This window comes from Mytilus edulis, chromosome 1 (assembly GCF_963676685.1).
Source record: "Mytilus edulis chromosome 1, xbMytEdul2.2, whole genome shotgun sequence".
Classification (NCBI taxonomy): Eukaryota; Metazoa; Mollusca; class Bivalvia; order Mytilida; family Mytilidae; genus Mytilus; species Mytilus edulis.
Window position 1 is genome coordinate 53,483,233 of NC_092344.1, and position 268,524 is coordinate 53,751,756.

The 268,524-nt window shown below is 33.6% G+C and overlaps 3 protein-coding genes across 3 annotated transcripts; 1 reads left to right on the forward strand and 2 right to left on the reverse strand.

The window, feature by feature from the left end:
• The first annotated feature begins 1,197 nt into the window (after window positions 1–1,197).
• LOC139484930 (uncharacterized) lies at window positions 1,198–67,034 on the forward strand. Its single transcript, XM_071268980.1, has 2 exons — window positions 1,198–1,554; window positions 66,409–67,034. Exons 1-2 carry the CDS (start codon window positions 1,242–1,244, stop codon window positions 67,005–67,007), a joined length of 912 nt encoding a protein of 303 aa, XP_071125081.1. The 5' UTR covers window positions 1,198–1,241; the 3' UTR covers window positions 67,008–67,034.
• A 5,197-nt stretch (window positions 67,035–72,231) lies between these two features.
• Window positions 72,232–226,459, reverse strand: LOC139484919 (kelch domain-containing protein 10-like). The gene is made up of 10 exons (XM_071268971.1): window positions 226,304–226,459; window positions 212,053–212,189; window positions 198,834–198,918; window positions 177,811–177,965; window positions 151,082–151,224; window positions 119,300–119,384; window positions 106,492–106,558; window positions 103,448–103,495; window positions 94,926–95,065; window positions 72,232–72,640 (listed from the first exon to the last, which is right to left on the reverse strand). Exons 1-10 carry the CDS (start codon window positions 226,392–226,394, stop codon window positions 72,434–72,436), a joined length of 1,158 nt encoding a protein of 385 aa, XP_071125072.1. The 5' UTR covers window positions 226,395–226,459; the 3' UTR covers window positions 72,232–72,433.
• LOC139484883 (uncharacterized) lies at window positions 133,126–143,243 on the reverse strand. Its single transcript, XM_071268906.1, has 2 exons — window positions 142,543–143,243; window positions 133,126–136,523 (listed from the first exon to the last, which is right to left on the reverse strand). The coding sequence occupies exon 2, from the start codon at window positions 136,111–136,113 to the stop codon at window positions 135,127–135,129; it is 987 nt and encodes a 328-aa protein (XP_071125007.1). The 5' UTR covers window positions 136,114–136,523; window positions 142,543–143,243; the 3' UTR covers window positions 133,126–135,126.
• Window positions 226,460–268,524: the final 42,065 nt, after the last annotated feature.

Sequence of the window (268,524 nt, forward strand, 5' to 3'; positions counted from 1 at the left end):
AAGAGACATGTATTGTCGAAATGCGCATCTGTATAAGTTAATAGAAACCAATGAAATTTTAACACAATGTTTAAAACCACAATAGGAAGGTATATTGATAAATTTTGGGGGTTATGGTCACAATGGCGTAGGAATAAGGGACCAAAAAAGGGCCCAAACAAGCATTTTTGTAGTTTTCAGTCAATAACTTGTGTTTAGTGTATAAATATGTCTGAAATTATACCACAAATTCCATACTATAAAGGGAGGGTTATTTGGGCGTTATTGCTCAAATCTTTAAGCAATTAGGGGCATAAAAGGGAGGAACACGTTTTTTTTTCTAGTTAAAGGACAATTTTGACAATTTAAAAGCAGTGTAACCTCTATTCCATTTAAAGAATACTGTTCTATAAAATGAACATGTTTTATTACCTCCCTTACACTGCTTGAAAATTATATATATTAAGAAATGATGTATGTCTGGAGATGATTACCTATAGCTGTAAAATTATTTTTAAAAGTTACTACATGTATTAATCAATATTAATTTTAATCATGACTGTATGCCATTTTATATTTTAATAGTGTATGATGTTTTTAAATTAGTAGTAATTGTTGCATACTCCATTAGAAATTTGAATTGAGATTATTGTTGGAATAAGGGAAAGGGTAGATGAAAAAAATGGGGGGGGGGGGGGGTAAGTTTTTTCACATTTGAGATTTCAGAAGTTAGAATGAAAGTTTCTTCATTAATATTTTTTCAGGGGATTAATATAACGCTAAAGAGCAAAAAAAATTATTTTTAAGTTCATTAGACCATATTCAATCTGTGTCAGAAACCTATGCTGTGTCATTTAATCACGATCCAACGCTGTATCAAGCTTGAATGTTGTGTCCATACTTGCTCCAACTGTTCTGGGTTCGACCTCTGCGATGACCGTAGTATAAAGCTGCGCCCTGCGGAGCATCTGGTTAAAGCTTTTCAGCGTTTCGTTTAAAGTGTGTGTTGTAAAAGAAAATTCTAAAAAGATATTTAAAATTATTTCGATAGTTTAAATCGTCTGTGTACTGAAACTTAAAGACACCGTGACTTCTATTTACAAGATCATGTGCAGTATATACATAACAAAATTCATTGTTAATTCACTAATGAATTCATTGACAAACAAAGAACTTCAATGTTGCGTTACACGTTGGTTTTAGTTTTTTTATATTGATCTACTAGCTAAATCGAATGATTTCATTGAATACAATTTTAAAACATGGCCGGTGTTTTAAGGTATGCAGGTCCGCAATCGACACCGAATAAGGCTCTATCAGAACAAACATTGCCGTTTCTAAAAGAAGATCAATTCACAGATACCGTTTTAGTGGTGGAAGGTAGAAAAATGTACATTAATCGGACTCTCTTGGGGTACGCTTCACCTTACTTTCAGAAAATGTTGGAAAATGCTCATAGATCGGTTTCCTCAGAGAAAAAGTCCAAAGCAGAGATTCGAATAAGTGAGAAGAATTTTCCTGACTTTGTAGACATGCTGGCTTTTCTGCACCCAGGGATATGTCGCGATTTGACAGGTAAGTTATTATCGGGATCCCCCCATCAAGAAATTTTCTCAGTATTTCACCAGATTGACATTTACACAAAACATGATAAAATTGCCACAACCATCAAGCAGTTATTTGATTTATCGAGATGATTGATCGTGATCGTGAATAAATTTGTAATATGGCGATGACATATTGCAATTGCTACGCTTCATATGAGTAACTTGTTTTTCAAGATTGTATTAATCACTCTGCCAGCATACGCTTAAACATCAGGCAAGCATATATATGCAATGCTTAAATGACAAACAAGACAAAGTGGGTGTACACGCCTAACGGACGAAAATAGATGTTGTCCGTTGACAAAATTGTTATCCGTTGGGAGTCCGTTGATGTACTGACCAAATAAAACAAATTCACAACGGACACACACCGGATATGCAACGTACGAGCGGGAACGAAACGGACAGATTTAGGATTTCGAACGTACATGTCCAACGGAAGAGTATCGCATAAAGCGGACACCTAACGGAGGCGTACCGGATAAAACGGATATACGAGAAAATTAAAGGCGAAAATGATAGAGGGTAGTAATATGGATACCTTCATGACGTATAACGGTAAAAATTCTTGCCAAATGACGTAAACAGTAATTTTTAGTGCATGACGATTGAAATGTACACTTTCTTTTAGACGAAAAAAAACCCAGCTGAATTTGACGAATCACGCCATTTTGTTTCCAAAAACAACGGTAACGATAATTATTTGACACATCTGACGAATCACGATAAGGATATTTTGACGAATCACAGTAAAATGTTAACCAATTAGACGCCTGACGGTAAAGGGCATTTAAAATTTTACCACCCTCGTGATAATACATGTAAATTGCATAAATATTCAAATGTTTCTGTGTAACTGGTTTTGGTTTGTTCTTTAAAATGCCGCCAAGGGCAGTGTCTGGCCTTGATAAGAGCTGCTTGATTGTGAAGACGTGTTCTTACTCTAAGACCGATTATGAATAAGAAGAATTCATAAACCTTTCAGAAATCTGACATACCAATAATTGGCATTTCTGACACGAAATTTTCAATAGGCATTTATCCGTTTCAGATCCGTTCATCATCCGGTAGAAATTAAAAAAAAAGATGTGGTATGATTGCCAATGAGAAAACTGTCACAAGAGACTAAAATGACACAGATATAAACAACTATAGATCACCATACGGCCTTCAACAGTGAGCAAAGCCCATACCGCATAGTCAGCTATAATAGGCCCCGATATGACAATGTAAAACAATTCAAACAAGAAAACTAACGGCCTTATTCATATAAAAAAATGAACGAAAAACAAATATGTATCACATAAACAAACGACAACCACTGAATTACAGGCTCCTGACTTGGGACAAGCACATACATAAATAATGTGGCGGGGTCAAACATGTTAGAGGGATCCTAACCCTCCCCCTAACCTGGGACAAGTGGTATAACAGTACAACATAAGAACGAACTATAAAAATCAGTTGAAAAAGGCTCAACTCATCAGATGGACAAACATACAATTGGACGTGGCCGGTTACTTGTAAATCCCGACAACAAAAAGACACTAGGAACATAGGGTGCTATAAACAGTTTCGTATAAAAAAAAAACTAGGGGTTATTCCCCGACTAAAATTAACCATGGAGGGAAACCCCTGTTTATTTACTCAATTGGTGAAAAAGTATCATGTTTTTTGTATTTGATTGTAAAAATAAGTTAATAAGCTTTCAATTAAAACAGGTTGAATGATTGAAATAATTTAAAAAATTATAGTAACTTTACATGTATTGAGGGGAGACAACACTGTAAACATCCTGTTTTTTTGGCAGTGAAAATTAAAAACTTATTTGCAGCCACTGTAGCTCTTTTCGGAGCAGGAAACCGTACCCTGAAACAAGATTTTTTTGAAAGGCCAGGTAAAAACCTACAAATTTCATACAGTTTTGATTATGTAAAATGTGCATGGATCATGTCTTCATGGGTGTGCACATGACCTGGTTTCAAGTTTTTTATGTTCAAATTAGACCTTTTTTCCCCCATGTTCATTGGATGGAATATTTTTAACATATTAAAAGTACACATTATTTTTATTTCATTATAAACTAGAGAACATTCTGATTCCAGTGATATCTAGTTTTATACAAGTATCTTTATTAATCAGTCCACCACTAAGGGTCACTTATGCATGGTCCCTCAAAATGTGACGTCATAGAAAAAACTGTTGATTGCACCCATATCTGAGAGCACTCGCAGTTATCTGACAGCTAGTTCAAAGCCACTAACAACTAATAAAGAATCATGCATCTAAGACTAAACTATCAATCCGTACACATCCAACATCCAATGGATTTAGTGAAAAGACGTCATAAACAGTCAGAGAAAAACATGACCTTGTGCAATGCTTAGTTACAGGTATCGCCAGATTGCAGATCCATGAATGTGTATATGTATATAACATACTAGTAATATTTAGTTTGCTTTTAATTTACTGATAACAAAATCAATATTTATACCAATAAAAACAATATTCAATGATCTTATTACAGTGTTGAATTGGTAACCTTTTAGAATAAGTTTATTTAAAGGAGCGATAAGTTTACAAGGATCATTTCTAAATTTCCGGGCACGGTTAACAACCTTTCCGTAAAAACGAGGATGTGCTATCCCGTTTGAAATAAGTTTTCTACAGGTACAAAAATTTCAAAATCAAATTTTTATATCTATGGAAAAATTCAGTAAAGGTTTTAAGTAATTTATGGTAACGATATCCCTGGTTTAATAATTTACCAGTAATACATGGATTGCGTTCGTTGAAATTAAAAACGTCACAACAGACACGGGCATAGCGAACGAGCTGTGAAATATAAACACCGTAAGATGGTGCAAAAGGAACATCACCATCTAAAAATGGAAAATTAATAATAGGGAACGAAAACTCGTCCCTTTTGTCGTAAATTTTAGTGTGGAGTTTCCCGTTTAAAACCGAAATATCTAAATCCAGGAAAGGACAGTTATTACCGTATAAATTTGATTTATTTAAAGTAAGTTCCTTGGGGTAAATTTCAGTATATAGAGTAAATAACAGTATATAGAGATTATTTTTGATTATTTAACGAAAAAATATCATCACGATAACGGTAAGTGTTGTTGAATTTATTAATTAAATGCAATTTTGACGGGTCTTTACTGAGTTTAGTCATACACTGTGATTCGTAACAGTACAGAAACGAGTCTGCTATTAAAGGGGCACAATTAGTGCCCATGGGGATACCTACAACCTATCTATAATATTGTTGCCGAAACGTACATAATATTATCAAGGAGAAAATTAACAGCTTCAATCATCTCATCACACCTCCAGTAAGTATATCTAGCATATTTACCTTTCTCATTAGAGAAGAAGGCTTTAAATGAGTTGCAGCAAATATATTTGCATTCAGCTTTACCAAACGACCATTGGAAACTTTTGTTTTATAAGATAGTGTGGAAGTGTAGTGTAAAGAGTAGAAAAATCAAAACTGTTAACAGAATGAAAAGGACCATCAAAAGCACGTTATTTATCTAAAACATCCACAGAATTTTTTACACTCCAAAAAATGGTTTATACCGCTATGTTCATATATTTTATTACAATAGTTTATGATAAGATCTTTAATAGTAGTTAATGAACTTGTTAAAAGCACTGAAAGATTAGTTGAAAGATTAGTTGTAGAACACTTACTAAAGGCCGAGATGAAACGATATTTAAAATTGCTTTTTGTGTAGTTTAGGTACCCAATACATAGTAGGGACCTTCACATGCAGAAGAAGCCTTAAACTTTGATGTGGATGTGATATGTTTGTTTACTATATGACTCTCTGTGGAGCGGATGGACTTGAATGTAGATGAATTTAAAATTTCATTCTTAAGAACGTCCGTGTAGTATTTACGGCATACCACCACCACATTGTTGGACGTCTAACGGACATGATCGGATTGAACAAAAGTTATCCGTTATAAGCATCCGTTCGAGCTATCCGTTATGGTGTGACCGAGGCTTAAGGATTTAAGGATTATGTGCCCTTGTGTTGCTTCAATGCTAAATATGGAATTTCGTCTGTACTTCTGCAAGGAGGTGTAAAACATTGGTACCAAAGAAACAATCAATCAATCGCAAAGGTCTAACAGACACAGCCATAGTGAAAAACAAAAGCCGACGAGAGACAAACAGAAGTCTACATAACACAACATAAAAAAATAAAAACTTAGCAACACGAAACCCAATAAAACCTGGGATAATCGCAGGACTGTTTCGGAAGGGAAGTAGTTCTGCATTTAAACCCCGCAGGATTTTTCAAATATGAAAGTAATTGTGCATGAAAATTCATTATATTTTTAGACAGCTGATGACTGTTGTAGCCTTCAAAGTTTGTTTTTAAGAACATCAATATTATATTTTAGCTGTTTAATGGGCTATTTTTGTTTGACTGTCCATATTTTCCGTATGTCCAGAAATTTTTGTAGTAAAAAAATAAGAAGCTGTGGTATAATTGCCAATGAGACATTGACAAATGACATTGAAATTAACAACTGTATGTCACCGCACGGTTGAATGTTAACAAACCTTTTTTCAGACGCTTTTTGATACAATTTTTTTTTTAAATGAGACGAAAGGCAAATGATTTTTATTTGAATTCGTGATATATATATGTAAACAGTTTCAGAAAAGGTATATTTTGCCAAATTTTTAGAAAAATATATGACGTCTTTACCCCCTTTTTGCAATATTATTAGTTAAAATGGCAGGTTGCTGCCATGGATACACAAAAAAGAAATATCTTGAACCATTTAACTACCGGGCATCAGATCTATGGAAAATACTAATTGCATGAACATACATATGCACATATATGACACAAACAGTAGACCTAATTTGTACGAAAGCAAGGAAAAGGGGATGGTAATATTTGTGCATATTGCTATCTAACATAAGTACTAATCTAGTGACAAATCTCATTTTGAAGAGCAGTAAAACTCCTATAACAAATCAGCGTCCTACTTTACTTTGAGAAAGTTTGTATAACCATTTGGGTCCTCTTTCTTCAGCTCCTGCAAGTCTCTCATACTTTTGATTTTTCCCATTTGAGTAGGGACTTTCTGTTTGAAATTTTCCTCGGAGTTGAGTATTTTTGTGATTTCTATTTATACTGCCCACACAGTGGTCGCTTTTAACCACTGCATTATCTAGATTTTTTCGGCACCCTTTGCTGTCTATCCCTTTTTGTTTGTTTTCTACGCTCCCTTGAAGCTCCGTCACAGCTATCAACCTGTCTTTCTAAGCTCTAACCAACTTGCCAAACAGTCCAACTGCTTTATTTCCATGTAGATAGTTAAAATGTATAATTTTACTCAGTCCTTCTGTGAACTACTAATTCTAACCAAAGAAACGGGGAACGTGTCCTCTTCAGCTTTGTATTTATTTGGCTTTTTAACTATTTTGATCTGAGCGTCACTGATGAGTCTTAGGTAGACGAAACGCGCGTCTGGCGTATAAAATTATAATCCTGGTACTTTTGATAACTATTGGACACAGATAATGCCCCAGCTTGCATATAACGTTATAAAGCGTCATTACTCAACAACGGTAACAGCGACACTACCCAAATTCGCACTTGATCTGTGTTTTATGGAATTGCGTTTCATAAAATTTGGTTGAGGCAAAATAAAATTAGAGAACGGAAACTAATTGTTAGGACGTACGTATACGTACGTACTTACGGATGGACAAGGGTAACACTTAATGCCTCCTCCGGAGCAGCGGGTGATATAAAAATATTCAAATGTTTTATACTGAAATTGTTTATATCCAACCAATGCCCGACTATCACTACGACCCCTGTACGATTGAGTCGATCTGATCTAGCAGAGATCAGGGTGAGATAGAGTATAGTTGATTTAGTCTATCTAGTCGAGTAAAGACCGTATAGAGATCGTCAATTGGTCGTAATTATCGAATATGTATTCAATTAGTGGTCGAGTTTGAGTCGTGATGGAGTCATAAATGGTCGGGTTAAGGTCGCGTACAGTTGGACAGAAGTCGGGTAGAAGTCCTAAACAGGCCCGATCAAGAATTTGGTCACGCTTGGTCGTGGAAATTTGGACAATCGGGATCATTGAGGTGATCTGATCGGCAGTATGAACCTAGCTTTATTGGCATACGTTACAGTTTTGATCACATATTGAAATTTTTCTGACAATTTCCATAAATAGATATAGGAATATGTGGTGTGAGTGCCAATGAGACAACTCTCCATCCAAATAACAATTTATAAAAGTAAACCATTATAGGTCAATGTACGGCCTTCAACACGGAGCCTTGGCTCACACCGAACATAAAGCTATAAAGGGCCCCAAAATTACTAGTGTAAAACCATTCAAATGGGAAAACCCACGGTCTAATCTATATAAAAAACGAGAAACGAGAAACACGTACAAATTACATAAACAAACGATAAAGGCTATTTTTGCCTTATTTATTTAAAAATCAAATAGCGACACCAGCATAATGGAGTATATGTGTCTCAAGTGATACGTTACTCTAGAGCTAGCACAAAGTACGTTGATTTTGTTGAACGAGGAATACTGCTTTCTCAAAAGTTGCTAACACAGGGCTATGAATCAATCAAATTAAGGTCATCACTCGAGAAATTTTACGGTCGCCATCATGAGCTGATTGGCGATTATGACAAAAGTGTGTCAGAAATTATATCTGATATTCTTCCTCAGTCATAATAACCTTCCATCATTACCGAACTGAACAAAGAAATAATACGACAGGTGCCGTATACGGTTCAGGAAATGCTTACCATTCCGGAGCACCTGATTACTATGGAACGCCACGACTGCCTTATGTTAATAATCAGCATTATACGCAGTGTTCACGGCATTATATGAAGTGATCACAGCATTATATGTAGTGCTCACAACATTATATGAAGTGATCACAGCATTATATGCAGTGCTCACAGCATTATATGCAGTGTTCACAACATTATATGAAGTGCTCACAACATTATATTAAGTGCTCACAACATTATATTAAGTGCTCACAACATTATATTAAGTGTTCACAACATTATACGTTTTTTGTTGTATGATGAGATTGATGTATGATGAGATTTATGAATGATGAGATCATTCGGTACACTTCGTTTTTTAGCGGAAATTACCGAATCCATAATTGGTAAATTACGGTAATGCCCAGCAAACAAATTTAAAAAGTTATTAAAATCATGTTATCATAAGGTAGCATACAATATTTAAAACTGATTGAAATTAGTAAGGAAAAGATGAAACTGAGAGGTGAATGATTGAAGTAGTTCTGTTCGTCGTAAGAAATACGAATGGCAAAATGTAAGTTAAATAATAAAAAGTTTATTTAATGAAATATCGTAGGAAAATTTGTATGATATATTCTCGAGTTCATTTCCTACTGAAGAAATTTAGCAAGGTGCCACTTTATAGTCCGTACTCAGTTTTAAAAAGCTTAATTACCTTTTAAATAAAACAGTTAGCTTTCTATAACACATAGGTGCCATATTACGCTAGCTTATATATGTCATGATAGAGTCATTTTTGCCATCGATTTTCAGAATTTGGCATTTTTACATGAACTATGAAAATCAGTTGTAAAAGGCTTGTTAGTTTTCTCGTTTGAATTGTTTTACATGGTCGTATCGGGGCCTTTTATAGCTGACTATGCGGTATGGGTTTTGCTCATTGTTGAAGGCCGTACAGTGACCTATAGTTGTTAATGTTTGTGTCATTTTGGTATTTTGTGGATAGTTGTCTCATTGGCAATCATACCACATCTTCTTTTTTATATTAACTCATTAGATGGGTACAAATATAAATACATATGATCTAACAAGAAAATAGAGTGAACGTGCATGTGGGCGGGTACTTGTATATCCCAACAATAAAAAGACACTATAAGTACTGATCTGAGAGTATATATAACTAATATAGTACCATGCTGTTGATTAAAAATAACATCACTCCAGACCCTTTTGTTTTCCACATAATTAATATTGCCAATAATTAAGAAGTTCCGGGTCGAATCGATACCAATAATATATTCACCTGTTAACTATTACATTATCTGTACGTTCCGCATCAGTTTCAACAAGAATGCTTTGCATTTGTTGCCGAATCACCTAAAACTTTATGCTATCGTATTTTTAAAAATAATTTTCAATTGGAAAAATATTCTTTTATGTTTGAAAGAAAGAAACGTTTACCTACATACTGCTGGTCTAACCCTAATATCTATAAGTTTGATCAATTGTTTAATTCATGTAATATTGTAATATTAGAAAAACTATGTAAATTTATCAAAGTTATAAATGTGAAAGTCAGTCCTCCAAGTTAATTTCATTGTATTGTTCACACATGTTTGTAAAAATTGTACCTTATAGTTATATTTATGTATGTTCTCTATAACTATGTAATTGTAGTTTTATGAGAAATAAAGTATTCGTATTCGCATCTGACAGGAGTACCACGAAACGCTGTATTTAAGATTTTGCTATATACACGGGTCGTAATCACAGGGTTGAAACTACTTAATTCAATCATTGTCACATTGTTCCCGATTGTAGTACTTTAATCAGTGATGACAATACGAATATTACAAATCTGGACTTAAAATAAGGCGTATAGGTACAGCATGTACAGTTTTCAATTTGTTTGACGTAAAACAGCGAATCAAAGATTCAATTTTATTCATAACTCATAAAGGACAAAACTGTTGATTAAAAAATACTCCTTTCCAGAGACTTTTGTTTTCCAAACAAAATCAATAATACCAATATTAAATTGACAAGTTCCAGGTCGACGGGTTCAAACAGAAAGATGTTAAAAGCAGAGAAAACTTCATCTTATAATCGGCATGACTTTATCAGATGACAATACCAATACTAAAATAAGGCTTACGCATAGTTATATTCTTTAATTCAGTCACAGACCCGCGATATCACGGATGTGTTCTAGTAAATATATATACATATTAAGTTTTGAATATGGTGAAACTAATCCTCAAAATAAGTTTAAAATGCCCTGGTGTGGAATAAACTTGGGTTAAATTGATCATACTTCTTAATTTACTTATTTCAATCCGTTTTAAATATTGTATACTGCCTTAATGATCACATATATAATAATAACTGTTTAAATTTGTTTGCTGGGCATTAATTTACCGTAATTTACCAATTATGGATTCGGTAATTTCCGCTAAAAAACGAAGTTTACCGAATGATCTCATCATTCATAAATCTCATCATACATCAATCTCATCATACAACAAAAAACGTATAATGTTGTGAACACTTAATATAATGTTGTGAGCACTTAATATAATGTTGTGAGCACTTAATATAATGTTGTGAGCACTTAATATAATGTTGTGAGCACTTCATATAATGTTGTGAACACTGCATATAATGCTGTGAGCACTGCATATAATGCTGTGATCACTTCATATAATGTTGTGAGCACTACATATAATGCTGTGATCACTTCATATAATGCTGTGAACACTGCGTATAATGCTGATTATTAACATAAGGCAGTCGTGGCGTTCCATAGATTTCACTCCCGGTTTTTAGTGGAGTTCGTGTTGTTTCTTAATTATTATTTATAACTGTTGATGTAAATGTCCTTTAGTTTTTTGAGTCTTTGTTTACTCCTTGGTTTTGATTGTTATTGCCATGTAATAAAAAAATATACCTGCATGTGCCACCTTTTTTTTTTTAGTAAAATGAGGTCCAAATTTTATATATTTGCTCAAAATTCGGATTTGTGGACGTATTTTCCCTTTCGACAGAAAAACATAACTTTTTTGTTTTAAAAAATAAACACTTCTTGCTATTTTTTGCTAAATTATTAGTAAATTCTGTTTTATATAAAAGTTCTCTAAATTTGTGAACTTTGTTTTTTTAAATAACTCATATTTATCAAATGTTCACGAATGTAGAAAAAATATTTATGTTTCAGTCATGAAAATTGGCAAACATATTCTTCTTACGTTATAAAAACCAAATGACATTTAAAAAAAAAAGAGGGGTCCATGAACTCGTTTTCAATTTAGATAAGTTTGAATGATAAACATCAGTCGAAAACTGAATCTTTTCCCGATAAGTCATAGTTTGACGTCGCGAAAATAGCAATTTACGTAAGAAACAATAGAGATTTCCAATAAAATGACTTTACTCGACATAACCGACCTAACTCAACGTATTTCGTCCTACTGCATTGAAGCATGACGGAGTGGAGCATACACTGCATGCATGTTTTGCTCTTTGAACACGCATTGTTTGCTGGAATATACCGTCAGTAAAAATCAACCCCAACTAATTTTTTTACTCTTTAAATATTTTCTCATTAAACTTTGAATGATTTTATTGACACAAATAATATAATGGAACAAGTAAATTAGCAACTTGTAATCAAACACACCCATCATTTCTTGTCATTTCACTTGACCCATATTTTAGTTCTTCACAATTATGAATTTTAAAAACTACCAAGACGAAAGTTAGCATGCAAATATTAAAATAACGAATTCCGAAGCGAGAAGGTTGCCTTTTTCTTGTTTTAAAAAGATTTAACGTTTGAAGTAGATTCCAACACACCCGAATGCAAAAGGTGTACTCGACTTTTAAAACAAAATAATATTTTTCTATAATTTAATTGAAGATAATTTGATATGGGCAGAAATTCATATTTTTCAAAAGTACTTTTTCGTCTTTACCTATACCAAATTATGAGGCGAGGTTTTTGTTTAAGTATTATACCTAAACTTGCATCCGAGGATACAGGAGTAGTACTAGAGGGCGTACTCCCCCTTTTCGATCGCACAATAAGTTTTAAAATCCATATCATTTTTAGCGTATAATTGTCCAAATTGTTTTTTGCATCGCTCCGCTCGTCAGTATAAATTCAATTATAGAAAACTGCACCCTCTTTCAAATATCTTGGATCCGGTCATGATCACAAATTGTATTGCACGAAAAAAAAACTTAAATGATTGTCGTTTGACTTTGATAAATACTTTTTAAAAACAACAATGTCTGAACATTAGGCATCTCGCATGTGATTTAAAAGTTTAAGACTACATACTGAATTGGATTTTCCCCGTGATTTAGTAGCTCACTGAACACAGACATGTGATACTGACGTGTAATCTAATGGACACATGGGCACTACATAAAATCTCCTAAACAGTTATGACCACTAATGGTCCTACAGATACTCTGTACTTTTGACATGACAAAAGGTCTCCAGGGGCGGATGCAGGAATTTTCGAAAGGGGGGGTGCTAACCCAGGGCACCCAGGGCAAAGGGGGGGTGCAAAACATATGTCCCGATACAAATGCATTGATCGGCAAAAATAAAGGGGGGTGCACACCCCCGGAACCCCCCCCCCCCTGGATCCGCCACTGGTCTCGCTTTTCTAGACTGTCTATGAATGTTTTATTCTTAATTTGTGATGTACAAAAAAAACAAGGTGTAGTATGATCGCCAATGAGACAACTCTTCACAAGAGACCAAATGACACAGAAATTTTAACAACTATAGTCCAACGAAGGGCTTTCAACAATGAGAAAAGTCAATACAGCATAGTCAGCTATAAGAGGCCACAAAATGACAAATGTAAAACAACTAAAACTAGCAGCCCAATTAATGTTAAAACAAATCAACGAAAACTCAACAACAAACGATAAGCACTGAATTAAAGGTTCCTGACTTGGATACTATCATTTCGGTACATGAGCTGATTTGGAAATACTAGAAATGGCTAGCTGTTTTTATGCTTCGTTTCAGTCTTACGAGTCAATCCCTTTCTATCTGTTTTAATTGTGACATGATCATTTGATAAACGATCTCCATTGGCTTTAACTTGGATATTTATAAAAACTATGTATCATAGAGATGCATGCGTAAAATAAGTTCTCGACATAATCTGGCTAAAATATCAGATACGAATTAAGCCTCACGTTATACGTACAACGAAGAAGCCTACAGCTATATATAATACATGTACTTACGACGAAGATTAAGCCTCAAGCTATAGTACTTATGATGATGATGATACTGATGTATGTCTTATATCCAGCGACAAATATTACATATATATTGAGGATGATAAAAATTAATTATAATGATAAATACATATATACACCTTTTGAAACATGCCCGACAATTTAGAGTTGCATTTTCATATGCTAGGTAACAAGAGAGCGTAACCACTATAAAGACACACTAGTCTTTTTACGAGTAAACCAATACCTGCTCTTGCTCGTGAATGAATCATGCTTGGTGGAGAAGCCGAAAAATAGTTTTAAAGTCATTCGATCAGGGGGTCCAACAAAATAATTGAATTTGTATTCGAGGCTAGCCTGCTACCAGTCAATCCCATATATACAAGTATATTATTATGAATATAGAATGGGTTTTTTTCAGTCGTGTAACACCTTCACTGGTGATCCTGTCATTGGATCTGTCGCATAGTTGTCACTTTTATATATATATATATATACCTCCAAAGCGGGACAAAAATTGAAACTTAAAATTTTCGCTAACTCAATCAATATATGCGATAGCTTTAAAATCTACTTCTAATCGGATGAATACGAGTAAAAAGAAAATTCCCGTAAAGACTGAAGTGACATTATAGTTGTCTCAAAAATGTAACAACTATGTAAATAGACATTCTCATCGACTTTTAATCAGAAATACTTGGCCTGGGTACAGGATATTTTTAGCCAATTACTATGTACTATGATAAGTTGATAGTTTACTATCCACAGTGGTCAATGCAGATTATTAGTCATCACTTGCTTATCAAGTACAACTTCCAAATTACAATCTATATAACGAATTGGTGTACACATTTATTTACACACTTTATTATCAACTACAATTTTCTTTTTTTAATGTTCGTTGACTTTCATTTGAAAGAAAAGCATATGTCAACTATTAAAATTAAAAGAAGTACATGACCTGTATTAATGTTTTTTTTTTAATATTCACTTCCCGTTGACGTACGTTTTCCCTGTTGATTTCTTTTTAGAAGATTGTAAATTGAGGAGATTAAGTGCAGAAGAAGAGAACGTTTAAAATAAAACTTAATAAAGTATGATGCAATCCCAGTTATCAAATTTAATAGAGACACGTTCTGATTAACATTTTGAGTTCATTTTTTTTCCTGAAATTACGACAAAATCTATATAAATTAATACCCACGGAAATTAAATATTATAAAACATTAAAAATCGAAAAGAAGAATCTATCTGATAACGACAAACAAAATCAATACAAATATCAAATAATAAAAGGTTCATTAAATTTTGCAAAGATAAGTATATCTGAAAATCAGTCATTGTCAAAACCATGAAAGACAACTCAAATGAATCGTATGATAGGTAAAGATACGTATATATACGTGGTCTTATGACAGTGAAGATAAGGCGGGAATCTCAATAATCACGTGATATATAAAAATCATGATTTCTTTCGTTTTTCATCATCTTAGAAATATTTGATATTGATAAAATTTATTAGGAATGGATTTCATAGTTTAGGAATGCTTAGTTAAAACTTGAGTAACGCATTTAACAAAATTAATTGGTTAGCAATAACCGGTCCCGTTACGTGCGTACGTCGAGTTAGGTACGTATGTCATTTTATTGGAAATCTCTATTAAAACCTCCCCTGTAACTGTATCGTATGCCCTTAAGTTAGTACTCTTATCGACTTTTCCAAAGTGACCGCCTTTGTTATTTTATGAGAATATTAGAATTCGCCAACAAATCGATAGTATCTTTGCGTTTAATGAAAAGCTAAAAAAAAACGTGCTGAAATTCAAGACTTGTTTTTATTGTTTCTTCAGTTCTTATGCTGAATGTCACACAAATGTCAGTTTAGGAGATGCGACTATGAACTGGTCCATCGTCTGTTGATGTCGTTTTATCTTAAGCTAGGTTCACACTGCCGATCAGATCAAGTCGATCAAGCCCGATCAAGGCAAATTACGTGATCGGGAGACTGGTCTGACTCAATCGACAAGCATGCTCGGGATAGTCTACCTTGCTCTTCATCGATCTGGCTTTCTACCCGAGAGTTTTTGACATGTCAAAATCATTCGAGTAAGGATCGAGAAGCAATTCACCCGAGAAGAGATCGGGAAATTGTCGAGTAACGGTCGAATTGATCGGGAAAGGATGGTATAGAGATCGAGTTTGGTGGGAATACAAAAATTTTACCCGTCAGACTCGATCATTTCGACCTTTGCTCGACTAATGTCCGATCATTTCACGGTTAACTCGACCAATGTCCGATCGCTTCCAGATCACTGCGACTTCTATATTTATTTTATCCTAGACCAATTTGACCAATACCCGATCCCTTCGCGACCACATTCGACCACTCTTCGATCTCTATTCGGCCATACACGAGAATACACGACTGCTACACGATTGTCTAAAAGTGTGTGCAGATCTGATTACCTCTTATAACTCTGCTTCCGCAAAAATATAATGGCAACATTTTTTTTTGATTGTACAAAAATTCTTCCATGCACAGTACGTGTCTTTACTTTTGCAAGGAGAGGTAACATTTTAAAAGAGAGGCAAAAGACACCAAAGGAACAATCAAACTCAAAGGTCGAAAACAAACCGACACAGCCATAGCCAAAAACGAAAACCAAGGAGAAAACAAACAGCAGTCCACATTACATAGAGACTAAAAACTTAGCAACACGTAACCCCTCAAAACCTGGGAAGATCTCAGTTGTTCCGAGAGGAAAGAAAATCCTGCAACTTTGGCACCGGCGGATTTTTCAAATATGAAAGTAATTGTGCAATAACATTCATTATTATTGAAAAATCCGCCGGTGCTAAAATTGCAGGATTTTCTTCCCTTCCGGACCACCTGAGATCTTCCCAGGTTTTGGTGGGTTTCGTGTTTCTATGTGCATGCGTTTTTGACAGTTCAAACAGGGTCAGCAAACTGTGATTAAACGATGCATTTGTTTCTGCTTCTGTAAAGTTTAACAAACTATAACAAACGGCACACAACGTTTACCAAAAATGCACTCTTGATCTCTTGATATATATAATGTCAAGTTGTAAACAGTTTCATAAAAGGTATCACTCCAGGGAATTGAAATTCTACTTTGGGTAAAATTTGGCGGAAATATGTGACATCTTTGCCCTCTTTTGCAATATTTTTTTAGCAAATACATGCAGGTTGTTGCCAACTTGTCATACAGCAAAAATAAAATGAATATCTTTAACCCTTCAACTACTGGATTTCAAATCTATGAAAAATACTTATTACATACTTATGCACAATATATGACACACACAGTACGCTTTATTTGTCAGATAGCAAGGGGTGGTAAAGTTTATGTATATTGCTGACTATCAGAAGTACTAATCCAGTGACAAATCTCATTTTGTGGTGTCATTTCCCCAAAAAGAGCAAAATAACTACCATTACATATCAGTGTCCACTATGAGTAAGTTTTTATAAGCATTGGGTTCCTCTTTGTTGAGTAAGTGCAAGTCTCTCATACTGCCCACATATGCAGTGGTCATCGTGTCAGCCACTGCCTCACCTAGATATCTCGCAGCCTGTTCCTGTCTTCATCATATTCTATGCACTCTTCAAGCTCCGTTACAGCTGTTAACCTGTTTCTCTGAGCTCTTACCACCTTGCCCACAAATCCATCTGCTTTATTTCTATGTAGATATTTTAAATGTATAATTTTACTCAGACCTTCTACTGAATATAACCAAATAAACGGAGAGTGTGTCCAGCTAGCATATATAACATTATAAAGGGTCATTACGCAAGAACGGTCAGCCAAATTCGCATATGAACTGTGTTTTATGGTAATAAGCATTGTGTATATGGCGTTTCATAAAATTTGGTTGAGGCAAAATATAATTAGAGAACGCAAACTAATATTGTTGGGACGTACGTACGGACAAGGGTAACACGTAATGCCCACTCCAACGCGGCGGGGGATAAAAATTTCCGGAAAATATGCATACCCGACCAACTCCATATTATCCCTCGACCCATATACGATCTGGTCGATCTGGTCTGGTCGAGATCAGGTTGAGACCGTGAATAGTTGATTTGGTCTAGATAGTCGAGTTAAGATCGTGTAAAGATCGTGAATTGATCGGAATTATCGTGATGGAGTCCTTAAGGAGTCGTGAATGATCGAGTTAAGGTCGTGTACAGTCGGATGACGGTCGGGAATAAGTCGTAAACAGGCCCGATCAAGAATTTGGTTGAGCTCTTGGTCGTGGAAATTTTGACAATCGGGATCATCGACCACCATCCCACTGTACACGACCTTAACTCGACCATTCACGACTCCGTAAAGACGCCATTACGACTCCATCCCGACAACAAAATAAATACTTATTCGATGATTACGATCAATTCACGATCTTTACACGATCTTTACTCGACTAGCTAGATCAAATCAACTATTCACAAATCTCAGCCTGATCTCTACCAGACCAGATCGACCTGATCATATGGGTCCTAGGGATAATCGGGACCCGGTATTGGTCGGGTGGGCACATTTTTAGTTTAAAAACGTCCGAATTGTTTTATTCCCCGCCGCTTTGGAGTGGACACTAAGTGTTACCCTTGTCCGTCTATACGCACATACGTCCAAACATGACACTTTATAATGTTATACTAGTATATGATAGCTGGGGCATTATCAGTGTCCCATGGACACATTCTGCGTTTATTTGGTTATATTTAGTAGAAGGTCCGAGTAAAATGATACATTTAAAATATCTTCATAGAAATAAACTTATTGGTTTTGTGGGCAAGGTGCATCTGATGGGACAAGGTGGTAAGAGCTTAGAGAGACAGGTTGATAGCTGAGACGGAGCTTGTAGAGTGCATAGAAGACGAACAAGATGGTGTAGACAGCAACGGGTGCCGAGAAATCTAGGTGAGGCAGTGGCTGACACGACGATAACTGTGTGGGAAGTATGAGAGACTTGCAATTACGCAACAAAGAGGAACCAAATGCTTATAAAAACTTCCTCATAGTGGACACTGATATATTATGGTAGTTTTATTGCTCTGTTTTTGGGAATTACACCACAAAATGTGATTTTTCACTGAATTAGTACTTATGTTAGATAGCCATATACATTAACTTTACCATCCCTATTTCCTTGATTTCTTACATATAAAGCGTACTTTTTGTCAAATATATTTGCATAAGTATGAAATCAGTATTTTTTCACAGATTTGATATCCAATAGTTGAATGGTTAAAGAGATTTATTTTTTCTGTATGGCAACAACCAGGCTGTATGTTATTGCCAAAAAATATTGCCAAAAGAGGGTAAAGATGTCACATATTTCCCCAAAATTTGACTGGAGGGATTACCTTTTCTGAAACAGTTTACAACTTTACATATATCTATCAAAAGATCAAGAGTGCATTTATTTCTTACCAAAGTTTGGTGAACCTTTTGTGCCATTTGTTATGGTTTGTTAAACGTTACAGAAATAGAAACACATGCATCGTTTGGTTAAAGGGGATTGCAATTTTGAGTAATTTTAGACAATGTTTTGACAAGCAAGAACACGTTTAGATAATTCATTTAATATTAAAGCTAGAAAAAAATGCATCGTTTGAATTAACAAACGACGAACGACAAACGCATTTGCAGCGAGTGTATTTAGTTTGTCAAAGATTATGCACCAAGTGCAAAAGTATGTTAAGCCTCGGTCACACCTTACCGGATAGCACGAACGGACGCCTAACGGATGGAAATAAAAATTGTCCTTTGACAAAATTGTTTTCGGTTGGGAGTACGTTGATGTACTGACCAAATAAAACGGACGCGTAACGAATGCATAACAGACACACACCGGATATGCAACGTACGAGAAACGGAAATGTAACGGACAGAACGGATGTCGAACGTACATCCAACGGACGAGTACCGCATAAAACGGACACCTAACGGAAGCGTACCGGATAAAACGGATGAACAAGATATATGGAAAAATTAAAAGCGACAATAGTAATACATGTAAATCGCATAAATATTCAAAATGTTTCTGTGTAACTGGTTTTGGTTTGTTCTTCAAAATGCCGCCAAAGGGCAGTATCTGGCCTGAATAAGAGCTGTTTGATTGTGAAGATGTGCCCTTACTCTAAGGATCGATTATGAATAATAAGAATTCATTAACCTTACAAAATCTAATTGGCATTTCTGACTCGAAATTTTTTTATTGGCATTGATCCGTTTCAGATCCGTTCATCATCCGTTTTATCCGTTATACGTCCGGTAGAAATCCGTTTCGCATTCGTTCAATATCCGTTTTATCCGTTGGACGTCTGTTAGAATTCCGTTGGTGAATTATCTGCCAGACCTCCATCGGATATATATCGGACACGTAATGGATACAAAACGGAAACGAAACGGACAAGTACCGTACAAAACGGACGCCTACCGGACGTTCAACGGACATTTCATCTCATTTCATGCTCAAAATTTTCCACCGGACAAAACGGACGTCAACGGATAGAACGTACGCTACAAGGACATGCAACGGATATGGACGGACGTCTAACGGACATGAACGGGTTGAATAAAAGTTATCCGTTAGACATCCGTTCGAGCTATCCGTTAAGGTGTGACCGAGGCTTTAGAAAAATTTGATCAAAACATGTGCTCGCTGAACAGTTTTTATCATTATTGTTAAAAAGAAATTGGCACCAAATAAAAAAAAAATATTTGTCTTTCGTCTCATTTTTGTGTGGAATTACGTCAAAAAGTTTCATTGGCAATTGTAACACATCTTCTTTTTTTATGCTACAAACATTTCTGGACAAATGGAAAATACGGACAGACAAAACAGAAAATAGCCCATAAAACAGGTAAAATATAATCTTGATGTTCTTATACACCAACTTTAAAAGATAACTTAGTCATCAACAGTCTAACAATGAATATTATTGCACAATTACTTAAATATTCGCCGGTGCCAAAATTGCAGGATTTTCTTCCCTTCCGGAACATCTGAGATCATCCCAGATTTTGTTGGGTTACATTTGCTAAGTTTTTAGTTTTCTATGTTATGTGGACTGCTGTTTGTCTTCTCGTCGGTTACCGTTTTTGCTAAGGCTGTGTCGGTTTTTTTTTTCGACCTTTGAGTTTGATTGTTCCCTTGGTGTTTTTTACCTCTCTTTTAAAATGTTACCTCTCCTTGCAAAAATAAAGACACGTACGTAGTTGTTATTGGAAGAATTTTTGTACAGTTAAAAATAATGTTGCCAACATATTTTGCGGAAGCAAAGTAATAATAGTTAATCAGATCTGCACACACTTTTAGAGAATAGTGTAGCAGTCGTGTGTTCTCGTGTATGGCCGATTAGAGATCGAAGAGTGGACGAATGTGGTCGCGAAGGGATCGGGTATTGGTCGATTTGGTCTGGGATAAAATAAATATGCAAGTCGCAGTTATCTGGAAGCGAACAGGCATTGGTCAAGTTAATCTGGAAATGATCGGACCTTAGTCGAGTACAGGTCGAAATGATCGAGTAGTGATCGGTAAAAGTTTTGTATTCCGACCAAACTCGATCTCTACACGATCCTTTCCCGATCGATTCGACCGCTACTCGACGAATTCTCGATCTCTTCTCGAGTGAGTTACTTCTCGATCCTTACTCTAATGTTTTTGACATGTCAAAAACTCTCGATAGAAAGTCAGATCGATGACGAGTAAGGTACTAGACTATCCCGAACATTATTGTCGATTGAGTCATACCAGTCTCCAGATCATGTAATTTGGCTTCATCGGGCTTGGTCGAATTGATCTGATCGGCAGTGTGAATTTAGCTTTATATATTAATTGTTAAATGTCTCTCAAATATGCTACATACCTTTTATTGACGATTGTACGGTATGGGTTTTCATCAATTCATTGTTGGAGGCCGTACGATCGCCTATATTTGCTTACATCTACTTTACTTAATCTTTGATTAAAAGCTGTCTCATTGGCAATAATTCCATATCTCCTTATCTCCTTGTCGCTTATATATTGGTCTCGTAAGTCTCGTCATAAAAGGACCCCACTGGAAATAAGTTTCAATAACGTTTGTGGGTCCTTCCTAAGGTATTTCTTATTTTCAAAAGTTTATAAAAACCGTGACTGGAACATACTCTAAACAGAACCAATTTATATATAAAGATATGTAGATATAAAAAGATACTATGAGTAAATTGTTGTACGCAAAACGCGAGTTAAGTCTGCAAAGAATCACCACACGGCTGGTAATCTACACACGCAGAACATTTGGTTCTGCAATAAAAACCGTGAGAGGATTTTCCGGTTGTGCTTGAGTGGAGTAATTGTCACCGCTTCAAAAGGTATGTACATTTCTAAATCTAAATTTTCTTATTCAACTTATCAAAATATTGAAAATCGGAGAATGTCATGCTGCGGTGAATACTTTAACGAAGAGATACATGTATCATTTACTGTTGTACGTAGAGTTGAACTCTTACAAAATCAGTTGTCCCAAAAGAAATTGCCTAAAAAAGTATCATTTCAATTATGAAATGGTTCTATTTACAGACCTACAAGTTCAAATTTAGTTTTTTTTTCGGGCAATTGGTATGAATGTTGTTTTTGGCGGCGTGTGTGCTGTCCGCCGTTGATAGACATCTTAATAATTCCAAAAACTAATTTTTTTCATGAAGTCATGCGTGAGGGAATCGGTTCTGATTGAGGACATCGTGAATGCGTGAGGGGAAGTACAAATCTTATCTTTATATTCAAGCTATCAGTCGTTGAAACTTACCTAAATTTGGCTACATTGTTCATGAAAAACACATATGTGAGTGTGCTTAAAAAAGTTTACGAGATTGGATTAATAATTGTAGGAACCTAGGTTTAATAATATGTTTCACGAAGAATAAAGACAAAAAATGTTGTCAAAGATTTTGTTTTCTTGCTACAAGTAAAAACTAGACCGATTATTTGCCCACATCTGCAAATTTGGAGACAAATTTGCAATTCAATAGTTAGACTTTATTCACATAAAGAATATTTGGTGATTTATTGTATAAATCAAAATCTTTAAACAAATATCAAATTTTGTGTTTTTAGAATCATCTTTTTTTTTAAATAAACTATTTTAGGGGAGATAACTCCTTTCGTAAATGTGTATAACATGAATCTTAATTAAGCTTTTTTCAACTGATTTTTATAGTTCGTTCTTATGTTGTACTGTATCGTTATGGGTCATCGTAAATTCTCATTTTACTATTTTTATGTATTATATATAACTTGTTCGTCCGGTCACTTTTTCGCGGGGATCGGTTTTCTCGTGCTTGAGACTCAATGTGCAGACTTATTTAAACAAATAATAAGTTTTCATCGGCGATATCATTTTCTTAGATATATGTGGTGATCTCTGTGATGTATATTTGACGAAAGGACTACCCCCAGAGGGTTTAGTTCGCTTCGAGGGCGGGGATAACTTGTATCTCCATGGCTTTTTGTAGAGAGTATATTTCAGTCCTCTTTTCCTTTGAACAATGCCATTTTCTGAAATTGAACAAACAATTAATAGTTTGCAGAGGCGGATTTAGGGGGGGCCAAAAGGGCCCAGGCCCCCCCCCCCTTTTTGGGAAAAAAATTGGTTGCTTATATAGGGAATCACTGAAGCGTGACTGAAGCGGGCCCCCTCTTAGGTCAGTCAGTGGGCCCTCACTTATGAAAATTTCTGGATCCGCCACTGGTTTGATTTCATTGAATCAGTGATCAGTTTACATCTATTAAAGTATAAGGATAAATCTGTCCTTTTAATCAGCATTGATCACATTTATTGAGTCAACAAATGTCACAAAGCCAAAGATTAAAAAAAAATTGTTTGTACTTCCCCTCACGCATTCACGATGTCCTCAATCAGAACCGATCCCCTCACGCATGACTTCACGGAAAAATGTTGTTTTTAGAATTATTAAGACGTCTATCAACACAGGACAGCACACACGCCGCCAAAAACAACATTCATACCCATTGCCCGAAAAAAAACTAAATTTGAACTTGTAGGTCTGTAAATAGAACCATTTCAAAATTGAAATGTCACTTTTTTAGGCAATTTCTTGTGGGACAACTGATTTTGTAGGAGTTCAACTCTACGTACAACAGTAAATGATACATGTATCTCTTCGTTAAAGTATTCACCACAGCATAGCATTCTCCGATTTTCAATATTTTGATCAGTTGAATAAGAAAATTGAGATTTAGAAATGTACATACCTTTTGAAGCGGTGACAATTACTCCACTCAAGCACAACCGGAAAATCCTCTCACGGTTTTTATTGCAGAACCAAATGTTCTGCGTGTGTAGATTACCAGCCGTGCACCATTGATGCTCGAATAAAAAAAGTTTAAAAGGAAAATAAGGTACGAAGTTAAGTAATCTATTCCTTGGGTAGAAAATATTTAGCATTTCGAAAAGTATGGTCCAAGTTCTTGATAGGACAGTGACCCAAAGAAGAAAACAAAAAAGAAACAGCTAGAGGTCAGAATATTGAAGTTACATGTATAATGACAGTGTATAAAGTCGCATGTCAAGTTCTTACTGCCGTGCTCTGAACTTAGATAAGAAAAGCTAAAAATCGCATTCAAGAGTGAAATTAATATGTATGCATGCACGTTGTATTTTTGCGCAAGACATTGTAGTAAGCATACGCACTGGTACTCTGTTTAAAAATACGAATTTACATCATCACATATATTAATTAAAAAGTTGAATTCGGATGTCAAACTACCTAGCTACCTCGAGTGTACTCTGGATTCGTTGACATTTTATCCGGATTTTTTGTGAATGAAAACCGATAGTATGCGAGTGAACAGAGTGATGTATAATGTAAAAGTATCAAGAGATGTAGAATATCTGGTCAACACAATGAATACAATTAGAACCGTACCATAGTACAAATATTCAAATCCTATAAGGTTGAAAGTCTACTATTCAATATGAAACCATTGCTATACAAAATATAAGCAGAGATTTATAAATCCATACCAAGACAGTATAAAATAATTAACAGACCCATGTCGAATTTACCTTTTATTTCAAAAACTCTAGAAAAGGTGGTTGGTATTGGACTCATTGTGTGATCCACTTTAGTCAGCATAAAGACCACGCCATTCAACTAAAACTGCATTATAGCTAGGGTACATCATGATATAAATGAGGCTTTTGATAAAGTCATAAGTGTTAATATTGCTCTTGAGCCTTTTCGGTACATTCGATGTCATAGATCACAGAATTCTTCTTAAACGTCTGTCACTTGCGTATGGCACAACTGATTTCGCTCCGAATAGATCAAGTCGTATTTGATGGATAGACATCAGCGTGTCGTGGTTGGAACAACATTTCAAAGAAATGTCATCTTACATTCGGTGTTCCACAAGGTTCAGTGCTAGGCCCGACATTGTCTTATCTCGAAGCAAATAGGTAAAATATGCCGTCTTCATTGCATTACATGCCACTGCTATGCGGACGATACACAAGTGTACATGCATGGTTATCAAGCCGCTAGACAACTGGGAGAACTGCTTTTCAAAACTTGAACTGTGTCTTTCCGACATTAGTTTATGGTTGTCAACAAATATATTAATAAACATCATCAAAGGGAAATTCCGCGATTTTTTACTTATCATCTACATATGTTCATCTTAACATAAAAATCACATTCACAAAGTTTTAAGTAAGCAAGTAAGTAAGTAGTAAGTAAGTAAATTTTATTTAGAGTCGGCATCTTCTATACTATAAAACGAGAAGACCTCATTTTGTGTGTCGCTTCTCTTCTTCCCACAATAAATTAATCAACACGTCTCTGTGTCCTATAGGTACAGTGCATAGTCGCATTTGTCATTCATTTATGTGATTATTCAGATTGAGTTATTTTTGGGAGAAAAACGAGAAAAAAGGCATCCGGATATTGTCCCGTCATTGGACGAAATTTTAAGTCAGATCGGTTTGCGTTTTTCTGTATACTTTGAAAACATACATATACTACGAATAAAGTGTATTTTAATTCTATCTGCTATCATTTTCAAGTTTACTATCCACGGCGGTCACAGAGTTTATTAAATGGAGAGGGTATGTATACTATATCAATTGACCACCATGGATCGATTAGTAAACTTGGAATTGAAAGTAAATACACTTTATTTATATAGTAATGAATGTTCATAATATACAGATAAGCGCTAAAATTATTCATGTAAACTTTTGATACCTTTTCTGAAATTCTCAAGTCATTAAATATTTTTGTTATATTCAATAAATGCATAAAAAGCAGAGCAAAAAGCCATTATAAAAAGAAAGAAAGAAATTTCAGCTTTGAGACAGCACTGGGTGGAAACGACATGAACTGCAGTAGCATTTTTGACCCCCACACCAGGAATTTATATAATTCCTAAACTGGTCAAAAGAAGTCATGAGTCTAGCCTCATTAGGAAGTGAGTTCCATACTTGTGCTGCCTCAAATCTAAAGGATCTTTTACCATAACTTGAGGTTCTATAGGTATAGGTACCTCAGCAGTGTTTACATACCTGAAATTATATGAATTGTTTTTTATTACGACTAAATCTTGATAAATAAAGATTTGTTGAATTCTGGGATAAAACAAATCTGTCAAATTCTTATTGCGTATCGACAATTTACGTATTTAAAAGTGCATAGATGACGGATGGTCGTACATGTAGTTATTTACCACACTATAAGAATGAAAGAAAATGAAATGCGTGTACCCTTTTGTATTGATCGAATTAAACTTCTTATACGAAATTATCTAAATGTAAATATTTTAGACTTGATTTCATAAATTATTGCTGTTGATTTTTTACATAAAATACCTATTAAACATTTTTACTGATATTGAACTGAAAATATTTCCGTTTTATATTTTGATAACAATTTCAATGTAAATTATGTGTGAGCAGAGTGTGTTTATTATACAAATATATCATGCTTACAAGGGGTATTTGCCAAAAATACCGGTTGAGAGGTAAACAAATTTCCAGAGCCGTTAGGCGAGGGAAATTTGTTTACCTCGAAACCGGTATTTTTGGCAAATACCCCTTGTCAGCATGATATAATTGTTTAATTCCACCGAATGTCCTTTGTTTCTATTTTGACCTCAGAATTGACCTCAAAACCGGTGTTTCTTAAAACTACCCCTCGTAAGCATGATATAATTGTTTAATTCCACCAAATGCTTTTTTTGTATCAGTATCAGTCTTGACTTCAGATTTTTTTTGTAATCAGGTCCTGCTTGACTGTTTAATATTTGCTACACCAAATGCTTTTTTGTATCAGTATCAGTCTTGACTGCAGTTTTTTTTTTTGTAATCAGGTCCTGCTTGACTGTTTAATATTTGCTACTTGTATATGTATGTATAGTAATCAGTTGTTCCGTGTTCCTCACTGTACAATAATCCTGTTTCTAAACTAAACTGTTAATAGCCTGGTAGCAAGTTTTAATTGTATTACATAATGGATTTTTAGTGGGGCAAACTTATGACAAAGCCGGACAACAATCGTGACTTAAACAAATTAAACTTACTAACTACTGTGTGACAGGCTCAAATGACACAAAATCCTACCAACACAAAATGTGATTCAAGATGAAGAATAGCAAAAAAAACCCTTTAAAAACAATATTTTCAATGCACATGCTGGGGATACTATCTTGAAATTTTTGTTGGATATAGGTACTCCAAACTAACAGTGACATCTGGATGAAGAACAGCAATAAAAGATACATTCATGACTTTCTTTGTATATGTTTTATAAGTAAATTCGAGTTGCAAAAGACGAAATTTGGACTTTCTGATTTCGAATTCATATCTTGACACTTAGGCACAATATAACACAAATCATAATATATGTTTGATAATTGATATTAAATATTTCAAAATATTTTCAAAATATTTTCAACAAATGAAAATACATGTAACGAGTCAGTAACTTGTAAATGTAAAATTTAAAATTCCAACGATTTCATCAATAATTTCATCAGTTTGTGAAGCAGAAAGAACCAATTCATCCTCCGTCACACTGTTGTCGAATTCTACAGTCAGATTTTCACTTTGAGTTTCAGTAACGGTGGTAAATTCAGACACAAATTTAGACATTTCTCGTTTCTGTTTGTTTGTTGTGTCACGGCAATAAGATTTGATACTTTCCTCACTACGGTGGCCAGATATAGTGATAATGTGACGTCCTTCAAATCCTGCTTCATTCAAAAGCGTAATGCAAGTTGCACGAATACAATGGTTACTATAGACTTTGGACAAACTGGCAGCTTTAGAAATAGAAGTCATCATATCACCAAGTGTGTTTTTTTACCCAATGGCTTGTTTTGGAACCAACTATTACCACCCTCATCAAATTCATCCTTAGGTCTTTGCAATAGCGCAGAACAATTTGGGTTTCTTTTCTCTAAATATTTAACAAAGGATGCCAGTGGGCACATAGCAGTTTTTGTTTCATACATCCTACCACCTTCGGGTTCAAATTCCTCAGTTTGGTCACCCTGATGATTTTTAGTTAACTCTGATGTAACTTTACTAACATAGCGCTTACCAGAATCATCGGTTAAAATGTCAAAATCGGACACTTTCAGGTCTCTCAAGTTTTCTTGTCCACTACGACCTACGACAAAAATACAAAATGAGTTCAAAGAACACCTTGTTAAGAAGTCCAGTAGGTATGTTGGGATTAAATACACGAGGATGATTGTAAAGTTTGACTATATCACCTTTCTGTATACATGGTTTATGTTGAATCTTTCCCTTTCTTTCTTGTCTCATTTTTTTACACATGGCTTTGAATGCATTGTAAGCTTTCTCAAAACTTACCGTGGCGATCTTGCAAGTATACACTACTTTGGCACTATTTGGGAATCGGCTAGAAATCAGCGTTGCTTCACGTTCTGGTTCTAGGTTACGACTGCCGGCAGATCCGAAACGAGGCTCTCTCGTCTTCCGGATCTGCCTCCCCATCAGTGGAGCACCACCGATGACCCTGAGGTAATACACTCCCCCCAACTTTATACAAAAGGAGTAACCCCCGGGTAAAAACAAAAGATCATGCTAGGGAAATCAGTATGGGATATAATAAAAACATAGGATCAGAAACACAGTAGACCCGCCCCCTACCCATGCCCTAGGGAGACTGAACTACAGTTGCCCCCCCTTTTTCCTCCAACACCCCCGGGATCCCCATGACACACACCCCCGGACTACACATATAGTCATATATACATCATTCCCTTTTGGCCAACGGGCCCTAAAATGCAATACTAGGAGCCAACTGGCTATAACTACGATTAATTCAGAAGCCAACGGACTGTAAATTCATTTGCTAGAAGCCAACTGGCTATAACTTAAATTCAATCAAACATCTGTAACTGGCCAACGGGCCTTTATGTTGCTATTTACATTGAGAGTTGCCCACCTACGGGTTAACTCCGTACAGACGGCTACCATTGAGGTGGGCCACCCGTACAATTTCCCTCGGTGAGGCTGCCCTCACTGTCCCCACCACCTTTGCCACCTCATAAAGGTAATGAGGGTGGCCATGCCGTGCATTTGATGGGGGAAAGTAAGGGGCATCACTCTCCAAGAGAATCCTGTAGGGGGGCACCGACCTTAAGGCCTCCTTCTGCTCGGAGTTGAAGGACCTGACACCCATCCCAAACCCGAAGTAGGCGTTGCAGTACGAGTCCTGCCACTCCCGCATCTGAGCAATCCCTCCTGGAAACAGTGGAGATGAATCAGCTGTAATGGATTAACTGCCACGCTCTTCAGGACCTCCAAAACATCGCGATGGGCTCGGGCGTGAACCCTATCCAGTCTGCCACCCCGAATGTGCAGGACCACAGGCTGGTCAAAACGGCAGGACTGGAGTGCCCATCGCAAGGTCGATATCTGACGGGCGTGCAGTTTTTCCTCCACAGTGAAATCCACTCCCACCTCTCCAAGGGCGGACACACTCGGGTGGGACACCAGTTGGTGGAACCTGTGCTGAGTGGCATCCTCAAACTGCCCAGCACTCTTCGGGTGGATCCCCACTGCCCCGACCCACCCCGGTTCCAGCCTCAAAGGCACACGGGGCCAAGTCTTCGGGTCACAGAAAACTGCAACCCCTCCAGCCAGCTTGACTGGGTCCACAGGGACAGGGTCCAACCGCACCCTTAGAAAATCACCCAGAGATGTCCGAGAAGGCAGCCCCATCTTGGTCAGGGACCTATCCAGATGCATATGACTGTCAAATGCCTCTGGAAGATCCCTGCACAATTGGGACTCCACTCCCCTACTCCCTGAGGGATTCCCCTGGTGCTTTGATCCCTGTGCCCCACAGACGAGGGTGAGCCTCGTGACCCTAGACTCGGAAGTGACCTGCTGGGACTGGGACGTGGGAGAGACATGAGGTAGCACTCCACAGTTAGGTGTGTAGTTTCGCAATTTGGCCCCTGTGGATTTTTCAAATATGAGAGCTAGTGTGCAATGAAATTCATTTTTGGATAGCTGAGTATTAAAATAGCCTTTGTATTGGGTTTATATGAACATCAAGATTATGTAATGTATGTAATATAGGCTGTTTTCTGTATGACAGTCCGTATTTGCATGTCCCTACCATACCTTGGTCCGGCAATTATTGCAATGTTTTTTTCCAACTTTTTATCGCACGAACTTTGTGATTAGATTTTACGAAAAAATGAGGCGAAAGACACCCATTTTTTATTTGATCATTAGGAAGATTTATGAAAACAGTTTCTAAAAAGGTATCACTCAAAGGCATTGAAATTCTAGTTTGATCAACATTTTGGGGGGGATATGTGACATGTCCACCCCCCCTTTTTGCAATATTTTATGGTAAATAAATGCAGAATGTTGCCATGGATACACATAAAAGAAATTAATTTTCACTCTTTTAACTTTTGAAAATCAAATCTATGGAATATACTGATTACATACATATGCACATGTACAACACAAACAGTTAGGTTAATGTATTAGAAATCCAGGAATAGGAGATGATAAAACATTTTGTGGCTCATTTTTAATTTTATTTTCTAACTGTGGAGTGCTACCTTATGGCACATCAGAAAGCACAGAAATGCACTTTTTAAGATAAAATTTACCACAAATCTTTAGTCTTTTATGTTCTTGTTTTAGTTCTAAAGGTAAAAAATCTGCTAGGAATGCAATTTATGTTTATTTTATTGTTTACTGTCCTTAGCAACCAAATATACACATTTTAACACTTAGACATGTTGCGGTCTTAAATTTGTACTCAATTAGCTTCACCATTGTAACAAAAGATTGCGCTTGATATGATATCCTCAGAATGTATCGCTTTATATTTTTGAATGCGAATAAGTCAAATAAACATTTTTAGCAGGATTTTATATTATAATTTGGCATTAATTAAATTTAATGATGCCAGTACTGCTAGAAATTTATACCCTGCTTGAGAGCTTCTAAACCAAGGTTAGGTATGCTATTTACAGCAAAATTGACCTATAAGTGCTTTCAAATACCTAAAAATTGTACAATTTGTCCTCTTTGAGGGTAATTTTATGATTTTAAATAAGATAATGGGAAAAGTTTTAGAAATTTACCCCAAAAATGAGACAGACTTGAAGTTTTTCATTATGATCCAGCATTTATTTTTAAATCACTTTTTGTCGTGTTTCAACATCAACTGCTAACCTTCATAAAATCTTTATTACTGAACCAATTTTAAAAACTAAGGTACCATTTTCATCGTAACAGCTAGTAGAACACAGAAAATATAATAAAAATTGAGGCAGGAGGGGAAAAATTTCACCTTAAGGTAGCACTCCACACCTTCATAAAATCTTTATTACTGAACCAATTTTAAAAAACTAAGTTACCATTTTCATCGTAACAGCTAGTAGAACACAGAAAATATAATAAAAATTGAGGCAGGAGGGGAAAAATTTCACCTTAAGGTAGCACTCCACAGATAGGTGTGTAGTTTCGCATTTTGGCCCCTGTGGATTTTTCAAATATGAGAGCTAGTGTGCAATAAAATTCATTTTTGGATAGCTGAGTATTAAAATAGCCTTTGTATTGGGTTTATATGAACATCAAGATTATGTAATGTATGTAATATAGGCTGTTTTCTGTATGACAGTCCGTATTTGCATGTCCCTACCATACCTTGGTCCGGCAATTATTGCAATGTTTTTTTCCAACTTTTTATCGCACGAACTTTGTGATTGGATTTTACGAAAAAATGAGGCGAAAGACACCCATTTTTTATTTGATCATTAGGAAGATTTATGAAAACAGTTTCTAAAAAGGTATCACTCAAAGGCATTGAAATTCTAGTTTGATCAACATTTTGGAGGGATATGTGACATGTCCACCCCCCCTTTTTGCAATATTTTATGGTAAATAAATGCAGAATGTTGCCATGGATACACATAAAAGAAATTAATTTTCACTCTTTTAACTTTTGAAAATCAAATCTATGGAATATATTGATTACATACATATGCACATGTACAACACAAACAGTTAGGTTAATGTATTAGAAATCCAGGAATAGGAGATGATAAAACATTTTGTGGCTCATTTTTAATTTTATTTTCTAACTGTGGAGTGCTACCTTATGGCACATCAGAAAGCACAGAAATGCACTTTTTAAGATAAAATTTACCACAAATCTTTAGTCTTTTATGTTCTTGTTTTAGTTCTAAAGGTAAAAAATCTGCTAGGAATGCAATTTATGTTTATTTTATTGTTTACTGTCCTTAGCAACCAAATATACACATTTTAACACTTAGACATGTTGCGGTCTTAAATTTGTACTCAATTAGCTTCACCATTGTAACAAAAGATTGCGCTTGATATGATATCCTCAGAATGTATCGCTTTATATTTTTGAATGCGAATAAGTCAAATAAACATTTTTAGCAGGATTTTATATTATAATTTGGCATTAATTAAATTTAATGATGCCAGTACTGCTAGAAATTTATACCCTGCTTGAGAGCTTCTAAACCAAGGTTAGGTATGCTATTTACAGCAAAATTGACCTATAAGTGCTTTCAAATACCTAAAAATTGTACAATTTGTCCTCTTTGAGGGTAATTTTATGATTTTAAATAAGATAATGGGAAAAGTTTTAGAAATTTACCCCAAAAATGAGACAGACTTGAAGTTTTTCATTATGATCCAGCATTTATTTTTAAATCACTTTTTGTCGTGTTTCAACATCAACTGCTAACCTTCATAAAATCTTTATTACTGAACCAATTTTAAAAACTAAGGTACCATTTTCATCGTAACAGCTAGTAGAACACAGAAAATATAATAAAAATTGAGGCAGGAGGGGAAAAATTTCACCTTAAGGTAGCACTCCACACCTTCATAAAATCTTTATTACTGAACCAATTTTAAAAAACTAAGTTACCATTTTCATCGTAACAGCTAGTAGAACACAGAAAATATAATAAAAATTGAGGCAGGAGGGGAAAAATTTCACCTTAAGGTAGCACTCCACAGATAGGTGTGTAGTTTCGCATTTTGGCCCCTGTGGATTTTTCAAATATGAGAGCTAGTGTGCAATAAAATTCATTTTTGGATAGCTGAGTATTAAAATAGCCTTTGTATTGGGTTTATATGAACATCAAGATTATGTAATGTATGTAATATAGGCTGTTTTCTGTATGACAGTCCGTATTTGCATGTCCCTACCATACCTTGGTCCGGCAATTATTGCAATGTTTTTTTCCAACTTTTTATCGCACGAACTTTGTGATTGGATTTTACGAAAAAATGAGGCGAAAGACACCCATTTTTTATTTGATCATTAGGAAGATTTAGGAAAACAGTTTCTAAAAAGGTATCACTCAAAGGCATTGAAATTCTAGTTTGATCAACATTTTGGGGGGATATGTGACATGTCCACCCCCCCTTTTTGCAATATTTTATGGTAAATAAATGCAGAATGTTGCCATGGATACACATAAAAGAAATTAATTTTCACTCTTTTAACTTTTGAAAATCAAATCTATGGAATATATTGATTACATACATATGCACATGTACAACACAAACAGTTAGGTTAATGTATTAGAAATCCAGGAATAGGAGATGATAAAACATTTTGTGGCTCATTTTTAATTTTATTTTCTAACTGTGGAGTGCTACCTTATGGCACATCAGAAAGCACAGAAATGCACTTTTTAAGATAAAATTTACCACAAATCTTTAGTCTTTTATGTTCTTGTTTTAGTTCTAAAGGTAAAAAATCTGCTAGGAATGCAATTTATGTTTATTTTATTGTTTACTGTCCTTAGCAACCAAATATACACATTTTAACACTTAGACATGTTGCGGTCTTAAATTTGTACTCAATTAGCTTCACCATTGTAACAAAAGATTGCGCTTGATATGATATCCTCAGAATGTATCGCTTTATATTTTTGAATGCGAATAAGTCAAATAAACATTTTTAGCAGGATTTTATATTATAATTTGGCATTAATTAAATTTAATGATGCCAGTACTGCTAGAAATTTATACCCTGCTTGAGAGCTTCTAAACCAAGGTTAGGTATGCTATTTACAGCAAAATTGACCTATAAGTGCTTTCAAATACCTAAAAATTGTACAATTTGTCCTCTTTGAGGGTAATTTTATGATTTTAAATAAGATAATGGGAAAAGTTTTAGAAATTTACCCCAAAAATGAGACAGACTTGAAGTTTTTCATTATGATCCAGCATTTATTTTTAAATCACTTTTTGTCGTGTTTCAACATCAACTGCTAACCTTCATAAAATCTTTATTACTGAACCAATTTTAAAAACTAAGGTACCATTTTCATCGTAACAGCTAGTAGAACACAGAAAATATAATAAAAATTGAGGCAGGAGGGGAAAAATTTCACCTTAAGGTAGCACTCCACAGTTAGGTGTGTAGTTTCGCATTTTGGCCCCTGTGGATTTTTCAAATATGAGAGCTAGTGTGCAATGAAATTCATTTTTGGATAGCTGAGTATTAAAATAGCCTTTGTATTGGGTTTATATGAACATCAAGATTATGTAATGTATGTAATATAGGCTGTTTTCTGTATGACAGTCCGTATTTGCATGTCCCTACCATACCTTGGTCCGGCAATTATTGCAATGTTTTTTTCCAACTTTTTATCGCACGAACTTTGTGATTAGATTTTACGAAAAAATGAGGCGAAAGACACCCATTTTTTATTTGATCATTAGGAAGATTTATGAAAACAGTTTCTAAAAAGGTATCACTCAAAGGCATTGAAATTCTAGTTTGATCAACATTTTGGGGGGGATATGTGACATGTCCACCCCCCCTTTTTGCAATATTTTATGGTAAATAAATGCAGAATGTTGCCATGGATACACATAAAAGAAATTAATTTTCACTCTTTTAACTTTTGAAAATCAAATCTATGGAATATACTGATTACATACATATGCACATGTACAACACAAACAGTTAGGTTAATGTATTAGAAATCCAGGAATAGGAGATGATAAAACATTTTGTGGCTCATTTTTAATTTTATTTTCCAACTGTGGAGTGCTACCTTATGGCACATCAGAAAGCACAGAAATGCACTTTTTAAGATAAAATTTACCACAAATCTTTAGTCTTTTATGTTCTTGTTTTAGTTCTAAAGGTAAAAAATCTGCTAGGAATGCAATTTATGTTTATTTTATTGTTTACTGTCCTTAGCAACCAAATATACACATTTTAACACTTAGACATGTTGCGGTCTTAAATTTGTACTCAATTAGCTTCACCATTGTAACAAAAGATTGCGCTTGATATGATATCCTCAGAATGTATCGCTTTATATTTTTGAATGCGAATAAGTCAAATAAACATTTTTAGCAGGATTTTATATTATAATTTGGCATTAATTAAATTTAATGATGCCAGTACTGCTAGAAATTTATACCCTGCTTGAGAGCTTCTAAACCAAGGTTAGGTATGCTATTTACAGCAAAATTGACCTATAAGTGCTTTCAAATACCTAAAAATTGTACAATTTGTCCTCTTTGAGGGTAATTTTATGATTTTAAATAAGATAATGGGAAAAGTTTTAGAAATTTACCCCAAAAATGAGACAGACTTGAAGTTTTTCATTATGATCCAGCATTTATTTTTAAATCACTTTTTGTCGTGTTTCAACATCAACTGCTAACCTTCATAAAATCTTTATTACTGAACCAATTTTAAAAACTAAGGTACCATTTTCATCGTAACAGCTAGTAGAACACAGAAAATATAATAAAAATTGAGGCAGGAGGGGAAAAATTTCACCTTAAGGTAGCACTCCACACCTTCATAAAATCTTTATTACTGAACCAATTTTAAAAAACTAAGTTACCATTTTCATCGTAACAGCTAGTAGAACACAGAAAATATAATAAAAATTGAGGCAGGAGGGGAAAAATTTCACCTTAAGGTAGCACTCCACAGATAGGTGTGTAGTTTCGCATTTTGGCCCCTGTGGATTTTTCAAATATGAGAGCTAGTGTGCAATAAAATTCATTTTTGGATAGCTGAGTATTAAAATAGCCTTTGTATTGGGTTTATATGAACATCAAGATTATGTAATGTATGTAATATAGGCTGTTTTCTGTATGACAGTCCGTATTTGCATGTCCCTACCATACCTTGGTCCGGCAATTATTGCAATGTTTTTTTCCAACTTTTTATCGCACGAACTTTGTGATTGGATTTTACGAAAAAATGAGGCGAAAGACACCCATTTTTTATTTGATCATTAGGAAGATTTATGAAAACAGTTTCTAAAAAGGTATCACTCAAAGGCATTGAAATTCTAGTTTGATCAACATTTTGGGGGGATATGTGACATGTCCACCCCCCCTTTTTGCAATATTTTATGGTAAATAAATGCAGAATGTTGCCATGGATACACATAAAAGAAATTAATTTTCACTCTTTTAACTTTTGAAAATCAAATCTATGGAATATATTGATTACATACATATGCACATGTACAACACAAACAGTTAGGTTAATGTATTAGAAATCCAGGAATAGGAGATGATAAAACATTTTGTGGCTCATTTTTAATTTTATTTTCTAACTGTGGAGTGCTACCTTATGGCACATCAGAAAGCACAGAAATGCACTTTTTAAGATAAAATTTACCACAAATCTTTAGTCTTTTATGTTCTTGTTTTAGTTCTAAAGGTAAAAAATCTGCTAGGAATGCAATTTATGTCTATTTTATTGTTTACTGTCCTTAGCAACCAAATATACACATTTTAACACTTAGACATGTTGCGGTCTTAAATTTGTACTCAATTAGCTTCACCATTGTAACAAAAGATTGCGCTTGATATGATATCCTCAGAATGTATCGCTTTATATTTTTGAATGCGAATAAGTCAAATAAACATTTTTAGCAGGATTTTATATTATAATTTGGCATTAATTAAATTTAATGATGCCAGTACTGCTAGAAATTTATACCCTGCTTGAGAGCTTCTAAACCAAGGTTAGGTATGCTATTTACAGCAAAATTGACCTATAAGTGCTTTCAAATACCTAAAAATTGTACAATTTGTCCTCTTTGAGGGTAATTTTATGATTTTAAATAAGATAATGGGAAAAGTTTTAGAAATTTACCCCAAAAATGAGACAGACTTGAAGTTTTTCATTATGATCCAGCATTTATTTTTAAATCACTTTTTGTCGTGTTTCAACATCAACTGCTAACCTTCATAAAATCTTTATTACTGAACCAATTTTAAAAACTAAGGTACCATTTTCATCGTAACAGCTAGTAGAACACAGAAAATATAATAAAAATTGAGGCAGGAGGGGAAAAATTTCACCTTAAGGTAGCACTCCACAGTTAGGTGTGTAGTTTCGCATTTTGGCCCCTGTGGATTTTTCAAATATGAGAGCTAGTGTGCAATGAAATTCATTTTTGGATAGCTGAGTATTAAAATAGCCTTTGTATTGGGTTTATATGAACATCAAGATTATGTAATGTATGTAATATAGGCTGTTTTCTGTATGACAGTCCGTATTTGCATGTCCCTACCATACCTTGGTCCGGCAATTATTGCAATGTTTTTTTCCAACTTTTTATCGCACGAACTTTGTGATTAGATTTTACGAAAAAATGAGGCGAAAGACACCCATTTTTTATTTGATCATTAGGAAGATTTATGAAAACAGTTTCTAAAAAGGTATCACTCAAAGGCATTGAAATTCTAGTTTGATCAACATTTTGGGGGGGATATGTGACATGTCCACCCCCCCTTTTTGCAATATTTTATGGTAAATAAATGCAGAATGTTGCCATGGATACACATAAAAGAAATTAATTTTCACTCTTTTAACTTTTGAAAATCAAATCTATGGAATATACTGATTACATACATATGCACATGTACAACACAAACAGTTAGGTTAATGTATTAGAAATCCAGGAATAGGAGATGATAAAACATTTTGTGGCTCATTTTTAATTTTATTTTCTAACTGTGGAGTGCTACCTGAGGGAGGGTACAGGCCGGGTAGGGAGGGACATGAGGGAGGGAATGGGCCTGGGAGAGGGCCCCGTGGAACTGAACGCCCCAACCTGTCCCATGGGCCTGGGAGTCCCCTGTGTGCAAACCGGAGCCCCCAGCCTGCTGAAAACTCCTGCCTTGGCTAGTGGACTCCCCTGCTCACTAGAGGAGCTCCCCTGGGACGGCTCACTGGAGCTGAGGTTAACCTTCCCCAGAAAGGCCTGACGCTGATGTCCCTGTACGAGTACCATCAGCTCAACCTGCGCCCTCCAGTGTATGAGGACTGCAGGTGAGTTGATTGACGACAGCGTGAAGGTTGGCGGAACCTCCCACCGCGCCAATTGGCACACTGCTGCCATGGCTCCCCACTCAGCGGTCAAGTCCTCTGAAGTCAATCCCACAGTCTCCAGTTGGCTGATCACCCAATGGATGGGGTCCCCAACAGCAGCCCCTCCCACCTAGGGCCCTGAAGAGTGTGCTCAGCGACGTGAGGCGCACCCGGGCTAACCCTGGGTCGGAAACTCCCAGGTCCCGGAACACCTCGGGCACGTGCTCCGCGAGAATGTGCCCTTCCAGGCCTGGTCCCCGGGCTTCACAGCCAGACACTGGACAAGACAGTCCAGTACCAACTGATTCACCCTGCACTCCATAGTAAGGTGTTGCCACCTCACAGGAAGCTGGGGAGCCAGACTGGCCCCGACACACCTCCTGACCCTGAGCCATCCCCTGAGGTGAGGTTGTCAGGAGAGGTGAGGTCGCTGCCATGGCCTTCTTCTTGGCAGCTCTACTCTTTTTGTTTGGCCTTGACTTCCTCTTCTTCTTGGTCTTCACCTCCCCCTTCCCCTCGACCCCTTCAGACCCCCCATCCGACCCCCACCTACCTCTACCGCAGCCCCCGGGCTCCCCTGGACCTCAGGGTCTAGCTGCCTCAGCTCCTCCTCCGACACACAAACCACCAGTTCCTCCGTCTCTGGAGAGGATGGCTGGGCTTCATCTCCTGACTTGTCCGGCTTGTTCTGATTATTGTCCATCTGAAATAGATTTACCTTAGAGTGCAGGGAGATCCTGGACACGTGCACCCCTGTGGAGACCGAACATCCAGGACACTGATAGGCGTCCATTCTGTCAGCCTCCCCAGGAGTGATGTCCACGCATCGTCCATGGAACCATTCCCTGCACTCGTCACATCTAATCATGAGACCCCCATCATCTGGTCCCCGGCATGAACAATAAATGTTTTTACCCTTTTTTCTAGGGATGGCAACGAGTACCCGAGTACTCGGGTACTCGATCGGAAGGCCGAGTACTCGAGTACAGTTTTAGTACTCGGATACTCGTTTGCTTGTTATACATCTTCAGATACATGTAGTTCTCTTCAAATTTCCACTCACTTAAGTTCTGTTGAAATATCCCCTTCGTAATACTAAATAAGATCTATTAACAATTAAATTTTTTTCAATTCAAAGTTTTATTGCCATATAAACTATACAGTTTGTGACATATAACAACAACAAAAACAAAAAAAGACAATAACTAAGTAACTCAATATATATACACAAATTCAGGTAAATATTAAAGGGTCCCTTGTCCTCAGTTCCCTTGACTTTTTTATAAAGGATCCTAGTTTATTCACTTGTGTTGGTGTTGATGGGTTAAGTATATATATAACTTTGTCATTGTCAGTGAGATTAGCAAATGAATCACTTTCTCTGTTAATGCAACTAAAATATGTTAATCTAATATTTGAATTATGAGAACAATTTATTAAGAAATGTTTCTCATCATCTAGTACTTTGCATTTTTTGCAAAGTCTCTCTTCGCGAGGAATTTTAAAATGCCTTCCTTTTTCAATTAATAATGAATGGTCACTGATTCTAAGTTTTGTAATTAATTTTCTAAATTCAAAGTTTGGGTTAGAGAGGTAAGGTTTGATCAATATATATACTATCGAACTGTTTTGTATGGTTTTACAACAACAAACTTTTTAACTGGGGATCAAGCTTATAAGTTGACCCCAGAGGTATGTATGTAAAGGCAAGTGTATGTGTGTGGGTTGTTTAAATTGACACTTACAATTTCTTCTTTCTGTTTACAACTGGAAGATTTGCAAATTGTGGTTGCAAATGGAAGTTGAACTGCGTAGGTCAACTGAGTGCAATACGCGGCGGAAATGGATTGGGGTTTACAAAATTCCCTACAAGGGTTTTGCAGAACAAGTAAGGGGTTCACACTTGTTCCTACAAGGGCTCCGCAAACTGCCAAGTATGGAAAAATCCCTCAAAAATAACAAACGGTGACTTAAACTTAGCCACACAAGGTTCCCTTCCCGGTGCTTTAACTTTCCCTCCCAATAAAACTAACCTAGCAAAGCTATGGTTAGCGAAAACTGAAAATAGGTGACCTGTCAGGGATCCCTAAAAACAAAATGGAGGTGCTGTTTTGGCCCCTTGAAAATTGCAATTTCGATGTATAATTCTACTCCTTGAGTGAATTTGTTCGGAAACGAATGCTCGCAGCGCCAATGTAAGCTTTCTCAAAACTTACCGTGGCGATCTTGCAAGTATACACTACTTTGGCACTATTTGGGAATCGGCTAGAAATCAGCGTTGCTTCACGTTCTGGTTCTAGGTTACGACTGCCGGCAGATCCGAAACGAGGCTCTCTCGTCTTCCGGATCTGCCTCCCCATCAGTGGAGCACCACCGATGACCCTGAGGTACTACAGCATCGTTGGCATTATTGAAAGTAGAATCTGCCATGATATCAAAAGATTTACTAACTGGCGGATTTCTGAGAAACCTATTCAAGCTCTGACGAACCACTAAGAAACTGCTACGAGTATAGAGTTCTCCGTTGTGGCGCCGCAAGTTGATATAAAATCCTTTCAAGAGTGTACACAATTCTGACACCGGCAAATTTTCAAATTCAACATCAAGTTCCTTTGCCAAACAATAATCCCGTAACAATTTAACAGCAAATTTTGTGGACTTTGCAGTGTTTTTAGAATTAATGTTGGTTAAAAGATGATAAACTTCATCTTCAGAAGCATCTCCAAAGCGATTTTGATCTTGTTTTGTTGATGCGTCGTCTGCTATGTCTTCCATCTTGTGTATGTGTACTTATCGATATCGCAAGGTAAAGTCTAGAGGTCTTCGAAAGTCGCGTTATTTTTAGACAAGGTATTTTCCATCTGCCATGGTATTTGCTAGCAAATTCCCCGGCACATGGAATTCCCTAAGGACAAATTCCCCGGCAGAGAAAAAAATCCCAATAAATAGAAAATTGGTGAAAAATACCATGTCTTTAAACCAATCAAAAGACAGCATTAATACATGAGGTGGAAATATATTTTGTAAAGTCTGAATATTTCTCGGTTTGAGGTCAATTCGTTTACCTTGGAGCAAATTAACCACGTGTGAATTCAAGCGTACACAGGTATGAATGTTTTTATTTGGAAAGGATAAACAGAAAGAGTATCAGGCGGAAACTCAGTTGAAATAGAACAAAAGATTCGAAGCTCTTTGTTAGAGAAGGCGATAATTGCTTACTGTAATGTTTACTTTAGTAACAAAAATGTTAAAAGTTAATAGAAACAAATAAAATGACAATTTTCTTCTCAATCACGAAGTGTTTTATTTTATGTTTTTTTTTCTCTGTAAAATCATTTTTTTTCGCCTTACCAATGAACGTGTCACCGTCAAAAGCAATGACTGCCTGTAACAAACGCCAAAATGATTTTCAGAAAGGTCAACCAATTCTGTTCGGCACGTTTTTGGTTCTGTTTTTCACCTTCTGAATTTACCGTTGTTCTACCCATTATGTAATGGTTTTGACAATTATGCGGTTGAAACTTTAAGGCTTTGATTGTTTTTCTGCAGTCGATTCTTTGGCAGTTTAGTGAATGGGGAACATTTATGGCATAAACTTGTGCAAAATGGCATTCAGCAATTTGATTAGCAGTTGACGTTGTGGTCGTAGGTCTGTCTCGCAAATCACGTTGCGTAATCATTGTCACTACATGTTGATCTGGTCATTGATGATCTTCAACAAATCCCTTCTACCGGTATCATTGTCAAAACGACAGTAAGACGAGTGTCTGACGTCAAATTGTCTGGTTGCAGCACGTTCACGTTTTCCTGTTTGCAGTATTCTAATGGGTTGATTCAGTTTTTTTATTCCTCAGTCTTGGCAATATAGAGATGCAATATGTTTTAACTGATTTAAGTGTGACCAAGGATTGAAAGAACTATTTCACAAAGAAAAAAAAATGAAAAAATCATTTTTGATTCGAAATTTCGCTTTCTGAAATTCGTGCGATCTCAATAATTCGGCATGTTTAATAACCATAGGTAAGACAGATGTTGATTTTTTCGAAAGAAAAGAAGTATAATTAAAAACCAATTGTTCAAAGAACAATTGAAGGTCTTTCAACCAATAAGGATCTATTTAGATATGAAAATATTAAAATTCAGTTGAAAATGTCAGTTCCTATGGCTTAATGATGTATAAATATGAATTTTAAGCAAAGGTCAAAATCTAGAACGTCCAATTAACCTATGACCTTGACCTCAATTTCAAGGTCATAGACTAAACATCTCAAATAAAAAGACACTAGTTCCTTAATATGTATGGTTCATGAGTTAAATCACTTTACGCATAATTCCTAATATAAGAGGGGCGAAAACTCCCTTTTATTGTTTATGCACCCTCGCAACCAAAATTTATAAGTTACGACATGTCGCAACTAACAATTTAGTAAAAAAAAATTGTCGATATCTTATAAGGTTAATGAAAAAAGGTGAAAATAAGCCAAAATCAAAATTAAGAATTTGACCTTGACCTTTGACCTTGACCTAATTTTCATTTTTTTGGACCAAGGATCTTAAATCAAAAGAACCTAGGTCTCTATCACTTATAGTTTACCAGTTAGAAATGCATATCACTGATATCATATATAAAAGGGGGGATAACTCTCATATGGAGTCTCCGGATAGCTTCTGTTGAAATGGAACAGAACATCCTAAGGATATAACAAGCAATTTGGAAAAATAAATTTGTCGGTTTCTTATACGGTTGCGAAGTAGTAGTGGCCACAAGAAAAACAGTGTTTGGGGAGATAACTCTTACAACGTAAAGTTTTTTGTTACGCGGTGTCGGTTTCAAAAGCGTATGAACTGTTCGATATCATATACCATATATCTAAGCAACATCTTGTGAAACAAAAAAACAGTGAAGGAAAAAAAAGTTGGCGGAAGAAAAAAAAAAAAAAAAAAATAATAATAATAATAATTAAAAACCAATTGTTCAAAGAACAATTGAAGGTCTTTCAACCAATACGATACCATATGAGGATCTATTTAGATATGAAAATATTAAAATTCAGTTGAAAATGTCAGTTCCTATGGCTTAATGATGTATAACTATGAATTTTAAGCAAAGGTCAAAATCTAGAACGTCCAATTAACCTATGACCTTGACCTCAATTTCAAGGTCATAGACTAAACATCTCAAATAAAAAGACACTAGTTCCTTAATATGTATTGTTCATGAGTAAAATCACTTTACGCATAATTCTTAATATAAGAGGGGCGAAAACTCCCTTTTATTGTTTACACACCCTCGCAACCAAAATATATAAGTTACGACATGTCGCAACTAACAATTTAGTAAAAAAAAATTGTCGATATCTTATAAGGTTAATGAAAAAAGGTGAAAATAAACCAAAATCAAAATTAAGAATTTGACCTTGACCTTTGACCTTGACCTAATTTTCATTTTTTTGGACCAAGGATCTTAAATCAAAAGACCCTAGGTCTCTATCACTTATAGTTTACCAGTTAGAAATGCATATCACTGATATCATATATAAAAGGGGGGATAACTCTCATATGGAGTCTCCGGATAGCTTCGGTTGAAATGAAACAGAACATCCTAAGGATATAACGAGCAATTTGGAAAAATAAATTTGTCGGTTTCTTATACGGTTGCGAAGTAGTAGTGGCCACAAGAAAAACAGTGTTTGGGGAGATAACTCTTACAAGGTAAAGGTTTTTGTTACGCGGTGTCAGTTTCAGAAGCGCATTAACTGTTCGATATCATATACCAAATATCTAAGCGACATCTTGTGAAACAAAAAAACAGCGAAGGAAAAAAAAGTTGGCGGAAGAAAAAAAAAAAAAAAAAATAATAATAATAATAATAATTAAAAACCAATTGTTCAGAGAACAATTGAAGGTCTTTCAACCAATAAGGATCTATTTAGATATGAAAATATTAAAATTCAGTTGAAAATGTCAGTTCAGTGGCTTAATGATGTATAAATATGAATTTCAAGCAAAGGTCAAAATCTAGAACGTCCAATTAACCTATGACCTTGACCTGAATTTCAAGGTCATAAACCAAGGATCCCAAATCAAAAGACCCTTGGTCTGTATTATGTATGGTTCATGAGTAATATCACTTTACGCATAATTCTAAATATAAGAGGGGCGAAAACTCCCATTTATTTATTGTCTACACACCCTTGCAACCAAAATTTATAAGTTACGACATGTCGCAACTAACAATTTAGTAAAAATAATTTGTCGATATCTTATAAGGTTAATGAAAATAAGTGAAAATAAGCCAAAATCAAAATTTAGAATTTGACCTTGACCTTTGACCTTGACCTAATTTTCATTTTTTTGGACCAAGGATCTTTAATCAAAAGACCCTGGGTCTCTATCACTTATGGTTTACCAGTTAGAAATGCATATCACCTATATCATATATAAAAGGGGGGATAACTCTCATATGGAGTCTCCGTATAGCTTCGGTCAAAATAAAACAGAACATCCTGAAGATATAACGAGCAATTTGGAAAAATAAATTTGTCGGTTTCTTTTACGGTTGCGAAGAAGTAATGGCCACAAGAAAAACAGTGTTTGGGGAGATAACTCTTAGAAGGTAAAGGTTTTTGTTACGCGGTGTCAGTTTCAGAAGCGCATTAACTGTTCGATATCATATATCAAATATCTAAGCGACATCTTGTGAAACAAAAAAACAGCGAAGGAAAAAAAAGTTGGCGGAAGAAAAAAAAAAAAATAATAATAATAATCAGAACAAACCCTATAGGTCTTTCACCTGAAAGGTTGAAAGACCTAATAATCAGAACGAATACAATAGGTCTTTCACCTGAAAGGTTGAAAGACCTAATAATAATAATAATAATTAAAAACCAATTGTTCAAAGAACAATTGAAGGTCTTTCAACCAAAATGGATCTATTTTGATATGAAAACATTAAAATTCAGTAGAAAATGTCAGTTCCTATGGCTTAATGGTGTAAAAATATGAATTTCAAGCAAAGGTCAAAATCTAGAACGTAAAATTAACCTATGACCTTGAACTCAATTTCAAGGTCATAAACCAAGGAACCTAAATCAAAAGACCCTAGGTTTGTATTATGTATGGTTCATGAGCAATATCACTTTACGCTAAACTCTAAATATAAGAGGGGCATCAACTCCCATTTATTGTCTGCGCACCCTTCCAATCTAAATTCATAAGTAACGACATGTCCCAACTAACAATTTAGTATAGATAATTTGTCGAAAACTTAAAAAGTTAATAAAAATAAGTGAAAATAAGCCGAAATCAAAATTTAGAATTTGACCTTGACCTTTGACCTTGACCTAATTTTTATTATTTTGGACCAAGAATCTTAAATCCAAAGACCCTAGGTCTCTATCACTTATAGTTTACCAGTTAGAAATGCATATCACTTATATCATATATAAAAGGGGGGATAACTCTCATATGAAGTCTCCGGATAGCTTCGGTCAAAATGAAACAGAACATCCTTAGGATGTAACGAGCAATTTGGTAAAATAAATTTGTCGTAATCTTTTACGGTTGCGAAGGAGTAGTGGCCACAAGAAAAACAGTGTTTGGGGAGATAACTCTTACAAGGTAAAGTTTTTTGTTACGCGGTGTCAGTTTCAGAAGCGTATTAACTGTTCGATATCATATACCATAGATCTTAGCGACATCTTACGAAACAAAAAAACAGCGAAGGAAAAAAAAGTTGGCGGAAGAAAAAAAAATAAAATAATAATAATTAAAAACCAATTGTTCAGAGAACAATTGTAGGTCTTTCCACTAGTTAAGGTCTATTTTGATATTGAAATATGAAAAATCAGTTTAAAATGTTAGTTCTTATGGCTTTATGATGTATTTATATGAATTTAAAGCAAAGGTCAAAATCTAGAACGTCGTATTAACCCATGACCTTGACCTCAATTTCAAGGTCACAAACCAAGGACCTTAAATCAGAAGACCCTAGGTCTTTAATATGTTTGGTTAATGAGTAATATCACTTTACGCGTAATTCTAAATGTAAGAATGACAAAAACTCCCATTTATTGTATGCGCACCCTTTTAACAAAAATATACAAGTAAGGACATGTCGCAACTAACAATTTATGAAAAATTATTTGTCAATATGTCATACGGTATTTGAAAAGAAGTGAAAATAAGTCAAAATCAAAATTTAGAATATGACCTTGACCTTTGACCTTGACCTCATTTTCATTTTTTTGGACCAAGGACCTCTAATCTGAAGACCCTAGGTCTCTATCACTTATGGTTTACCAGTTAGAAACGCATTTCACTTATATCAAATACATAAGGGGGAATAACTCTCATATGGAGTCTCCGGATAGCTTCGGTTAAAATTAAAATCCTAATCCTGAAGATGTAACCAGCAATTTGGTTAAATAAATTTGTCGTAATCTTTTACGGTTGCGAAGGAGTAGTGGCCACAAGAAAAACAGTGTTTGGGGAGATAACTCTTACAACGTAAAGTATTTGTTTACGCATTTGTCAGTTTTTAAAGCGCATACACTTTACGATATCATATTCCAAATATCTAAGCGACATCTTTTGAAACACCAATATTACACAAGAAAAGAATTAGGCGGAAGAAAAAAAATAATAATAATAATCAGAACAAAACCTATAGGTCTTTCCACGGAAAGGTGGAAAGACCTAATAATAATCAGAACAAACCCTATAGGTCTTTCAACTGAAAGGTTGAAAGACCTAATAATAATAATCAGAACGAATACAATAGGTCTTTCAACAGAAAGGTTGAAAGACCTAATAATTAAAAACCAATTGTTCAAAGAACAATTGAAGGTCTTTCAACCAAAAAGGATCTATTTAGATATGAAAATATTAAAATTCAGTTGAAAATGTCAGTTCCTATGGCTTAATGATGTATAAATATGAATTTTAAGCAAAGTTCAAAATCTAGAACGTCAAATTAACCTATGACCTTGACCTCAATTTCAAGGTCGTAGACTAAACATCTCAAATAAAAAGACACTAGTTCCTTAATATGTATGGTTCATGAGTAAAATCACTTTACGCATAATTCTTAATATAAGAGGGGCGAAAATTCCCTTTTATTGTTTACGCACCCTCGCAACCAAAATTCATAAGTTACGACATGTCGAAACTAACAATTTAGTAAAAAAAAATTGTCGATATCTTATAAGGTTAATGAAAAAAGGTGAAAATAAGCCAAAATCAAAATTAAGAATTTGACCTTGACCTTTGACCTTGACCTAATTTTCATTTTTTTGGACCAAGAATCTTAAATCAAAAGACCCTAGGTCTCTATCACTTATAGTTTACCAGTTAGAAATGCATATCACTGATATCATATATAAAAGGGGGGATAACTCTCATATGGAGTCTCCGGATAGCTTCCGTTGAAATTAAACAGAACATCCTAAGGATATAACGAGCAATTTGGAAAACAAAATTTGTAGGTTTCTTATACGGTTGCGAAGGAGTAGTGGCCACAAGTAAAACAGTGTTCGGGGAGATAACTCTTACAAGGTCAAGTTTTTTGTTACGCGGTGTCAGTTTCAGAAGCGTATTAACTGTTCGATATCATTTACCTTATATCTAAGCGATATCTTGTGAAACAAAAAAACAGCGAAGGAAAAAAAAGTTGGCGGAAGAAAAAAAAAAAAATAATAATAATTAAAAACCAATTGTTCAAAGATCAATTGAAGGTCTTTCAACCAATAAGGCTCTATTTAGATATGAAAATATTAAAATTCAGTTGAAAATGTCAGTTCCTATGGCTTAATGATGTATAAATATGAATTTTAAGCAAAGGTCAAAATCTAGAACGTCCAATTAACCTATGACCTTGACCTCAATTTCAAGGTTATAGACTAAACATCTCAAACAAAAAGACACTAGTTCTTTAATATGTATGGTTCATGAGTAAAATCACTTTACGCATAATTCTTAATATAAGAGGGGCGAAAACTCCCTTTTATTGTTTACGCACCCTCGCAACCAAAATTTATAAGTTACGACATGTCGCAACTAACAATTTAGTAAAAAAAAATTGTCGATATCTTATAAGGTTAATGAAAAAAGGTGAAAATAAGCCAAAATCAAAATTTAGAATTTGACCTTGACCTTTGACCTTGACTTATTTTCATTTTTTTGGACCAAGGATCTTAAATCAAAAGACCCTAGGTCTCTATCACTTATAGTTTACCAGTTAGAAATGCATATCACTGATATCATATATAAAAGGGGGGATAACTCTCATATGGAGTCTCCGGATAGCTTCCGTTGAAATGAAACAGAACATCCTAAGGATATAACGAGCAATTTGGAAAAATAAATTTGTCGGTTTCTTATACGGTTGCGAAGTAGTAGTGGCCACAAGAAAAACAGTGTTTGGGGAGATAACTCTTACAAGGTAAAGGTTTTTGCTACGCGGTGTCAGTTTCAGAAGCGCATTAACTGTTCGATATCATATACCAAATATCTAAGCGACATCTTGTGAAACAAAAAAACAGCGAAGGAAAAAAAAGTTGGCGGAAGAAAAAAAAAAAAAATAATAATAATTAAAAACCAATTGTTCAGAGAACAATTGAAGGTCTTTCAACCAATAAGGATCTATTTTGATATGAAAATATTAAGATTCAGTTGAAAATGTCAGTTCCTATGGCTTAATGATGTATAAATATGAATTTTAAGCAAAGGTCAAAATCTAGAACGTCCAATTAACCTATGACCTTGACCTCAATTTCAAGGTCATAAACTAAACATCTCAAATAAAAAGACACTAGTTCCTTAATATGTATGGTTCATGAGTAAAATCACTTTACGCATAATTCTTAATATAAGAGGGGCGAAAACTCCCTTTTATTGTTTACGCACCCTCGCAACCAAAATTTATAAGTTACGACATGTCGCAACTAACAATTTAGTAAAAAAAAATTGCTGATATCTTATAAGGTTAATGAAAAAAGGTGAAAATAAGCCAAAATCAAAATTAAGAATTTGACCTTGACCTTTGACCTTGACCTAATTTTCATTTTTTTGGACAAAGGATCTTAAATCAAAAGACCCTAGGTCTCTATCACTTATAGTTTACCAGTTAGAAATGCATATCAGATATCATATATAAAAGGGGGGATAACTCTCATATGGAGTCTCCAGATAGCTTCCGTTGAAATGAAACAGAACATCCTAAGGATATAACGAGCAATTTGGAAAAATAAATTTGTCGGTTTCTTATACGGTTGCGAAGTAGTAGTGGCCACAAGAAAAACAGTGTTTGGGGAGATAACTCTTACAAGGTAAAGGTTTTTGTTACGCGGTGTCAGTTTCAGAAGCGCATTAACTGTTCGATATCATATACCAAATATCTAAGCGACATCTTGTGAAACAAAAAAACAAAAAGGAAAAAAAAGTTGGCGGAAGAAAAAAAAAAAAAAAAAAATAATAATAATAATAATAATAATTAAAAACCAATTGTTCAAAGAACAATTGAAGGTCTTTCAACTAATAAAGATCTATTTTGATATGAAAATATTAAAATTCAGTTGAAAATGTCAGTTCCTATGGCTTAATGATGTATAAATATGAATTTCAAGCAAAGGTCAAAATCTAGAACGTCCAATTAACCTATGACCTTGACCTCAATTTCAAGGTCATAAACCAAGGATCCCAAATCAAAAGACCCTTGGTCTGTATTATGTATGGTTCATGAGTAATATCACTTTACGCATAATTCTAAATATAAGAGGGGCGAAAACTCCCATTTATTGTCTACGCATCCTTGCAACCAAAATTTATAAGTTACGACATGTCGCAACTAACAATTTAGTAAAAATAAATTGTCGATATCTTATAAGGTTAATGAAAATAAGTGAAAATAAGCCAAAATCAAAATTTAGAATTTGACCTTGACCTTTGACCTTGACCTCATTTTCATTTTTTTGGACCAAGGATCTTTAATCAAAAGACCCTGGGTCTCTATCACTTATGGTTTACCAGTTAGAAATGCATATCACCTACATCATATACAAAAGGGGGGATAACTCTCATATGGAGTCTCCAGATAGCTTCGGTCAAAATAAAACAGATCATCCTGAGGATATAGCGAGCAATTTGGAAAAATAAATTTGTCGCTTTCTATAACGGTTGCGAAGCCTTAGTGGCCACAAGAAAAACAGTGTTCGGGGAGATAACTCTTACAAGGTAAAGGATTTTGTTACGCGGTGTCAGTTTCAGAAGCGCATTAACTGTTCGATATCATATACCATATATCTAAGCGACATCTTGTGAAACAAAAAAACAGCGAAGGAAAAAAAAGTTGGCGGAAGAAAAAAAAAGAAAAAAAATTAAAAACCAATTGTTCAAAGAACAATTGAAGGTCTTTCAACCAATAAGGATCTATTTAGATATGAAAATATTAAAATTCAGTTGAAAATGTCAGTTCCTATGGCTTAATGATGTATAAATATGAATTTTAAGCAAAGGTCAAAATCTAGAACGTCCAATTAACCTATGACCTTGACCTCAATTTCAAGGTCATAGACTAAACATCTCAAATAAAAAGACACTAGTTCCTTAATATGTATGGTTCATGAGTAAAATCACTTTACGCATAATTCTTAATATAAGAGGGGCGAAAACTCTCTTTTATTGTCTACGCACCCTTGTAACCAAAATTTATAAGTAACGACATGTCGCAACTAACAATTTTGTAAAAATAATTTGTCGAAATCTTATTAAGTAATTGAAAATAAGTGAAAATAAGCAAAAATCAAAATTTTAAAATTTGACCTTGACCTTTGACCTTGACCTAATTTTCATTTTTTTGGACCAAGGATCTAAAATCAAAAGACCCTAGGTCTCTATCACTTATGGTTTACCAGTTAGAAATGCATATCACTTATATCATATATAAAAGGGGAGATAACTCTCATATGGAGTCTCCGGATAGCTTCGGTCAAAATGAAACAGAACATCCTGAGGATATAACGAGCAATTTGGAAAAATAAATTTGTCGGTTTCTTATACGGTTGCAAAGCCTTAGTGGCCACAAGAAAAACAGTGTTCGGGGAGATAACTCTTACAAGGTAAAGGTTTTTGTTACACGGTGTCAGTTTCAGAAGCGCATTAACTGTTTGATATAATATACCAAATATCTAAGCGACATCTTGTGAAACAAAAAAACAGCGAAGGAAAAAAAAGTTGGCGGAAGAAAAAAAATAAAAATTAAAAACCAATTGTTCAAAGAACAATTGAAGGTCTTTCAACCAATAAGGATCTATTTAGATATGAAAATATTAAAATTCAGTTGAAAATGTCAGTTCCTATGGCTTAATGATGTATAAATATGAATTTTAAGCAAAGGTCAAAATCTAGAACGTCCAATTAACCTATGACCTTGACCTCAATTTCAAGGTCATAGACTAAACATCTCAAATAAAAAGACACTAGTTCCTTAATATGTATGGTTCATGAGTAAAATCACTTTACGCATAATTCTTAATATAAGAGGGGCGAAAACTTCCTTTTATTGTTTACGCACCCTCGCAACCAAAATTTCTAAGTTATGACATGTCGCAACTAACAATCTAGTAAAAAAAAATTGTCGATATCTTATAAGGTTAATGAAAAAAGGTGAAAAAAAACCAAAATCAAAATTAAGAATTTGACCTTGACCTTTGACCTTGACCTAATTTTCATGTTTTTGGACCAAGGATCTTAAATCAAAAGACCCTAGGTCTCTATCACTTATAGTTTACCAGTTAGAAATGCATATCACTGATATCATATATAAAAGGGGGGATAACTCTCATATGGAGTCTCCGAATAGCTTCCGTTGAAATAAAACAGAACATCCTAAGGATATAACGAGCAATTTGGAAAAATAAATTTGCTGGTTTCTTATACGGTTGCGAAGTAGTAGTGGCCACAAGAAAAACAGTGTTTGGGGAGATAACTCTTACAAGGTAAAGGTTTTTGTTACGCGGTGTCAGTTTCAGAAGCGCATTAACTGTTCGATATCATATACCAAATATCTAAGCGACATCTTGTGAAACAAAAAAACAGCGAAGGAAAAAAAAGTTGGCGGAAGAAAAAAAAAAAAAAAAATAATAATAATAATAATTAAAAACCAATTGTTCAAAGAACAATTGAAGGTCTTTCAACCAATAAGGATCTATTTTGATATGAAAATATTAAGATTCAGTTGAAAATGTCAGTTGCTATGGCTTTATGATATGAAAATATGAATTTGGAGCAAAGGTCAAAATCTAGAACGTCCAATTAACCTATGACCTTGACCCCAATTTCAAGGTCATAAACCAAGGATCCCAAATCAAAAGACCCTAGGTCAGTAGTATGTATGGTTCATGAGTAATATCACTTTACGCATAATTCTAAATATAAGAGGGGCAAAAACTCCCGTTTATTGTCTACGCACCCTTCCAATCAAAAATTTTAAGTTACGACATGTCGCAACTAACAATTTAGTAAAAAGAATTTGTCGAAATCTTATAAAGTTAATGAGAATAAGTGAAAATAAGCCAAAATCAAAATTTAGAATTTGACCTTGACCTTTGACCTTGACCTAATTTTCATTTTTTTGGACCAAGGATCTTAAATCAAAAGACCCTAGGTCTCTATCACTTATAGTTTACCAGTTAGAAATGCATATCACTGATATCATATATAAAAGGGGGGAGAACTCTCATATGGAGTCTCCGGATAGCTTCGGTTGAAATGAAACAGAACATCCTAAGGATATAACGAGCAATTTGGATAAATAAATTTGTCGTAATCTTTTACGGTTGCGAAGGAGTAGTGGCCACAAGAAAAACAGTGTTCGGGGAGATAACTCTTACAAGGTAAAGTTTTTTGTTACGCGGTGTCAGTTTCAGAAGCGTACTAACGCTTCGATATCATATGCCATATATCTAAGCGACATCTTGTGAAACAAAAAAACAGCGAAGGAAAAAAAAGTTGGCGGAAGAAAAAAAAAAAAAAAAATAATAATAATAATAATCAGAACGAATTCAATAGGTCTTTCAACAGAAAGGTTGAAAGACCTAATAATAATAATAATAATAATAATAATAATCAGAACAAACCCTATAGGTCTTTCACCTGAAAGGTTGAAAGACCTAATAATTAAAAACCAATTGTTCAGAGAACAATTGAAGGTCTTTCAACCAATAAGGATCTATTTAGATATGAAAATATTAAAATTCAGTTGAAAATGTCAGTTCCTATGGCTTAATGATGTATAACTATGAATTTTAAGCAAAGGTCAAAATCTAGAACGTCCAATTAACCTATGACCTTGACCTCAATTTCAAGGTCATAGACTAAACATCACAAATAAAAAGACACTAGTTCCTTAATATGTATGGTTCATGAGTAAAATCACTTTACGCATAATTCTTAATATAAGAGGGGCGAAAACTCCCTTTTATTGTTTACGCACCTTTGCAACAAAAATTTATAAGTTACGGCATGTCACAACTAACAATTTAGTAAAAAAAAATTGTCGATATCTTATAAGGTTAATGAAAAAAGGTGAAAAAAAGCCAAAATCAAAATTTAGAATTTGACCTTGACCTTTGACCTTGACCTAATTTTAATTTTTTTGGACCAAGGATCTTAAATCAAAAGACCCTAAGTCTCTATCACTTATAGTTTACCAGTTAGAAATGCATATCACTGATATCATATATAAAAGGGGGGATAACTCTCATATGGAGTCTCCGGATAGCTTCGGTTGAAATGAAACAGAACATCCTAAGGATATAACGAGCAATTTGGAAAAATTAATTTGTCGGTTTCTTATACGGTTGCGAAGGAGTAGTGGCCACAAGAAAAACAGTGTTCGGGGAGATAACTCTTACAAGGTACAGTTTTTTGTTACGCGGTGTCAGTTTCAGAAGCGTATTAACTGTTCGATATCATTTACCTTATATCTAAGCGATATCTTGTGAAACAAAAAAACAGCGAAGGAAAAAAAAGTTGGCGGAAGAAAAAAAAAAAAAATAATAATAATAATAATCAGAACAAACCCTATAGGTCTTTCAACTGAAAGGTTGAAAGACCTAATAATAATAATAATAATAATAATAATAATCAGAACAAATACAATAGGTCTTTCAACAGAAAGGTTGAAAGACCTAATAATAATAATAATTAAAAACCAATTGTTCAGAGAACAATTGAAGGTCTTTCAACCAATAAGGATCTATTTAGATATGAAAATATTAAAATTCAGTTGAAAATGTCAGTTCCTATGGCTTAATGATGTATAAATATGAATTTTAAGCAAAGGTCAAAATCTAGAACGTCCAATTAACCTATGACCTTGACCTCAATTTCAAGGTCATAGACTAAACATCTCAAATAAAAAGACACTAGTTCCTTAATATGTATGGTTCATGAGTAAAATCACTTTACGCATAATTCTTAATATAAGAGGGGCGAAAACTCCCTTTTATTGTTTACGAACCCTCGCAACCAAAATTTATAAGTTACGACATGTCGCAACTAACAATTTAGTAAAAAAAAATTGTTGATATCTTATAAGGTTAATGAAAAAAGGTGAAAAAAAGCCAAAATCAAAATTAAGAATTTGACCTTGACCTTTGACCTTGACCTAATTTTCATTTTTTTGGACCAAGGATCTTAAATCAAAAGACCCTAGGTCTCTATCACTTATAGTTTACCAGTTAGAAATGCATATCACTGATATCATATATAAAAGGGGGGATAACTCTCATATGGAGTCTCCGGATAGCTTCCGTTGAAATGAAACAGAACATCCTAAGGATATAACGAGCAATTTGGAAAAATAAATTTGTCGGTTTCTTATACGGTTGCGAAGTAGTAGTGGCCACAAGAAAAACAGTGTTTGGAGAGATAACTCTTACAAGGTAGAGGTTTTTGTTACGCGGTGTCAGTTTCAGAAGCGCATTAACTGTTCGATATCATATACCAAATATCTAAGCGACATCTTGTGAAACAAAAAAACAGCGAAGGAAAAAAAAGTTGGCGGAAGAAAAAAAAAAAAAAAAATAATAATAATAATAATAATTAAAAACCAATTGTTCAGAGAACAATTGTAGGTCTTTCCACTAGTAAAGATCTATTTTGATATTGAAATATTAAAAATCAGTTTAAAATGTTAGTTCCTATGGCTTTATGATGTATTTATATGAATTTAAAGCAAAGGTCAAAATCTAGAACGTCATATCAACCTATGACCTTGACCTCAATTTCAAGTTCACAAACCAAGGACCTTAAATCAAAAGACCCAAGGTCTTTAATATGTTTGGTTTATTAGTAATATCACTTTACGCGTAATTCTAAATGTAAGATGGGCAAAAACTCCCATTTATTGTCTGCGCACACTTTCAATCAAAATATACAAGTAAGGACATGTCGCAACTAACAATTTATGAAAAATTATTTGTCGATATGTCATAAGGTATTTGAAAATAAATGAAAATAAGCCAAAATCAAAATTTAGAATATGACCTTGACCTTTGACCTTGACCTCATTTTTATTATTTTCGACCAAGGACCCCAAATCTAAAGACCCTATGTCTTTATCACTTATGGTTTACCATTTAGAAATGCATATCACTTAATTAAATGGAAAAGGGGGAATTACTCTCATATGGAGTCTCTGGAAAGCTTCGGTCCAAATGAATATCCTAATCCTGAAGATGTAACGAGCAATTTGGTAAAATAAATTTGTCGTAATCTTTAACGGTTGCGAAGGAGTAGTGGCCACAAGAAAAACAGTGTTTGGGGAGATAACTCTTACAACGTAAAGTATTTTGTTACACAGTTGTAAAGTTTTAAAGCGTATAAACTATACGATACCATATTCCAAATATCTAAGGGACATCTTTTGAAACATCAATAATACGCAAGAAAAAAAATTAGGCGGAAGAAAAAAAAAAAAAAAAAAATAATAATAATAATCAGAACAAATTCAATAGGTCTTTCCACGGAAAGGTGGAAAGACCTAATAATCAGAACAAATACAATAGGTCTTTCAACAGAAAGGTTGAAAGACCTAATAATCAGAACGAATACAATAGGTCTTTCAACAGAAAGGTTGAAAGACCTAATAATAATAATCAGAACAAACCCTATAGGTCTTTCACCTGAAAGGTTGAAAGACCTAATTAAAAACCAATTGTTCAAAGAACAATTGAAGGTCTTTCAACCAATAAGGATGTATTTTGATATGAAAATATAAAGAATCAGTTGAAAATGTCAGTTCCTATGGCTTTATGATGTATAAAAATGAATGTCGACCAAAGGTCAAAATCTAGAACGTCCAATTTACCTATGACCTTGACCTCAATTTCAAGGTCATAAACATAGGATCCCAAATCAAAAGACCCTAGGTCTGTATTATGTATGGTTCATGAGTAATATCACTTTACGCATAATTCTAAATATAAGAGGGGCAAAAACTCCCATTTATTGTCTACGCACCCTTGTAACCAAAATTTATAAGTAACGACATGTCGCAAATAACAATTTAGTCCAAATAATTTGTCGAAATCTTACTAAGTAATTGAAAATAAGTGAAAATAAGCAAAAATCAAAATTTAAGATTTGACCTTGACCTTTGACCTTGACCTAATTTTCATTTTTTTGGACCAAGGATCTAAAATCAAAAGACCCTAGATCTCTATCACTTATGGTGTACCAGTTAGAAATGCATATCACTTATATCATATATAAAAGGGGGGATAACTCTCATATGGAGTCTCCGGATAGCTTCGGTTGAAATGAAACAGAACATCCTAAGGATATAACGAGCAATTTGGAAAAATAAATTTGTCGGTTTCTTATACGGTTGCGAAGCCTTAGTGGCCACAAGAAAAACAGTGTTCGGGGAGATAACTCTTACAAGGTAAAGGTTTTTGTTACGCGGTGTCAGTTTCAGAAGCGCATTAACTGTTCGATATAATATACCAAATATTTAAGCGACATCTTGTGAAACAAAAAAACAGCGAAGGAAAAAAAAGTTGGCGGAAGAAAAAAATAAAAATAATTAAAAACCAATTGTTCAAAGAACAATTGAAGGTCTTTCAACCAATAAGGATCTATTTTGATATGAAAATATTAAGATTCAGTTGAAAATGTCAGTTGCTATGGCTTTATGATATGAAAATATGAATTTGGAGCAAAGGTCAAAATCTAGAACGTCCAATTAACCTATGACCTTGACCCCAATTTCAAGGTCATCAACCAAGGATCCCAAATCAAAAGACCCTAGGTCAGTAGTATGTATGGTTCATGAGTAATATCACTTTACGCATAATTCTAAATATAAGAGGGGCAAAAACTCCCGTTTATTGTCTACGCACCTTTCCAATCAAAATTTATAAGTTACTACATTTCCCAACTATCAATTTTGTAAAAATAATTTGTCAATATTTAATAAGATGAATGAAAATGAGTGAAAATAAGCCAAAATCAAAATTTCGAATATGACCTTGACCTTTGACCTTGACCTAATTTTCATTTTTTTTTACAAAGGACCTCAAATCTAAAGACCCTTGGTCTCTATCACTTATGGTTTACCAGTTAGACATGCATATCACTTAATTCAAATGAAAAAGGGGAATAACTCTCATATGGAGTCTCCGTAAAGCTTCGGTCCAAATGAATATCCTAATCCTTAAGATGTAACGAGCAATTTGGTAAAATAAATTTGTCGTAATCTTTTACGGTTGCGAAGGAGTAGTGGCCACAAGAAAAACAGTGTTTGGGGAGATAACTCTTACAACGTAAAGTATTTTGTTACGCAGTTGTAAATTTTTAAAGCGTATAAACTATACAACATCATATTCTAAATATCTAAGCGACATCTTTTAAAACATCAATACTACGCAAGAAAAAAATTTAGGCGGAAGAAAAAAAAAAAAAAAAATAATAATAATTAAAAACCAATTGTTCAGAGAACAATTGTAGGTCTTTCCACTAGTAAAGATCTATTTTGATATTGAAATATTAAAAATCAGTTTAAAATGTTAGTTCCTATGGCTTTATGATGTATTTATATGAATTTAAAGCAAAGGTCAAAATCTAGAACGTCATATCAACCTATGACCTTGACCTCAATTTCAAGTTCACAAACCAAGGACCTTAAATCAAAAGACCCAAGGTCTTTAATATGTTTGGTTTATTAGTAATATCACTTTACGCGTAATTCTAAATGTAAGATGGGCAAAAACTCCCATTCATTGTCTGCGCACCCTTTCAATCAAAATATACAAGTAAGGACATGTCGCAACTAACAATTTATGAAAAATTATTTGTCGATATGTCATAAGGTATTTGAAAATAAATGAAAATAAGCTAAAATCAAAATTTAGAATATGACCTTGACCTTTGACCTTGAACTCATTTTTATTATTTTCGACCAAGGACCCCAAATCTAAAGACCCTATGTCTTTATTACTTATGGTTTACTATTTAGAAATGCATATCACTTAATTAAATGGAAAAGGGGGAATAACTCTCATATGGAGTCTCCGTAAAGCTTCGGTCCAAATGAATATCCTAATCCTGAAGATGTAACGAGCAATTTGGTAAAATAAATTTGTCGTAATCTTTAACAGTTGCGAAGGAGTAGTGGCCACAAGAAAAACAGTGTTTGGGGAGATAACTCTTACAACGTAAAGTATTTTGTTACACAGTTGTAAAGTTTTAAAGCGTATAAACTATACGATACCATATTCCAAATATCTAAGCGACATCTTTTGAAACATCAATAATACGCAAGAAAAAAAATTAGGCGGAAGAAAAAAAAAAAAAAAAAAATAATAATAATAATCAGAACAAATTCAATAGGTCTTTCCACGGAAAGGTGGAAAGACCTAATAATAATAATTAAAAACCAATTGTTCAAAGAACAATTGAAGGTCTTTCCACAAGTAAAGATCTATTTTATTATCAAAATATTAAAAATCAATCTAAAATGTCAGTTCCTATGACTTTATAATGTATAAATATGAATTTAAAGCAAAGGTCAAAATCTAGAACGTATTATTAACCTTTGACCTTGACCTCAATTTCAAGGTCACCAACCAAGGACCTCAAAAAAAAAACCTAGGTCTGTAATATGTATGGTTAATGAGTTATATCACTTTAGGCATTATTTTAAATATAAGATGGGCGAAAACTCTCATTTATTGTTTACGCACCCTTCCAACCAAAATTTATAAGTTAAAACATGTCGCAACTAACAATTTAGTAAAAATAATTTGTCGATATCTTTTAAGGTTTTTGAAAATAAGGGAAAATTAGCCAAAATCAAAATTTAGAATATGACCTTGACCTTTGACCTTGACCTCATTTTCATTTTTTTGGACCAAGGACCTCAAATCTAAAGACCCGTGGTCTCTATCACTTATGGTTTACCATTTAGAAATGCATATCACTTAATTCAAATGAAAATGGGGAACAACTCTCATATGGAGTCTCAATAAAGCTTCGGTCCAAATGAATATCCTAATCCTTAAGATGTAACGAGCAATTTGGTAAAATAAATTTGTCGTAATCTTTTACGGTTGCGAAAGAGTAGTGGCCACAATAAAAACAGTGTTTGGGGAGATAACTCTTACAAGGTTAAGTATTTTGTTACGCGGTTGTCATTTTTTAAAGCGTATAAACTATACGATATCATATTCCAAATATCTAAGCGACATCTTTTGAAACAGCAAAACTACGCATGAAAAAAATTTAGGCGGAAGAAGAAAAATAATAATAATCAGAACAAAACCTATAGGTCTTTCCACGGAAAAGTGGAAAGACCTAATAATAATAATCAGAACAAATACAATAGGTCTTTCACCTGAAAGGTTGAAAGACCTAATAATCAGAACAAACCCTATAGGTCTTTCAACTGAAAGGTTGAAAGACCTAATAATCAGAACAAATACAATAGGTCTTTCAACAGAAAGGTTGAAAGACCTAATAATCAGAACAAACCCTATAGGTCTTTCACCTGAAAGGTTGAAAGACCTAATAATAATAATAATCAGAACGAATACAATAGGTCTTTCACCTGAAAGGTTGAAAGACCTAATAAGCACGAATAGTAGTTATATGAGAATAAAATTGAAACATGATTATGTAAAAAAAATGAGTGTTGCGTTTTTAAAGTCAGTCAGTATATAATAAGTGCATATGTATGTAATCAGCATTTCCATAGATCTGATACCTAGTAGTCGAATGGTTCAAGATATTTCTTTTTGGTGTATCCATGGCAACAACCTGCCATTTTCGATAATAATGTTGCAAAAAGGGGGTAAAGATGTCACATACTTTCCCAAAATTTGGCCCAAAATAGAATTTTAATCCCCTTGAGGATACCTTTTCTGAAACTGTATATATATATCTATCACGAATTCAAATAAAAATCATTTGTCTTGCGTCTCATTTTTGTAAACATTCGACCTTATGGCGACTTATAGTTATTAATTTTTCTGCCATTTGGTGTCCTGTGGAGAGTTGTCTCATTGGCAATTATACCACATCGCCTTAATTTTATAGTACAAAAATTTATGGACATACGGAAAATACAGACAGTCAAAACAAAAATAGCCTATTAAACAGCTAAAATACAATACTGGTGTTCTTAAAAACTAGCTATCAGGTTTTATTGGGTTTCATGTTGCTAAATTTTTAGTTTTTTATGTTGTGTTATGTAGACTTCTGTTTGTCCTCTCGTCGGCTTTCGTTTTTCGCTATGGCTTTAACCTTTGAGTTTGATTGTTCCTTTGGTATCTGTGTTCTCTCTTTTGAAATTTAACATCTTCTTGAAAAAGTACAGACGCGTACTGTACATAGAGGAATTTGTGTACAGTTCAAAATAAATAGTGACAAAATATTTTTTCAGAAGTTATGAAAGTTAATCATAGCTGCGCACATTTTTAGAGAATCGTGTAGCAGTCATGTTTAATCGTGTATGGCCGAGTAGAGATCGAAAAATGATCGAATGTGGTCGTGTATAGATCGGGTTTTGGTCGTGTTTGTCTGGGATGAAAAAAATATAGAAGTCGCAGTGATCATGAAGCGATCGGGCATTGGTTGAGTTAATCTTGACCACATATCGTACTGTTTGTCGTTGATCGCGAAATGATCGGATATTAGTCGAGCAAAGATCGAAATGATCGAGTACTGATCAGTAATGCCCGCGTCACACTGTCCCGATTTTTACGCCGATGGCAACACGATAATGGAAATTTTCAAAATCGGGACTGATCGTATCCAGATCGGGCTATTCGTAGTGCCATCTTTAACCATCGTAGAACTATCGGCCACTTTTTCTAGTCTTCGGGGACAACTTCGGGAATGGTTCTTAATTTTTTAACATGTTAAAAAATCCCCGAAGGTGCGTCCGATGTTGAGGGTTCGTATTGAGTTCGTATCACCATCCTCACCATCGTAATGTCACCGGGAATGCATCTTTGCACATCGTATTGCATTCGTGTTTCCATCGTTTCCATCGGGCAGTTTTGACATTACGATGTCTACACGAATGAATCACGAAGATACCCGAAGGTCTTACGATGGCAACACGACTTCGTGAAGACCTCGTAATCCCGTCGTGTTGCCATCGAATAAAAGTACGAAGGCGACAAGATGGAACTACGAAGGCAATAAATCCAGCTAAATGTAAGTTAATTTTCGCGCTAAAATACATTTGAAGTGCCATGCGCGATATGCACTGGTCAGTCTAATATGACAGTTAAGAAAGACTTTCACAAAACATGGAGCTCATATCATATGATTCTATGAGAACAAGAAAGGCGAAAGCGTTGTTTCTATTTATTCAAATGGATCAAGAAGAGCAGCTATTACAGGCTCAGGATTTACTTTTACAAGTAAAATATTATTTTTTTGTCAATTTTTCATATCAAGTAACATAATGAAAATCATAAACGCGCCTCGTACACCAACACTGCAGGTGTAAGTGATAAATTTGTCCTGGTAAAATATGTCTGGGTGGACAAATATTACTAGCAAAAAAAGTCCATGGTTACAGATTTTACTAGTATATTTAGTCCTATGTTAGTAATCTACGTCCCCAGACCAATTTTCCTAGGAAATCGTGTCCTATAAATTCCTTTAATAAATTAAATTACATTTAAACAATGGAAATTTAAATGTGATGTTTAAATGTTGTTTTAAGAGTTGCATATTATATCCTTGATAAAATTAATGTCTCCAGACTAATTTTCCTAGGAAATCAAATCCATGTCATTAATAGTCCTAGGTAAAAACATCCATGCTCTTAATTTTGAAAGAAGAATGGAAATATTATGTTTGGTTTTTTTTAAATGTATGTCCCTAGACAAATTTTCCTAGGAAATCATGTCCATGTTATCAAAATTCCTAGGTAAAAATGTCCATGTCCTTTATTTTAAAAGGGAAATTTTTATAAACAATGGAAAGTCACTATTCATGTTTTAATATTGGTAAAGAGGTGAGCATTCACATTTAATAGAATTTTTGTCCCCAGACTATTTTTCCTAGGAAATCATGTCCATGTTATTAATATTCCTAGGTAAAAACTTCCAAGCGCTTAATTTTAAAAGGGGAATAAAAATATTATGTTGAAATATTGTTTAAGAGTTGTGTATCAATTTGTTTTTAATTAAATGTATGTCCCCAGACAAACTTTCCTAGGAAATCATGTCCATGTCATTAAATTTCCTAGGTTAAATTGTCCATGTTCTTTATTTTAAGAGTGGAAACTCAATATTCATGTTTTAATATCAATGGTAAAGAGTTGTGCATTAACATTTGAAAGAATTTTTGTCCCCAGACTATTTTTCATAGGAAATAATGTCCATGTCATTGATATTCCATAAAAATGTCCATGCTATTTATTTTAAAAGTTAAATTAAACTGTTATGTTTAATATTGTTTTACAGTTGTGTATCAATATTTCCCAGATAAATTTTTAAATGATATCATGTCCTTGTCATTAACATGTCTAGGCAATAAGTACATGTCCTTTATTTTAATAGGAAACATAATGACACTTTCCAATCTTAATAAAGATTTTCCCCCCATTTTGAATGATTTTAATAAACAGGAAAACTTATAGAAAAACAAGTTTAGGGACAATTTTTCCTAGGATAATGAGTACCAGACATATTTTACTAGCTATGGACTTATTTTCCTAGGAACATTTGTCCTAGGACTTCTTTTCCTAGTAAAATCATGGACATGGACTTGATTAACTAGGAAAAAATGTCTGGCGGACACATTTTACTACCGGACCAAATTTACTGTTACACAGGTACACGTATATAGGGAAACCAACTTTTTCTCCATTATTCTGATTTTTTATGTATCGTCTGATTTGTTGTCACACGAATGTTTACTCCATAACCATTTTGTTTTTTATATGCCATATTTTGCCGCATTTGTTGCTTTCTCCACATCCTTCCTTTTGTCTATATAATTATGACATTCTCCTATATATATAGCTCTTTTTGAATAAAAGGGATCAACGAACCCATTACCTTACCTTTAAGATAGATCAGTAAACATGGGCATAATTATGGGTGATTATTCAGACTAGTGCACACATTTTACAGTTCAAACAAGGCAATGCCGAGCGTGGCATCCCTTCGTATGTAACATATTGGGGACAAATATGGACACTATATTTGTATATGACACATGCAGAAAATGGTAAATTGAAAATGCATATTTGATACATAAACTATTGTTTTAGAAATCAACCAAAACATTCAGTAACTGGAAATACCTTTAATATTGTCTTTAGAACCAGCAGGTAAAAAAATGAGCAATCAATTTCCTGTGTATTATGCTATTTCAAGGAGAAAACGCAAGTCCATCTGCATGACCTTGACCTTTGGCCTTGAATGTAAAAAATGTTAGATCATTACAAGGAGGAACAATATACCAAATGTGGTTAAAATCTTTTGAAGCATATTGGTTTTAGAGTGTCCACAAGGGTGATATTGCCTTGTATTACAACTGCCACTGTGACCTTGACCTTTGAACTTTAAAGTCAATAGCGCTTAAGATATTCTTAACGAGTAACACCATACCAAGTTTTGAGCATTTTGGTTCTAGAGTGTCCATAACAATTTTAATCTACACGCAACTTACATGTAGTAGGCGATGGGATAATAAACTAAGTTTTATCAGAATTAGACAAAAAGATCGATTTCCCGCCATGCATGGTAGACTTGTACAGAAACGATATGTTGTCGAAATTCTGTTCGTATCTTTTAGACATCGTATGGCCATCGCGCCATCATCGTAATCCATCGTGTAGCCTTCGTAATCCATCGTGTAGCCTTCGTGATCCATCGTGTAGGCTTCGGCTAAGATATGAAGCTTAAATACCCGTCTTCGGTTAACCTTCGTATATCCATCTTTTGCTATCGTATATAATTTCGACACCATCGTATAGACTTCGTTATTCATCGTACTTGCTTCGGTCACTTTTTGGTATTTTAACGAGATCGGGACAAACTTCGTACGAACTTACAATTTTCGCATTCGGGTGTCCATCGTATATAAAAATCGGGACAGTGTGACGCGGGCATTAACTATTTGTATTCCGACCAAACTCGATCTCTACACGATCGTTTCCCGATCAATCGTTCGCTACTCGACGAATTATCGATCTCTTCTCGAGTGACTGGCTTCTCGATCCTTACTCGAATGTTTTTGACATGTCAAAAACTCTCGGTTAGAAAGTCAGATCGATGACTACCAAGGTAAACAACCCGAACATTCTTGTCGATTGAGACAGACCAGCCTCCCGATCGCTTAATTTGTCTTGATCGAGTTGGTCTGATCGGCAGTGTGAACCTTGATTATTTACAGAGGAGTATGCAATGTTAAGGGATCTTTATCAATTTTCTCTGTCTTTTCTGATATTTGATATATATTTTTTTGGTGGATATGTGCTACATGTGCAAGCCACAATCCTTAATTTTTTTCTTGTTCAAGTGACTTGCCAAATTCACCTAAAAACTAAAAGTCTGACGCCATTTCGGTAAAATATGACGTTTTTGTTACCCTTCCGGAGCACCTGATTTCACTCTGGGTTTTTAGTGGAGTTCGTGTTGTTTCTTATTTATCATTTGTAGCTGTTGATGTAAATGTCTTTTGGTTTTATGAGTCTTTGTTCACTCTTGGTTTTGATTGTTATTGTCTTGTTAACAAATCACATCGTCAATTTATAGTATTTTTGGTTTATTGAGTATTTTATTATGACTCTACGGGCGTAACTTGATTGATACATGTTTTGGGTATATGAACTACAGAAACTGGTATCAAATCTCCAGTCGGTCCCCGGAAGCAAATACAAATTCCTGGGACCCCTAGGCCTGGAACTGGTATATAATCATGTTTTATTGAAGAAATAATTCATATTGAAATTTTATCCCAAGCGCAAGTAAGGGATAACATATACGAATATAACGTCCTAGACCATGTAAAAAAGATAGCAAATCTATGAAATGCATGAATTATTTCAATTCTTATATGGTAATTTTTCCTATAGGAAAATCTGACGCAATATCAGTTAAATGTGGTGTTTTTGTGCATTGTGACGTCGTCGATTTATAGTGGGTGTGGGTTATAATTAAGTAAAGGTTGTAACATTCGGAAAGAGTGGACTGTCAAATTTTAATACAAACAATCAATTTATGAGTGTATTTGTGATATTGTTCATTGCTTGATTATTTTTTTTTTATCTTCATTTACTTGCAGAGAAAATGGCTCTACGGTTATTACCTTTATCACATGAATATCAGATGGTTGCGTTAAAGGAAAGATGTGAAAAAGTGTTGATATCTGCGCTCAAAAAGACGAAGTTGACCGATGTGAAAGGCCCTCCACAACAAAGGAATAGACGGGATAATACACCGGAAATACTGCTTAAATGTATTAAAGCTGCCGATAAAGGAAGGTCGAATGCCGTTCTTACGTATTGCTTAAAAATGTTTGCTAATCCCGGAATACCTCTCAAGGATTTAAAATCTAGTTTAGAGATATCAGACAACACTAAATCCAAAATTTTTGAAAGTCGAATGGATAACGCTGCACATAAACTTAATCGAGTGGCAAACGAACTTGATCGTGAAAAACATGAAAAAGAAATGCTTAAGAAACAATTGACCGATAAATATATTGCTCACAATCGAACAGCATTTGGTGCAGGACTTCCTGGCAGGGTTCTCGATAGAAGTTCTGCATATGCGATACCTAAAACTGATCCTACTCAATTACAGAACAAGATATCACATACGAGTTTGAAGAGCAGAAATCAGACTCAACACATTGTAAACGATATAAATCCTCAACGTTAATAAAAATCGTAAGTCGTGATAACTACAGTAGTCTTCTCTTAATAATAATAATAATAATCACAAACTGCCTAAAAAGAAAGAGAAAATGTGATCACATAGATATGTCTCGCCTATTTGTAATTTTAATAATGTTTAAATTAAAATAGCAATGCTATAACATGTAACTTATGCAAATATTCAAAGTCGATGAGACATGACAGAACATACATGGTTTAACAATCTCCATGAAAATCAAATGTGTCGATGTTAATACAACTGCATAACAAATACCATTGACTTATCAATAAGTCGTTCCCCTCAAGCAAACCTTAACACAAACATTAACTTTTAAACTATGTAAAAGTTTCAAAGTCAATGAACCATGATGAAGGGATGGGGCTTTATAATCACCATGGAGTTAAGACTTGCACTTGCCAAAAAAAAAATTGCATACCAAATATCATCGACTTAACATTAGCAGTTCATCTTAAACTGATCTAATCACTTATAGATGTAAGCTAAGCAATGTTTCAAAGTCAATAGACCATGACTGAGGGAGCGGGGTCGAATATTCAGTTTCCATGGAAATGAGATGTGCTAATACTTATACAACTGCATACCAAATATCAATGACCTACCACTAGTAGTTTCCCATAAATTTACCTAATCACAAACTAATACATGTAAGCACAGAAAAAGTTTCAAAGTAAAAAGACCATGATTGAGGTGGTAGGGCCAAACAATCTTAATGGAAATGAGATGTACCAATGCTTATACAACTGCATACAAAAAATCATTGACCTTGTGGTTCACTATAAACTAGACCTAATCACAAGCTAATGCATTGTTGACGACGACGCCGCAAACGTCGGAAACAGCATACCTTTGTCTCGCTTTTTGACTCCGTCAAGGCGAGACAAAAACCTGATAAAATGTTGTAATTCAGCCTTTCTGTTCGTTGTTTTCAATTCAGACTTGTTTATTTTCATTTCGTTTGGGCTTGTATTATATTTTCCCTCCGGTTCATATAATCCGTTCATCCTATTTCGACTCTTTAAAATTCCAGGGTCTATCCAAAATTGATCTAAATTATATGGCCTACCAAATACTTTTTCGACCCCTAACATCATTGAAGTGACATTAATTGTCGAAATCAGGATATAATGCAAAAGAAAATTAAAGCACCTCATGTTTGTGGTTTACCATCTTTGTCGCAAGTTTATTTGTTTGTATCAAATTAATATAAGATCCATTTTGTTACGTATTTGTGATCAATTTATTTTGGCAATCGCTAATGGCAGTCAGCAGGGTAAAAGAACATCAGTTGTTCGATCTGTTTGTCAAATGCGTTTTGTTTAAAAATATTTTTTTACTCTTTTGGTCTTTTTGGAAAATGTTGTTTGCGCCCCTCTACAACGAAATTTGTTTTACATGCACACGTATAAAAACTTTTATCCAACGCAGTCATAGTTTGAACGTTGTTTTTAATTTAGACTTGTATTTATATATATCATTTACAAGTTGCCATTTTGCATATGTTATTATAACATAATATTTTCCTCAATAATATTTTCAAATATATCTTTTTTCTTTTTCTAAACAATGTCTTTCTTTCACTTTTCTTTGTTGTAATGGCAAATTACTCGGACCTATAGCAGTTGGCCTAGTATCCGTGTGAATACTGAATAACCAGGTAATTTATCCAGTGATTTCATATTTTGAAGTAGTTTGTTAGTTTTACAACTCATTGTAATTACAAACATTTTTTGCATGTGGCCTGGCCAAATAATCTCCATGGAAATGAAATGTGCCAATGCTAATGCAACTACATAACAAATATGATTGACATACAAGGTTTTGTTCAAATCTCATTAAAGTCTATGAAGGTTTTAGAATAAGTCTATTTATCAGTATAAACTGTTAACACAGAGATAGAATGAAATTCAAAACAGTGTAGCTGTGGCCATTGATTGACACATTAAATTCATCCATTGACTGGGACAATTTATGTGAACGTTTGTCTGTAACGACCACTGTTCACGACGTACCTACGATAGACATTTAAACTATGGGGTCACCAAAGGTTTCTTAACGCCTTTAATTATAAAATAATTCGAAAAATTAATCAGGAATAACCTTTATGTTTTGATTTATATAATATATATAAATTAAAACATCGTGTTATTTCTGATTAATTTTTCGAATTACTTTATGTGTTGAGAACCTTTGGTGACCCCATAGTTTAAGTGTCTTTAAAAAGTACATAGTGAGCAGTGGTCGTTACATACAAACGTTCACCTAAATTTTCCCAGTCAATGAATAAATTTAATGTGTCAATCAATGGCCACAGCTACACTGTTTTGAATTTCATTCTATGTCTCGCTTTTTTGTATTTTCGATAATTGCAAATGTTGTAATTAATAAAATTAACGGTACCAATTTTCTTGCACCAGATGCGCATTTCGACAATCCATGTCTCTTCAGTGATGCTCGTAGCCAAAATATAGTAACACTTTAACATGTAAGTTTTGCAAATGTTCAAAATCAATGAACCATGACTGAAGGTACATGGCTAAACAATGAATCTCCATGGAAATGAGATGTATCAATGCTAATACAACTGCATACCAAATATCATTGACTTACCACTAGTGGTGGTTCATCGTCAACTAGACCTAATCACAAACTAATACACGAAAACTAAGCAAAAGTTTCAAAGTCAATAGACCATGACTGAGGGGGCGGGGCCAAATAATCTCCATGGAAATGTGATATGCCAATGCTTATACAACTGCATACCAATTATCATTAACTTACCACTAGTGGTTCCCCATAAACTGAACTAATCACAAACTAATACATGAAAACTAAGCAAAAGTTTCAAAGTCAATAGACCATAACTGAGGGGGCGGGGCCAAATAATCTCCATGGTAATGAGATGTGCCAATACTAATACAACTGCATACCAAATATCTTTGACTTACCACTAGTGGTGGTTCACCGTAAACTAGACCTAATCACAAACTAAAACATTGTTGAAGTTTGCCGCCCCCGCCGACACCGGAAACAGCATACGTATGTCTCGCTTTTTGACTCCGTCAAGCGAGACAAAAATACGTAGAAGCAATATAAAAATATTTTCAAATGTTTGCTCTGAATACGGTATATAATGAGTCATAAAAAACTTGTGTTCAAATGTAACCGAATTTCATGAAGTTCTGACAAAGATTGATGAAATAAAACTTTAACCACGACTGAACCGAAACGCCGACGCTAACGATGGAATCTAGGATCACTGTCTCGCTTTCAAGAAATACATTTCGCAGACTCGACAAAAATCGTACACTCGTCATCGATTGCTGCTGTCGGTGTTAACGTGTCAGTAATCGGTTTATCAGTTAATTACAGAATTGTAATAAAAATATCAAAGTTTTTCTTTAGTTGCTACAACCCGACCATAAAACAGACAACAGCAGAAGGTCACCAATAGGTATTCGATGCAGCGAGAAATTCCCGCACCCGGAGGTGTCCTTCGGCTGGCCCCTAAAGAAATAAGGCCTTATTCCTTGGTCATTTGTGTTTTGTTTGGCATTGCATGTGATATTGCCCCATACCAATGTAATTTTACTCAATGTCCCTTTATTTTCTATCATATTGTACACTGATCAAGATGGTAAAAAAACACTTGTCCGTGAGAAGTTCCAGACTTGTATATTCTAGCACACGATGTCAAATGGGTTTTTTAAAATGTCAACAGACAAAAAATACGAAAACATTATTTTATACCCTGGTAAAACAATAATAACACAATAAGTCAATAAACCTCAACAGTTCGGTGCCAAAAAAGACGTCATTTTAGGGAAACCCGATTAGTCCACTGCAAAGCAATTTTGAAAAAGCTTTAATATATGATATTTTTAGTTTTTGAATGCACACCAGTGGTATTTTGCATAAAATAACGGAGCACAAAAAGTCCACATTCTAATATACTGTGTATTTGAACGGACAACACACCATTAGTAGCTGTGTTTGGTCATTTAGTGTGGAGCTCTTTGAAAAAGCCATAAGTGGTACCGAAGCAAAAAGAAAAATTTTGCAAACTTAGATCATCGGTGCCTTCCGTGATCATATCAACATAAACACTAACGACTTCTTTTCGTCTATTTGGCTCATTTTGTGTCACACTGTCTGAAAACAAAACGCGATAAGTCCGTTTCCGAACACGATAAGTGCGGAAACGCCGACAAAACCCCGATAAGTCCGTTACCATTCTACACCGTGGATTAGTCTCGCTTTCGCGACTGGCTGCACAAATATTAGATTCATTAAAAAATCATCTTTTATAAGATAAAATTTAACATAAGAATGAAACATTCAACTTAATAATGACATCAATTGACATTCAAAGCAAAGTGCTTTTCTTGTGTTAATTTTCTTAGTTCAGTTGAACATGTATAAGAATCGTATAAGCCATATCCTGTATAGTCCAAACATGTGTATTAACGGAACATTACATAGTCAAATAATATATTAACAATTCGGGTATAGTCCAGAAACATTTTGTTTCAGGACATAGGGAAGATTTCTAATTATTTAAACTTGTGTTTATTAAAACAAAGCTTTTTTTTTAAAAGGTTTCATTGCACTCACTTTATTATCATAAATATCTCCTTTTCACAATGAATCCAAACTGTAATCAGACTTATACACAACTTATTGTCTTGAAACTAGATAAATGCTTGTTTTGAAAATTGGCATAAATCTAGAACAGTTAAAGATGTACACAAAAATTCAAATCAATCTGTATTTTGTGGTTATGATCATTGTGTACTTTTTCATAAAATTTGGTTGAAGCAAACTTAAGTTAGAGAACGGAAACGAAAAATTCAGACATTTTTACATTTGTAAAGGGACATAACTGTAGAACACTATCAGTAACACCAACAAAATTCAAACTTCATCTGTATTTTGTTGTAATAAGCATCGTGTATAAGTTTCATAACATTTGATTGAGGCAAACTAAAGTTAGTGAACCGGTCAAGAGTTTCCATCCATTGTACCTCGATAATACTATATGACCGTAATAGTCATTCATTTTTTGCAGAATTTCAAATTCAGCTACGGGATTAAACGTTAAATGGAATGGTTGGGTTTCTGCTTTTCATATGTCGATAGTCGATTTATTCTATCCCAATGATTTATTGTCTATTGTCATTTCGATTGAATAAAAAACTTACTTACTGGATATTTGTGGATTAGTAAGTTTATTGTCCCCTCAAATACAACTACTGTCCTCAGCTACGCCTCAGGGCAATATAGATCAAAGGACAATAAACTTACAATTTTACTCATACCTATTTAATTATTGAACAATGTGCAATGGTTCAACGCATATCCTTCAAACATGTATGTTATTTAAAATATTTTCACAATTTACGGGTAAAATATCACAGGCGTTCTATGAAGTGTATAGGAACTCCAATTTCAAATAATTTACTTCTGTGTTTTTGTAGTCTATTCATATCTAATGTTAAACACATATTCTCCCAACACAGCTCTTGGAGAGTGGGCAATATTAACCAGATTCTTTGTACACAGTTCGTTCTGATATCGTCAATACGTGTTACACCTCCAAATATGTACAAACAACCATCCTGAAACAGATTCAAACTGAATTCAAATATATATTGCTACCTACCGGTTTTCATTATAAAAGGATAAAGGTCCTTTCATAGTAAACAGTAAATGCAATTAAAACAATTTTGACATATGTTTATCTAGATAAAGTCGCAGCAGATGAAGAAGAATGATGTGATATCATTATAAGTGATTGGTACTCAAACCACATCTTCTTATATCTAATTAATGAAATAACTTTTAATTAGCCAGCTATTTCACCTTTCTTGCAAAGACTCTTCCAACCAATGCTTACTCCAGGTAATAACCATACACAGTGGTCATCTGCATATTTGTTACTATTCTTTTTAAAAGCAGTAAAAAGAAAGAAAACAAAACCAAATAACGATATTACAATTTACTTGCATCTTGGTAAATTGTTCATTCTATTTCAAATAAAACATTATAAAAGTTTTTCTAAGAATAAATGATTAAAATAAATGGGAAATGTGTCAATGTGACACATATGATATCCCCGCTTTGTTAAGGATCATAAATCTACAACAATAAAAGTGACATCCCCAAATTCAAATATAATCTGTATCTTGTGGTTATAAGCATTGTGTATAAGTTTCATTTACCGACCGTGCAAGGGCTGTATAGCCAGTCAAGGTCGTTAAAAACTTCCATATATATATAAGTTTCATTACATTTGGTTGAGGCTAACGTAAGTAAGAGACAGGAAACCAAATATTCAGCAACCAAAACTCAAACTTGATAGATGTCTTTTGTGGAAATAAGCATTATATATAACTTTTATAACATTTTGTTGATGCAAACTTACGTTAAAGAACGGAAACCAACTTTAGGGCGTATATACGTACGGAAGGACAAAGGAATATAATAATTCGTCTGGTAAAGAGGCGTACCATTACAACTGTCATTGGAATTTACATAAAAAAAAAATTATTGACATTTTATGGCATCATACTGGACACTCTAAAAAATTTCTTATAAATAAAAGAACAGTGTTCCAGTGAGCCCTGTGTTTTATTTTATCTGTCAAGATTTCAAGATTTTTTAGGAAAACACTCAGACACATTTACAATGTGTTACAAGAGGATATTATTGATAACATATATATACATTAAATATGACAGAAATGAACAAGTGATTAACAAATTATTACAAACAAAATCTAAAGAAGAGAAGACAGTTTTCTGATAAACATTGACAATTTCTTATATAATTCAATATTGCAAAGTGACAAAAGACCTTCCATTTTTACAATGTTTGGATTATTTCTATAATATTGTGGTAAATATCTGTTTCTCAAATCTACTATCTGTGCATTTTTACAAATAAATAATACACGATATTCATCACCAATATCTTCTTTGCATAAATTACATTTTCTTTCTGATTTTGGTATATTGTACCATCTACCAGTTTCTATTGGCAATCGTAAGTTTGCAGTTCTTAGTTTTGAAATCCAAATTATAAATGACTCTGGTAAATTAATAAGATATCTTTCTATTTCAAAACTCTTTTTGGACAGTGAAGAAATTGTCCACGCGAAGTGGTGTGCAAATCACTGTACCATTTTTGTATGAACTGGTCACACAAAATTTGTTTTACTAAAACCTTTTCGTAAACAGCAAACTGGTTTAAAAAAATAAAGCTCGTGCCTAACTCATTAAATATAGATTCTAAGTGGTTTATCCACTTGAAATTCACTCCATGATTGCTTTTTAAACATAGCATCAACTTGTATAAAGTACTGCCAAGTTTATTGTCATTTAATACTAATTTACTCCAAAAAGAAATCAAACTCAATTTGACCCGAATTTCGAGTGGAAACCTCCCAAGTTCTCCATAAACCATAAAAGAGGGACGAAAGATACCAAAGGGACAGTCAAACTCATAAGTCTAAAACAAACTGACAACGCCATGGCTAAAAATGAAAAAGACAAACAGAAAAATAATAGTACACATAATGATGCAGTTGAATTTCGAACTTTCAAAATTCTCTTACAGAATTTCAAGCGGATTTGTTCAATAATTTTTAGGTTTTCAAAACCCCACACTTCTGAACCGTACAATAAAATTGGTTCAATCATAGAATCAAACATTTTTAATTGTATATCTATAGGTATTGATGCATTTCGAAATAGTTTGTAAATGCAATATAACGTCTTTTGTGTTTGCTCAACATGTTTCTTCCTTGTGTTAATAAACTTTCCATTATATTTGAAAATAACACCTAGGTATGAATATGTATAAACAATTTCAAGGTTACAATCCTGCAAAGTAAAAGTAAAATTCTGTCTCGTTTTTCTTTTACAAAAAATCATTACTTTAGTTTTATTAACATTAACCTGTAGTTTCCATGTATCACAATATGATTGAACCAGATGCTCCGCAGGGCGCAGCTTTATACGACCGCATAGGTTGAACCCTGAACGGTTGGGGCAAGTATGGACACAACATTCAAGCTGGATTCAGCTCTAAATTTGGATTGTGATTAAATAGTTGACACAGTATAGGTTTTGGACAAAGGATGAATGTGGTCTAATGAACTTAAAATATTTTTTTTGTCTTTGAGCAATCACTATGCTGTTGAATATTAATCCTCTCAAAAAAATGTTTGAAGAAATTTTCTTTTTATTTATAAAATCTGAAATGAGAAAAATTACCCCCCCCCCACCATTTTTTTTCACATCCCCCTTTCCCTTTTTTTCAAAACTGATCTCAATTCAAATTTCTAATGGAGTTTGCAACAATAACTACTCATTTAAATACATCATAAAATATTAAAATGTAACAAAAAGTGCTTGTTATCACTGAATGGTAAAGAGTGTTTTAATTTATCAGTTGGTAATAAAAGTGAATATACATTGTGCATTGTATAAAACAATGATTTAAGTTGATTCAACTACTATTCTGGACAAAGAAAGATAACTCCAATCAATTGAAAATTTCTTGCTATTGCACAATATTGTGCAATTAGATATTTCTTGCTATTGCGCAATACTGTGCAATTGAAAATATTTGCTATTGCACAATACAGTGCAATTGAAGATTTCTTGCTATTGCACAATACTGTGCAATTGAACATTTTTGCTATTGCACAATACTGTGCAATTGAAGATTTCTTGCTATTGATGAATACTGTGCAATTGAAAATTTCTTGCTATTGCACAATACTTAATATAATAATTTTGGATCCTGATTTGAACCAACTTGAAAACTAGGCCCATAATCAAAAATCTAAGTTCATGATTAAATTCAGCATATCAAAAAAGCCAAAGCATTCAATTTTTATTAAAATCAAACTTAGTTTAATTTTGGACCCTTTGGTATTTAATGTAGACCAATTTGAAAACGGGACTAAAAATTAAGGATCTACATACACAGTTAGATTTGGCATATCAAAGAACCCCAATTATTCAATTTTTGATGAAATCAAACAAAGTTTAATTTTGGACCAACTTGAAAACTGGGCCAATAATCAAAAATCTAAGTACATTTTTAGATTCAGCATATCAAAGAACCACAAGGATTCAATTTTTGTTAAAATCAAACTAAGTTTAATTTTGGACCCTTTGGACCTTAATGTAGACCAATTGGAAAACGGGACCAAAAATTAAGAATCTACATACACAGTTAGATCCGGCATATCAAAGAACCCCAATTATTCAATTTTTGATGAAATCAAACAAAGTTCAATTTTGGACCCTTTGGGCCCCTTATTCCTCAAAACCTGTTGGGACCAAAACTCCCAAAATCAAACCCAACCTTCTTTTTATGGTCATAAACCTTGTGTTTAAATTTCAAAGATTTCTATTTACTTATACTAAAGTTATGGTGCGAAAACCAAGAATAATGCTTACTTGGGCCCCTTTTTGGCCCCTTATTCCTAAACTGTTCAGACCTCAACTCCCAAAATCAATCCAAACCTTCCTTTTGTGGTCATAAACCTTGTGTTTAAATTTCATTGATTTCTATTTACTTATACTAAAGTTATTGTGCTAAAACCAAGAATAATGCTTATTTGGGCCCTTTTTTGGCCCCTTATTCCTAAACCGTTTGAACTAAAACTCACAAAATCAATCCCAACCTTCCTTTTGTGGTCATAAACCTTGTGTCAAAATTTCATAGATTTCTATTTACTTAAACTAAATTTATAGTGCGAAAACCAAGATAATGCTTATTTGGGCCCTTTTTGGCCCCTAATTCCTAAAATTTTGGGACCAAAACTCCCAAAATCAATCCCAACCTTTCTTTTGTGGTTATAAACCTTGTGTTAAAATTTCATAGATTTCTATTCACTTTTACTAAAGTAAGAGTGCGAAAACTAAAAGTATTCGGACGACGACGCAAGACGACGCAGGACGACGACGCCAACGTGATAGCAATATACGACGAAAAATTAAAATTTTTGCGGTCGTATAAAAATGTCTAGAGCTCTTTGCATACCTTCCATACTTTCAGACAGAATGACAGTGTCATCTGCATATAAAATAACAAATAATTTATAAAAAATGTGTAACTCACTTTCGAGCTTTTCTTTAATAATATTAACAGGTTCACCGTCTAACTGGCTGAAATAACTTTCTAGATCATTTAGATATATAGAAAAAAGAAACGGTGATAAATTTCCCCCCTGCCTTACACCAGTAAGACAAGGGAAAAATTCAGACTGGTCACCGTTATACTGAACGCAAGATTTAATATCATGGTACATGTTAAAGATAACCTTAAAACATTTATCTTTAATCTCACAATTTTGTAATTTTATTCCATAGCCCCGATCGTCAGACGGTGTCAAACGCCTTCCGAAAGTCGACGAAAGTACAATAAAGCTTCTTGCCAAACGAAAAATATAACTCAATTAGAGTATGCAATACAAAAATGTTGTCAACTGTTGAATATCCTTTCCTGAAACCAGCTTGGTTTTCGGAAATGAGACTCAATTCGTTAGCAAAAATATTTAATCTAGAATTTATAACAGACGTAAACCAGGTGCTCCGCAGGGCGCAGCTTTATACGACCACAGAGGTCGAACCCTGTACAGTTGGGGCAAGTATGGACAAAACATTCAAGCGTGATACAGCTCTGAATTTGGATTGTGATCAAATTATTGACATTACATGGTTTTTTTTTACACAAAACAAATGTCAAGATTTTACAAATCAATTAAAGATTTCTTCTTCAAACTTTTTAAATCTAAAATTAAATAGTTGACACAGCATAGGTTTCTGACACAGAATGAATGTGGTCTAATGAACTTAAAGTTTTTTTTTGCCTTTGAGCAATTCACTATGCTGTTGAATATTAATCCTCTCAAAAAAATGTTTGAAGAAATTTTCTTTTTATTTATGAAATCTGAAATGAGAAAAATTTAAACCCCCCCCCTTTTTTTTCACATCCCCGTTTCCCTTTCTCCAAAACTGATATCAATTCAAATTTCTAATGGAGTTTGCAACAATAACTACTCTTTTAAATACATCATAAAATATTAAAATGTAAAATAAAGTGCTTGTTATCACTGAATGGTAAAGATTGGTTGGTAGTAAAAGTGAATATACATTGTTTATTGTATAAAACAATAAAAAAAACTTCATCAGCAACATTTTATATTGGCAAATTTCCAATGAAGTTATTTACATAAAGTTATTGGCAAATAAAAATAGAAAATGACATCATAGTCATGTCTGGCAAATGTCCAACATACATTATCTAAAAACATTTTAGATAAGATAAGGAAAAAAAGCTTCATCAGCAACATTTTATATTGGCAAATTTCCAATGAAGTTATTTACATAAAGTTATTGGCAAATAAAAATAGAAAATGACATCATAGTCATGTCTGGCAAATTTCCAACATATATTATCAACTACTATTCTATACAAAGAAAGATAACTCCAATTGAAAATTAATTGCTATTGCACAATATTGTGCAATTAGATATTTCTTGCTATTGTGCAATACTGTGCAATTGAAAATTTCTTGCTATTGCTAAATACTTGATATGGAATCCTGATTTGGACCAACTTGAAAACTGGGCCCATAATCAAAAATCAAAGTACATATTTAGATAAAGCATATCAAATAAGCCCAAGAATTTAATTTTTGTTAAAATCAAACTTAGTTTAATTTTGGACTCTTTGGACCTTAATGTAGACCAATTTGAAAACTGGACCAAAAATTAAGAATCTACATACACAGTTAGATTTGGCATATCAAAGAACCCATTTATTCAATTTTTGATGAAATCAAACAAAGTTTAATTTTGGACCCCCATTTGGACCAACTTGAAAACTAGGCCAATAATTAAAAATCTAAGTACATTTTTAAATTCAGCATATCAAAGAACCCCAAGGATTCAATTTTTGTTAAAATCAAACTAAGTTTAATTTTGGACCCTTTGGACCTTAATGTAGACCAATTTGAAAACGGGACCAAAAATTAAGAATCTACATACATAGTTAGATTCGGCATATCAAAGAACCCCAATTATTCAATTTTTGATGAAATCACAAAGTTCAATTTTGGACCCTTTGGGCCCCTTATTCCTAAACTGTTAGGACCAAAACTCCCAAAATCAAACCCAACCTTCCTTTTATGGTCATAAACCTTGTATTTGAATTTCATAGATTTCTATTTACTTATACTAAAGTTATGGTGCAAAAACCAAAAATAATGCTTATTTGGGCCCCTTTTTGGCCCCTAATTCATAAACTGTTGTGACCTCAACTCCAAAAATCAATCCCAACCTTCCTTTTGTGGTCATAAACCTTGTGTTAAAATTTCATTGATTTCTATTTACTTATACTAAAGTTATTGTGCGAAAACCAAGAATAATGCTTATTTGGGCCCTTTTTTGGCCCTTAATTCCTAAACTGTTGGAACCAAAACTCCCAAAATCAATCCCAACCTTCCTTTTGTGGTCATAAACCTTGTGTCAAAATTTCATAGATTTCTATTAACTTAAACTAAAGTTATAGTGCGAAAACCAAGAAATTGCATATTTGGGCCCTTTTTGGCCCCTAATTCCTAAAATGTTGGGACCAAAACTCCCAAAATCAATCCCAACCTTCCTTTTGTGGTCATAAACCTTGTGTTCAAATTTCATTGATTTCTATTCACTTTTACTAAAGTTAGAGTGCGAAAACTAAAAGTATTCGGACGACAGACGACGCCGCCGACGCCAACGTGATAGCAATATACGACGAAAAATTTTTCAAATTTTGCGGTCGTATAATAATTTCCCTAGGCAACTGATAAGTCTGATTGCCCTGAAATTGATCATCAGGGTCAGACGGGTTACCTTTGTTCTTAAAAACAGGTTTTATAATTCCACTCGTCCAGCTTTCTGGAATAATACCAGTATCTAAGACTAAATTAAAAAGCTCACAATATATAGAAAGTAACAATGGAGTTGAATATTTCAAATATTCATTAAAAATTTTATCTGTACCTGGAGCTTTGTTATTTTTTAGGTCCTTTATTGCATCAGATATTTCTAATTCTGTTATTTTTCCATTTAATAACTCATCATATACAGGATTTTCACAAATGCTATCAATATTCAAACTAAAATCTCCCTCATCATCTTTACTTGCATTTAAATTTTTAAAATATTCAAAAAAAGTGTCAATCTCTACCTGTGGGTTATCTTTTCTTTTACTTGAAAATTTGTGAAGTGTATTCCAAAATGCTTTTGTGTTTGTTTTTGATAATGATCGAAGCTCGTTTGCACAATTTTCTTGGTATTTTTTATAACTCTTGTTAAGGAGTTGTCTGTATTCTTTAGCCTTCATATTCATCAGTGTTTTGTTATCAGCAGTCTTAATTTTTTTGTATTTCCTTCTTCCTCTGTGGAACTCATCACGCATAATCTTGCAGTCTTTTTTAAACCATGGTTTGTTTTGAGTTGATCTTTGACGCTGTTTACCCGCTGGTCCAAATGCAGTTAAAGCCGTATCTAAGAGTATCTGTCGTAAGTGTAATAACTGAAAACTAGAGGGTCCAAGGACCCTGTGTCGCTCACCTGATATTTTTATTTACAATTGAAGCATGATAAATGCAACTGTTGTACTGTCGTTTAGTTTCAGAGATATAATACTAAAAAGTGCATTTGATTTCAGTCATGTGGGCAGGCAGAGTCATCATACACAGTGGTCCCTGGATATCCTAGTGGTGATTTAAACCAAGTTTGTTTAAATTTGACTATTTAATTTCAGGGGAGAATTTTGTAAAATTTATCTAACGAGAAATGCAAAGTAATGAGAAAGTTGTGAAGTTGTTTTGTTGTTGCGCAACCCCCCCCCTCCCCCTTTGCCAAAAAAACCAAAAAGGTAATAAAACATTATCATATAAGGGCAATCTATCCTATTAATGATTTCTGCAAAATTCAGTTGATTGTGCAAGGGTTGTATAGTCAGCTGAGGTCGTTAAAAACTCTCTTTTGTTGTTGCAGATAGATCTTGACCTGATAATCAATTTTACCACATGTCAGATTTGCTCTAAATGCTTTGGTTTTTGAGTGATAAGCCAAAAACTGCATTTTACCCCTATGTTCTATTTTTAGCCATGGCGGCCATCTTGGTTGGCTGGCCAGGTCACCGGACACAATTTTTTAAATTAGATACCCGAATGATAATTTGGCCCATTAGTTTTAGAGAAGAAGATTTTTGTAAAAGATAACTAAGATTTACGAAAAATGGTTAAAAATTGACTATAAAGGGCAATAACTCCTAAAGGGGTCAACAGACCATTTTGGTCATGTTGACTTATTTGTAGATCCTATTTTGCTGAACATTTTTGCTGTTTACAGTTTATCTCTATCTATAATAAATATTCAAGATAAAAACCAACCAGATGCTCCGCAGGGCGCAGCTTTATACGACTGCAGAGGTTGAACCCTGAACAGTTGGGGTAAGTATGGACACAACTTTCAAGCTGGATTCAGCTCTAAATTTGGACTGTGATTAAATAGTTGACACAGCATAGGTTTCTGACACAGAATGAATGTGGTCTAATGAACTAAAAATGTTTGTTTTGCCTTTGAGCAATTCACTATGCTGTTGAATATTAATGCTCTCAAAAAAATAGAAGAAATAGCAATAATTACTCATTTAAATACATCATAAAATATTAAAATGTAAAAAAAGTGCTTGTTATCACTGAATGGTAAAGATTGTTTTAATTTATCAGTTGGTAGTAAAAGTGAATATACATTGTATATTGTATAAAACAATGATTTAAGTTGATTCAACAGATAGATCTTGACCTGATAAACAATTTTACAACATGTCAGATTTGCTCTAAATGCTTCGGTTTTTGAGTGATAAGCCAAAAACTGCATTTTACCCCTATGTTCTATTTTTATGTTCCATGGCGGCCATCTTGGTTGGTTGGCCGGATCACCGGACACAATTTTTAAACTAGATACCCCAATGATGATTGTGGCCAAGTTTGGTTTAATTTGGTCCAGTAGTTTCAGAGGAGAAGATTTTTGTAAAAGATAATTAAGATTTACGAAAAATGGTTAAAAATTGACTATAAAGGGCAATAACTTCTAAAGGGGTCAACAGACCATTTTGGTCATGTTGACTTATTTGTAGATCTTACTTCGTTGAACATTTTTGCTGTTCACAGTTTATCTCTATCTATAATAATATTCAAGATAATAACCAAAAACAGCAAAATTTTCTCAAAATTACCAATTCAGGGGCAGCAACCTATCAACGGGTTGTCCGATTCATCTGAAAATTTCAGGGCAGATAGATCTTGACCTGATAAACAATTTTACCCCATGTCAGATTTGCTCTAAATGCTTTGGTTTTTAAGTTATAAGCCAAAAACTGCATTTTACCCCTATGTTCTATTTTTAGCCATGGCGGCCATCTTGGTTGGTTGGGCGGGTCACCGGACACAATTTTTAAACTAGATACCCCAATGATGATTATGGCCAAGTTTGGTTTAATTTGGTCCAGTAGTTTCAGAGGAGAAGATTTTTGTAAAAGTTAACGACGGACGACGACGACGGACGACGGACGCCGGACGCCAAGTGATGAGAAAAGCTCACTTGGCCCTTCGGGCCAGGTGAGCTAAAAATGACGAAAAGTTGTTCAATATTGACTATAAAGGGCAATAACTCCTTAAGGGGTCCTCTAACAATTTTGATCATGCTGACTTATTTGTAGATCTTACTTTGGTGAACATTATTGCTGTTTACAGTTTATCTCTATCTATAATAGTATTCAAGATAATAACCAAAAACTGCAAAATTTCCTTAAAATCACCAATTTTAGGGCAGCAACCCAACAACAGGTTGTCCGATTCAACTCAAAATTTGTGAGGGGATATATCTTATTCTGATGGACATTTAAATCTTGAAAGATTTGCCCTAAATGTCTTAGTTTCAAAGATATAAAGCAAAAACTGCATTTTACCACTATGTTCTAATTTTAGCCATGTCGGTCATTTTGTTTGGCAGGCTGGGTCATCGGACACATTTTTTAAACTATAAACCACAATGATAATTGTGGCCAAGTTTGGTTAAATTTGGCAAAGTAGTTTTGGAGAAGAAGATTTTTAGAAAAGTTACAAAAAATGACGAAAAGTTGTTAAAAATTGACTATAAAGGGCAATAACTCCTTAAGGGGTCAACTGACAATTTTGGTCATGTTGACTTATTTGTAGGTCTTACTTTGCTGAACATTATTGCTGTTTACAGTTTATCTCTATCTATAATAGTATTCAAGATAATAACCAAAAACTGCAAAATTTCCTTAAATTAACCATTTCACAGGCAGCAACCCAACAACAGGTTGTCCTATTCGTCTGAAAATTTCAAGGCAGATAGATCTTGACCTGATCAACCATTTTACCCGTGTCAGATTTGCTCTAAATGCTTTGGTTTTTGAGTTATTAGCCAAAAACTGCATTTTACCCCTATGTTCTATTTTTAGCCATGGCGGCCATCTTGGTTGGTATGACGGTCACGCCACACATTTTTTAAACTAGATACCCCAAGGATGATTGTGGCCAAGTTTGGTAGAATTTGGCCCAGTAGTTTCAGAGGAGAAGATTTTTGTAAAAGTTTACGGACGACGGACGACAGACGACAGACGACGGACGCAGGACGACGGACGACGGACGCCAAGTGATGAGAAAAGCTCACTTGACCTTTCAGGTCAGGTGAGCTAAAAACTAGGGGTTATTCCCCCGACTAAAAATAACCATGGAGGGAAACCCCTGTTTATTTACTAAATTGGTGAAAAAGTATCATGTTTTTTGTCTTTGATTGTAAAAATTAGTTAATTAGCTTTGAATTAAAACAGGTTGAATGATTGAAATAATTTTAAAAATTATATTAACTTTACATGTTATGAGGGGAGACAACACTGTAAACATCCTGTTTTTTTGGCAGTGAAAATTGAAAACTTATTTGCAGCCACTGTAGTTCTTTTCGGAGCAGGAAACCGTACCCTGAAACAAGATTTTTTTGAAAGGCCAGGTAAAAACCTACAAATTTCATACAGTTTTGATTATGTAAAATGTGCATGGATCATGTCTTCATGGGTGTGCACATGACCTGGTTTCAAGTTTTTTATGTTCAAATTAGACCTTTTTTCCCCCATGTTCATTGGATGGAATATTTTTTATATATTAAAAGTACACATTATTTTTATTTCATTATAAACTAGAGAACATTCTGATTCCAGTGATATCTAGTTTTATACAAGTATCTTTATTAATCAGTCCACCACTAAGGGTCACTTATGCATGGTCCCTCAAAATGTGACGTCATAGAAAAAAACTGTTGATTGCACAAATATATATTATAGTGATGTTTTCGCATAGAAATGTGTATGCGAATGGAGTAAAACAATTCTGAAAAATATTGTACGGCACGTATACTTTAATTTAAAAGCTTCTGTTTGGTATATTTAATGCAAATATTACAGATTTGTACATAGCAACCAGAAATAAGAAAACCAGACTCGCGCGAATATTGAAGTTTTTTCAACTTTTTGTGACGTCATGATATTTTATTCAATCTCTCATATATTTGGAACCAAAAGTTGCACATGCAAAGTGTAGATTATTTCTACTTTGACCTGTATTTCTGATCAGTGTGACATAAATTTTAATTCATTATAATATATATTTGGTACTTTTTAAAGTCATAAAGGTACAAGTGCCATTCCTAAGAAAAACACTATTTCCATATTTTTCTCAACTCAGCTATAACTTAGTTCACATAACACTAGGGACAAAATATATTTAAAGTAACTTTATTCATGCTTATTTCATAGTTTTTATTCTATTTATTCAAAAGAAACCCTATTTTATGATTTATTTTCTTTGTAAAACTGATGAAAATGAGATACAGGAAATGTTTGGAGTTTGCTGGTTAAACTGTTTGCCACTGGCCAATATGCCAGTACTACGCGACATGAAACTAGAGGCTCTAAAGAGCCTGTGTCGCTCACCTTGGTCTATGTGAATATTAAACAATGGACACAGATGGATTCATGACAAAATTGTGTTTTGGTGATGGTGATGTGTTTGTAGATCTTACTTTACTAATCATTCTTGCTTCTTACAATTATCTCTACCTATAACAGTACTTTCTGTGGAAAATGTTATTGAAAATCTTCAAATTTTAAGAAAATTGTTAAAAATTGACTATGAAGGGCAATAACTCCTTACGGGGTCAATTGACTATTTTGGTCATAGTGACTTATTTTTAGTTCTTACTTTGCTGTACATTATTGCTGTTTACAGGTTATCTCTATCTATAATAATATTCAAGATAACAAAAAAAAACAGCAAAATTTCCTCAAAATTACCAATTCAGGGGCAGCAACCTAACAACCGATTATCCGATTCATCTGAAAATTCCAGGGCAGATAGATCTTCACCTGATCAACAATTTTACTTCCTGTCAGATTTGCTCTTAATGCTTTGGTTTTTGAGTTATAAGCCAAAAACTGCATTTTACCCCTATGTTCTATTTTTAGCCATGGCGGCCATCTTGGTTGGTTGGCCGGGTCACCGGACACATTTTTTAAACTATATACCCCAATGATGATTATGGCCAAGTTTGGTTAAATTTGGCCCAGTAGTTTCAGAGAAGAAGATTTTTCTAAAAGATTACTAAGATTTACGAAAAATGGTTAAAAATAGACTATAAAGGGCAATAACTCCTAAAGCGGTCAACTGACCATTTTGGTCATGTTGACTTATTTGTAGATCTTACTTTGCTGAACATTATTGCTGTTTACAGTTTATCTCTATCTATAATAATATTCAAGATAATAACCAAAAACAGCAAAATTTCCTTAAAATTATCAATTCAAGGGCAGCAACCCAACAACGGGTTGTTTGATTCATCTGAAAATTTCAGGGCAGATAGATCTTGACCTGATGAACAATTTTACCCCGACAGATTTGCTCTAAATGCTTTGGTTTTTGAGTTATAAGCCAAAAACTGCATTTTACCCCTATGTTCTATTTTTAGCCATGGCGGCCATCTTGGTTGGTCGGGTCACGCCACACATTTTTTAAACTAGATACTCCAATGATGATTGTGGCCAAGTTTGGATTAATTTGTCCCAGTAGTTTCAGAGGAGAAGATTTTTGTAAAAGATAACTAAGATTTACGAAAAATGGTTAAAAATGGACTAAAAAGGGCAATAACTCCTAAAGTGGTCAACTGACCATTTTGGTCATGTCGACTTATTTGTAGATCTTACTTTGCTGAACATTATTGCTGTTTACAGTTTATCTCTATCTATAATAATATTCAAGATAATAACCAAAAACAGAAAAATTTCCTTAAAATTATCAATTCAGGGGCAGCAACCCAACAACGGGTTGTCCGATTCATCTGAAAATTTCAGGGCAGATAGATCTTGACCTGATAAACAATTTTACCCCATGTCAGATTTGCTCTAAATGCTTTGGTTTTTGAGTTATAACCAAAAAACTGCATTTTACCCCTATGTTCTATTTTTAGCCATGGCGGCCATCTTGGTTGGTTGGCCGGGTCACCGGACACAATTTTTAAACTAGATACCCCAATGATGATTATGGCCAAGTTTGGTTTAATTTGGTCCAGTAGTTTCAGAGGAGAAGATTTTTGTAAAAGTTAACGACGGACGACGACGACGGACGACGGACGCCGGACGCCAAGTGATGAGAAAAGCTCACTTGGCCCTTCGGGCCAGGTGAGCTAAAAATGACGAAAAGTTGTTCAATATTGACTATAAAGGGCAATAACTCCTTAAGGGGTCCTCTAACAATTTTGATCATGCTGACTTATTTGTAGATCTTACTTTGGTGAACATTATTGCTGTTTACAGTTTATCTCTATCTATAATAGTATTCAAGATAATAACCAAAAACTGCAAAATTTCCTTAAAATCACCAATTTTAGGGCAGCAACCCAACAACAGGTTGTCCGATTCAACTCAAAATTTGTGAGGGGATATATCTTATTCTGATGGACATTTAAATCTTGAAAGATTTGCCCTAAATGTCTTAGTTTCAAAGATATAAAGCAAAAACTGCATTTTACCACTATGTTCTAATTTTAGCCATGTCGGTCATTTTGTTTGGCAGGCTGGGTCATCGGACACATTTTTTAAACTATAAACCACAATGATAATTGTGGCCAAGTTTGGTTAAATTTGGCAAAGTAGTTTTGGAGAAGAAGATTTTTAGAAAAGTTACAAAAAATGACGAAAAGTTGTTAAAAATTGACTATAAAGGGCAATAACTCCTTAAGGGGTCAACTGACAATTTTGGTCATGTTGACTTATTTGTAGGTCTTACTTTGCTGAACATTATTGCTGTTTACAGTTTATCTCTATCTATAATAGTATTCAAGATAATAACCAAAAACTGCAAAATTTCCTTAAATTAACCATTTCACAGGCAGCAACCCAACAACAGGTTGTCCTATTCGTCTGAAAATTTCAAGGCAGATAGATCTTGACCTGATCAACCATTTTACTCTTGTCAGATTTGCTCTAAATGCTTTGGTTTTTGAGTTATTAGCCAAAAACTGCATTTTACCCCTATGTTCTATTTTTAGCCATGGCGGCCATCTTGGTTGGTATGACGGTCACGCCACACATTTTTTAAACTAGATACCCCAAGGATGATTGTGGCCAAGTTTGGTAGAATTTGGCCCAGTAGTTTCAGAGGAGAAGATTTTTGTAAAAGTTTACGGACGACGGACGACAGACGACGGACGCAGGACGACGGACGACGGACGCCAAGTGATGAGAAAAGCTCACTTGACCTTTCAGGTCAGGTGAGCTAAAAACTAGGGGTTATTCCCCCGACTAAAAATAACCATGGAGGGAAACCCCTGTTTATTTACTAAATTGGTGAAAAAGTATCATGTTTTTTGTCTTTGATTGTAAAAATTAGTTAATTAGCTTTGAATTAAAACAGGTTGAATGATTGAAATAATTTTAAAAATTATATTAACTTTACATGTTATGAGGGGAGACAACACTGTAAACATCCTGTTTTTTTGGCAGTGAAAATTGAAAACTTATTTGCAGCCACTGTAGTTCTTTTCGGAGCAGGAAACCGTACCCTGAAACAAGATTTTTTTGAAAGGCCAGGTAAAAACCTACAAATTTCATACAGTTTTGATTATGTAAAATGTGCATGGATCATGTCTTCATGGGTGTGCACATGACCTGGTTTCAAGTTTTTTATGTTCAAATTAGACCTTTTTTCCCCCATGTTCATTGGATGGAATATTTTTTATATATTAAAAGTACACATTATTTTTATTTCATTATAAACTAGAGAACATTCTGATTCCAGTGATATCTAGTTTTATACAAGTATCTTTATTAATCAGTCCACCACTAAGGGTCACTTATGCATGGTCCCTCAAAATGTGACGTCATAGAAAAAAACTGTTGATTGCACAAATATATATTATAGTGATGTTTTCGCATAGAAATGTGTATGCGAATGGAGTAAAACAATTCTGAAAAATATTGTACGGCACGTATACTTTAATTTAAAAGCTTCTGTTTGGTATATTTAATGCAAATATTACAGATTTGTACATAGCAACCAGAAATAAGAAAACCAGACTCGCGCGAATATTGAAGTTTTTTCAACTTTTTGTGCTCATGATATTTTATTCAATCTCTCATATATTTGGAACCAAAAGTTGCACATGCAAAGTGTAGATTATTTCTACTTTGACCTGTATTTCTGATCAGTGTGACATAAATTTTAATTCATTATAATATATATTTGGTACTTTTTAAAGTCATAAAGGTACAAGTGCCATTCCTAAGAAAAACACTATTTCCATATTTTTCTCAACTCAGCTATAACTTAGTTCACATAACACTAGGGACAAAATATATTTAAAGTAACTTTATTCATGCTTATTTCATAGTTTTTATTCTATTTATTCAAAAGAAACCCTATTTTATGATTTATTTTCTTTGTAAAACTGATGAAAATGAGATACAGGAAATGTTTGGAGTTTGCTGGTTAAACTGTTTGCCACTGGCCAATATGCCAGTACTACGCGACATGAAACTAGAGGCTCTAAAGAGCCTGTGTCGCTCACCTTGGTCTATGTGAATATTAAACAATGGACACAGATGGATTCATGACAAAATTGTGTTTTGGTGATGGTGATGTGTTTGTAGATCTTACTTTACTAATCATTCTTGCTTCTTACAATTATCTCTACCTATAACAGTACTTTCTGTGGAAAATGTTATTGAAAATCTTCAAATTTTAAGAAAATTGTTAAAAATTGACTATGAAGGGCAATAACTCCTTACGGGGTCAATTGACTATTTTGGTCATAGTGACTTATTTTTAGTTCTTACTTTGCTGTACATTATTGCTGTTTACAGGTTATCTCTATCTATAATAATATTCAAGATAACAAAAAAAAACAGCAAAATTTCCTCAAAATTACCAATTCAGGGGCAGCAACCTAACAACCGATTATCCGATTCATCTGAAAATTCCAGGGCAGATAGATCTTCACCTGATCAACAATTTTACTTCCTGTCAGATTTGCTCTTAATGCTTTGGTTTTTGAGTTATAAGCCAAAAACTGCATTTTACCCCTATGTTCTATTTTTAGCCATGGCGGCCATCTTGGTTGGTTGGCCGGGTCACCGGACACATTTTTTAAACTATATACCCCAATGATGATTATGGCCAAGTTTGGTTAAATTTGGCCCAGTAGTTTCAGAGAAGAAGATTTTTCTAAAAGATTACTAAGATTTACGAAAAATGGTTAAAAATAGACTATAAAGGGCAATAACTCCTAAAGCGGTCAACTGACCATTTTGGTCATGTTGACTTATTTGTAGATCTTACTTTGCTGAACATTATTGCTGTTTACAGTTTATCTCTATCTATAATAATATTCAAGATAATAACCAAAAACAGCAAAATTTCCTTAAAATTATCAATTCAAGGGCAGCAACCCAACAACGGGTTGTTTGATTCATCTGAAAATTTCAGGGCAGATAGATCTTGACCTGATGAACAATTTTACCCCGACAGATTTGCTCTAAATGCTTTGGTTTTTGAGTTATAAGCCAAAAACTGCATTTTACCCCTATGTTCTATTTTTAGCCATGGCGGCCATCTTGGTTGGTCGGGTCACGCCACACATTTTTTAAACTAGATACTCCAATGATGATTGTGGCCAAGTTTGGATTAATTTGTCCCAGTAGTTTCAGAGGAGAAGATTTTTGTAAAAGATAACTAAGATTTACGAAAAATGGTTAAAAATGGACTAAAAAGGGCAATAACTCCTAAAGTGGTCAACTGACCATTTTGGTCATGTCGACTTATTTGTAGATCTTACTTTGCTGAACATTATTGCTGTTTACAGTTTATCTCTATCTATAATAATATTCAAGATAATAACCAAAAACAGAAAAATTTCCTTAAAATTATCAATTCAGGGGCAGCAACCCAACAACGGGTTGTCCGATTCATCTGAAAATTTCAGGGCAGATAGATCTTGACCTGATAAACAATTTTACCCCATGTCAGATTTGCTCTAAATGCTTTGGTTTTTGAGTTATAACCAAAAAACTGCATTTTACCCCTATGTTCTATTTTTAGCCATGGCGGCCATCTTGGTTGGTTGGCCGGGTCACGCCACACATTTTTTAAACTAGTTACCCCAATGATGATTGTGGCCAAGTTTGGTGTAATTTGGCCCAGTAGTTTCAGAGGAGAAGATTTTTGTAAAAGTTAACGACGACGGACGACGACGACGGACGACGGACGCAAAGTGATGGGAAAAGCTCACTTGGCCCTTCGAGCCAGGTGAGCTAAAAAGAGCAGTATTTTCACTATTCGTGGTCACAATCCTTAAAGTCAGACATCATTTTAATCGGTATAGTGTACAGATTCAGAAAAGCTAAGAAATTTTAATATATCGCATATAAAGTTTTGCCTTAAGGGTGCTATAAACTGTTTCGTATAAAAAACTAGGGGTTATTCCCCACCTAAAAATAACCATGGAGGGAAATGATTGAATGATTGAAATAATTTTAAAAATTATATTAACTTTACATGTTTTGAGGGGAGACAACACTGTAAACATCCTGTTTTTTTGGCAGTGAAAATTGAAAACTTATTTGCAGCCACTGTAGCTCTTTTCGGAGCAGGAAACCGTACCCTGAAACAAGATTTTTTTGAAAGGCCAGGTAAAAACCTACAAATTTCATACAGTTTTGATTATGTAAAATGTGCATGGATCATGTCTTCATGGGTGTGCACATGACCTGGTTTCAATGCACCCCTTGGTTTTTGAGTTATAAGCCAAAAACTGCATTTTACCCCTATGTTCTATTTTTAGCCATGGCGGCCATCTTGGATGGTTGGCCAGGGCACCGGACACATTTTTTTAACTAGATACCCAAAGATGATTGTGGCCAAGTTTGGTTTAATTTGGCCCAGTAGTTTCAGGAGAAGATTTTTGTAAAAGTTAACGACGACGACGGACGACGCCGGACGCCAAGTGATGAGAAAAGCTCACTTGGCCTTTTAGGCCAGGTGAGCTAAAAATGCTTCTTTTTGGCCCCTTATTTCTTAATGTTCAGAGATATATACCCCAAACTGAATCCAAGCCTTCCCTTCGTTATATGGAACCTTGACAACAAAAACTTAACCTTGCTAACTAATCCATGAAATGAGTTCGAGGTCAAGTGAAAACTGTCTGAAGGACATGAGGACTTACAAGGTACGCTCATAACAAATATTTATCCTATTCCTTATAAGATAGAATTTAACATTACCAAAAATCTAAAAAAAAATTATTTTCAAATAGTCACTGAACCATGAAAATGAGGTCTAGGACATTGGATATGAGACTAACGGAAACTTCCTAACATATAGGCGTCCATATACAAAGTATGAAGCATCAAGGTCTTCTAACTTCTAAAATATAAAGTTTTTGAGAAGCTAGCTAACGCCGCCGGATCACTATCCCTATGTCGAGCTTCTGCGACAAAAGTCACAGTCTCTACAAAAATGAAATCTGTTCAAACGTTGCAGTAATTTATATGATTTTTTTACATATAAATTCAAATATTTTTTCTCGAAATTAAAGACATTGGCATACAAGAAACACTTAATAAGTTTCAATTATATCAGTACTAACGTGTTTTACAGGTAAAAAAAAAACCTAAACTCGTGTATTACTTATCAATCGAATTCAAAAGGCCTGGCGATTTAAGTTATACAGGATTTTGCAATTTTGAATGAATGTTATTTAAAATCTATTACTCTCAGACCAGGTTTGAACTGTTTGATGAGTTTGCCCCAAGCAGGATGTATTATTGCTGGCATGTCAGTTAAATAGAAATTTATCTAAAACAGTTAAAATAAACAAGAATGTGTCCCAAGTACACGGATGCCCCACTCGCACTATCATTTTCTATGTTCAGTGGACCGTGAAATTAGAGTCAAAACTTTAATTTGGAATTAAAATTAGAAAGATCATATCATAGGGAACATGTGTACTAAGTTTCAAGTTGATTAGACTTCAACTTCTTCAAAAACTACCTTGACCAAAAACTTTAACCTGAAGCAAACGGTACGACGCACAGACGGACGAATGGACGCACGGACGAACGGAAGCACAGACCAGAAAACATAATGCCCCTCTTCTATCGTAGGTGGGGCATAAAAAATAATAAGAGAGGTTATTTGGTCAAGTATGGTTCAGACAGGTCGAGTATTGTTCAGACCTTTGGTCGAATATGGTTAAGACTGACAAAATTGGTCGAATACAGGTCGAGAAGAGGTTAAGGCTGTTTCATACTGGTCGAGTAATACGACTATTTTCAACGTCAAAGATAAGGGTCAAGTACAAATCAGTACAGTCGAGTATGGATATAGGCCATTTCAGACTGTTACTGGTTTGTAGTGTACATTCAAAGAAGACCAAATCTTATTTCTGTGGGAAAACAGAATAATTTAACCCAAATATAAGCTAAAGTGTACAATGTGCGAACATGTTCCATTTTCATGTTGCCATATCCCAACTAATTTTTAGTCTCCTACAGACGAAGTCGAAATGGACTTTAGGCTTGCACTCCATCCATCTGTCTGAGCATCTGTCAGTCAGGCAAATCAGTTTTCAACTTTTTTGTCATGCTTGAATATATTGATTCAGTATTTGGTGTATTGTTATATAAATTGTACCATGACAAGTTAAAGATCAATTTGAAAATTGTACCTTTCTGATGATTTTGAGCAGAGTAATGGTCCTAAATCAATTAACTATAATAATCAGTTTTCTGCACTTTTTAGTCATTCTTGAAGATATTGATTTGATAATTGGAATATGGTTTTATCGTGACAAGTTAAAGTTCAAATTGAATTTTGTTCAAGTCTTATGCTTTTATGCAGAATTATGGTCCTTGGACTGAAAATTCACTCAAATAATCAGTTTTCCTTTTTTTATATGTCATGATTTAAAGATACTAATTTAAAAATTGTTTTTTAGCTTTGACGAGTTACAGATCAAGTTCGAATTTTGTTCTGGTCTGATGATTTTATGCAGAATGATGGTCCTAGAATCAGATTTTAACACTTTTCGTTGTCAATCTTGAAGATCTTGAAGATATTGCCTTGATATTTGCTATATAGTTTACACCATTACACGTTATAGATCAAGTTAGCATTTTGTTCCTGTACAATGAAATTTTGTACTTGATGGGGACTATGTATTGCAGTGCTTTACTCACAGACTGCCTGTTTTAGAGAATTGTCTAAGTCAAATGACCTTAACACAATCATAAGATCAAAACAAAATTCGAACTTGATCTGTAACTTGTCATGATAAAACAATACACAAAATACCAAATCAATATCTTCAAACATGACGAAAAAAAATGTGGAAAACTAATTTGCGGGACAGACAGAATGCAAACCTTAAGTCCCCCTAGACTTGGGCAGTAGGGGACTAAAAAAAATCATGTATTGTATTAACTTTGACCGTTAACCCTTTTATCTGATGACTTCAGATCAACACGCTTTGTTCCTTTCCCTTTATCTCTAATACGCAAATAGATTATATTAAATGCCAACTGTTTTTTTTGGGGTTTTTTTGCAAACAAGTGTCACTCTAGAAATCACTAGAAACAATAATTTACAATTTATATTCGATATTTGTAGTAAATTTTGGCCGGTATGATCTGAACTCACTATGTTAAAAGTTTATGATCATAGGTTAGTCACGACCTCATTTTGCATTTGGAATTAAAAGTTAACAATTGGAGTATTTTAACAATGGATGGCAGGCATATTCTTAATCATATGATCATAGGTGAGTCATGACCTCATTTTGCATTTGGAATTAAAAGTTAACAATTGGAGTGTTTTAACAATGGATGGCAGGCATATTCTTAATCATAAATATCTTCATATCACCTTTAATGACTATTTTTAGAACTGAAAGCTAGTTTCACTAATGATAATTTGATTTTTCAATAATTACGAGTTCTTGACAAGTACTCATCACTTTGAATTTACATTATCTTAGTATAAGTTTCAATAAAATATTGCTTGAAATGTATATGGGCAAAAACATTCTAGATAATGTTTACCTAAAAACAACATTTTTTTGGTTTCTTAAAAGGAGTGGTAATCGGATACATATAGTTATTAAGCATCAGCATAAGGTTTTGATTGCATGCATGGATGGAGATGCAGGCATCCAACTGTTTTGTAGGCAGCATAGAGATACAACTAATCTAAATAATTACTGGTGTGATATCCGCTGAATGGAAGTAGACTGGAAGGTGTAAACTTGTTGGTAACTTTGTCCATTCATAAGTAGTTAAATTTAACTTCCATATATCATCCATTATATCTTCTCCGTCAAGTCCACCACATACATAGGCTTCTATAAAATGTATTCAAGATTTATTCAAGATCACAAAAGAAACCTAACACCCCATTTAGCCTTAAAAAAATGTGAAATCACTAATGTGACCATTTTCCGTAAATTTAATATTCCTAAGGGTCATAACTCTTTTAAAATCAAATGCTTCGCCGTGCACAATCTGAAACGGCCACAGAATGTAAACCCTGAAAAATTGGGACAAGTTTGGACACAATATTTAAGCTTGATACATTTGAATTTTAATTGTGATACAGATTTTGACATATTAATATAGATTCTTTCAAACTATTTTGATTTGAGTGTCACTGATGAGTCTTATTTAGACGAAATGAACGTCTGGTGTATCAAATTATAAGCCTGGTACCTTACATATTTTTTGTTACAAAATAAATGTGGTTTAAGATGGTTTAAGATCTTAAAATTTTAAAAGGGGACATTTCATTACCTAGATATCCAAAATCTAACAACAACGTTTGATTCAGCATATAGAAAAACACCAAAAATCTAGTTTAGTTGAAACCAGACAAAGTTTTATTTTGAACCCTTCAAACCTCAATTAGGACTTATTTGAAAACAGGGCCCAAAATAAATCAAAGTGCTGGATAGCACCTGTGGAAAGTTTGCAACGGTAGATTGTAATATTTCAAATAGGTTGTAAATGTGTAAAGTGCGTGGTTAATTTTTTTTCCTTCCTAAATTATTTTTTCTTAATACAAGATATTATTGTAACAGGATGCTGTTAAAGTCTCAAAAAATAAAGCTCCCGTAATTAGTCATTCCCACGGTCGCTTGACATTGAACAAAGTCCAGTACAAATTGGTTTGGTCTAGTAAAGTGATATGCATACGTGACGCCTAGGGATCACCCCTGTATGTTATTCAAATCTTCTTCAAATCACGAACAGGAATATTCATGATTTAGGGTTTGGGATCTGGACTAAGAGGGAATCCCACTATATTTCATTTGATTATTTTGTTGCCCCATACAATAATATATATGGTTTAGGGTGGGGATCTCAACCGTTTACAAGTTCTAAAACAGGAAGATGGTGGGAGTGACCCCCAGGGGACTCGCCTATTATTTCATTTGATTTGTTTGATTGTCCCGTACATGAATATATATGGTTTAGGGGTGGGAATCTTGACTGTTTACAAGTTCTTAAAACAGGATGGGATGGGATGACACCCGGGGACTCCCCCTATATTTCATTTCATTCGTTTTATTGTCCCATACAAGGATATATATATGGTTTAGGGGTGGGAATTTTGACCGTTTACAAGTTTTCAAACAGGAAGGGGATGGGAGTGACTCCAGGGGACTCACCTTTTATTTCATTTGATTTGTTTTGGTGTCCTGTACAAGAATATATATGATTTCGGGTGGGGATCTTGGCTGTTGACATTAGTTCTCAAAACATGATGGGTTGGGGTGACACCAAGGGACTCCACCTATATTTCATTTTATTTGTTTTATTGTCCCATACAAAAATATATATTGTTAAGGAGTGGGGATCTCGACCGTTTCCAAGTTTTCAAACATGAGGGGTTGGGGCTGACCAAGAGGGAATTCTTCTATATTTCATTTGATTTGTTTTGTTGCCCCATACAAGAATATATATGATTTAGGGGTGGGGATCTAGACCTTTCACAAGTTTTTAAAAGAAGGGGGTTGTGTGAACCCTGGGGACTTCCTCTATATTTAATTTGATTTATTTTATTGTCCCATACAAAAATATACTAGTAAATGGTTTTGGTTGGGGATCTCAACCGTTTACAAGTTCTCAAACAGGAAGGTCGTGAGAGTGACCCCAGGGGACTCGCCTATTATTTCTTTTGATTTGTTTTATTGTCCCGTACAAGAATATTTATGGTTTAGGGCTGGGGATCTTGACTGTTTACAAGTTCTTAAAACAGGATGGGGTGGAGTGACACCAAGGGACTCCACCTTTTCATTTTATTCGTTTTATTGTACCATACAAAAATATACATGGTTTAGGAGTGGGGATCTTGACCGTTTACAAGTTTTCAAACAGGAGGGGATAGGGCTGACCAAGAGGGAATCCCACTATATTTCATTTGATTTGTTTTGTTGCCACATACAAGAATATATATGGTTTAGGTGTGGGGATCTAGACCGTTTACAAGTTTTCAAAAGAAGGGGGGCTTCCTCTATATTTCATTTGATTTATTTTAGTGTCCCATACAAAAATATATATGGTTTAGGGTGGGGATCTCAACCGTTTACAAGTTCTCAAACAGGAAGGGGGTGGGAGTGACTCCAGGGGACTCACATTTTATTTCATTTGATTTGTTTTATTGTCCCGTACAAGACTATATATGGTTTAGGGGTGGGGATCTTGACTGTTTACAAGTTCTTAAAACAGGGTAGGGTAGGGTGACACCCGGGGATTCCCCCTATATTTCATTGTATTCGTTTTATTGTCCCATACAAGAGTAAATATGGTTTAATTAATTTAATGGTGGGGATTTCGACCGTTTACAAGTTTTCAAACATAATGGGGGTGGGAGTGACTCAAGGGGACTCGCCTTTTATTCCATTTGATTTGTTTTAGTGTCCTGTACAAGAATATATATGGTTTCGGGTGGTGATCATGACTGTTTACAAGTTCTCAAAACAAAGTGGGCTAGGGTGACACCAAGGGACTCCACCTATATTTCATTTTATTCGTTTTATTGTCCCATACAAAATATATAAATGGTTTAGGAGTGGGGATCTCGACCGTTTACAAGTTTTCAAACAGGAGGGTGTGGGGCTGACCAAGAGGGAATCCTACTATATTTCATTTGATTTGTTTTGTTGTCCAATACAAGAATATATATGGTTTAGGGGTGGGGATCTCGACCGTTTACAAGTTCTCAAACAGGAAGGGGTGGGGCTGACCCAGAGGGACTCCCACTATATTTCATTTAATTTGATTTGTTGCCCTATACAAGAATATATATGGTTTAGGGGTGGGGATCATTACTGTTTACAAGTTCTCAAATAGAATGGGTTGGGTGGGGTGACCCTATGGACCCAACCTATATTTTATTTGATTGTCCTGTGATCGTTACTGAAAATCATGTGTGCCTATCACTTACTGTTTTCAATTTATAGTCATTTGAAAATTTAAAAAAATAAATCCCGTAGGGTTCTGTAGTAAATTCCTCCCTTCTGTTGGCCCCTCAAAATACCCCTAAATAGACCTAAAGAAGAAAAATAATATGAACTGAGCAAAAATTTTGTTTGGGAGTCTTAATAGCAAGTAGTATAATTACGAATTTTGTTATAGTCATATTTTCTGATGCTGAATGCGTGAAGGGGCAGAGTTTATTATAGTCCGAGTTTGTTGTGAGCCGAGATGAGATGCGGTATCAAGTTACTTTCGATACACTCGGGTCTTTAATAAACATTTTTAAAAATCGTAGTAAGCGTCGAAAAATGTTCAATCATGAAATATTTTAACCACGGTATTTATTTGATCTTCAACAGGAGAAAGGTAAGAAACCCTTGCAACCGGGATTATAGTACTCCCGTTTAGAGGCACACATATATGGCTCTGACTCGGGTCTGGAGAAAACCGATAAAAGCATAACGTAGAAACTGCTGTCTCGTGTGTGTATTGATTTTACTTTCCGCACAGTACAGATCCGCGCAGTAGTGTTTGTGATAGCCATTTCAAAATGAAGTTAAATCATTTGAATTATCGATGAACATATAGTACATTTTAAGTCGAGCTGTAAGCTAATCAAAATAGAAAAGCTAAAAATTAACTAGAGGCTCTAAAGAGCCTGTGTCGCTCACCTTGGTCTATGTGACTATTAAACAAAGGAAGGAGATGGATTCATGACAAAATTGTATTTTGGTGATGGTGATGTGTTTGTACATCTTACTTTACTGAACATCCTTGCTGCTTACAATTATCTCTATCTATAATGAACTTGGCCCAGTAGTTTCAGTGGAAAATGTAAGGAAAAATTTACAAATTTTATAAAAATTGTTGAAAATTGACTATAAAGGACAATAACTCCTTAGGGGGTCAATTAACCATTTCGTTCATGTTGACTTATTTGTAAATCTTACTTTGCTGAACATTATTGCTGTTTACAGTTTATCTCTATCTAAAATAATATTCAAGACAATAACCAACAAGAATGTGTCCTCAGTACACGAATGCCCCACTCGCACTATCATTTTCCATGTTCAGTGGACCGTGAAATTGGGGTAAAAACTCTAATTTGGCATTAAAATTAGAAAGATCATATCATAGGGGACATGTGTACTAAGTTTGAAGTCGATTGGACTTAAACTTCATCAAAAACTACCTTGACCAAAAACTTTAACCTGAAGCGGGACAGACGGACGGACGAACGAGCGGACAGACAGACGGACGGACGGACGGACGCACAGACCAGAAAACATAATGCCCCTCTACTATCGTAGGTGGGGCATATAAACAGCAAAATTTCCTTAAAAATTACCAATTCAGGGGCAGCAACCCAACAACCGGTTGTCCGATTCATCTGAAAATTTCGGGGCAGATAGATCTTGACCTGATAAATAGTTTAACCCCATGTCAGATTTGCTCTAAACGCTTTGGTTTTTGAGTTATAAGCCAAATCTGCATTTTACCCCTATGTTCTATTTTTAGCCATGGCGGCCATCTTGGTTGAATGGCCAGGTCATCGGACACATTTTTTAAACTATATACCCCAAAGATGATTGTGGATAAGTTTGGATTAATTTGGCCCAGTAGTTTCAGAGGAGAAGATTTTTGTAAAAGATTACTAAGATTTACGAAAAATGGTAAAAATAGACTATAAAGGGCAATAACTCCTAAAGAGATCAACTGACCATTTCGGTCATGTTGACTAATTTGTAAATCTTACTTTGCTGAACATAATGGCTGTTTACAGTTTATTTCTTTTTATAATAATATACAAGATAATAACCAAAAACAGCAAAATTTCCTTAAAATTACCAATTCAGGGGCAGCAACCCAACAACGGGTTGTCAGATTTGTCTGAAAATTTCAGGGCAGATAGATCTTGACCTGATAAACAGTTTTACCCCATGTCAGATTTGCTCTGAATGCTTTGGTTTTTCAGTTATAAGCCAAAAACTGCATTTTACCCCTATGTTCTATTTTTAGCCATGGCGGCCATCTTGGTTGGTTGGCCGGGTCACCGGACACAATTTTTAAACTAGATACCCCAATGATGATTGTAACCAAGTTTGGTTGAAATTAGCCCAGTAGTTTCAGAGGAGAAGATTTTTGTAAAAGTTAACGACGGACGATGACGACGACGGACGACGGACGCCGGACGCCAAGTGATGAGAAAAGCTCACTTGGCCCTTAGGGCCAGGTGAGCTAAAAAGCCAAGATTTAGTTTTCAAACACACATACTTCATTATCTTGAAATGGGACACACATCCTAAAGTAAGATAGTCTGTCACTTCCAGTAAGAGGCCGATGCCTTTAGAAAGTTTATTGCTATATCAAGCTATAGCAAACTTTCTAAAATCTAAATGCTCTATGAGATTCAGTGTATCATAAAGCAACACTAATTCAGTTTTAGATGAAATAGAACAAGGTTTAATTTTTGAACCTTTGGACCTCAATGTAGACCAATTAAGAAATTGGGAACATAACATAAACCAGATGCTCCGCAGGGCGCAGCTTTATACGACCGCAGAGGTTGAACCCTGAACGGTTGGGGCAAGTATGGACACAACATTCAAGCTGGATTCAGCTCTAAATTTGGATTGTGATTAAATAGTTGACACAGCATAGGTTTCTGACACAGAATGAATGTGGTCTAATAAACTTAAAATTTGTTTTTTGCCATTTTTCTCACATCCCCCTTTCCCTTTTTCCAAAACTGATCTCAATTCAAATTTCTAATGGAATTTGCAACAATAACTACTAATTTAAATACATCATAAAATATTAAAATGTAAAATAAAGTACTTGTTATCACTGAATGGTAAAGATTGTTTTAATTTATCAGTTGGTAGTAAAAGTGAATATACATTGTATATTGTATAAAACAATGATTTAAGTTGATTCAACTACTATTCTGGACAAAGAAAGATAACTCCAATTGGAAATTTCTTGCTATTGCACAATACTGTGCAATTGAAGATTTCTTGCTATTGCTGAATACTGTGCAATTGAAAATTTCTTGCTATTGCACAATACTGTGCAATTGAAGATTTCTTGCTACTGCTGAATACTGTGCAATTGAAAATTTCTTGCTATTGCACAATACTTAATATAATAATTTTGGATCCTGATTTGGACCAACTTGAAAACTGGGCCCATAATCTAAAATCTAAGTACAGTACATGTTTAGATACAGTATATCAAAAAAGCCCAAGAATTCAATTTTTGTTAAAATCAAACTTAGTTTAATTTTGGACCCTTTGGACTTTAATGTAGTCCAATTTGAAAACGGGACCAAAAATTAAGAATCTACATACACAGTTAGATTTGGCATATCAAAGAACCCCAATTATTCAATTTTTGATGAAATCAAACAAAGTTCGATTTTGGACCCTTTGGGCCCCTTATTCCTAAACTGTTGGGACAAAAACTCCCAAAATCAAACCCAACCTCCCTTTTATGGTCATAAACCTTGTGTTTAAATTTCATAGATTTCTATTTACTTATACTAAAGTTATGGTGCGAAAACCAAGAATAATGCTTATTTGGGCCCCTAATTCCTAAACTGTTGGGACAAAAACTCCAAAAATCAATCCCAACCTTCATTTTGTGGTCATAAACTTTGTGTTAAAATTTCGTAGATTTCTGTTAACTTATTCTAAAACTATTGTGCGAAAACCAAGAAAAATGCTTATTTGGGCCTTTTTTGGCCCCTAATTCCTAAACTGTTGGGACCAAAACACCAAAAATCAATCCCAACCTTCCTTTTATGGTCATAAACCTTGTGTCAAAATTTCATAGATTTCTATGTACTTTTACAGTAAGAGTAAGAGTGCGAAAACCAAATGTCTTCGGACGACGATGACGACGACGACGCCATCATGATACCAATATACGACCAAAAATTAAAAATTTTTGCGGTTGTATAGAAATTATTATTTTGGGACCCTTTTGGCCCCTCATTCCTAAACAATTGGGACCATAACCCCAAAAATCAATTCCAACCTTCCTTTAGTGGAATTGGACCTTCTTGTAAAAATTTATAGAGATCCATACACGTAAACACAAGTTATTGTCTGTAAACTAGAAAAATGCTTATTTTTTGGCCCCTTATTCCTAGACAGTTTGCCCAATAATTCCTTAAAATGTCTCCAAACCTTCTACTTGTGGTATTAAACATTGTGGTACAATTTCAGAACAATTGAAAAACTTATACACAACTTTTTGTCCTGAAACTTGATAAATGCTGTTTTTGGCCCCTTTGGGCCCCTAATTCCTAAACCTTTGGGATCATAACCCCCAAAATCAATCCCAAGCTTTTTTTTGTGGTTATAAGCATTGTGTTAAAATTTTATTGATTTCTTTTTACCTATTCAAAAGTTATTATCCGGCAACAATCTGTCTTCGGACGACGCTGACACAGACGGCGACCACGTGATACCATTATACGACCAAATATTTTTAAATTTTGGCGGTCGTATAAAAATGCTTGTTTTTGGCCCCTCTTTGGCCTTTAATTCCTATACTGTTAGCCCCATAACCCTTAAAATTAATCCAAACCTTCTACTTATTGGTATGAACATAGTGGAACAATTTCAGAGTAATCGAAATACTTATACACAACTTATTGTCCTGAAACTAGATAAATGTATATTTTGGGCCCTTTTTGGCCCCTAATTCCGAAACCTTATGGACCATAACCCCCAAAATCAATCACAACCTTCCTTTTGTTGTTATAAACATTGTTTAAAAAAATTTTGTTATCTATTTGCTTATTCTAAAGTTATTATCCGGAAACCATCAGTCTTCGGACGACGACGTGATACCAATATACGACCGCAAAATTTTTTGCGGTTGTATAAAAATAGTTCTCTCGATAGTATCTTTTGATTGTTAGAAGCTTCTGTCCAAGTCAAGTAAAAATACAGGATAGTTTATGAATCATTCTATTAATGTTTTAAAAACTTGAACTGCAGACTGTATGTAATGCTAACTGGAAGAAAAACTAGGTCCAATTCTTAGTAAAATATGGAAAAACAGGAACAAAATTTTGACTAAATTTCGTTCTAAATACTAGCTTTTGGTCATATACAAGCTTCTTTCCAAGTTTGGTACAAATCATGGATAGTTTAAGAAAGTTATTTTGAAAGACAATGCCATTTTTCTGAAAATACACCTTTTTACTAGCTTACAAACTATGTATTTATTTAACTTACCATTTCTAAACAATGAACAACTGTGACACTTTCTAGTTCTAGGATATCCTAAATGCAATAAAAAGTATGTATTTTAATTACTATAAATTTTGTTACAGTTTATAAATTACAAGCTATTTCATCAGTGTAATAGTCCATGTGCCTTACATAAGGATGCGCATGTAATTGATTTTTCAAAATTTGAAAGCACGGGTAAAAAAATTGGATTACACACACTGAAATGTCTCAGCTGCTTTACTGATCATTAAAAAAGTATTGCAACACACTGTAAAAATATTCTTGAGAAAGCGCTGATGAGCTTTTTTTATTCTCATTTATTGTCTTAAAGAAATGCACTATGAAATAACTGTTTACTCTGACCAGACAGTTGCCACATGTGGAGCAGGATTCGCTTTACTTCCGGAGCACCTGAGATCACCCCCAATTTTTGTAGGGGTTCGTCTTTAGTTTTATATGTTGTGTTTTGTGTACTATTGTTTATGTATGTCTCTTTGTTTTTTAAATCATGGCGTTTTCAGTTCATTTTCAATGTATGAGTTTAAATAACACTATGGTATCTTAATTTCAACTCCCTTTTTATATAACAATAAACTAGAGGCTCTAAAGAGCCTGTGTCGCTCACCTTAGTCTATGTGAATACTAAACAATGGACACAGATGGATTCATGACAAAATTGTGTTTTGGTGATGGTGATGTGTTTGTAGATCTAACTCTACTAAACATTCTTGCTGCTTACAATTATCTCTATCTATAACAGTACTTTCTTAGGAAAATGTTATTGAAAATCTTCAAATTTTAAGAAAATTGTTAAAAATTGACTATGAAGGACAATGACTCCTTAGTGGGTCAATTGACTATTTTGGTCATAGTGACTTATTTTTAGTTCTTACTTTGCTGTACATTATTGCTGTTTACAGTTTATCTCTATCTATAATAATATTCAAGATAATAACAAAAAAAACAGCAAAATTTCGTTAAAATTACCATTTCAGGGGCAGTAACCCAACAACGGAATGTCCGATTAATCTGAAAATTTCAGGGCAGATAGATCTTGACCTGATGAACAATTTTACCACATGTCAGATTGCTCTAAATGCTTTGGTTTTTGAGTTACAAGCCAAAAACTGCATTTTACCCCTATGTTCTATTTTTAGCCATGGCGGACATCTTGGTTGGTTTGCCGGGTCCATCACACATTTTTAAAACTAGATACCCCAATGATGATTGTGGCCAAGTTTGGATTAATTTGTCCCAGTAGTTTCAGAGGAGAAGATTTTTCTAAAAGATTACTAAGATTTACGAAAAATGGTTAAAAATTGACTATAAAGGGCAATAACTCCTAAAGTGGTCAATTGACCATTTTGGTAATGTTGACTTATTTGTAGATCTTACTTTGCTGAACATTATTGCTGTTTACAGTTTATCTTTATGTATAATAACATTCAAGATAATAACCAAAAACAGAAAAATTTCCTTAAAATTATCAATTCAGGGGCAGCAACCCAACAACGGGTTGTTCGATTCATCTGAAAATTTCAGGGCAGATAGATCTTGACCTGATGAACAAATTTACCACTGTCAGATTGCTGTAAATGCTTTGGTTTTTGAGTTATAAGCCAAAAACTGCATTTTACCCCTATGTTCTATTTTTAGCCATGGCGGACATCTTGGTTGGTTTGCCGGGTCCATCACACATTTTTAAAACTAGATACCCCAATGATAATTGTGGCCAAGTTTGGATTAATTTGTCCCAGTAGTTTCAGAGGAGAAGATTTTTCTAAAAGATTACTAAGATTTACGAAAAATGGTTAAAAATTGACTATAAAGGGCAATAACTCCTAAAGTGGTCAACTGACCATTTTGGTCATTTGACTTATTTGTAGATCTTACTTTGCTGAACATTATTGCTGTTTACAGTTTATCTCTATCTATAATAATATTCAAGATAATAACCAAAAACAGCAAAATTTCCTTAAAATTACCATTTCAGGGGCAGTAACCCAACAACGGAATGTCTGATTCATCTGAAAATTTCGGGGCAGATAGATCTTGACCTGATGAACAATTTAACTGTTACTTGGTCACTGTCAAATTTGCTCTAAATGCTTTGGTTTTTGAGTTATAAGCCAAAAACTGAATTTTACCCCTATGTTCTATTTTTAGCCATGGCGGCCATCTTGGTTGGTTGACTGGGTCACCAGACACATTTTTTAAACTAGATACCTCAATGATGATTATGGCCAAGTTTGGTTAAATTTGGCCCAGTAGTTTCAGAGAAGAAGATTTTTCTAAAAGATTACTAAGATTTACGAAAAATGGTTAAAAATTGACTATAAAGGGCAATAACTCCTAAAGTGGTCAACTGACCATTTTGGTGATGTTGACTTATTTGTAGATCTTACTTTGCTGAACATTATTGCTGTTTACAGTTTATCTTTATGTATAATAACATTCAAGATAATAACCAAAAACAGCAAAATTTCCTTAAAATTATCAATTCAGGGGCAGTAACTCAACAACGGGTTGTTCGATTCATCTGAAAATTTCAGGGCAGATAGATCTTGACCTGATGAACAATTTTACCACATGTCAGATTGCTCTAAATGCTTTGGTTTTTGAGTTATAAGCCAAAAACTGCATTTTACCCCTATGTTCTATTTTTAGCCATGGCGGACATCTTGGTTGGTTTGCTGGGTCCATCACACATTTTTTAAACTAGATACCCCAATGATGATTGTGGCCAAGTTTGGATTAATTTGTCCCAGTAGTTTCAGAGGAGAAGATTTTTGTAAAAGTTAACGACGCCGGACGACGCCGGACGCCGGACGCAAAGTGATGGGAAAAGCTCACTTGGCCCTTCGGGCCAGGTGAGCTAAAAATTTTAAGGTCTGATGAATGATTTTAAGACACAACTTTCCTATGAGAAAATGGATGTTTTAATTGTATTGTATATTGACCTATTTCAGTGTTTTTTCTGTGTTGCCAGTGAAGATTTGCTGACTCACTATAATTTTAATATTTGTCTATCTTTTCATTTAACATACCATGCACTTTATCAGGTTTTGTTTGTGTTTCCTGCCATATTCCAGATTGTACTTCAAAAGCTGGGATCTTGAAAAATAAAACATAAATATAAAAGAAAATTAATGTATTTAGTATGAAATTCAAAACAGTGTAGCTGTGGCCATTGATTGACCCATCAAAATCATCCATTGACTGGGACAATTTACGTGAACGTTTGTCTGTAACAACCACTGTTCATGACGTACCTACGATAGACATTTAAACTGTGGGGTCAACAGAGGTTTCTTAACGCCTTTAATTATAAAATAATTCGAAAAATTAATCAGGAATAACCTTTGTGTTTTGATTTATATAATTGATATAAATCAAAATATCGTGTTATTTCTGATTAATTTTTCGAATTACTTTATTTAGGTGTTGAGAACCTTTGGTGACCCCATAGTTTAAGTGTCTTTAAAAAGTACATAGTGAGCATTGGTCGTTACATACAAACGTTCACCTAAATTGTCCCAGTCAATGAATGATTTTAATGAGTCAATCAATGGCCACAGCTACACTGTTTTGAATTTCATACTATTATCCTGGTGTATCGTTTGTAAATAATTAAATTATTTATATCAAAACATAACAAAATTTTTTTACAAATGAACATATTACCATGAACCATAAAAATGAGGTTTATAGATGTAAGAAGATGCGGTATGCGTGCCAGTGAGACAACCCTCCATTCTAATCACAATTTGTAATAAATTGCTTCGCAGAGTGCAGCTGTATACGACTGCAGATGTACAACCCTAAGAAGTTGGGCCAAAAAAGGACACTATCTAATATAGTAGACCTATTGCATACAGTATTAGAAAACAGACAAAACACAATGAACAGCTGCGTCTGAGCGCATGATATGTCCGTCACGTATTCAAAGAATACAGTCTAATAATATGTCCGTCGCGTATTCAAAGAATACAGTCTAATAATATGTCCATCGCGTATTCAAAGAATACATTTTAATAATATGTCCGTCGCGTATTCAAAGAATACAGTTTAATAATATGTCCGTCGCGTATTCAAAGAATACAGTTTAACAACTTCTCAATGTCATATCAGAAATTTTAAAAAATTGAAAGGGAACGTACATCGATAGATATACACAATTCGATTCGCCAAAGTTTAATTAGAACTGCTGAAAACATTTTTTAGTTATTGTCCAAAAACGGAAAAATCTCCCCTTTTTAATGAATGAAACCCCATAACTCCGAAACATTAAATCTAACATTTATAAAAATAGAAAGGGATCTGATGTCAAACTATCCAAAATTTTGTGAGACCTGCTGAAAGCATATTTGAATTATTATCAGAACTAGAGGCTCTAAAGAGCCTGTGTCGCTCACCTTGGTCTATGTGAATATTAAACAATGGACACAGATGGATTCATGACAAAATTGTGTTTTGGTGATGGTGATGTGTTTGTAGATCTTACTTTACTAAACATTCTTGCTGCTTACAATTATCTCTATCTATAACAGTACTTTCTGTGGAAAATGTTATTGTAAATCTTCAAATTTTAAGAAATTGTTAAAAATTGACTATGAAGGACAATAACTCCTTAGGGGGTCAATTGAATATTTTGGTCATAGTGACTTATTTTTAGTTCTTACTTTGCTGTACATTATTGCTGTTTACAGTTTATCTCTATCTATAATAATATTCAAAATAATAACCAAAAACAGCAAAATTTCCTTATAACTAACAATTCAGAGTCATCAACCCAACAACAGGTTGGCCGATGCATCAAAAATTTCACAGCAGATAAATCTTGACCTGCAAAACAATTTTACCTCAGTCAGATTTGCTCTAAATGCTTTGGTTTTTGAGTTATAAGTCAAAAACTGCATTTTACCCCTATGTTCTCTTTTAAGCCATGGTGGCCATCTTGGTTGATTGGCCGGGTCACCGGACACATTTTATAAACTATATACCCCAATGATGATTATGGCCAAGTTTGGTTAAATTTGGCCCAGTAGTTTCAGAGAAGAAGATTTTTCTAAAAGATTACCAAGATTTACGAAAAATGGTTAAAAATAGACTATAAAGGGCAATAACTCCTAAAGTGGTCAACTGACCATTTTAGTCATGTTAACTTATTTGTAGATCTTACTTTGCTGAACATTATTGCTGTTTACAGTTTATCTCTATCTATAATAATATTCAAGATAATATCCAACCAGGTGCTCCGCAGGGCACAGCTTTATACGACCGCAGAGGTTGAACAGTTGGGGCAAGTATGGACAAAACATTCAAGCGTGATACAGCTCTGAATTTGGATTGTGATCAAATTTTTGACATTACATGGTTTTTTTTTTACACAAAACAAATGTCAAGATTTTACAAATCAATTAAAGATTTCTTCTTCAAACTTTTTAAATCTAAAATTAAATAGTTGACAAAGCATAGGTTTCTGACACAGAATGAATGTGGTCTAATGAACTTAAAAGGTTTTTTTTTGGCTTTGAGCAATTCACTATGCTGTTGAATATTAATCCTCTTAAAAAAATGTTTGAAGAAATTTTCTTTTTATTTATGAAATCTGAAATGAGAAAAATTTAAACCGCCCCCCCCTTTTTTTCACATCCCTGTTTCCCTTTTTCCAAAACTGATATCAATTCAAATTTCTAATGGAGTTTGCAACAATAACTACTCTTTTAAATACATCATAAAATATTAAAATGTAAAATAAAGTGCTTGTTATCACTAAATGGTAAAGATTGGTTGGTAGTAAAGGTGAATATACATTGTTTATTGTATAAAACAATAAAAAAAAACTTCATCAGCAACATTTTATATTGGCAAATTTCCAATGAAGTTATTTACATAAAGTTATTGGCAAATAAAAATAGAAAATGACATCATAGTCATGTCTGGCAAATTTCCAACATATATTATCAACTACTATTCTATACAAACAAAGATAACTCCAACTGAAAATTAATTGCTATTGCACAATATTGTGCAATTAGATATTTCTTGCTATTGTGCAATACTGTGCAATTGAAAATTTCTTGCTATTGCACAATACTTGATATGGAATCCTGATTTGGACCAACTTGAAAACTGGGCCCATAATCAAAAATCAAAGTACATATTTAGATAAAGCATATCAAATAAGCCCAAGAATTTAATTTTTGTTAAAATCAAACTTAGTTTAATTTTGGACCCTTTGGACCTTAATGTAGACCAATTTGAAAACTGGACCAAAAATTAAGAATCTACATACACAGTAAGATTTGGCATATCAAAGAACCCATTTTTTCAATTTTTGATGAAATCAAACAAAGTTTAATTTTGGACCCCCATTTGGACCAACTTGAAAACTAGGCCAATAATTAAAAATCTAAGTACATTTTTAAATTCAGCATATCAAGGAACCCCAAGGATTCAATTTTTGTTAAAATCAAACTAAGTTTAATTTTGGACCCTTTGGACCTTAATGTAGACTAATTTGAAAACGGGACCAAAAATTACGAATCTACATACATAGTTAGATTCGGCATATCAAAGAACCCCAATTATTCAATTTTTGATGAAATCACACAAAGTTCAATTTTGGACCCTTTGGGCCCCTTATTTCTAAACTGTTAGGACCAAAACTCCCAAAAATCAAACCCAACCTTCCTTTTATGGTCATAAACCTTGTGTTTAAATTTCATAGATTTCTATTTACTTATACTAAAGTTATGGTGCAAAAACCAAAAATAATGCTTATTTGGGCCCCTTTTTAGCCCCTAATTCATAAACTGTTGTGACCTCAACTCCAAAAATCAATCCCAACCTTCCTTTTGTGGTCATAAACCTTGTGTTAAAATTTCATTGATTTCTATTTACTTATACTAAAGTTATTGTGCGAAAACCAAGAATAATGCTTATTTGGGCCCTTTTTTGGCCCTTAATTCCAAAACTGTTGGAACCAAAACTCCCAAAATCAATCCCAACCTTCCTATTGTGGTCATAAACCATGTGTCAAAATTTCATAGATTTCTATTCACTTAAACTAAAGTTATAGTGCGAAAACCAAGAAAATGCTTATTTGGGCCCTTTTTGGCCCCTAATTCCTAAAATGTTGGGACAAAAACTCCCAAAATCAATCCCAACCTTCCTTTTGTGGTCATAAACCTTGTGTTAAAATTTCATTGATTTCTATTCACTTTTACTAAAGTTAGAGTGCCAAAACTAAAAGTATTCGGACGACAACGACGACGACGCAGACGACGACGCCAACATGAGAGCAATATACGACCAAAAAATTAAAATTTTTGCGGTCGTATAAAAGCAGCAAAATTTCCATAAAATTACCATTTCAGGGGCAGCAACCCAACAACGGAATGTCCGATTCATCTGAAATATTCAGGGCAGCTAGATCTTGACCTGAAGAACAATTTTACCTCCGTCAGATTTGCTCTTAATGTTTTGGTTTTTGAGTTATAAGCCAAAAACTGCATTTCACCCCTATGTTCTATTTTTAGCCATGGCAGCCATCTTGGTTTTGCGGGGCACCAGACACATTTTTTAAACTACATACCCCAATGATGATTATGGCCAAGTTTGGTTAAATTTGACCCACTTGTTTCAGAGGAGAAGATTTTTCTAAAAGATTACTAAGATTTACGAAAAATGGTTAAAAATTGACTATAAAGGGCAATAACTCCTAAAGTGGTCAACTGACCATTTTGGTCATGTTGACTTATTTGTAGATCTTACTTTGCTAAACATTTTTGCTGTTTTCAGTTTATCTCTATCTATAATAATATTCAAGATAATAACCAAAAACAGCAAAATTTCCTTAAAAATACCATTTCAGGGGCATCTTGGTTGGTTGGCCGGGTCACCGGACACATTTTTTAAACTAGATACCTCAATGATGATTGTGGCCAAGTTTGGTTAAATTTGGCCCAGTAGTTTCAGAGGAGAAGATTTTTGTAAAAGTTAATGCAGGACGACGACGGACGACGACGACGACGATGGACGACGACGGATGACGACGGACGCAGGACGTCAAGTGATGAGAAAAGCTCACTTGGCCTTTCGGCCAGGTGAGCTAAAAATGGAATATCACCCCTTTTTTTAAAGAATAAAAAAAAATAAAGACGAAAACTCAGAACTGTAAAACCAAAAATTTATTCAAACTAGAGGCTCTAAAGAGCCTGTGTCGCTCACCTTGGTCTATGTGAATATTAAAGGAAGCAGATGGATTTATGACAAAATTGTGTTTTGGTGATGGTGATGTGTTTGTACATCTTACTTTACTGAACATTCTTGCTGCTTAAAATTATCTCTATCTATAATGAACTTGGCCAATTAGTTTCAATGGAAAATGTTAGTAAAAATTTACAAATTTTATGAAAATTGTTAAAAATTGACTATAAAGAACAATAACTCCTAAGGTGGTCAATTGACCATTTCGGTCATATTGACTTATTTGTAAATCTTACTTTGCCGAACATTTATATTGTTGTATACAGTTTATCTCTATCAATAATAATATTCAAGATAATGACCAAAAACAGCAAAATTTCCTTAAAACTAACAATTCAGGGTCAGCAACCCAACAACGGGTTGTCCGATTCATCTTAAAATTTCAGAGCAGATAAATGTTGACCTGATAAACAATTTTACCCATGTCAGATTTGCTCTAAATGCTTTGGGTTTTGAGTTATAAGCCAAAAACTGCATTTTACCCCTATGTTCTATTTTTAGCCATGGCGGCCATCTTGGTTGGTTGGCCAGGTCACCGGACACAATTTTTAAACTAGATACCCAAAAGATGATTGTGGCCAAGTTTGGAATAATTTGGTCAAGTAGTTTCAGAGGACAAAAATTTTTGTAAAATATTACTAAGATTTACGAACTAGAGGCTCTAAAGAGCCTGTGTCGCTCACCTTGGTCTATGTGAATATTAAAGGAAGCAGATGGATTCATGACAAAATCGTGTTTTGGTAATGGTGATGTGTTTGTACATCTTACTTTACTGAAAATTCTTGCTGCTTAAAATTATCTCTATCTATAATGAACTTGGCCCATTAGTTTCAGTGGAAAATGTTAGTATAAATTTACAAATTTTATGAAAATTGTTAAAAATTGACTATAAAGAACAATAACTCCTAAGGGGGTCAATTGACCATTTCGGTCATGTTGACTTATTTGTAAATCTTACTTTGCTGAACATTATTGTTGTTTACAGTTTATCTCTATCAATAATAATATTCAAGATAATGACCAAAAACAGCAAAATTTCCTTAAAACTAACAATTCAGGGTCAGCAACCCAACAACGGGTTGTCCGATTCATCTAAAAATTTCAGAGCAGATAAATGTTGACCTGATAAACAATTTTATCCCATGTCAAATTTGCTCTAAATGATTTGGGTTTTGAGTTATAAGCCAAAAACTGAATTTTACCCCATGTTCTATTTTTAGCCATGGCGGCCATTTTGGTTGGATGGCCGGGTCACCGGACACATTTTTCAAACTACAAACCCAAAAGATGATTGTGGCCAAGTTTGGATTAATTTGGCCAAGTAGTTTCAGAGAAGAAGATTTTTGTAAAAGATAAATAAAATTTACGAAAAATGGTTAAAAATTGACTATAAAGGGCAATAACTCCTAAAGGGGTCAACTGACCATTTCAGTCATGTTGACTTATTTGTAAATCTTACTTTGGTGAACATTATTGCTGTTTATAGTTTACCTCTATCTATAATAATATTCAAGATAATAACCAAAAAGAGCAAAATTTCCTTAAAATTACTAATTCAGGGCCAGCAACCCAACAACGGGTTGTCTGATTCATCTGAAAATTTCATGGCAGATAGATCTTGAACTGATAAACAATTTTCCCCATGTCAGATTTGCTCTAAATGCTTTGGTTTTCGAGTTATAAGCCAAAAACTGCCTTTTACCCCATGTTCTATTTTTAGCCATGGCGGCCATCTTGGATTGATGGCAGGGTCACCAGACACATTTTTCAAACTACTAACCCAACAGATGATTGTGGCCAAGTTTGGATTAATTTGGCCCAGTAGTTTCAGAGGAAAAGATTTTTGTAAAATATTACTAAGATTTACGAAAAATGGTAAAAAATTGACTATAAAGGGCAATTACTCCTAAAGTGGTCAACTGACCATTTTGGTCATTTGACTTATTTGTAGATCTTACTTTGCTGAACATTAATGCTGTTTACTGTTTATCTCTATCTATAATATTCAAGATAATAACCAAAAACAGCAAAATTTCCTTAAAATTACTAATTCAGGGGCAGCAACCCTACAACGGGTTATCTGATTCATCTGAAAATTTCAGGGCAGATAGATCTTCACCTGTTTAACAATTCTACCCCTTGTCAGATTTGCTCTAAATGCTTTGGTTTTTGAGTTATAAGCCAAAAACTGCATTTTACCCCTATGTTCTTTTTTTAGCCATGGCGGCCATCTTGGATGGTTGGCCGGGTCACCGGACACATTTTTTAAACTAGATACCCCAATGAAGATTGTGGCCAAGTTTGGTTTAATTTGGCCCAGTAGTTTCAGAGGAGAAGATTTTTGAAAAAGTTAACGACGACGACGGACGACGGACGACGGACGACGACGGACGCCGGATGCCAAGTGATGAGAAAAGCTCACTTGGCCTTTTAGGCCAGGTGAGCTAAAAATGGTTAAAAATTGACTATAAAGGGCAATAACTCCTAAAGGGGTCAACTGACCATTTCAGTCATGTTAACTTATTTGTAGATCTTACTTTGCTGAACATTATTGCTGTTTACAGTTTATCTCTATCTATAATAATATTCAAGATAATATCCAAAAACAGCAAAATTTCCTTAAAATTACCATTTCAGGGGCAGCAACCCAACAACGGAATGTCCGATTCATCTGAAAATTTCAGGGCAGCTAGATCTTGACCTGATGAACAGTTTTACCTGCTTCAGATTTGCTCTAAATGTTTTGGTTTTTGAGGTATAAGCCAAAAACTGCATTTTACCCCTATGTTCTATTTTTAGCCATGGCGGCCATCTTGGTTGGTTTTGCGGGGCACTAGACACATTTTTTAAACTAGATACCTCAATGATGATTATGGCCAAGTTTGGTTAAATTTGACCCACTTGTTTCAGAGGAGAAGATTTTTCTAAAAGATTACTAAGATTTAAGAAAAATGGTTAAAAATTGACTATAAAGGGCAATAACTCCTAAAGTGGTCAACTGACCATTTTGGTCATGTTGACTTATTTGTAGATCTTACTTTGCTGAACAATTTTGCTGTTTTCAGTTTATCTCTATCTATAATAATATTCAAGATAATAACCAAAAACAGCAAAATTTCCTTAAAAATACCATTTCAGGGGCATCTTGGTTGGTTGGCCGGGTCACCGGACACATTTTTTAAACTAGATACCTCAATGATGATTGTGGCCAAGTTTGGTTAAATTTTAGGCCAGGTGAGCTAAACAAGAGGCTCTCAAGAGCCTGAATCGCTCACCTGAATTTTTTTGGTTTAATCTCTCATCAATGATTATTTTGGCTTTTCAATTTATTTAAATGTTCTTTGAATCGTCCTATTTTCTTCAAAAGCAAAAAAAAATCATTTTCTCCTATGTTCTATTTTAGCCATAGGAGCTATGTTTCTTGACATACAAGGAAATGAAATATAAAATTTATACTAGATACTCTGAAACTCTGAAACTCATTTAGCCTAAGTTTGGCTGAAATTGATACAGCAGTTTCATAAGAGAAGATTTTTTAAAGTAAGTCAACATGATGAACAAATTGTGAAAAAAAGTCTTTAAAGGGCAATAACTCCTAAAGAGGTCAATTGACAATTTTGGTCAAATTGACTTATTTGTAGATCTTACTTTGCTGATCATATTTGCTGTTTACAGTTTATCTTTATCTATAATAATATTCAAGATAATGACCAAAAACTGCAAAATTTCCTTAAAATTACCAATTAAGTGGCAGCAACCCAACAATTGGATGTTTGATTCATCTGAAAATTTCAGGGCTGATAGATATTGACCTAATGAACATTTTTACTCCATGTCAGATTTGCTTTTAATGCTTTCGTTTTTGAGATATAAGCCAAAAACTGCATTTGACCCCTATGTTCTATTTTAAGTAACGGCGGCCATGTTTTATGACGGATCAAAAATCAAAGCACACACTTTGTGCAGGATAATCTAAGAAACAACCATGCTAAGTTTTAACCAAATCCATTCAGTAGTTTCAGAGGAGAAGATTTTTTAAAGTTAGCAAATATGATGAACAAATTGTGAAAAATTGTCATTAAAGGACAATAACCCCTTAAGGGGTCAATTGACAATTTTGGTCATATTAACTTATTTGTAGATCTTACTTTGCTGATCTTTTTTGCTGTTTACAGTTTATCTTTATCTATAATAATATTCAAGATAATGACCAAAAACTGCAAAATTTCCTTAAAATTACCAATTAAGTGGCAGCAACCCAACAATGGTTTGTTTGATTCATCTGAAAATTTCAGGGCTGATAGATCTTGACCTAATGAACATTTTTACTATGTCAGATTTGCTCTAAATGCTTTCGTTTTTGAGATATAAGCCAAAAACTGCATTTGACCCCTATGTTCTATTTTAAGTAACGGCGGCCATGTTTTTTGACGGATCAAAAATCAAAGCACACACTTTGTGCAGGATAATCTAAGGAACAATCATGCTAAGTTTTAACCAAATCCATTCAGTAGTTTCAGAGGAGAAGATTTTTTAAAGTTAGCAAATATGATGAACAAATTGTGAAAAATTGTCATTAAAGGACAATAACCCCTTAAGGGGTCAATTGACAATTTTGGTTTTATTAACTTATTTGTAGATCTTACTTTGCTGATCTTTTTTGCTGTTTACAGTTTATCTTTATCTATAATAATATTCAAGATAATGACCAAAAACTGCAAAATTTCCTTAAAATTACCAATTAAGTGGCAGCAACCCAACAATGGTTTGTTTGATTCATCTGAAAATTTCAGGGCTGATAGATCTTGACCTAATGAACATTTTTACTCCATGTCAGATTTGCTCTAAATGCTTTCGTTTTTGAGATATAAACCAAAAACTGCATTTGACCCCTATGTTCTATTTTAAGTAACGGCGGCCATGTTTTTTGACGGATCAAAAATCGAAGCGCACATTTTGTGCAGGATATACTAAGGAACAATCATGTTAAGTTTCATTCAAATCCATTCAGTAGTTTCAGAGGAGAAGATGTTTGAAAAATTGTTAACGACGACGACGACGGACGCCAAGTGATGAGAAAAGCTCACATGGCCTTTTAGGCCAGGTGAGCTAAAAAGGGAGCTCATGCCACTAGATATAAACAATCCACCAAAATTGCTTGCAATTGGTGAAAGTTTTTTTGAGTTATTGTCCGAAAACTGGAAAATCCCCCTTTTTTTAATGATAAAACCCCATAAATCGGAACGTAAACTCTAAAATTCATTAAAAAGGAAATTGCTGTTTACAGTTTATCTCTATCTATTATAATATTCAAGATAATAACCAAAAACTGCAAAATTAACTTAAAATTACTAATTCAGGGGCAGCAACCCAACAACGGGTCGTCCGATTTGTCTGAAAATTTCAGGGCATATAGATCTTGACCTAATAGATTATTTTACCCCATGTTAGATTTGCTCTAAATGCTATTGTTTTAGAGTTATAAGCCAAAATCTACATTTTACCCCTACGTTCTATTTTAGCCATGGCAGCCATCTTTGGTGGTTGGCAGGGTCACGCCATACATTTTTTAAACTAGATACCCCAATAATGATTGTGGCCAAGTTTGGTTTAATTTGGCCCAGTAGTTTCAGAGGAGAAGATTTTTGTAAAAGATTACTAAGATTTACGAAAAATGGTTAAAATTTGACTATAAAGGGCAATAACTTCTAAAGGGGTCAACTGACCATTCCGTTCGTGTTGACGAATTTGTAAATCTTACTATGCTGAACATTATTGCTGTTTACAGCTTATCTCTATCTATAATAATATTCAAGATAATAACCAAAAACAGCAAAATTTCCTTAAAAATACCAATTCAAGGGCAGCAACCCAACAACAGATTATCCCATTCATCTGAAAATTTCAGCACAGATAGATCTTGACCTAATAGATTATTTTACCCCATGTTAGATTTGCTCTAAATGCTATTGTTTTAGAGTTATAAGCCAAAAACTGCATTTTACCCTATGTTCTATTTTTAGCCATGGCGGCCATCTTTGTTGGTTTGACGGGTCACGCCACACATTTTTTAAACTAGATATCCCACGGATGATTGTGGCCAAGTTTGGTAGAATTTGGCCCAGTAGTTTCAGAGGAGGAGATTTTTGTAAAAGTTTACGGACGACGGACGCAGGACGACGGACGACGGACGCCAAGTGATGAGAAAAGCTCACTTGACCTTTCAGGTCAGGTGAGCTAAAAACGGCAAAATTTCCTTAAAATAACCAATTCAGGACAGTAACCTAACAACGGGTTGTCCGATCCATGTGAAAACATCAGGGCAGATAGATCTTAACCTGATAAACAATTAAACCCTGTCAGATTTTCTCTTAATGCTTCGGTTTTTGAGTTATAAGCCAAAAACTGCATTTTACCCCTATGTTCTATTATTAGCCGTGGCAGCCATTTTGGTTGATTGGCCAGGTCACGCCACACATTTTTTAAACAAGTTACCCCAATGATGATTGTGGCCAAGTTTAGTTTAATTTTGCCCAGTAGTTTCAGAGAAGAAGATTTTTGTAAAAGATTACTAAGATTTACGAAAAAATGGTTAAAAATTGACTATAAAGGGTAATTACTCCTTCAGGGGTCAATTGACCATTTTGGTCATGCTGACTTATTTGTAAATCTTACTTTGCTGAACATTATTGCTGATAACAGTTTATCTCTATCTATAATAATATTCAAGATAATAACCAAAAACAGCAAAATTTCCTTAAAATTACCAATTCAGAGGCAGCAACCCAACAACGGGTTGTCTGATTCATCTGAAAATTTCAGGGCAGATAGATCTCGACCTGATAAACAATAAATAGTCAGATTTGCTCTAAATGCTTTGGTTTTTGAGTTATAAGCCAAAAACTGCATTTTACCCCTATGTTCTATTTTTAGCCATGGCGGCCATCTTGGTTGGCCGGGTCACGCCACACATTTTTTTAAACTAGATACCCCAATGATGATTGTGGCCAAGTTTTGTTTAATTTGGCCCAGTAGTTTCAGAGGAGAAGATTTTTGTAAAAGTTAACGACGACGGACGACGGACGCCAAGTGATGGGAAAAGCTAACTTGGCCCTTCGGGCATGGTGAGCTAAAAATGTGTTATTTCCCATTGAACAGAAATCTAGTAATCAATGAGTATTTCAGCAAAAATTAATTCTTGGGAAGGGCTTTAACTGAACAAGCAGAAAATATAAAATCGTGAAAATTGAACTTGACTTGTAACTTTTCATGATAAAGCATACACCAAATATCAAATCAATATCTTCAAGCATGAACAAAAAAAATTTGGAAAACTAATTTGACGGAATGATGATGAACAGACAAACAGACAGATAGACGGTATGCAAACCTAAAGTCCTCTTCGACTTCATAGGTAGTGGACAAAAATTCAAAATGCGACTTTAAATTATTGCGATTATTGTCGCATTTTTTCACAATAATAAAAACATTGCAATAATTTCTGAATTTACAGTATGCTAAATAAGTGCAATTTGGTAACTGTTACTTCAGATTTGGACTGTTAGAAACTATTTTAAATACCTTATCTAGAGGAAAAGCTAAGTGTGCTGTACCACCACCAAAAACATACAACCGAAAGTCGTCACTAACAATTTCGTGTCTATATCTACAAAATAAGAAATTTGTATATCATTTTGATGGAAATCACTGTCCAATGAAATGATTGAAAGAGCCTTGTTGGTAATTTCAATTCTTAACTTTTGTCCTCTGTTGAGGGGTAGCGTTAGACAATAAAATGTGTGTTAATTTCAGCAAGTCACTGAGTTTGGAAAACAAATTCTGATAAATTCCAATTTAAAATATTCTATGAAATAATAGTTTCAAGTTTTTAGTTTACATTTTGCAAGTTACCTAATAACAGATTTCTCTAAATTAGTTTATGTATTCTTGTGGTTCTTGTATAAAGCATTACAAGATATTTCCTAATTTCATGTAAAGTTTTTTTTTCTCACAGGTGTCCACACTTTGACAAATAGAAGTTTTACATTATGGTGTAATTCCTTTCATAATACTCAATTGTAGAAAACACCTTATTTTTATTTCCTCTTTTTATAAATTCATTATTGATTTTAATATTGATTGACATACATTTCTCATGGGATAGTGTAGACTAGTGTATTTTTCATTGAAATTTGACTTCATATTTGAAGAAAGAGATAATATTGAAAATTGATGTACACTGATGACTAACATATCTCATGGCTGGCAAATACATCATACAGAAATTCCAAATCCCTGTTGTCTGTTGCATATGCATGAGAGTAATAAAAAGTTTTCTTAGTCCAGTGTCAAATGTATGAGACACATTTAGGGCTATAACATATCTATCAGTCAATATATATTGCAGGTTTTGGGGACAAAGAAAGGGCTAGAAAGTCTGAATGTTGGACAATGAATCAATCTGAGTATGCATTATAATTTGACATGAATGTGCGTAAGGTTGGTTAACAAACAAGACACTGTTTCCAAAGCAGAGGTTCTAAAGTTCCAGTGTCGCTCATCTCGGGTCTAATTTGTGCAATATTCAACAAAGGACACTCTCCGACATTGTAGACGAGAATAGAACTAATGACACAAATATGTTTTAAAAAATCTTCATCTAAGGGTAATTAATCCTAAAAAGACTGTAAGTCTACTAACAGTATGACAAACGGACTAAGTTTTCGTAAGATAAAAATTGGCCCTAAAAATGTGATGCCTTTAAACAGGCAAAAATTCTACAAATTTCACAAAGACAAAGATGTGATATAACAAGTGAAAATCAGATGCTCCGCAGGGCGCAGCTTTAAACGACCGCAGAGGTCGAACCCTGAACAGTTGGGTCTAGTATGGACACAATATTTAAACTGGATACAGCTCTGAATTTGGATTGTGATTAAATAGTTGACACAGTATAGGTTTCTGACACAGAATGAATGTGGTCTAATGAACTTAAAATATTTGTTTTGCCTTTGAGCAATTCACTATGCTGTTGAATATTAATCCTCTCAAAAAAATGTTTGAAGAAATTTTCTTTTTATTTACGAAATCTGAAATGAGAAAAATTTAACCCCCACCCCATTTTTTTTTCTCATCCCCCTTTCCCTTTTTCCAAAACTGATCTCAATTCAAATTTCTAATGGAGTTTGCAACAATAACTACTCATTTAAATACATCATAAAATATTAAAATGTAAAATAAAGTGCTTGTTATCACTGAATGGTAAAGATTGTTTTAATATATCAGTTGGTAGTAAAAAGTGAATATACATTGTATATTGTATAAAACAATGATTTAAGTTGATTCAACTACTATTCTGGACAAAGAAAGATAACTCCAACTAATTGAAAATTTCTTGCTATTGCACAATATTGTGCAATTAGATATTTCTTGCTATTGCGCAATACTGTGCAATTGAAAATATTTGCTATTGCACAATACTGTGTAATTGAAGATTTCTTGCTATTGCGCAATACTGTGCAATTGAAAATTTCTTGCTATTGCACAATATTGTGCAATTAGATATTTCTTGCTATTGCGCAATACTGTGCAATTGAAAATATTTGCTATTGCACAATACTGTGTAATTGAAGATTTCTTGCTATTGCGCAATACTGTGCAATTGAAAATTTCTTGCTATTGCACAATACTGTGCAATTGAAGATTTCTTGCTATTGCTGAATTTTGTGCAATTGAAAATTTCTTGCTATATTGCACAATACTTAATATAATAATTTTGGATCCTGATTTGAACCCACTTGAAAACTGGGCCCATAATCAAAAATCTAAGTATATGTTTAGATTCAGCATATCAAAAAAGCCAAAGAATTAAATTTTTGTTAAAATCAAACTTAGTTTAATTTTGGACCCTTTGGACTTTAATGTAAACCAATTTGAAAACGGGACTAAAAATTAAGAATCTACATACACAGTTAGATTCGGCATATCAAAGAACCCCAATTATTCAATTTTTGAAGAATGGAGTCAGTTCAAACTATGTCATTGGGCGAGGAAGTTATTACTAGAATAAGTATGGGAATAATTAGATCGTGTGAAGGTGACGATGTTCTAATGATAATTCAAGAGATCCAGAATGAAATGAAAAATCTTCTTTCATTCTTTCAGAGGTTCAATCAATTATTCATAACATTGAGCATGATACAACTGGTTTCGCCAGATCAATTCAAGATGTTTCGTTTACGTTTTTTACGCGATCCGCATTACGCGTGAATATGATGAGCAATAGAATAAGTTTAATTGCAGTTATTGTAAGTATGTTTTTTCCAACTACACGTGTAGATGCACTTGGCAGCGAGAATGGAACAAGAACTATTGAATTGTATGACAAATGGCTTTCGAGTTTTACATACGAGCAAATTCAAAGTAGTTTTGAAGAGAATTTTGGATCTGAATATGATAAGGTGATATTTCGAATCTTTAAACGAGAAATTCCACAGAAGATAGATTTTTATGAATGTACTATCAGTAAATTGCTAAATGAACTATCTTGTAATAAAAAGAGAAGCAAATCATTTACTGAACTAAATGCACTAGTACATATAACATAAACACAAAAATTGAGGTATTCATAGGGTCAGCAAAGATGTAGTATGCATTAATAAATAGATGGTGATTGCTCAATATGTGTTGTGGTTTGTTTATTTGTATTGTAAAATTAGTCCATGGGAACTTTAGACTTGGTGACGATTATTTATTTAGTCTAAGTTATGCCTAATTATGATTTTGTGTAGCTCCATATTAAAAAAAATGGGAATGTCACAATAAATTTGTATGCAGTACATGATTTTACCTTTTGTAGTTAGTCAGATAGTCAAAACATGTTTTTTTTATCCTTTCTGCAGAACTTAAATATGTGATAAATAGATTATAGCATGTCTTTTTCATATTTGCCCTGGTATAATCCCTCGGCCCATATCGACCCTCAGCTTATTGGATCCAAGGGATAATACCATGGTCAATATGGAAAAGGGCATGTTATAATCTATACTTATTTCCCAGGATAAGACTGGTTCAACAAAATAACCTGAAGCTATATTTTTGTTGTTATATCAAAATGTTAATGGAACCACCTGAGGTTATATGTTCTAAAATAAAAGGATAGAAGACAATGACATCAGGCCTTGAAGGCATAACACTTTTCTCAGTGCTTGGAGCACAAAAATCATGCTCGAAACATGAAATCCAGCAATTTGATTGGTTGATTTTCGAGTCTGAGTACAAAAATCATGCTCGAAAGTTTTATGACCGTGAGGCCAGGTCTACACCCTTTTCCTAGGATAATTGAATATTTTTTACTAAGAGTCATCTTCCTTTGTTTAAGATGAGTACCTTTTTACACATATGATATGGAATTAGTTTACATCTGTTCATTTAATTTTTTTGGAAGAAACGAACAGAACAATACCAAGTTTCCAGAGATATATTGCTACGTTTGTAAGGTGAGTGCAAACAATTTTATGATTTTAAATACATCTTATACAATATAGATTTATATTGTGGCGAATAGAAAAGAAAAACCAAGTGCTTATATTAATCTGGCTACTTATTTCAATTGGAAACGACATACAAAAATAAATCAAAACTACATGCTCTGTGAAAAAAAAGAATTATTGAAAATGTCAGTTCAGTTTTTATACATCATTCTCCAGACAAGAAAAATATCCCCACTTAAAACGGAATTCTGTTAGAGTTTGTATGTTTGATACTATGAAGATTTGTCTCATTGGCTCTCATACCAAATCTTCCATATCTAATAGCTTGATCCTTGCATAAAACAACCAAAATATAACATCAATAAGATTAATTCTGCCAACGACTAAGGGCACCAGTATGTATGATAGTGTGTGTACCGTCGCTTGTGGTCCTGAATAATCTTGGCAAACCAACATATACCAAAACTACAATTACTAACTGTATATAACTAAGATAAGATATAAAACTAAACTATTTATTAAAACAAAATCTAAAACTCGCTAAGAGCTAAAACATTTTCATATAACATAAAAAAACATACTAAATAGTAAAACATTTACATATTAATACCTTGATGTAACATTTGGCTTTCTAGGGGTCTACTCATTACAGTTTCTGAAGAATAACATACACAAAATATATACAACTTATGCCTGTGGTAGATCCGAGCAGACAACACATACAAAAATATATATATTACTTATGCCTGTGGTAGATCCAGCAGGTGAATGCGAATAAAAATAGATTCTGCGGTAGATGCCAGCAGATTACCTAATGCGAATAAAAATAGATCCTGCGGTAGATGCCAGCAGGTGTACAAATGTACTTAATAATTTTAAAAATGTATAAATGAATTGGGGGAAAATAATTTCCCTGAAATTATGTTGGCCTGGTGTTCTTAGTGAATAGTGTTTCTTCGTTATATTGTTTGTTGAACAAGTAGCCCCAATTAAAACATGTGCTGAAAGGGGATGGCGGGAGGGTAAATTTAAATCTCGGAGATACAAAAATGGCTGCTGTAACTGCAGCAAGCTTTATAAAATGACCACCTATCCCTTCCCTATCTGTAATGTGATTGGTCAAATCCTTATCTTATCTCTGTAGACAAAAATAACTTATTAAAGTTTCTGTTAAAATTGAACAAATGATGAGAAGGGTAACAGATGATGAGGACATGAACGTAAAATGTATAAACTCCAATTTAATGCATTAAATTCCCATTTATACATCATTCTCCAGACAAGAAAAATATCCCACTTAAAACAGAATTCTGTTAGAGTTTGAATGTTTGATACTATGAAGATTTGTCTCATTGGCTCTCATACCAAATCTTCCATATATAATAGCTCGATCCTTGCATAAAACAACCAAAATATAACATCAATAAGATTCATTCTGCCAACGACTAAATGTGTTCAGAGTTCACAAATAAGTTAAACAACTGAAATAAATACCACAACACAAATAGATATCAGAAAAAACCTGTCAGAGAGAAATTAAGCATGCTGTTTTCGAACGTAATTACACTTACCTAATATCCTTACATTATGGATTATCTTTCCGGTATTTGGTCACATCTCGCTCAAACGCTTGACTGATCAAGAATTCAAACCTTCCAGTGAATCAGATCAAGCATGAGAACCCCTTCAATATTCTCCGGCGAAATCCAAACAGATTGCCAGAAGAATTAGTGATGGGGAGGAGGTGGGTAGTATATCAGGTAAGTGTAACTACGTCAACAAAATTCCAATTTTTAATATTACTTGTTACACTTACCTGATATCCTTACATTATGGATATCATTAGATTCCAAAGCAGTACAAACTCAAGCGGTGGACTGTCATTCTTTTGTACAAATAATGTACACTATATCACACTATATACAAAGCCTAAATTGTTCGACTGTAAACACATCAAATAGATGTCTTTTTTCATCGCACACACAATGATTTAAAAAATTGCATCGCATCTCGTTTAGTTCAAACACTGTATACACTATATTACTATAAAAAATATATTAAGTTAAAAAGTTAAAAACTTTTCACATTTTTCTCCTTTTTTGAATTTAATGTATTTTTCTACTTTTTTTTAAATTTTTTTCATTTCGATAAAACATGAGGATCTATGAGACGTAAGTAACATTTGGTGAATGTGGATTCCCTGCTCCAATCAGCAGCTTCCATGATGATCTGCATTGATGCACCTTTATAAAGAGCCAAAGAAGTACCAGCACCTCTTGTCGAATGAGCCTTAACAGATTTCTTTTTGTCGTTATATGCCATCTGAATGGTACTCACAATCCCTAATGAAATTGTTTGACTTGAAATTGGCTAATGTGGATTGCTAATTGCTAAAAACAATTTAGCATCTTGTCTGTTCTCACCACGAAAATTGTTAGTGCTCTTTAAATAGTAAGTGCATGCCCTTTTAGGGTCAAGAAGCTATTCTGCATCAAAGTCAGGTACAAGAATCTTAGCACAAAATGTCCAGGACGGTCTTGTTTTGACAATCCTTCTCTAATAAAATAAACTCCCCTGTTATGAACAGAAATATTTCCATCTCCCAAACGTAAGGCCTGCATATCACTGGAACGCCTGCAAACACCTTTCAATAAGCGAATAATGTATGGGTGTTGACCTACTGGTAGTTTTTCGACTGGTGGTAAAACACTTGACAACATAGCCCCAATCGTACTGTACTGTAGACCACTGGTATACAGACTTGTAAGAAATCTGCGGTTTCTGTTAAAGAGGCAGATTAGGGATCAATTTCCCTCTCACTACACCAGCCTCAGAATTTTTTGAACTTACTCGAATAGTCTTTTTGAGTTCCTGTTCTCAAAGAAGCTGACATGAGTTGTCTAGTTTCTTTAGAAAAGCCTCTCTTTTTGAAAATTCTGTTGATAGAGGCCATGCAACCAGACTGAATATTTTTGGGCTTGGATAGTATATTCTTGTTCTTGGCTGATTTAGTAGATTTTTTGGAACTGGTATTTTAATGTGCTGATATCATTTTTAGCAGTTCTGGTTACCAGTGTAGTCTTGGCCAATGAGGAGCTTCGAGAATTAGCTGACAATTGTATCGATTCATGTGTTGAAGCACTTTCGGTACTGGACAGATCGGAGGAAACGTATACCCGATTACATTGTCCCACGATATGGACAGAGCGTCTATTGCATATGGTCCATGTGGAAACCATGAACAAAATATTTTCACTTTGCGATTTTCCGCTGACGCAAACAAATCTATCATTGATCTGCCTAACCTGACAAAACTTTGTTGAGCCACAGTCTCCTGAAGAGACCACAATCTGTGTCTTATTTTTTTCCGTGATAGAAGATCCGCTAACACATTCGCTTTGCCTGATATATGTGCTGCTTTTATCTGAATTTTGTGTTCTATTAGGAGTTTCAACAAATCCCAAGTTTTTGACAGAGCTGATTTGGTTTGGTGCCCCCCTGTTTGTTTATGTATTGCACAACAGTTGAGTTGTCGCATCTCAGAAGTACGTTTTCCCCCTTCAACTGAGGAAAATGCTGTATTGTTTTCAGTACAGCTTCCAACTCTAGACAATTGATATGTTGAGTTTTCTGAATATCTGAAGCATCTGTTGTTATGGTCACATACGTTTCCCAGTGTTGTAACGATCTGCCCTTTGTAATGTTTAAAAAGAAAAAAAAACTTTTAGAGTTTGTTCCGTATTGTCACCAATGACACCTGACTTGGTCAAGGGTAACAACACAAGTGAATGTTTAAGTTCTTTAATATCATTAAGACCTGTGTCCTCTAAAGTAGCGTTTCTGCTGATAAAGTAGTGAAATGCACCAGCCCGTGTCACTTGGTCTAAAGATTTTGTAGACATTGCAAATATGTCTCTTACTAATTGGATAGATTTATCTAAATTTACTTCATTTCCTGATAAAGTATTTAACAAATTGTCCAAAGCTTGTTGGGTGTATCCTGTAGTGATTATTCCCATGCGTGCAGCTACTTGGCCTTGATACTCAACTCTTCAAGGGATTTTAAACATGGATTGTATAAACAGTTAACAAATCAGGTACCATATTATCTAGACTAGGTACTGCTAAAATGTCACTAGTTTTCTCGTGAACAGGAAAACTGTGTCTATACTCATCATTATAGGCTGTCAATCATTCTGGATTTTTACACCTCCTACAACCAGATAAAATATCAATTTGACTTTTGTCAAGAATAAAACCTCCAGAGCTTGTCTCTCATTTAATCTTTACATCATCCCCAAATAAAGTTTTAAAGTGATCATTATTGTTCTCATCTGAATCACTTTCATTACCCTTCACATATTAACTAAATCTTTTTGAGGATTTTCAGCTTCACTTTTTAAAGAAAACTCATCTTCTGATGGTAAACCTATATCATGTCTTTCCCTATGGCTTGGTGCCAAAGATACAAAATCATCATTTTCCCTTTCACGAACTGAATCTGTTGGAAAATGTTCATGGTAAGAATCCTCAACAAGTCTGTGCGCCCCTGAAGAGCCAATATCTTGTTCAGATTGATTCTGACAAGGCCTCTGCTCACCTGAAGTGCCGTATCTTTGTTTATATTACCATCGTTTGAACTAAATAAATTAAAAAAATTATCAAACCTGGATTCTATCTGTGAGAAACGGCTTTCCCATTTCTTATTCAGTTCCTCGACTTAGTCCTTTTTCTTGGACCTACGGGAACTGGTCTTTCTCGAGGCTTTGGGCTCCGTCATTTTATATCGAGCATCACCTGCCACTGACGATTTTGGACTGCTGGCAGTAGAAAATAAACTGAGCGTGTAGTGAACGGTGGCTTCTGTCATCCTTGCACGCATACGAAAACTAAATTTGCAAAAATTGTGTTAAAGACACGTTAATTCTGACGAATAAAGAAACGTGACCGCTTTGGATTTCGCCGGAGAGAATACTGAAGGGGCTATCATGCTTGATCTGATTCACTGGAAGGTTTGAATTCTTGATCAGTCAAGCATTTTGAGCGAGATGTGACCAAATACCAGAAAGATAATCCATAATGTAAGGATATCTGTATCAGATTAGTGTAACAAGTAATATTAAAATGTGTTTTTGCTTTTGGGCAATTCACTATGCTGTTGAATATTGATCCCCTCAAAAAAAATATTTTAAGAAATTTTCTTTTTAATTTCTGAAATCTGAAATGAGAAAAATTGTACCCCCTCACAAATTCTTATTTCCCCCCCCCCCCATTTTTTTTTTACCTCCCCTTTTCCCAAATTCCTCAAAAAATAAACTCAATTTGAATTTCTGATTGAGTTCTGCAACAATAACTACTCATTAAAATACATCATAAAATATTAAAATATAATATGTCATACAGTCATGGTTAAAATTAATATTAATTAATAGCAACTTCTAAAAAAAATAGATGCTCCGCATGGCGCAGCTTTATACGACCGCAGAGCTTGATCCCTGAACGGTTGGGGCAAGTATGGACAAAACATTAAAGCTGGATTCAGCTCTAAATTTGGATTGTGATTAAATAGTTGACACATCATAGGTTTCTGACACAAAATGAATGTGGTCTAATGAACTTAAAATATTTTTTTTGCCTTTGAGCAATTCACTATGCTGTTGAATATTAATCCTCTCAAAAAAATGTTTGAAGAAATTTTCTTTCTATTTATGAAATCTGAAATGAGAAAAATTTCACATCCCCCCCCATTTTTTTTCACATCCCCCTTTCCCTTTTTCCAAAACTGATCTCAATCCAAATTTCTAATGGAATTTACAACAATAACTACTCATTTAAATACATCATAAAATATTAAAATGTAAAATAAAGTGCTTGTTATCACTGAATGGTAAAGATTTTTTTAATTTATCAGTTGGTAGTAAAAGTGATTATTCATTGTATATTGTATAAAACAATGATTTAAGTTAATTCAACTACAATTCTGGACAAAGAAAGATAACTCCAATTGAAAATTTCTTGCTATTGCACAATATTGTGCAATTAGATATTTCTTGCTATTGCGCAATACTGTGCAATTGAAAATATTTGCTATTGCACAATATTGTGCAATTGAAAATTTCTTGCTATTGCGCAATACTGTGCAATTAAAAATTTCTTGCTATTGCACAATACTGTGCAATTGAAGATTTCTTGCTATTGCTGATTACTGTGCAATTGAAAATTTCTTGCTATTGCACAATACCTAATACAATAATTTTGGATCCTGATCTGAACAAACTTGAAAACTGGGCCCATAATCAAAAATCTAAGTACATGTTTAGATTCAGCATATCAAAAAAGCCCAAGAATTCAATTTTTGTTAAAATCAAACTTAGTTTAATTTTGGACCCTTTGGACTTTAATGTAGACCAATTTGAAAACGGGACCAAAAATTAAGAATCTACATTCACAGTTAGATTTGGCATTTCAAAGAACCCGAACTATTCAATTTTTGATGAAATCAAACAGTTTAATTTTGGACCCTGCTTTGGACCAACTTGAAAACTGGGCCCATAATCAAAAATCTAAGTACATTTTTAGATTCAGTATATCAAAGAACCCAACAGATTCAATTTTTGTTAAAATCAAACTAAGTTTAATTTTGGACCCTTTGGACCTTAAAGTAGACCAATTTGAAAACAGGACCAAATTTTAAGAATCTACATACACAGTTAGTTTCGGCATATCAAAAAACCCCAATTATTCAATTTCTGATGAATCAAACAAAGTTCAATTTGGACCCTTTGGGCCCCTTATTCCAAAACTGTTGGGACCAAAACTCCCAAAATCAAACCCAACCTTCATTGTATGGTCATAAACCTTGTGTTTAAATTTCATAGATTTCTATTTACTTATAAAAAGTTATGGTGCGAAAACCAAGAATAATGCTTATTTGGGCCCCTTTTTGGCCCCCAATTCCTAAACTGTTGGGACCTCAACTCCCAAAATCAATCCCAACCTTCCTTTTGTGTTCATAAACCTTGTGTTTAAATTTCATTGATTTATATTCACTTATACTAAAGTTATTGTGCGAAAACCAAGAATAATGCTTATTTGGGACTGTGGAGGTTAAAAGTAGGATATTTTCGCTAATATAAACAAATACGTCTGTTCAGCCATAACTTTTTATAACAACTCAAAGAGCCCACGGCGACGTCACTGAAGTCGCCAACGTCGCCAATGGTAATGTACAAACTTAGGAACTTCGTAATCCCGCGGTAATCTCGACATACTGGGGGCCGCAAAAAGTGCAAATTATCTTAAATTTCACATTAACTGTCCATATTTGTAAATAAATCAAATTAAAAAAGTCTCTATCTCCATGAATGAACTAAATTGAATTAACTAAGTTCTTGTTCACATAAATGAAAAATTGAAATAACTTCGAAAGTCCTTTTTAAAATTGTTAAAGTTCTAGTCTTCTTTATCATTTTCGTCTACATTGGTTATCCACTTTCGTATTTTCTCCCGGGCCTTGATGCTCGCATTTTGTTTCGGTCTAGTACTTCTTTGCGTTGTGTCTTCATGTTGCTCGTCAGTGTGATCGCTTGAAGCATTCGAACGTGTCCCTGATACTTCCAACGGAAATAGTTTAACTATCGGTCGGGATGTCTCACCATTGCTTGTCTGTATCCGTGCTGCTCGTACATGTCCATCATTGCCTCTAATAAGTTCATTTACTATACCTAGTTTCCAATTAACTCTAGGCGATTCATTGTGTATTTGAACTATGTCCCCAATTTGAATAGATTGTTCGTTTTTCCTAAAGTTTTGTGAAATTCGCGCAATGAAGTTAAGTATTCGGACTTCCATCTGGTCCAGAAGTGTTGTATTAATAAAGTTTGTCTGTGTGCACATTTGTTGAGTTCTTTATGATTCATATAGGTTGGATCGTTGAATTCCTCTATGTCTATTTGCGGATATGGCAGCGCTGATATTCTTCTACCATACAAAAGATGAGCGGGGGTTAACGTCTCGCAATCTCTGATATCTGATGAAAAATATGTAAGTGGCCTGTCATTTAAAATTCTTTCTATTTCTGTCAGGACAGTCTGTAGAGTTTCCATATTAACTTGAGTTCGTCCAAGTGTCTTTTTCAAGCTTGTCTTGGTTAGCGCAATAAGTCTCTCCCAGAATCCACCATACCAAGGTGCGCGTTTTGGTATGAACTTCCATTTTATTCCTCGTATAGACAACGTTTCTTTTAGTGTTGCCGACATAATCGTTTTAGTTCCTCTGCTCCTGCAATGAAAGTAGTTGCATTATCTGATATAAGTGTCTTAGGTATTGATTTGCGGCTTACGAAACGCCTAAAAGTGTGAACAAACAAATGTTCGGTTAGGTTCGGGACCACCTCTAGATGAACGGCTCTGGTAGAAGCGCAGGAAAACCGGCATATATATGCTTTTGTTAAAATTCTATTTTCGTCTCTTACAAGTAATGCTCCTGTAAAGTCCACCACAGTGACTGTAAAGGGTGGTGCTTCCTGTAATCTGATTTTTGGTAAAGGTGGTGGGTCTGGTGCAACGTACGATTTTCCATTCACTTTGCGGCAAATAACGCATTTACGGAGTAATTTCTTTGCATACTGTCGAATAGTTGGTATCCAAAACGTTTGTCTAATATAGGTGACTGTAGCATTCATTCCACTATGAAGTAATTTTTCGTGTGCGTCCAATACAATTAGTCTAGTTAACGCATGATTTGCAGGTATAAGGTACGGAAATTTCGCTGATTCTGGTATTGGTGCGTTGTGTATTCTCCCGTTACATCTGATAAGACCGGATTGGTCTAAGAAAAGTCCCAATTGTCGGACTCTGGGTACTTTTGTGTGTCTTTGTTGTGCTCCTCTCAAATATGACATTTCATCTGTATACGTCGACTCTTGACAATCTAGAATCCAAGTATTTACTGCTGTTTGAAATTCATTGACCTCCAGTAGTCCGCTTTTTCTGGAAATCCTATCCCGTCTACAGTTGCGGATAAAAGGGATGACATAGGCGGTAATACGTAGTAATTTCATGTAAGATCCATGGTTCGAAATATCCAATATATTTGTTATACTGCAAGGACTATTTTGGTGCGTCATATCCAAGTTGTCTATTTCCTCTTCACTTTCGCTGTCATCTACCAGTGAGGTCAAAACGGTGTTTTTTGCACTGTTTAGTTCTGGCCATTTTGTACTATCTGTTAACCAATTTGGTCCTTTCCGCCAAAGTATACTCTGGTCAAATTGTTCAATTGTAAGTCCTCTTGTAAGAAGATCTGCCGGGTTGTTATCAGTAGGGCAATACCGCCATTTGTATGGATGCGTCAATTCTGTTATTTCCATCACTCGATTAGCTATAAAACGTTTCAATGTCTTCGTAGATGTTAGCCAATGAAGAACAATGCTGCTATCTGACCAAAATACAATTTTTGGATAATTAAGTGTTGAATGAAGATATGCAGCTAGTCGTGCGCCGATGATTGCTGCCATAAGTTCAAGTTGTGGGAGGGTTAAACATTTGACTGGTGCTACTCTGGTTTTCGCCATTACTAAAGTTGTTTCGTTTTTGTTACTCAAATAAGCTGCTGCGCCGTACGCCTTTGGACTTGCGTCTGTAAATACATGAAGTACTTTCTGTTGATGCTGATGGCTTGCTAAAATAATATCGAGGAATAGTGAATTGTATTGCCTTTTCCAAATCTTTGGTCAAATCTATCCACGTAGTCTTTAAATTAGCTGGTATAAGTTCGTCCCAATCTAATCCACATTTCCACAACTCTTGTATCAGGATTTTCGCTCTTATTGTAACCGGATCATAAATCTTTGAAGAACATTTCAAAACTTCTCGTTTAGTTACATGTTATGTATACTTATCCGTATCTAGAACGTTTTCTTCTTTAGCTAATTCTAGTAATTTAGCACTGTTTGAGCTCCATGATCTCATGTTGAATCTAGCTCCAGCCATCAAGCTCCTTGCTTCTTTGAAATACGTAAGTAAATCTTCCTCTTTGTTCATACTAGACAATATGTTATCAACGTAAATATCTCTTTCTAGAACTTAAGCTGTTTCACTGTTTCCGAATTGTTTCAAATGTTTCTGTATTGTGGTGTTGAGTATAAAGGGCGAAGACGTCGCTCCGAATAACACTGCTTTGAACCTATAAGTTTTCAGCTGACTTCCTGGGTTTGTAGGGTCACTAAGCCATAAAAATCGGGTAACGTCTCTATCTTCTTCGCTCAATCAAACATGTAAGAAAGTTTTCTCAATATCAGTACATGTAGCAAACTGGTTGGCTCTAAACTGTACTAGGAATTTTGTCAAATCATTTAATTTTGGTGGTGTGTCCATCAGACAATCACTTAGACTTGGATGACTTGGTGATTGACGACAACTGCAGTTGTATACTATTCGTATAGGAGTTGTGCTAGATTCCTTGTGTATAGGGTGGTGTGGAATGTAATGAATTTTCACGCCTTTTTGTTCCTTTTCATCTACTGTCTCAACAAATGCTCTGCGTTCCTGTTCAGCGATTATATCTCCATACTTCTTTAGTAGTTTAGGATCTTGACTAAGTTTCTTAATAACGTTCTCTGTTCTTCTTCTTGTGACTGTATAGTTTGATGGTAGTTCGTCATGTTCCTGTTTCCATGGAAATTTGCAAAGTATTTATTACCTCTGAGTTCAATCGAAGTGTCTTGATATGTTTCCAAAAAATCCGTATCGTCTTCGTCTGTTTCCTTCGAGTTAATACCAATCGATTCCAATCTCCAAAATGTTTCTATATCATGCTCCTCCGTTTTATGAGAAACAAGAATATTAAAAATGCGTGTACCCATCAACGAGTTATCCCTCTTGTCGCTTACTGGACCGGAAAGTAAGAAACCTCACTTTGACCTCACGGCGGTTGGACCATTTTCCCGTATGACTTCATCCTCGACTAAGTCCCAGTAGTAGTCAGCTCCGATCAATAACGATATTTCGAAAGACTCTTCCTGTGTTACCGGATGTGCTAACTTAAGTCCCCATAAATAATTCAGTCCTCTGTTGATCTGGCGAATATTGTTCTGCAAAGGTACGGCAATCATTGGTACAATTAGAACGTGTATCGGTATTTTCTGTCCTGCATCTGTTTCTACGAACACTGTCGATTTATCTAAATGTCTTACGTTTTTGTTTCTATCTCCAAATGATGATAACTGTAGAATTTCAGTTCCCTCTAAATGTAAATTAAGTTTTCTTGCTAAATTTTCAGTCACAAATGATCTCTGTGCTCCCTTGTCAAAAAGTATATGGGTGTCTCTACATGAGTGGTCTGACCATACGGGTGCTACTGTAGTTTTTAAAAGAACATTTGTATGCACCTCGACTGACGATGAGTGAAAAATTGACGTGTCCTCTTCCTTCTGATTCGTGTCATTTACCAAATGTACAGATGTCTGATTAGCTTGTCCATTGTTACCATGAAAATTCATATGCTGTTGGCTGTAATTTGTATTTTGCAAGCTTTGTCTACTCCTGTCATTGTCGTGGTTCTTGTTGTTACATTTGCGTACAGTACACAGACTTGTGTGGTGTCTTTTGTTGCAATTTCGGCATAAGTGTTTTGACTTACATTCATGTATATGATGTGTTCCAAGGCAGTTGAAACACAATTTCTCCCGTTTTACAATGTTCATGCGTGATGCTGGATCAGATACGTTCGCGCAATGCACTGGTGCGTGTACATCGTGGCAAAATACACAAGGTTTAGTGTCTAAATTCTGGCGTATATTTCTTGTATTCAGAACTTGATTTTGGCAGGGTTTTGTTGATTTAGTTCCGGTAAAGAAAGATGATGTACTTGGTAAATTGTTAGAAGTTTCAGTGTCTTGTCCCGCATCAATTATGTTTATTTCATTGCAAATACTTTTCTGGAGGTCTCGTAATAACCAGTTTTCTGTTCCATGTTCACGGGCAAGGTTTTTTTTAATTTCTCCTGGTAATTTTTCAAAATAATTGGTACAAGTAATGTTCCATACGAGTCTTGTGACTGGCCCAAAGATTCCAGCACTCTGACGTAAGTTTCCATTTGATCATAGAATTGTCTCAAACTGACAAGATGGTTTCGTGGTGATGGAATTTCTAATAATGCTTGTATGTATGCTTGCGTGATTTTGTGTGTTTGTCCGAATCTTTCCTTCAATAAAATAATGGCGTCTGTGTAGTTTGCATTAGTAAGTGCAAACCCAGCTATGGTGCGTAATGCTTCATTCTGTAACTGCTCTTTGAGGTAATTAAATTTCTGGGCATCGGTCAATGAAGGGTTTAAATGTATGGCGCATTCATACGAATCCCAGAAAGTTTGCCACTCTAATATATTCCATGTGAATATCGGGAGTGTAAGTTTGGGTAAGTAGTGATTCTGACTGCTTGCGGATGTATACGAATTTATATTAGTACTCACTGTGTTACTAGTAGCTTGAGAGAACGGATTTTGTGACAACTGCGTGCATGAGTTTTCTGTGAGGTTTGCTGAGACGAACGGTTGAGGGTTAACATTTAATATTTGCGATGAAGTTTCACTCTGACGTGTCTCTGATGTGGTATGAGTATCTTGAATAAAATTTCTTATGTGTCTTATTTTTGTTTCTAACGTAATACAATACTCATCTGAGTCTAGAATTTCACTTTCAATATCTATTGCTTCAGCTAGGTTGAGTATCTGCTCATTCAAATTGTTCAGTATCTTTTGCTTCTGAAGAAGGTTTTCAAATGTTGTGTTCAATTCTTCTGGATCGAAATCTGTATCTTGCTTCGCTGCATCTATCTTGCGAATAAGTTTTGTAACAGCACTTCTGTTCCCGGATCTTATCGATTTGAGCTTGCTTAAATCCATTCGTCACAGTACCATAAATGTGGAGGTTAAAAGTAGGATATTTTCGCTAATATAAACAAATACGTCTGTTCAGCCATAACTTTTAATAACAACTCAAAGAGCCCACGGCGACATCACTGAAGTCACCAACGTCGCAAATGGTAATGTTCAAACTTAGGAACGTCGTAATCCCGCGGTAATCTCGACAGGGACCTTTTTTGGCCCCTAATTCCTAAACTGTTAGAACCAAAACTCCCAAAATCAATCCCAACCTTCCTTTTGTGGTCATAAACCTTGTGTCAAAATTTCATAGATTTCTATTTACTTAAACTAAAGTTATAGTGCGAAAACCAAGAAAATGCTTATTTGGGCCCTTTTTGGCCCCTTATTCCTAAAATGTTGGGACCAAAACTTCCAAAATCAATCCCAACCTTCCTTTTGTGGTCATAAACCTTGTGTTAAAATTTCATAGATTTCTATTTACATTTACTAAAGTTAGAGTGCGAAAACTAAAAAGTATTCGGACGACGACGACAACGTGATACCAATATACGACCAAAAAATGTTCTTCAATTTTTGCGGTCGTATAAAAATTACGGCTAATCTTCTCAAGACAATCATCATTTCTTAATACATAGTTTTCAAGCAGTGTTACTGTGTAATGGAGGTAATCAAACATATATATAACAGTATTCTTAAAATGGAATTGGATTACCTCCCTTACACTGCTTTTAAATTGCCTAAATTGTCCTTTAACCAGAAAACCCTGTTTTTTTCCCTTTTTTTTTGCCCCTATTTGCTAAATGATTTGAGTCATAATCCCCATAACCATCCCTTTGTAGTATGGAAACCTGTGGTATAATTTCAGAGAGATTTATACTCTTAAACACAAGTTATTGACTGGAAACTACAACAATGCTTATTTGGGCTCCTTTGTTGGCCCCAAACTTATTGAAACCCCCCCCTCCTTTTGCAGCAAGAACTTCAAAACTCAATTCCAGCCTTTCCTTTGTAGTTATAATCCTTGTAGTATAATTTCAGAGATATCCATACACTTAAACACAAGTTATTGTCTGTAAACTAGAACAATGCTTCTTTTTGGCCCTTTTTGGCCCCTTATTCCTAGATGGTCGGGAAAATTAACCCCAAACTCAATCCCAGCCTTCCCTTTGTTATATGGAACCTTGTAGTACAATGTCAGAGAGATCCATACAGTTACACAAGTTAGTGTCCTGAAACTAGAAAAGTGCTTGTTTTAACCCCTTTTTGGCCCCTAATTCCTAGACTATTTGCCCCATAACCCTTAATATTTATCTCAACCTTCTACTTATGGTATTTAACATTGTGGTACAATTTCAGAGCAATTGAAATGCTTATACACAACTTATTGTCCTGAGACTAGATAAAAACTTGTTTTGGGCCCCTAGATCCTAAACCTTTAGGACCATAACCCCCAAAATCAATCCAAACCTTCCTTTTGTGGTTTTAAACATTGTGTTAAAATTTTATTGATTTCTATTTAATTATACTAAAGTTATTATCCGTAAACCATCTGTCTTCGGACGACGCTGATTACGACGCTGACGACGACAATGTGATACCAATATACGACCAAATTTTGTTTATTTTTTGCGGTCGTGATTTGAGCCATAACCAAAAAAGCCAATTCTTACCATCCCTTTGTGGTATGAAAACTTGTAGTATAATTTCAGAGAGATCCTTACATCATTTCATAAGTTATTGTCTAGAAACTAAAAAACATGCTTATGTGGTCTTCTTTTGGCCCTTAATTCCTCACCTGTTTGGACCATAATCCCCAAAATCAATCCCAACCTTCCTTGTGTGATCATAAACCTTGTGTTTTAATTCATATATTTCTATCTAATTACACTAAAGTTATTGTCCGGAAATGAAATGACGTCGGACGAGGCAATATATTAAAATATAAAATGTCAGACAGTCATGGTTAAAATTAATATTAATAAATAATAACTTCTAAAAAAACCAGATGCTCCGCAGGGCGTAGCTTTATACGACCGCAGAGGTTGAACCCTGAACGGTTAGGGCAAGTATGGACACAACATTCAAGCTGGATTATTCAGCTCTAAATTTGGATTGTGATTAAATAGTTGACACAGCATAGGTTTCTGACACAGAATGAATGTGTTCTAATGAACTTAAAATTTTTGTTTCTCTTAGAGCAATTCACTATGCTGTTGAATATTAATCCTCTCAAAAAAATGTTTGAAGAAATTTTCTTTTTTATTTATGAAATTTCAAATGAGAAAAATTGAACCCAATTTTTTTAATCACATCCCCCTTTCCCTTATTCCAAAACTAATCTCAATTAAAATTTCTAATGGAGTTTGCAACAATAACTACTCATTTAAATACATCATAAAATATTAAGATGTAAAAAAACTGCTTGTTATCACTGAATGGTAAAGATTATTTTAATTTATCAGTTGGTAGTAAAAAGTGAATATACATTGTATATTGTATATAACAAAGATTTAAGTTGATTCTGGACAAAGAAAGATAACTCCAATTAAAAAAAAATCTTGCTATTGCACAATATTTTGCAATTAGATATTTCTTGCTTACTATTCTGGACAAAGAAAGATAACTCTAATTAATTTTTTTTTTGATATTTCACAATATTGTGCAATTAGATATTTCTTGCCATTGCGCAATACTGTGCAATTGAAAAGACTTGCTATTGCACAATACTTAATATAATAATTTTAGATCCTGATTTGGACCAACTTGAAAACTGGGCCCATAATAAAAAAATCTAAGTACATTTTTGGATTCAGCATATCAAAGAACTTCAAGATTTCGATTTTTGTTAAAATCAGACTAAGTTTAATTTTGGACCCTTTGGACTTTAGTGTAGACCAATTTGAAAACAGGACCAAAAATGAAGAATCTACATACACAGTTAGATTTGGTATATCAAAGAACCCCATTTATTCAATTTTTGATGAAATCAAACAAAGTTTAATTTTGGACCCCGATTTGGACCAACTTGAAAACTGGGCCAATAATCAAGAATCTAAGTACATTTTTAGATTCAGCATATCAAAGAACCAAACTGATTCATTTTTTGTCAAAATCAAACTAAGTTTAATTTTGGACCCTTTGGACCTTAATGTAGACCAATTTGAAAACGGGACCAAAAGTTAAGAATCTACATACACAGTCATGACAGTTAGATTCAGCATATCAAAGAACCCCAATTATTCAATTTTGATGAAATCAAACAAAAAATTAATTTTGGACCCTTTGGGCCCCTTATTATGTTGGGACCAAAACTCCCAAAATCAAACCCAACCTTTCTTTTATGGTCATAAACCTTGTGTTTAAATTTCATAGATTTCTATTTACTTATACTAACGTTATGGTGCGAAAACCAAGAAAAATGCTTATTTGGGTCCCTTTTTGGCCCCTAATTCCTAAACCGTTGGGACCTAAACTCCCAAAATCAATACCAACCTTCCTTTTGTAGTCATTAACATTGTGTTTAAATTTCATTGATTTCTATTTACTTAAACTAATGTTATTGTGCGAAAACCAAGAATAATGCTTATTTGGGCCCTTTTTTGGCCCCTAATTCCTAAACTGTTGAGACCAAAACTCCCAAAATCAATCCCAACCGTTCTTTTGTGGTCATAAACCTTGTGTCAAAATTTCATAGATTTCTATTAACTTAAACTAAAGTTATAGTGCGAAAACCAAGAAAAATGCTTATTTGGGTCCCTTTTTGGCCCCTAATTCCTAAACTGTTGGGACCTAAACTCCCAAAATCAATACCAACCTTCCTTTTGTAGTCATTAACATTGTGTTTAAATTTCATTGATTTCTATTTACTTAAACTAATGTTATTGTGCGAAAACCAAGAATAATGCTTATTTGGGCCCTTTTTTGGCCCCTAATTCCTAAACTGTTGAGACCAAAACTCCCAAAATCAATCCCAACCGTTCTTTTGTGGTCATAAACCTTGTGTCAAAATTTCATAGATTTCTATTAACTTAAACTAAAGTTATAGTGCGAAAACCAAGAAAATGCTTATTTGGGCCCTTTTTGGCCCCTAATTCCTAAAATGTTGGGACCAAAACTCCCAAAATCAATACCAACCTTCCTTTTGTGGTCATAAACCTTGTGTTAAAATTTCATAGATTTCCATTCACTTTTACTAAAGTTAGAGTGCGAAAACTAAAAGTATTCGGACGCCGGACGACGCCGACGACGACGACGACGCCGACGACGACGACGACGACGACGACGACGACGACGCCGACGCCAACGTGATAGCAATATACGACGAAAATTTTTTCAAAATTTGCGGTCGTATAAAAATGGGGAGTGCCAGTGTCCAAAGGGACACAGATGATGCCCTCGCTAGCATATAACGTTATAAAGGGACATAACTCAAGAACTGTAAAAGTGTAGCTGCCAAAAATTGAACTCAAACTGAGTTTAGAGGTAATAAGCATCATATACACATTTCATTAAATTTAGTTGAGACAAACAGAAGTTAAGAAAACAGAAACTAACCAGATGCTCCGCAGGGCGCAGCTTTATACGACCGCAGAGGTTGAACCCTGAACATTTGGGGAAAGTATGGACACAACATTCAAGCTGGATTCAGCTCTAAATTTGGATTGTGATTAAATAGTTGACACAGCATAGGTTTCTGACACAGAATGAATGTGGTCTTATGAACTTTAAAAAAAAAATTTCACTATGCTGTTGAATATTAATCCTCTCAAAAAAATGTTTGAAGAAATTTTCTTTTTATTTATGAAAAATGAAATGAGAAAAATTGACCCCCCCCCTAATTTTGTTTTCACATCCCTCTTTCCCTTATTCCAAAACTGATCTCAATTCAAATTTCTAATGGAGTTTGCAACAATAACTGCTCATTTAAATACATCATAAAATATTAAAATGTAAACAAAAGTGCTTTTTATCACTGAATGGTAAAGATTGTTTTAATTTATCAGTTGGTAGAAAAGTGAAAATACATTGTATATTGTATAAAACAATGATTTAAGTTGATTCAACTACTATTCTGGACAAAGAAAGATAACTCAAATTTTCAAAGAATATTGAAAATATCTTGCTTTAGCACAAATATCTATTCTGGACAAAGAAAGATAACTCCAATTGAAAATTGATTGCTATTTCACATCATTGTGCAATTAGATATTTCTTGCTATTGCGCAATACTGTCAATTGAAGATTTCTTGCTATTGAACAATACTGTGCAATTGAAAATTTCTCGCTATTGCACAATACTGTACAATTGAAGATTTCTTTCTATTGCTGAATACTGTGCAATTGAAAATTTCTTGCTATTGCACAATACTTAATATAATAATTTGGAATCCTGATTTGGACCAACTTGAAAACTTTGCCCATAATCAAAAATCTAAGTACACGTTTAGATTCAGCATATCAAAGAAGCCCAAGAATTCAATTTTTGTTAAAATCAAACTTAGTTTAATTTTGGACCCTTTGGACCTTAATAAAGACCAATTTGAAAACGGGACCAAAAATTAAGAATCTACTAACACAGTTAGATTTGGCATATCAAAGAACCCCAATTATTCATTTTTGATGAAATCAAACAAAGTTTAATTTTGGACCCCAATCTGGACTAACTTGAAAACTGGACCAATAATCAAAAATCTAAGTACATTTTTAGATTCAGCATATCAAAGAACCCCAATGATTCAATTTTTGTTAAAATCAAACTAAGTTTAATTTTGGACCCTTTGGACCTTAATGTAGACCAATTTGAAAACGGGACCAAAAATTAAGAATCTACATACACAGTTAGATTCGGCATATCAAAGAACCCCAATTATTAAATTTTTGATGAAATCAAACAAAGTTTAATTTTGGACCCTTTGGGCCCCTTATTCCTAAACTGTTAGGACCAAAACTCCCAAAATCAATACCAACCTTCCTTTTATGGTCATAAACCTTGTGTTTAAATTTCATAGATTTCTATTTACCTATACTAAAGTTATGGTGCGAAAACCAAGAAAAACGCTTATTTGGCGCCTTTTTGGCCCCTAATTCCTAAACTGTTAAGACCAAAACTCCCAAAATCAATACCAACCTTCCTTTTGTGGTCATAAACCTTGTGTTGAAATTTCATAGATATCTATTTACTTATACAAAAGTTATGGTGCGAAAACCAAGAAAAATGCATATTTGGACCCCTTTTTGGCCCCTAATTCCTAAAATGTTAGAACCAAAACTCCAAAAATCAATCCCAACCTTCCTTTGATTGTCATAAACCTTGTGTCAAAATTTCATAGATTTCTATTAACTTAAAATTAAGTTACTGTGCGAAAAACAAGAAAATGCTTATTTGGGCCCTTTTTGGCCCCTAATTCCTAAAATGTTAGGAACAAAACTCCCAAAATCAATCCCCACCTTCCTTTTGTGGTCATTAACCTTATGTTAAAATTTCATAGATTTCTATTCACTTTTACTAAAGTTAGAGTGCGAAAACTAAAGTATTCGGACGACGACGCCAACGTGATAGCAATATACGACGAAAAATTTTTCAAATTTTGCGGTCGTATAAAAAATTCTTCAATTTTTCCATTTGTAAAGGACATAACCCTAGAATGGTGATCAAATTGCTTGAAATCACTGAATGGTAAAGACTGCTTCAATTTATCAGTTGGTAGTAAGGTGAATATTGCATTGTATATTGTATATAGCATTGATTTAAGTTGATTCAACTACATGTACTATTCTGGACAAAGAAAAATAACTCAAATTTTCAAAGAAAATTTACGAGTTTTGAACAGCGGTATACTACTGTTGCCTTTATTATTCATAAAGCATTGGTTTTAGGTGATTCAACAACCATTCTGGACAAAGACAGATAACTACAATTTATTGTCTTGAAACTACAAAAATGCTTGTTTTTGGCCCCTTTTTGGCCCTTTATTCCTAGACTGTTTGCCCCATAACCCACAAAATATATCCCAACCATCTACTTATGGTATTAAACATTGTGGTACAATTTCAGAACAATTGAAATACTTATACACAACTGTTTGTACTGACACTAGATAAATGCTTGTTTTGGGCCCCTTTGGGCCCCTAATTCCTAAAGCTTAGGGACCATAACACCCAAAATCAAACCCAATCTTCCTTTTGTGGTTATAAACATTGTGTCAAATTTTATTGATTTCTATATACTTTTACTAAAGTTATTATCCGGAAACGATCCGTCTTCAGACGATGCTGACGACGACGAGGAGGACGACGACGTGATACCAATATACGACCGCAAAATTTTTTGCAGTCGTATAGAATTGAAAAAAAAATCTAGAGACGGAAACTAATCAGATATTATTTTAGTCTGTTACATCTGGGTTTTTTTTTTACATATTTTTGGAAAATGTACAGTTTAAGTAAATATAAATAGATAGATATAAATGTAAAAGATAAATGATGAAGTTTTAAATGTCAATTCTGAATTACAAATTCCTGTATATACGGTAAATAGTATAAGAGAAATATCTCTTTATAATTGTTTTATTAAATGTAAATTATACTGTCACTATATAAACAGTATAGGGGAAACAAATCTAAATATTGATTATTAACTAAATATGTAATCTTATCTTACATAAACACATCTATTCTTTCACTAGATTTATTTATAACTATTACATGCCATACTGTAAATTAGTTTATTTATTCATTGTTGAATGAAGAAAATAATATGGGACATCTTATGTTTGTATGTGTGTATGTTTATGTATGTCTAATTTGTTACAATTGTATATATTTACTTATGAACTTATACTTATATGTTTTATAAATCATCACTTCAGCTATAACCATGGATAACAATATAAAGATATTTTCAATGAAAGTGAGGGGTCTTTTTGCAAATTCAAAAAAGAAGGGCAGATGCACTTGATTGGGCTAGGAGTAAAACTATTTCAATAGTGTGTTTTCCTGAAAGTCCTAGTAATAAAGACATTGAAAAATACTAAGATGATGGATGGTGTAACACATTTTTTATTCAGTCCAAAAGACAGGAAAAGCCCAGCCCGACACGATTGCAGAGGTCAAACCCTTAACAGTTGGTGCAAGTTTAGACACAATATTCAAGCTTGATACTATCTGAATTTCAATTTTGATCAAATTTCGGACAAAATGTAGGTTTTTGACACAAAATAAATGTATTGAAAGATCTTAAAAATTTGGAATGAGTTAAAATATGTACTGTGCTATTGCACAATACTGTGATATTGTGCTACTGCCCAATACTGTTCTATTCCGCAATACTGTGTAACGGACAGTTTTCTTTCTATTGCACAATACAGTGCAATAGGATATTTCTTGCTATTGCGTAATACTGTGCAACTGAAGATTTCTTGCTATTGCACAATATTGTGCAATTGATGATGTCTTGCTATTGCGCAATACTGTGCAAATGAAGATTTTTTAGTGTTTTGTAGTTATAATCATTGTGTATACGGTAGGTTTCATAACATTAAAATAAGAACTAAAGGTCCCAAGGAGCCTGTCTCGCTCACCTGATATTTTTATTTACAATTAATGCATGCATTAATGCAACTGTTATACTTTGCTTTAGTTTCAGAGACATTAGCGAAGAAATTGCTATGCTGAGCGCAGCTGGACATGACCGCAAAGGTCCAACCCTGATCAGTTGGGGTAAAAATGGACACAATATTCGCGCTTGATACAGTCTGAATTTGAATTGTAATTAATTATTTGACACATAATAAGTTTCTGACACAGAATAACTGTAGTCAAATACACTCATCATACATGTAGATACCAGGACTAAATTTTGTATATACGCCAGACGCGCGTTTCGTCTACAAAAGACTCATCAGTGACGCTCGAATCCAAAAAAGTTAAAAAGGCCAAATAAAGTACAAAGTTGAAGAGCATTGAGGACCAAAATTCCTAAAAGTTTTGCCAAATCCAGCAGAACTTATAATTGGCTATATGATTTGAATTTATATATGTTTTGATTTCGTGCTTTTGCAAATTGACCACCAACCCAAACCCACCTTTTTCTTTTTTTGCAATACACTATGCTGTTGCCTATTGACTCCCCCACTACAAACCCCTCTCCTTTTTGGCAAATAGTCCAAAACCTAGCATTGCTTTATTCTTTTTGTACAAGTAGTGAAAGGGAGGTAAATCCAAACATAAACACCATTGTATTTTAATGTATTTGGATTACCTCCCTTACAATGCTTTTAAATTGTCTTTATTGTCCTTTAACCAGACAAATCTAGTTGTTCTCCCTTTTTTGCCCCTAATTCCTCAATGGTTAGAGCCATATGGAGTCAATTGACCATTATGGTCATGTTGACTTATTTGTAGATCTGACTTTGCTGAACACTATAGCTGTTTTCAATTTATCTTTATCTATTATTCTATTCAAGATAAAAACCAAAACTGCAAAAATTGCCTTAAAATTCCTTTTTCAGTTGCAGCAACCTAACAACGACTTGTCTGTGTAGTGTGTAAAATTCAGGACAGATAGATCTTAACCTGATGAACATTTTTACACATTTCAAATTTGCTATAAATGCTTTAGTTTCAGAGATATTAGCTAAAAACTGCATTTTACCCCTATGTTCTTTTTTTAGTCATGTTGTCCATGTTGGTTGGCAGGGGAGGTCATCAGACTCATTTTTTAAACTAGATACCTTATTCATAAGACAATAACAATCAAAACCAAGAAGTAAACAAAGACTCATAAAACCAAAGGACATTGACATCAACAGTTATAAATAATAAATAAGAAACAACACAAACTCCACTAAAAACCGGCAGTGAAATCAGGTGCTCCGGACGGGTAAGCATTTTCTGCACCTAATACGGCACCCGTCGTGTTATTTCTTTGTTCAGTTCGGTAATGATGGAAGGTTATTATGACTGAGGAAGAATATCAGATATGATTTCTGACACACTTTTGTCATAATGGCCAATCAGCTCATGATGGCAACCGTAAAATTTCTTGAGTGATGACCTTAATTTGATTGATTCATAGCCCTGTCTTTCCAACTTTTGAGAAATCAGTATTCCTCGTTCAAAAAAAAACGTACTTTGAGCTAGCTCTAAAACAACGTATCAATTAAGACAGATATACTCCATATGCTGGTGCCGCTGGGATGTTGCTACACAGAAATGGAAAGTTGATTATAGGAAAACTAAAATCATCGCGTTTGTCATAAAATTTTGGTATTCAACCTACCATCAGTAGTCATTTCGAGAAAAAGGTCTAAATATGAAGCAGATTTATCTGTGTCGGTAGTATCTTTAATTTCAAGTTCACTTGGATATATTAAATGTAAGTGATCACTGAATCCCTGAATAATTGTGCCAAGTTTGGTTAAATTTGTCTTGGTTGTTTGTTCATGTTGACTTATTTTGCTGAACGCAGCCTGATACGACGACAGAGGTCAATTAAACCCTGAACAGTAGGGATAGATTTGGACACAATATTCAATCTTGATTCTGTCTGAATTTGAATTGTGATAAAAAAAAATTGAGATATTATAGGTTTCTGACAGATAATAAATGTGATCAAAGATCCTTTATATCTATTGCGCAATACTGTGCAACTGAAGATTTTTCCTTGAAACTTTTCTAAAATTAAAAAAAAATTTAATATAAAAAAATCTCCCCCTCCCCCAACATTTTGGAACCCCCCTGGTTTAAAACCAGACACATTTGGTTTCCGGACAGTAAATTTGGTTTAAGTGAATGGATCTCTATTAAATTTTACAAAAATGTTCAATACCAAAAAAAGGAAATTTGAGATTGATTTTGGAGGGTTATGGTAAAAGTAGTTTACGAACTAGGGGACAAAGCGTTATTCTAGTTTGTGTGAAAGTGTATGGATCTCTCTTAATTTGTGCCACAAGGGGGCCATATCACAAAGGGAAGGCTGGGATTGAGTTTGGGGGTAATTGCCCCAACCATGCAGGAATAATTGGCAAACTAGAGGCTCTAAAGAGCCTGTGTCGCTCACCTTGGTCCTTGTGAATATTAAACAATGGACACAGATGGATTCATGACAAAATTGTGTTTTGGTGATGGTGATGTGTTTGTAGATCTTACTTTACTTAACATCCTTGCTGCTTACAAATATCTATAACAGTACTTTCTGTGGAAAATGCTATTGAAAATCTTCAAATTTTAAGAAAATTGTTAAAAATTGACTATGAAGGGCAATAACTCCTTAGGGGGTCAATTGACTATTTTGGTCATACTGACTTATTTTTAGTTCTTACTTTGCTGTACATTATTGCCGTTTACAGTTTATCTCTATCTATAACTAGAGGCTCTAAAGAGCCTGTGTCGCTCACCTTGGTCTATGTGCATATTAAACAAAGGACACAAATGGATTCATGACAAAATTGTATTTTGGTGATGGTGATGTGTTTGAAGTTCTTACTTTACTGAACGATTTTGCTTCTTACAATTATATCTATAATGAACTTTGCCCATTAGTAACAGAGAACTATATTTGGTAAAAATTTACATAAATTTACCAAATTAATGAAAATTGTTAAAAATTGACTATAAAGGGCAATAACTCCTTAAGGGGTCAATTGACCATTTAGGTCATGTTGACTTATTTGTAGATCTTACTTTGCTGAACATTATTGCTGTTTACAGTTTATCGCTATCTATAATAGTATTCAAGATAACCAAAAACGGCAAAATTTCTTTAAAAATTACCAATTGGAGGGCAGCAACCCAACAACCAGTTGTCCAATTCATCAGAAAAATTCAGGGCAGATAGATATTGACTTGATTAACAATTAAACTTCTTGTCAGATTTGCTCTAGATGCTTTGGTTTCATAGTTATAAGCCAAAAACTGCATTTTACCCCTATGTTCTATTTTTAGCCGTGGCGGCCATCTTGGTTGAATGGCCAGGTCATCGGACACATTTTTCAAACTAGATACCCCAAAGATGATTGTGGCCTAGTAGTTTCAGTGGAGATTTTGTAAAAGATTACTTAGATTTATGAAAAATGGTTAAAGATTGACTATAAAGGGCAATAACTCCTAAAGGGGTCAACTGACCATTTTGGTCATGTTGACTTATTTGTAGATCTTCCTTTGCTGAACATTATTGCTGTTTACAATTCATCTCTATCTATAATAGTATTCAAGATAACCAAAAACGGCAAAATTTCTTTAAAAATTACCAATTGGAGGGCAGCAACCCAACAACCAGTTGTCCAATTCATCAGAAAAATTCAGGGCAGATAGATATTGACTTGATTAACAATTAAACTTCTTGTCAGATTTGCTCTAGATGCTTTGGTTTCATAGTTATAAGCCAAAAACTGCATTTTACCCCTATGTTCTATTTTTAGCCGTGGCGGCCATCTTGGTTGAATGGCCAGGTCATCGGACACATTTTTCAAACTAGATACCCCAAAGATGATTGTGGCCTAGTAGTTTCAGTGGAGATTTTGTAAAAGATTACTTAGATTTATGAAAAATGGTTAAAGATTGACTATAAAGGGCAATAACTCCTAAAGGGGTCAACTGACCATTTTGGTCATGTTGACTTATTTGTAGATCTTACTTTGCTGAACATTATTGCTGTTTACAATTCATCTCTATCTATAATAATATTCAAGATAATAACCAAAAACAGCAAAATTTCCTCAAAATTACCAATTCAGGGGCAGCAACCCAACAACCGATTGACCGATTCATCTGAAAATTTCAGGGCAGATAGATCTTGACCTGATAAACATTTTTATCCCACGTCAGATTTCTTCAAAATGCTTTGGTTTTTGAGTTATAAGCCAAAAACTGCATTTTACCCCTATGTTCTATTTTTAGCGGTGGCGGCCATCTTGGTTGGTTGACCAGGTCACGCCACACATTTTTTAAACTAGATACCCCAAAGATGATTGTGGCCAAGTTTGGATTAATTTGGCCCAGTAGTTTCAGAGGAGAAGATTTTTGTAAAAGATTACTTTAATTTACGAAAAATGGTTAAAAATTGACTATAAAGGGCAATAACTCCTAAACGGGTCAACTGACCATTTTGGTCATGTTGACTTATTTGTAGATCTTACTTTGCTGAACATTATTGCTGTTTACAGTTTATCTCTATCTATAATAATATTCAAGATAATAACCAAAAACAGCAAAATTTCCTCAAAATTACCAATTCAGGGGCAGCAACCCAACAACCGATTGACTGATTCATCTGTAAATTTCAGGGCAGATAGATCTTGACCTGATAAACATTTTTATCCCACGTCAGATTTCCTCAAAATGCTTTGGTTTTTGAGTTATAAGCCAAAAACTGCATTTTACCCCTATGTTCTATTTTTAGCGGTGGCGGCCATCTTGGTTGGTTGACCAGGTCACGCCACACATTTTTTAAACTAGATTCCCCAAAGATGATTGTGGCCAAGTTTGGATTAATTTGGCCCAGTAGTTTCAGAGGAGAAGATTTTTGTAAAAGATTACTTTAATTTACGAAAAATGGTTAAAAATTGACTATAAAGGGCAATAACTCCTAAACGGGTCAACTGACCATTTTGGTCATGTTGACTTATTTGTAGATCTTACTTTGCTGAACATTATTGCTGTTTACAGTTTATCTCTATCTATAATAATATTCAAGATAATAACCAAAAACAGCAAAATTTCCTCAAAACTACCAATTCAGGGGCAGCAACCCAACAACCGATTGACCGATTCATCTGTAAATTTCAGGGCAGATAGATCTTGACCTGATAAACATTTTTATCCCAAGTCAGATTTCCTCAAAATGCTTTGGTTTTTGAGTTATAAGCCAAAAACTGCATTTTACCCCTTTGTTCTATTTTTAGCCGTGGCGGCCATCTTGGTTGGTTGACCAGGTCACGCCACACATTTTTTAAACTAGATACCCCAAAGATGATTGTGGCCAAGTTTGGATTAATTTGGCCCAGTAGTTTCATCAGAGAAGATTTTTGTAAAAGATTACTTTAATTAACGAAAAATGGTTAAAAATTGACTATAAAGGGCAATAACTCCTAAATGGGTCAACTGACCATTTTGGTCATGTTGACTTATTTGTAGATCTTACTTTGCTGAACATTATTGCTGTTTACAGTTTATCTCTATCTATAATAATATTCAAGATAATAACCAAAAACAGCAAAATTTCCTCAAAATTACCAATTCAGGGGCAGCAACCCAACAACCGATTGACCGATTCATCTAAAAATTTCAGGGGAGATAGATCTTGACCTGATAAACAATTTTACTTCCTGTCAGATTTGCTCTAAATGCTTTGGTTTTTGAGTTATAAGCCAAAAACTGCATTTTACCCCTATGTTCTATTTTTAGCCGTGGCGGCTATCTTGGTCGGTTGACCGGGTCACGCCACACATTTTTTAAACTAGATACCCCAATGATGATTGTGGCCAAGTTTGGTTTGATTTGGCCCAGTAGTTTCAGAGGAGAAGATTTTTGTAAAAGTTAACGACGGTTAACTTCGGGCCAGGTGAGCTAAAAAGGAGCAACAAACAAGCACTTGTGTTCAAGTGTATTGATCTCCCTTACATGTTAAAACAAGATTTCATACCTCAAAGGAAAGGATGGCATTGAATTTTGGGGTACATGTATTTGTTTTTTCAAACTGTTTTCAGGTTTATATATTTTTTCTTCAAAATTTTGAAAAGTTTCAATTGAACAGTATTGCACAACATAATTTCAAGACCTTTGACCACATTTATTTTGGGTCAGAAATCTATACCATGTCAAAAAAATTATCACAATTTAAATTCATACAGTGTCAAGCTTGAATATTGTGTCCAAACTTGCTTTAACTGTTAAGGGTTCGATCTCTGCGATCCTATCCGGCTGCAGTCAGTGAAGCCTTTTATTCATGTTTATAATACAGTAGTACTATACCAAAATTTTTACATACCGACTACTTGGAGTATATTTGGATTGTACTTGTAATTTCTCCCACACACCAGTATAGATGTCTAGTCTATGAATATCCATGTTATATACAAAGCCTGTAGTTCCTCCACAAACATACACATCTTTTCCTAGTCTTGCCATAGCCTACAAATTCAAATAAGAATTAAACCTTAAAGGGTCACAATTCAATTCTTTAGAGGTTAGAGTGAGCAAAAAAAAAGTTGTATTAAATATCATACTAATTAATTTTGTTTAAATCTCAAAACTCTTCATAAATATTTCATACTATTATCTTGATCTTATCATATACCAATAAACTTGAAAAAGTGACATATCCTTCACACTCATTACAAAGTGAATATAGCAAATAGCAAGTGAAAACCCTATCATGAGTATTACAATAACTTTATTTAACTTTTGGTTAGCAAAAGCAGATTTCATATTTTTATAATGATTTTCATCAGTTACACACAGCCATGAAATTACAGCAAATTCAATAAAATCTTGACTCTTGGAATTTCGACATAGACATAATGTTTAATATAGAATATAAAACTAGAGGCTCTAAAGAGCCTGTGTCGCTCACCTTGGTCTATGTGAATATTAAACAATGGACACAGATGGATTCATGACAAAATTGTGTTTTGGTGATGGTGATGTGTTTGTAGATCTTACTTTACTAAACATTCTTGCTGCTTACAATTATCTCTATCTATAACAGTACTTTCTGTGGAAAATGTTATTGAAAATCTTCAAATTTTAAGAAAATTGTTAAAATTGACTATGAAGGGCAATAACTCCTTAGGGGGTGAATTGACTATTTTGGTCATACTGACTTATTTTTAGTTCTAACTTTGCTGTACATTATTGTTTACAGTTTATCTCTATCTATAAAATTACCAATTCAGGGACAGCAACCTACCAACCGATTATCCGATTCATCTGAAAATTCCAGGGCAGATAGATCGTGACCTGATCAACAATTTTACTTCCTGTCAGATTTGCTCTTAATGCTTTGGTTTTTGAGTTATAAGCCAAAAACTGCATTTTACCCAAATGTTCTATTTTTAGCCATGGCGGCCATCTTGGTTTGTTGGCCGAGTTACCGGACACATTTTTTTAACTAGATACCCCAATGATGATTATGGCTAAGTTTGGTTAAATTTGGTCCAGTAGTTTCAGAGGAGAAGATTTTTCTAAAAGATTACTAAGATTGTAAAATGCTACATACTTCAAGTACAACTGTCAAGTTTTGTTATAATCAGTTTAATAGTTTGAGATGAATTTAGAAGAATGTGTGATGCAGATTCAGCAATTTAAGGAAACTTACATCAAAAAACGAAATTAGCTGCCTCATCATAGAATAGAGTGTGAACCAATAAATTCACCAATAAATGATCAAATATTCATCTCTATGTATAAAAACATTGGAATATGATACAAAAGATGAATCTAAGATGATAATCAAGATGTACCTCTTTGTTTTCATTAAAGGTCCCTCTGGGTCCATTCATATACCTCTCATTACCTCAAAGTTTAACTTTTGAGGCTAATAAATTAAAATTTTGGGGTGACTTTAACACATTTTTGTAAGAAATGTGATGTTAAGTTATTAATTGAGGAGTTCAAGCTGAATTAACTATCCTCAAAAATGTTTGCTGACTCTATGCAGGTTTTAAGTTCCTTAAGTAAAACTAAAATCTGTGGCATTCCAGACAGGTACATATAATAAAATTGAGAATTAAAACAGTATATTTCTGAAATAATTACTGAGGAAGAGTATAATGTGGTGATTTTTTTTTAACAGGGTTAGAATATTTATATTAATCAAATTGCGCAACACTGCTATTATGCAATACTGGGATGTTGTGCAAAATTGTGCTACTGTGCAATACTTTGAATAAAACATTTTCTGCTATTGCGCAATTGAAGATTTCTTGCTATTGCTCAATACTGTGCAATTGGATATTTCTTGCTATTGTGCAATACTGTGCAATTGAAGATTTAATGCTTTTGCGCAATATTGTACAATTGGATATTTCTTGCTATTGTGTAATACTTTTCATTTGAAAATTTCTTTCTATTGTGCTATTTCATAATAGTGTGCAATGAATATTTCCTGCTATTGTGCTATTTCATCATAATGTGCAATGAATATTTCCTGCTATTGTTTAATACTGTGCACTTGAAGATTTCTTGCTTTATGATTGCTCAATATTTAATATGATAATTTACACAATCCTGTTTGGTGTGAATCTCCTGTAATGTCAGTATTTTTTGCTTTTAAATAATAAACTGTTATCACAGAGATATGTCTCGCCTCTTTGTAATTTTGATTATGCAAATGTTGAAATCAAAATAGCAATACTTCATCTTACAAAAGTTATGTCAATGAACCATGACTGAGTTACAAGGCTAAACAATCTCCATGTAAATGAGTTGTGCCAATGCTAATACAAATGCATATCAAATACCATTGACTTTTTATAAGTCGTCCCAAAACCTTTATAAAACATTTTAAAGAGGCAGTGCCAATGAGCAGAGAGCTTCAGGTGGAAAGTGAAAAAAAAAATCATCAAACCTTGCTTAAAATAAACATCTCAGTCTTAAAAGATCATACGACAAACAATAACGATCATTTGTGAGGAAAAAATTTGTTTTTTGACAGTTAAATAATGGTTACCATAGAAACTAGTGAATCTGAGACACTATTTGAGGAAAAACTAGAGGCTCTAAAGAGCCTGTGTCGCTCACCTTGGTCTTGTGCATATTAAATAATGGACACGGATAAATTCATGACATAATTGTGTTTTGGTGATAGTGATGTGTTTGTAGATCTTACTTTACTGAACATTCTTGTTGCTACAATTATCTCTGTCTATAATGAACTTGGCCCAGTAATTACAGTGGAAAATATTTTCTACAAATTTACAAAAATTTATGAAAAATGTTAAAAATTAACTATAAAGGGCAATAACTCCTTAAGGGGTCAGTTGACTATTTTGGTCATGTAAACTTATTTGTAGATCTTATTTTGCTGAACGTTATTGCTGTATACAGTTTATCTCTATCTATAATAATATTCAAGATAAAAACAAAAAACGGCAAAATTTCCTTAAAATTACCAATTCAGGACAGTAACCTAACAACGGGTTGTCCGATCCATGTGAAAACATCAGGGCAGATAGATCTTGACCTGATAAACAATTAAACCCTGTCAGATTTTCTCTTAATCCTTCGGTTTTTTGAGTTATAAGCCAAAAACTGCATTTTACCCCTATGTTCTATTATTAGCCGTGGCAGCCATTTTGGTTGATTGGCCAGGTCACGCCACACATTTATTAAACAAATTACCCCAATGATGATTGTGGCAAAGTTTAGTTTAATTTGGCCCAGTAGTTTCAGAGAAGAAGATTTTTGTAAAAGATTACTAAGATTTACGAAAAAATGGTTAAAAATTGACAATAAAGGGCAATAACTCCTTCAGGGGTCAACTGACCATTTTGGTCATGCTGACTTATTTGTAAATCTTACTTTGCTGAACATTATTGCTGTTTACAGTTTATCTCTATCTATAATAATATTCAAGATAATAACCCAAAACAGCAAAATTTCCTTAAAATTACCAATTCAGGGGCAGCAAACCAATAACGTGTTGTCGGATTCATCTGAAAATTTGAGGGCAGATAGATCTTGACCTGATAAACAATTTAACCCCCATGTCAGATTTGCTCTAAATGCTTTTGTTTTTGAGTTATAAGCCAAAAACTGCATTTTACCCCTATGTTCTATTTTTAGCCATGGCGGCCATCTTGGTTGGTTGGCCGGGTCACGCCACACATTTTTTAAACTAGATACCCCAATGATGATTGTGGCCAAGTTTGGTTTAATTTGGCCCAGTAGTTTCAGAGGAGAAGATTTTTGTAAAAGTTGACGACGACGGACGACGGACGACGACGGACGCCAAGTGATGGGAAAAGCTCACTTGGCCCTTCGGGCCAGGTGAGCTAAAAAACCAGGATATTCCGACATGAAATATAATATCAGAATAAAGAATAGTGGTCATTGCAAGTAAATATTTTAATTATATAACCTTAAAATTATAAGCTAAAAAAAATCTGTTCTTAAAAAAATGTTTATTTGTGGTTGCTATGGTAACAGGAAAATCAAAGGGTGCAAGTTTATAAATTTTACACAAAAATAAGCAAATTTGGGTCAAAATTGTAAAAAATCCAGATGTATATAATATAAAATATGGTACTGACAAAAATGATGACTATAATATAATTCAAAGAAAAAATAAAATTGGGTAGACTATTGAATTTTTATAGGTGGCAGCTACCCAACATTATGCTGTTTCAGAAGCAATTTTGTACAAAAACTACAAATTTTGTCACCTAATAGGGGTCACTATCATAAAAAAATGCAAATATGAATTAATTTGTACTGAAAAAATAGGTGTCACATAAAAGTGTATTCAATTGAGTAGAAAAATATGCATAAAATCTCCATGGCAATCATCTTTTTTGCATAGCAACCTATTGAGGCTGAAAATATACAATGTTGATTTTAAACAAAAATGCACAAAATAAATCACTAGAAGCCTGCTGGTGATAAAATAAAACACAATGACAGTCAAATTGTGCGTTAAGAGACGCAAAACTCTCCTTAGCAACAGTTATTCATGACATAAATGCCTAGTAACCAACTGATACTTGAAAAAAACCCACGCTCAATTCATGGATAACAAGCACAATTTAAAAGTATTTATAAATAATATAAATGCATGCCTGATAAAAACTAAACTAACATAAAAAGATCAATTATGCATCATGTGCATAATGATCATTTACTTAAAAAATATCTTATGTAACACTACTTATTGCATAGCAACAAGCATATGTGGTGTAAAAGAGGGACGAAAGATACCAGAGGGACATACAAACTCATAATCAAAAATAAACTAACGATGCCATGGCTTTAAAAGAAAATGACAAACATGCAATAGTTTACAAAACAGAATACAGAAAACTAAAGATTAAGCAAAAAATTTTGATGTGATCTCAGGTGCTCCAGAAGGGAATGCTGATCCTGCTCCACATGTGGCACCCGTAATTAAATTATATTATTTCATGATAATTCAAAAAGAATCAACTTTGTTTTATGATTCTATGCATTCAATCTTTCTTTGAAACAGCAATAAGCGAATAATTGCATAGGCTCTTGTGGGAAGTTGTGTCTGGACCAAGGTCCAAGTTTAATACCATACGATATAGTTACAGATATTTCACGCTGATAACTTAAAATATTGTTTTTGCGATGTCAAACTGGGACATATCGGGAAAAGATGTAGAATTCGACTGCTTTTCATCATTCAAACTGATTTAATTTGAAAACAAGTTCATGGACACATTTTTATACGACCGCAAAAATTGAAAAAATTTTGGTCGTATATTGGTATCACGTTGGCGTCGTCGTCTGCGTCGTCGTCCGAATACTTTTAGTTTTAGCACTCTAACTTTATTAAAAGTGAATGGAAATCTATAAAATTTTAACACAAGGTTTATGACCACAAAGGAAGGCTGGGATTGATTTTGGGAGTTTTGGTCCCAACATTTTAGGAATTAGGGGCCAAAAAGGGCCCAAATAAGCATTTTCTTGATTTTCGCACTATAACTTTAGTTTAAGTAAATAGAAATCTATGAAATTTTGACACAAGGTTTATAACCACAAAAGGAAGGTTGGGATTGATTTTGGGAGTATTATTACCAATAGCTAAGGAATAAGGGGCCAAAAAAAGGGCCCAAATAAGCATAATTCTTGGTTTTCGCACAATAACTTTTGTATAAGTAAAAAGAAATCAATGAAATTTAAACACAAGGTGTATGACCACAAAAGGAAGGTTGGGATTGATTTTGGGAGTTGAGGTCTGAACAATTTAGGAATATGGGGCCAAAAAGGGGCCCAAATAAGCATTTTTCTTGGTTTTCGCACCATAACTTAAGTATAAGAAAATAGAAATCTATGAAATTTAAACACAAGGTTTATGACCATAAAAGGAAGGTTGGGATTGATTTCGGGAGTTTTGGTCCCAACAGTTTAGGATTAAGGGGCCCAAAGGGTCCAAAATTAAACTTTGTTTGATTTCATCAAAAACTGAATAATTGGGGTTCTTTAATATGCTGAATCTAACTGTGTATGTAGATTCTTAATTTTTTGTCCCGATTTCAAATTGGTCTACACTAGATATTGACAATGAGGGTCGGTTGAAAACAAAACTTTACGACAAAAGAGATGATTTCAGCTTTCCAATTGTGAACTTTCCATTTCTAAGTAGCAACATTCCAGCAGCACCTGCATACGGGGTATATATCTCCCAATTGATACGATATTCCCGTGCTTGCATTTCCTATGATTTTCTTGATAGAGGGTTACTGCTCACAAGGAAGCTATTAAACCAAGAGTTCCAAATGGTGAAGTTGAAATCATCCCTTCTAAATTTTACGGACGCCATCACGAGTTGGTTGACCGTTATGGAATAACTGTTTCACAAATGATATCTGATATGTTCCTTACGTCGTAACTACAATCCCCTTCCCTTTCATGAGTGTGACCTACCGAGTTGGACTATTTACCGGATTTGTAATCACATAAGCAACACGACGGGTGCCACATGTGGAGCAGGATGTGCTTACCCTTCCGGAGCACCTGAGATCACCCTTAGTTTTTGGTGGGGTTCGTGTTGTTTATTCTTTATTTTTCTATGTTGTGTCATGTGTACTATTGTTTTTCTGTTTGTCTTTTTCATTTTTAGCCATGGCGTTGTCAGTTTGTTTTAGATTTATGAGTTTGACTGTCCCTTTGGTATCTTTCGTCCCTCTTTTAAAGGTCCAAAGGGTCCAAAATTTAACTTAGTTAACAAAAATTGAATCCTTGGGGTTCTTTCATATGCTGAATCTAAAAATGTACTTAAATTTTTGATTATTGGCCCAGATTTCAAGTTGGTCCAAATCGGGGTCCAAAACTAAACTTTGTTTGATTTCATCAAAAATTGAATAAATGGGGTTCTTTCATATGCCAAATCTAACTATGTATGTAGATTCTTTATTTTTGGTCCTGTTTTCAAATTGGTCTACATTAAGGTCCAAAGGGTCCAAAATTAAACTTATTTTTGATTTTAACAAAAATTAAATCTTTGGGGTTCATTTATATGCTGAATCTAAACATGTACTTAGATTTTTGATTATGGGCCCAGTTTTCAAATTGGTCCAAATCAGGATCCAAAATTATATATATTATATTAAGTATTGTGTGCAATAGCAAGAAATTTTCAATTGCACAGTATTCAGCAATAGCAAGAAATCTTCAATTGCACAGTATTGTTTTATACAATATACAATGTATATTCACTTTTACTACCAACTGATAAATTAAAACAGTCTTTACCATTCAGTGATTAAACAAGCACTTTTTTTACATTTTGATATTTTATGATGTATTTAAATGAGTAGTTATTGTTGCAGACTCCATTAGAAATTTGAATTGAGATCAGTTTTGGAATAAGGGAAAGGGGGATGTGAAAAAAAAATGGGGGGGGGGGAATTTTCTCATTTCAGATTTCATAAAAAAAAAATTTGAGAGGATTAATATTCAACAGCATAGTGAATTGCTCAAAGACAAAACAAAAATTTTAAGTTCATTAGAACACATTCATTCTGTGTCAGAAACCTATGCTGTGTCAACTATTTAATCACAATCCAAATTTAGAGCTGAATCCAGCTTGAATGTTGTGTCCATACTTGCCCCAACCGTTCAGGGGTCAACCTCTGCGGTCGTATAAAGCTGTGCCCTGCGGAGCATCTGGTTCAATAACTATTATGTTTATTTCATTGAGAAACCATGTTTCAACCAGATGCTCCGCAGGGCGTAGCTTTATACGACCGCAGAGGTTGAACCCTGAACGGTTGGGGCAAGTATGGACACAACATTCAAGCTGGATTCAGCTCTAAATTTGGATTGTGATTAAATAGTTGACACAGCATAGGTTTCTGACAAAGAATGAATGTGTTCTAATGAACTTAAAATTTTTGTTTTCTCTTAGAGCAATTCACTATGCTGTTGAATATTAATCCTCTCAAAACAAGAATGTGTCCTCAGTACACGAATGCCCCACTCACACTATCATTTTCCATGTTCAGTGGACCGTGAAATTGGGGTAAAAACTCTAATTTGGCATTAAAATTAGAAAGATCATATCATAGGGGACATGTGTACTAAGTTTGAAGTCGATTGGACTTAAACTTCATCAAAAACTACCGTGACCAAAAACTTTGACCTGAAGTGGGACAGACGGACGGACGAACGAACGAACGGACGAACGAACGGACAGACGGACGGACGGATGCACAGACCAGAAAACATAATGCCCCTCTACTATCGTAGGTGGGGCATAAAAATGTTTGAAGAAATTTTCTTTTTTATTTATGAAATTTCAAATGAGAAAAATTGAACCCAATTTTTTTAATCACATCCCCCTTTCCCTTATTCCAAAACTAATCTCAATTAAAATTTCTAATGGAGTTTGCAACAATAACTACTCATTTAAATACATCATAAAATATTAAGATGTAAAAAAAAATGCTTGTTATCACTGAATGTTATTTATTATAATTTATCAGTTGGTAGTAAAAAGTGAATATACATTGTATATTGTATATAACAAAGATTTAAGTTGATTCTGGACAAAGAAAGATAACTCCAATTAAAAAAAAATCTTGCTATTGCACAATATTTTGCAATTAGATATTTCTTGCTTACTATTCTGGACAAAGAAAGATAACTTTAATTAAAAAAAAATTTGCTATTTCACAATATTGTGCAATAAGATATTTCTTGCCATTGCGCAATACTGTGCAATTGAAAAGACTTGCTATTGCACAATACTTAATATAATAATTTTAGATCCTGATTTGGACCAACTTGAAAACAGGGCCCATAATAAAAAATCTTAGTACATTTTTGGATTCAGCATATCAAAGAACCCCAAGATCTCAATTTTTGTTGAAATCAGACTAAGTTAAATTTTGGACCCTTTGGACTTTAGTGTAGACCAATTTGAAAACAGGACCAAAAATGAAGAATCTACATACACAGTTAGATTTGGTATATCAAAGAACCCCATTTATTCAATTTTTGATGAAATCAAACAAAGTTTAATTTTGGACCCCGATTTGGACCAACTTGAAAACTGGGCCAATAATCAAGAATCTAAGTACATTTTTAGATTCAGCATATCAAAGAACCTAACTGATTCATTTTTTGTCAAAATCAAACTAAGTTTAATTTTGGACCCTTTGGACCTTAATGTAGACCAATTTGAAAACGGGACCAAAAGTTAAGAATCTACATACACAGTCATGACAGTTAGATTCGGCATATCAAAGAACCCCAATTATTCAATTTTGATGAAATCAAACAAAGTTTAATTTTGGACCCTTTGGGACCCTTATTCTGTTGGGACCAAAACTCCCAAAATCAATACCAACCTTCCTTTTATGGTCATAAACCTTGTGTTTAAATTTCATAGATTTCTATTTACTTATACTAACGTTATGGTGCGAAAACCAAGAAAAATGCTTATTTGGGTCCCTTTTTGGCCCCTAATTCCTAAACTGTTGGGACCTAAACTCCCAAAATCAATACCAACCTTCTTTTTGTAGTCATTAACATTGTGTTTAAATTTCATTGATTTCTATTTACTTAAACTAAAGTTATTGTGCGAAAACCAAGAATAATGCTTATTTGGGCCCTTTTTTGGCCCCTAATTCCTAAACTGTTGAAACCTAAACTCCCAAAATCAATCCCAACCGTTCTTTTGTGGTCATTAACCTTGTGTCAAAATTTCATAGATTTCTATTAACTTAAACTAAAGTTATAGTGCGAAAACCAAGAAAATGCTTATTTGGGCCCTTTTTGGCCCCTAATTCCTAAAATGTTGGGACCAAAACTCCCAAAATCAATACCAACCTTCCTTTTGTGGTCATAAACCTTGTGTTAAAATTTCATAGATTTCCATTCACTTTTACTAAAGTTAAGAGTGTGAAAACTAAAAGTATTTGGACAACGACGACGACGCAGACGACGACGACGATGCAGACAACGACGCCAACGTCATACATGTACCAATATACGACCAAAAATTTTTCAATTTTTGCGGTCGTATAAAAATTATGTATTTCTTATGATTACTTAGATTTTTGTATGTTATCGATTGCAATCGATTACTTTATCAAAAGTAATTACATTACTTTTTGATTACTGTCAATCACATGCTTCAACATTTGTACAGTGGAAATTTTACAAAACCAGTATTTGAAGCATTGTTTCTTAGTTATAAGTTGGCAGTTGTTTTCTAGAAGGATTTTGTTACCGAGGATCAGAAATTAAAAAACTTTTACTTTCAATATGAATGAGAGATGACATCGCATTTCATCAAGTACTTATTTATATCAAAGTTTTTTTCTCAAAATTTTTGCTTTTATACTGACTTAGTTAGCTTTATTGTTTTTACTCAGTAAAGACAGGTACATTTTTGCATAGTTAATTACAAGGTATGAAGTTTTCTCTGAAAAAAAATATAAAAAAGATAGAATAATTTATTTGTTCACCTTATTTTAAAAATCAAAAGTAACTAGAATTGCTATTGCAAGCAATAGCGGATGTCACCCTTCCCCTATTGCCACTTAGCGGCAGCCGTTTGAAAACAATTTAACAGTGAATGCAGATCAATGCATTGCGATATAACTTTCTGTAAATTTTCAGTACATTTTGAGCATTGTCAAAAGTTTCACATTTCTTCTTTTTCCATGGCAACGGCAGCCATTTTGAAAACTCCGAAGTCAAAAGTCTCATCTATACATGCCAGTTAACAATAATATAAAGTTTCATTAAGTTTGGAGCATTTTGAAAATGCTTGACATTTCTGCAGTTTCCATGGCAATGGTGGCCATTTTGGAAATTCCAACTTCAAAAGTCTCATGCAGACTTGACAGTCAACAAACATATTAAGTTTCATCAATATTGGAGCATTTTGAAATTTTTGACATTTTGGCTGGTTTCTATGGTAACAGATACCATTCCAAATTTCTAATGGCAGATACCACATTGGTACATGGGAGGGAACATACCATCAAAGTTTCAATGGATTTGACCTACCATTTTAAGAAAGTAAATGCCACTTTAATGTTTTTGAAGCATTTTGACCATTTTTGACTTGTTTCCATGGTAATGGCAGACATTTTTGAAATTCTCATGATAGTTCCAATGATTGCCAAAATCATCCAAAACCAGTATAAGCCCGGCACCTACATTGTATCAAAATATAATGATATTCTAAGTTAAAGCAACTCCAAATAATTCATTGAAACCAAAAACTGGAATTTTTCACAATTGTTGTTTCCATGGTAATGGCAGCCATTTTTTATGATCTAAAGACCTACAGAAAACCAAAATTTTGTGTTCCTCCTTATGGTTAACTATCATTAAGATTGGTTCCATTGGCTCCGAGAAAACAGCCGGACAAAATAGGTGGAAGAATAATAATAACTAGAATTGCTATTGCAAGCAATAGCGGATGTCATCCTTCCCCTATTGCCACTTAGCGGCAGCCATTTGAAAACAATTTAACAGTGAATGCAGATCAATGCATTGCGATATAACTTTCTGTAAATTTTCAGTACATTTTGAGCATTGTCAAAAGTTCACATTTCTTCTTTTTCCATGGCAACGGCAGCCATTTTGAAAACTCCGAAGTCAAAAGTCTCATCTATACATGCCAGTTAACAATAATATTAAGTTTCATTAAGTTTGGAACATTTTGAAAATGCTTGACATTTTTGAAATTCCAATGCCAAATTGCACATCTACCAATGTTGCTTATCGTTACTGTGGAGTTTTATTAAATTTGGAGCATTTTGATATTTTGGAAATTTTTGGTGTAGTTTCCATGGCAACATGATAGTTCCAATGATTGCCAAAATCATCCAAAACCAGTATAAGCCCGGCACCTACCAGGGATGGGGTAATTCAAAATGTAATGGTAATTAAGTGTAATGCATTACAATTTTCCATGTAATTGAATGTAATGTGTAATTGAGCATTTTTTTAATTATTTTACACATACATTAATGGTTATTTAATTAATTACAATGAAAAATGCATGTAATGCTCAATTACTTTTGAATTACATTTCAATTACATGTACTTTTATATGGTGTTAATGATAAGGATTTATGTTTAATAATATAAATTGTAAAATTATATTTATTTTTCAAATATTGATATCACATACTTTCTGTAATTTATTCTAAAGTTTTTATATTACTTATTTGACCAACATAATTTTTTTCTGAATAGTCTTATGATTTGAAAAAAATACATATGTTTTTAAGAAAGATCTTTAATTAAATAGATTGAAAAGTAATAAATCACCATGTTAAACAACAACAAAAAAATGTGTGAAAATCTTTATGAGAGTTCATTTAGAATTTAAATTTACTGCACACAATCATTTTGTCAAATTAGTATACACAAAAGGATTATAGAGAAAAAAATTAACAGCTGTAAAAACAAACAGCAATTAATCAGATTAAAATATCCAGGGGCAATGCCACTAATTCATGTATTTTATCTAATTAGCAAAATATTGCTTAGATATAGACATTATATACATTGTTTGTACTAAAAATTATTTTCAATGTTGTGACAAGCATACCTTTTAATAATTATTAAGTGAATTTTTTTTAATTTATTTATAATTTCTTTATTAATGCTATGTTTTATTTAAATAACTTCATTTCTGAGATGTCAAAATACCCCTTAATGTATTGGCAAGTTGATAGGAACTAATTTTCTCTTCTATCAACACATCTACATATTATGGAAGTATAATACCTCCATGTTCTAATCAAGCGATATATGCCACATTAGCTCCTCTAGAACTACTTTTTAGAATGGCTGTCAAAGTGTACAGACCAGAGAGATGCAGACTAAATGACAAAACATTAAAATTACTCATGATTATCAAATGCAACGCTTAAACTATGTTTACATGAATATTTTACACATACATAAAACATACAGGTATGTATAATATTGGTTAATAAATATTATGATGAAATGTAATGTGTAATTTAATTAATTACTTTAGTAAAGTAATTGTAATTTAATTAATTACATTTCAAAAATTGTGTAATGTGTAATTAGTGTAATTGACCATATTTGCAATGTAATGTGTAATTTAATAAATTACATTCCAATGTAATTGACCCCAAGTCTGGCACCTACATTGTATCAAAATATAATGATATTCTAAGTTAAAGAAACTCCAAATAATTCATTGAAACCAAAAACTGGAATTTTTCACAATTGTTCCGTTTCCATGGTAACGGCAGCCATTTGTTATGGTCTAAAGACCTACAGAAACTGAAATTTTGTGTTCCTTCTTATGGTTAACTATCATTAAGATTGGTTCCATTGGCTCCGAGAAAACAGCCGGACAAAATAGGTGGAAGAATAATAATAATAATACAGAAAAAGAAACAGAGGAAAAGCAATATGTCACCCGACATTGTCGATCGGGTGACATAATAATTAGATGCATAATTTAATCCTTTTGTTGGATAACCACCCTTATTATAGGTTATAAAACTGCCAATGGAGTACAATTTATAACCTGGGGAAAAATAATGTAAAAATTCCATCTTAATTAGACATACAGTAATTGAAATAAACACAAAGTCTGTATCTTATTTATTAGAAGAGATTGATCATTTGATCAAGTAATGAAGTTTGTTAAGATTTTTTTGCATTAAATGATATATTGGCGAGTTTTGGATGTGTCTATGGGCCACTCGATATCTTTCTGCCGGAAGTCAGAATAAAATTCTCGGAACGTCTCGAAAGTTTTCGGTAATTTATACAGGTTGTTATCTACGTCTTTGATATGGTCCTTTGATGGCCCTTGACGACGCAATTATATTTGTTTTAAAACTACCACTGTACACTGTATGTATCTGGGTCAATTTTAACGTGGTATTGTCTGTTGTCTCGATAACATGTAAACTAATTATGTTTGAAGATTTAACCACGGGATACTGTGTATTTCATCATAGACTTACGGGAGAGAGCATTCTGGTTTAAATATTTATATTAGATCGGAAAACAGAAAGATAATATGCTTATCAAAAGTATTTAGTTCAATCGGAATCAAAGATAAATATACAAATTATATACTGTATTTATGTTTCTAAAGAAACTAACAATGGTTGAAATCAGAATATTTTCACAGTTGCAATTACGAAATGAAGTATTTTATACATGACGAGGTACTCTGCTTTGGTATTTTTGAATATTTATTTGTAAAGGAAACATAAAAATTAAATCTAAATAAATTCTTACATCCTACAAAAAAAATGTTTATAAACAATAATCATTATATTTCTACATTAATTATTTCATACCATTTTAGTATTTAGGTTTTATGAGTATTTATTATTTATTTTTTTATATTGTAATATACCCATAAAATTTTCAACGGTCGTGAATAAAATGCTTGTGTGTTTTCAATTCATAAAGCATGATTTTAAATCCTTGCAGCTCACAACAACTGTAAAAATAGTTTACAATAATCTCAACAAAATTTCATTACAACCATAATGTTGATTATTTTATACTGTTTAAGTATGGATTTAAAAGTCTTTGCTTATATTTTGTATAGATATATATTCACATAGTGGAATGTTAGAATTTAAAAATTGATTCATTCGATAAATAAAATGTCCATCCGTAAATACTTGACGTTCATGTTCATTGATATTAATATATATTCAAAAGAATTTGAAAAAAATTACTAACAGGAACGTTAGTTTATTATAAAATTTTAAATCAATTTTTGTTTGTATGTTTTAATAGTTTAACCTTATAGCATCTACATATTTGTACTATGGTACGGTTCTGAAAATTGTATTCATTGTGTTGACCAACTATCCTTCACGTCTAGATTCATTCACATTATAAATCACATTTCAAAAGCACACTATCGGTTTGCGTTCTCAAAAATTCCAGATAAAACGTTAATAAATTCGGAGTCAAAACATTTAATGTAGGCCGTTTGACATTCGAATTCAACTATTAGATTAAGATATGTGATGACGCAAATGCGTATTCTTTTCCTTAGTATCAGTGAGATGCTTTCTATTTACTATTTTGTGCGCTAAAAGACTATTTGCATGCACTACTATTAAATACACTCGTGAAAGCTTATTTTCGTTTTCGTTATCTAAATTCAGGACACGGCAGAAAGAGCTTTACATGTGACTTTCAAGCACGGTCATCATTACTAACGGTGTTCTGACTTCGAGTTGTTTCTCTTTTGTTTCTTTTTAGAGTTACTGTCTTATCATAAACTTTGACCTTTACAAAAAGCTAAGGATAGTCTACCCAAGGAATAGATTCCTTAACTTTGTAATATATTTAGCCTTTTAACTTTTTTCATTCGATCGTCACTGATGTTTTATGTAGACTTAATTCGTGTCTGGCATACATCATTTTAATTCTCGTATCTTTTTATATCTACATACCTTTTTATGTAAATTGGTTATTTTGAAAGTGTGTACAGGTATTCATAAACTTCTGAATTAAGAAATTCTTCGGCAAAACTAAGTTTCCCTGTAGAATGTTTCAATTGATTTAAGTAAAATCAGGAAATTCTTTAAATTTGAGATGTTTTATGAGACCAAAATAAGTCTCTTCATAAGAGGTCCCAATCAATTGCATGCCGCAGGTTTCGCCGCATACAATATCTGCCATGAGTAAAGACAGCTTCAAATACGAGTTGAGAATATAAAGTCATTCATGTAGGAAACAAAATATAAAGATATGATAGATAAAATAAATGCATCCACAATTCCAGATTATAAAGCAAACTGAGTGCATAAATTTATATTGCGATAGGTTTGTGAATTTGCTTAAGTCATCCGGTTAGTAGAAATTAGGATTTGCCAAAGGGTTATAATCGGAAAAATTATGTACATTCCAAAGTAATAAATAAAATAGTCGAGCTTTAAAATAACTATTCAAATAAAAGCTGTAAATATATACTTTCAACTGGCTTCTTCTATTCACAGTCAATTATTTCAATTCAAATGCAAACACATATTCAGCAATGATCTTTTGATGACCCGGCAGTCAGCGGTCTTAGATTCATGTATTGCTTTTCTTTTTTTAAAGAAAGCAACTTGTTTTATTGTCTAATCAAATTAAAAACAAAATATATTTATAGTGTCAAAGAGAGATACATGTATCTATTTCTAAAAAGAATTCAATGCATAGTCATTGGTTCATTGTGTACTTTCTCAATTTTGATATACATGTATATCATAACATTATAAGAAATCAACTGTTAATATATATTCTATGCTTTAAGGAATTTTATAGAAATAAGCTTCCTACCTTTCTACTTTAGTGTAGTGCAGAACCTAACATTACTTATTTTAAATCTATTTTCTTATTTCAAATTTATTTTTTATATTAATATAAAAGGTCATGAACTACTGACAAGCACATGAATCTATTTGTTTCAAAATTTTAGTAGGAGATCTGGTTGAACATAATGCTGCTTGAGACAATAAATAAACCAGGTGCTCCGCAGGGCGCAGCTTTATACGACCGCAGAGGTCGAACCCTGAACAGTTGGGGCAAGTATGGACAAAACATTCAAGCGTGATACAGCTCTGAATTTGGATTGTGATCAAATTTTTGACATTACATGGTTTTTTTTTACACAAAACAAATGTCAAGATTTTACAATTTTACAATTAAAGATTTCTTCTTCAAACTTTTTAAATCTAAAATTAAATAGTTGACACAGCATAGGTTTCTGACACAGAATGAATGTGGTCTAATGAACTTAAAAGTTTGTTTTTGCCTTTTAGCAATTCACTATGCTGTTGAATATTAATCCTCTCAAAAAAATGTTTGAAGAAATTTTCTTTTTATTTATGAAATCTGAAATGAGAAAAATTCAACCCCCCCCCCCTTTTTTTCACATCCCCGTTTCCCTTTTTCCAAAACTGATATCAATTCAAATTTCTAATGGAGTTTGCAACAATAACTACTCTTTTAAATACATCATAAAATATTAAAATGTAAAATAAAGTGCTTGTTATCACTGAATGGTAAAGATTGGTTGGTATTAAAAGTGAATATACATTGTTTATTGTATAAAACAATAAAAAAAAACTTCATCAGCAACATTTTATATTGGCTAATTTCCAATGAAAGTATTTACATAAAGTTATTGGCAAATAAAAATAGAAAATGACATCATAGTCATGTCTGGCAAATATCCAACATACATTATCTAAAAACATTTTAGATAAGATAAGGAAAAAAAGCTTCATCAGCAACATTTTATATTGGCAAATTTCCAATGAAGTTATTTACATAAAGTTATTGGCAAATAAAAATAGAAAATGACATCATAGTCATGTCTGGCAAATTTCCAACATATATTATCAACTACTATTCTATACAAAGAAAGATAACTCCAATTGAAAATTAATTGCTATTGCACAATATTGTGCAATTAGATATTTCTTGCTATTGTGCAATACTGTGCAATTCAAAATTTCTTGCTATTGCACAATACTTGATATGGAATCCTGATTGGACCAACTTGAAAACTGGGCCCATAATCAAAAATCAAAGTACATATTTAGATAAAGCATATCAAATAAGCCCAAGAATTTAATTTTTGTTAAAATCAAACTTAGTTTAATTTTGGACCCATTGGACCTTAATGTAGACCAATTTGAAAACTGGACCAAAAATTAAGAATCTACATACACAGTTAGATTTGGCATATCAAAGAACCCATTTATTCAATTTTTGATGAAATCAAACAAAGTTTAATTTTGGACCCCCATTTGGACCAATTTGAAAACTAGGCCAATAATTAAAAATCTAAGTACATTTTTAAATTCAGCATATCAAAGAACCCCAAGGATTCAATTTTTGTTAAAATCAAACTAAGTTTAATTTTGGACCCTTTGGACCTTAATGTAGACCAATTTGAAAACGGGACCAAAAATTAAGAATCTACATACATAGTTAGTTTCGGCATATCAAAGAACCCCAATTATTCAATTTTTGATGAAATCACACAAAGTTCAATTTTGGACCCTTTGGGCCCCTTATTCCTAAACTGTAAGGACCAAAACTCCCAAAATCAAACCCAACCTTCCTTTTATGGTCATAAACCTTGAGTTTAAATTTCATAGATTTCTATTTACTTATACTAAAGTTATGGTGCAAAAACCAAAAATAATGCTTATTTTGGCCCTTTTTTTGGTCCCTAGTTCATAAACTGTTGTGACCTCAACTCCAAAAATCAATCCCAACCTTCCTTTTGTGGTCATAAACCTTGTGTTTAAAGTTCATTGATTTCTATTTACTTATACTAAAGTTATTGTGCGAAAACCAAGAATAATGCTTATTTGGGCCCTTTTTTGGCCCTTAATTCCTAAACTGTTGGAACCAAAACTCCCAAAATCAATCCCAACCTTCCTTTTGTGGTGGTCATAAAACTTGTGTCAAAATTTCATAGATTTCTATTCACTTAAACTAAAGTTATAGTGCGAAAACCAAGAAAATGCTTATTTGGGCCCTTTTTGGCCCCTAATTCCTAAAATGTTGGGACCCAAAATCAATCCCAACCTTCCTTTTGTGGTCATAAACCTTGTGTTAAAATTTCATTGATTTCTATTCACTTTTACTAAAGTTAGAGTGCAAAAACTAAAAGTATTCGGACGACGACGACGACGCAGACGACGACGCCAACGTGATAGCAATATACGACCAAAAAATTAAAATTTTTGCGGTCGTATAAAAATAGGCAGTTGATATAAAATTCTTTAAGTCATATCAATACATTCTATTTCATCTGTACTACAAGGTGATGAATATTGAATATATACATACATGTATTTTCATTTAAAATAGGTTATATTTCATCAAACTATTTTACTAAAGTAAACGAAATGTAATCGAAAAGTAATCGATGATTACATCATAATTTTTGCTGTAATCGATTAAATTACGATTACATGTAATCGAAAATGTCTTCGATTACAGATTACTGTCGATTACTGGAAAAAATGTAATCAATTACAATCGATTACGATTACAGATTACGATTACCCCATCACTGTCACATAAGCAACACGACGGGTGCCACATGTGGAGCAGGATTTGCTTACCCTTCCGGAGCACACGAGATCACCCCTACTTTTGGTGGTGTTCGTTGTTGTTTATTCTTTAGTTTTCTATGTTTGGTCATGTGAACTATTGTTTGTCTGTTTGTCTTTTTCATTTTTAGCCATGGCATTGTCAGTTTTTTTCGATTTATGAGTTTGACTGTCCCTCTGGTATCTTTCGTTCATCTTTTATGAGACTACTTACAAAGTTTCATGGCAATAGGATATTATGATAAATTCTATATTCAACATTGTGTGTTAAAAATTTGACGTTAAAATTGAAAAATTTCAACCATTAACATATGGGGTTTTAAAAATGAAAATATTGCAAAAACCAGATGCTCCGCAGGGCGCAGCTTTATACGACCGCAGAGGTTGAACCCTGAACGGTTGGGGCAAGTATGGACACAACATTCAAGCTGGATTCAGCTCTCAATTTGGATTGTGATTAAATAGTTGACACAGCATAGGTTTCTGACACAGAATGAATGTGGTCTAATGAACTTAAAATATTTTTTCTGCCTTTGAGCAATTCACTATGCTGTTGAATATTAATGCTCTCAAAAAAATGTTTGAAGAAATTTTCTTTTTATTTATGAAATCTAAAATGAGAAAAATTTAACCCCCTCCCCATTTTTTTTTCACATCCCCCTTTCCCTTTTTCCAAAACTGATCTCAATTCAAATTTCTAATGGAGTTTGCAACAATAACTACTCATTTAAATACATCATAAAATATTAAAATGTAACAAAAGGTGCCTGTTATCACTGAATGGTAAAGATTGTTTTAATTTATCAGTTGGTAGTAAAAGTGAATATACATTGTCAATATTGTATAAAACAATGATTTAAGTTGATTCAACTACTATTCTGGACAAAGAAAGATAACTCCAATCAATTGAAAATTTCTTGCTATTGAACAATATTGTGCAATTAGATATTTCTTGCTATTGCACAATACTGTGCAATTGAAAATATTTGCTATTGCACAATACTGTGCAATTGAAGATTTCTTGCTATTGCCCAATACTGAGTAATTGAAAATTTCTTGCTATTGCACAATACTGTGCAATTGAAGATTTCTTGCTATTGCTGAATACTGTGCAATTGAAAATTTCTTGCTATTGCACAATACTTAATATAATAATTTTGGATACTGATTTGAACCAACTTGAAAACTGGGCCCATAATCAAAAATCTAAGTACATGTTTAGATTCATCATATCAAAAAAGCCCAAGTTGTCAAATTTTGGTAAAATCAAACTTAGTTTAATTTTGGACACTTTGGACTTTATATAGACCAATTTGAAAACGGGATTAAAATTAAGAATCTACATACACAGCTAGATTTGGCATATCAAAGAACCCAAATTATTCAATTTTTGATGAAATCAAACAAAGTTTAATTTTGGACCCCGATTTGGACCAACTTGAAAACTGGGCCAATACTCAAAATCTAAATTAAGTACAATTTTAGATTCAGCATATCAAAGAACCCCAAGGATTCAATTTTTGTTAAAATCAAACAAAGTTCAATTTTGGACCCTTTGGGCCCCTTATTCCTAAACTGTTGGGACCAAAACTCCCAAAATCAAACCCAACTATCCTTTTATGGTCATAAACCTTGTGTTTAAATTTCATAGATTTCTATTTACTTATACTAAAGTTATGGTGCGAAAACCAAGAATAATGCTGATTTGGGCCCCTTTATGGCCCTTAATTCCTAAACTGTTGGGACGTTATCTCCCAAAATCAATCCCAACCTTCCTTTTGTGGTCATAAACCTTGTGTTTAAATTTCAATGATTTCTATTTACTTATACTAAAGTTAATAATAAAAGCATTATTCTTGGTTTTCGCACAATAAGTTTTTTGGCCCCTAATTCCTAAACTGTTGGAACCAAAACTATCAAAATCAATCCCAACCTTCCTTTGTGGTCATAAACCTTGTGTCAAAATTTCATAGATTTCTATTCACTTAACCTAAAGTTATAGTGGGAAAACCAAGAAAATGCTTATTTGGGCCCTTTTTGGCCCAATTCCTAAACTGTTGGAACCAAAACTCCAAAAATCAATCCCAACCTTCCTTTTGTGGTCCTTGTGTTAAAATTTAACAGATTTGTATTTACTTTTACTAAAGTTAGAGTGCGAAAACTAAAATTATTCGGACGACGACGACAACGACGACGACAACGACGACAACGACGACGACAACGACGACGCAGACAACGACCCCAACATGATACCAATATATGACCAAAAAATTGAAGCGGTCGTATAACAAGTGAAACTGTGAGCTACTGCTCACTGATGATACCCCCGCCGCAAGTGGATAATATTAATAGTGTAAAAATATGCAAGTTTTCGGTAAACAGGAAATTATTGAGTGATGACTCTGAAAACACTTCACACGGTAATGCTGCCTTACATAAACCTTGAAACCAAATTTCAGAAATCCTTGTATTGTTGTTCTTGAGAAAATTGTGACAAAAATTTTTAACTTGGCTATCTTGGGTAAAAATCATACAAGTGTTCGGTAAACAGGAAGTTGTCAAGTGATGAATCTGAAAATGCATCACACGGTATAGCTGACTTATATAAACCCTGAAACCAAATTTCAGAAATCCTTGTATTGTAGTTCCTGAGAAAATTGAGACGAAAATTGTCAACTTGGCTATCATGTGTAAAATCATACAAGTGTTCGGTTAACAGGAAGTTGTCAAGTGATGAATCTGAAAACGCATCACAGGGTATAGCTGACTTATATGAACCCTGAAACAAAATTTCAGAAATCCTTGTATTGTAGTTCCTGAGAAAAATGTGACGAAAAATATTCATGGGATGGACGGACTGACTGACAGACTGACGGACTGACGGACCGATGGACTGACGGACTGACGGAAGGACAGACAGAGGTAAAACAGTACATCCCCCTTTTTTTCAAAGCGGGGGTATAAAAATACTATTAAAATAGATATAGGAAGATGTGGTGTGAGTGCCAATGAGACAACTCTCCATCCAAATAACAATTTATAAAAGTTAACCATTATAGGTCAATGTACAGCCTTCAACACTGATTCTTGGCTCACACCAATCAACAAGCTATAAAGGGCCCCAAAATAACTAATTTCAAACCACTCAAACGGGAAAACCAACGGTCTAATTTATAAAAAAAAACAAGAAACGAGAAACACGTATAAATCACATAAACAAATGACAACTACTGTAAATCAGATTCCTGACTTAGGACAGGTGCAAACATATGCCTTCATATATAAAATATTATGTATTTAAAGCAATATAATACTCATTTGATTTATCAGACTAAGCATAATTATTCAAAAGTCAAATTTATATGAGCCTGTGCCTAAAAATGGAGGTTTTCAAATGAAGGGGAGCCTTAAATGAATATGTAATATTTTCCAGCATTTTAAATTTGTGAAGTTTTATGTTATAAATAATTCTTACATATGTATAATTGGTTTTAATGTACTTTAAAAGGAAAGAAAAATTACAAAAAGCATATCATACTAGTTTAAAAGGGTCTTAGGCCAAGTAAGATTGAAAATAATTTCGGGTAAATTTAGGCCGTAGCACATATTTACATTAAAAAAATGCATACTGAAGCTATAGGAAATAAAAATTTGTGTCTTTTTCATCATTTCTATACTCAGGTGACATGATACAATAAATCTGACCACAAAAAGACTATATGGTCTGATACAAAAGAAAATCACTTTTTAGTGAAAAACTTGTATGTAGTTTATTCTCAACAGGCTTATATTTGAACCAGTGACTTGCTATCCTACAGAAGTAAAAAAAGATAGTATGTGAATTGAAACAAGTACAATAGACATTTTAAAGTGATTTTTATAATAAGGAGTAGGTCCAGTAAGACCCCTTTTTGGTCCCAAAATATAGCAGTTTTACAAAATTGTTATAATGTTAACTTTTAGCTATTTATTGGAAAGTAGAATGCTTCTGTTACATAAATATGGGCTGATTTAACAATACAATGTACATATATTGGGTTCTAGCATCATTAAATCATGCTAAATTACTAAAATCTTTTAGTTATTTATTGGAAAGTAGAATGCTTGTGCTACATAAATATGGGCTGCTTTTGACAATACAATGCACATATATCGGGTACTAGCATCATTAAGTCATGCTAAATAACTGAAATCTTCACAATTTTAGCATTCTAGTTAAATTTTTGACGGTTCCCGTCTTAAATGTGTTCATTCTTAATATTGAAATGTAAGTAGTATATGATGATAATACATAACATATATAAAAGTTGAGAATGAACACGGATGCGGCCACTTTCATTTTTTTTCGTTTTTATGACAAAATCAGTTAAAATCTTTCACAAAAACTAATTGAATCAACTGGAATAGACACTTAAGTGTTTAAAAAGTGTCCCAAATCTTTCGTCAGATAAACCTGAAATTTGAGGCCAAAATCGGCCCTTACCTCCTTTAGTGAGGTCTTTATTATGGACTTCAACTTTTATGTACCAAGCTCCTCACATTTCACTTGATCCAAACAGGGTGTTAGACAAGGGTCATTTATACAACACATTTCATACATATTGTCTGAGATAATATTCTATTCTGTAGATTCAGTGTTCACAAATGAGTAAAACAACTGGATTACAGCATAGCAACACAAATATTAACACATAAAAACCTGTCATATAGAAACGCAGAATGCCACTAAAGCACCAAAATTGAACCAGATGCTCCGCAGGGCATAGCTTTATACGACCGCAGAGGTTGAACCCTGAACGGTTGGGGCAAGTATGGACACAACATTCAAGCTGGATTCAGCTCTAAATTTGGATTGTGATTAAATAGTTGACACAGCATAGGTTTCTGACACAGAATGAATGTGTTCTAATGAACTTAAAATTTTTGTTTTCTCTTAGAGCAATTCACTATGCTGTTGAATATTAATCCTCTCAAAAAAATGTTTGAAGAAATTTTCTTTTTTATTTATGAAATTTCAAATGAGAAAAATTGAACCCAATTTTTTTAATCACATCCCCCTTTCCCTTATTCCAAAACTAATCTCAATTAAAATTTCTAATGGAGTTTGCAACAATAACTACTCATTTAAATACATCATAAAATATTAAGATGTAAAAAAAACTGCTTGTTATCACTGAATGGTAAAGATTATTTTAATTTATCAGTTGCTAGTAAAAAGTGAATATACATTGTATATTGTATATAACAAAGATTTAAGTTGATTCTGGACAAAGAAAGATAACTCCAATTAAAAAAAAATCTTGCTATTGCACAATATTTTGCAATTAGATATTTCTTGCTTACTATTCTGGACAAAGAAAGATAACTCTAATTAAAAAAAAAAATTGCTATTTCACAATATTGTGCAATTAGATATTTCTTGCCATTGCGCAATACTGTGCAATTGAAAAGACTTGCTATTGCACAATACTTAATATAATAATTTTAGATCCTGAAGTACATTTTTGGATTCAGCATATCAAAGAACCCCAAGATTTCAATTTTTGTTAAAATCAGACTAAGTTTAATTTTGGACCCTTTGGACTTTAGTGTATACCAATTTGAAAACAGGACCAAAAATGAAGAATCTACATACACAGTTAGATTTGGTATATCAAAGAACCCCATTTATTCAATTTTTGATGAAATCAAACAAAGTTTAATTTTGGACCCCGATTTGGACCAACTTGAAAACTGGGCCAATAATCAAGAATCTAAGTACATTTTTAGATTCAGCATATCAAAGAACCTAACTGATTCATTTTTTGTCAAAATCAAACTAAGTTTAATTTTGGACCCTTTGGACCTTAATGTAGACCAATTTGAAAACGGGACCAAAAGTTAAGAATCTACATACACAGTCATGACAGTTAGATTCGGCATATCAAAGAACCCCAATTATTCAATTTTGATGAAATCAAACAAAGTTTAATTTTGGACCCTTTGGGCCCCTTATTCTGTTGGGACCAAAACTCCCAAAATCAATACCAACCTTCCTTTTATGGTCATAAACCTTGTGTTTAAATTTCATAGATTTCTATTTACTTATACTAACGTTATGGTGCGAAAACCAAGAAAAATGCTTATTTGGGTCCCTTTTTGGCCCCTAATTCCTAAACTGTTGGGACCTAAACTCCCAAAATCAATACCAACCTTCCTTTTGTAGTCATTAACATTGTGTTTAAATTTCATTGATTTCTATTTACTTAAACTAAAGTTATTGTGCGAAAACCAAGAATAATGCTTATTTGGGCCCTTTTTTGGCCCCTAATTCCTAAACTGTTGAAACCAAAACTCCCAAAATCAATCCCAACCGTTCTTTTGTGGTCATAAACCTTGTGTCAAAATTCCATAGATTTCTATTAACTTAAACTAAAGTTATAGTGCGAAAACCAAGAAAATGCTTATTTGGGCCCTTTTTGGCCCCTAATTCCTAAAATGTTGGGACCAAAACTCCCAAAATCAATACCAACCTTTCTTTTGTGGTCATAAACCTTGTGTTAAAATTTCATAGATTTCCATTCACTTTAACTAAAGTTAGAGTGCGAAAACTAAAAGTATTCGGACGACGACGACGACGACGACGACGCCAACGTGATAGCAATATACGACGAAAAAATTTTCAAATTTTGCGGTCGTATAAAAAGCTATGAAATGCTTATTTTGACCATATAATGCCAAAATTGGTCATTTTTGCTGAATTTCTATCAAATAAAAGTTTAAATCCTTTAGTTTCATACTATTTGACAAATTATTGACACCATTAAATCATTCAGGGAAGTTGCCAAAGTACAGATACTATATTTACTGATTTCACCTCTTAGGTCCGAGACCACAGTTATTTTGTAGTGCATTTTTTAAGACAATAAATGAAAATTTAAAAAATCCCACCTCCGCTTTCTAAATATTATTTTTACAGTATGTTGTACTACTTGTGTCTTCAGAAGACGCTGACAACGACGACATGATACCATTATACGAACGTAAAAAAAATTTGTGAATGTATAAAAATGTTTACTTTGCAATTTCCTTCAATCCAGATAATTTGTAGACATAGATGAAACAGCTTTTTTTCCAAAGCAATATTGTTAATAAAAAAATTATGAAAGTTGTCAGCAGATAAGTGAAAATTGAACACCTTATTTCGCAAATTTCCACAAAACGTTATAAAACAATATATCATTATTTTCAAGAATCTCCGTTTCTGTTGGCTTCAAATTCTTCACTGGATTTAAAAAAAAAAAAGTAATATCCACAATTTCATGAAAACCATGAAAATTAATACCTACAAAAAGAACTTTTACAGAAATTGACATCAGGCAATATTTCATTATTGGTAAATTTACTGGTATATATAAGCTCCAAAATAAATAAGTTATTAACTTACATGACCATATTTCTTCTGTGGTATATCACCCCGACATTTCACATATCTCCACTTTAAAGTGTCTAAATTACAGGTGTAAAAGTCATTACTACTACTGTGACCAAATGGTACACCTGTACCTCCAAAATATAACAAGTTTCTGCCACACCTTAAAGCTGCAATGTAAAAAATTTGATGATCATAATAATCTCATTGAGAACAAAATGCTCCGCAGGGCACAGCTTTATACGACCGCAGAGGTCTAACCCTGAACAATTGGGGCAAGTATGGACACAACATTCAAGCTTGATACAGCTCTGAATTTGGATTGTGATTAAATAGTTTACACAGGAAAGGTGTCTGACACAGAATGAATGTGGTCTAGTGAACTTAAAAAAAATGTTTTTGGCTTTTGAGCAATACGCTATGCTGTTGAATATAAATCCCCTCAAAAAAAATATTTGATGAAAAATTCTTTTTAATTTCTGAAATCTGAAATGAGAAAAATTTTACCCCTCACCCCTCCCCATCTCTTTTCACCTCCCCCAATCCCTTATTCCAAAAATAATCTCAATTCAAATTTTTAATCAAGTTGGCAACAATAATTACTCATTTAAATACATTTTATCATAAAGTATTAAAATATAAAACAACTTATAGTCATGGTTAAAATAAATATTAATTAACAGTAACTTCTAACCAGGTGCTCCGCATGGCCCAGCTTTGTACGACCGCAGAGGTCGAACCCTGAACAGTTGGGGCAAGTATGGACACATCATTCAAGCTTGATACAGCTCTGCATTTGGTTTGTGATCAATTTTTTTGACATAATATGAGTTTCTGACACAAAACAAATGTCAAGATCTTACAAATCTATTACTCAATATTGTGCAATTGAAGATTTCTTCTTCAAACTTTTCAAAAATTTGGAATCTGAGGAAAAAAAATGAAAACTACTACCACCCCCCTTTTTTTGCAATTAGTCCAAAACCTGACATTTCTTTATACATAATTTAAAAGATAAATAAAGAGCTGCTGAACCAACGCCTCTTATGTTTTGTGCTGGTATGAACCTTAAGTGGATACCAGATTGTATGCAGGGTTGTCAGATAAAAAAATCAAATACCGCTACATTGACAACAACACTTAAGTAAACTGCATCTTTTATTGTCGACATGTTTCGCCGATTAGATCGGCTTCATCAGGACAATTAAAGGATACAAAATTAGAACCGCTGAAGTACAAAAAAATGGTATCATGTATGTGACGTCATAATTGTCCATTGTTGACGTTGCTATAGGATACTCTATATCATTATGTAATGTTGAACAGAAAATGAATCAAACATAGTACAATGCAAATGAAGTTACTAAAGGAGTAGGTCCGGTAAGGACCGATTTTGGCCTCAAATTTCAGGTTTATCTGACGAAAGATTTTGACCACTTTTTAAACACTTAAGTGTCTATTTCATTTGAATTAATTAGTTTATGTGAAAGATTTTAACAGATTTAGTCATTAAAAACAATCCGATTCAAGCTCAAATATGAAAAATCTACCTAATATGACGAAAAACGTCACTTTTCAGATGGTTTTTGGTCAAAATGAAAGTGGCCGCATCCGTGTTCATCCTCAACCTTTATATATGTTATGTATTATCATAAAATACAACTTACATTTCAATATTAAGGATGAACACGAATGCGGCCACTTTCGTTTTACACGATAACCGTCTAAAATTTAACTAAAATGCTAGAATTATAAGGATTTCAGTAATTTAGCATGACTTAATGGTGCTAGTACCCGATATATGTGCATTGTATTGTCAAAAACAGCCCATATTTATGTAGCAGAAGCATTCTACTGTCAAATAAATAACTAAAGGTTTACATTTTAACAATTTTGTAAAACTGCTATATTTTGGGGCCAAAAAGGGGGCTTACTGAACCTACTCCTTTAGAGTTAATCTATAATTTTTCGAATTGTCTTTAACTTTAAAATGGTTGTAAACTATTATAATGGTAAGTGTATAAATAAAATGTGTTTTTAAATAGAAATTAAATTTGTGTAACATGAATGTAAGTACAATGTCAGTGTACAGTTTTATAAAGTTTCTTCCTAATTTGGACAACACTTATAGGGCACACCCCTACCACTTCGACTGGGTTCCCTTTGGCCGGAGGTACTACTTCCAATCGCGTCGGGAATGCCGTAAAGTGGTTTACTGTCGCAAAATTTCTTGGCAATGTTGGTTGAACTGGAAATGGTGGTGGGAAGGATTTATGTTCTTTGTATCTTACTTCTTTTAACTTTAATTTCCTGCAGGTTTTAAATAGTACTGGAAATCTATCTTGGCTGTTTTGTGTCATCTCCATTTACTTTTGAAAGATCCTTTTTAAGGTTTCACACTAAAATAACCCAGTCGAAGTGGTAGGGGTGTGCCATATAAGTGTTGTCCAAATTAGGAAGAAACTTTATAAAACTGTACACTGACATTGTACTTACATTCATGTTACACAAATTTAATTTCTATTTAAAAACACATTTTATTTATACACTTACCATTATCATAGTTTACAACCATTTTAAAGTTAAAGACAATTCGAAAAATTATAGATATAACTCTAAATTTAGTAACTTCATTTTCATTGTACTATGTTTGATTCATTTTCTGTTCAACATTACATAATGATATAGAGTATCCTATAGCAACGTCAACAATGGACAATTATGACGTCACATACATGATACCATTTTTTTGTACTTCAGGGGTTCTAATTTTGTATCCTTTGTCCTGATGAAGCCTATCTAATCGGCGAAACATGTCGACAATAAAAGATGCAGTTTACTTAAGTGTTGTTGTCAATGTATCGGTACATAATTTAAAAGTAGTGTATGGGAGGTAAATCCGAACATACCCAAAATTGTATGTTAAATATTTTTGAGTTGCTTCCTTACTTACACTTAGTTACCTACACTGCTTTTAAATTGTCTAATTGTCCATTGACCAAAAACCTTTTTTTTGCCCCTAATTCCATAAAATTTTGAGCCATTATCCCCCAAAGTCAATACTAACCATCCCTTCATGGTATGGAAACTTGTGGTATAATTTCAAAGAGATTCATACACTTAAACACAAGTTATTGTTTGATAACTACAAAAATGCTTATTTTGGGCCCCCTTTTTGGCCTGTAATTCCTAAACCTTTGGGACCATTACCCCAAAAATCAATCAAAACCTTTGACCTATGGTATTGTGGTACAATTTCAGAGCAAATAAAATACTATTTACACAAGTTGATATCCTGAAAGTAGAAAAATAATTGTTTTGGCCCCTTTTGGGCCTTAATTCCAAAACAGTTTGGACCATCATCCCCAAAATCAATCCCTATCTTCCTTTTGAGGTATTGAACCTTTTGATAATATTTCATAGAGATCCATTTACTTAAATTAAAGTTATTGTTCGGACACCAAATGTGTCTTTGGACGACGACGACGACGCAGACGACATCATACCATTAAACGAACACAAACTGTTTTTGTGGTCGTATAAAAATAAATTTACAGCTACACATCTCAAGACAACTATCACTTCCTTTAACATAATTTTCAAGCAGTGTAAGGGAGGTAATCAAGTAATCAAATATATATATATATATAACAGTATTCTTTAAATTTTAATTGGAATTGGATTACCTCCCTAACACTGCTTTTAAATTGTCTAAATTGTCCTTTAACCAGAAAAGCCCTTGTTTCCCCCCTTTTTTACCCCTTATTGCTTAATGATTTGATCCATTACCCCCTATAACCATCCCTTTGTAGTATGGAAACTTGTGGTATAATTGAAGAGAGATATATACACTTAAACACAAGTTATTGTTATTGACTGTCCCTTTGATATCTTTCGTCCCTCTTTTATTGACTAAAAACTACAAAAATGCTTATTTAAGCCCTTTTTTTGGCCACTCACATATTGAAACTCCCATTGAACGACAAATCTATGTGACGTATCAAATTTTCTGACGTCAGACACACAAATCAATGAATGTGTTTGTAGATAGATGTTTTTGTGTTCTGTTAAATTGTTCCTTTTAAAATTGTTATACAATGATGACTGATGTACCCATATTCTGACTATTTCATTTATTGTGTCTGTTTAGTTAACGCATCAATGTAAATATAACGGAATTTGATGAGACTGTCATCAAAGTGAGAGGGTTACCGCTAGAAAACCAGGTTTAATCCACCATTTTCTACATTTGAAAATGCCTGTACCAAGTCATAAATATGACAGTTCTTGTCCATTCGTTTTTGATGCGTTTTGTTATTTGATTTTGCCATGTGATTATATAATGGACTTTCCAAATTGATTTTCCTCTATAAGTTCAGTATTTTTGTGATTTTACTTTTTCCAATGGAGCAAGAACCCCAGACCTCAATTCCAGCCTTTTCTTTTTAGTATGAAACCTTGTAGTATAATTTCAGAGAGATCCATACACTTAAACACAAGTTATTGTCTGTAAACTAGAAAAATGCTTCTTTTTGGCCTTTTTTGGCCCCTTATTCTTAAATGTTCAGGGATATTAACCCCAAACTGACACCAAGCCTTCCCTTCATTATACGGAACCTTGTGGTACAATGTTTGAGAGATCCATACAGTTAAACATAAGTTATTGTCCCGAAACTTCAATGATGCTTGTTTTTGGCCCCTTTTTGGCCCTTATATATATATATGTTCCAGACCATATGAGTATTTGCACCATACGCGTATGGTCATGACCATATGGGTAAATACCTTGTAAATATGGTGTACTACATTCATGTCATTTATTTTAGGATATTGGAGATCTAAAGCTTCTTAAAAACACTGTATACACATCGTTATGACCCGAGACCTCAGTATCACTGCATGCAGCATGCAGCAATGAAGGCAATAGCTTTTCACTCGCAAGCAAATCGTGTAACTGAAAGGGATCGTGTAAAGCCAAGACGTGCAAATGTAGAAAAGCTATAGTACCTTGTGGAAGTAAATGTCACCTTAAGCATACATGCAAGAATACAATTAGCAAAGAAAAATAAGATCAACTGACTGTTGCATATTTATCTAATGTCTATGTTGCCTTTGAATTATACCATTAATACATTTCTATGTGACCATCATTGTTTTTTTTAAGATAAAGTTTATTGTTTTATTGAAACGTGTCTAATGCATATTTGAAAAAATACCTATATGGTCTAAATACTCATAAAGTCCGACCCGTTAATAACCAAACGAGTATATACTCATATGGTCCGACCATATGAGTATACGCATATGGTCATGACCATACGCGTATGGTCCAAATACTCATATGGTCCGGAACATATATATACTAGTCTAAATTGAAAACTATGTATCATATTTTCTCGGAGGGGGGAAAATATGATACAAGCCCAAACAAAAAAATAAACTTCAACGTTGTTCGTGTTTGGCTTTATAACCATTTTGATCTGAGCGTAACTGATGAGTCTTATTTAGACAAAACGCGTGTCTGGTGTATTAAATTATAATCCTGGTACCTTTGATAACTTTTTATAAACAAGTCTAAATTGAAAACTACGTTCAAACCTATGGTTGTGTTGGATAAAAACCACAATTTTTAGACGTGTGCATGTAAAACAAATTTCGTTGTAGAAGGGTCTAAATACAGCCCAAACAACATTTTCCAAAAGACCCAAAAAGTGAAAAAGTATATTTAAACAAAACGCATTTGACCAACAGGTCAAACAACTGATTTTCTTTAACCCTGCTGACTGCCATCGGCGATTGCCAAATAAAATTGATCACAAGATGTAAACCAGGTGCTCCGCAGGGCGCAGCTTTATACGACCGCAGAGGTCGATCCCTGAACAGTTGGGGCAGCAGTCAGCAGGGTTAAAGAACATCAGTTGTTTGACCTGTTGGTCAAATGCGTTTTGTTTAAATATACTTTTTCACTTTTTTGGTCTTTTGGAAAATGTTGTTTGGGCTGTATTTAGACCCTTCTACAACGAAATTTGTTTTACAAAACGCATTTGACCAACAGGTCAAACAACTGATGTTCTTTAACCCTGCTGACTGCCATCGGCGATTGCCAAATAAAATTGATCACAAGATGTAAACCAGGTGCTCCGCAGGGCGCAGCTTTATACGATCGCAGAGGTCGATCCCTGAACAGTTGGGGCAGGTATGGACAAAACATTTAAGCGTGATACAGCTCTGAATTTGGATTGTGATCAAATTTTTGACATTGTATGGGTTTTTTACACAAAACAAATGTCAAGCCACTGCATCATCATCATCATCTCAATTCAAATTTTAAATGGACTTTGCAACCATAAACACTCATTTAAATACATCAAAAAATTATAAAAATAGAAAATGACATATGATAGTCATGTCTGGCAAATTTCCAACTAAAATTATCTAAAAGCATTTTAGAAAAGATAAGGAAAAAAAGCTTCATCAGCAACATTTTATATTGGCAAATTTCCAATGAAGTTATTTACATAAAGTTATTGGCAAATAAAAATAGAAAATGACATCATAGTCATGTCTGCCAAATGTCCAACATACATTATCTAAAAACATTTTAGATAAGATAAGGAAAAAAAGCTTCATCAGCAACATTTTATATTTGCAAATTTCCAATGAAGTTATTTACATAAAGTTATTGGCAAATAAAAATAGAAAATGACATCATAGTCATGTCTGGCAAATTTCCAACATATATTATCAACTACTATTATATACAAAGAAAGATAACTCCAATTGAAAATTAATTGCTATTGCACAATATTGTGCAATTAGATATTTCTTGCTATTGTGCAATACTGTGCAATTGAAAATTTCTTGCTATTGCACAATACTTGATATGGAATCCTGATTTGGACCAACTTGAAAACTGGACCCATAATCAAAAATCAAAGTACATGTTAAGATAAAGCATATCAAATAAACAGTTTAATTTTGGACCCCCATTTGGACCAACTTGAAAACTAGGCTAATAATTAAAAATCTAAGTACATTTTTAAATTCAGCATATCAAAGAACCCCAAGGATTCAATTTTTGTTAAAATCAAACTAAGTTTAATTTTGGACCCTTTGGACCTTAATGTAGACCAATTTGAAAACGGGACCAAAAATTAAGAATCTACATACATAGTTAGATTCGGCATATCAAAGAACCCCAATTATTCAATTTTTGATGAAATCACACAAAGTTCAATTTCGGACCCTTCGGTCCCCCTTATTCCTAAATGTTGGGACCAAAACTCCCAAAATCAAACCCAATCTTCCTTTTATGGTCATAAACCTTGTGTTTAAATTTCATAGATTTCTATTTACTTATACTAAAGTTATGGTGCAAAAACCAAAAATAATGCTTATTTGGGCCCCTTTTTGGCCCCTTATTCATAAATTGTTGTGACCTCAACTCCAAAAATCAATCCCAACCTTCCTTTTGTGGTCATAAACCTTGTGTTAAAATTTCATTGATTTCTATTTACTTATACTAAAGTTATTGTGCGAAAACCAAGAATAATGCTTATTTGGGCCCTTTTTTGGCCCTTAATTCCTAAACTTTTAGAACCAAAACTCCCAAAATCAATCCCAACCTTCCTTTTGTGGTCATAAACCTTGTGTCAAAATTTCATAGATTTCTATTCACTTAAACTAAAGTTATAGTGCGAAAACCAAGAAAATGCTTATTTGGGCCCTTTTTGGCCCCTTATTCCTAAAATGTTGGGACCAAAACTCCCAAAATAAATCCCAACCTTCCTTTTGTGGTCATAAACCTTGTGTTAAAATTTCATTGATTTCTATTCACTTTTACTAAAGTTAGAGTGCGAAAACTAAAAGTATTCGGACGAGGACGACGCAAGACGACGCAGGACGACGACGACGACGCCAACGTGATGTAAAATTTTTGCGGTCGTATAAAAAATGGATCTTAATTTAAATTCAATACTAAACAGAAAACAATAAACTTGTGGCCAAGATATTATGCCACAAACATGAGGTCTCAATATTTTTTTATACACCAGATCCAGATTTCGACAATAAATGTCTCTTCAGTGATGTTAGGGATCGAAACGGTATTTGGAAGGCCATATAATTTACCCTCAATTTTAGACAGATTCTTGAATTTTAAGATTCAATTTTACTATGAACAGATCATATAAACCGAGGGAAAATATGATACAATCCCAAACGAAAAAATATAAACAAGTCTAAATTGAAAACTACGTTCAAACCTATGATTGCATTGGATAAATATACGTGTGCATGTAAAATAAATTTAGCTGTAAAAGGGTCTAAATACAGCACAAGCAACGTTTTCCAAAAGACCAAAAAAGTGAAAAAGTATATTTAAACAAAACGCATTTGACTAACAGGTTGAACAACTGATGTTCTTTAACCCTGCTGACTGCCATTGGCGATTGCTAAATAAAATTGATCACAAGATGTTACAAAATCGATCTTAATATAAACTTAATACTAAACAGAAAACAATAAACTTAATATATATATTAAATGACTGAATAATAGTCAACGATAAATCTTACGGGGCGATGGATCATATAATAATGATACAGTATAATTCAAAATATAATATATAACAAGTCTAAAAGGGTACAACATCACCAAAAATAACAATAAAACGAACAAAATGTTTAGTATTTCGGATAACAAATATCCTTCATCAGTATGATCACGCTTTAAAATGAATCATAACAATCTATTCTGTTAATACTATCACAATCTTGAAATTTATACAATAAAACAGTTAAAGCGAACATCAGAGACGCTGGTACATTTTTAAATTCCCAAACACAAGGAAGACAAAAAGATATACTAAATTAAAATAGTTATTTGCGATGTGAACTGGCACAACTCTAAAATTCCAAAGGTGACGACAGTTGAGATGCAACAACAACTGTGTGGAAATACAGTCCCAATAAACAGCTCTATCCGATCTAAGCTGGTATAATGTTTAAAATATGACAATGGTAGAGCAATAGCAACAGAGACTGCGTATCTAAACATCCCAAATATACAGTAATTTGATTAGAAAAATTAATAAATACATTTGTATTAAGGTTAAATAATTGAACATGACTGCGTATTTATACATCCCCGCCAACTTTGTAATTAAAACTAGTACAATTAAAAAATTCCTGAAATGTGTAAGAGTACAGTACGGAAGCCGGAGTTACTGGACACAAGTGATGGCAGGAAAATTAGTGATGGTAGGGAAAATGAGTGACTTTTCTTTGTTTCTTCATTAATGCCCTCTGGGGAAACTGTCCTGAGCTTTCTTACCCAAAACCTTTCCTGAGCAAGTCTGTAGGCCTTTGACCAATCCTGGTTGTGATCTATGATAGTGATGGTAAGTTTTTTTAGATCACCTTGGGCGTGCCCAGTCAAACATCGTCTGTTACCACATGACCTGCACCATCCTGGAGTTGAACAGCTTTTATTGGAGGAGACGTCAGCTCTCACAAATAAGTCTTTGAGACTCGATGGTTCTCGAAAAGCTAAGACAGGAGGATCGGGAAAGATTTTGGATAATTCAGGGTGATTGGCAATACTTTGCCAATTGGCACAGATCGAGCGTGAAAGGTTAGTAAAGGAGGGATAGTATGTTAAAACAAATGGAACTATTTAGCTGCGCCTCTTTTTTATGGCCCCACAACGAAGTTGTCGGTGCCATATAGTTTTACCCTTGTCCGAAATTCCATCTTTCCGAAATTCCGTCATTCCGTCATTCCGAAACAAACCATTATACTGAGTTTTTTTATAAAGGCCTTCAGATATTTGGCTGATTTTTTGTATGTGAGTTAACCATGATGAGTTACAGATCAAGTTTAAGTTTCGTTCGGCTCCTCTAATTTTTGCCAAAACAACAGACTTTATTGCCAAAATAACAGACTTTTTAGCCAAAATAACGGACTTTGGACTTTGAGAAATTGTTGGAAATCAGTTATAGACTTTTTTTCTAAACACCTTCAGATATTGGGCTGATTTTTGGTATGTGAGTTAACCATGATTAGTTACAGATCAAGTTTAAGTTTCGTTCCGCTCGGCTAATTTTTGCCAAAAACACGGACTTTTTTGCCAAAATAACGAACTTTGGACTTTGATAAATTATTGAAAATCACAGTTATATGGATTTTTTTTCTATACGCCTCCAGATTTTGAGCTGATTTTTGATATGTGAGACTACCATCATGTTTGTGTCCACATGTGTTTATATTGAAATTGCAGATTTTCAACTTTTTGAGACGGGGGGATTCGTGTAGCTTTGACACATCTAGTTTTGTACTGTTATCAAAGGTACCAGGATTATAATTTAATACGCCAGACGCATGTTTCTTCTATGTAATAGGTTATTGCGTTATTGTTAGCACGCGCAAACCCCTTATCTATGTCCCATTTTTTATAACCTCATTTGGTTAAAAATCCGCAAAATTCCTGTAACCATTGAGTGACAGCCTCGTCAGAGGAGCAAATCCACTTTACTCTAAGAGCTTGACTGTACGGGATACTTTTTGTACAGTGTTTGGGGTGACAAACTCAATCACAGCCTTCCCTTTGAGATATTGAACCTTGTGGTACAATTTCAGAGAGATCCATACACTTACACATAATTTAGTGTTTTGAAAGTACAAAAATGCTTGTTTTTGGTTCCTTTTTTTATCCTAATTCCTAACCTGTTGATACATTAACCCCTAAAACCAAACTTTCCTTTTGTGGTATTGGACCTTCTTGGATTTCATAGAGATCCATTCACTTAATCTGAAGTTATTGTCCGGAAACCAAATGGGTCTTCAGAGGATGCTGACACAGACGAAGATGACGACATCATAGCATTATTCTAACGCAAAATGACAAATTTGTGTATTCTTGTCTTTAATTTTTGATTATATGCTTGATCTTTATGCCATTTTGTGCTTCTTTGTTACATATTTGTTTGTTTCTTAGTGATTCAGTGATTTATTTCATTTGATTTGTTCTATTGTTCCATACAAGAATATTTATCGCACTACGGGTAAATTATCACATTTTGATTGGTTATTTTTGATACGGTTAATTGCTGATCCCCTTCAGACCATAGAGGGTGAATAAAATACATAGAAGATAAGGCATCCGGCCCCACCCCTATGGATTTTACTAACCCTCTATGGATCTGTAGGGGGTCGGTAGAGAACCTTGTAACCTATAGTTTAAGGTTTTGGGCATTGGGATCTCAACCCTTAACAAGTTTTCAAAAGAGAAAGAGGGATAGGGGTGACCCCTGTGGACTTTTCCTATATTTCATTTGATTTGTTTTATTGTCCCATAGATGAATATGTATGGTTGAGGGGTGGGGATATCAACCGTTTACAAGTTCTCAAACAGGAGGGGTGGGGTGACCCCAATGGTCTCCCCTATATTTCATTTGATTTGTTTTATTGTCCCATACAAGATATATATGGTTTTGGGGTGGGTATCTCGACCGCTAAAAAAATTTTGAAAAGAAGAGGGTAAGGTTGACCCCCATGGACTTCCCCTATATTTGATTTGATCTGTTTTCAATTCAATATTTATTTGAAAGAGCACAATAGCGGCGTAATCCAAATACAGACAATAATAATTTTACACAATTTTAAAACAATATATAAATGCAATATAGATGCATGTAACAAGTCATAAGTAAATTCTTACTTGATAACATTTTCGTTCACTTTGGAGATTCCGTATATCCTCAAGTTATTGGAATATAACTCAACATGCAGACATCTTATACGTTCAGGTATTGCACATCCAATCTTTTATGGTAATATTCTTTACAAAGCACAAAAATGTCAGTATTCACCCCAAAAACTTACAAAACATTTAAACAGACTTATTAAGAAGGGATATAGTTACGATACTAATGTCAGATCATTAAAGATTGCATATTTTGGCTTTAATATTGATTCAATTATAGGGTCTTTGCATTGGAACTAAACACATTTTTTTTTTTTAAAACAGTTGTTGGCATGACACGGGTTATGTTCTTCTCATATATTTTATGATAGTATGATACTAAACCCCTAACGGGAGGGATTGTGCCTGATATTCATATGATGAAGACATAAGCTTTCAATCAGTTTAATTGAGGTCTGGAGCTGGCATGTCAGTTAACTGCTAGTAGTCCTTTGTTATTTATGTATTATTGTCATTTTGTTTATTTTCTTTTGTAACACATCTTCTGACATCAGACTCGGACTTCTCTTGAACTGAATTTTAATGTGCGTATTGTTATGCGTTTACTTTTCTACATTGGCAAGAGGTATCAGGGGAGCGTTGAGATCTCATCAAAATGTTTAACCCCGCCCAATTTTGCGCCTGTCAAAAATCATGAGCCTCTAGCCTTTGTTAGTCTTGTATGATTTTTATATTTTAGTTTCTTGTGTATATTTCGGAGTTTAGTATGACGTCCATTATCACTGAATTAGTATATTTATTTTTTAAGGGGCCCGCTGAAGGATGCCTCCGGGTGCGGGAGTTTCTCGATACATTTAAGACCCATTGGTGGCCTTCGGCTGTTGTCTGCTCTAAGGTCTGGTTGTTGTCGCTTTGACACATTCCCCATTTCCTTTCTCAATTTTATCTATGGATACCATTCTAAACTGATATTGATACCATACACATTCATATATATATGGTTTGGGGGCCATGAGGGATATCGACCGTTTACAAGTTTTCAAAAAGAAGAGGAGTGAACCCCAGGGACTTCCCCTATATTTTATTTTATTTGTTTTATTTCCCATACATGAATATATATGGTTAAGGAGTTGGGATCTGGTCTTTTTACTAGTTCTCAAACAGGAGGGGGCGGAGGTGACCCCAAAGGACTCCCCCTATATTTCATTTGATCCATAAAAGAATATAAATGGTTTAGGGGTGGGGATCTCGACCGTTTAAACCAGATGCTCCGCAGGGCGCAGCTTTATACGACCGCAGAGGTTGAATCCTGAACAGTTGGGGCAAGTATGGACACAACATTCAAGCTGAATTCAGCTGGAAATTTGGATTGTGATTAAATAGTTGACACAGCATAGGTTTCTGACACAGAATGACTGTGGTCTTATGAACTTAGAATATTTTTTTTTGCCTTTGAGCAATTCACATTGCTGTTGAATATAAATCCACTCAAAAAAATGTTGGAAGAAATTTTCTTTTTATTTATGAAATCTTGAACCCCCCCCCCTATTTTTTTCACATCCCCCTTTCCTTTTTTCCAAAACTGATCTCAATTCAAATTTCTAATGGAGTTTGCAACAATAACTACTCATTTATTACATCATAAAATATTAAAATGTAAAAAAGGTGCTTGTTATCACTGAATGGTAAATATTGTTTTAATTTATCAGTTGGTAGTAAAAGTGAATATACATTGTATAGTGTATAAAACAATGATTTAAGTTGATTCAACTACTATTCTGGACAAAGAATGATAACTCCAATTGAAAATTTCTTGCTATTGCGCAATATTGTGCAATAAGATATTTCTTGCTATTGCACAATAAATTGAAAATACTTGCTATTGCACAATACTGTGCAATTGAAGAATTCTTGCTATTGCTGAATATTGTGCAATTGAAAATTGAAAATTCATGCTATTGCACAATACTTAATATAATAAATTTGGATCTTGATTTGGACCAACTTGAAAACTGGGTCCATAATCAAAAATCTAAGTACATGTTAAGATTCAGCATATCAAAGAAGCCCAAGAATTCAATTTTTGTTAAAATCAAACTTAGTTTAATTTTGGCCAGACTCTTTGGAGCCTAATGTAGACCAATTTGAAAACAGGATCAAAAATTAAGAATCTACATATAGTAAGATTTGGCATATCAAAGAACCCCAATTATTCAATTTTTGAAGAAATCAAACAAAGTTTAATTTTGGACCCCGATTTGGACCAACTTGAAAACTGGGCCAATAATCAAAAATCTAAGTACATTTGTAGATTCATTGAAGACACATTCTCTCATTGAAAGGAGTGGAAACTAATCCTATATTTGTGATATTGATTTGATTTGTTTTATTGTTCTGTGATTATTACTGAAGACCCCAATATCAAAGAACCCCAATTATTCATTTTTTGTTGAAATCAAACAAAGTTTAATTTGGACCCTTTGGGCCCCTTATTCCTAAACTGTTGGGACCAAAACTCCCAAAATCATCCCAACCTTTCTTTTGTGGTCATAAACCTTGTGTTTAAATTTCATTGATTTCTATATACTTATACTAAAGTTATTGTGCGAAAATCAAGAATAATGCTTATTTTTGCCCTTTTTTGGCCCCTAATTCCTAAACTGTTGAAACCAAAACTCCCAAAATCGATCCCAACCTTCCTTTTTGTGGTTGTGAACCTTGTGTCAAAATTTCATAGATTTCTATATACTTATACTAAAGTTATAGTGAGAAAACCAAGAAAATGCTTATTTGGGCCCTTTTTGGCCCCGAATTCCTAAACTGTTGGGACCAAAACTCCCAAAATCAATCCGAACCTTCCTTTTGTAGGTCATAAACCTTGTGTTAAAATTTCACAGATTTCTATTTACTTATACTTAAGTTATAATGCAAAAACCAAATGTCTTCGGACTACGACGATGGCGACGTAGACGACGACGCCAACGTGATACCAATATACAACCAAAAAAATTTTGCGGTTGTATAAAAATAAAAGCACATTCTCTCATTGACAGGGGTGGAAACTAATCCTTTATTTGTGATATTGATTTGATTTGTTTTATTGTTCTGTGATTATTACTGAAGACCACATTTTATATGCATATGAAAATTTAAAAAGAACATGTCCATAGTACATGGATGCCCCATCCGCACTATCATTTTCTATGTTCAGTGGACCGTGAAAATGTGGTAAAAACTCTAATTTGACAAAAATTCAAAAGATCATATCATCGGGAACATGTTTACTAAGTTTCAAGTTGATTGGACTTCAACTTCATCATAAACTACCCCGACCAAAATCTTTAACCTAAAGCGGGAAGGACGAACGACTGTAGGAACAGAAGCACAGACAAGAAAACATAATGCCCATTGATGGGGCATAAAAAATAAAATCCCATAGGGTTCTATGGTAAACCACACCCTTTGTTTAGGAGACTTAAAAAAATAGTTCATTATCTAATTGAAGGAGTTAACTTCATAAAAGAACCAGATGCCCCGCAGTGCACAGCTTGATACGACCGCAGATGGTTAACCCTGAACAGTTGGGGCAAGTATGGACACATCATTCAAGCTTGAAACAGCTCTGAATTTGAATTGTGATTAAATAGTTGACACAGAATGAATGTAGTCTAAGAACTTAAAAATTCTAAATTAGACATTTACCTATTACGGTCCAATATCCAAAATCTAAATACATGGTTGATTCAGCATATCAAAGAACCCCAAGAATACAATTTTTGATGAAATCAAATAAAGTTCAATTTTTGGACCCTTTAGAACTCAATGTGAACCAATTTGATATGGCCCAAATATCAAAATTTAAATACATGGTTTGATTCAGCACATCAAAGAACCCCATATGTTCATTTTTTGTTGAAATCAAACAAAGATTAATTTTGGACCCCGATTTGGACCAACTTGAAAACTGAGCCCATAATCAACCAGATGCTCCACAGGGTGTAGCTTTATATGACCGCAGAGGTTGAACCCTGAACGGTTGGGGCAAGTATGGACACAACATTCCAGCTGGATTCAGCTCTAAATTTGGATTGTGATTAAATAGTTGACAGCATAGGTTTCTGACACATAATGAATGTGGTCTAATGAACTTAAAATACTTTTTTTTCCTTTGAGCAATTCACTATGCTGTTGAATATTAATCCTCTCAAAAAAATGTTTGAAGAAATTTTCTTTTTATTTATGAAATCTGAATACTGTGCAATTGAAGATTTCTTGCTATTGCGCAATACTGTGCAATTGAAAATTTCTTGCTATTGCACAATACTGCGCAATTGAAGATTTCTTGCTATTGCTGAATACTGTGCAATTGAAAATTTCTTGCTATTGCACAATACTTAATATAATAATTTTGGATCCTGATTTGAACCAACTTGAAAACTGGGCCCTTAATCAAAAATCTAAGTACATGTTTAGATTCAGCATATCAAAAAAGATCAAGAATTCAATTTTTGTTAAAATCAAACTTAGTTTAATTTTGGACCCTTTGGACTTTAATGTAGACCAATTTGAAAACGGGACTAAAAATTAAGAATCTGCATACACAGTAAGATTTGGATATCAAAGAACCCCAATTATTCAATTTTTGATGAAATCAAACAAAGTTTAATTTGGACTCGATTTCGACCAACTTGAAAACTGGGCCATTAATCAAAAATCTAAGTACATTTTTAGATTCAGCATAACCCCAAGGATTCAATTTTTGATGAAATCAAACTAAGTTCAATTTTGGACCCTTTGGGCCCCTTTTTCCTAAACTGTTGGGACCAAAACTCCCAAAATCAAACCCAACCTTCCTTTAGTGGTCATAAACCTTGTGTTTAAATTTCATAGATTTCTATTTACTTAAACTAAAGTTATGGTGTAAAAACCAAGAATAATGCTTACTTGGGCCCCTTTGTGGCCCCTAATTCCTAAACTGTTCAGAACTCAACTTCTAAAATCAATACCAACCTTCCTTTTGTGGTCATAAACCTTGTGTTTAAATTTCATTGATTTCTATTTACTTAAACTAAAGTTATTGTGCGAAAACCAAGAATAATGCTTATTTGGGCCCTTTTTTGGCCCCTAATTCCTAAACTGTTCAGACCTCAACTTCTTAAATCAATACCAACCTTCCTTTTGTGGTCATAAACCTTGTGTTTAAATTTCATTGATTTCTATTTACTTAAACTAAAGTTATTGTGCGAAAACCACGAATAATGCTTATTTCGGCCCTTTTTGGCCCTAATTCCTAAAATGTTGGGATCAAAACTCCCAAAATCAATCCCAACCTTCCTTTTGTGGTCATAAAACTTTCATAGATTTCTATTCACTTTTACTAAAGTTAGAGTGAGAAAACTAAAAGTATTCGGACGACCATGACGACGCCAACGTGATAGCAAAATACGACGAAAAATTAAAATTTTTGCGGTCGTATAGAAATCTAAGTACATGTTTAGATTCAGCATATCAAAGAACCCAAAGAATTAATTTTTTGTTAAAATCAAACTCAGTTTAATTTCGGACCCTTTAGACCTTAATGTAGACCAATTTGAAAACTGGACCAAAAAATTAAATACAAGGTAGATTCGGCATATCAAAGACTCCCAATAATTTTGAACCCTTTTGATCCCTAATTCCTAAATTGTTGGGACCAAAACTCCTAAATTCAATCCAAACCTTCCTTTTGTGGTCATTAACCTTGCGTTTAAAAGAGGGACAGTCAAACTCATAAATCCAAAATAAACTGACAACGCCATGGCTAAAAATGAAAAGGACAAACAGGCAAACAATAGTACACATGACACAACATAGAAAACTAAAGAATAAACAACATGAACCCCACCAAAAACTAGGGGTGATCTCAGGTGCTCCAGAAGAGTACGCAGATCCTGCTCCACATGTGGCACCCGTCATGTTGCTTATGAGATAACAAATCCGGTAAATAGTCTAATTCTGTAGGTCACATGTATGAAAGAGAAGGGGATTGTAGTTACAACTTAAGGAACATATCCTCTATCATTTGTGAAACGGTTATTCTATAAAGGTCAACCAACTTGTGATGGCGTCCGTAAAATTTACGAAGAGATGATTTCAACTTCACCATTTGGAACTCTTGATTTAATATAGCTTCCTTTAAATTTCATAGATTTCTATTTACTTATACCAAAGTTATTGTGCGAAAACCAAGAAAAATGCTTATTTGTGCCCCCTTTTGGCCCCTTATTCCTAAAATGTTAGGACCAAAACCCCAAAAATCAATCCCAATCTTTCTTTAATGGCTATAAACCTTGTGTTAAAAATTTTTTGATTTCTATTTGCTTATACTTAGGTAATTATCCAGAAATCACCTGTATTCGGACAACCCTGAGGACGACATCGACGTGATACCAATATACAACTAAAATAAAAATTTGCGGTCGTATAAAAATCATATATATAACATTCAGAAAATTAATTTGTAAAGAATAACAAACAAACATACCAAAAAAGAAAATAACCAATTTTTTAAAAGATATTGTATTTCAAAATGATAAATGACATTTTGGGTTTTTTCTTTTCTTTGGTAAAATCTTCTAACAATTCACCAAAGAAAAGAAAAATCATTCAAAATGTCATTTATCCTTAATACAATGTCTTTAATCAAAGAGCTGAAAGCTCTGAAGAAAAATGACGCCACTGTCTCTAATATTGGGATAGTTTTTATGCAAGTCTTGATTTTCACATACCGTAATTAGTTTAACAATGCAACATGTATCGTAAGCATATAATTGATATTCGTATATGTGTGTGTGTGTGAAGTGAAGGTGACAACTGGCTGGTTTTTTAAGACAAATGAATAGGTCAAGACTAGCTGAATTGTACAAATAAATACCGTAGAAAGGCTTGTATATTTCTCACTGGTACATAGTCTGAATCTGAGTCTGTTCGCTTCCATTCACGTTTGCGCCCACTCATTTTCACCCCTCTCACTTTCACACCCTACATGTTCACACCCAATCTTAATTGGTTTTGTGTTTAATAACTATGTAAGCAAGTGTTTTCTTATAAGTGACCATAAGTATAATTGTTGTCATTGTCTCAAAATAAAGTGAGACAGCAATTTTTTTTTTGTGTTGAATAAATCTTAATTATGTTTTGGATAAGGTATTGCTAAAAATAATAATAATCCTTTCTAAATAAAGTGGTATTTTGTCAACGTTTTATTTTGTGTTGAATAACTCTTAATCATGTTTTGGTTAGTGTATTGCTATAACTTGTTTCATTGACTTGTTTCAAAATGAAGTGAGATTTTGACTATGTTTGTTTCTGCGTGTTGAATAAATTTTATCATGTTTTGGTTATATTAGTGGATTGCTATATTTTGGTTTCTATGTTTTATTGTTTCGTTGTTTCAGATCAATGGGACCAAGCTGTTAAAAACAATTATCTTTTGTGTTTTTTCCTTTAAAATCTTCAATGTTTTACTCATACCAAGCTATAAATACATTCAGTATTTACACCAAAGCAATTTAAAACAACAACCATAATTTTCCAATTATTCAACTTGAATTTGAATTAAAATTGGGCGTGAATGAGTAGAGTGTGAATGTGCGAACGTGTAGGGTGCGAAAATGTATTGGGCACAAACAGACCTGATGCCACACAGTCTGAACCCCCTTCTCCCACAAAATATTAAGTAAATAATCTTTTTGTTACTGCTATCAAAGGTCTAATGAAACTCAGATAGTTTCAAACATTTGTCAAAGAATTCTAGTCAAACTGACACCTAGTTAAATTGGCACCTGAACGTCGTAGGAAGGCGTCCCAGAAAAATAATAAAATAGCCTTGCCAGACGTCATAATTATTTGGACTAATACATGAGATATTGTGTATTTTTCTGCATTATTTTAACCAGTTGAGCATTTTACAGGATTGTTGGTTTAATGCTGTTTAAACTTTACTGAAAAACAAACACCTTAAATTTGCTAATTATTTGGCATGAAAGTTTGATTTATTGAAAGGGACTCATAGTTTTCCATTTTATTTTAATAATTGACTTGTTTTTACAATTACACAAATTGTCTAATTGTTAAAACAACAGCTTTGGTAAGGGCTTCGTTGTTTACCTTTATACACTACATATTCACTTTCGTTTCGTGGTTTACCGAAATACACAACAACATATTCACTATGTACTTGGTAACAGTAATTAATTAATTGAATAGAAAATATTATATCAAATATTATTGGATGCCGAATTGACGTCGAATAGGTGCCGATTTGACTAGATGCCAATTTAACCAGGTGCCGACTTGACTTGTACGTTTCAATTCCTCTGCGATCGTTTGCGGTATTTTCTTGAGAAAACCTATTTTCCATCATCAAAGAGAAGAAGAAACTGCTTTAAAATGATTCTGGAACGCTTCATGATTGTTAAAATAAGTTTAATTCACTCAAAAACAATTTTAAAACTTGCGATTAAACAGGAAGTTTCCAAAGCACGTGTAAAAGAAGAAATTAACCGGTGAGAGTGGAAATCCGTATATGACAGATATCCCTATAGTACGACTTTGAAAGTAAAACAGTTCAATCCTTTTGTAAAACAATCTTTAATATACCTATCACATTAATGTTTAAATGGTCTTAAGCTTATTCAAACCATATAAGTCGGTATGAAACACCAAAACGGAATGAACAATAACCGATTACGTTTTGTAGTTTACAAATTCTAAAACTGGTTCCCGTCAAACTACAACACTTTGTTCGAGTGTAGTGGAATACAAGCAAAAACCAGTGTAAACTGGGTCCTGGCTGGTTTAATACTACACAATGATGCATAATGATAACACAAGCAGGTTCCAGTTTGTTTGGAAAATAGGAAATACGAAACCAAGCGCGGTAGGCAGAGCAATGTAATGAAGTTCAGGTCGGCAGTTATGGAACAATGACTGCGTCATTTTCCAAAAAAATTAGTTATTTCCCTTTGTACAGAAATGGATTGATTCATCATCAATTGAATTCTTGGAAAAGGGTTATAACTGAACAACAGAAAAGAAATTGTACTGCTGATTATTATTATTGTTTTCAGGATAAAAGAGAAAAACACAAAAACTGATTTATCATTGTCATTTTAGGAAATTGAATTATCTGGTAATTGTGGTCAGGTACAAATACACAAATTTAATATATACAAAAGGGGCATTTAATTCAAGTTTGGTTTAAATTGGTCAAATAGTAAGGACTATGTGAACTAAAAATCAAAAGTATTCAAAAGTTTTAAAGATAATTGTGAAAGGTGATTTTAAATACTAACCTGCATGTGATGCTAATTCTGTTGGCATAATACCATCTGTTATCAATGATGTCCATTTCTGAGTAGTGAAGTTAAATTTCCATAGCTGCAAATATTTAACAACAATGATTAAACAAACAATAAATAAAATCACAGAGGAATTAACATGCTTGGCATGGCACAGCTTGATGCGACCGCAGAGGTCGAACCCTGAATGGTTGGGGCAAGTATGGGTGCACTTCAATCAACCTGGATACAGCTCTGAATTTGGATTATGATTAAATAGTTGACACAGCATAGGTTTTCCGAATGAATGTGGTCTAATGAACTTAAAAATAAATTTTGCTTTTGAGCAATTCACTATAAAATATTTTTTTGCTTTTGAGTAATTCACTATATGCTGTTGAATATTATCCCCTAAAAAAAATATTTGAAGAAATTTTCTTTTCAATTTCTGAAATTTGAAATGAGAAAAAATGTGTGGCCGGATGTGGCCATTTCGCCTTATCGGGTTTTCCCATTTTCTCCTTTCACTTTCACGCGAAATCGAGAAATTGTGAAATCGGGAAATCGAGAAAGCGAAATTGAGAAATTGAGAAATTGAGAAATCGAGAAAGCGAAATCGAGAAATCAAGAAATCGAGAAATCGGGAAGTTCTTAATTGCCTTTGGTAAAAAAATTAATATTGACAAGGAAAAATACATTAAAATGGACAGTTAGTACATGATGTTTTACTGACCCCCCTTTACTGTTCTTTGGCACCTCAATCAACTATCTTAATTGAGATTTTGCTTCTCATTCTTTAATTTCTTGTTTTCTTGTTTTAAAACTATCTGGTGTTAATGTTGTCTTGGTCATTACATGTATTCAAGCTGAAGACCTTCGACATCTGTTGCTAAGCTATATTTTGAATAAGCTAAATGCATTTTCAACTTATATTTTAGTTTACTATGATCAATTTAAAACAATTGCATCTCCAAAATTATCATTAGCGTTTTTGCTTTCTCGATTTCTCGATTTCGCGTGAAAGTGAAAGGAGAAAACGGGAAAAGGCGAAAAGGCGAAATGGCCGCATCTGGCCACCATAAAAAATGCTTGTGTTTGGCACCTTTTTGGCCCATAATTCCTAGACTGTTTGCCTCATAACCCTTAAAATGAATCCCAACCTTCTACTTATGGTATTAAACATTGTGGTACAATTTCAGAGCAATTGAAATACTTGTACACAACTTGGTGTCCTAAAACTAGATAAATGCTTGTTTTTGGGCCCCTTTGGGCCCCTAATTCCTCAACCTTTGGAACCATAACCCCAAAATCAATACATTATCCTTCATTTTGTGGTAATAAACATTGTGTTAAAATTTTATTGATTTCTATTTACTTATACTAAAGTTATTATCCGGAAACAATCTGTCTTCGGACGACGTCGTGATACCAATATATGACCAAAATATTTTTATTTTTTGCGGTCGTATAAGAACCAAAAGAGTTCATTTGATAAAATCAAACTAAGTTTAATTTTGGACCCTTTGGGCCTTAAGGTAGACCAATTTGAAAACGGGACCAAAAATAAGAAAATTCAAGGTAAAATTCGGCACATCAAAGTACCTCAATAATTCAATTTATCATGAAATCAAACAAAGTTTACTTTTGGAGCTTTTGGACCTCAATGGGGATCAATTTTTAAAAAGACCCAAAATCAGATAACTTCATACACGGTTAGATTCAGCATATCAAAAACCCCATACAATGTATATTTAATTTTTGATGAAATCAAACAAAGTTTAATATTAGAGCCTCAATATGCTCAATGTGGACCAATTCAAATGTAAACTAAGATAAGTTTCAAAGTCATTAGACTGTGACTGAGGGGAGGCTAAATATTCTCCATGGAAATGAGATGTGCCAATGCTTATACAACTGAATCTCAATTAACATTGGCCTTCCACTATTGGTTCCCCTTGAACTGACTTAATCACACAAAATAAACATGATAACTTACAAAAAAATTCAAAGTCAATAGACCATGACTGAAGGGGTGGGGCCAAATTATCTCCATGGAAATGTGATATACCAATGCTTATACAACTGCATACCAAATATCATTGACCTACTACTTGTGGTTCCCCATAAACTGACCTAATCACAAACTATTAATACATGTAAAATAAGCAAAAGTTTCGAAGTCAATAGACCATGACTGATGGGCAGGGCCAAATAATCTCAAAGGAAATGAGATGTGCCAATGCTGATACAACTGTATACCAAATATGATTGACCTATCACTTGTGGTTCACCATAAACTAGACCTTATTACACACTAATACATTGTTGACGCCGTCGCCGAACCCTGAAACAGCATATACCTATGTCTCGCTTTTTGACTCCTTCAAGGCGAGACAAAAACTGTATACACGGTTAGGTTCAGCATATTAAAGTTCACCATATATTAAAGAATAAAACACATTGAAATAGGTAAAGAAATAACCAATTTATACTATTAGAAAAGTATTGTTTTTGGCCCCTAATTCCTACACAGTTAGGGCCATAACCCCCAAAATCAATCACAACCTTCCTTTTTTTGGTATGGAGTGTTTTTGTAAAATTTCAGAAAGATCTATACACTTACACCCAAGTAATTGTCTGTAAACTAGAACTAGAGGCTCTAAAGAGCCTGTGTCGCTCACCTTGGTCTATGTGAATATTAAAGGAAGCAGATGGATTCATGACAAAATTTTGTTTTGGTGATGGTGATGTGTTTGTACATCTTACTTTACTGAACATTCTTGCTGCTCAAAATTATCTCTATCTATAATGAACTTGGCCAATTAGTTTCAGTGGAATATGTTAGTAAAATTTACAAATTTTATGAAAATTGTTAAAAATTGACTATAAAGAACAATATCTCCTAAGGGGGTCAATTGACCATTTCGGTCATGTTGACTTATTTGTAAATCTTACTTTGCTGAACATTATTGCTGTTTATAGTTTATCTCTATCTATAATAATATTCAAGATAATAACCAAAAAGAGCAAAATTTCCTTAAAATTACCAATTCAAGGCCAGCAACCATACAACGGGTTGTCCGATTCATCTGAAAATTTCAGGGAATTTTATCCCGTGTCAGATTTGCCCTAAATGCTTTGGGTTTTGAGTTATAAGCCAAAATCTGCATTTTACCCCATGTTCTATTTTTAGCCATGTGGGCCATCTTGGTTTGATGACCGGGTCACCGGACACATTTTTCAAACTACTAACCCAAAAGATGATTGTGGCCAAGTTTGGATTAATTTGGCCCAGTAGTTTAAGAGGAGAAGATTTTTGTAAAATATTACTAAGATTTACGAAAATGGTTAAAAATTGACTATAAAGGGCAATAACTCCTAAAGGGGTCAACTGACCATTTCAGTCATGTTGACTTATTTGTAAATCTTACTTTGCTGAACATTATTGCTGTTTATAGTTTATCTCTACCTATAATAATATTCAAGATAATAACCAAAAAGAGCAAAATTTCCTTAAAATTACCAATTCAGGGCCAGCAACCCAACAACGGGTTGTCCGATTCATCTGAAAATTTCATGGCAGATAGATCTTGAACTGATAAACAATTTTATCCCATGTCAGATTTGCTCTAAATGCTTTGGGTTTTGAGTTATAAGTCAAAAACTGCATTTTACCCCATGTTCTATTTTTAGCCATGGCGGCCATCTTGGATGGTTGTCCGGGTCACTGGACACATTTTTTAAACTATATACCCCAATGATGATTGTGGCCAAGTTTGGTTTAATTTGGCCCAGTAGTTTCAGAGGAAAAGATTTTTGTAAAAGTTAACGACGACGCCGGACGCCGGACGCCAAGTGATGAGAAAAGCTCACTTGGCCTTTTAGGCCAGGTGAGCTAAAAAGGCTTTTTTGGACCCTTTTTAGACCCTTAATTCCTTAATTGTTAACCATAACCCCCAAAATCGTCCCCAACCTTCCTTTTGTGGTTTCAAACCTTGTGTTTAAATTTCAAAGAGATCCATTCACTTAAACTATATTATTGTCCGGAAACTTAATGTCTTCAGACAACATGGACAACGATGACAACGACAATTTAATAACAATATACAACCGCATTTTTTTCTGATTGTATAAAAATTGACAAGTATCTTTCCATAGTACGTTTTTCATTTAAAGGGTTTCTATATTAGTAAACGAGAAGACCTCATTTCGTGTGTCACTTCTCTTCTTCCACAATAAACTAGATACCATTGAGATGGGAGCCATCTCTGTGGGCCCTGTTGTCAATAACGTGGGGTAAATAAGTTGTATGGATAATCTGATGAAGCATTATTTGAAGTTATAACATAGTCTCATGTGTGATTTTATTCTAAGATTTTAAGTTAAAACTGATAAATATTTTCAACTTACTTTCATAGTATAATAGTGATATGACTGCATGATGTGAACTCATTGTTGACTACTCTAAGGTGACTTCTGGATATATGGATTGATGTTTGAACAATATGTTTAAAGGTGCTGCCCAATTGATATTTGTCACATATTTTTAGAATTATGCCTTCAATATATTATGACCCACCAAAAAAGAATGCCAATTAAATGTTAAACCAGGTGCTCCGCAGGGCGCAGCTTTATACGACCGCAGAGGTCGTGACCTGAACAGTTGGGGCAAGTATGGACAAAACATTCAAGCGTTATACAGCTCTGAATTTGGATTGTGATCAAATTTTTGACATTACATGGGTTTTTTTTACACAAAACAAATGTCAAGATTTTACAAATCAATTAAAGATTTCTTCTTCAAACTTTTTAAATCTAAAATTAAATAGTTGATCATGACACAGCATAGGTTTCTGACACAGAATGAATGTGGTCTAATGAACTTAAAAATTTTTTTTTGCCTTTGAGCAATTCACTATGCTGTTGAATATTAATCCTCTAAAAAAAATGTTTGAAGAAATTTGAAATGAGAAAATTTAACCCCCCCCCATTTTTTTTTGCACATCCCTGTTTCCCTTTTTCCAAAACTGATCTCAATTCAAATTCCTAATTTAATGGAGTTTGCAACAATAACTACTCATTTAAATACATCATAAAATATTAAAATGTAAAATAAAGTGCTTGTTATCACTGAATGGTAAAGATTGTTTGGTAGTATACATTGTATACTCTAAGGTGACTTCTGGATATATGGATTGATGTTTGAACAATATGTTTAAAGGTGCTGCCCAATTGATATTTGTCACATATTTTTAGAATTATGCCTTCAATATATTATGACCCACCAAAAAAGAATGCCAATTAAATGTTAAACCAGGTGCTCCGCAGGGCGCAGCTTTATACGACCGCAGAGGTCGTGACCTGAACAGTTGGGGCAAGTATGGACAAAACATTCAAGCGTTATACAGCTCTGAATTTGGATTGTGATCAAATTTTTGACATTACATGGGTTTTTTTTACACAAAACAAATGTCAAGATTTTACAAATCAATTAAAGATTTCTTCTTCAAACTTTTTAAATCTAAAATTAAATAGTTGATCATGACACAGCATAGGTTTCTGACACAGAATGAATGTGGTCTAATGAACTTAAAATTTTTTTTTTGCCTTTGAGCAATTCACTATGCTGTTGAATATTAATCCTCTAAAAAAAATGTTTGAAGAAATTTGAAATGAGAAAATTTAACCCCCCCCCATTTTTTTTTGCACATCCCTGTTTCCCTTTTTCCAAAACTGATATCAATTCAAATTTCTAATGGAGTTTGCAACAATAACTACTCTTTTAAATACATCATAAAATATTAAAATGTAAAATAAAGTGCTTGTTATCACTGAATGGTAAAGATTGGTTGGTAGTAAAAGTGAATATACATTGTTTATTGTATAAAACAATAAAAAAAAACCTTCATCAGCAACATTTAATATTGGCAAATTTCCAATGAAGTTATTTACATAAAGTTATTGGCAAATAAAAATAGAAAATGACATCATAGTCATGTCTGGCAAATGTCCAACATACATTATCTAAAAACATTTTAGATAAGATAAGGAAAAAAAGCTTCATCAGCAACATTTTATATTGGCAAATTTCCAATGAAGTTATTTACATAAAGTTATTGGCAAATAAAAATAGAAAATGATATCATAGTCATGTCTGGCAAATTTCCAACATATATTATCAACTACTATTCTATACAAAGAAAGATAACTCCAATTGAAAATTAATTGCTATTGCACAATATTGTGCAATTAGATATTTCTTGCTATTGTGCAATACTGTGCAATTGAAAATTTCTTGCTATTGCACAATACTTGATATGGAATCCTGATTTGGACCAACTTGAAAACTGGGCCCATAATCAAAAATCAAAGTACATGTTTAGATAAAGCATATCAAATAAGCCCCAAGAATTTAATTTTTGTTAAAATCAAACTTAGTTTAATTTTGGACCCTTTGGACCTTAATGTAGACCAATTTGAAAACTGGACCAAAAATTAAGAATCTACCTACACAGTTAGATTTGGCATATCAAAGAACCCATTTATTCAATTTTTGATGAAATCAAACAAAGTTTAATTTTGGACCCCCCATTTGGACCAACTTGAAAACTAGGCCAATAATTAAAAATCTAAGTACATTTTTAAATTCAGCATATCAAAGAACCCCAAAGATTCAATTTTTGTTAAAATCAAACTAACAGGAGCGGATCCAGACATTTTAAAAAGTGGGGGTGCGGCAACTATATGTCCCAATTCAAATCGACAAATGCATTGATCATTAAAAGAAAGGGGCGCCCTTTCCTCTAACAAAATCATGGATCTGCACCTTTCAATACAAAAAACTCTAAGAAATGTTTATACTTTTTTTCGCTTCCCTTCTAAAATTTATTTTTTTCATGATATTAAATCAATTAATTAAAAAAATGGCATTATAAAAAAATCATAATTTATATTGAATAAAAAATAAGTAAGACATTGGATTCTTTGTGGATTGTATTTTCTTGCAGGTGAAAGTCCTGCATCTTAATCCACAGAAACTTTTTGAAATTCAAGCAGAAATTGAACTGATCTAAGTTTGAAGCTCTGAAACTTCAATTTTGATTAATACAGAAAGAAAGAGAAGTTTACATATATCATAATCTGATTTTTATATAATATACAAATGATTCTCAATTTCTGAATTAATAGAATTAAAAGTTCATGAATAATTCATGATTCACATTATTTGAAATAATTATCAGGCCGTTGAAATTGGATTGATGATTTTCCCTATTAACACAAGAAAATTTCAAAGGGTTGAAGGACAGGAAAGAGTCCAAAAGACTTCTTTTTTTTAGTTGGAAAAATAGAACAAGACGCATATTGTTAATGTTACTGTTATAGATACGAAATGTTTCAAGTGAAAGATGTGAGATTACATGTAGATTTACTGTAGTGCTCCCCCCTGTCAAAATGCAACCATGGTTGACCATGGTTACCATCGCTAACCATTGATAACCATGGTCAAACCATGGTTGACTGTGCTGAAAACCATGGTTAACCATGGTTAACCATGATTGTGACCATGGTCAACATCTGACCATGGTTGACCATGCTCTATTTAACCATGGTTAACCATGGTTTTCCACGTTTGTGACCATGGTAAACATCTGACCATGGTTGACCATGGTCTAATCAACCATGGTCAATTTGACAACCATGGTCTTGCACCTGACCATGGTCAACTTGACAACCTGGACCATGGTGAATAAATATTGATCTGGATTATACCCATGGGAATTAAATATAACAAATTGGAAATTACTTTGAGACTTTCAATATTAAAAAATCGTGCTCGTTTTTTCAGTGGTACAATGTTATTGACAATTTTTAATTTCTTTCTTCCCAAGAGGTAAATTGTGACCTTTCATGATTATTTCAATAACAATATATTCTCTATACATTTTAAAACACACATAAACTGAGCAGTAAAGCTATAGTGGCAGAGAATGCTAGTTACAGTCGGGTCAAATTTGGGACTTACAAACTTTTACAAACTGGAAGTAGGAACTTACTTTCGATCAGTATTCCTTGTTTTTTAACAGTTGTACGCTGTCATTTAACGATGTATTTCTTTCTTCCAAAGACGTAATTTCTGACTTTCTCTCCAAGTTCATAAATCTGCCTTTCTTTATCATTATACGGCATATTTTAAGAACTTGAAAACATTTCAGAGTGATATCTTTAGTCTTTATTGTTTATGTTTATTCCCCAACCGGAAACACATGCGACGTCATGATCAATTATTATCACCAACCGTTAACAATGATTCACTCAGTGCGAAACATTTTAATGACTTGGAACAAACGTCACGTGATCTCAGTAAAGTTATTTCGCGCTTTAAAAATCAAGTGAAGGATTTGATGTCCAGTGTTGTCACGTAAAGAAGATTTGTTATCAGATAAGTACATTCACAGGAAATCTGTTTGATATTTTGTTTAAAAGATGTAAAATTGTTACAGTATTTGATTTGGCTTTCATTAATTGAACACAAAAAAATTGCCACCTGAAATGGGTCTTTAAATTTTTTTGTCAGTGTCAGTTATCCGTATCAACATAAATTTTATATTTAATTGTTTTTAATTCCAGGTGTAACTGATAAAACTGTACAATATGAAAATTTTGTCAATGGTAAAATAATTTACACAATCATTCTTTTGTTTGAAAGGTAAACCAAAAAAAAAAGGGGGGGGGGGGGGGGTTTACAATTATTTGTTTAAACAAAAACATGTTCATAATGTTTATTTTGTTGGGTGTTTTTATTATTGAAAATTTGCAAAAGAAGATAAAACATTTTTGATCCTTAAAATCTGTTATTGTATACCAATTATCAAGAACAATTGATTCTTTGTGGAAAATTTTATGTTCTTGCAGGTGGAAACTGCTTTGCATTTTATGGATGAACATTTCTGCAAGGGTAGCTTTAAAGAGTTTCATGCCATTTAGCATTTGTTGGTAGTCCTGACACAAAAAGGAAGAGAAGTATACAGGCTCCATAACAACTTACAAGTAGACTAACTGTTTCAAGATAATTGAAGATTGATTTGACAAGAATGTAAAATGGCCAACCATGGTTTAATGGAGATGGTTGACCATGGTTGACTCATTAATAACCATGGTTGACCATGGTTGGAACCACGGTTGACCATGGTTGGGACCACGGTTGACCATGGTTGGAACCACGGTTGACCATGGTTGTAACCACGGTTGACCATGGTTCCTACCATGGTTGACCATGGTTCTAACAATGGTCAACCATGGTCATTAAAACCATGGTTAACCATGGTCGGCCAATTAACAATTTTGTCAAACCATGGTCAACCATGGTCATACAACCATGGTTGACCATGGTTAACCATGGTTCTAACCATGGTTCAAACTGCACACTGACAGGGGCCTTTCGTGTGGTAACCTAACGGTGTACAATACTTGGCCCAAGTATCAACAGCAGCATGGAAGCTTTCAATTGGGACAATTATAAGTTTATTATACAAAATATAAAAACAAGAGTGCACACGCTGAAATGTCTCGCCTTCTATACTAATCATTGATATTATTTTGATAGTCCTAAATATAAAGCTAAGCTTTATTACAACTGTCACATAAACTTAACATTAACCAAGATAACTAAACAAAGACCAATGAACCTTGAAAAAGAGGTCCAGGTCAGATGAACCATGCCAGGCAGACAGGTACAGCTAACAATGATTCTATACAACATACATAGTTGACACATTACTTATAGTTTAAGAAAAATAGACCAAAACACAAAAACTTAACACTGTGCAATGAACTGTGAAAATGGGGTCACGGTTAAATCAAACCTGCTCGACTGACATAAAGATCATAAAATATTTCCATACACCAAATATAGTTGACCTATGGCATATAGCATTAGATAAAAAGACCAAAACTCAAAAACTTAACTTTGACCACTGAACCATGAAAATGAGGTCAAGGTCACATGACATCTGCCCGCTAGACATGTACACTTTACAATCATTCCATACAACAAATATAGTAGACCTATTGCATATAGTATGAGAAAAACAGACCAAAACACAAAAATTTAACTATAACCACTGAACCATGAAAATGAGGTCAAGGTCAGCTGACACCTGCCAGTTGGAGATGTACACTTTACAGTCCTTCCATACACCGAATATACTAGCCCTATTGCTTATAGTATCTGAGATATGGACTTGACCACCAAAACTTAACCTTGTTCACTGATCCATGAAATGAGGTCGAGGTCAAGTGAAAACTGTCTGACAGACACGAGGACCTTGCAAGGTACGCACATATCAAATATAGTTATCATATTACTTATAATAAGAGAGAATTCAACATTACAAAAATTCTGAACTTTTTTTTCAAGTGGTCACTGAACCATGAAAATGAGGTCAAGGACATTGGACATGTGACTAACGGAAACTTTGTAACATGAGGCATCTATATACAAAGTATGAAGCATCCAGGTCTTTCACCTTCTAAAATATAAACCTTTTAAGAAGTTAGCTAACACCGCCGCCGCCGCCGCTGCCGTAGCCGCCGCCGCTGCCGTAGCCGCCGCCGTAGCCGCCGCCGGATCACTATCCCTATGTCGAGCTTTCTGCAACAAAAGTTGCAGGCTCGACAAAAATCATCTGAACCTTTCCTGAAAAATGTAAGCTAAAGCTGAAAATGGTCTGAACCCATCCTGAACAATAGCTGAAGACTGAATATTGGCTGAGTATAGATTAATTCAAATTTTTACTGAATATTTGCTTAAATATTGTTTTGTTTGTTCAACATTTTAGAAAGAAATGCTGAAAAGTTTACCTTTAGAGTCTTAGATGAACTTTAACAGAAAATTTGCTAAAAACCCACTGGAACGGGTTAAATTATAGCTGGGTTTTTTTTAGAAAATGGTGTTTAAGAGGCTCTGAATATTTCAGCAAGTTGTTCAGAAAGATTCAGAAGTAATACTAATTATTTCTGAATATTTACTGAAAATGTCTTGCTAAATTGTAACTGAAAGTTTGCTGAAAACTTGCTGAAATGTGCCAAATTCAGCCATCTTTAAGCAAAAGGTTTTTTATAGCTTCTGAATATTTCAGAAAGGTGTTCAGAAAAATTCAGAATTAATGCTGAATTATTTCTGAATATTGCTGAATATTTACTGAAAATGACTTGTTGAATTGTTACTGAAAATTGGCTGAAAATGTGCTGGAATGTGCCAAATTCAGACATTTTTAAGCAAAAGGTTTTTAATAGTTTCTGTAAAATTCAGCAAGGTGTTCAGAAAAATTCAGAATTAATGCTGAATTATTTCTGAATATTGCTGAATATTTACTGAAAACGTACTGCTGAATTTTTACTGAAAATGTGCTGAAAACTTGCTGGAACATGCCAAATTCAGGCATTTTTAAGAAAAGGGTTTACTAAATGTGTTCAGTAAAATTTCAGCATCGAGTTCAGAAAAAATTCAGAAAAATATTTTCATGAGTGTTACAAAGTCTCCCAAACAAAGCTCCAATAATTATGTATTCCCATGGTCGCCTGACATTGGGCAAAGTCAAGTACACATTGGTTAGATCTAGTAAAGTGATATGCATATGTGACGCCTATGAGATTGACCTTGTATGTCATTCAAATCTTTTTTAAATGATGAACAGGATTTAATATGGTTTAGGAGATGGTATCTCAACCGTTTACAAGTTCTTAAACACACACAGGAGGGGTTGGGGTGACCCTAGGGACTACCCCTATATTTCATTCGATTTTTTATATTGTCCCATACATGAATACATTGTTGTATATATGGTTGAGGGGTGGGGATCTCGACCCTATTTAAGTTCTCAAACAGGACTCCTCCTAAATTTCACCTGATTTGTGATATTGTACAATACATGAATATAAAATTGAGAATGGAAATGGGGAATGTGTCAAAGCGACAACAACCCGACCTATAGCAGACAACAGCCTTGGGCCACCAATGGGTCTTCAATGTAGCGCATTAATATATATGGTTTAAGGGTTGGGATCTTGACTGTTTCCAAGTTCTCAAACAGGAGGGGTTGGGGTTACCCCAGGGACTCCCCCTATATTTCACTTGATTTGTTGATTTGTTGATACATGAATATATATGGTCTAGGGCGGGGATCTTGACTGTTTCCAGGTTCTCAAACAGGAGGGGGTGACCCCAGGGACTTAATTGCCCTATATTTCATTCGATTTGTTATATTGTCTCATACATGAATATATCTATAATACTAAAATAACGAGGTCCAATTTGTCAGCCGTCATGGGGTAAAAACGACAAATCAAAGAAGTCAACTTTATATATAGCTAATATAGGAGAATGGTGTTGATTAAAAATTACACCACTCCAGACCCTTTCGTTTTCCACATAATTAATATTGCCAATAATTAACAAGTTTCGGGTCGAATCCGATACCGATACCAATAGTATATTCACCTGTTACCATATACATGTACCTTATCTGTACGTTCCGCATCTGACAGACGCACCACCAAACGATGTATTAAGGGATTTGCTATATGTATACACGGGTCATAATCACAGGGTTGACACTACTAAATTCTATCGAATACTAAAAATCTAGACTTAAAATAAGGCGTATAGGTACAGTTTCCAATGTGTTAGCCAGCATGACGCAAAACAGCGAAACAAAGAATTCAACTTTATTTATAACTAATATTGGACAATGCTGTTGATAAAATATTACTCCATTCCAAGCCCTTTTGTTTTTCAAATAGTTAATATTACCAATAATTGATAAGTTCCAGTTCGACGGTTTCAAACAGAAAGATTTTGAAAGAAGAGAAAACTGTGCATCTTATGATCAGCATGACTTTATCAGATGACAATATCAATACTTAATATCCAGGCTACAATAAGGCTTACACATAGTTATATACTTTAGTTCAGTCACCGACCAACAATTTCACAGGTGTCACCGTGTGGTCTAGTATATATTATTTAGGGGGTGGGGATCGTGACGGTTTACAAGAGAAAAGCACATTTTCAAATTGAAGGGGTTTGGGATGACACCCAGGAACTCATTCTATATTTTAATTGATTTTTTTTATTGTCCTTTTGTCATTACTGAAGATCATGTGTGTCTATATCACTTACTGTTTTCGAAATAATAGGCATCTTCTACATGCTTCTAATTATTATATATATTACCTCTTTGAATAAAGGATAATATGTGTCCAAAGAATTTTCAACATGTCTAAAGCGAGGATTATAACCACCCAACACATACATATTACTATCATCTACTACAGCTCTGTGTCCACTTCTTGGATACAGTCTATCCATGTCTACAAAAGAGAAACAAATACATAAAGGGTCAATTTCTCTCGAAATTATTTAACACATGGTCTACTTTAATGAACTCCGTCCAATGTACAATGATGTAATGTCCCATACAGAAAAAATGATAGGATGGCCAACTGCATTGCTCAACTGGCCGCCAGTTGGCCGCCAGTTGGCTGCCAGTTGGACTAACAGTTGAGGGCCAGTTGAGGGCTAAGGGAGCTACCATTTGATTTTTATGGGGGGGCTAGGATGAAATTTGAAAAAATAGGCAGGACAGGAGTTTTGAGTAAAAAAAAAGGCAGGATGAGACACTTGCGGAAAAAAAAAGTCAGGACGACAATTTAGGTAAAAAAAAGTCAGGATAAACTAAAAAAAAAATGCAGGACCGAACAGAGTGAAAAACAAGAGGCTCTCAAGAGCCTGAATCGCTCACCTGAAATTTTTTGGTTTAATCTCATATCAATGCTTATTTTGGCTTTTCAATTTATTTAAATGTTCTTTGAATCGTCCTATTTTCTTCAAAAGCAAAAAAAAATCATTTTCTCCAATGTTCTATTTTAGCCATAGGAGCTATGTTTCTTGACATACAAGGAAATGAAATATAAAATTTATACTAGATACTCTGAAACTCTAAAACTCATTTAGCCTAAGTTTGGCTGAAATTGATACAGCAGTTTCAAAGGAGAAGATTTTTTAAAGTAAGTCAACATGATGAACAAATTGTGAAAAAAGTCTTTAAAGGGCAATAACTCCTTAAGAGGTCAATTGACAATTTTGGTCAAATTGACTTATTTGTAGATCTTACTTTGCTTAACATTTTTGCTATTAACAGTTTATCTGTATCTATAATAATATTCAAGATAATGACCAAAAACTGCAAAATTTCCTTAAAATTACCAATTAAGTGGCAGCAACCCAACAATGGTTTGTTTGATTCATCTGAAAATTTCAGGGCTGATAGATCTTGACCTAATGAACATTTTTATACCCTTGACAGATTTGCTCTAAATGCTTTCGTTTTTGAGATATAAGCCAAAAACTGCATTTGACCCCTATGTTCTATTTTAAGTAACGGCGGCCATGTTTTTTGACGGATCAAAAATCAAAGCACACACTTTGTGCAGGATAATCTAAGGAACAATCATGCTAAGTTTCATCCAAATCCATTCAGCAGTTTCAGAGGAGAAGATTTTTTAAAGTTAGCAAATATGATGAACAAATTGTGAAAAATTGTCATTAAAGGACAATAACCCCTTAAGGGGTCAATTGACAATTTTGGTCATATTAACTTATTTGTAGATCTTACTTTGCTGATCATTTTTGCTGTTTACAGTTTATCTTTATCTATAATAATATTCAAGATAATGACCAAAAACTGCAAAATTTCCTTAAAATTACCAATTAAGTGGCAGCAACCCAACAATGGTTTGTTTGATTCATCTGAAAATTTCAGGGCTGATAGATCTTGACCTAATGAACATTTTTACCCCATGTCAGATTTGCTCTAAATGCTTTCGTTTTTGAGATATAAGCCAAAAACTGCATTTGACCCCTATGTTCTATTTTAAGTAACGGCGGCCATGTTTTTTGACGGATCAAAAATCAAAGCACACACTTTGTGCAGGATACTCTAAGGAACAATCATGCTAAGTTTCATCCAAATCCATTCAGTAGTTTTAGAGGAGAAGATGTTTGAAAAATTGTTAACGACGACGACGACGACGGACGCCAAGTGATGAGAAAAGCTCACATGGCCTTTTAGGCCAGGTGAGCTAATAAAAAGGCAGGACAGAGATTACAGCTAAAAAAAATGCAGGACAAAATTTTTCCTCCTAGCCCCCCCCCCCCCCCCCTCATAAAAATCAAATGGTAGCTCCCTAACTGGCCATCAGTTGAGCAAATAGTTGAGGGTCAGTTGAGGGCTACCTGGATTTTTGCCATGCAAATTAGGTAGCCCTCAACTATCAATGCTCAACTTTTGCAAATTAGTTGAGCAACGTTGAGAAAATATCATAGTTGAGGGCTTGGTGTCCAACAGTTGAGCAATTAGAATGAGGGCTACCTGGCCAACAGTTGAGGACCAGGTCATTAAAAGTTGAGGGCTAGGTGGTCAATAGTCAAGGACCAGGTCATTAAAAGTTGAGGGCTAGGTCTTTAAAACTTGAGCATTATCTGGTAATTGCAAACTGATGACTACACATTGTAGAAAAAATAAATTTAAATTGTATATTTTTATAGTCAAAATACTGCTGAAAGATTTCAACTCACAACAGACTACATGAATGCTTTATCCTTGCTTTTTAAAAGTTATCTAGTAAATAACCAGGTGCTCCGCAGGGCGCAGCTTTATACGACCGCAGAGGTCGAACCCTGAACAGTTGGGGCCAGTCACATGGGCATTAATTGGACGAGTCTTACAAATTCAACGATTTGCTGGTGTCTTCTGGCTATTCCTACATTTTATATTTTACTATTCTGGCTATTCCTACATGGGGGATTAGTGAAAGAACAATACATGTTGTTATTGCAAAATATGTTGTTTTAGTCATTAGTGTCTAATTTGGTCAAAGGTAAATTTACCTGTGGAAATTAAATAAAAATTATTATTTCTATGTAAACAAGAGTGCACACGCTGAAATGTCTCGCCTTCTATACTAATCATTGATATTATGTTGATAGTCCTAAGTATAAAGCTTTATTACAACTGTCTCATTAACTTAACATTAACCAAAATAACTAAACAAAGACCAATGATACATGAAAATGAGGTCAAGGTCAGATGAACCATGCCAAGCAGACATGTACAGCTAACAATGCTTCTATACAACATATATAGTTGACCTATTACTTAAAGTTTAAGAAAAATTGACCAAAACACAAAAAATTAACACTGTGCAATGAACCGTGAAAATGAGGTCATGGTCAAAAGAAACCTGCGCTACTGACATAAAGATCATAAAATATTTCCATACACCAAATATAGTTGACCTATGGCATATAGTATTAGATAAATAGACCAAAACTCAAAAACTTAACTTTGACCACTGAACCATGAAAATGAGGTCAAGGTCACATGACATCTGCCCGCTAGACATGTTCACCTTACAATCATTCCATACAACAAATATAGTAGACCTATTGCATATAGTATGAAAAAAACAGACCAAAACACAAAAATTTAACTATAACCACTGAACCATGAAAATGAGGTCAAGGTCACATGACATCTGCCCGTTAGACATGTACACCTTACAATCATTCCATACAACAAATACAGTAGACCTATTGCATATATAGTGTGTGATAACATTGTGTGAGGGAATTCAACGTTTGATGTACCACTGTTCACTCCAGTGCAATTTATGACAATACCACTGCATCAATCAGAATTATTTTTTTTGCAGTGTTTTAAGAAATGATTTTGCTTTGTTGTCGCGTATTATTTGTGAAACATTCAATGTTTTAAAAAGGCGAATTTTCTTTATAAAGTCAATGATTATGTTGACTTTTGAAGGCCAAACTTTCTACAGCCTTAAATACGCTAATGAAAGATCCAAAAACTATACCAATACATAACGACATGTTTATGAAATTATAACAAATCTATTGATTAACAAATTTTTACGCGTTATTGCAAAATAATGAACTTAATATATCTGACATTTTCTCCCTACCCAGTTTACCCCTCTACATTTTTATGATGTGGACTGGTCATTGTTATTGAATCGTAGGCAATTTGATTGGATTAAGTTGTTATTAGTTTACCTTCAAACTTGTTTATGCTTTTCACACATGACTATTGATTAATTAGAACGTGCATGAATGTGTACGGTAACTAAAATGACCTTCAAACTGGACACTGGACGAGTCAATATTATGTTTTATCAATGAAAGTTAAGGTATGAAAGGTAAGAATTGCCACTTATTCGATTTTCACAAAATTTTCGGAATATACAGTTGAAAGGTTATTTTTTAAAAGCCTATTGTGAAGAGTAAAAAGAAAGTTTACAAATAATACGTTTTGTTCCATTAAACAAGTCATTTTCGTAAGAGAAATACCGAAATATATTTTACGCACGACTACGGCAGGTAAAATTATTATTTATCATAATAAAAAAAAACATTTTTCAGTCTCATTGGAATATGTTGATTACAATTAATCCCAAACTTAAGAAGTAAGTAACTAAAGTCAAAATATGTCCGATCTGCCTATTTCTGCACATCAAAATTCAATACGATCGTTTTAAAGTCAATTTCGTCTACCTCACAAAATCTTGTTAGGCACTATAGTATGAAAAAAACAGACCAAAACACAAAAATTTAACTATAACCACTGAACCATGAAAAGTAGGTCAAGGTTAGATGACACCTGCCAGTTGGACATGTACACCTTACAGTCCTTCCATACACCGAATATACAAGCCCTATTGCTTATAGTATCTGAGATACGGACTTGACCACCAAAACTTAACCTTGTTCACTGATCCATGAAATGAGGTCGAGGTCAAGTGAAAACTGTCTGACAGACATGAGGACCTTGCAAGGTACGCACATATCAAATATAGTTATCCTATTACTTATAATAAGAGAGAATTCAACATTACAAAAAATCTGAACTTTTTTTTCAAGTGGTCACTGAACCATGAAAATGAGGTCAAGGACATTGGACATGTGACTGACGGAAACTTCGTAACATGAGGCATCTATATACAAAGTATGAAGCATCCAGGTCTTCCACCTTCTAAAATATAAAGCTTTAAAGAAGTTAGCTAACACCGCCGCCGTAGCCGCCGCCGCCGGATCACTATCCCTATGTCGAGCTTTCTGCAACAAAAGTTGCAGGCTCGACAAAAATGAGACTTTTTTGTTTGAAAACATGCATATAGTAATAATTTTAAGTATTTTAATACCATGGAATTTCTAAAAAAATAAAACTAATTGAAAGAAAAGGAAGTAGAAGCATTGGTAAAATAATAATAAAATGAAAGAAAAAGTAGTAAAAGAATTTAAAAATCTGGAAAGTCTGAAATAAAACGTATTTAAAAAGAAAAATTAATAGTTACCCACACTTTCAACTTCAGCCTCAAAGAATTTATAATTTCATTATCTTAACAAATTATGATTTTTAAAAATGAATATAATATCAAAAGTACTTCATTATCATAGATAAGTGTATAAATTGGCCTAATAGATTAAGCAAAGCCAAATGACTTTGAACTTTGATTAGCTTTGAACACTATTAACTTGTGAAGCATGGTCTCCAACTTGTTCGTAGAGCTGCAGTACTGCCACTTTTACCACCCAATACAATTGAAGATGTTTGGTTTATTGCACTTGAAGACATCGATGATTCAGATACTACCACACCAACACTTAACTTTACTGACTATGTAACCAGCTACTGAGTAGTGAACAACCAAAGTCTGTGGAATCACTATGCAACAGAAGGTCCTAGAACAACAAACCATTTAGAAGGTTGGCATAGTAAGCTAAAGAAGTTAGTAAAGGCAGCTCACCCAAACATCTTCAGTATGATAAGTGTGTTGAGACAAGAAGAAGCCTTCCATGCTCTCACATTGATTCAGTACAGAGCTGGTGGGAAACATATCCCAAGAAAGAGGAAGTACAGGGAAATAGATGACAGACTCCAAACATGAAACTGAAAATAAGGTTACAGAATGATGAACTTACTCCAGTCGAGTATGGAGATACTGCTTCTCATCTCCTGCACATTGATTAAGACTTTGTATTCTTTTATATGTTCAATCATGATCAATGTATTACTACATGTATATATGCGAGTGCCATGAATAATGTCAATTTAGTATAATTTTGGTGCTTTGTTTAATGTAACTCAAAATTTAGTGCTTTGATTTAAAAAATGATTTAACATTGATATTTTAAATGATATCATTATTTACTTGTATATATTGTTGTAAATAATTGGAATTACTTGTGCATGCCATTATAGCTATATATTCATATTGTGCTTTTGAATATTATTTACATGAACTGTGCTATGAAATTATTAAATGAAATAAAAGACTGTCATATAAATTATTTTTTTTCTTTATTTTCTACAAGAATTACCTGGATTTACCTTGATTCATTAGATCTCATTAGTTTAGTGTTGTTACAACATATTCTTCATAATCCCATTGTTTACACAAAAATTCTGGGAACTCCTACATAAAATTTTACTATTTTACCTATAAAATTCAAAATGTAGGACATGTAGGAATAGCCAGAATCACTACCGATTTGCTAATAAAGTAGACCAATTATAGCGATAGGAATAGTTAATACTGCGCTGCCGCAAAATAAACAAGTATCTATTAATTAACCCTAAAAGGTATGGTGGTAGCGTAGATAAATGACCAACGAGCATTTTATCATGTTCTTGACAGAATGAGTCGGTATCATCATAGATGGGGTATTACATCTATGGTATCATTCATATCAAGAACACTAGGGTTATGAATGTGCTAATTTCTCGTTTGATTTCTAATCAGTAAAATACTTAATAAATATAGCACATAATTCTGACCACGTATTTAGGCCATACCTGTGGTCAGTGTAGCGATAAGTGAACACAACAGAGGTCCAGTTTATATGCTACAAATGTATGTCATATGAAAAAAATTGTTTTGAGAAACATCTTGAATTTGCTTATCATTATATATCTTTTATATTTCACTGCAACCTCATGTTACCTGCTGTTAGTGACACTGATTTTATAACAATAGTAAATTATATTGGATTTTTTTTTGCTGCTACTATTTTGTACTAAAATTTAATTATGCTGTTACTGGACAGTTTTATAATACCTGTCTGTGAAGAAAGTGTACAGATCATAATTTTCAGAACAAGCTTTACGATAATCACATCGGCTTTAAAGGCGAAGTGTAAGTAATTAAATTACACAATGGATTTTTTTTAAATTTCACATATAAATTCTGCTTGTAAAATTACACCAGAAAATAAAATTAAAAAAAGGGTAACCATTTTCGTTTTTGAGATACGAGCCATTGAAATTAATAGCATGATTCGCCAAAAATACAAAGGATATATAGGGAAAATCATCAAAATTAGCAGATATTTTTACATTATTAAGATTTTCTATTTTGTTGGTCAACCAAATTTTTTTTTAAATTGATATACGATTCAAAAATGAAAGACAAATCTATCAGTGCAACGGAAGTCCTTAGCAACTGTGCTAGTTTTTACGCTACTCCTTGTTGAAGTTTGTTTGTTTGGCTGGAACATTAAAATTATTCGGCAACGTGATGGTTTACAGTAATGTCGCCACAATTTCTACATGTACGTCGTAACTCTATTATACCGTACAATGGCGTAGCAATGTCGTGCAGTGTATCACCCATCTTCCTATGTACTACAAATGATCTAGCGTTGTAAATTGATAAGAAAATAAACTAAACTAATTTTAAAGAATATTTCTGTCGCCAACAAATTGCAAGTTTGTAATTAAATTTTCCGCAAATGAAAGAAAGTTACTGTAGATTTTATTCTTTTCTATATTACAGTGGTTTCCACACCTTTTTTAATGCTTGCATGGATTGTAATTTGTTTTATGAATCAAATATCGAGTTTGAATTTGTCCCGGTTAACACAGTGTTGTCAGAATGAATTGATCGGTTTTAATATTAGGATCCGGTAAACACCTCGTTTTTCCATCTTACATTTATTTTTGCATGTTTGTATTTAAAAAGGTAGACCAGTCCTATTTTCTGCATATTCATCTTCGTCATTTCTGCATGGTGTTATTCTGAGGATTTACACTTGATATTTTCTACATTATAAACCTATTTCATTAGTCATGTTTACCAGGCATGGGGTAATCGTAATCAGTAATCGTAATCAGCTGTAATCGATTACATTTTGCAGTGCAATCCTATGTAATCAGTAATCATGCCATTTCTGATTACAAGTAATCATAATGTAATCGATTACATGGCAAAAAACAGGTGTAATCATGATTACTTTTAGATTACTTTAAGATTACATTCATAAGATTACTTGATGATTACAAATCTTGTATAAATATTAAAATAGTTTTTGATAGACAAGATGAAAATAAGAAAATGTAAAGCTTGAATGAAAAATCATGAAACTAGTATCACAATGATGGGACCTTGTTTAATGTGATCATCTACATAACAAATTTGTATAACCAAGTGTTTTATTTTGTTTTAACAGTTTACAAACAGAAATTTACTGTCCAGTATTTCTTTGTGAAATATGAGCTCTAATGATACAACAATATGCCTTGAAAGCATTTGTTTTCCTTGATTGAAAACTTTTGATATTAACTCCAATTTCACATTAGTTTACCCAATTTTTTTACATAAATACATTGAAATTCAAAGGCCGAAAACATTTAGTTCCTAATAGACTTTAATGGTCGGCATGAATATATAAGCCCACTTAATTCAAAATGGAAGTTAAAACCAGGTTTCATTTATTGACAAAATTGAATGAATTTTATTTTCCATAAAATCGTGTATAATATGTGTTTTCTTATTTTTATTCTTTATTAACTTTATTAGCCTTAAGGCTCACCAGTATAAACAAGTACATTTTGTACATGTACAGTGTATACATATGGCATAAATATTGCAAACAATATGCATAGTAAACAATAGGTGACGTCAGAAGTTTCATCAATACAATAAACTGTTGCTTAATATAAAGAGAAATGTATAATCTTTCCTAAGTTACAAAACTGTTTTGTGTTTTCACCTGACAATAATTCTATTAATTTCAAGTAGATCAAGTATTAAAAATTTTCAAACAAATAATGACAATCAACCACTTTTAACTTTATTTATATCGTTATTAAGACAATAAAATTTTAATACCCAAGCCCACCCATTGTTTGTTTAAAAAAATGGAAGTAGTGATTAACACAGGTCTGTAAAAACATTAATGGATGTGTCAATTATGTCTCAACAGACAATAAAACTAATTTTTCCTTATTTTCAGTTTTTTTGTTAATTAGGCAGTTGGTTACAATTTGTAGTTAAAATTAAAGTTACATCTTTTACATAGAGAAAGGACACTTGTCTATAGCTATTTTATCAAATTACACATGTTACACTGTAACTGTAACTGTCTTGTCTATAAATTCTTTTAAAAGATGAATAAATTAGGGCTTTTAAAAAATCATAAGTAATCTAAAGTAATCATGATTTCAATAAAGAAAAGTAATCTAATGTAATTGATTACATATGAAATAGGGTGTAATTGTAATGTAATCGATTACATATTATTAGCAAAGTAATTGTAATTTAATCGATTACATTTTAAAGTAATCGACCCCATCCCTGATGTTTACACACATGCTTGTGACGCAACTCTGCAAAAAAGTATTTAATTTTACAAAATTTCCCGTTGGATCACTTTCCCCTATTCTTTAACTTATGACAAAGAACGATGTAATGTTTGCTGAATGGAGTTTCAGTAACATAAGAAAATATTTGTTTGTTCCATGCATTATTTGTTAACCAAGTATGGACACAACATTCAAGCTTGATACAGCTCTGAAATTGGATTGTGATTAAATAGTTGACACAACACAGGTTTCTGACACATAATGAATGTGGTCTAAGAACTTAAACTTAAAAACTTTAAATTCTAAATTGATCATTACCTATTATGGTCCAATATCCAAAATCTAAATACATGGTTAGTTTCAGCATATCAAAGAACCCCAAGAATTCATTTTTTGATGAAATCACATAAAGTTCAGTTTTGGACCCTTTAGACCTCAATGTGGACCAATCTGATAACCGGGCCCAAACATCAAAAATCTAAATAGATTGTTAGATTAAGCATATATCAAAGAACCCCATTTATACAATTTTTGTTGAAATCAAACAAAGTTTAATTTTGGACCGCAATTAGGACCAACTTGAAAACTGGGCCTATAATCAAAAATCTAAATACAGGTTTAGATTCAGCATATCAAAGAACCCCATTGAAGTATTCAATTTTTGTTGATATCAAACAAAGTTTAATTTTGGACCACGATTTGGACAAACTTGAAAACTGGGCCCATAATATAAATTATAAGTACATGTAACTTTGTTTAGATTCAGCATATCAAAGAACCCCGAGGATTCAATTTTTGTTGAAATCAAAAAAAGTTTAATTATGGACCAACTTGAAAACAGCCCATAATAAACTAGAGGCTCTTAAGAGCCTGTGTCGCTCACTTTGGTTTATGTGCATATTAAACAAAGGAAACAGATGGATTCATCACAAAATTGTGTTTTGGTGATGGTGATGTGTAACTGTTTGTAGATCATAGTTTACTGATCATTTTTGTTACTTACAATTTTCTCTATCTGTAACGAACTTGGCCCTTTAGTCACAGAGGAAAAAACTTTGTACAAACTTCAAAATTTACCAAATTAATGAAAAATGTTAAAAAATGACTACAAAGGGCAATAACTCCTTAAGGGGTCAACTGACCATTTTGGTAATGTTGACTTATTTGTAGATCTTAATTTGCTGAACATATTGCTGTTTACAATTTATTTCTATCTATAATAGTATTCAAGATGATAACAAAAAACAGCTAAATTTCTTTAAAAATTACCAATTGGGGGACAGCAACCCAACAACAGGTTGTCCTATTCGTCTGAAAATTTCAGGGCAGATAGACCTTGACCTGATAAACAATTTTATCCATATCAGATTTGCTCTAAATGCTTTGGTTTCAAAGATATAAGCCAAATATACATTTTACCCCTGTTTTCTATTTTTAGCCATGGCAGCCATCTTGGTTGGATGGCCAGGTCATCGGACATATTTTTTAAACTAGATACCCCAAAGGATGATTGTGGCCAAGTTTGGTTAAATTTGGCACAGTGATTTCAGAGGAGAAGATTTTTGTAAAAGTTTATGGACACCAGACGACAGACGCCAGACGACGGACGCCAAGTGATGAGAAAAGCTCACTTGACCTTTCAGGTCAGGTGAGCTAAAAAGCAGATAGGCATTTGTAATCAATATTTTTACAAAAAAGAGATTATAGCTAGAGTGGACACGGGTGGGCAGGTGGAAAAAGCAAAATCTGTAGTTCATGATCATACAATAATTGAGAAGCCTGTGGTTTAGTTACTAGTCTTATAATATAAGACTTTGGAGTTCATATCATTTACATTGTACATTCAACGTTTTTTTTATCGAATATTTTTTTTTTTTGGGGGGGGGGGGGGGGGGGGGGGGGGGAGGGGGTTCAACATTGATAATAAAAAAGAAATATTCGATAAAAATGTTGAATGTAAATGATATGAACTCCAAAGTCTTATATTATAAGACTAGAAAACCACAGGCTTGTATGATCATGAACAAGGTGAAAGCCTAGAGCTGACCGAGTGCGAGATCCTCATGGATAATCATCCAGGTTGTTAAACTTTCCTTGCTTTAACTTTAGTTAAATTAAAAAAGAAAATCTTTAAAATGCTATCGAAATGTAATAGTCTGAACACATTTCACCTCTCATTCCACTAAATATTAAATTGCAGTTTAATACACTGTACAAGTGTCACAAAACTTTCCTGACCGCTTTACTTTAATAGAGGGAGAGGGGAAGGAGGGGTCAAGATCCCGAAATCCTGGGCTTAAAAACACGAAATCCCAAGGTCCCGAATTTAAATAAATTTTAATCCCGACATCCTGAAATAGAATTCCCGGATCCCGAAAGGGTCAATCCCGAGCTTTGTAACCTATTATAAAACTTTACGTTGAGTACTGTGTTTTTCGTTCAAGACTACGGCTTTTTAAAACTATTGTTGGGTCAATTCAGGTTTCATTTTAATTAATTTGATATCAACAGAAGTAAAATTGTTACATGTTTATTTGTTTATAATTTTGTTGTGAGGCAGTTTTTCTTTCAGCTGATATCATAAACACGAAATGCCTACTCCTATGCATCTTAAACAAAAAAAAACAGTGTTTTAAAGTCAGGCTGCACAAAGAACAACTCACAGAATGCTGTGATTTCTAACTGGAGTAATTCAGATAATTTCGATGAGGTTTTAAGACAGCACAGGTGTGCTTGTTGGATTCATTATAGACCTCAAAAGGTAGTTTCTCTTTCATATATATGTCCTTTCTGGTATCGGGATCGTTCGCCCTGATTACATGTTCGCCCTAGGTTCGTTCGCACTGAGTTTGTTCGCCCTGATAGTCCGTTCGCCCTGGGTTCGTTCGCCCTATATTCATTAATGATATGTATATATTACATTAATGAACGAAATATATATATATATTGAAATTTATCATATGTATATCTATTAAAAGTTCAATACAGAATATTTGCCAAAATTTTGATTGCTGATAAGGTATCATTTGAAATCTTTGATATCATTGATTGTTATATGAATTGTCTTTGATGGATAATAATGAAAATAACATTTTTCTCAAATAAAATAGTCAGCTTGGATGGGTAAAAACACTGATGACAAGTGATCAATGTGCAGCAGTGTGACTGTGTTTTTGGTATTTGTTTCACTAATAGTAATTCAAATTAGTGCTTTTAAATATTCGTTTAGGAAATAAAGGTGTGCGAAGTACAGTTCGGAATTGATCTTAATTGTTATAACTGTAACTGAATATTTTTATATTGTTAACATATATCAATAAAGTTAAATATAGACTTATTCTTTAGTTGTTTTATGTCAAATACTTTGTAGTCTTTGAATTCACAGAAACTTATCCTCGTAGCAGCAAGACAACAACTTAGTCTTCAGTTGTTTCACATTTTAAAATACAATCACGGGTAGTGCTGAAATTCCGAGAAACTTATTTTCTAATAGCAGTACCACAGGATATACATCATAAATAAATATTCGGTGAATGTAAACTTCAACATATTCAATTACATACAAATAATTTAGTCTTCAGTTGTTTTACATTTAAAAATACAATGTAGTGCTGAAATTCACAGAAACTTAAATTTCCTAGTAACGTAATAACATACAGATACAAACTTAGTCCTCAAGGCAATACCTTGAAGCCACAATATCTTGTAGTCCTGAAATGTACAGAAACTTATAACCTAGTCCTAGTAGCAGCTAGCTATAAACAACATGATACATCGTAAATATTCGGCCAAATTGAAGACTGACTTCAACACATTCAATTATATACACACAACGCAACACTATACTAAAAAATAAAATCAGGGCGAAGGGACTTGAGGCGAACAGAAACTAGGGCGAACCAGAATCAGGGCGGACGGACCCGGATTCATCCTTTCTTGGAGTAAGGGAGATAACTTGCATAACTAACGACGAACGTTTTTACTCCCGTATTCCGTTAAAGGCATGCAATTACGTACACTTTGCCTTAAGGGCATAAGATACAGTTACAGGGGAGGTAATGACCTTGCTAACATAAAATGTTATTTTCGCGACGTCAAACTATGACATATTGGGAAGAGATCCATTTTTTTACTGATTTTTATCATTCAAACTGATTTAATTTGAAAACGAGTGCATGGACCCCTATTTTTCTAAATGACATTTTGTTTCATTTTGCAGGAAGATTGTGTGGACCAAATTTTATAAAACTGTAAATAGTGCATTTTTTTATTTTGATAAATATATACAGCCAAAAAATACGTTTTTTTTTTTCAATTCATGACAATTTGATAAATATGAGTTATTTCTGAATAAAACATGCATAAATTTTTGGGATACTTATAAAATACAAAAATTACAAATTATTTTACAAAAAACAATTTGTGCTTATCTTTAAAAACAAAAAAGTTGTGGCTTTCTTTCGAAAGTGAAAATACGACACAATTCCGAATTTTGAGCAAATATACAAAATTTCGACCTCATTTAACTAAAAAAGTAGCACATGAAGGTATATTTTTTATTACATATTTGATTTAATCAGGGAAGAAATAGGCTTTATGGAAAGTTTCATCAAACTGTAAATACGGGATCAAACTGTATCGTATGCCCTTAAGGGCTGGACAAGTCCGTGTCAAAACAGGTCAGGATCAGCTAAAATTAATGATCAAGATTATATATAATTTGATATTCGAAAAATACTTCAAATACAATTGAGATAATATTACCTATTTCATTAGGGTGTACATTTTGATTTTCGACATCTTCATCTTGTTCTACAGGTCCTACAGTTTGAAACTTCTGAACTGTCAGTGCCATCGTTGTTTACCTATCCGCTTACACAAACTGTCAAGCGCATTCTAGATAATGATCCCGATTACTACACAACCGAATCTATGACAAATCGCCTCACACCTAATCGCCCCACTTTTTCACAAACTCGCCCCACTTTCTAAAAAAACGCCCCACTCTTGTTTATCAACTCAACCCTCTTATGAAAAGGGTAAACTCCCATTGCAAATAGGTTTGATAACATGCCCCCCTTATGAAAATCCCGCTGAAATACGTTCTGTCAACTGGCCCCACTCATGACAAATATATATGTTCCAGACAGTATGAGTATATGGTCCGGACCGTATACGTATACTCGTACGGTCCGACCATACGCGTACGGTTCCGCGGACCGTATGAGTATACGCGTACGGTCCAGCTGATGTTTTGGGATCATATTGGTTAAATTTAAACAAATATTTATCAAAATCATTATTTTTAGTTATACAAATTGATTTTATTACATGTATATGGATGAAATGATTAATTGAACAATTGAAATTAAATATGTGTTTATTTTTATATCCGTGATTCCTATTTTGGTACTCAAGGTGACACTGACTTCCACAAAGAACGTCATATTTTTTTACAGTAACATAATTTGTTCATGCACGTTGCTTTGAATTATTTTTTTTTTTGTAAGTTCCTTAATATTCTAAAACGATTGTCCTCCCACTCTAAGTTTACTTCCGATAACTTCAATTTTAATTAGCAAACTTGGCTTCCATATATGAATTACTGACATGCTAAATACAGGAGATTAACAGATTAAATAAACGTGGTTTTTTAAAATAGTTATAACATTATTTTGTTTTATTTCAATTACTATTGAACTTTTTACATTAATTTGAGATGTAAGCTATGTTGATCTGTCATATACATTTGTATCTGATAAACGTGACCAACTTCTTATATAAGTCAGACCGTACGCGTGTCAACGTATATTTGTTCCACCTAACAGAAGTTCCAGTGGAAACTTTATTATAAACAATGTCATAATACCTGTACCTGTCGGAACAAATATTCTATACTATTTATTCCGTTAGGAACATCTACTGTAATATTTATTCCTGTGGAAATAATATTCAAGAATAGTTTTTCCATTTGGAACTTATATTATGAGATTATGAAGGAACCGCGTACGGTCCGACCGTATGCGTATTTTGAAATACGGTCCAAATACTCATACGGTCTGGAACCTATACAACACTCAGTATAAAAAAGATGCAATCCCGTTGTATATCTTTGTCCCTGCCCAAGTCAATACCTTTGAAAACCTAAGTGAAGTGCTATAAAATTAAATTGCTGTTAAAAACTCTGTTTTTGCAATAAAGTTATATATAAATGTTAATCACGCATCAATTGTATGATTATGATACAATTAACAGCGGGTTTCTTTTCAATTGTTATACAAATAAGACCCCCCCTCAAATAACTAAGCTTACAAGTATAAAGTTATTCTCCAATAATGATACGAAAATGTATATTCTCAATTTTATGTTTGATGTGTTTGAGCTCTTGAGTTCTTTCTGTTTTGATGGTCCTCGGAGTTCGGTGTTTTTGTTATTTTATTTTTGCAACAAAAATAGTGTCAGTCACTTTGTTTCCATGCACCATATCGTTTAAGTAATCCGGAAATTACAATAGACAGTTGTCACAATTTTATTGCGGGACGATCAATCTACCCGCGACATAGACAAATAAACAATTTGCACATTACGGTTACACTTAGGAGATAACTGTATTGTATTTTAAGCTCCGACGGCATCAATTGGGGATTTGATGGTCGCAAATTAAGTTTACTGGCGACGCGTTAGCGGAGACAGTATACGGGTATTTGCGACCATCAAATCCCCAATTGATGCCGTCGGAGCTTAAAATACAATATTGTTATCTCCATTCTAATGAAACTGACAGAAAACAAAGTTAAAACATGTATTTATAATCTGTCGTATGCCGTCTGCGCTTGCGCGTACGTCCCATAGCATCAATTGTCAATACTCTAGTTCAGGGAAACAATGCGCATGTGCAAGATCGATTTTGATTTTGCGTTATCGAATAATTAGATACGAGATTTGATAAACTGGGGGCATTATCAGTTTATTGACTTATCAGATCGGCATCGTTTTTACTGTAGTAAGATTAATGCATACTTTATTTTCACATGCTATGGCAAACGAAAATATATACAACATATGACAAACAAAAATCAGCAGAGAACAGAAGTTACAGAGTATACAATAATATTATGACATTACATGTGATCTATTTTTTCAAGTGGCTGCATTTCACGGAATAAATGCATAGTTTTACTGTCAGAGATTTAGAATAAATTATCTAACTTGTGCCGATTTCATTTGGCCAAGAATAGTAGAATAAATATAAAATTCTATACGCACAGATCTATACGTAGGACATGATAAAACAAAATGATATTCGTCCTCAAAAACATTCATATTGCAACATAGACAAATTATATTTTCTCTTTGAGTATTCAGATAACGACCAACATCAACATTTAATCTAAGTGTGCCGCTACACAATTTTGTTAATATAGATACATTACAATGAAAATCTAAGTATCTTTCAAAACCAAATACTACTTTATATCGTTTATAAATACAAAGTTTGTTACAATCTTCTAAAACTGAAGATTCCACTGACATATTAAAACAGACTATTTTGACCGTTATGTTAATTAATCTTAATTACAAAAGGAACGGTTTGATATATATGTCACCTAACTTTGAGTGTTACCTTCGGTTACCTTCACGCAAAAATGGACAGATTCATGCTGTGATGTTCACTTAGCAGATCGTCTGTATATTCAAGAAGGTACGGGTGCTATTTCATTACCATATCTGAGGAACTGATCTTAGGTCATAAAAATAAAAGTCAATCAACACCTAGGCTATATGGTATCATAAAGTTTTACCTTAAACTATAAATCTCACCAGGCGACAGTTAGAGACAATTAATATACCCTTAATAATCGTAATCATGTTCTGACCGTTAGATACCATTAAAATATATGTTCAAAATGCTAGCCCTGATTGCATGCGTGTATTTACATAAATTTTTTGTGCTTAATTCAAATGCATCGGATATTGACAATTTTTTAAAGGAGGGGGATCTGGGTCGTTCAGCATTTTATTTTGATCTATTGTGAAGCATACATAATATTGTATACAGAATATCTAGTTAATTTCAATGAGATTTATTAAGATCTTAAACAGAAAAAAAAATCTTTATATTTTTTTGTTGTATCTTCAGAAAGTAAATTTTCACACACATATATATATATAGTTTGGCATTTGGTTACAAACTTTTAATGAACAGTTCTGTCGTATATTTATTTTTGTGTCAGAAAATTTACGTTAGTAGGTAGAAAAATGATACTAAATGAGATTTTTTTTGCTATACTACAATTACTATAGAAAAAAGGACCCCCCCCCCTCCTATAGACAAAAAGAAAACAAGTATTGTCGTCTTGTCGAAAGCAAGGAGGTCTTTAAGATTTATGAGTGAAATGGCTGCCTACTTGGATCTTTTGACATACATCCTTCTTTTTGACAAGATTCGCGAAAGCGATATTTAGCGATGATAGGTTCCGTTGTCAGCATTCACGCCGACTTATTCAGCATGTAGGTTCTGTCTGTGGTCAAAGTTTTGTTTTACATCAAAATCGTTGTCAAACATAATGGAATTTCGGGAAATTGGGAGCTTCTTTATGTCCAAAATACAGTATCCAGGGCAAAATTTTGCAAATATTTATTTTCATTTTTCCGTACTTTACTACTAGATGGACTTCGTTTTTCCTGAACAGTTAATTTCATGTTTTGTCTGAGGTTAAAGATTTTCGTGCAGTCATCAATAACCGTTTTGTTTAATCGTCGAGTTGCAAGTTAAATGCATATCCATGCAGGTCAAGATCATGGCATAATAATGATATATGAATGTTGAAACTATTTTGTTCTACATTGCGATGGACTTTCACTCGTTTGATCAAAATGCAACAGTCAGAGTAAAGACATTGTATATATCTTATAAGTGAGTGCGGCTTTTTTGCTAAGATTTTAATTCCATATGACGATTTGTAGCTGTTTGATTTTATGGGAACTTATTTTATTATGATTTGAACAAGGAACGTATATATACTGTACCAAGGTTCAACGGTCAGATTATTTATACAATATTGAAAACGGCATAACATTTATGAATCCATGATGTTTATTTTTTATTGAATACATCGCATAATACCATTCATTACGACTATGTGTTATGACCAGAAACAACTTTTCAAAATGCTCCGTCTTACATGACAATCATATGGTTTAGGTTGTTTATCTATATTCTCCCGAAAAAAAGCTAAAGAGAATAAATTATGTAGTGTCACCATTGTATGATATACTGTTTTGGCAATTAATGCCATTACGCCAGCATGTTTCTGGAAATTATTCTCAATCGACAAAAAATTATATTTCTGCACATAAACTTCTTCAAAGTTCTTAACAGCTTCCAGGGACTTGAAGGACCTCGTTCCTTCTTTATCAAACATTTCGTTTTGGCTATTTTCAAGCAGTAATTTCAAATTTCTTTTCCAATTTTCTCCCGTAATTTTTAAACACTATGTACCAAAAATTTTCAAAATATTATTTATTTTACTTTATTACACATAAACATAAACAAACAAAAAACAGATGACACTCATCGATTTCACAGGTAAACGGGAAAGCGGCAGGCTTCTTAATAAACGCCTATTAAACACCGAATATTGATGTGTACCATATATGACTTTGCCCCCAGTTCATCCAAATCTCGCATATTCTCGCATGAATTTTAATTAAACGCTTGACCCACTCAGAATTCTAGGTCGTGAACAAGCTTTCCCTGAACTAGAGTATTGATGCCATGTAAATAAGTGACGTTATCCAATCAAAATGAACGTTACAAACGTTGTTGCATTAGAATGCACAAGTTTTTGACTGAAAATACAAAACAAAACTGCTTATTTGGGCCCTTTTTTGGCCCTTATTCCTAAATGTTCAGGGATATAAACCCCAAATTGACACCAAGCCTTCCTTCATTATATGGAACCTAGTTTAGGAATAAGGGGCCAAAAACAGGTCCCAAAATAAGCATTTTTCTTTGCACAATAACTTTAGTATAAGTTAATAGAAATCTATGAAATTTTAACACAAGGTTTATAACCACAAAGGAAGGTTTGGATTGGTTTTGGGAGTTCTGGTCCCAACGAATTAGGGCCAAAAGGGGCCAAAATTAAACTTTGTTTAATTTCATCAAAAATTGAACTATTGAGGTTCTTTGATATACCGAATCTAACCGTGTATTTAGATTCTTAATTTTTGGTCCCGTTTTCAAATTGATCTACATTAAGGTCCAAAGGGTCCAAAATTAAACTTAGTTTGATTTAAACATAATTTAAAAGCAGTGCAACGTTGGTAATTTGAAACTCATTTTAATGGCTCACCTAAACTGCTCTTAAATTATGTATATTGGAAATTTGCCAAAAACTTTAGTTTAATGAACTTCATTGGAAATTTGCCAATATAAAATGTTGCATTGGAGTTATCTTTCTTTGTCCAGAATAGTAGTCAAATCAACTTAAATCATGACTGTATGACATTTTATATTTTATGATGTTTCTAAATGAGTAGTTATTGTTGAAAACTCCGTTAGAAATTTGAATTGAGATCATTTTTGGAATAAGGAAAAGGGGGAGGAAAAAACATTGGTTTCTTATTTCAGATTTCAGAAATGAAAAAGAAAATTTCTTCAAATATCAAAGGATAAATATTCAACAGCATAGTGAATTCCTCAAAAGCAAAAAAAAACATTTTAAGTTCATAAGACCACATTCATTCTGTGTCAGAAACCTTTGCTGTGTCAACTATTTAATCACAATCCAAATTCAGAGCTGTCTCAAGCTGTCTCAAGCTTGAATGTTGTGTCCATACTTGCACCAACTGTTCAGAGTTCGACCTCTGCGGTCGTATAAAGCTGCGCCCTGCGGAGCACTGGTTATTAATTTTTTGATACGACCGCGTCGTATAATGGTATCATGTCGTCGTCGTTGTCTGCGTCGTCCGAAGACGCATTTAGTTTTCGGACAATTACTTTAGATTTATACCACAAGTTTCAATAACATGAAGGGATGGTTAGTAATGACTTTGGGGGGTTATGACTCAAAATGTTTAGGAATCAGGGGTTAAAAAAGGCCAAATTAGGGGGAAAGGTGGGAAGCTAGGTTTTTCTGGTCAAAGGACAATTAAGACAATTTAAAAGCAGTGTAAGGGAGGTAATTCAAAAACAGTTAACATACAATGTTTGGTATGTTCGGATTGACCTCCCTTAAACTACTTGTAAATAATGTATAAAGAAATGTCAGGTTTTGGACTTATTGCCAGAAAAAGGGAGTAGTTTTCAATTTTTTTTCCAAATTTTTAAAAAGTTTGAAGAAGAAATCTTTAATTGCACAATATTGCATAATAGATTTGTAAGATCTTGAAATTTGTTTTGAGTCAGAAACTCATATTATGTCAAGAATTTGATCACAAATTCAAATTCAGAGCTGTATTAAGCTTTAATGTTGTGTCCATACTTGCCCCAACTGTTTAGGGTTCGACCTCTGCGGTCGTATAAAGCTGCACCCTGCGGAGCACCTGGTTCCTCTTTTTTTTAGCCTGTGACTTCCAACATAAGTAGGCAAGACACTGGGTTCCGGAACCCTTACGAATGTTTTTATTGTAATTGCAATAGCAAATATTCTGATTTGTTTTTCTGTTTTAAGTTTTAAACAAAGTATATTCCTTAATGCATTGTCATTTATTATTTTGTAACTGTTTTTAATTTTTGCTGGGTTGGGCGAAGACCAAAACCGGTTATACAATGGTGAAGTTGAGTTGGCACAGGAAAGTGGGTACCAATTCATGTAGTCAACTCCTCCTATAGTCTCGACAACTCAGATCCCTGAAACTTAACAGGCAGATTTAATATATGTTGAAGTTATTATGGTGGCCGGATGCGGCCATTTCGCGTTTTCGCGTTTTCGCGTTTTCTCCTTTCACTTTGCAAACGCGAAATCGAGAAATCGGGAAATCGGGAAATCGAGAAATCGAGAAAGCGAAATCGCGAAATTGAGAAATCAGGAAATCGGGAAATCGAGAAAGCAAAAACGCGAAAACGCGAAAGCGAAAACGGGAAATGAAATAGATTTCTCGATTTCGTGTTTTCGCTTTCCCGATTTCTCGATGATTTCTCGATTACCCGATTTCTCGATTTCTCGATTTCGCTTTCTCGATTTCTCGATTTCTCGATTTCTCGATATAAAAGAGGGACAAAAGATACCAGAGGGACAGTCAAACTCATAAATCGATAAGCAACACGAACTCCACAAAAAACTAGGTCTGATACAGTACTTGCAACCTTAGGCGTTACTGTTTGACGTGAACTTGACTGATCGGTGAATGATCGGTGACGAATGTTTGACTGATCGATGAGTGATCGGTGACCCATAGGATCCGTCACATAAGTCAAATAATCTATGTGAGAGTTACCCTGACAACTGTCACCGATCAATCAATAAATAAATATGTGCACGGATCGGACGGATACGTATATATTTAAAATTCTTATGTAAACCGAACTCGACAGAGTTTACAATCGATGAACGCGGACCTCTACGAAGACACCTTAATTTACACGTTAATTTGTATAAAATTAGTTGCAATAAAAAAGTGAAAATAGTATAACAGAATAAGACGTTTAGAGCGTTAAATTGTTTGTGTTGATTAATAGTTTTGTATTATTAGTTACATAGTGTGCTAGTGACCTAATACGGTATATATTGGGTCAGTAAATTCCATATGGGGTGAGAGCGAAGCTCGAATCCCCATATGGAATTTACTGACCCCATATATACCGTATTACGTCACTAGCACACTATGTAACGAATTTATCTTACCGACTATCTTAACATGTGAAATTAAGACTAGTGATTCTCAAAACGAGCAAGTCTTCAATACTGTTAGCGCTAAGAAAATACTTCCATTGATCCTACAAAAACAGATGCCAACAATAACGACTTGTAAGGTTTAAATGTGTTTTATGAATTTGTTTCAATCTTAATCATCAATTTCTTCGTCTGTTGGAACTTTTAAGATTTTTTCTCAGTACCGTTTTGTTTTTTACAAAGGGACATAACACCATTACTAACCGTGTATGAAATAAGCCCCGCCCCTTCTTACCTAATAAGGAATATAAAGGGACGTAACTCCACTACTAACCGTGTATGAGATAAGCCCCGCCTCCCTACTAACCTAATATTAAATATACACGGTTTGCACGCGGACGCTTTTAACCAATCATATTCCTGGAAATGTATAGGAGGTAAGATAATAAATATTGTTAACATCAGAGACATAATTGTATTATATGACTCTGTTAACATAAACTTCTTCCTACGAACATGGTTATTATTGACCGCCATTTGATTTTTTATAGTTTCGAATAGGTTTTTTTCTTCATGAAATTAAAAGAATATCAAAGAAATGTTATTAAAATTTTGTTTGCATTGTTTAGCAGTACCAAAATAAATCTTTTTTTTTATCAAAAATGATACTATTTTATTTGAAATCAGTTATTTTTACCATCCAGAGACAAGTATGCTTATTAGAATTGAGATGTAATGAGAATTAAAATACTTAAACTTTTATTTTTGTGGAATAAGAATGCAGTTATTGATTTATTTTGATACAAATTATTAACCGTGATATGATTTCAGTACTTTTTGTACATTTCATGATTGGCTGTTCTTCATAAAATATGCTTACTTTAAGGAAAAAGATATAAAAAATTTGTACGTGTTGCCTAAAATACAAATATTTCTTCATTTTACTGAAAATTATTGACCGCCATTGGAATTTTGTACTTTTTATAGTTTAGAATAGTATTTTTTACATAAAATTAAAAAAATGTTTGAGAAATCATACTAATATTTTATTCGCATTGTTTAAAATAACCAAAATTATTCTTCTTTTTATTAAAAATGATACTATTTTATTTGAAATTAGTTATTTTTACCATCTTGAGACATTTCTTCCAATCAGAATGAAGATATAATGAAAATTAAACTACTTAAACTTTTATTTTTGTCGAATAAGAATGCAGTTATTGATTTATTTTGATACAAATTATTAACCGTCATATGATCTCAGTACTTTTTGTACATTTCATGATTGGCTGTTCTTCATTTATAAAATATGCTTACTTTAAGGAAAAAGATATTAAATTTTTGTACGCGTTGCCTGAAATGCAAATATTTCTTCATTTTACTCAAAATTATTGGCCGCCATTGGCATTTTGAACTTTTTATAGTTTAGAATAGGTTTTTTTCATAAAATTAAAAAAATGTCAGAGAAATCATACTAAAATTTTATTCGCATTGTTTAAAATAAACAAAATTATTCTTCTTTTTATTAAAAATGATACTATTTTATTTGAAATTAGTAATTTTTACCATCCTGAGACAAGTCTTCTAATTAGAATTGAGATATAATGAGACTTAAACTACTTAAACTTTTATTTTTGTTGAATAAGAATGCAGTTTTTGATTTATTTTGATACAAATTATTAGCCGTCATATGATTTCAGTACTTTTTGTACATTTCATGATTGGCTGTTCTTCATAAAATATGCTTACTTTAAGGAAAAAGATATTAAATTTTTGTACGCGTTGCCTGAAATGCAAATATTTCTTCATTTTACTCAAAATTATTGGCCGCCATTGGCATTTTGAACTTTTTATAGTTTAGAATAGTTTTTTTTCATAAAATTAAAAAAATGTCAGAGAAATCATACTAAAATTTTATTCGCATTGTTTAAAATAAACAAAATTATTCTTCTTTTTATTAAAAATGATACTATTTTATTTGAAATTAGTAATTTTTACCATCCTGAGACAAGTCTTCTAATTAGAATTGAGATATAATGAGACTTAAACTACTTAAACTTTTATTTTTGTTGAATAAGAATGCAGTTTTTGATTTATTTTGATACAAATTATTAACAGTCATATGATTTCAGTACTTTTTGTACATTTCATGATTGGCTGTTCTTCATAAAATATGCTTACTTTAAGGAAAAAGATATTAAATTTTTTGTATGCGTTGCCTAAAATGCAAATATTTCTTCATTTTACTGAAAATTATTGACCGCCATTGGAATTTTGTACTTTTTATAGTTAAGAATAGTGTTTTTTTCATAAAATTAAAAAAAATGTCGGAAATCATACTAAAATTTTATTCGCATTGTTTAAAATAACCAAAATTATTCTTCTTTTTATTAAAAATGATACTATTTTATTTGTTTAAAATTATTCATATTTCTTGTTAAAAGAACAGCATTTATTTTTGTAATTTGTTATTTTAAAGGCGTCGATTGTGACAGGAATATAGAAAGTCCGTGATTATGATAAGTTTTTTTGAAAGAATTTTATGATGATAAGTATACAAAAATTTAAAAAATAAAAAAAAATAGACTACATTTTTCAATAACTGATCCTTTCATTTTGTTTTTCCCCGAGTATGTTTGTAAAATAATAAAATCAAAATCGCGATGTAGACACCGTTTTAGAACTCGCCGGGTTTGAAAATATATAACCTTAATAAAACGAAAAAAGACCATTTTTTAATGATGATTTCTTAATTTAATTTTTTTCTGTACATTTCTTTTCATTTCAATTCATAAAACTTTGCTAAATAATTAATAAACAAAATGTATCATTGAACGTTCGATTTTCACGAGTTGCCATTTTAATTAAATTAAACGAAACTAAGATTCCGTAATTTGTATTAGTTTATCATGTGACTTATTGAGGTCGATCGGTACTAAATAATTTGTCCGATCAGTCCGATCAGTCTATTACTTTTACTATAAGTCTGACGGATTGCTGACGTGAGTTTGACGCGAACTTGACTGATCGATGACGGCTGATTGATCGCTGAAATAGTAACGCCTAAGGTTGCAAGTACTGTATCTGATGCTCCGGAAGGGTAAGCAGATCCTGCTCCACATGTGGCACCCGTCGTGTTGCTTATGTGATAACAAATCCGGTAAATAGTCTAATTCGTTAGGTCACATTCATGAAAGGGAAGGTGATTGTACTTACGACGTAAGAAACATATCCGATATCATTTGTGAAACGGTTATACCATAACGGTCAACCAACTCGTGATGGCGTCCGTATTCTTTTAAAAAAATTTCGGAATTTGATTACCTCCCTAACACTGCATTTAAATTGTCTAAATTGTCCTTTAACCAGAAAAAAAACCTTGTTTCCCCCCTTTTTGTCCCTAATTGCTTAATGATTAGATCCATTACCCCCTATAACCATCCCTTTGTAGTATGGAAACTTGTGGTATAATTTCAGAGAGATTTATACACTTGAACACAAGTTATTGACTGAAAATACAAAACTGCTTATTTGGACCCCTTTTTAGCTCACCTGGCCCAAAGGGCCAAGTGAGCTTTTCACATAACTTTGCGTTCGTCGTCCGTCGTCCGTCGTCGTTAACTTTTACAAAAATCTTCTCCTCTGAAACTACTGGGCCAATTAGGGGTAAAATGCAGTTTTTGGCTTATAACTCAAAAATCAAAGCATTTAGAGCATTTCTGACATTGGGTAAATTGTTCATCAGGTCAAGATCTATCTGCCCTGAATTTTTAAGATCAATCGGACAACCCGTTGTTGGGTTGCTGCCCCTGAATTGGTAATTTTAAGGAAATTTTGCTGTTTTTGGTTATTATCTTGAATATTATTATAGATAGAGATAAACTGTAAACAGCAATAATGTTCAGCAAAGTAAGATTTACAAATAAGTCAACATGACCAAAATTGTCAATTGACCCCTTAAGGAGTTATTGCCCTTTGTAGTCAATTGTTAACAATTTTCATAAATTTTTGTTAATTTTTGTAAATGTTTAGGAAATATTTTCCACTGTAATTACTGGTCCAAGTTCATTATAGATAGAGATAATTGTGCAACAAGAATGTTCAGTAAAGAAAGATCTACAAACACATCAACCTCACAAAAACACCATTTTGTCATGAATTTATCTGTGTCCATTGATAATATGCACATAGACCAAGGTGAGCGACACAGGCTCTTGAGAGCCTCTAGTTTGGCCCCTCACTAATTGAAACCCCCCATCGAGCAAGAACTCCAAAACTCAATTCCAGCCTTTCCTTTGTAGTAAGAAACCTTGAAGTATAATTTCAGAGAGATCCATACAATCTAGGTACCAGCAGGACCTTAGGAATATAAACCAATTTCAACAACACCATACATACTTTTATTGTTAAGCCAATTGTTGGTAATATCTATTTGACGTGGCACGGTACTTATACATCCCGTCAGTATGGTATTGTGCTATGGTAAAAAAAATCGTGTCTTTCGGTTGTGCTATTCAATGTGCTAAGTCGATATGCCTATTTGTTTTTCTTAAAAGAATTTAATAGTGTTTGCTAAGAACGTTGCATTTTGAACAAAACATATATACGAAAACCAGAATTCGAGTAATTTTCTGGAAATTTACGATTTTTTCATCATTGAACAGTTAGTGTGAAACTTTTAAAAATACATTTTTACAAGCTTTGTTAAGTAAATTTTATAAAAAAAAAAAAAAAAAAAATTTTAAAAAAAGAACCAAACATTCAAAAATTCCGTCTTGCGCTTATGTTTACATAAGAAAATGTCTGTATCAAGCCAGGACTATGACAGTTGTTGTCCATTCGTTTGGTGTGTTTTATCTTTTGATTTTTCAATTTGATTATGGACTTTCCGTTTTGAATTTTCCTCAAAGTTTAGTATTTTTGTGATTTTACTTTCGGTTGTATATTATTTCCCGTAATTTCGGAGTTTTATATACACACCAAAAATTTACATTCTGCTGTGTGCTTCGAAAAAAAGCTAAAGATATTTAGCGTTCCATGACGCTTAAAGATGTCAGACCAAATCCTTATCTGTTCAACAAAATTTGCAAGTTTCCCAGCTTTCTAAATATTTCACTTAATAGAAAGAAACCAGGTATATATGTTACAGGGAATTTGTAAAATCAGTGATTTTGTAAAATCAGTAATTTTGTAAAATCACTGGACTAAAAATCAGTGATTTTGTAAAATCACTAAAAGTTTCAGTGGTTGTGTAAAATCCCTGATTACAATTAAGTATAACTTGCTATTTGAAATGTGTTTTTTTTTAATATATGTATTTTTTTCTTTAATGACAGCAAATAACCTTAATTTCCGTTTTTATATTTGATTTTAAAATTTTCACATAATTGGTTTTATCTTATTCAGTAATTACAGAAAAAACTATAATAAACAATATCTTTCTTTCAAACAAGGAAGTGTAGGTGCTTGTTTTGTAAATACAGAAAAACTATAATAAACAGTAACTTTCTTTCAAACAAGGAAGTGTTGGAGCTTGTGTTGTCTTCTTTCTGAAGCTCATTGACAACATGTTCCAAAATTTCATCATATTTTCCGCGGTTCTATATTTTGCACTTTAATTTTCCCTCAATTATTTGAAATAACTTTTGTGTGTGTATGTTTGCTCTTAATTTAAAGACATCTGTGCCTGAGCCATCCATCCCCTTTTAGCAGACATTAACTTGAATGGCCCATTGTTCTACAGTATGTCAGTTGTATAGTGCATGAAAACTGCTAACTTAATATTAAAATAAAGTTTTCTCGTTTGAAATGTTTTACATAGTCTTATCGGGGCCTTTTATAGCTGACTAGGCCGTACGGTGACCTATAGTTGTTAATGTCTGTGTCATTTTGGTCTTTTGTTGATAGTTGTCAATCTTACCACATCTTCTTTTTTATATTAGCCTAGATTAACCTTAAACTTATTGAGTGTTACTGTAGTAGGCTTTTTTTCACAGAAATCCTTAATAAAAATGAATTAATTTATTTTACAAATTCCCTGAATTTAATCAGTCAATCTGTAAAAAAAATCTTAATTATTTCAGGGATTTTGTAAAATCACTAGTCATTTTTAAAATCACTAATTAGTTCAGTGATTTTACAAAATCTCTGATTTCACAAATTCCCTGTAACATATATACTGAATCATACATGTATCGATTCTTTGCATATATATACATGCCAATTTTTAACCTACCTTCTAATAAGAAAATATCACCTTGAGAACACAGGTACTAACTACCAAAATAACCCCGGGTTTTCTGGAAATCTTAAATAAGAGTACTCATGTACGAGCGTATTAATCCTGAATTTTTAATGCAACTCATAGACCATGCAGTAATTTTTACTCAAAATGGTCTAAATTTATTTCTCTTTCACCAAAAGTTGCATTTTTGCAAATTTGTTGGTTAGTTTAAGTAAACAATGACATTAAAAACACTAGTTTGTGTCAGAGTAGGGCTATTTTTACCTATATATATATATATATATCTGACACCTAAAATATGAAAGCAAGTGTTTTTGTCGAAAAAAAGCAAAACATAGCAATCCCTCATTCCATCGTCACAGTCCTAACAAATATTCACTCTGTGGTTAACGTTTTTGAAATTTTTATAACTTTCTTAAACTATTATTGATTTCTACCAAACTTCAATAGAAGCTTGTTAACTTAATAATTATGATCAAAAGATAATATCCAGAAGGAAATTTTGTAAAACAAAAATGCTTTTTTCCCTATTTTACTTATAAACGAACTTAGTTTTTTCTGCCAGTTAACATAACATTAACTCTGTGCATGATTTAAGTTTTTAAAATTTAAAAACTTTCTTAAACTTCCTGGATTTCTACCAAACTTGGACAGACGTTTGTTTATGAGCAAAAGCTAATATCAAGAAGGAAATTTTGTATCAAGAAGGAAATTTTGTAAAAATATATTTCCTGTTTTTCTGCATGTTACTTTATTATGAACATAGTTTTCTTCCAGTTAGAATTATTAATACAATCTGCAGTTAAAGTTCCTAAAACATGTATTAGCTTCATAAAGTAGGCGAGACACTGGGTTCCGCGAAACTCTTACAAATTTTTTTTTTGGTCACCAACTGCATGCCAATTTATATAGAAATACAAAAATAGTCGCTGATGCCAGAGTTAAGGACGAGTTACAACAAACCCGTTTAACCTATTAGAAAAGGCTATTCCATTATATTGCCTAAACGCATCTCCTCGGTTTTTTCACGATAACCAACTTTTCCCACTGGAATATATGGTTGATTGATTGTTGGTTGCTTTTACGCCACATTGGCACAGGCTATATCGAACACCTTTTTCAACATTGTTAATTATCATTTTTTATTTTTTTATTTTTATGTAGACAATGAAACATTGGATTACGATTTACAATAGTCAATATGTGTGTGCATCTGAGTATCTATACTAATCATGATGCCTTTAGAAATAACGGTGAATTTGGGATGTCCCTCTCTGGATCAGCTGATAATGTTCCAACCTTGTTTGTTCTTAAGTTGTTTGAACATTGCTATGTTGCTACTATATTTCAACTCATTGCTTTAACAGTTTGAGCATTGTCATTATGAACTCATTGATCGTTATTGTGGTGTAACCATTTTCAAAATGTAAATAGATTGTTCGTAGTGCCATAGTTTTCCTCGTTTGCCTTACCCAGACTTGATATATGAGAAATTCCGTAGGTCTTCTATCATGTTTATTTCTTGGTCTTTGTAAAAGGAATTTTGATAATCTGTTCCTTGGTCTGTCTACGTTGAGCGCGGAAAATTTAGTTTCTTAATTTCCTGCAACCGGTATGCATACGGATTTGCAAGTATTTTGCTTTTTTCTGTAAAAAAAATCCAATCAGGAGCATGTCAAGTCCACTGGCAAGGTGTGTGACACAAAGTTTTAGTATCTATTTTAGCCAAATATTCTACGTTTGTTTGATAAAATCTAATTGTTGCCTTTTCGACACATGTTTCATGTTTCAAATTTGTATAGTTATCAAAGGTACCAGGATTATAATGAAGTACGCCAGACGCGCAATTCGTGTACACAAGACTCATCAGTGACGCTCATTGTATAGTTTGAAGTTGATTTTTTTTTTAAAAGTCATGTAAAATTGTTGCCCATAAAAACTAGGGTTTTCATGAACAAAATTTAAGTGTCAGTAGATCGTCAGAATGCAGGATTTTGCACTTTTTCTCAAAAATTTTGCATTTTGATTGCCCTTCTGTCATAGTTTTACATTTTTTAGTATTCACTGTTAGTTGCCAGTTTTCACAGTAATCTTTTAATTTATTTAAACTGTTTTGAAGTCCCTCTTGACTTTCTGAGATAATGATCCGGTTGCACGAACGTCAGTTAGTTTAACTAACTGTTAAGCCTTTAACTGTTAGTTTAAATTTTAACTGCAAGTTACGTAACTATTGATTAAAAATCCGTTGCACAACAGTTAGTTACGTTTGAGTTTACTAATTTACGTTTAACTAGTAGTTTGGTATTTAACAATCAGTTAAGTTCGACCTCGCGCAATTTCGCGTACTTTTGGCAGACATGGCGTCTAAGAGATAAAGGCAACCAAACTGGAGCATCTCAGAAATAACTCTATTACAAGAACTTGTAGAAAAGGATGAGTTTCGTGTTAAAATCAAAGCAAACAAACACCCTAACAAATAACAAAAAAAATGAAAAGTGGGCAGAAATATGTTCTAAAATTAACGCAATGGGACTTCAAAAAAGAACGATGAAGCAAGTAATATATAAATGGGGAAACTTACAACAGAATGCAAAAAAAACATATCCTGAAGTAAAAAAAAAGGCGAAATTGACTGGAGGAGGGCCGGCACCAAAGCCGTGGAAGAAAAAATCATTGAAATGATGAAAGACAGGCCAAATTTTAGTGGAATATCCTGTGGTTTTGAGTCCACTATGCCTCCAGTGTTTGAGAGTACGATTATTTTATTATGCATATGCTAAATAACTTTATATGAAATATACAGATACATGTATTAGCTAGACAATCTTTCTTTATTGTCATGTATCTATTTGTTTTGTTCACAAACGCTGGGGTTACAGTCATTTTAATGACGTCACAAAATGCAAAATAATCACATTTTTTACGATTTCGAAGAAAAAAGAACTTACCTTTCAAATACTGGTTATTCCTTCTCTTTATATGTACTCAATCTAACAGAGCAAGCGATTATTGAACACACTCAATCCTTTTTTTTTTCCTTTAGATTGCATGAGGGTTTGGATGGGGTTAAATGATTAGAGAATAATGCCCTTAAAAAATGAAGATTAGAGAATAACGGGCAAAAAAAATAAAGATTAGAGAAATGCGTGGTCTAAAAATATAATGAATATTGAATGATTAATAAAAGAAAACGCTAAAAATTAACTGCTAACAGAATTTTCCCTTCTTAAAATTTAAAGAAAATTATCAAAATTAGCATTGTAAAAATATGATTAAAGTGAAAACAAACTTGGTAAACCTTTTTTGGTTTCGTGATAACAGACTATAGGATTCAGTCAATGTGAACTGGTTTCCGATACTTCAACTCGGACTTTTAATTCAGTGGCGGATCCAGAGGGGGGCGTAGAGGGCGAATAAAACATCTCTTAGTCATTTTGAAATTCAAATTACAGTAACACATTGCGTAGGCTGAGGATGACAATCGTGACACCTTCAAAGCGACACAGGATTTAGCAAGAACATATTGACTTCTATTTCACTATTCCACCAAACAGAAAGTAATGCTCTATAGACTATTACACTCTCATGAAAAAAAAGTTCCACAGCAATAGTATCTAACTACGGAAACATGTTTAACCCCAAACGCCCCAGCCTATTTTAAAATAATATAGCTGAATAATGATCCCCAGTCAGCATAAGCTCTATATAGATTTAAAGTCGTAAGTACGAACCATTTGATTTGAGGAGACAGTCTTAGATATTTGAGAGAGAAAAAATTAACTCTGATTTTTGCCTTAAACAAAAATTCTAGACGCAAAACAAAAATCTTGTCCACTTTTTTGCTTTTAGAAACGAAAATTCCCAACAGAATTATTTAGCATTAAATGAACATGATGAATAAAAGCGGGCATATTTTTTTGTGGCAGGGGTTTTCATGTCTGACCGGAATGTCTGTTTCGCCGAACTGATATATAGAATACTTTTTTCAAGACCAGACTGCAACCTGCCTGCTGGGTGTGGCCTTTATGTCTTCATTTGTCGGCCGGCATTTATAAATTCGTTGTCATTTCAGACTCATTCTTAGCCTTTGGTTGATTTGGAACCCTTTATTTCCCTTAATGTTGTTGGGTGAAACATATCAACCAAACATTTGGATAAAAATTGCTTCTTTGTCTTTCTTAACTCTTGTCGGTCGTATTTCAAATTCAATCGAATAGCCCAGCGTATATCTTGTTAACAACAAGAACTCTGTGAGTTTATTCTAACTTAACTTACAACAAACGTGCGAGAATTTTCCATGCCTATGTTTTACTGACAAATCACACATTAAATGTATCAGTACATAGCTCTTGGATCCAAAGGGAGATACAGCATCTAAAATGTCCAACCCTTACACCTTACCAGCAACTACAAAATATGCATGCCCCACACCAGGAACCGTTTAAAAAGTGCATATTTCACTTATTTAATGTTTTTAGTCCTAAAAAGGGGCCAAAACAAAATTTAGCCTCGCTCCGCTCGGCGATCTTTACAAACTACGACCCCTCTTTCAATAAACCTGAATCCGGCCCTGTTTATAGCTGACTATGCGGTTGGCTTTTATTCATTGTTAAATGCCGTAAAGTGACCTATAGTTGTTAATTTATGTGTCATTTGGTCTCTTTGAAGAGTTGTCTCATTGGCAATTACACCACATCTTCTTATATGTAGTCAAAATCACTGGAAAGAACTGATGAGAATTTGGACTTGTTATTTCAAAGAACTAGCCACAGGCACTTGTTTCTATCCATAGGAAGGTCGACTATCCATATAAATAGATCTATTTATATGGATAGTCGACCTTCCTATGGATAGAAACAAGTGCCTGTGGAACTAGCACTTTATTCATGCAGAACAATACACATCAACACGTCATTGTTGAGAAACAAATGAAAGCCTTGCTGTTGTTTGGAAATCACCGTTCTCATTCATTTAAAAGAATGTTTTTTTACTTTTTTTTTTAAAGATTAAAGAAAATTGGGGAAAAAATTAAAGAATAATGCATAAAAAATCACTTTTAAAGAATAGACTTATTTTTTGAAGATTAGAGAAAAAAGGGGTGAAAATTAAATGTTTACAGAATAACAGACCCCCCCATTCAGACCCTCTTGCATGATTACAAGTTTGACGTTTTCTAAAATCATACATATGAACATGTTTATAGTCATTCTGACTTTTCACTGAATGTCTATCGATTAAAAAGTCTAAATTTCCAGTAAAACTCGAGTGTATAATCCAACTCCAATGTTGACATTCCAATCATGCACACTTATATCAAGAACATGACGTGACGTCATCTTTTAAAACGTGTATACACAGAAGAGGCCACCCAAATTAATTAATGGCCGAGTCGAAAGTTAAAAAAAAGTTAGCCCTTCATGACTACTTTCTTATACAAACATAATGTATATATAAATAAAAATACATGTATGTGGTATAAGTGCCAATAAGACAACTCTCCATCCAAGTCACAATGTTTTAAAAAAAAATAACAATTATAAGTCAAAGTACGGCCTTCAACACGAGCATTATAGATGTTTTATGACAATAAAATTGACTGATTGATTGCTTATATATATAAAAAAATCTGTTAAGTTAAGATCAGATGCATCTTTTTCTTTTCTATTGTTTTCACGTTGTATGAGACAATAAATTAATACAAATAAAGCTTTCGTCACAACACAAATTTCTTTTGCATCGCCTCAGAACAGGGGCAACCGTGGGGCAACCCAAGGGTAACTATGACCATAAGGGTGTGGATGGGGGTTTACAGAAAAGAGAATAATTGGCAAGAATGAATCACAGAAAGAATGCGGAGAGAAATAGGCAAAATATTTAAAACAGAGAATAATGGGGAATAAGAAATAAAGAATAACTGCAAAAAAAAAATGGGGCAATTTAATTTATAAAAAAAAGACAATGAATACATTTTGAATTAAACAGTACTTCACCAAGTAATTACAGAATAGCCAGCATTTGAGGCTTAATTAATCAGGGCTATGCAACATTATCAGTTATAAACCAAAATCGACGAAAACAGACCTTTAAGAGAGCAACCATTTGAAAATCGGGGGAGGGGAGAGAATATGCGAGTGTTCAAGTTGGGATGGGATGGGAGGGGTGGGGTGTAGTGGGTGGATTTTTTTTAAAACAAAAAAATTTCCGAAATTTAAAAAAAAATATTTTTTCATCTTAGTTTACTTGCTTCAACGGCGGTATAATTGAAATAAAAAAAATGTTTTTGCCTTGTTGCGAAAGAAAATACTTGTTTTTCGCCAAGTGTGTCGCGGGGGTAAAATCCATGCCCCCCCCCCCCTCTAGAAAATCAAATGGTTGCTCCATAAGGGACCACAACTCAGACATCGTTACTTGTGCTACCTATCTCTTATAATTGTTAAGATAATAGCCAAATAAACTCGGGGGAAGGGGGGGGGGGGGGGTGATAAACGGTGCCTGACTCAATTAATTTATCATATATATACAACATATCATACCATTTTTCTTTTAATATACCACTTTTTAAATTCGCTTGACTGTTTTTGCAGTTGGTCTGGTAGAGAAAGCTAAAAATATGCATGCAGAGATTCAGAGCTACTTAGAAAATTATACTGAAAGGTACAATTTACCCAGAGCAAATGATGTTCACCTTATACCTTTCTTGGAACCCTCAGTTGAGTCTAGTTACTCCGAAAACCAGATAGATGAGCTTGTGAACTTTCTGTGCTCAAAATATCCAAGCCTGCAAGATATTTCGTCAAGGGATATTTCATCTCTAATACATAACATTGTACAGTTCATAGTTAATTACAGACAAGGAGTTAAATTTAACTAACGTTCGTGCAACCGGGTCCTGATCATCAGCAAATAGAAGGCTTCCTATTTTTGATTCAATTAGAGAGACTGGGTTTGAGTCTTGGCTATTGAAGAGATCACTAATATCATTTATAAATATATTAAAGAGGGTGGGGCTTAGTGAATCTCCCTGTGGTACCCCTCTTTGAATATGGAATGGATTTGATTGTAAATTTTTATGTTTAAAGCAAATTCTAGTCTGGTTAAGTTGGTTTTTTTATATATTTTTTTACCCATATTTGTTAATTTATATAATAATCCATTTCTCCATATGGAGTCGAAGGCTTTCTTTAAATCAATGAAACAAAGATATAGTTTTTGCTCCTTTTTGTGTATATATTTATTTATCAAAGATTTCAATATAAAAATACTATCTGTGGTCCTATGTTTTTCTCTAAATCCAAATTGGGATTTGTTGAGTTTATCTTCTAGAATATTTGTTATTCTGTTATTTATAATGGCACTAAATAATTTTGCTACGGAATTAGTTAACACTATACCCCTTAAGTTGTTTGGGCCTGATTTGTCCCATGTTTTATGATCCGGTATAAAAAAAAAGATAGGTTCCATCCAGTTCGTAGGGTAGCACCAAGACGAAAGTATTAAATTAAAAAGTTTTGTTATAGCTTTTAAGGTTACTCAACTAGTGTGCTCGAATATTTCATTAGGAATTGCATCCGGCCCAGCTGATTTGCCTTTTTTAATTTTTATTAATATCTTTTTAACTTCAGAATGTGTGGTATAGGGGAGTCTGTGTTCTCATTTTGGATCAAGTTTAGCTTCTTTTAAGGATTTTTCTATGTTTTTTTTGGAAACCCAAGTTAACATTTTTACAAGCGCCTTGGTTTTTTAAGTGATTTTCAGCATTTTTAGTATTTTCATAAATATACCCCACATCTCTATCTTCATTGCCATTAGGTTTTAGTGACTTTAAAATGTTTTCCAGTATTCCTGTGAATTGTTATCAAAATTAATAGTTAGTTTGTTATATATGTTTTGTTTAAATAATTTCTTTTTGTGATTGACCCTTGTTTTCAACTGTTTCTTCAGGTTATAATATTTAGTTTTATTCACTTTGTCGCTTGGATTCTTTCGAAGAAGGTTTCCAATGTTATTTATTTGTCTTTTGTGTAAATAAATATGATGGTAATGTTAAAAGTACATCGATTTGTATTTATGTTTAAATTGGGATATTGTATTTGATTTTTTTTTATTGAATTAGGAAGAGCATTCCACACTTTTGGTCCATTGTACGAGAAACTAGACTTATACAACTCTGTATTTGGTTTTGGAATAATAAAATTATCTGAGGATGAAAATCTCGTATTATATTTTTGGTTTGCAGAAGCTGATACAATAAGACTTGACATTTATTCTGGAGCTAAGCCATGTTTTGCCTTATACATCAGTAGTAATGATTTGTAATAAAGTATTCTATGTGTGATTGGCACAATGTTACATTCGTGAAATAATTTTCTTGAAGGTTTGGTGTAATCATGTTCGTCTAAAATTATTCTTGCTGCCCTTTTTTTGCAGTTTTAGTAAACTATCTAATAGAAAGTTATTACAGTTTCCCCATATTGAACAACAATAATCTAAGTGAGGTAAAACGTAAGCGTTATAGTACATTTGTCTAGCTTTATGATTTAAATATTTCTTTATCCTTTTTAGTAAAGCTAAAGAAGAGTTAACTTTTTTGATTATATAATCGATATGAGAAGACCAAGATAGAGATGCATCAATAAAAACACCTAGAACTTTTTCACATGTACTTTCTATAATTTGTTGTCCATTTAATGTTTTCATTTGATGTAACGGAAAGCTTTTGTTTAGATCCAATGCATATAGCTTTCGTTTTAGATACATTTACAGCCATTTTATTGTCATCACACCAACGAAAAATATCTTGTAAAACTGTATTACTGATGCAACTTTTGTTTTGTCCAATGACTGACTGATATGGTGCTATCATGAGCAAATAAATCGGTGTTATGATTAGGATTAGACAAAGGAAGATCATTAATAAAAATTAAAAACAACACCGGTCCTAATACGGATCCTTGAGGTACACCCGTTTTTTGTTTTTGTACGTCTGATAATGTATTTGAAATAGATACTTTTTGATATCTGTCAGCCAAATATGATGTAAACCAACGTAATGAAGTATAAGCTAATTTGTATTTGTTTAATTTTTGAATAAGCAGTTTATGATTGAGAAGATCAAAGGCTTTTGCTAGCTCTAGAAATACTGCTCCAACAAGATCGCCATCAACAATGGCTTTAAAGCCATTTATCTATTAAAGCTGTTAAAGCAGTTTGACAAGAATGGTTTGCACGAAAGCCTGACTGCATTCTCTACAATAACTTGTATTTATTAAGATATTTTACTAAGTGTGTTTTCACATGTTTTTCAAGGATTTTAGAAATGAGTGGTAAAATTGCAATTGGTCTATAATTAAAAACATCCTGTTTTGAGCCTTTGTTCTTATAAACTGGTATGACTTTTGCCAGGTTAAATGAGGATGGAAAATTACATTTTTTGATACTCAAAAATATGACAAAGTGGTAGTGAAATAGCATGAGAAGACATCTTTTAAAATTTTTGCACTTATGGTATCAAGGCCTGTTGCTTTTGATTCATCTAGTGCTTTTAGTTGCAAACACACAAGTATAGAAAAATACACGTCATCTGGTACATGACCCGATATAAAATCACCAAGTTTGTTAAAACAACTACTAGAATTGTTGATGTTTTGATCTATATTAAGATTATCTGTGATATTTGTGAAATAAGCATTAAAAACATCAGCAATGCCTTTTGGTTCTAAAATTTCCTTTTTGTTACAATCACTTATGATTTTTATACTGGTATGATTGTTGGTACCGCTAACAGTATGTAGGTGCTTCCATAATTTACTGCTGATGCTCTTTTTTTGTTCTATGATATTGGTATAATAATTTTGTTTAGAGTTTTCGATGAGATATTTGACTTTATTTCTCCAAAGTCTATAACTATACATATCTTTTTTCTTATGATAAAAATCACGTTTTCTCATGCTATCTAGAATTTCATCATTCATCCACTCATTTTGATACAAACGTCTCTTTTTAATGAGTGGAGCATGATGATTTAATACTTTAGTAAAAATAAGAGGAAGATGTTTGTGTGACTCGAGTAGGAACTTAGACTATTTGAGACAAGTTAAAAATGTTTTTTAAATGTGACCATTTAGCTGGAATCTTTCTCGACGACAAATTAATATTAAAGTCACCCAAAATAATCATTTCCTTATCTTCAATATCGACATTTGTTAACATTAATTCAAATTTTGTAACCCACTCTGCATTACTTTTTGGTGGTCTATAAATGTTACCAATTAATATAGGTTTTTGATGAACAAAAATAATTTCGATCCACATTGATTCTATATCATCATTTTCCAATTCATATCGTCTTATTGTGGTTAACATGTTAGAAATATAAATTAAAAACCCACCGCCAGATTTTCCAAATCTGTCTTTCCTGTTGTATCATAACCCTTAATCTTAACTCTTTGTTTTGGACAGAATCTGACAAAAATGTTTCTTTTAAACACAGCACATCTGTACGTTGGTATCCAGACGTCCTGGTGTAGGGGTATGCGTCGTGGGTTGATATGCGAAAGGTCCTTAGTACGAATCCTTGAATAGACAATGGATTTTTTCGACATAAATCTTAAATGTGTGTCTTTTCTCAATGTTTAAAAGTGGATTTAGCACTCCCGCCAAAATATTTCAAAACAAAGAAAAGCATGCAAAACAAAGAAACTCAAGCTGGGGTGATTTGGTAGGGATGATCCATACCATAGTATATATAGGAAAGAAACGGAACTCCGATCTTTAAAATATAACGTTTTTGCGTAATAATTGGATAATTAAGTATTATAATTCTTGATATTTTATTATTCAGTTCCTTTTTTTCTTTATTTTCTAGTCACATGTAATAAATTCAACAAGCAATCACTATATATATATATTATCGAAATGACCACCAGTCTGCGTATTTATTTTCATGCTAATCTAATTATATATGTATATAGCAAAATGAAATTCGTACCAACATCGTACGCTACGTCGAAGGAATTTCCTCTTTTCCTCATGTAAAATTTCTGATCTTACTGGTTTGAAAGACGGAAAGAGCTACAACAAAAAATTATACTGACAAGTCTGTATATTGCAGAAAATGTATTGATGCGTCCTTTGTCAAGTCCATAATCTCTCAAACATTTAAGAAAGTTAACAGGCAGTGAAAAAAGAATAGTTGTAGTGTAATGTATGGAACGCCATGACTGCCTTATGTTAATGATCAGCATTATATGCAGTGCTCACACCAATTATATGCAGTGCTCACACCATTTTGGGTTAATAGCACTTGCTTTTAAATATACTACATATCGCAGATCTGAATAAAATTCACAATGCATTAAAAAATGTTTTTCGTCTTCTACACAATCAACTGTACAATATTTACATTTTCTGTCAATAAGAAGAGTTTTTGGCTTGTCTCTTTGGCTAAAGAGTTCTAAAATTAGATAAAATACGTCTATGTTGTCTATCATTTACTTTTTTGAGATATGAAAAGGAAAAGATGAAACTAAGAGTAAATGATTGAAGTAGTTCTGTTCGTCGTAAGAAATACGAATGGCAAAATGTAAGTTAAATAATAAAATGTGTATTTAATGAAATATCGAAGGAAAATTTGTATGATATATTCCTCGAGTTCATTTCCTGCTGAAGAACTTTAGCAAGGTGCCACTTTATAGTCCGTACTCAGTTTTTAAAAGCTTAATTTTAATTACTTTTTAAATAAAACAGTCAGCTTTCTATAACACATAAGTGCCATATTACGCTAGCTTATATATGTCATGATAGAGTCATTTTTGGCATCGATTTTAAGAATTTGGCATTTTTACATGAATAAGTATCTAACAGATATGGAAAATGCAGTTTAAAGACGTTACGCGCGATGTTCGTGCCTATAAGCGTAACGACGTTATCGCTAAAATTGGGACGTTTTTCAGTGTTTAGACGCTACAAAAATACTTCTAGAATAAGTAAAATTAATGTACCTGTCTTGTTAGGTGGAGGGTTGGGATCCCGCTAACATGTTTAACCCGCCATATTATATATGTATGTGCCTGTCCCAAATCAGGAGCCTGTACTTCAGTGGTTGTCGTTTGTTTATGTGTTAAATATTTGTTTTTCATTCATTTTAAAATAAATACTGCTCTTAGTTTTCCCGTTTGAATTGTTTTACATTGTCATTTCGGGGCCTTTTAAGGCTGCAGGACTATGCAGTATGGGCTTTACTCATTGTTGAAGGACGTATACTGACCTATGGTTGTTAATCTCTGTGTTATTTTGGTCTCTTGTGGATTGTTAATTGTCTCATTGGCAATCATACCACATCTTCTGCGGGACCCCAATCGCGGCTTCACTTGTTCTCGACAACTGTCGGAATGGTCGCCTTATACCTCAAATAGAATTATTTATGCAGTCTTTGTAAGTACCAACCAAATAGTTTTTACAAGAATAACATGACAGGTACCTAACTGTCAAATAAGCATCGTCCAAAGAAGAAAAAAAACTTGATAGAGACTTTTAATATTAGGAACGCCGATTTAAAAGATATTGTGTCACGGTCTATAATACTACCAAAATAACTAGTAGATATTCGGCTCTTACAATACAGTAACTTAGTGTCGTTCAAATGATTCTTTTAAAAGCCCACGGCTGCGTCCTAATGTCCCTTTCACGAAGTTTCGAAATAATTTCGAATGAAAATTTCATATCCGTTTTTGAAACAAATGTCGGTTTAGCAACATTCAAAAACAATTTCGTGACTTCAACTGAACCGATAATGTAGCATTTCATTGTAGGTGTTTAACATAAATTTACATCAATTATTCCATTTTTTACAAGCTTTTTAGCACACCAAGTAGTTTGTCTTCTAAGTATAATCAGCAGTCTTATATAGAAATATAAACTTACATAAGAAAAATTTACCCTTTCAAGACCCAGTTTAACATCTTCATTTAAAGTTATCACTGAGTTTGTGGGAATGAATAAAACGTTTACTACGTTTGTTCGTCTGTTTGCAGGGTTAATATATATATAAAAAAAAGTGGTATGCTTGCCAATGAAACAACTTTCCACAAGAGACAAAATTACATCATAGAAATTAACAACTGAACGGGCACAGTACGGCCTTCAACAATGAGCAAAAGCCCATACCGCATAGTCAGCTATAAAAGGCCCCGAAATGATAAACATAAAACATTCCTAATTTATGTACAAACAAACGATAGAAAAACTAACATGTATAACACACATTAACAAACGACAACCACTGAAATGAAGGCTCCTCCTGACTTGGGACAGCCATATATATACAGACTGTGCGGCGGGTTTTAACATGTTAGCGGGATACCAACTATATGTTGTACTGTTACGCCACTGTCCCAGGTTAGAGGGAGGGTTGGTATCCCGCTAACATGTAAAAAAAATGGAATAATTGATGTAAAGTTATGTTAAACACCTACAATGAAATGCTTTAAACTGCATTTTCCATACCTGTTGGATACTTATTTATGTAAAAATGTCAAATTCTGAAATTCGATGCCAAAAATGACTCTATCGTGACATATATAAGCTAGCGTAATATGGCACTTATGTTTTATAGGAAGCTTATTTAAAAGGTAATTAAGCTTTTTAAAACTGAGTACGGGACTATAAAGTGGCACCTTGCTCTTCAGTAGGAAATGAACTCGAGGAATATATCATACAAATTTTCCTTCGATATTTCATTAAATAAACATTTTATTATTTAACTTACATTTTGCCATTCGTATTTCTTACGACGAACAGAACTACTTCAATCATTCACCTCTTAGTTTCATCTTTTCCTTTTCATATCTCAAAAATGTAAAAGATAGACAACATAGACGTATTTTATCTAACTTTAGAAGTGGGTCTCTACCTTAAGCTATAGAGACAGGTCGTTACACCAAGCCAAAAACTCTTCTTAATGACAGAAAATGTAAATATTGTACAGTTGATTTGTGTAGAAGACGAAAAACATTTTTTAATGCATTGTGAATTTTATTCAGATCTGCGATATGGTCTATATTTAAAAGCAAGTGCTATTAACCCAAATTTTTACGATTTTAATCATGACGACAAATTTATTTTTCTGATGTCACATGACTGTATACAACCCTTTTTAGCAAAATCCTTAAATTTTATGTTTATTCGCAGAAAATATTGTTTATAACCGTATGTTTTTTTGTTTTTTTTAATGTAATTTAAAAGGTTTTTTTTATTCATTTGTAATGTTAGAATAAGTTTTAAAGCAAAAGTGTCTCATAAGTCAGTTATGGCTGGATACCGATATTTTAACTTCGATTTAAATTTTTATTTGTATTTTTATACAAAATATTATGATGTATGATATTGTTCTGTATTAGTATGTATGTGACACTATAATAAAATATTCTGTCTGTCTATTTCAATCAGATTCAAATATTGTATACTGCCTTATGCTAACATGACTTTAATAACTGTTTAAATTTGTTTGCTGGGCATTACCGTAATTTACCAATTATGGATTCGGTAATTTTCCACATTATATAAAAAAGGAAGTTTACCGAATGATCTCATCATACAACAAAAAACGTATAATGTTGTGACCACTTCATATAATGTTGTGAGCACTTCATATAATGTTTTGACCACTTCATATAATGTTGTGACCACTGCATATAATATTTGGACCACTGCTTATAATGTTGTGAGCACTTAATATAATGTTGTGAGCACTTAATATATAATGTTGTGAGCACTGCGTATAATGTTGTGAGCACTTAATATAATGTTTTTAGCACTTACTATAATGTTGTGAGCACTGCATATAATGTTGTTGGCACTGCATATAATAATGTGAGCACTGCATATAATGTTGTGAGCACTTAATATAATGTTGTGAGCACTTTATATAATGTTGTGAGCACTGCATATAATGGTGTGAGCACTGCATATAATGTTGTGAGCACTTAATATAATACTGATCATTAACAAAAGGCAGTCATGGCGTTCCATAGTAATGTAATCCTAGTGGATGATGAAGAGGTGAAAGTAGATCATCAAAGCTCCCTCCCAGTGGGCGATTTAGATTTGTAAGACATTTATTGTTTTGGCAATCATACTACATATTCGTTTATATATTTAGCGATGTCGTTGTCGTTATATCTTTGTCGTTATGACGTTATGTACGTGTATTCGGTCTATGTTTCGTTTGACCATTTCTTGATGCATATTTCAAAAAACAAAAAAATAAAACAAATGAAATCTACGCATTATTAAATAGTAACTTGTCTTGATTTTTCAGTTGAATCGAAATTAAATAAAACCTGATTTTAATAAATTTAATGTTATGTGTCTCATTATATGATTAAACAATGATTTTGTGTTTATAATTTGCGGTATTTGTTGTGTAAGATGTAACAACAAGCGCCAACTATCCAAATATAAACGAAGAAAAAATACTAACTACTGAATGGATTTCGATAAATTTCCTGTCAATTTGCAATCTAGCAGCCATTTTCGAAATTCCATATAGCTGTAAGATTTGAAAATTCGAGTATACAAAAATGAAAGCTAACACTTCAATATTATATGTTTTTTCATATAAATAATAGGTAAGGTTCGCCACCTCTACATAGAAATGTGATTTTATTAAATTTTACAAAAATATCTTTATTTTTAACCTAGCTTCTCCCATTTTTATTTTTTTTCAGTATTTTCCGTGTCTCCCGTAAATGTTACCATAGAGCCATTGTTCAAGATTTTTGAGTACGATGATAATTTAGGGTATTTTAGATTAGTGACAGACAAATGAACTATGAAAACAACGGTTATTACTGAAATGTAATTTTTTTTAAAGATTTGGTTAAAAGCCTTCAAGTTTCAGGACATGCCAAATTTTTCATCAATTTCCATCAAGTTGTCCGTGTCTCCCGTAAATGTTACCACGTCCAAATTGAACGATTTTTGCACGGAACGTGAATGAATGTAACGTTGTAATATAAAATTGTATTTCCCATTTACTGAAAGTGTAGCATGTTATCTCTTTAGCATTTGACACGTTTTGTGTGATGATATTATTTTGGGGATATTTTTTTTTAAATAATTATTTAAATCAACAAGAAAATTTGACTTCCATCAAAATTTTTAAGCCATTTGCTGACCGATTTCTTTTTAAAATCTGAGGATGAAACTAGAATTATAGATAAAGCAAACAGAGGATAAATAGTAGCTGTTGCTGCGATTAACCTGAATAAGGAATGTTTTTCATATTAATCTTTTTGAAAGACACATATTTAAGATGTTGATAATACGAATAAAAAGACCCTGATATTATATTCGCGAACTGTAGTTAGAAAACTAGTTGAAGGTGAGTTAATAACATTTATACTCTTGAAGCATAAAAAGCTTTGGTACTGGCTGTTTCCAATCGATATAAATGCCTTGTCCTAGATACTTGAGATGACGGAATTCTGAAAATATTAGAGGATATATATAATACCTTTTGCAACAATTGACATGCTTGGGCAATGACAAATATTTGAAATATACACTTTCATTTTGTTAAGACTATGATGTCAAAAATATATTTTAGTAATCAGTCATGTTAACATGGTTTTTTTTAAAATAAATAGTTAAACATCAAAATGCAAGCCGTTTTATAAAAAGCGGCAAAGCTTTGACGTATGGTACAGAAGTAGATGAAATAATTGAAAAACGACGTCAACTAACGTTACCATTACTAAACCGAACACCGTGTGTAAACGTCTATAAGCTATGACGTTACGCACGGTAAAAAAAATCATATTTCTATACCGGAAAACTGAGGTTTATGTACAGAGATATATTATTTCTGAGACAAGTTCGTGCGTGGATGATGAATAAATGACAAGGAATTCAACTTTACTGCTTTAATATCTATTATATTGTGGTGATTCAAATACGTATACTCTGGTTTGTTGTTATATATTATATTTATAATTGTATATAGCAGTTACATGTATGTATAATTTTCATCCAATTGTATATCATTCTATTCTACGATTGTAATAAAAGTGCAGTACTATATAAATAAACACATAGCTGAGAGGGTGATAGAGCAGATTGGTACCCCGAGAAAACATTGTCAACCGCGGCGAAGCCAAGGTTGACAATGCTTTTTCAAGGGGTACCAATCTGCTCTATCACCCTCTCAGCTATGTATTATTTAATTTATTATACTGAACGTCCTACCATTTTTATCTTTTACAGATTAATTTTATTTCAAAAGGATTTTCTATGACGTCACGTACATAACAACGTTACGAGTGTTAGAAATAAACAACAAGATGGTTTATTTTTTTTCATTTTGACAGTTAAATAATAAAATTTGATCCAGAACGTAAAACTTAAGCATTGACTTTGTATTCATCTACTTGATGTAAATTCAATACATTGTCCTTTAAATTGTCGATTTTTGATTGGTTTAGACGAGAGGGTAACATTCAAAAAAATTGTCACCCTCTCAGCTATGTGATAGAGTAAAATGACACCCTCGTATTAGCCAATCAAAATATGGCATTTTAACGTGAAGTATAATAAAAGTGCATGGTGGACACTTAGATAGATTGGATTTGAGTAGACATTCATATTTTCCCAAAAAACTTTCTTGTGATATTCTTCCGCATGCGTTAACACAATTTTTCTGTACGACATACTATTTTTTTGTAACGACATACTATTTTCGTATTATAAATTTCTGTTCTTATGAGTATTCATTGAAGAAGTGAATTTATAACAAGCGATAAGAAATGTTATTTTTCAAAAAAGCACCTGCTGAAAAAGTGGCCATACCGTTTCTAAAACACGGAAAATAAGACACAAGATAGAAAACTTAAAATCGATTAACCCGAAAGAATACTGAAAATTTTTGAACGGTGGTAAAAGGGGAAACAATCCATGTGTACCTATTAATATTTTGTTTGATTGTTTTAAGAATTTAAATTTAGGAAATTTTAAACTCAATTATTACAGGAGATGAAATTGAAAAATCTTTGAAAAAAGTCCTCCTCGGGTGATGATATGATTGTAAATGAATATTTAAAACACTCATTTAGTGTTATGTCAGGTGTTTGTGAAACTTTTTAATATTACATTTGACAGTGGAATTATTCCTGATATTTGGCTTTCTGGAAATATAATACCTTTATGTTTAAACAAACATGATCCTAGCAATTTTAGACCTATAACAGTTATAAGCTGCTTTGGGAAATTATTTACTTCTATTTTGAATTCACGTTTAAATAAATTTTCTGATGATTTTTGTTTATCATGTAAGAATCAAGCTGGCCTCAGAGAAGGTTATTCTACTACAGGCAATTTATTTGTTATCTACATGCTTATTAGTATCATGAAAAATAAGAAAGAAAAAAAAAATCCGTGACAAAATAGTTTTTTTTCTTCTTATTTTTCATGGACTGTGCATTCGTAGATTTTGCTTAAGCCTTTGGTACTGTTTGGAGAAAGGGTCTCTGGCATAAATTGCTTGTAAATGATATTAACGGTAAAATGTATATAAGCCTCAAATTTTATGTCCGGCCTCAAATCTATGTCCTTTCCGCAAATCTATGTCCTTTTTAATATTGCGTCAAATCTATGTCCTGTATTGTCAAACATCTATGTCCGTTATTTACTCAAATCTATGGCCATTTTTGGTTCAAATCTATGTCCTTTCATTGAACGTAAACATAACAAAACGTCATCAAGTAAACAATTAAAAGTTAACAATTACAGGTGTAAGTACGACCTTTAACACGGAGCTTTAACTCACACCGAACAAACATTGAACAAGTGGTTTATATGACAAAAGCAAGGTTAACATTTTATCTATTAATACACATGGTTTAAAATTGCTTTATGTTTTGTTTTTTTAACTGGAGGAAATTCTGTTTTGAATAGTGAACTGATGGAATATTTTCAAAAACGTCAACTAGGGATTAATCCTCTTGAAATGTTTTCTGACAACTATCGAGATATCTTTACTTACTACTACTATTGGGGAATATCTATAATTCAAAACAAATCCAGCCATGAACAAAGGGACTGCAGTGTTTACATCTGGTTTCTGGAGAGAAGGAATGTGCCAAACATAAAGAATGATTCTTCTCGGGGAAATATTTCCGTTATTAAAGACATTATTACAAGTTTTACATTTGAACTAACTAGATATCAGCCTTTAAGAACAAACAATTGATATATGTTCTATTGTGATTCACAAATATTTCAAATATAAAGAACGTTTTATTTTTATCAATTAAGAATGATTTTTTGATACTAGTATTCAAGGAAAAACATAGATAAATGGTATAAATGTCAATGAAACAGCAATATGAACAAATTCATTAGACAAAACGAAGTACGTCGAAGTTGCAAACGAATATTCATTCTTTGCTGTCTTTTTTAGTAAATAAAGTTTCATTCTTAAAGACTGCATACAATAATAACCCACGTATGTAAAGATTTTAACCACACACATGGAAAAATGACTTCATAAAACAAAAAGCATATAAGACCGTACTTGAAACAATATTATAAATACCATCTTAATAATTTAACCGGATTTTCTTAAACGCATACTATAAAACTATCAGGCCGAACTTATTAGACGGGCATAAATTTGCACATGGCGAAAAAAATTGGAAAAAACATAACACAAATTTGAGACCTTATCTTTTTAACGGACACAGATTTGCGAATGACGTGACGATTGAAAAGCGGACACAGATTTGAGGCCGAATTTTTTTTACGGACATAGATTAGCGATTGACGTCACGATAGGGCATAGATTTGAGAAACGGACATAGATTTGAGATCGTACACAGAAATGTGAGGTTTACATGTATAATGTAATTTTTAAAATGTACACTGGTATTAAATCTCGTATTGTGTATAAAGATAAGGTCTCAAGTCAGGGTGAAAATATGTCTCCTTTTTTTTTTATTTTCATTGTATTTGAACGATCTTCAGCAGTTTATTGAAGAAAAAAATGTATGTGGTTTAAATTGTATTACTGATGAAATAGGGAATGAGTTTGATATCTACTTAAAACTTGTGTTATTGTACGCAGATGATACAGTGTTATTTTCGGATAATGCATCCGATCTACAGTTGCAATTAGATATATTCTTTGAATATTGCAGTACCTGGAAATTAAAAGTTAACACAAGTAAAACTAAGATTATAATTTTTTTGGTGGTAGATTACCTAAAAATATTAACTTTATATATGATGGAAATGCATTGGAGATAGTCAACGAGTTGACATACCTTGGGTTGAATTTTCAGGTAGCTTTATAAGCGCTAAGAAAATTTTAGTAGGAAAGCAAATAAAGCAATGTATGAAGTATTGCAAAAAAGGGAGGCTGCACTTGTCAGTGAAATCACAATATGATCTATTTGATAAAATTGTAAAGCCAATCCTCCTGTATGGGTGTGAGATTTGGGGTTTCAGTAATACTGATATTATAGAAAAAGTGCACTTAAAATTTTGCAACTTTTATTAAACCTTAAAAAGTCGACATCTAATTTTATGATTTTTGGTGAACTTGGTATATATCCCATGCATGTCTTTATATATACAGCTAGCTACGTATGGTTAATTTTTGGTCAAAATTGGTAAACGGGCATGATAACAGGATTGCTTAAATATTATACAAATACATGTTCTTGAAAAATTGTGACAACCAATTTAGGTCAGATTGGTTGAAATACGTTAAAGATACATTAGATAAACGTCACAAGGAAATTTTAATTCTGAGTGGTTGGGTATTAGTTTAAAGCAAAGGTAAGATAACGTGTGCGGTTAAAGTAAGATTTTTTTTATCCTTTGTCCTGCTGTATGACTCTTTAAAAGCTATTATTACTAAGTTTTAGGGAACCAATTTGTGTACTTAAAATGAAATGCCCCCTGAAGTTGAATATTTTTTTTTATGGTTTATCAGGTTTTTTGGCTGTCCAAATGGAGCTATTTTACTTCATTTCAGAGACACAATTTTCAAACCTTAACAAAACTTTAATTATCAAATTCAAATTATTATAGCGTAACACATAGATATAGGAAGATGTGGTGTGAGTGCCAATGAGACAACTCTCCATCCAAATAACAATTTTAAAAAAAGTAAACCATTATAGGTCAATGTACGGCATTCAACACGGACTCCGACCTGGGCTCACACCGAACAACAAGCTATAAAGGGCCCCAAAATTACTAGTGTAAAACCATTCAAACGGGAAAACCGTTTGTTTACACTGAAAGTTTTATTCGCCGGTTAAGGCTTTGTCAAATGCTAAAGGGATTTTTCTGTGCCTGGTCGAATCCCATCTCTTTAGCACTTATATGCATTCAATATTGCAACATTGTGACTTCTATGTAGATGTATGTGTTGCATAGAAAGACTACAATCTGCTTTCCGTCATTGTTCACCTGTTCCATGTTTTAATTGCATTGCGTTTGAATGCTTGCTCTATCGAATATTTTTACCCAACCTCCTTTATAGGCGTAAGGAGTAACAACCAGTACTATTAAAATAAAGCATGATTTTAACCATTTGTTTGGGTTTTTTTTCAGTGTTTTTTTCTTCATTTTTTCACTTTTTTCTTGGTTTGTAATAGGAGGCAACTGCCTACATGCCTCTATGTAATTAAAGGCCCTGAAAGTTATTTGATCAGTTTCAACAGAAATGGAAAGCTGATATTGACTGTTTGGCCTACAAATTGTATAAACAAAATTTTGAATTTGAATATCTGAACATTTTAAGTGATAAAGATAGAATTACATATTGTAGATTTCGAACGGGTAACCATAAGATACCCATCGAAACAGGTAGATGGAATAAAATTGACCGAAACCTTAGATATTGTAACTTATGTCATTGTAACGAGATTGGGGATGAATTTCATTACACTTTGCAGTGTAGTTCTTTGGCAAATGTTCGATCACAATATCTGGATACTTTTTTCTGAAAAACTATTTCAGTTAAAAGTAAAAAATAAGTTGAAAAAGCTGTGCAAATTGATCAGGGTTATAACTTTTTAAGTGAGTCTTCCTTAATCACCACTCTTCGCTACTATACTTTTTATTTTTTTATGTTATTCATATTTTCATCTCGTCTTGTTTGTGTGTTTGTGTTATGTTATATAACTTTTGATGAACTTCTTTGTACCATTGTAACTTTATGGTGTTTGAGAAATAAAGAATCTTGAATCTTGACTACTTCATCTTTTTATTGTCAAAAATTATTTCTTTAAAATCCGATTCTGACGTTTTCTGTGTAGCTTTGGTGATGACTTAGGAACATCTTGCAGTTAATGTCGTAAATGCACTCACATTATTTTGTTAGTCTTGAACAATGTCTGCAAAATCTCTTGTCCATTTTTTAAAAACACGGCCAACACTAGGCTAACCGAGAGATTGGTCGGTTAATCTATATTGAGTATGCGGCTATATGGACGATTAGTCTGTTAATCGGGTTGGTTATACGTCTGTTAAGAGTAAAACGCACAATTTTATGTTAAACTCTATCAAAAATACAGATTTTTGGCAAATTATATATAAGAACCAAATCAAAAAAAGAAAAGTGTCTGACAAAATGATATCTATCATAGAATATTTTCCACCTGTAAAAACATTTCATAGTATGCGCAGTTTTCAGTAAAACAAAAAGGCGTCGCGCAAGTATGTATAATTTATGGTTATACGCATAGCAATTTTTTTATAAAAGGCGAAACAAACAATTTTAGATATCATTTAAAAGGACACAAAATAGTACTTTGGTTCTAAAAAATAAATTGACATTAGTAAATATTTCATAATTGTAACATAACGTGAATAATACCACGTTTTAGTGAAAATTATGGGAATAAAGTCTGTTAATGGGTTGGACAATTGAAATTGTGTCAGTTAAGAGTTATTTAGCCACGGCAATAGTTTTCCTACATTTATATTTTCCCATTGAAAAGGTAAAGCATGAGATGTTCTTGAGTAAAAAAAAATATAACAATACGGTGCAACAGTATCGTTCTAGTAAGAGCATTTTTATTTTGACTTTCTTTGCATTTTGTTGAAGAGTGTGTCACTTCAATATAGCATGATATGGTTGGCCGCTGGAATATGCATGCATTTAATATCAACGTTTTCAATCAGCCTTAATTTTTGAATCTGTTCAAAGAAGCACGTTCTCAAATCCGACTAAAAGTGTCTTTCTAATACAACACAGGGGTACATATAACGTGTTGTCGTTCTCATATGCACATGATATTTGTCACTGGACCCCTTATTCGTCAGCATAATCCAATTGGTTCTTACTTAATCATATGTTGTTTTCAAATCATTCTAAAGAAGTAAATGGAAAGGAGCGAATGCAGCTACATTTTGTTAACTTTAGTTTTAAATCATTTTATTCCGTTTAGTTCCTATCTACATAAGTGCAGAGGAGAACTGCAGTTGTCCGCATGTAAACTTATAGCATTCGTCACCAATATGAGTACATCGCAATCAATTTCTGTTTCAACACCCAGGGGTGTTTGATGTCTGTATTCTTAAACAATTATAATTTTTTTTCTCTTTTTTAGCAATGCATCAGTCTCTACTGTCCTTTTCTACTATTCTATATTCTGCGTCTCCATCCAGATTATCGTGTATAACATGAGGGCCGGATAGGGGGTGGTGTTTATTTCTGTATTCTTTAAATTGTTATTTCACTGTTCTCTACATTTCATTTATCTTACTCAGTATTATTTTAAAATTCGCATATTTTAACTTTGTTATGATATTGTAATTATTGTATTTATTTATGTTGGCCTGATTTGTATTGTGTGGCCTGATAGTTGTTTACAGAATAATTTTAGAATTGTGCAGTTTAGAAATCTCTGGAACAATTACAGAACTTGGAACTTTCAAGAATGATCCTAATAAAAGATGCATTATATAAACTTCTACATTTTACTAGAAACTGCTGTTGTAACTTTCTAGGATGTTCCATTATAGATTGTTCTTGAATCTTCCATGACAAATATATATATATACAGACACTAAAGTTAAACTCACTCTAGGACTTACTCTTGGACTTAGACTTAGACATCGATTCGATAGACATTAGTATTCACCGCATTTGGATTGACACTTTAATTCTACAAACAACATCATACTGGATTGTGACCGTAATTTTCAGCTTGGATTCCGAAAGATATCCGGATACAGATAAAGATAAAAGATTGGACTCATATTTTGACAGTTAAGTTGACAGTAATGTTTGTGTAATACTTCTTGTAAACTTTTGTAAAATAAATATTGTTAAATTTTCTTATTGATTTGTGTCTTTTGTTGGCTACAATTTAAAGGCGATTTCTGGCCGTAACAGAAATTGGGGGCTCGTCCGGGGGGCTGAAAATATCTTATTCAAAATTTGTTTAGTAATTTTTATTATAACTAGCCAACAACATTCTACAAAACGGCATTTGATGCCGGTAAATTTTTGAAAACGCCAGACCTGGAGGGGTTTGATAATTTAAAGAAAGAGGAATTAGTGTTGCTTGCTAAACATCTGAAATTAAATTTTAAAGTATCTATTAAAAAACAAATTATAGACGTTTGGTTCCCAGATTTTGTGAAAAAAACAGTCGATAAATATTTTCCACAGTTTTTCCACAGTTTGAGAAAATTGCTGGTAATATGAATTGGCCAAAGTCGTATTGGACTACAATGCTACAAAGTGTTTTTGAGGACTAAAGCCGCTGAAATATACTCCGCACTTCCATCAGAAAAAAGTTCCGATTATGACACGATGAAACAAGAAGTTTTAAAAGCTAGTACCAGAAGCATATAGACAGAAATTTAGATCTTATAAAAAGTTTGATTCGCAAACCTATGTGGAATTTGCTCGGGAAAAAGAAGATGTATTTGATAAATGGCTCACTTCAAAGAAAACAGATAACAATTTTGATAACCTAAGACAGTTGATGTTATTTGATAGAAGAGTTCAAACAATGTGTTCATTTAGACTTAAAAACACATTTAGACGACAAAACTGTTGGGACAATACATGATGCAGCTGTAATTTCAGATAATTATACCCTTTCACATAAAAGAAGTTTCAAGGGTCAAAATGTTAATACTTCAAGTGGAAATTACAAAAATCAAAGTACTGAGCGTACTGATAGTAAGCCTGTTGCACAGAATAAGTGTCCAATTATAATATGTCTAATCCAAAATTTGATACTTTTGAGAAGAAGTCACTGATTTGTGCTTATTGTAAGAAAATTGGTCACCTGATGGCTGATTGTTTTAGACTCCAGAAAAAGAATGAACGAGATAATAAGCCGAAGTCCAGTGCTTGTACGACACCTTATATTTCCAGTACGTTGGAATGTCCTGCGAGTCAGGCTTTTAAGTCCAGTTTTTGTGATTACATGGAGGAATATAAACCCTTTATGTCTGATTGGTTTATTTCTATTGTTGATGATACCACTCTTCAGCCTATTAAGATTTTACGGGACACTGGAGCTTCTCAGTCTTTATTGTTAGAAGGTGTGTTGCCTTTGTCCGAGAAGACTTCTGTTGGTGCCTCCGTTTTGTTACAAGGTGTAGAGTTAGGTTGTATAGATGTTCCTCTCCATCGTATTTATCTGAAGTCAGATTGATCACTGGACCGGTTATTGTGGGTGTTCGTCCTAATCTCCCTGTTGAGGGTGTTACGTTATTGCTAGGAAATGACCTAGCTAGGAACAAAGTGGTTGCTGGACCAATTTTTACCAGTAAACCGGTTGTGGATGTTAAATTACCTGAAGATGATGCTGAATTGTATCCAGCTTGTGTTGTAACTAGGGCAATGGCTAGAAAACAACAAGATGAGGATTTGCAAGAAAACCAGTTTGATTACATGGACCTTTCTGACACTTTCCTAGCTCCTGGTAGCTCAGAAAAGGCCATAATAAGACTTATGTTAACAAGAATGTAATAATGCCATGGCAAGACGTAAACAGCCATTCATTAAACTGAAAGAACTTTTTGGAAGAACAAAATAAAGACCCTGAGGTTCTTCAGCTCTGCAAGAGGGCTCAACCACAGGAGGAAGCAGACAAAGTGGCCGAATGCTATTACCATCAGGACGGCATTTTAATGAGGAAGTGGAGGCCTCCTGATGCTACCCCAGAGGAGGAATGGAGAGTGGTATACCAAGTGGTGGTGCCTAAAGTTTATAGGCAAGAAATTATTGGTCTTGCCCATGACACCCCCTTGGCTGGACACTTAGGTATAACGAAGACTTGCCTTAAGATCTTGGCAGCATTTCTACTGACCAAGACTTCGAAATGATGTTGCAGAATACTGCAAATCATGTCATATATGCCAGGTTGTTGGTAAGCCTAATCAGAAAATACCAACAGCACCACTTCTGCCTATTCCAGCCTTTGACGAACCTTTCAGCAGAGTTCTAATTGACTGCGTTGGACCTTTACCAAAGACCAAAACTGGAAATGCGTATTTATTGACAATCATGTGTACATCCACTCGCTTTCCTAAGGCTATTCCGCTAAGAAATATCAAGACACCTACTATTGTCAAAGCTCTTATCAAATTCTTCACGTTAGTAGGACTTTCTAAGTCTATACAGTCCGACCAGGAATCAAATTTCATGTCAGGTTTATTTCAGCAAGTCGTGTACCAGTTAGGGATTGCTCAGTATAGATCAAGTGCGTACCATCCGGAATCTCAAGGTGCCTTAGAACGTTTTCATCAAACATTGAAGAACATGTTGAAAACTTTTTGTCTTCAATTTGACAGAGACTGGGATGATGGTCCGAGAGGCTGTTCAAGAATCCCTTGGTTTTAGTCCCTTTGAGTACCATGGCCATACTGTAAGGGGACCGTTAAAATTGATTAAGGAAAAGTGGCTTACTGAACATACTGACTTGGATCTTTTCGACTATGTATCTAGATTTAAAGAAAAATTGTATACTGCTTGTCAAATTGCTCAGAAAAACTTAAAAAATGTACAGAACAAGATGAAAATATGGTATGATAAAGATGCCAGGGATAGAGTTTTTGAGCCTGGTGATAAGGTACTTGTATTTTTGCCAGTCCCTGGACATCCTTTACAGGCTAAATATTGTGGTCCTTATACAATAGAGAGTAAAATCAATGATTTGAATTATATTGTACAAACTCCAGGTCGGCGCAAACAGAGTGTGGCATATTAATATGTTAAAACCATATTTTGAGCGTACTAATGAATGTTAGAGTAAACCAGTTGCCACTTTAGGCATGGTTAAATTTGGGAATAATCATGACCAACTAGATGTAATTGAACCACCTTTTAGTTCTAAAACTATGGAAGAGACAGTTAGATTGAAAAATTCTGAAATTGTGTCAAATATAGACTCAAAACTTGCACATCTGTCTTTTGATCGTAAAGAAGAAATAAAAACTTTGGTATTTTCTTTTAAAAATCTTTTTCCAGATGTGCCAAACAAAACCACTGCTGTTTGTCATGATGTTGATGTAGGAGATTCTTCTCCAATTAAGCAACATCCTTACAGGCTTAGTCCACTCAAACTTGAAGCTATGAGAAAAGAAATTAAATATATGCTTGACAATGATATTATTCAGCCGAGTAACAGTGAATGGAGCTCTCCTTATCTTCTTGTGCCAAAACCAGATAAAACCTTTCGTTTCGTGACTGATTTCAGAAAAGTAAATTCAGTCTCAAAATCTGATTCCTATCCGATTCCAAGGATAGACGATTGTATTGACAACATTGGTCATGCAAAATTTGTGAGCAAATTTGATTTGTTGAAAGGTTATTGGCAAGTTCCATTGACACAGAGAGCTCGTGAAATATCAGCTTTTGTTATACCAGA

Coding starts and splice junctions, on each gene's coding strand:
- LOC139484930 (XM_071268980.1), top strand. CDS start 1,242: ATGGCCGGTGTTTTAAGGTATGCAGGTCCGCAATCGACACCGAATAAG. Junction 1,555..66,408: donor GATATGTCGCGATTTGACAG/GTAAGTTATTAT, acceptor ATTTACTTGCAG/AGAAAATGGCTCTACGGTTA.
- LOC139484883 (XM_071268906.1), bottom strand. CDS start 136,113: ATGGATTTAAGCAAGCTCAAATCGATAAGATCCGGGAACAGAAGTGCT.
- LOC139484919 (XM_071268971.1), bottom strand. CDS start 226,394: ATGGCACTGACAGTTCAGAAGTTTCAAACTGTAGGACCTGTAGAACAA. Junction 177,966..198,833: donor AGAATTAGCATCACATGCAG/GTTAGTATTTAA, acceptor TTTACATTGCAG/CTTTAAGGTGTGGCAGAAAC. Junction 119,385..151,081: donor AAATATACTCCAAGTAGTCG/GTATGTAAAAAT, acceptor CTTATTTTGTAG/ATATAGACACGAAATTGTTA.